This window comes from Hemicordylus capensis, chromosome 2 (genome assembly GCF_027244095.1).
Source record: "Hemicordylus capensis ecotype Gifberg chromosome 2, rHemCap1.1.pri, whole genome shotgun sequence".
In the NCBI taxonomy this organism is placed as follows: Eukaryota; Metazoa; Chordata; class Lepidosauria; order Squamata; family Cordylidae; genus Hemicordylus; species Hemicordylus capensis.
Window position 1 is genome coordinate 340,567,809 of NC_069658.1, and position 270,398 is coordinate 340,838,206.

General features: G+C 45.2%; 6 protein-coding genes and 1 long non-coding RNA gene across 12 annotated transcripts; 2 read left to right on the forward strand and 5 right to left on the reverse strand.

Annotated features, from left to right (window-relative positions):
* Window positions 1-19,264: 19,264 nt before the first annotated feature.
* LOC128346952 (melatonin receptor type 1A-like) lies at window positions 19,265-29,511 on the forward strand. The gene is made up of 2 exons (XM_053300798.1): window positions 19,265-19,561; window positions 25,655-29,511. Exons 1-2 carry the CDS (start codon window positions 19,357-19,359, stop codon window positions 26,422-26,424), a joined length of 975 nt encoding a protein of 324 aa, XP_053156773.1. The 5' UTR covers window positions 19,265-19,356; the 3' UTR covers window positions 26,425-29,511.
* Window positions 29,512-45,565: 16,054 nt separating this feature from the next.
* Window positions 45,566-116,314, reverse strand: LOC128346951 (proton-coupled amino acid transporter 1-like). 4 transcript variants are annotated; one of them, XM_053300797.1, is made up of 11 exons: window positions 116,128-116,308; window positions 109,620-109,767; window positions 107,152-107,242; window positions 99,607-99,695; window positions 98,066-98,161; window positions 91,918-92,002; window positions 87,919-88,137; window positions 86,206-86,304; window positions 80,362-80,528; window positions 67,424-67,593; window positions 45,566-51,751 (listed from the first exon to the last, which is right to left on the reverse strand). In XM_053300797.1, the coding sequence occupies exons 2-11, from the start codon at window positions 109,760-109,762 to the stop codon at window positions 51,492-51,494; spliced, it is 1,419 nt and encodes a 472-aa protein (XP_053156772.1). In that variant the 5' UTR covers window positions 109,763-109,767; window positions 116,128-116,308; the 3' UTR covers window positions 45,566-51,491. The 4 variants fall into 4 exon arrangements, 1 of the variants encoding a protein (XP_053156772.1); XR_008317309.1 differs by lacking the exon at window positions 80,362-80,528 and having other exon boundaries at window positions 51,616-51,751; window positions 116,128-116,313; XR_008317310.1 differs by lacking the exons at window positions 45,566-51,751; window positions 80,362-80,528 and adding an exon at window positions 59,246-59,318 and having other exon boundaries at window positions 116,128-116,314.
* A 917-nt stretch (window positions 116,315-117,231) lies between these two features.
* Window positions 117,232-142,652, reverse strand: GM2A (ganglioside GM2 activator). Its single transcript, XM_053295436.1, has 4 exons — window positions 142,229-142,652; window positions 131,996-132,148; window positions 123,896-124,078; window positions 117,232-121,482 (listed from the first exon to the last, which is right to left on the reverse strand). The coding sequence occupies exons 1-4, from the start codon at window positions 142,352-142,354 to the stop codon at window positions 121,312-121,314; spliced, it is 633 nt and encodes a 210-aa protein (XP_053151411.1). The 5' UTR covers window positions 142,355-142,652; the 3' UTR covers window positions 117,232-121,311.
* A 27,436-nt stretch (window positions 142,653-170,088) lies between these two features.
* CCDC69 (coiled-coil domain containing 69) lies at window positions 170,089-218,984 on the forward strand. 3 transcript variants are annotated; one of them, XM_053301291.1, is made up of 9 exons: window positions 170,089-170,290; window positions 192,693-192,759; window positions 196,078-196,247; window positions 204,248-204,335; window positions 207,228-207,301; window positions 210,292-210,393; window positions 210,741-210,860; window positions 212,851-212,948; window positions 213,999-218,984. In XM_053301291.1, exons 1-9 carry the CDS (start codon window positions 170,243-170,245, stop codon window positions 214,162-214,164), a joined length of 933 nt encoding a protein of 310 aa, XP_053157266.1. In that variant the 5' UTR covers window positions 170,089-170,242; the 3' UTR covers window positions 214,165-218,984. The 3 variants fall into 3 exon arrangements, with proteins under 3 accessions (XP_053157266.1, XP_053157265.1, XP_053157267.1); XM_053301290.1 differs by lacking the exon at window positions 170,089-170,290 and adding an exon at window positions 170,331-170,554; XM_053301292.1 differs by lacking the exons at window positions 170,089-170,290; window positions 204,248-204,335; window positions 207,228-207,301 and adding an exon at window positions 170,331-170,554.
* A 3,709-nt stretch (window positions 218,985-222,693) lies between these two features.
* LOC128342001 (platelet-derived growth factor receptor-like protein) lies at window positions 222,694-232,849 on the reverse strand. The gene is made up of 6 exons (XM_053288777.1): window positions 232,509-232,849; window positions 230,771-231,113; window positions 229,432-229,583; window positions 227,687-227,980; window positions 225,566-225,705; window positions 222,694-223,077 (listed from the first exon to the last, which is right to left on the reverse strand). The coding sequence occupies exons 1-6, from the start codon at window positions 232,561-232,563 to the stop codon at window positions 222,856-222,858; spliced, it is 1,206 nt and encodes a 401-aa protein (XP_053144752.1). The 5' UTR covers window positions 232,564-232,849; the 3' UTR covers window positions 222,694-222,855.
* Window positions 232,850-240,760: 7,911 nt separating this feature from the next.
* LOC128345898 (uncharacterized) lies at window positions 240,761-243,214 on the reverse strand. Its single transcript, XR_008316688.1, has 2 exons — window positions 242,955-243,214; window positions 240,761-241,241 (listed from the first exon to the last, which is right to left on the reverse strand). It is a non-coding gene; the product is annotated as an uncharacterized LOC128345898 (long non-coding RNA).
* A 6,138-nt stretch (window positions 243,215-249,352) lies between these two features.
* On the reverse strand, window positions 249,353-259,744 carry LOC128344000 (cationic amino acid transporter 2-like). Its single transcript, XM_053293438.1, is given in 8 exon segments — window positions 249,353-249,763; window positions 253,626-253,691; window positions 253,694-253,761; window positions 256,355-256,577; window positions 256,921-257,057; window positions 258,362-258,440; window positions 258,552-258,707; window positions 259,405-259,744. Coding segments are annotated over 8 exon segments (1,176 nt in total). The 3' UTR covers window positions 249,353-249,656.
* Window positions 259,745-270,398: the final 10,654 nt, after the last annotated feature.

Below are 270,398 nucleotides of genomic sequence, written 5' to 3' on the forward strand. Positions count from 1 at the left end.
GAAATCTTGTAGCTTGTGCCATATTGGCAGTTGGGTGGGAATCTTCATGCAGGTACAAGAGTCAAGGGCTTTTGTATAGAGTATGCAGCCTTGCATTCCCATATACTGTAGTAATATGCAAGAATTCAAAATTGCTTGGCAATGCTTGACCTTCCACATCAACCATCGATGAGGAGAGCAGTCTGGCAGCAGGTCCTGCTGGTGTGGTCAATCAATCTCAAGAGCATAAAATAGAGTGCACTTCTGGATGGCTGCAAAAGGAGTGGCGGCTGCTGTTATCCCAATCAGGGCTGGTTTTCAGTACGAATGCAGAATTCTTAAGGTATTGCGCAAGAGGGAAGCGGTCTGCAGAGAAGGAAAGAATCTCCCATCCTTTAAACTAGTGTATGTGAAAGACGACATCTAGGATTGATATTGCATAACATGAGAAAGGAATGTTCCCAAGAAATAAGGCAGCCATATGTTCTTCAATGGCACTATGTGGAAGGGAAATGGTTGATTATGCTGCTGTGAGCAAGAAGGGAGGGTGCAGAAAGTAACTTCATTTTTCTTCTTGTGCTTCGATATCAAGGTTTGAGCAAAAACCTGGGATTTTGAGATTCTGAAGACAAGAATTCTATACTGATTGTCTGACACTGACCCTTAAAGGCCAAAATTGTCTGGGACCAGAATATGGCAAGAATCTCTTCCCCATATATGAACCTATCCAAGGGCTCCAGGACCATTGTAGGCATGGCAGAGGATTATGAGGAGGAAAGCTGATCTTGTGGTAGCAAACATGAACTGTCCCCTTTGCTAAGCAGAGTCTGCCTTGGTTTGCATTTTTATGGAGACTACATGTGAGCACTGTAAGATATTCCCTTTAGGGGATGTGGCTCAGTGGAAGAGGATCTGCATCTTTACATGCAGAAGTTCCCAGGTTCACTCCTTGGACGCTCCAAGTCGGGCCGGGAGAGACCCTGCTAGTCAGTGTAGACAACACTGAGCTAGATGGACCAATGGTCTGACTCGGTATAAGGCAGCTTCTGTGTTCCCAGAGCTTCCTCCATGTGGCGTCCATGATCTGGAATACCCTCCCAAGAAAAACCAATCATTGCTTGAAGATGAGCAGTGAAAACCATTATTTCAGTGAGCACTTGAAAAATGAGATTGTTGCTGTGGTCCGTTTTTATGATGCTGCTTTAGTTTCTGTTGTTGTGAATATGTGTAATTATTGTTTTTATGAATTCATAAAAGTATGACAAACAAAATTCAGTAGAGCGTCTACAACAATTTAGGAGCAGGTCACTAATTCTACTGAATTGTGCTGTGAGCTCCCTTGAATATACTATTAAAAAGCGGGGCACACGTTAATAAATATTTATACTGCTATTAATAATAATCATAATACTACCAACAGCCACAACAGTATTAATAACCTGTGCTCAAATTTCAGAATGACAGGTTGCTTACCTGTAACTTGGGTTCTTCTAGTGGTCATCTGTGCTCTTACATGAATGGGCTTTGTGCCTGCACAGAGACCTCATCGGAGCTTCCCAAGCTAGAGTCCAGACTTTTGGCGGTAACCCTGTCCCCACGGTATATAGGCAGCTGCGCGAGCTTCCCTCTCCAGTCTTCTGAGTCCGCAGTTCTGAAAGAGACTAGCAGAAAAGACATGAGAAGAGGGGAGGGTGGGCGTGTAAGAGCACAGATGACCACTAGAAGAACCCAAGTTACAGGTAAGCAACCTGTCGTTCTTCGACATGGTCTCTGTGCTTTATACGAATGAGTGCGTAGCAAGCTGCACCCGTGCAGTGCTCACCCTGGAGGCGGGATCAGGAGAAGATAGATTGTAACACTGCCCTGCCAAACGCTGTGTCTTTTCTGGCTTGGACATCTAGGGCATAGTGTTGAATGAACGAGTGCTTCGAAGCCCACATAGCCGCTTGACAGATAACTTCCAGTGGGATGGACCTGTCAAAGGCAGTGGAGGCCGCAACCACCCTCACTGAATGTGCTCGGATCGAGGGTGGAGGAGACTTCTTTGAAATTTGGTAGACGAGAGAGATGGTGCAAACTACCCACCTGGAGATAGTCTGGGCTGAGGCCTGTTTGCCCTTATTGGGTACCAAATGGAGGATGAAGAGAGATTTAGATGAGCGGGGGGAGGAAGTCTGGTCCACATAGAAAGCCAGTGCCCTGCTAGCATTGAGGGAGTGGAGACGACATTCGGCGTCAGTGGATGGATCAGGAAAGAGCGCAGGTAAGTAGATGGGTTGAGAGCAGTGAAAGGAAGTGACAACCTTAGGCAGGAAAGCGATATCAGGTTGGAGCACCACCTTCTCTTTGTGAAAGGTGAGGTAGTGTGCGTCTATCCTGAGTGCTCTGAGCTCACTGACACATCTGGCGGAGGTAATGGCTGTGAGAAATGCCACCTTACATGACAGGAGGTCCATAGAAATTGTAGCCACAGGTTCAAATGGAGGGTACATTAGGGAGGAGAGTGCCAAGGTGAGGTCCCATGCAGGAGCCATCGCTGGTGGAGCCGGATAAAGGTGAGTAAGGCCTTTGAGGAAGTGCTTGACAGTTGGGTTCTGGAATCAGGACGGCGTAGAGGGCAGAGAATTCGCTACTATGGCCACCAGGTGTACCTTCAGCAAAAGCGGTTTGGTTCTTTGAATGGTTCCCGGTTCTTTGAGAGAGAGAGATGGTAGGAGCAGATATGTTCAACCGAGAGAGAGCGCATAGGAATCTCACAGTCTGCCAGAAACTTCTGAAAGCGAGCCCATTTATGCGCATATGAAGTGATGGTAGACAGCTTGCGGGCCGCGTTGAGCATGTGTTGAAGATTTACGGGAAGAGCAGAGTGAGGTGCCAGGCCGTGAGGTTCAAGCACTGGAGATCAGGGTGTAGGAGGTGTCCCTCTTGTTGGAACAGCAGATGAAGTAGGTATGGCAGGTGATGGTAGCGATGGTTGGATAGACGGAGGAGGCGAGGGAACCAGGGCCTCCTGGGCCACCAGGGGGCGATCAGGATGCAATGGGGACAGTCGTGTGAGATTTTCTGAAGGACTCGAGGAAGAAGAGATATCGGTGGAAAGGCATAGGTTAGGAGGTCTGTCCATGGCATGGCAAATGCGTCCCCTAGGGAGTTGTGTCCGATTCCTGATCTAGAGCAGTACTGGCGACATTGTATGTTTGTTTCTGACACAAAGAGGTCTATCTCTGGGAGGAACCAACAGTTGAATAGAGAGAGTACTGTTGGGCGGTGCAACTACCATTCGTGTGAAGCCGTGCAGGTTCTGCTTAGCCTGTCTGCAGTAATGTTGTCCTGTCCCTGAATGTGAACTGCGAGGGGCTTGATGCCATGCTGAATGCACCACATCCAGAGATCGATGGAGAGGTACAGCAGGGAGCTGGAGGACGTGCCTCCCTGTCAGTTCAAGTACGCTATCGCAGTTGTGTTGTCTGTCTGGATCAAAACGGGCGACTGGGCTATTAGAGGCAAAAAAGCTCTCGGGGCCTTGAAGATGGCAAGAAGCTTGAGGTAGTTGATATGGTGAGAGGCTTCCTCTGGAGACCAGAGGCCATGAATGTTGTGGTCCCTGGTGTGTGCCCCCCAACCTTCCATGGAGGCATCTGTTGTGAGTAGGAGGATGTGGTGAGGGGCTTGGAAGGGGGAGCCGACCTGGAGGTTGGCAGGATCAGTCTACCATAGGAGGGAGTCCAGGCCCTGAGGAGGGATGTGTAGGTGGCACATGAGAGAGTCCATGTGTGGGGCGAAGACCAAGAGGAACCAGTGTTGAAGGATTCTGGCTCGTAACCGGGCATGAGGGAGGATGTAGGTTGTAGAGGCCATGTGGCCTAGCAATCGCTGGATCATGCACGTCAGTTGATATGGATGGGAGAGTAGGTGAGAGGAAAGGTCCAATATGGCCTGAATTCTCCGATCTGGTAGAAAGATCTTGGACTGGATAGAGTCAAAGAGGATGCTGAGGAATTCTATCATCTTGGAAGGGCAAAGTTTGGACTTTTCGTAATTGACCTGTAGACCCAAGGTGGACAGAAGGTTGGTGACTGTGTGCAGGTCCTCGAGGAGCGACTGGGGGTAGTCTGCCACCACGAGCCAGTCGTCTAAATATGGAAAGATTTCAATGTTGTTTTGTTGTAGAAATGCGATCACCGGAGCCATACACTTGGTGAACACCCGTGGTGTGGATGACAAACCGAAGGGGAGGGCCCAGAACTGGTAGATGGCATCTGCTATCTGGAAGTGGAGGTAACGACGGTGCTGGGGTCTTATGGTAGTATGCGTCTCGGAAGTCGATAGAGACGAACCACTGGTTCTTGTGAAGAAGGGAGATGATGGTAGGAATGGTTACCATCCAAAATCTGCAGTAGGTGATGTGTGTGTTCAGATCGTGGAGATCCAGGATGGGGTGGAGGGAGCCGTCCGGCTTGGGGACTGTGAAGTAGCAGGAATGAAACCCTGGAGAGTGAGGGTTGCAGACCTGTTCTATTGCAAGCTTTGCAAGTAGTGAGCTGACCTCTGCGAGGAGAGCAGGGGTAGCCGGGGTGGAAAGCGGGAGGTTTTACGGTGGGGTAGATGAAAGTTCTATGGCATAGCCGACTCTTACAACAGTCAGGGCCCAGGAATCCATGGTGATACTCTCCCAAGCAGAAGTGAAGGGGGAGAGTCTGGTTCCTCATAATGGGGGAGGGAACAAGTCATTGTCACTTGCCCAGGGGCTGAGATGCCCTAGAGCGCTGCTGTTGGTGAACTGGGAGCGCTTTCTGTATGGTTGGTACCTGGAAGAACAAAAGAACTTGTCCTCTTAGCAATGCTGGGTCTTGGAAGAGTATTGCTGGTGTTGCCACTTTTGAGGTTTGTAAGCCCATGGAATGTGCCGTATTGCAGAGCTTTTGCATCTTTTGGAGTGTATCATCCATTTTCTCACCAATCAGAGAGGCCCCATCAAATATGAGGCCTTCTGCCCTAGACCTGGCGTCGGGAGTAAGGCTGGAAGAGCAGAGCCAGGCGGGCCTACGGATGTCACCATCACCTTAGCAGCTCCTTCTGTAGAGTGGCAAATAGCATGAAGCTCCTGCTTAGATACCTGTGTAGCTTCATGCAGGAACACCTTGGCTGAGCCTTGTTGTTCTTCTGGCAGGAGATCCAGAAAAGGAGCAATGTGGTCCCATAGGAACGATTGGTAATGGGCGTAGTAGGCCCGATAATTCGCAATTTTTGTCAAAAGGGACGAGATAAACGCCTTCTGAAGGTGTCTAGTTTCTTTCCCTCTTTATCAGGCGGAGAGGAGGAAGTGTAGCCACGAAACAGAGAGTGAGGATTCCACAACTATAGAGTTGGTAGAAGGGTGCTGTTTTAGGAAGGAATCATTCTGATCTGCTAAGGCATGTATTTTGTAGAAGGAGTCAAGCTTTTCTGAAGTTTGAGGGAGGAAGGAGGGCTTGTGCCAGGAGGCTTTAGTGACTTTCAGGATGGATGGGTTTAGTGGCAGGGATACTGATGGACAGGCATCTTCCTCAATTAACTGAAAAAGTGGATCTGGGTCAGATTTGTCCTCTTGGGAAAACTGAACACCCAGGGACAATGCCATATGAGAGATGAATTCAGCATATATTTTGAAATCCTCTGAGGGTGAGGTAGGTCTGGGTTCCATCAAGAGTGTTGGTGGGGAGGAACCCAACGAAATCCCATCTGAGTGAGAAGATTCTGGACCTTCCTCATCCAAGGAGGAGTCAGAGGAATCCCTTGAAATGGGAGAAGGAAGATTCCTCATCCTAGGCCTAGCGGAAGCGGGCCTGGTATCTGGAGTGACAGTAGCCATGACCGCTTGAGTATGGTAGTTTCTGGGTGGAACCCGTGGTGGGACAAGAGACGTGGTTCGAGGTGGAGGTGGAGGGAGAGGGACGAGGATCGTCGATACCGAGCGAGGATTTGGTATTGAAGACATCGGTCCCGATGGAAGGGTTGATGAGGAGCGGTTGTGAGGCGTCCTCGCGGCGCTCAATGTCCGTCGGTGGAGTCGAACCTCCTGGTCGGCGTAGAAATAGTCCAACTCTTGTTCCAATAGCCTCGCATAGCACTCATCAAGAGCAGCCTCGAGCTCCCAGTTCGTCCACTGTCTGGGCTGCTCGGGATGGATGTCCTCGAGTTCAGAATCCTGCTCGGACTTGTAGACGGGATCATGAGGACTGGATACATAGACCACATCGGTTTCTAGGATGGTCTCTGTTTCAAGAGTGCGGGATCAACGCTTGGTATCGTGGGTCAACCTTTGCTTCTTTGGAGGAGGAGCTCCCTCATGAAGGTGACAGTCCTTCTTCCTCTTCTTCTTCTTAGAAAGTTGGGTCGAATGCGGTTCTATGAGCGCCACTCTCAAAATGGACACCACCACGGAGTTCTTTGGTACCGAAGTCGAAGCCTGAGCGTCGGGATCGACCGGAAAGTGAGCCTCAGGAGTGGACAGCACGATCCCCAGCAGGGACGAAATGGGCTGTAAGCCCCGGGCAGAAAGAGAGCCGCTTGTCGACGACTGCATGGTCAGATTCAATTTAGCGGAGCCCAAAAACTTTAAGGCTTGTTCCCAGAGCCAGGACCTTAGGCGAGACACCCGATTTTTCTGTGCCTGTTTGGTAAAAGCCACACAATGGGGGCAAGAGTCAACTTTGTGGGCTTCCCTTAAGCAAAAAAGGCAGAGTTTGTGGCTGTCCATGGATGGAATTTTAGCTCTGCAGCAACCACATGCCGGGCCCAAAGGCCATGGCAGGAACGAGGTGGGGGTGGTACCGAGAGAGAAATAAACACACTAACTAAGGGGAGAATACTAAAATTAAATATAGGGAATAAAGCTGGTACTTAGCAATCTAGCAAGAGAAGTTCTCCAACGATGTCAATCTGTCCGTGGACAAAGAAAGACTGGAGAGGGAAGCCCGCAAACCCTCCTATATACCATGGGGGCGGGGTTACCACCAAAAGTCTGGAATCTAGCTTGGGAAGCTCAGGTGAGGTCTCTGCGCTGGCGCAAAGCCCATTCGTGTAAAGCACAGAGACCATGTCAAAGAAGGACTTTTCCAAAAGTTCCTCAAGAAAAAATTGAGAGAAGCAGCACGTGGGGGTGGGGGTGGAAGTGTTGCTGCTGCTGCTGCTGTCTGTTTCAACAAAAAATGTTCAAAAGCGGTTTACATAGAAAAGAAATGAGATGATGGTTTCTAAAGGGCTTGCAATCTAAAAATTAGAGATTGGTGCCAAAGCAGAATGAGTCAGACACAATGTGGGATGTATACTATAGGTTGTGAAAGGGTACCTTTTAAGGGAATGGCTTAGTCAAAGCAAATAACTTTAATGAAAGGCACACCTCACACCCACTTTCCTCACCCCCTGGTGTGCTGCAAATGTATTTCAGGGAGCTGGCTCGTTCTGTGAAGGAGACGAAGGAGACCGTTGAAAAGAGCAGCAGTGGTTTGTTAATTCGCCCTTGCCTATTGGCTGAATTGTGGGAAATAAATTGCTTCTTTCAAACCGAGTCTTTCAAGGAGGAGGCCCTCTGACTGCAAAACTCCCACCCACCTTCTTTGACCTACTGTCTTGAATGTAAGAAACTGGGTTGCTTTGTTAAGGGGTGGGAAGGAAGAGTACTTTTTATATATTAGTATTAGAGTTCTCAGCAGGCGTTCAAGATGATGAAAGTTGAACCCAGGTGGCAAACTAAACTGTGGAAACGAGGTCAAGCCAAGGCCTGCCTCTCTTCCCAACTGCCTCTGTTGCAAACACAAGTAAGTCCCCTTTGCTGTTTTGTTCCCATTCGCCACAGAAAAACCAATCCTCAGCTTCAGATAATCTTGACATTTGTAATCTTGATTAGCTTCATTAAGAATGATCTGAAAGAAAAGGAAATGCTCTGTAGTGAAACATGCCTCCCGCATAGTCCTTTGAGGCAGTGTCAAAAGGTGCTCCTTCTTCATTAGTGAATTGTCTCCCACTCAGAGAGACCAGTTGGACATAGACAGCCCTGTAGTGGGAGTCAGGACAGTCCAATCTGAGCAGCAGCAAATGTCAACATGAGTCCAAAAAGTAGTACAAGCATGCTTAACATTATGTAGTATTGTCTATTTTGGACTAATGCAAAATATAATCCCTCCATAGGTAAAGATATCTGATCCAGTGCATTCATTACACAAGCGTAGTTCTTTACTGTGAGGTAGAGGGAATATTATTTTGTTGTTGTTGTTGTTGTTTACACAGTCAGACAGGTGTTATTGACTGGTTTGTTTTATCCAGACATCTAGTCCTTCCCAAGGACCTGGGATGCCAGAATTTTATTGTCAATGGTTATAGATATCATCGCAGAATATAGGCTGTTCCCAGTAAAGCTGCTTTTTGTAATTGGCTGATGGTGATTTCTGTGGCCCCTATGGTGTTAATAATAATAATAATAATAATAATAATAATAATAATAATAATAATTTGATTTCTATACCGCCCTTGCAAAAATGGCTCAGGGTGGTTTACAAAGAGAAATAACAAACAAATAAGATGGCTCCCTGTCCCCAAAGGGCTCACATTCTAAAAAGAAACATAAGACACACACCAGCAACAGTCAATGGAAGTACTGTGCTGGGGGTGGATAGGGCCAGTTACTCTCCCCCTGCTAAATAAAGAGAATCACCACGGTAAAAGGTGCCTCTTTGCCCAGTCAGCAGGGGATTTGATTAAGCCACTTGCAGGAGGTACGGTGGTTGGTACACTCTTTCAAAATGAGCATTCTCCTCCTACCACCTACGGAGTAACAATATTGACATTTGCTCCAGTTGGACTGTCCTCACCCCCATTACAGTCCCATCTAAGTCAAGCCTGTGGGAAAGAACCAAGGAGAGGTGGCGAGCCCAGTGGTGAAAACATCACTGCAGCCCCTGCTTGGGTAGGACTAGTTTTGTTTCATCTTAAGTTGTGTATAGTACCAACATATCAACTGCATTTTATTAATCTTGTGAGCCACTTTGGGGCGCCCAGTGAGGCACAGCTCTAATAAACAAAATGGCAAGCTTCACTGCCCACATGCAGACCACAAGGCCATCCACACAATCCAAAACTGTGTCCTGCCTGCGTTGGGGAGCTGTGTGCTTCCAATTTTCAGTTGTGTGGAAGCAAGGTAGGAGGAAAAACTACCCAGATTTTCCTCCTACCATTCTTCCACACTTCCAAAAATTGGGAGAACACAGCTCCCAAACCCAGGTAGAACACTACTTTTGATTGTGTGAATGACCTCACAGAGAGCTTTTAAAAAGACTTTTTTTGCACAGCTGATCAGAGTTTCTGATTGACTGATTAAGTGCCGTCAAGTTGGTGTCTACTCTTAGCGACCACATAGATAGATTCTCTCCAGGATGATCTGTCTTCAACTTGGCCTTTAAGGTCTCTCAGTAGTGCATTCATTGCTGTCATAATCGAGTCCATCCACCTTGCTGCTGGTCATCCTCTTCTCTTTCCTTCAACTTTTCTCAGCATTATAGACTTCTCAAGGGAGCTGGGTCTTCGCATGTGTCTGAAGTATGATAGTTTGAGCCTGGTCATTTGTTCCTCAAGTGAAAATTCTGGGTTGATCTGTTCTGTGATCCATTTGTTTGTTTTCCTGGCTGTCCATGGTATCCTCAAAAGTCATCTCCAGCACCAAAGTTCAAAAGCGCCAATGCTTTTTCTATCTTGCTTCTTCAAAGTCTAGCTTTCACATCCATAGGGTGTCACAGGGAAACCCACTGTCCGAACTATTCTAATCTTTGTAGGTGTAGACACATCGCAGCATCTAAATATCCTTTCCAAGGCCTTCATTGCAACCCTACCAAGTGCTAGTCTGCGGAGTATTTCTTGACTGCCAGATCCATTACTGTTAACGCGATCCTAAAAGTCAGAAGCTATCCACCACTTCAATGTCTTCATTGTCAGTTCTGAGGCTGGTTGCTGAACCTGTTGTGATTAGTTTATTCTTCTTTACATTTAGTCTTAGTCCCATTTTTTCACTGTGCTCCTTGACTTTCATTACTAGTTTCTACCCATGTTAAAAACCAACTACCCTGGCAGAAAAATAATGGTGCAATGACCACCCCACTTTGTCTATAAATTCCCCTCAACCAAAATTGTGTGTGTGTGTGTGTATGCGCACGCATGCTTCGTTCATGCCTCTAGGGAATGTCCCTGGCAGCAGAGAATAGCACACAAGGATATGAATGACACTGGCAGAAAGGAAGCAAGCACAACCCCTTCTGCAGTTGCTATGAGCCCCAAAATTCCACATCTCACCTGGATTTTAAGCATCTCACCCAGATTGCTGAGCCCACCCAGATTCAAGCTTTCTTTCTTTTTTAAAAGCTAAGCTCTAGCCCCTGTAGAAGTGAAGTTATGAAGCAAAACGTGCAGTCACTATTCTGCTCATAAATTATTTTTAAGCCAATTTACATAATATACAAGTTTGGCATCCGGATTTGAAAAGCCAGAATATGGCAACCCCATGACCTGCAGCATCTCAATCTGCCATGTGGGATGACTCGGATGACAACAAGCCTATATTTGTTTATCTATAATTTTTATACTGCCTGATATGTGCATCTCCTGGCAATGTACAGAATTTAACACACAACAAATATAAAACAGAGGGAAAACAGTTAAAATCTCACAAAATAAAAAGTAAAAACAATCTCGTAAGATTAAAGAGATTGTTAAATTAAGCAGTTTAAAATTAAACTGCTTATAATTAATTTCAGTTAAAAGCCTGAGAAAACAGGGTATGTATGTCTTGAGGGCCTTCCTAGAAGCAAACCAAGAAGAAGATGCCCTGGGCCAGCCACAAAGGAGGCCCAGTCCCAATTTGCCACTAAACGAGCTGGTGGCAACCATAAACAAACCTCTCCAGATGATCTTAATAGGTGACAGGTTTCATGACAGAGAAGGTGCTTTCTTATATATCCAGCATGGTGTAGTGGTTAGGGTGCTGGACTAGGGCCGGGGAGACCCGAGTTCAAATCCCCATTCAGCCATGAGACTTCCTGGGTGACTCTGGACCAGCCACTTCTCTATCAGCCTAACCTACTTCACAGGGTTGTTGTGAGGAGAAACTTAAGTATGTAGTACACCACGCTGGGCTCCTTGGAGGAAGAGCGTGATATTAAAATGTAAAAATAATAAAATAAATAATAATATCCTGAACCCAAGCCATTGAGGGCTTCATAGGTAATAACCAGCACTTTGTATTTTGCTCCGAAACATACCGACAGCTGGTGCAGTTTCTAGAATCAATGGTATATGGTCCCTTCGGGTCCCAGTCTGGATGTCGCATTCTGTATCAATTGTAGTTTCCAGACTACATAAACAAGCAGCCCCACCTAGAGTGCATTACAGTAGTCAAGCCTGGAGGTTACTATATGCACCACTGTCTTAAGGTCATTTACCTCCAGAAATGGATGTAGCTGACATATCAGCTGAAGCTGATAAAAAAACGTTCCTGGACACTACCTCAATTTCACAAGCCAGAGATTTGGATCCAGAAGCACTCCCAAGCGACGTACCTAATCTTTCAGGGAGAGTGTAACCCCATCCAGAACAGGCAGATCTAAACCATCACTCGGGTCCCACCCACCCACAGTGACCTCTGTCATATTTGCATTCAACTTCAGTTTGTTATCTCTCATCCAGCCTATCACCACCTCCGAGCAGGCATTTAGGGAGGTTATGCCATTTCCTGATGAAGAATATGGAGAAATAGATCTAGGTGTCATCAGCATATTGATAACACCCTGCACCAAATCTCCTGATGACCTCTCCCAGCAGTTTCATGTAGATGTTAAAGAGAATTGGAGACAGTTTGGAGTCTTGTGGAACTCTATTCTTTAGCTCTTGCTTTGCAGAGCAGCAGTGTCCAAGTGATACCATATGGAATCTGCCAGAGAGATTGGAAGGGAACCACTGTAAGCAGTGACACCCAATCTCACTCTTCTCAGGCGATCCAGAATAATACCATAGTCAATGGTATCGAAAGCCACCAAAAGATCCATAAGAAAATAAGAACTGCCCTGCTGGATCAGGCACAAGGCCCATCTAGTCCAGCATCCTGTTTCACACAGTGGTCTACCAGATGCCTCTGGGGAGCCAACAGGCAAGAGGTATGCACATGCCCTCTCTCCTGCTGTTGCTCCCCTGCAACTGGTATTGAGAGGCATTGTGCCTTGAGGCTGGAGATGGCCCACAGCCACCAGACTAGTAGCCATTGATAGATGTATTCACCATGAATCTGTCTAAGCCCCTTTTAAAGCCATCCAAGCTGGTGGCCATCAACGCATCCCATGGCAAGGAATTCCATAGATTAATTATGCACTCTATAAAAAGTACTTCCTTTCGTTGGTCCTAAATTTCCTGACCTTCAGTTTCATGGGGTGACCCCTGGTTCTAGTATTGTGAGAGAAGGAGAAAAAATTCTCTGTCCACCCTCTCCACCTCATGCAATTCAATACACCTCGATCATGTCTCCCCTTAGTCACCTCTTTTCCCAGGTAAAGAGCCCCAGATACAGTAGCCTAGCCTCATAAGGAAGCTGCTCTAGTCCCCTGATCATTTTGGTTGCCCTCTTCTGCACCTTTTCCATTCTACAATATCCTTAAGATACGGTGACCAAAGCTGTATGCAGAACTCCAGATGTGCCCACATCATAGATGTTTATAAGGGCATTATAATATTAGCATTTTTATTTTCAATCCCCTTCCTAATGATTCCTAGCAAGGAATTAGCCTTTTTCACAGCTGCTGCACACTGAGATGACACTTTCAATGAGCTGTCCACCACGACCCCAAGAGCTCTCTCCTGGTCAGTCACCGACTGACGAGGATCAACAGAGGTCACGTTCCCTCTGTCGAACGCCAATTGGAGATCATCCATCAGGCTGACCATGGCAGCCATAGCCTTCTCAAAAGCTGGTTTGAAATGGGTCTAGATAATCTGTATCATCCAAAATTGCCTGGAGCTGAGAGGCCACCATCCACTCAATCACCTTGCCAACCATGGAAGATTGGAAACGGGTCTGTAATTAGCCAGCTCCAAGGGATCCAATACAGGTTTCTTCAAATGAGGTCTAATAGCCTCCTTAGGACTAGGAGGCCTCCTGCCCTCCCTAAGAGCACTTATAATATTTACCAGATCCTCTGTGATAATATAAGTACCAGGTGAAATAAACCAAGTTGGGCAAGTGTCAAGGGAACAGGTTGTAGGATGTACAGCCTGAAGCAGGTTGTCCACATTCTCAGGAGTCACAAACTGAAAGTGATCCCATCTAATCCTATAAGAGGAGTTGCTGGACACCTCTACAATAGATTCTGCAGTAACTGTGGAATCCAGTTTGGCCCAAATAAGAGAGATTTTATCCACAAAAAAAGTCACTAAAGATGTCACAGCGAGTGACTGAAGGTTCTAAGTTTAAATTCAAGGGGGAGGAACAGATACTAGCCCCCCCACCACCACCACTATCCTAGACAACTCCGCTTGACATGAATTTGCTGAAGCAATGCAGGAAGAAAAGAATCACTTCTTTGCCACCTACACTATCAGAGCACAGATCTTCAAATGTGCTCTGTGTTCGACCTGTCAGATTTGCACCGAGTCCTAATAGGTCCTTCACCCCTGCAGAAGTGGGTTGTGGTTGCAAGTCCTACCTTAACCAGATGATGATCCGTCCATGACAATGGGGAGATGACAGAAGTCCACACCAATGGAACACCACCCTGATCAGAACAAAAGACCAAATCAAGCATTTGACCAGCATCATTTGACCAGAAACCAACTGGGATAGCCCCACAGTTGTCATGGCTGCTATGAACTCTTGAGCTGCCCGACACCCCAGTCCCAAAATGAACATTAAAGTCCCCCACCACCACCAACGTGGGCAAATCCAATGCCAACTCCTCAACCAGGTCCATCAACTCAGTTAGGGACTCGGTTGGGCAGTGGGGTGATCAGTACACCAACAGAAGTCCCAGTCTATCCTTGGTCCCTAGACTTAGGTAAAGTTGTGCCTTTGGGTCGGTGTTGACTCCTGGCGACCACAGAGCCCTGAGGTTTTCTTTGGTAGAATATAGGAGGGGGTGACCATTGCCATCTCCCATGCAGTATGAGATGATGCCTTTCAGCATCTTCCTACATTGCTGCTGCCCATCATGTGTCCCATAGTCTGGGAAACATACCAGTGGGGATGCGAACCAGCAATCTCTTGCTCCCTAGGCAAGTTATTTCCTCATTGTACCATTAGGTGGCATTTATATGCCATTCAGTATAGGGCTAGGCCAATTCCCTGACAAGGATCCTGGTAAGGGAGATGGTTTTCTTATAGACCACAACCACCCCATCTCCCCACCCATATCCTCTCACCTGCTCCACCATGGAGTAACCCAGTAGACGCTGGGACCAAACCGGACCACTAGCCTTTCCCGACTAGGTCTCCATAATGCACACCAGGTGAGCTCCTTCATCCATAATCAAGTCATGGATGATCTCAGACTGGCATTTCAGAATAATAAGGTAAGGTTGTTGGCACTGCTCTCCAAGGTCAAAGAGGTGGTAGGCCTGCAATTAAGTTTCTGGAATCCTTTCCCCTGTAACAGCCCACTGACCTACCAGTGCCATCTCTTTGTTGATTCCCTACCACTAGAATAGCTGTGCTGCTGAGTCATTCCCCACCTCTCTATCGCTAGACAATCCAACCCAACCTGTACCAGGCCAGGGCAATTACTAGGCAACAACAATAGCGCAGTCCTCAGGAGTCTCCTTTTTAGGAGTCGAAAACAATACATAAGTCCCACCCCCAAGGCCAGCCCCCTTTATAAGGGCCAAATTTTAAAAGCCCAACAGGTGTGTTTCTCACCCATCCTGTTGGGCAAACCCAGCCCAGGTGCAAGAAGATTATTATTATTATTATTATTATTATTATTTTACATTTATATCCTGCTCTTCCTCCAAGGAGCCCAGAGTGGTGTACTACATACTTGAGTTTCTCCTCACAACAACCCTGTGATGTAGGTTAGGCTGAGAGAGAAGTGACTGGCCCAGAGTCACCCAGCTAGTATCATGGCTGAATGGGGATTTGAACCCGGGTCTCCCCGGCCCTAGTCCAGCACTCTTAACCACTACACCACACTGGCTCCTATGTTACAGCAATTAAAGTGAGCCAATAGGGATGTGCATGGAACCAGTTCGGAGGCCATTTATGGGCCTCCAAACAGGTTTGAATGGCGGGTGGTTCCGCCAGTTCAAAGGTGGGGGGAGGGTGCCACTTGAAGTGTGGTTGAGGGTGAACTTACCTCTCCCGCCACTCTTCCCCGCTGGCACTCCTTTTTCACTAAAGCCCATGGGGTGGCAGTGTACCTCCCTGCCTCCTCATTTGCCCCCGTTTATAGGATATACCTGTTAGTATTATTTATATATTTATTCATTCATTCGATTTTTATACCGCCCTTCCGAAATGGCTCAGGGCGGTTTACAATTAAAAGCAGAAATCATTTAAAACAATTAAAACAGAAATACAAATATAAACACCAATTTAAAAACATCTTTAAAAACAACTAAACTATCAAAACAATTAAAACCCTGAAAACCAGGTTAACATTAAAACAATTAAAACTAATTAAAAACCATGAAAGGCCAGGCCAAACAGATGGGTTTTAAGAGCTCTCTTGAAGGACAGTAAAGAATTAAGATTACGAATTTCTGCTGGGAGTGCATTCCACAGCCCAGGAGCAGCTACAGAGAAGGCCCACCTCTGAGTCGGCACCAAACAAACCGGTGGTAACTGGATATGGACCTCCTCGATGACCTTAACGTGTGGTGGGGATCATGTAAAAGAAGGCGCTCTCTAAGATATCTCAGACCCAAGCCGTTCAGAGCTTTAAAGGTAATAACCAGCACTTTGTATTTTGCCCGGAAACATATCGGCAGCCAGTGTAACTGTTTCAAAACAGGCATAATATGGTCTCTCCGGGCTACCCCAGAAACCAATCTGGCTGCCGCATTCTGAACTAACTGAAGTTTCCGGACTACGTACAAAGGCAGCCCCACACAGAGCGTATTGCAGTAGTCAAGCCGGGAGGTTACCAGCTGATGCACCACTGTTTTGAGGTCATCCTCTTCGAGGAATGGGCGCAGCTGTCGAATCAGCCGAAGCTGATAGAAAGCACTCCTGGCCATGGCCTCCACCTGAGATACCAGGGTGAGGCCTGGGTCCAAGAGTACTCCCAAGCTGCGCACCTGCTCCTTCTGGGGGAGTGTAACCCCATCCAGCACAGGAAGGTCCAACTCACCCCTCAGATTCTGAGCCCCCACAATGAGCACCTCCGTCTTGCTTGGATTCAGCTTCAATTTGTTATCCTTCATCCAGCCCATTACTGCCTGTAGGCAGGCATTTAGAGAATGAGTGCCATTTCCTGAAGATGAAAAGGTGTAGATTTGGGTGTCATCAGCATACTGATAACACCCAGACCAAACCTCCTGATGTCCTCACCCAGTGGTTTCATGTAGATGTTAAAAAGCATTGGTGACAGAATGGAGCCCTGAGGGACTCCATATAACAGCTCCTGTTTTGAGGAGCAACTGTCACCAACCTCTGCCATCTGGAATCTACCTGAGAGATAGGAACGGAACCACTACAAAGCAGTGCCCCCTATCCCCAACTCCCCCAGGCGATCCAGAAGGATACCATGGTCGATGGTATCGAACATCGCCGAGAGATCCAGAAGAACTAGCAGAGTCACACTCCCTCTGTCAATTCCCTGGTAAAGGTCATTCATCAGGCCGACCAAGTCTGTCTCAACCCCATAGCCAGCTCTAAAACCAGTTTGAAATGGGTCTAGATAATCAATTTCCTCCAAGACTACCTGGAGCTGGTCGGCCACCACCCTCTCAATCACCTTGCCCAACCAAGGGAGATTGGCCTGTAACTGTCTATCGCTAAAGGGTCCAGGGAAGGCTTCTTTAAGAGTGGTCTAACCATTGCCTCCTTCAGACAGGGGGGGCACCCTACCCTCCCTCAGCGATGCATTTATGATATTAACTAGGCCACCTCAAACAATCTCCCTGCTAGACAGCAGCAGCCAAGTCAGGCAAGGATCCAGAGAACAGGTGGTAGGTTGCACCGCCCCAAGCAGCTTGTCCACATCCTCAGGAGTCACTGATTGAAACTAATCCAATCTAATACTGCAAGAAGGATTGCTGGACACCTCCTCCATAGACCTTGCAGAAATAGTGGAGTCCAAGTCAGCCCAAATACAGGAAATCTTATTCGCAAAGAACCCATTAAAGGCATCACAGCAGAGCAACTCTGGGGACGGATTGGAAGTAGAAGGAGCAGAAACTAAACTCCTCACAACCCGGGATAGTATCAGGTGCGCCTGTGTGTGCCGGCGTGGGGATGCATGTGTCAGACCTGCCGTGCATCCGTGCACGCCCCCGCGCCTGATACTTCCAGGTATATCCGGTAAACTGGGTGGCAGGGAGGTATGCTGCCGCATGGAATTACTAAAGAAGGAGCGCTGGCCGGGGTGGGGGTGGGGGGAATGGCAGAAGGGGTAAGTTCACCCTCCCCTGCACTTAAAGTGGCACACACACACACACACCCGCCTCTGAGCTTCCCTCACCCAGTTCCGCACACATCCCTATGAGCCAAACACCAGATAGCAACCGGCCAGAGGGAGAAGTGCACAGAAGCTGCAGCCAGGGTCCCTCTCCCAATCCAGAAGGGAGTAGGGGGAGCCAGATGAAAACAAACTCCAACCCCACAGGGTCTCTTCGGGTCAAAGCAAAGAGTAACTTATGATACGGGACTAGAACGCACTTTGCATCTGACAAACAACTGCTAACTAATTCTAATTTAACTTTATTCTAAATAATAAACTGCTGAAAGGAATCAATCATGCAATGAAGGCTTTTTAAAAAGACCCAAATGTGTAGTAATTAGCACAGGAATAATGTCACTTAATTTGAACAGGCGCAGCTGCAGAAAGACGTTCCTCGACTTCCATCTTTATCTCCCTATCTGCTCGCGGGCTGGAAAAGTTGATTGCACTGCCTGAAAGAGCGGCAACCAGCCAGCAACAAGTGCAGCCGGGACAGCGGCTATATAAATGCCGAGCAAAGCTGGTAGTTGAACGTCACCTCGGAGAAGGCTTGCAGGACCGAGGGAATTATCGGGGCGGGGGCGCCCCCGCCCTCCCAGACTTGGAGGAAAGAGTGACAGGAGGCGGTGCTGGTGGGAGCAGGAGAACGAATGTTTCTAAAGCAAGAAGGGTAGTAGTGGCGACTAGCGAGGGAAGAGCTGCAACAGGACGGCCCACATTGCACACTTTTCCCGCCTCCCCAACAACAGCCCCCATAGACTCTGAAGGGAAACCTAACTGCCCCGATGATTCCTCTCTAGCTGACCTGGGCGTGAGCAGCGCAACGCGAAAGCAGGAAGCCAGAATACGAGGCGGCAGAATAAGCAGCCGGCCGCGCTTGGAAGCCGCAAGGCGGGCGGGCGAACGAATGGAGCGGAGAAGTGCACGCTCGAGCAAGTCCGCCTGGGAGAGAGCCCGCCCGGCCTGCGCGCTGAGCTGAGAGGGTGGCTGGCTGGTCCTGCCGGCAGCAGCTTCATGGCTGAGGCGGGCTCCCTTGGCGAGCCAAAGGCCATTCATATCCTCCTCCCAGTCCCCGCCCGGGAACCACTGAGCGCGCGCGGCCACTTTGGGACAATCCGGTGCTCAGAAGGCAGGCGGACGGGAGACAGACCCAGCAGCCCAGAGCGCTCGGAGAGATGGCCAAGGTGGCAGGGGGCTCTCTGCAGCTTCCCGCCTTTGAGTCTGCCGCTGCCCTAGTCGCCAGCCCGGCTGCGAGAGGGATTGGCCATTCATCCTCCTCGCTCATCCCTCTGCCTGACGCTTGCAATCCAGGAGCCTCGCGGAGCCCTTTCTCGCCTTGCCGGGGATAGAACGAGGCTCAAGCGGGAGAGGCCCGCCGGTGTGTTGCGTGCCGTCGGAGGCGGAGTCCGAGCCACGTGCAGCCTCTCGCCTGCTGGGTACAACTTCGCGAAGCAAACTTCTGCAAGGGGGCCTCCGCGGTCCGAGGCGCTGGCGGTTTTCGAAGTCCCTCGCCAGGGTGTTCGGCGCTGCCTGCCTGAGACCTCTGGGGCTGTTTCGCAGCCAGAGCCTGGGAGTGGGAACCGTTGCCCTCGCCTGCCCGGCAGCGGCGGCGGGGCTCCTCACAGCTGGGGCTTGGCTGGCTGCGGCTGCCCTGAGCGACCTCCTTGGGTTTTCCTGGAAGCGGCGCGGGGCGGGAAGGACCAAATGAGCAAGAATGGAAGAAGCAGCAGGTTCGCTACAGAAGAACCGGTCTGCCGGCTTGGGGCAGGAGCAGCAGCAGCAGCCGGAGGGGGGCCTCTATCCCTTTTGGGTGGTGACCCTCCTTGCCCTTGTCCTCATCATTACCATTGCTGTGGACATCTTGGGCAACCTCCTGGTGATACTCTCCGTCTACAAGAACAAGAAGCTGAGGAAAGCAGGTAATAAAGAGCATTGCTGGCCAAAGGACATGATCTGCCTTTGTTCCTCCAGAAGCAACTCTTTGCGGCTGCGCCTCTAATCTGGGTGTGTGTGTGTGTGTGTGTGTGTGTGTGAGAAAAATATACTGGTAGAGTGGCCCATGTTTCTGCGCGCCAGAGTACCGCTTAGGGGCAGAGTAAAGTTGGAGCCAAGTGGGTGTGATCGTGTGTGTTGCTGATAACGAAAAAGTGACGTCACTACCCAAAGGCTGGCAGGGTACAGAGAAACAGTTTTGAGATGCATGAGACTATTTCCCAAATTTACCTCGAAAAGCACAGTAACATCTTTGAAATTAAACTGGATTTTTCCAAAGGCTGTGTGTTGTCTGGGTGATAGCACCCCTAGGAGTGTTTCCCACCCCAAGAAGTATTTCAGATTTCTAAATGGATTTCCCCAAAGGGTGCCTGGGCTGACTGGGTGTCTTCTCTGGATGGCTGAACAGGGAGACTTGATGCTGGCTAGGGGATGTATTCCCTAAAACCTGTTCCTCTATGAGAAAAGATGAGAGGTTACAATAGGTACATTACAATCAGTATCACTTATTGGGTAACAATGAGCTTCTCAATGATCAGGAGTGGCATCAGGGTGTCTATGATATAGAATGTCTTTTTCAAAAGCTATCAAGAGAAATGCTTTCAAAGGTTCAGCACTGGTGGCACCACTCAGCCTGTTCTACATAAATATGAGAGTTGAAAAACTTTTCCCACATGCCATCTGAGTAGTTGAAAGTGTCAGGAGGTATTTGTAAGCTAGACCTACATTTGAGTTTGCCCGAATGAACAAGGCAAAGTGTTCTAGAATGCAATATATACAAACCTGAGAACTGTGGCACTGTTCTCACACAGACTGCTTCTCTTGGTACACCACAATTTTCCAGAACAATCACAGCTGCATTTTTAATTATGTGAATTATGTGTCTTTTTCAGCATCTAACAGCAGCAGCTTTTTCGGTTTCATGCTTCTTTTCAACCCGAGTTTTGTGTTTTCTCTTCATAACTCAAACTAATACTATAATGGTTTTAAGATATTCTTTCTGGGATGCCAAAGACTCTCAAACTAAATTATGTCTCAATTATTTAATGCCATGGAAAACCCAACTTTAAAAAAAACAGTGAAAACTAGTCAGCACCCCTAATACTACCACCTTCAACAATATGTAGTGAAAAATGTAAAGGGCAGCACCAACCAAAATATTTCATGCCTTGGAGAAAAATTCTTTGTGCAATGTGATGCCGAAAGCTAAAAAGTTGAAAGTCTCCCAAATACTGGGGGAAATGAATCAAAATGCAGTTCACAGTGTTGGTATGGGCATGTGAGCCCACTTGGCAAACTCTGGCTGACATGCTGGAGAAGAGTACATCAGCCAAGTAACGTTGCATTTGTGCAGTTTGCATAAGTGGCACAACATTTTTGCAAAGTGTTACACAAGATTAAACCCATTATTTCCAATAGGCTTATTCTAGTGTAACACAATCTGTGCAAATTTTGCATCTGCAACTTACCCAAATTGCACAAACAGTGTTACTATGCTGGGGAACTCTTGCACAGTATGTCAGCCATGGAGACTTTTTGCCCCAAGTCTGCTGTAGTTAGTAGACACCGTGAGTTGCATTCACTGCCGATAGCTCCATAAGCTGAATTGTGAGACAGGTAAGCACACGATGGGGGGTAGTCCCAGAGGTGAATGGCCCAACAGGAAACATCCCGGTGTTGTGGGTGGCCAGTCCATCCCTGTGTGCTACCACTGCAAAACAGGAATGGCAGCCTGGATGCTCTATGGATAGGTTTTGCCTGCCACACTTGAAACTGCCTGTAGAAGTAGCAGAATTACTCTTGGTTCTTGTTTTTTGTTGCACAAATACTTCCCATTCTCCATCACAGTTGAGAACCAAATCATTATGAGCCAAAACTGGGGTAGGAGATAAGTGTCTGCACAGGAACGTCTCCTAGTCAGATCTTGTCAAATCAGATATTTCATTCATTCAATTTCTATACCACCCTTCCAAAAATGGCTCAGGGCGATTTACACAGAGAATAAATAAATAAATAAGATGGATCCCTGTTCCCAAAGGGCTCACACTCTTAAAAAGAAACATAAAATAGACACCAGCAACGGCCACTAGAGGTAATGTGTTGGGGGTGGAAAGGGAAGGAGTTCCCAAAAATGCATGATAGGGCATGGGAGAACCCTTGTGTCAGCATCTCACCTTTGACACTGGCCTGTGCCCAGTGAAGGCCACTGTTGTGACTATAAGCCAAGCTGTCAAAACTTTCTAAGGATTGGGGACCAGCATGGGTTTAGTTTAGGACACATGTGGCCTTGGATCAGTGCTAGGATTGGAGGTGCTGAACATCTGCTTCTGTTGTCTGATGGAAAGTCCCCCTCTTGAGGTCCCCCCCCCAATCTCTTGATGGACTGTATTTCAGCCAAACTAAAGGGGTCCCTGATTAGGATCGCTGTGGTTGTTGTCTTGTTAATTAGCAGCCCAATAGGGCTCCTTTTGAAGATAAGGGAAGTGTGCTTTCCTTAGTGTAAATCTCTGTGAGTGATAAAGAAACAACATCTGTACCTGTTCCCTCTTCCCCACATTTGCAATTTACAGGGGCAGGGGAGAGCATGGGAAGAAAGGGTTAAACTTCCTATCTTGGAACAGCGGTTCTTGATATAATTTTCAAAGCAACCCCGTGAGGCTGCTAATTAGTAAGACAAAACTAACAGGAGATCCTAATCAAAGAGCTCCCACATCATGTTTGGGTTGGTCCTCAGTAGCAGAGCATATGCTCCAGCAGTCCAAAAGATTTTACCGGAGACCCTCAGTGCAACACCACATAGAGCTGCTATCAGCCGGGCTGACCATACTGAGCTAAGAGAGAAAGTTCCTAACATCAGTATCCTATGACCTTGCACTCCAGGAGCATACAAACAGCAACTGATCATCCTGTGTTTCCACCCTGACCCAAATATATCTTTTCTGTAAGATTTGAAAAATATTCACTTGTGTGAAAACAATACATGCCACAAGTTTTCAGACCCACAAAATGCCGTTCAAATATTACAGAAAATAATTTGTATTTCCCACAATGGAAATATGGATACCTGTCTCCATTGTAAGATTCTCCACTAGAAACTAATATCTGATAAGTAACAGATGTTTGTTGACATTCTGTATTATACAGTGTTTGGCTTGAGATACCTTTCAAAGGACTCCCCACTTTCTGAATGCAAAGATGTCCAGCTTTCTGGAAAACAAGATCTTCAAAGACATTTCAAGTTGTCCTCAAAGTGGTCCCTAAAATGCAGAGGTTGGGAATGAGCTACATGCTGGTAGGAAAGGAGCATGGTGTATGAGCACAGCATCAAGTAATCTATGGAGTTTAACCCGCAAAATGAAGACTTTAAGGTAGATAAAGTACAAGGGATTGATTCCTCAGTAACATCTATGCAGCTTCTAGGCTGCTTCTAAGACACGTAGCACTAACCCTTGCAAATGAAAAACACTCAAAATGGGCCTCTCATCTGACTTGGAGTGGCAGTCCTTACAGTTCTGACATTGAGCAGTAATGTTTCAAGCACACTTCTCTACTAAGCTCTCTGAGGAGTTAGAACTCATCACATGGTGTCTTCAAGTAGAAAACCCAATTGAAGATTTTCAGCCTGAGGATATGGCTGGCTGTGTGATGTCCTTTCACACTCTGTTTATTTTTGCAAGTGCATGACCAGAGTATTAGGAGCCAACAGTGTTTCTATCTATTGAAATTTGCTATAAGCAAGTTCTTAAAGCAGCTTCAATTCTGTTTTGAGGAATAAATGTGAAGGACTCTAAAACATCAAAAAGTCTTGCAGTATCTTGAAACCTAACAATTATTTCAGAATGCCTTTTTCCTGGACTACATTCCTCTTCATCAGATGCATGAAATGTCATCCTCAATTGGCAGGTATCTGTATACCGTGGAGACAGAGCAAAGCGGGGGGGGGGGCAGTAAAAGTGAGGCCAGAGGGCTATGGGATGGATGAGGGGAATCACTAGCTCACATACCACACAGAGAAACATCCATATTTCAAGAGCTGTCTGTGCTAATGCAAGGCTCTACAAAGCATGTTCGCACTGCAATTGCAGTTGCCACACTACTTGCATTGGGAAAAGTGTAAGTAGCATTGTTAATTGCTTGCTGTGTAATGTAGCATCTCTGGTTTGTTGGTTTGACGTTGGTTGCCTTGGGCAGAATATCACCGCTTGTTCTTTCTGTCTTTCTCCATACTAGTTGTGATCTTTGAATGATTCTTCTCCTGTCCCTTACTGCTTATGTACTCTTTAGAGTGGCACTATATGTCCTTCTTCAAAGGCCATGGCACAGGGGGAACTGGAGTGCAACTGGTGGCGGGTTTGAATCAGATCCTGTCCAATCCTAGAGGGCCCAAAATATCAAAGAACTGTTTGAAAAATCCTTTCCTATTCACAATCATCACAGACTGAGGTTTCCATAGGAGCCTGATGGGTCACCTTCCAGCAAACAGCAGTGGCCCAGAAGGTGTCTTGCACCCATTGTCCCATCAATAAAAATACATTTCCTTCCATACAGAAAAGTTGCCAGTAATGGTGACCTTGAGGAACATCTCTATCATGACAGTTAATTCCTTTGTGGGTCAAATGTCCTTCATAATGAACTGGAAGGGACAGCTTCAAAGCTCTGTTATTTGGTCCCAGAGGAGGAGATTTTATTATTTATTCATTTATTTAAACTGTTTTTATGCTGCCCAAAACTTACATCTCTTTTAGTCAGAACTCATAGGACACTGGGGAAAAGAGGTTGGTCACATACACCATAAGAACAGGATTGTCACACTGGCCACTAAAATGGACCTGTTTAAAAAAAGATGGCACAGATTTAAGGGGGATAGGTCTATCAATGGCTATTTGATACAATCGTAAGGAGTGGAGCCTCCATGTTCAGAGGTAGCTCTCTACTGGTTATCATCTGCTGGTGATTGTCTCCTTCTTGTCTTTCTTGGAACTTCCCTTTGCCATCTGGTTTCTGGTGACAAGGAAAGAGCACAGGATTTAGGTGAACCGTTGGCTTGATCTATCAAGCCAGTTAGTGATGTAAAGTTAATAGCAAGGGACATGGATTATTTCCTTGTTAGCAGTATAGAAATGTACAATGTATGCATTTATGGGATTTATACAGGTGATCATAACAAGAATATAAAATAAATTTGAAATAGTAAAATACAACTATATAGCACATGAACAACAAAACCCCCAAACTGGAGTAAAAAGTGGGCCTCAAGAATTACAGCACAATTAAAACATATCTGAATATATTTTATCTGACTCCTTGAACACCATGACAGTGCCTTGCATGTGTCCTTACCACATCTATGTAAAGTGTGCAAGTGTTGTTACATTTAATCAAAATCTGAGGAATAAAGTACAGAGAGAGGTGTGCGTGGAAGGGAGGTGCTAAGCAAAGCTAAGTATTCAAAATGTCACTGGAGGGACTTCCTACAAAATGAATCCTTTCTCGCCATGTGGTAGAAAGATAAAACTGAGCTAAGAACTGGTGAGAGCCATAGTGGAGTCCAGGCCCTTCCTCTGATGTGAAATGTCAATACAGGTTATTTTAAACATAAGCAAATAATATCATTGTGTAGTATATAGGAACATAGAGTGAGACTGTTGGTCCATCTAGGTCAGCATTGTCTACACAAACTGGCAGCGGCTTCTCCAAGGTTACAGGCAGGAGTCTGTCTCAGCCCTCTCTTGGAGATGCCAGGGAGGGAACTTGGAGCCTTCTGCATGCAAGTATGCAGTTGCTCTTCCCAGAGCAGATCCATCCCCTAAGGGGACTATCTTACAGTGCTCACACATAGTCTCCCATTTGAATGCAAACCATGACAGATCCTGCTTAGCAAAGGGGCCATTCATTCTTTCTACCACAAGACGAGCTCTCCTCCCATTATAGCACTTGTTTTCTTTTGTGCGTGTCATAAATGCTTGTTTTTAACAACCCTTACCTCCCAGTGCCTTTCATTATCTTCTTTTAAATTCTAGGAAATGCCTTTGTGGTCAGCTTGGCTGTTGCAGACTTGCTGGTGGCTTTGTACCCCTACCCGTTGGCCCTGATTGCCATATTCCATAATGGCTGGGTAATGGGCTACCTCCACTGTCAGGTCAGCGGATTCTTGATGGGCATGAGTGTCATTGGCTCCATCTTCAACATCACTGGCATCGCCATTAACCGTTACTGCTACATCTGCCATAGCCTGAAGTATGATAGGTTCTTCTCCCTCAACAACACACTCTGCTACGTGGGGCTAGTTTGGGCTCTTACCTTGCTGGCGATCATGCCAAACCTCTTTGTGGACTCGCTGAAATATGACCCACGGGTGTATTCCTGCACTTTTGCCCAGTCTGTGAGCTCCCTTTACACTATCATGGTGGTAGTGGTCCATTTCTTCTTGCCCATCACCATTGTCAGCTACTGCTATCTAAGAATCTGGGTCCTGGTGCTCCAGGTGAGGCGGCGAGTCAAGCCAGACATCCGACCCCGAATGAAGCCCCATGACTTCTGGAACTTCCTCACCATGTTTATGGTCTTTGTGCTCTTTGCTGTCTGTTGGGCACCGCTGAACTTCATTGGCTTTATAGTAGCGCTAAAACCTACACTGGGTTCCTCCATACCGGGATGGCTCTTCACAGCCAGCTACTTCATGGCATACTTTAATAGCTGCTTGAATGCTGTGATTTATGGAGCACTGAATCACAATTTCAGGAAGGAATACAAGCGAATCATACTAACGCTGTGCCAGGCTAGCTTGTAGAACCAACTGAAAGGAATCCACTGAATCCAAATGGAATCAGATGATTAGATTTCATCACATACAGCTGTACCAAGTTTACCGTGGTACTTTATGGCCCACGAGAAATTAACTAAGAACACAATTCTATATAAAGGTTGCCTGCAACAAGGTGAAAAATGACCTGCCACAGTTGGACCTCTCTGAGTGCAATTTGGTTTGAAAGTAGCACTTTAAGGCATAATTGGCATAGCGAATATCAACATCCTTAGTCCCTCTCAAGAGTAAAGCTATTTTAAAAAATGGTAACTGATAGACCTGAATCAAGCACTTCTTTGTAACTGATGTATGTTATTAATTCCACAAATTGTTCTCACAGTTTTCTGATTTGTATTCCATAATCCTGCTGAGGCTGAGATTGCTTTGGAGAAGTTATCCAGTATCCACAAAATGGATTTTGTTGGATGCAGCCCAGAGACTGTTTGTGTTGTTAATGAAGCTGGGCTGGGATAAATCTCAGAGCAGTGCTTTTTCACTCTGAAGATTTGCACCAAATGGTACTGATGCAAAGAATACGGCCTGCGCAGGTAAACAGGTTTCAGTATACTGATTAGCTTTTCTGCTGGGTGCACAAAAGCCAGAATTGTGGAGGAAAATAGATTGCGTAATCCAACACCATAATGCATGCATAGCCCATGTGCATCGCTATTAGAAAGTCTGTGCACAGGGCAGGCTTGCAACAGTGCGCACACAGCCTTGTGCTTTTTCTGTGGTCATTTGGATCAGACAGAAGAATTCAGATTATTCTTCAGAAAATATGCTGTAATTCCCACTTGAAATATGTAATTCACTTTGGCTACCATGTCTGTTGGTTTATGAGTGCAAAGTGGGTACAAGTTAGGAAAAGGGAATGCAAGACGGATAGATGTAGAAAGCAGTAGGGTGGGGCCGTAGCTCAGTGGGAGAGCATCTGCTTTGCATATAGAAGATCCCAGGTTCAGTCCCTGGCACCTGCAGGTTGGGCTGGGAAAGACTCCTGCTGAAACCTTGGAGAGCCACTGCCGGTGAACCTAGACAGTACTGAGCTACATGGGCCTATGCTCTGACTGGTAAAGCAGCTTCCTCTGTTCAGTGTGGAACTTTTTAATCAGGCTGAACTTTGTGTACACACTCGAAAGCTGAATGTGCATGCAAGACAGAGGAACCACCATGCTTTCTGGCCTCCCCCTGCTGATACTTGTCCCGGTGTGCAGGCAAACTGGGTTGTGTAAAATCAGGGTGGATGGGTAAGAAGGCCATGCACCATCAGAACATTCGGGTGGTATTATCTTGCCAACCTTTAGCCCAAAGCGGTGGTCTGTGTCCAGCACAACCAAAGGCATGGAAGCAAGGCCATGCCCCACCTGGATGTTCAGAAGCTACTGCGGCTTCCTCTTGTCTCTTTCTCTACCTGCTTACTGTGAAGTATTAGCCCATCTCTTAAAAGGGTCAAGAGGGCAAGGAAGGTGACAGTACAACTCCTCCAGCTTGTTAAGGTTGATGCAGCTTGTTTGGAACAGTGGAATGTCTGTTTTTTAAGAAAACATTTCACAAGATTAACATCTGATCAGAAAGTTTATGGTCAAATCTGAATACTGGCTTAGATTCTGTGCAGTCCCCTGCTCTTCCATCAGTGGGGTGCATGCACTGGCTCCATGAGTGGAGAGCCCATTGACACTTCTTGCAAATGCACAAAGGCTCTGTGGTTCTTAACAGTTGTGTCTGTGCTGTAGGACGCTTCTCCCATCATTCCCAATGGGGTAGGGTCCTACAGTGATGACACTTAAGACCCACAGAGGCTCTGTGAGTTTGGAAGGAGCGTTGATGAGCTCTCCACATTCACAGAGCCAGAGCTCACACCCTGCTGATGGAAGAGTGAGGGCTGCATGGTATCTCGGTCACTATTGATAGGAATGATCAACAGTAATGGGAAACCATCACATGAAAAATGAAGGTAGCCAAAATACATTCTAGAAGGCCAACTGTCCAAACTGGCTTGGATTCCATATCAGATTATCTCAAACATTCAGAGCACAAGATAAAGTATTACTTGTGAGATTGACAAGATCTCAATGGTGTTCATTCCAAAGGCAATGGTGTTCATTCCCTAAATGCCTGCCTACAGGCAGTAATGGGCTGGATGAGGGATAACAAATTGAAGCTGAATCCAAGCAAGATGGAAGTGCTCATTGTAGGGGCTCAGAATCTGAGGGATGAGTTAGATCTCCCTGTGCTGGATGGGGTTACAGTCCCCCAGAAGGAGCAGGTACACAGCTTGGGAGTACTCCTGGACCCAGGCCTCACCCTGGTTTCTCAGGTGGAGGTCATGGACAGGAGTGCTTTCTATCAGCTTCAGCTGATTCAACAGCTGTCCATTCCTTGAAGAAGACAAACTCATAACAGTGGTGCACCAGCTGGTAACCTCCTGGCTTGACTACTGCAATGTGCTCTACATGGGGCTTCCTTTGTACATAGTTCAGAAACTTCAGTTAGTTCAAAATGTGGCGGCCAGACTGGAGAGACCACATGATGCCTGTTTTGAAACAGTTGCACTGGCTGCCAATTATGTTTCTTGGCAAAATACAACAAAGTGCTGGTTATTATCTTTAAAGCCCTGGACGGCTTAGGTTCTGGTTACCTTAGAGAGCGCCTTCTTTGGTATGATCCCCATCGCTAGTTAAGCTCATCTGAGGAGGTCCATATCCAGTTACCACCGGTTCGTTTTGTGGCGACTCAGAGGCGGGCCTTCGCTGTAGCCGCTCCTGGACTGTGGAATGCACTCCCAGCAGAAATCCGTAATTTGAACTCTTTATTGGCTTTTAGGAGAGCCCTTAAGTCCCATCTGCTTGGCCTGGCCTTCCGGGGTTTTTAAATTGTTGTAAAGGGTTTTAATGTACCTGGTTTTTCAGGGTTTTTAAACTATTGTTTAACTGCTGTTTTATGGTATTTTAAAATCTTTGTTTTAATTGTTGATTGATTTTAACTGTCTTTGTTTTATCTGTAAACTGCCCTGAGCCAGTTTTGGAAGGGCGGTATAGAAATTGAATAAATAAATAAATATCATACAACAGTGCAAGGATTTCAAATATTTTTGAGGATTTTTCAGTCATCTCTGAAGTGTATGTTGCAGCAAGTCATTGGACTTGAACAAACCACTTTCTAGGATGACAGAAGAGAATGCCAAAAAGACAGGACGAAGAATTCTGTGTCTGGTCTTCAGCAAGCAATTGTATAAGCCAGTGTTTTCCAACTTTGAGTCCCCAAAGCTAGGCTACAGCCAGTGTGGTGTAGTGGTTAGAGTGCTGGACTATGACCAGGGAGACCTGAGTTCAAATCCCCATTCAGCCATGAGACTAGCTGGGTGACTCTGGGCCAGTCACTTCTCTCTCAGCCTAACCTACTTCACAGGGTTGTTGTGAAAGAGAAACTTAAGTATGTAGTACACCGCTCTGGGCTCCTTGGAGGAAGAGCGGGATATAGAATGTTTGTGGGGGTTTTTTAAGCAAAACAAAATCTGGGGCTCTTTAGTTTGGAAAAGAGGCAACTAAGGGGAGACATAATCGAGCTGTATAAAATTATGCGTGGAGTGGAGAGGGTAGACAAATTTTTCTCCCTCTCTCACAACATTAGAGCCAGGGGTCATCCCATGAAACTGAAGGCTGGGAAATTTAGGACCAATAAGAGGAAGTACTTTTTCACACAGTGCATAATTAATCTGTGGAACTTTTTGCCATGGGATGTGATGATGGCCACCAGCTTGGATGGCTTTAAGAGGGGCTTAGACAAATTCACAGAGGACAGGTCTATCAATGGCTACTAGTCTGGTGGCTGTGGGCCGCCTCTAGCCTCAGAGAAATATGCCTCTCAATAACAGTTGCAGGGGAGCAACAACAGGAGAGAGGGCATGCACATACCTCTTGCCTGTGGGCTCCCCAGAGGCATCTGGTGGTCCACTGTGTGAAACAGGATGCTGGACTAGATGGGCCTTGGGTCTGATCCAGCATGGCTGTTCTTATGCTTTTTCATTACATGAAATTGACAGCAGCATGTCAGTGCATCACACATGGATTCTGAAGTCTAAAGCACAAGAGGATCCTGTAGGAAGAATTAATTAAATCTCATCCCGATAGTAAGAGTCAGGAGGATTTTCTTCTAGCCTTGCCCTGCAGTGCGTTTTCCCTTATGTTGCTAAGAGTGGCATGGAAATTCTTCCTTGTACTGCCAGCATACCGTCCCTCTCCTCACCTCATTTCCTGGGTGATATGCACTGCTTAGAATGCACAGTTGTCAATTCTTTAAATAAAACATTCTGGAATCTATTAGGCAGGGTCTAGAGATGAAACCAGTGATGGAAGTGGAAGCCGACTGCAAAAGTAATCTATTCACATATTTCTCTGAGTAGACATGCATAGAATTGGGTTCTTAGGCTGACATTTTGATGAATGCTCAAGGAACATCTGTGTGGAACTTTAGAATAGGTAGGGATTTTAGTGCACCCCCATGTGCAGTACACACATGGCAGTGCATGCCAATATTGTGCTGATCTTCCACATGTTTCTGACAGTCCACAGCAATCTGTCTGTCTAGGATCATCCCAAGAGCAGCAGTGACATGCAGTACAATTGGCTTTCCATGATGAAGGCAGGAAAAATACCTTTGGCTGATATACTGCATAACGTTGCATGCACTTTGAAAGTAACATAACATTCATGCACCAGAGCAAGAGCGCTCTTGTGCAAGCATAAAAATTGCACAAATAAAGTTTGTTATTTGGAAATAACGGCCTATAATTGCACAATTTTTGTACTGTGTGAACATTATTACAAGGTGCACATAACTTTGTGCAGTATGTCAGCCACCATCTTTTTAAAATGATTATTCCTGTTAAGCTGACCAGGGGCAAGTAAGGGCAGGGCACTAGTTGTTTTAACTGGCACAAAAGAGGAAATCTTGACATGTGGAATTTGTCACATGGATAAGAATGGATCACAAGACCTGTGGGCAAAGAAGAAAAATGCTGGAATATGCCCCACTAGCACCAATTTAAATAAAGCATGTCCAATCATTATGTCAGTAGTTTTTTTCCTCACTATTAAAATCTTTTTATTTGCACAGCCCATTTCAGAATGCCCAAGTATTCTCTGAGTAATAAAAATATTTTCAGGACAGAGCATTAAAGGAATTTGGCACTGCGTCTTGGAAGCTTTGATCATCAGAGATGCAGAAAATTGTTATCTAAATAGCTGATCAAGGCAAGAAAGAAAGAAAAGAAACATTACCCAGGAATTACAATCCAGGGTGACATGTTTTCAGAAACCATAGGTAGTTTTGATAGTCTAAACTCAAATACACTTATAGTATTCTTACACATACAGAATAATCAGCTGGTGACTTAAAGTATTAAATAACAAGCCCTCTTCAAGTATACGCGGCTTGTGTTAGCTGTGATATATAATCTCACCAGTATATAATCGCTAGCTGATTTGGGACGGGGTGGGGAGTAAACAGGGTAGTTTTGTGTTGTGTGTGAAAGAGGTAAGTGAGTGTGTGTGTTTGGCGGGGGAGGGAGTTATGCTATCGTTCACTACTGTTTTTGTAAACGTCTGGATGTGCATTTTAGTCCTGACTTGGATAGGGTATTTGCAGAGCCAGAATGGGTTTTGGGTTTTTTTAAATGCAAATACATTACACTTGTTCCAGTGTAGACAACTGCATTTCAAACTAGCAGTCAGTACAGCAGCATCCTAGAAGAGGGCATAGTCAAAAAGTCAAAGGAACCTGTGTAGGGGCATGGAGTGGATGGGGAGAGAAATATCATTCATTGCTACAGGCACTGTCAATAGGAGTCTGTGATACACATATTTCATACTTTCATATTGTGGCATTTCACAGGGCCACTTCACAGATCATGAGGTTTAAGAATGCACCTACTTTTAGAAAAATAAATGTAAATTTAAGGTTGTAGAGTGTGAATGAGGCAAGATAACATCGAATTATGGGGGCAGGTATTATTCTAAACCATAGCAGTGCTCTTTGAAGGGGTCACAAAGCAGGAAGTAAACCATAAAATCAACAGTGTACAAACACAATAAATAAACCATGAAGTGCAGTACCAGTGAAGGATTACTAGAGATGAGCAAATAGCCAAACCAATTGTATTCCCTATTAAACAATATAGCAGTTTCATTGAAAAGCTCTCTAAAATAAACTTGCCTTAACCTGCTTTTTAAAAACCCACTGTATATAGTGTTATACAGACACATTCACTAGAAAGGCAGGATTGCCTATAGCAGAGTTTCTCAACCGCCGGTCCGCGGACTGGTGCCGGTCCGCAACAGGTTGAGTGCCGGTCCGTGCCTTCGTGAGTTAATACCTCCCTCCCTGCGAACCTCCGTGTTGTTTTTGGGGCAGGCAGGCAAGCAAGCAGCTTTCCGCTTGCCTTCCCCTGCCACGAACCTCCGTGTATCTTTAAAAAACCCAATGCTGAGGGGATGGCTACTGGGTGGGGGGTGAGCCAGTAGTCCTTCCACACACCCTGCGAACCTCCGTGTTGTTAACCAAAATCCTTCAGATTCCAGCTGCCGCGCGTCCGAGGAGATGGCTATTGGGGTGTGTGAGGTAGTAGTCCTTCCAATCACACACACCCCGGCAGCAGCGGCGGCGGATAGCAAGCAGAGCAACGCCGTGGCCTGCCGTTTGGCCCAGCGCCACTTCCCAACTGAGAGAGGCACGCCTGCGCAGTAACTGCAGCAGTTACTGCGCAGACGCGCCTCTCAGTTGGGAAGCGGCGCCGGGCCAAACGGCAGGCCACGGCATTGCTCGGCTTGCTTTCCGCCGCCGCTGCTGCCGGGGTGTGTGTGATTGGAAGGACTACTACCTCACACACCCCAATAGCCATCTCCTCGGACGCGCGGCAGCTGGAATCTGAAGGATTTTGGTTAACAACACGGAGGTTCGCAGGGGGTGGAAGGTGGAAAGAGGGTGGAAGGGGGTGGGAAATGTAGCATTGTCTGTAGAAAATGAAAATGTCTGCATCCTAAGATTAGATTTGTTATTACTACGAGGGAGTGCTTTGAGGAAGGGACATGGTAAGGGGGAGGATCGGGCTGGAAGCGGGTGTAAAGCGCGGGAAGGAGCCAGAGAAAGAAAATGGGGCTTTTTTTAAAAAAAGGTAATATTGAGGCAGAAAGCAGTGAAGAGGGGTAGAAAAATCAGTAAGGGAGAACACAGAGTTGAGGGATTGCCGTTTTTTGGAGTTATCAACTTATCCCTCCTCTGTCTATTCCCATTCGTAATGCATTCAGCCTTTCCCCAAACCTGCAAACACCCGTGCCATGGTAGAGGCGGTTTTGTGGCGCTGGAAAGGGTGACATGCGTGTTACGAGTGATCTTAGCAGATCTGTATGTTCAGAGAGACTTAAAACGTAGAGCTGGGTTTGCTAACCCGTGTGAACCGGCAGAAGCCTTAGCATTGCACCTTCCGATTCCTGCTTCAGAATCCCTCAGGTAGACTCTTGGTAAGGCGGCCACCCCATTGCCTGCCATACCTGCAGCTGGCCATTCAGTTTTGTGCTGAAGGCCTTTCAAAACTCCATATTTTTGAGTTCCAATTTTTAGCCTTTATTCCCTTAACTGTAGTATTGCTGCTGACACTTTTAGGGTAGTATTTTGAAAATGAGCCAAGGCTGGTACTGTCTTTTGTGCTGCTAGGTGAGACCTGTTGAACTATAAAGCCACCTTACTACTATCTAAAACTGCCAGAATAAAACATGTAGATTCAAAACATAACTCTTCTCTCTCCTGTATTCAGTAATGTCTCTGCTTAGGAAAAGATTATCAGTGTATTGTTGGGTTTTTCCATTGTGGCTTTTGGATAGCTGCTGTTGCTCCACCTGTGTGCATACACAGAAGTTGCCTTCAATTGTAAGAGTAATTGTAAAAGTGAGCAAATGGTGGGGAGGGGACAGCTGAGAGTGAGTGGCTGACACTGAGCAATAAAGCGAAGTATAAGGTTGCAACATATTTTTAAAAGATGGTAATCTTAAATCTGGACTTGACAAATCTCAGGTGCCAGGGAGCCATGATGCTTCATCCTTTCCCCCTCTCCCTTCAGATCAAAGCGTAATCTTAGTCAAAATTATGAGATTTATAGTTTTAATATTTAATGTTTGCTTTTAAATGATTCTAATTTTAATGATTTTAATGCTTATGATATTATTTTAATTGTAAACTGCCCAGAGAGGTATAGAAGGCTGTTAAATAAATAAATAGATAGATAGATAGATAAACTTAAACTTGGAACCCCTTTACTAACTGCTGGTCTGGGAAACTGCACACATAGAATATAGCGGTCCTTGAAACTGCGCGCGAAGAATTTACCGGTCCTTGGTTCCAAAAAGGTTGAGAAACACTGGCCTATAGCTCCCTGTCAAACACACACTTCGTGGCAAACCTGGCTTTGCTTCTAAGTAACATGTGAAATAACCCACAGTAACAATTAATGGCTACAGGAGGAACGAATCCTGTTCTCCAAGTGATCAAACATTCCAGCTTGAGCACTGGGGGGAAATGTAGTATCACCAGCACAGGAACACTTGAGGGAAGGTCCCTCTATCTCCTGAACATAGAAATGTCAATTGTGCATTTATTATTATAAACTGATACCCTCGGAAAGCCTCAGTATGGTGCTGTGCTGTTAATCCTGGCAACATGGTTGTCAACGAAGGTGCCAATGGCATGCTTTAGTCTAGAAGCGCCCCCTGGTGGACATAAGACCGATAAATTTCCATTAGCTCTTTCCAGAAAAGGCTTGTTCCAAGGCCAATGTAGGAACAGCACGCTTGAGATGCTGATTCATTAGGATGCCAAGACCAGCTTTTAGCTTCCCAGAGACACAGCCATTAGAGACTGGAATCTGGTTCAGACTTCCATTCTTTTCCCCATAAAAAAACTCAGATCTTTTGGTTTTCTTTCTTTGTCACATTTGTATGCTAATCTCATTCTTTGAGACAGCACAGTGTGGTGCTTCTGAGGGTTCTATCCCATCCTGCCCCCACAGGAACTCTGCAAAGGAGTTTCAGCTGAGAAAGAGTGAGCAGCACAGCACCATCCAGCTGGCTTCCAGCCAGTGGAGTGAGGATTTGTTTGAACCTCTTGCAAGACCACCGCTCTATTCACAATTCCATAGTACATGACACATTTCCTCCCTTTCAAACACTAGGTGTGTGGTGCCAATAAAGGCACCTGACATCACCTTTCAAGTGACACACCTGTAAAAAGCCTACAGCTTGGTCACATGGATGATGGGTGCATCTTATGTTTTCTTTCCCACATGTGAAGGCAAGACTCAGCAACTTAGCTTAAACAAGTAATCCCTGAAGTAGACAGTGAGTGTCTCCAGGGGCAAATACAAGTCATGCTGGAAAGTACGGTGTGAGTCATAACTCCAGAGGGATAAATTTGAAACAATTTAGTAAAGTGGAGGGTAGTTAGTAGGCCTGTGTGCATTCAGAAACTTTAGATTTGGATCCAACCCAATCTGACTTTGACAATGTTGGATTCAGATTCTATGGGCTCTGGCAATGTCTGATATTAGATCAGATTTGGAATTTGAATCCAAATTCTGACTTAAATTTGGATCCCCCCCCCCCGTGGTCAATGGGGAAATTTGGGGGGGGGGTGTCACTAAAAATCACCAGTTAGTCCTAGAGCCTTGAAACTTGCCACACATGTGGGGAAGTTGGTCAGGACCCTTGCATTGAAACTGAAGAAAACTGATCGATTCCCTGGGGGGTGGGTTTGGTGAATTTCTGAACTTTTGGGGGGAGGAAATGCTCAAAATGGTGAAATCTGGCTTGTTTCAAGCCAGAACTTTACAAAAACTTCTGAAATAAAAGTCACTCCTTGGACCATCATTCCACCCCCCATATGTAGGAATATGCCCATTGCCTTCATGAAAAGGGGTAATAGCATGCCCCTTTTAAATTTCTGGAATGAATGGGCATAGTTATGAAATCTGGCACACATGAAGTCCACATTGGCAGGACTCTGTGTTTTTCTCCCCCAAGGCTATAGGAAACTCCTCTGATATTTGGTGTATTGACGGGGGGATTAAAAATAGAAAAGAGGGATAAAACTGGATTGTTTCAAGCCAGAACTTTACATAATGTTCTGGATCTGAAGCCTCTCCTTCGACCATCATTCCACCCCCACCCCCCGCCCCATGTGAATGACAAAGGACATTCCTTTGATTTTTATATTATTATTATTTTTCATCCCTATTGCAGGAACAGGCAGACCTTATAAAAACGATTAAAATGACTTCTTATCTTTTAATCTCTTAATGGCTAGAAGGGACAGTGATAAATTCTTTCTAACCACAAACACAAAAACATCCAAAGTACTTTCACTTTTATTGTGTGCTTCTGCAATGGGGCAAACATCCCCCCCCCCACACACACACACAAAACAGAGTTCTGCCAATGTGGACTTCAAGTATGCCAGATTTCATAACTGTATGCCCATCCATTCAAGAGATATAAAAGGGGGAGCAAAAGAACATAAGAACAACCCTTCTGGATCAGGCCCAAGGCCTATCAGTCCAGCATCCTGTCTCATACAGTGGCCCACCAGATGCCTCTGGGGAGCTCAAAGGCAAGAGTTATGTGCATGTCCTCTCTCCTGCTGTTGCTCCCCTGCAACTGGTATTGAGAGGCATCTGGCAGTGGTTCATAGCCACCAAAATAGTAACCATTGATAGTCCCATCCTCCATGAATTTGTCCAATCCTCTCTTAAAGCCATCCAAGGGAGTGGCCATTACTACATCCCATGGCAAAGAATTCCATAGTTTAATTATGTGCTGTGTGACAAAGTACTTCCTTTTATTGGTCCTAAATTTCCTGGCCATCAGTTTCATGGGATGACCCCTGGTTCTAATGTTGTGAGAGAGGGAGAAAAAATTATCCCTGTCCACTCTCTTTACTCCATGGGTACTTTTAGAAACCTCAATTGTGTCTCCCGGTAGTAGTCACCTATTTTCCAAACTAAAAAGCCCCAGATGCTGTAGCCTTGCCTCATAATAAAGGTGATCCAGGCCCCTGGTAATTTTGGTTGCCCTCTCCTGCACCTTTTCCAATTCTACAATGTCCGTCTTAAGATACGGTGACCATGAACTGTACATAGTACTCCAAATGTGGCCGCACAATAGATTTGTATGGTGTTATAATATTAGTATTTTTATTTTCAATCCCTTTTCTAATTATTCTAGCATAGAATTTACCTTTTTTACAGCTGTTGCACACTGAATCAACACTTTCAACAAGCTGTCCATTACAACCCCACAATCTCTCTCCTGGTCAGTCACTGAGACCTCAAACACCATCACTGTATATGTGAAAGTTGGAATTCCTCCCACCCCATTCCAATATGCATCACTTTACACTTGGTTACATTGAACCACATTTTTTCCATTTTGTCACCGTGTCACCCAGTTTGGAGAGATCTTTTTTGAGCTCCTCACAATCTGTGTTGGCTTTCACTACCCTAAAGAGTTTAGTGTCATTTACAAATTTAGCCTCTTCTCTGCTTATCCCAACTTTTAGATCATTTTTGAATAAGTTAAAGACCCTCTGTTGCCTGTCCTTCAACCAGCCACCAATCCACAATTGAACATGTTCCCTTATCTCATGACTGCTAAGTTTACTCAAGAGACTTTGGAGGGGAACTGTGTCACAAACCTTTTGGAAGCCCAAGTATACTATGTCAACAGGATCACTTTTATCCACATGGCTGTTGACACTCTCAAATAACTCCAAAAGGTTAGTGAGGCAAGACAACACTCTTTTTTTTTTGCATCCCTTATTGTCTTCTTGCATTTCCTTTGCCAGTATTTATGTTCCTTTCTATTCTCTTCATTTGGGCAGGACTTCCACTTTCTGAAGGAAGTCTTCTTCCCTTTTATATCTTCCCTAACTCTTACTTGTTAGCCATGCTGGCATCCTCCTAAACTTGGTGGTACCATTCCAACTGAGCTTGTGTGGTCTTCAACAATTTCCATGCTTTCTGGAGTGAATTGACCCTCCTGACTTCCCCTTTCAACTCCCTTTTTACCAGTCCCTTCATTTTTGAGACGTTTCCTCTTCTGAAGTCCAGTCCATCTGTGTTGGACTTCCTTGGCAATGCTCCATTCACATATAAGCTGAATTGGATCACACTGAAAGGGACTTGCTGTTACCCCTTTTCATGCAGGCAAAGGACAGATTCTTTCACAAGGAGATGAAATGATGGTCCAAGCAGATGCTTCAAATCCAGGCCATCTGGTAAAGTTCTAGCTTGAAACAAGCCAGATCTCACAATTTTAAGCCATTTTTTAAAATTAAAAACAACCGGTTAGAAGCATTGAATTTTTAAACTTTTGCATTTTTCTCAAGCTTCCCTCCCCCCACCAAAGAAAAATACACTAAAGAACATGATTGTAGCCACTTTCTTGAGCCCTAGGTGACAAGCCTGTTAAAATGTGTCATGGGCACCATTTTGCAAATTACAATGTATTTCCAAAATTTATTTCAACATTTCAGCATTAATTCCAATTTTATCAATCAGATTATCAGGAAAAAGTCAGATTAGGATTTTACCAATTTTTATCAATTATGCTCAATTTTGAATAAAATCTGAATTTTCAAATCCAAATTTGCACAGGCCTAGTAACTACCGAAGTTCTGTTGTGTCAGAGCAATTAGCCTTCCATCGGTTATACAAGACTGGCAAAGTGGCATGTGACAGCTGGCTTTAGACCAGCGCCATTTGCAAAGGACCTTTTGATATGCTCCCACCTGCAGTTATGCCAATGTCCAGGTTCCATCTGAGGTGACCATTCCCTCCCACAACTGCCACCACAGAGCTAACCCAAGAACCATCTCATTCTGAAGGGAAGACAGACAAACACAGCCTATCAGGTGATCGAGTTTAAGAGCACAATGCACAGTGATCAAGCTCTTCGAGTCCCTTTGTTGCTTATTGTATCTGTTTTTATTGAGAATTATTTATTTTTCAAATTTGTAGACAGCCCCAAACTGCCATCTCTTGGCAGTTTACAACAACCATCATTCTAAAGCTTTTGTGTGAACTACTTTGGGAGATTCACCTGAAATGCAGTATGTAAATGCCATAAATAAATACTATTCTTGACAACTTACAGCTGAAAGTATACACTGCCTCCAATGAGGTTTGCCACACCAGGAGGCTGAGAGGGAAAGGAAGAGAAGTAGTGTGGTGGTTACATGTATTATATACTTAACACATACACAGATCAAGAGGGAGGCCCAGAAAACAGTGGTGCATCAACTGGTAACCTCCCGGCTCGACTATTGCAATGCGCTCTACATGGGGCTGTCTTTGTACGTAGTCCAGAAACTTTAGTTAGTTCAAAATGCGGCAGCCAGATTGGTCTCTAGGGCAACCCGGAGAGACCACATTTTTCCTGTTTTGAAACAGTTACACTGGCTGCCAATATGTTTCCGGGCAAAATACAAAGTGCTGGTTATTACCTTTAAAGCCCTGAATGGCTTGGGTCCGAGATATCTAAGAGAGCGCCTTCTTTTGCATGATCCCCACCGCACGTTAAGGTCATCTGAGGAGGTCCGTCTCCAGTTACCACTGGTTCGTTTGGTGGCAACTCAGAGGTGGGCCTTCGCTGTAGCTGCTCCTGGGCTGTGGAATGCATCCCAGCAGAAATCCACAATCTTAACTCTTTGTTGACCTTCAAGAGAGCCCTTAAAACCTATCTGTCTGGCCTGGCCTTCCAGGGTTTTTAATTAGTTTTAATTGTTTTAATGCTTTAACCTGTTTTTCAGGGTTTTAATTGTTCTGATTGTTTTTTAAGATGTTTTAATTGTTAATTGGTCTTTATATTTATATTTCTGTTTTAATTGTTATTGTTTCTAATGGGTTCTGTTTTCATTGTAAATCATCCTGAGCCATTTCAGAAGGGTGGTATAAAAATTGAATGAAATAAATAAAAAATAAATAAATAGAAAAAGCTCATGAAATGGAGGATCTGCTGTAGTGTCTCTATTGCCTAATTTAACATATTGCTGTACAGGAAGATACCAGTATTCATGGGGGTTCCATTCTCCACCGTTACTGCAGATAAGGAAACCGCAAATGCCAAGTGATCAGGGCAATGGAGTCGCGGGGGTTAGGTGAAATAAAGTGCTCTACCATAGTCTGTGGGCCTCCGGCACTCAAGCAATCCCCCCTCCCCAAATGCCAAAATCTGGGTTTTTCGATGAAATAAAATCACAATTTTCTGAGGGGGGTTTGGGGTTTTTTTGGTCAAAACAAGCCACAAAATGGTAGGCAGAAATGACCCACTCCACCCACTCCTGACCCACAGATATGCAAAATTTAACCCTTCTTTGCCAATTTATTTTCACATATGCTGAGGTCGGGTGTCATTTACCCAACCGCGAATATGTGAAACCACGGGTATCGTGTCCACAAATGCGGAGGTGTGCTTCTACTTGAAGTTTGAAACTCACTCTAAATATTTGTGCTTACATTCGTATTTTAACTAGTGCCCATCCTTCATCCCTACAGTGCACAGAAATATTTATTTGTGGTTTGCACAACATGGGGATCTTCAGTAGGATTGCCTGAAGTCTGGCACTCCTAAAGGAAGAGATGGGCTTTGGCTAATCAAGCTGCTCCTTTAGACAGAAACTGTGACTCTTGATTGAACCTTGATCACTTCCCCCAAATGCTTCCATTTCACATCAGTGCTAATGTGCTGATCTCAAAAGTTGTCTTTTAATTTGCAGTCTGGACATCTAAATTCACAGACTCTTAGCAACTGATGCTAGGTTCGGAATTCTGAATGAGAAATCATAGATAACAATGAGAATGAGAGACCAATTTCAGCCCTCACTGTTGCAGCCAATTCTCCAGAGTGCGTGAAGTGGTTAAGAAAAACCCAGTTAAGGGATACCTTGTCCTTGGAAATCAGTCTAAGATGCAACTCTTATTACAGTACATTTCCCAATATTGCATTCTGTGGTAATATTGCTTACAGGGGATGCCAGTCACATTGTGAAGTTAAAGCCAGAACACCACAGTGGCCTATAGTAGTTTTCCCCAAAAAACTTGCTCTTAAAATGTATATTTTTGCTAGGTATATATATATATATATATATATATATATATATATATATATATATATATATATATATCCTTTTAAAATAAGATTTTAAAAACTCTAATACATTTAAATAAAAGCAAAGTTTTAAAATCTCTGTTCCCCTTCCCCAGTTTCCTGTACCTTGTCTTCCCAACCCACCTCCAAGAGCCTTTGCAGAGACCCTTACTGCATCTTCATCAGAATTCCTTCATCAGGAAGGGATATACATTCACAAAAAGTTAATATCCAGAGTGGTTTTTCCCCCTGTCTCTGACACACACACACACACCCATCCTCTTGCCTGCCTATAATACCATTTACTTGCTTACTGAACCCAGCCCTAGATTGCATTAGGACATCCACATGCATTGTTGGTTCTGGTAATTGGAATCCACTTTAAAGCTTCAGTGGGAATCCAAAAGTTGCTGCCTGTGCAAATGTGTATGAGGAAAGAAAGAGCCTGGATAACTCTTTGAATCTGGGTGGCTGAACTGTGGAGTGCAGCAGTCATCTGAGGTGTGAGCCAGAAGACTGGCAGGGGACTAACATGGATGAAGAGGAACTCCTTTGAGATTACACCATTTTAGAGCTGGAAGGGACCTTTCAGGGTCTTCTAGTCCAACCTCCCTGCTCATCGCAGGAAACTGCTACAGCATCTCTGACAAATGCCTGCTCAATCTCTGTTTGAGAACCTCTAGCAAAAGGTGAGCCTGCACTGGAGCACAGGGCAGACCCATTGTCAAACAGCTCTTAGAGTTAGGAAATGTCTCTAGCTTAAACCTGCTTTTCCATGATTTCCACCCATTGGGTCAAGTCCTGTCCTCAGGGGCAACAAAGGCTGCTTCCTCATCCATGTGACAGCCCTTCAGATCTTTGAAGATAGCCATCCTATCCCACTTGAGCCTTCTTTCCCGTAGGAAAAGACATACCCAGTTCCTCAACCATTTCCTCACAGGACTTGATTAAAGACATTTCACCATCTTTGTTGCCCTCCTCTGAACATGTTCCAGTTTATGGTCTAAGGCACACGTCACATGGAACTGGAGGTAAAACCACCTCAGGTTGGTCCAGCATGACATGCAAATTATTGGAACCACAGTTGCAGGACCCAAACGCAGTTCTGATTCCTCTCCCCAAACTCCAGATGAACCTTTGGTTTGAAGCAAGCTATGCTTACCAAACCTAGTAAGTGTATGGAGGCTGGAGAGTATTATGCAGTTTGTGCAAGCTGCCTAAACCGAAGTTAAGGGTAGGAAGGTCCTCCCTCTCATCAACTCAGTTGGCTGCCACAGCTTTCCTTCCTGGGTCAGAGGAAACCTGCACAGCCAGGTCCTCCCCCTTTGCAGTCTCCCTGCAGATTGTGATTGTGGGGGAATGCACTGGAAGACTCAGAGGGAAACTGTGGGTCTGTTGGACCTGCTGTTAAAAGGTGCGTCTGAATGGGCCCTATCAGTGCCCTTCTTAAATATGGGGCCCAGAACTGGACACAATATTCCAAATGAGGAATACAGTGTGGAATGATTACCTCATGATCTGGACACTAAGCCTCTGTTAATGCAGCATAAGATTGCATTAGCTTTTGTAGCAGCTGCATAGTACTGCTGAATCGTGTTCAGCAGACACCCAATTCTTGTTTACATGAATGACTACCAAGCCAGGTCTCCCCAAACCTATACTTGTACATTTGGTTTTTCTTATCCAAACTCAGGACTTTACCTTCACCTCAGCTGAACGTCATCTTGCTGGTTTTGGATTGACAGAGCCCTGTGGCATCTCACCTGCCTCCAGGATAACGTGGTGCCGTTAATGAGTACTTGTTGTGTACGTCTGATGATTGCTGAATTACTCTTCAGGGGCTCAGACAAGTATCTATGGGGACACTATGGTCCCCTAAATAGCTTTGAGACCCTATATTGGGCCTCAGAGAGCATATACCAGTTCTCCAGATGTTCAGCTTCCAGAAGTAGATCTCAGGGTCCCAGCAGTCATGGGGACACACACACACACACACACCCCTCCCTCCCTCCCTCCCTCCCTCATGGTCACTGCATAGACTCAGCGCATGGGAGAAACTAGGACCCCAGATTCTCTTTTATCCTACTAACCAGTGGATAGAGTTAAAAGTCAATGGGTTCCTTGCTTTTGTTCAGTACATTATTTCACAGAATGACTAATGAACGGTTAAGTTAGATCAATATTTTTTGCTTTAATGCACTTCTTCCTTTTGCTTCCCCTCTCCTGCCTAATCGGAGTGAACGTAGTGATGAAGTAGGCAGGGTGGGAGTTTGTTCTGGTGCCTTTAACATATTAGGCAAACTCCTCTGGAGGAAAGAATGGTAGGTACAATGGCAGTTGCACCCGATGTGAAGCCTCCACATTTGGACAGATCTATAGCGTCCTGATGCCAAGTCAGACCATTGGCCCATTGAGCTCAGCATTGCCGATAGTGGCGACGGCTCTCCGGAGTCAGACAGGAGGCTGTCCAGCCCTACCCTTGGAGATGCCATGGGCTGAACTCATAACCTATAAAGCAGGTTCTCTACCAGTGAGTTACAAACTCAAAAGAGTTTTGTTTTAAGATAGGTTTTAAAAAGAGAATACAACAAACGAGTATTGAATATTTCTTGCAAAAGCAGGTGTGGCAGGTTGACTCTCAGGGCTGTTTCAGGAAGGGGAAGCAGGGATGACCAAAGTCGGAAGGAAAAGAGAGAATGCATGAAAACGAGAAGAAGAGAGTGAGCGAGAGCAGTTTATAGCTCCCCCTCCTGTTTTGCTGAGAGCAATGAAACCTCCAAGGGGAGGGGAGGGGTTTCAGGTGGGAGAAGTGGCTTCCAAGCTGCAGTGAAGGAGCATCCGAGGATGCCACATATTCTAAGGAGGTCCAATAGCATCTGGGTGCCTGGTAGGCACTGGGTTCAAGCAAGGCATGTGCAACCAACTCAACTTAGGGAACTCAAGGGCAGGTACTCAGCTGGGAGTCTCAGGGTACGCTGGGGCAGAGTGTCAGCAAGCCTGGGAGATCCAGGTTGAAAGCAGGGTGCATGCTGTAAACTGGGTCTGGGAAGCAAAGGGAGCAGAGCACAAAGGCAGACACTTAGCTGGATGTTGCAGAGCAAAGTGTCCACCAGCAAGCCCAATCCTCAAAGTACACGGAGCTCAGAGGACTTGGATCAGTTGTAGGAGTTAGCACAAATCCTGGCTGCTGGTGGGGGATGGACACAAAGGTAGGGGAGCCTTCTGAATAGGGGCTTCCTGGGTGACAAAAGGAAATGTGTGTCTTAATGCCTATTGTACGATCCTCAGTGCAGAGAGAGCAGGGACACAAAGCAGACAGGGATTTGGTTTTGATTGCACTGGGCTGTGCCCATTGGTCTGTTCAGATACTGCTTTGCCCTAGGACCATTGCTTGCCTGGCTAGCAATTTAGACTGCTTAGAAATGCAAGAGTGTTGGGTGCACTTCTCACCTTTCCCAGGCTGATAGCTTCAAGGTACAAGTTTTTGTCTTACTTGCCCAAAGTGGAGGCTCAAATCAAAGATTGGGGGTATTTGCACACTTTGGTAACCGCCTTCTTCATGAATGCCAGTCTTCTCTATATTGTATTCCATCATGTGATCTCCCACTTGCAGTCTGAAGGGATACAGCATTCCCCTTGAAAGGCTGATGGTAAGTGCATCATTGGGCATATCAGGACCCATCCTGAGAGTTCTAGTTAGTTTGCAGGCCCCAGAGCCAGATGTCCAGTCTAAAGTATCCTCAGAACACATCATATGCCGGAGGCCATCTCACAAAGTGTCATTTTGAAAACCAGTCCGGTTCTTTTTGCCCTCCCACTTAAGGGTTAAAAAGCTTGCTTCCAAACTAGAATTAGTAATTCAATGCAATTGGGCATAAAAAGCCACATACAAGCAGCACAAAAACATGTTAAATGCAATCACGGAGGAACCGCTATAATAAAGTACAAAAACAGACTTTATTGAATAAAGTATCCAGTAAAATACATGATCCAGGTACAGCACCATCACACACAATAGTTCTTCCACTGGGTATGCACAGTAGCAGCAATACACAGTAAGGCTATTCACACAAGCAGCCTAACCCAGGCTAGGGCAGCTCAGCCTGGGCTAGGCTGCTTATGTGCAGTGCCGGGATCGATCCCGGTACTGCTGTGCCACCTAGCCCAACTTTTCACCCCTGCCTTTAGCCAGGGTTAAGAGCATAAGTGCACCCTTAATCCCAGCACTGAGGTTGTGTGCGTGTGCTAGAGTCAGGCGCCGAGAACACTTGACTCCTGGGGGATTCCCCCAATGCAATTCCTTGCTCATTGTGCAATGCATTGTGGGATATCCAGAGGCCAGGATGCATTGTCCCGGCCTCTGGAGATCGACACTGCTTCAAGCAGCGTGGATCGTGTGGGAGCGCAATCCGCCTGCCGGGGGTGGGGTAGGGGAAAGGTATATTCGGCACAGCCTTCCTGCAAGCCCACCCAGCAGTCGTGTGCATAGCCTTAGTGTGTGCTCACAATATACAGATTTAGGCACAAATAAATACACACTGACTGATCCAATATACAGACAGACATCTTCAAAGCCACCTCATCTAGAAAAACCATTTTGTGGACAATTTAATGCATTTGCCTCTGTTTTTTTCATTCTGTTAAAGTTAGCATATCCCCAAATTTAATTTAAGCACACAAATTTTAGGACCATATATGTAAGACAAAATACCAAAGGAGTAGTGACAATTATTTCTATACTCTTCTCTTGTTATTCCCACACAAAGGTCCAAAGCAGCAGTCGTTGCTGAAGAACCATGTGAGATTTCAACCTCAAGAACCTTGTGAGATTTCAAAGTGATTCCAGCGACTGGATATGTACACGCAACAGGAGTTTTCCCATGGCCTTCAGTAGGAAAGAAAACAGATACAATATTTCAGTCTGGCAAGAATTTTGCATGCACAGGACTGAACACTACCAGTTTTTGGCCTATTGCTGGAAGCCACTGCTGAAGAACCTTGTGGGAAAATAAAGAGTGGTTTTTCCACCATAAAACGCTCAGGGAAGAACCCAGTTGCATTAGGATTTTTGATGCATTTACTTCAAAATTGTGGTTACTACTTTTAACAAATAAATTAAATCCAAGCATATATTTTATTTAGGACTGGAATGCCCTTTTATCCACTTTGATATCTAGAAAAGGCCCAGTACCATAGGTGACCCTCAGTGAGAGAGAGTCCATATTTGTAAAATCAGACCTAAACAAGAAACTATTATAAATAAGTTATCAAGTGATAATTGCCCATAAAATGGTAAACTGATCCAGCATCACTCTCCTCTGATGTAATAGGGCCAATGTATGGAATTCAGCTCCTCTACAAAGTTGCCTATTTATGTTCCATACACAAGGCCATAATTTCCCCTCTATAATGCCTTGAAAGGAAGGAAGAGAGAGTTCATAATCCACATACTCCTGAAGACAACAACTTCTGGTAAGATAAAGAAGACTGTAAAGCGTAGATCCACCTCCCACAAACTTCAACAATAAATTATATCAGCAATAATCCCAATACTGATTGTGTGTGTGTGTGTGTTTCTTTACCAAAAAATCCATGGATATTAAAGCAATTAACTATTCAGGAATCAAGCAGAACTATTATTCCTATTGAAAGGAATACTTCAGTTAGCATTCAGTCAGAATAAAAGTTATTACAGAATCCTTACAGTGACAGATTAAGACAGCTACAGTCAGAGAGTGGTAAAATTCAATTTGCTTCTAAATTCAGTGACAGTGAATATGTAGCAGGTAGCTATTAACAGAACCAGGTATTATGGAGTAACAAGAAGTAAACAGCAATACCTCCTTGTCACAGAGCAAGGAAGTGTGGCCAGGTTTCCATCCAATAGAAGTTATAGAACCAAAAAGAGGGCTACATTCTGACCTTCAGAAACTCAAAGATGATCATACACCAGAAGGTTATATTTAAAAGCACATACAATGATATTTTTATGGCACTAATGAAGAGAAAGACTGCCTTTGGATGAATTCAGAGCTGGATGAAAGCAAAACAGATTTGTAAGGATGGCTTTCCCCTGAATTTGTCCTCATTCTGCTAGTTTCTTAATTGTTTGCTCCTGAATCCATTTCTTCCTTTTCAGTCTCATCGCACAATAAATAGGTGTAAGCCTTCATACAATCACTGATCCTACAACTAAATATACAAAGGTAGTTTTGTATTGATCTCCCTTTCAAGTATAATGCGACTATACCTGCATTCCTACCACTGCTCTGCAAGATGAAAAACTTTTTACACGTGTAAACCCATTGATTATTGTAAAGGTATAACCCTAATATAGGCAATATCAGTTAGAAGCCATCTTGAAGGGATGCTCTGTCTAAATATTAGCTCATAAAAATGAGTTACTAGAGTACAACTATACTACAGTGCCAATTTCATTTTGTTCACTGTAGTCTCACTTAAAGTTTGCATGAGTGTTTCTTTGTTTATTTATTATAGCACTTAGCAATAGCAATAGCACTTACATTTATATACCGCTTTATAGCCAGAGCTCTCTAAGCGGTTTACAATGATTTAGCATATTGCCCCCAACATTCTGGGTACTCATTTTACCGACCTCGGAAGGATGGAAGGCTGAGTCAACCTTGAGCCCCTGGTCAGGATCAAACTTGTAACCTTCTGGTTACAGGGCGGCAGTTTTACCACTGCGCCACCAGGGGCTCATTATTATATCTGTACTCCACCCCAAACTTCCGTCTCTGGCAGTTTACAACAACATAAAATAAATAAAAAGAGACATAAAAACCTTGAAACGATTTAAAGCCACATGTCTAGTTAAAAAGCTTGGGTGAAAAAACCCGAGTCTTTAGGGACTTTTACAAAATTGTCAGAGAGGGAGAAGATCTTATTTCAGCAAGGAGTGCATGCCAGTGTCCTGAGGCAGCAAAAAAGAAAAAAGAAAAAAGGCCTATCCCTATGTAGCCACCAGATGCGCAGGTGGCAACTGCAGACAAATCTCTCCAGATGATCTCAATGGGCAGTGGGGATCATAGTGAAGCAAGTGTTCTCTTAAATACCAGGGGCCTAAACTGTTTATATTTATGAAATCTTGTACTAACACCACAGTGCTTCATTTTTACCTATTTAATATAGCAGGCTTTGATACATACCCATTCTGGTGTCTTGGAGTCATTGGACACAAATTAGTAGTAATATACTTAATTGTTTTGGTATGAAACAGTTAACAGCAAGACAGTACAATAAATCTGTCTAGTTTTTGTTCTCATGTGCTCAAGATCTCCTGCTGCCCTCACCATGTAAATAGAAAGATGTTCTTCCAGAGCTATATTTTCAGTATAATTTACAATCTGATACACCTCAAAGGAAAGGATATATTGGAAAGTTTTAAGAGCAAGAGAAGGCAGGAAGGGAATTAGCATGTATTTCTGCAATAACGGTATCAACAGTATTAATAAAGTGGAGAGAAGCAGATGAATGTGTTTTATCAAGCATTATACAACATACATTTAAAGCTAGGATTCATTTTGTTTGTTGCTTTGTTTTTTTAAAGAAGAAGTAGTGCTTTCATGTGTTAGGAGTATTATTAGTCGCACTTTGGTCTTTATAAGAAGTTTATGAAATGAATAGCTTCACTTAAGCACCATGCTTGGAGTTACCTGTGGTTATGCACAAAGTTCTTCACTTCATGCTGAGGCTATGAGAAGTCTGAAAGAAAGCTTTGCCACAAATGTGAAAGACAGCCATGTAGCTTGATGGTTCTAATCAAGAGAGATACTCCAGTCACTGGGTGCATCATGGCCAGAACCAAGCCATTTTCTATCAAAGGCTACTAGTCTTGATGGCTATAGGCCACCTCCAGATTCAGCTGCAGGGGAGTCTGCATGCATAATGACATTACCGTTTCCAGTTTCTAATACAGGCAAACCTCGTTAATTGCCAACGTGGCATCCGCAGCAGTTTCATGTATCCGCAGTCAGGTAAATGCCACCAGACTTCGGTATACGTGACAAAATGGGACAATTAAAGGGGTAGGACTTGCATATCCGTGGGTTAGAGATGGGAGGAAATGACCTCTGAGGTCACTTCTGCCCACCATTTTGAGGACAGGAGCCATTCTGGGACTTTTTTTTTTTTTTTTTTAGGGGGAGCAAAATCTTTTGTGGGGAAAAACCGAGATTTTGGACTTTTGAGAGACATTGCTGGACAGCTGGAGACACACAGCAAGGTATAGCACCCTTGCCCCCAATTTTCCCCACGTTCTGTCTTTCCCCCCCATTTTTTCACTGCCTCAGGAACCTACCCCATTCCCATTGCCCTAATGCCCCATTATCTGCGGTTTCACTATCCACTCCCCGACCCCGCGGAACACAACACCTGCGGATAACAGGGTTCTCCTGTAGTGATAAATAATCTATAACTTACAATGAATGCCTTCTAATGAACAAAATTAGTTTTAAAAAGTAACCTAAGTTGGTTAACACAGGTTGTGTGAAAATATTAAGTACTATTTTTGTTATGCAAATAGTACAATTCCTATATTTTGTACAATATAATGTGCCAGCTGCCACACTGCAGTTTGATTTTTATACTATGCTGCTTTTGTAACATTCATCAGCAGAAGAACCCTTTTTTGTTTTAAGAAAGAATCTTTACCTGTATATTTAACCTTTTAAAATTTTATCTTTGATTGGTTAGCTTCTCAGGGCCTTTCCATATATTTTACTTACATGCGTCTAGTCAACAAGGGTACACATCTCATGTGAAGACCGCACTCAATTTTACCATATGTACACATATTGACCATAGGACAACACAGGTGAACATCGGAAGTTGCCTTATACTGAGTCAGACCATAGGTCGGTCTAGCTCAGTACTGTCTACAATTACTGGCAACAGTTCTCCAAGATTCCAGGGAGGTGGTCTTTCCCACCCCAACCTGGAGATGCCAGGGATTGAACCTCCCAATATGTGTGCATGAGCCAGAAGAAAGATGTGTGATATATCCTCAGGGGCATACTTTTTTCCTCCTTAATATGTGCAATCATGTAATTTGGCCCTCATTAGGCTCCTATTGAATTATGACTCAGTCATAGCACAGCATCACAAATGTTGATGTCTATACCTTTTGCCTGCTCATTTTCGTTTTAGGGAAATGGTTATGAGAACTTGCACTGCAAAACTCTGGAGAGGATGGCTTCCATCCTGTTGTTGACCATCCCCAGTTGTAAATATACAACTGCAAATAAAGCAGCCTCCTTTTCAAAACCGTTTCCATGTTCCAACTTCAGCTCCTACATGTGCCTTTCTCCCAATATACTCGATGAACTCTGCCATGGAAAAGTCCTCACACAGAAGGGCTTCAGAACCACAACAGAAAGGTTTGTGGCAGGTGCTCTTCTTCCAAAAGGTGATAACCTGATACGTAAACATGATTAGAGTGCCTTTCTGGACATTGGGATTCTTAGTTATCACACATTCATTGCTCTAGGCCCCAAAGGATGTAATGTGCCATTAAAACCAAGGTCCTTGCAGACTATTCATCGTTTTTCAGAAAAGGGGCGGATCACAGTGGAGCAGGCAATGCTATAGAGGCCAATCAAACCACAAAGGCTCTTAGGCACTAAAGATCAAATGCCAGACTTGCATCAGCATAGATGAACACAAGGTCCAAATCCTGTCTTCCCCACACTGTAGCCTTGCCCTTATAGTGGCTGAATAAATACATCTGGAAAGCGGTGGGAGGGCATTACTATAGTTCCAACAAAGGAAAAATCAAGCATCTGGCCAGACTGCTGAAAGAGTCAGTGGCAATGAAGAGCTGAAAACTGGGGACAGGTTAGCAGGTCAGTGTAAGGCACTAGTGGTGTTGGAAACCGTCGGTACGATGAGTTCTACGAGGGACTCGTAGGTCCCAGCTACAAATCCAACGATACCTAGTAAACTTATCAAAACATCTTTGGCAATGGCGATGGGATGCATGCCTTCCGAGTAGTAGGTGGCGATATCCAGGAGGGGCGGGATGATCAGGGCTAGAGCACTGCTGCTCACCGAGCCCACCAAAGAGATGACAATGTCCAGCCGAGGAATCAGGATTGCTAGCAGACCTGAGAGAGAGGCAGAGAAAAGAGAACACACCTGTTAGGATGGGCATCTAGCTAAGAACACTAGTTTCTAGCTGACAAGCAGCTACAATAGATTGCTACCAACTCAAAAGCAACAGAGCAACACTACCTGAAGCGTAATGACTGCATGATCTGCTTCGGCAATGGACGACTCTGCCAGAATGGGAGGGGGAGCTATATTGGGAGGAATCATAATTCAGTGGTAGAGCACAGGCGTTGAATACATAAAAGGTCCTGGGTTGAATCCATGTCAATTTCAGTCAAACCAAACAATTCAATCTGATTCAGGAGATCTGGGAAAGACCTCTCTCTGAGCCCTCAGGGAGCTGTTGCCAGTCAATACTGGACTGGATGAATCAGTGGTCTGATTCAGTAGAAGGCTTCATATCTTCCTAAGTTTTTGGCTCAAAGTATTTTCCCAAGGAATGGTTATGGACTTTCTCTAGGCCAGTACACAATAGTACACAGCTCTGTTTGCCTAGAGCAGGGTTTCTTAACCTTGGGTCCCCAGATGTTGTTGGACTACAACTCTCATCATCCCCAGCCACAAAGGCCATGGCTGGGGATGATGTGTGTTGTCATCCAACAACATCTGGGGACCTAAGGTTAAGAAACCTTGCTCTAGGCAAACAGAGCTGTGTACTATTCTCTCTATCCCCCTCCCAACTAAAAAATCAAAGAGTGGCAGCAGGAAGGTGGATGGGCAATTTGGAAATTTAGTCTCCAGGCCTGTCATCACTCTGAACTTTAGAAATGCATTCCCTAGAAACCAATGGATTTAAGTCCGATTTATACTACAGCAGAGTGGTAGTAGTCACTTGAGAATGAAATCACATGGAGCCATTCCACAAAGTTCAACCAAACCATTGCAGTTCTGTGGTTTCCAAAGTGAACCAGCCAGGCCATTTGGGAGCATACTGCACATAAATGTATTTCTATTCAGAATGGTCTCCATCCAGTGCTGTTTTTATGGCTTATTAGGGTAATGGAAATTACTCTGCCCCAAGTGCTATTATACAGGAGGGGTGGGATAGAATAATAAGTAAATGCAAGCCTTGCTTTCAAGTAAGTGTATTTAGGATTGAAACTCTACTTTCCCTGGTTCTGCTTGCTCAGTTGGAAGCAGGGTGGCATCTCCCATCTCGCTCTGAGGCTAGATGGGAAGAGCTCACACATCAGCAACCTCACCCTCTATTAATTTCAGAAGCCCATGCTCAGCAGAAGGAATGTCAAAGCCATCGCTTAGCAAACCTTGGGGCCCCTTTGATGCAGCTGACTGGCACTGCAAAATCCCCCAAACACTGCTTGAGGTGGGGAAATGTAGTCATTCCTTGCTACTCTGACTGGTGGGTGAGGGAAGGAGTAGGCCTCCAGAGGCCCATATAAGAGCAACTGCCCTGCATTCAAGGGGGAAATGCTAGGAAAGGATGCTGCTAAGATCCTAATAAGACCTCTTCCCCCTGCTGAACCACTACTGAAAACATTTTGGCTCTTTCCAAACCCCCAGCAAACTCCCCCTGCACACACACACCCCAGTCCCAGGCCTTAGCCCTGTCTGCTGCTCATGTAAGTCCATTCCACTCTGGGAACCAGTTTCGCACCAACAGCAGCAGCCTTAACTGCTGGGACTCTCACCCCCTTTTGTTTGGGAAAACAATTCTGCAGATCAGCTTGAGGATCCCAACGATCAATTGTGCTACTGGCTTCTCAGCTTTCCGAGCACCAACAGCACAGCTTATCCTGTGCAACATCCAGGAACAGACAGAACACTATACTACTTATACAGAAATGAAATGGCATTAAGTGTTTCTTAACACAAAGAGCTTGATCAGGCAATGTTGTGAGGTGGTAGTCAAGAATACCAAATTCTAGGGCATACTGATACAGGATCCTGGGATATGCTACAGATTCAGAGAAGTGGTGCTCTGAATTCTAGTTATGAATAGCTTATATAATATTAGGTTTCTTTGAAAGTGAAAAAACAGAGGTAGGTAGTTGTGTATGAAAGCCAACAATACTGGAGCTCAGGACTAGAGATGTGCACGAAATGGAATTTGCTATTCGTTTCAAGCTCAAAATGAATTGTAAAATCCTCGAATTGGTTCATCGAAACAGTGGCCAAGCCAGCTGTTTTTACGAATCAACCTTGAAACATTTCGAATGTTTTGAGCACCATTTCTGAGGCCTGTTTTTCCAGGAGAACTGATCTACCAATTGGGGTCTACCAGTCCTCCAAGGTGGGCCAACACTCTAAGTCCAGGGTGGAGGGCTGGTCTACCCACCAATCCCAATCAGTAGACCACCTCTCCCTGGAAAAATAGGCCTCAAAATGGTGCACGAAATACTCAAAATGTTAGGAGGTTGAAACGGGGCTGTTGTATTTCAAGCTTGAAATGGGCCCTTTATTTTAACGGTGTTATGTTTTGAGCTCGAATCAATTCGTATCTCTACTCAGGACCAAGGCAACAAACAAGACAGATCAAGTTGTTATGCTAAAGTTATGAAAAACAAAAGAAAAGCAATATCTAAACAATCAGATGAGAAGGAAACAGGTTTGTTGTATTTTATATGTAGAAGATGGAGACTAGATCAGAAGGTTACAAGGAGCTAAATATAAAACAGATCATTGCTAAAGTATTTGATGAAGCCATGATATAAGCTGTTCTAAGAAGGGCAAAGAACACCAAAGATATGGCCACAAGTACAGGCAGTACTTGAAGCTATTGCATATGAAGAGATATTGAAATCTTGGCACTTGTTGGAAGAAGGCATCGCAACAGATACAACCCCCTGCATGGAGCTTTGGGGCACTTGGGCAGTTAGATCTCACAATCTTCTGAGCCAGGCTCCATCTTACACTAGTCTCTCCCTTTCTCTATTGGTTCCGTAGCAAAAGATGTGAGAGAACATAATGCACATCTGAACAGTCCTGCCTGAAGAATGAAGAATGCTGCCACTATAGACAGCTCTGGCCTGAGAGGACGGTTGGGGCAGCCCCGCCCCACCCCACCCCCTTCCCAGAAGTACGGAAAGACCGGTGTGCCCCGAGAGGGAGGCAAGAAAGGGAGGGAGGCCAGGGAGCTCTTGTCCTCAGCTCCCCAAAAGACCAACAGCCTGAGACAACTTTTATACATCTTCTGTTATTTGCTTCTTTTAATTTCGTAAACTGCTTTGGGTGCCTTTGTCATGGCAGAAAGGCGGTATAAAAATGTTGTAAATTCATAATAAATAATATAAATGCTTGACATTAGGCTGCTGCCAGCCCAGTTATTTCAAGCAGAATACCGGAAGCAACAGCCAAGGGAGCACCAGGAAATCTCTCAAGCTCAAAAGAGGAGAAGGCATCTGGTGGTAAACAAGTGGGTGGAAATTATCTCCGCTAGTGTGCGCAGCTCTGAGTGGAGGGATTCCGCCCCCCTCCACATTCCTCACAAAAGAAAGATGGCAAGGAGCCCTGTGTTTTAAGCTGAAGAGATAAGCTTACCAAAAAAGAATGTGCACAGTGGAAAGGATGTCTGTGAAGAAGCACCAAAGTAATTAGCTGAGAGGCACACACTTGGGAAGAACCAGTCGGAATACCACCCCTTCCTTTAATGGCAGCAATCTAAAATTAGACTGTGCATGTTTGCATCAGAGCTGATATGATGTCAGAAGCATTTTTCTGGAGGACAAGACAGTTGCATTCGGAAGCCAGGCTGAGGACCTTCATTTTAATTGTCTGATTTCCAACATCAGAGAAGTAGCAGGTTGGTGTACTTCGAGAGAGTGGCCAAGGGACAGTGTGTTAAGTTTGCTCTTTCTGCCTAAAAGTTCAGCTGGAAACAAATGAAATGAAATGAAATGAAAATGAAAATTGCTTTAAAAAAGAAGTCTGCTTTCTAAGTCAGAAGGAGAATGCGCTAACCTCCCCAAGGACAGGAAGAGAAAGACATGAGTCTTTTGTTTCTTAGGGTCTGGTCTGCTCGCTCCGTTGCCTGTGAACTTGGCTACTAACTAGTCAATTGTTACTAGTCTGGTGGCTGTGGGCCATCTCCAGCCTCAGAGGCATGATGCCTCTCAATAGCAGTTGCAGGGGAGCAACAGCAGGAGAGAGGGCATGCACATACCTCTTGCCTGTGGGCTCCCCAGAGGCATCTGGTGGGTCACTGTGTGAAACAGGATGCTGGACTAGACGGGCCTGATTCAGCTGCCCTGTTCTTATGTTCTTAACTTTAGTACATGTAGCCTCACTGACTCTACCCCTACAGGGAATCTCTATAGGAAAACTATTATGGCACATACACCCAGCACCTCAAGTCTCCTCCGAGATAGACAAGAGACAACAATAGGTCAAAGGCAATTAGGTCAGGGGCAGGGCCAATGAAAGCATGTGATGCTTAAGCAAGAACCTGAAAACAGGAATGCTGCTGGTGGTTTTTCTGGGGAATGGCGGGCTGGTTTGCATGTTAAAGCACAACCAGGGGTTTCTCAGCATGCATTTTAGTCTGAAGAAACCACCACACAGTTATGGAGGAAGGGTATGTCTTCCACATTCAGAATGCGATTCCCCTTTCCATTCAGTTATAAAAAGTAGGAACAAGCTTCCCTTTTACCAGTGATATCAAGTGAAGCAGTGGGAACTCCTTGTGTAGAACATCAGGTGGAAACAATACCCAGGGCAGATGATATTTACAAGGACTCTGTTGTCTCCCCACAAGCCAGTCTAGAAGGATGCTTTTTCTGGTGCTGCAGACCAGTAAGAACTCCCATTCTCCTCATGTCTGATGGAAGAACACACTTCCTGCCTCCTTCTCAGGGTGCCGTCAACAACTAATTGCTTCTCCACACCCACAGTTAGGTAGAGTGGTAGAAAAGCAGACATCAGAGTGGACCCAGCAACAGCAAGCCAAGTGTTCATTTACCAGACCCCACAGCCATGGCAAAGGAGAAAGAGAGAGAGAGAGATTCAAAACAAAATGGATAAATGTAATGTGGGAAGCAGCCCAGGGATTTGGCCATGCAACACAGAACAGAAGCAAGAGACTGTGCACCTAGCAATGGGCAGCAGAGATAAGCCAGTTCAGGGACTGTGGTCCATTACTTTCAATGGATCTGAGCAGAGATCATACAGGCTGAGAATGTGGGGCTTGGGCGGGGCAGAATTATTCCTGACAACATACTGGCATGTCTCCCTACTTCAGCATGAATGAATTTCTCTCTGTGCCTTCTCTCAGATCCATCCCACCCACTGGAAAAACAGCTATACGCCACTGCAGAGGTGCTTATTGATTTTACATGAATTCTTGATTCATTACTCTGGCTCTTGTTGTGGAGCTCCAGCCTTGAAGCAAAAGATTAACAGGGATCTTGTTGGAATTATTTCATGTGGTGCAATAAGGGGATGCTTGTGGTATTGCTAACAGATAAATAAGATGCATTCAATCTGAGCACACACTGAACATGGAAGAAACCATAAACCGGACCACAGTTGGTGTTAACATTTCTTTTGCATCCACCTTGTGGAATAAGCATCACTCTATTTCCCAATCTGAGTCTATTTTTAAACTCAGCTGAATTTTCAGGAGGTGCATGGAGACAGCGGCTGACGTGTTCAGCAGCCATCCAGTGCCAGAGTGGAGTTGTGTCCCTACCTAGAAAGGTTGCTCTCAGCTCAGCCACAGTCTTCCAGAGCAGCAGACTGCCTGAATGTGCATGGGGAGAGAGAGAGCAGAGCAATTTTCCCAGAGGCCCCCCACCCCCGCCACCTCAGTGTTTTTTGCCTTCTAGAAATACATCCCTGAGAGGTGTTCAGCTGTACTATGGCCCCAGATGGCTGCTCAACACAGCAGGCAGGCTACATAGCTGGTGAACTATAAAACGTACTGATAAACAATAGCTCTCCACCATATACAGTACCTTCCCCACTCAGTGTTAGTCTAGTCAAGGAACATTGAATGGGGCCGTTATAGGAGCAATAGGGAAGGGTTAATAGCTCAGAAAAAGAGCCCTTAGTTTGCCTACATGGTTTGGTATTACAAGAACAAGCCGCGGGCTTATGTGCTCTGTCCTTCTGCTGCATGTTTTGCAAGGTATGCATAAACCATAGTTTGTCAGATCAGATGTGATGGCGAGCTACATTTTTCATTAAAGAGGAGGTATCTGAAGGTCACTCATTCACAAAGTTCTGGTGCTGACAGCTGAACCAAGCCACTACAGTTGTTCCCATCTCCTCCCTTATACAGAGAATCTGTAAGCAGAAGACAGACCTAAATCCCTCCATTGATCCTTAGCGCAAATGGATCGTCTCTACTTGGGACATGTCTAAGCCAGGTGTATAAAATTTATTTTTAAAATGGAAGCTGATATCACAACCAGGCCATATTTGTTTGGTTCAGGTCCATGCAATAGGGATGTGCACAGAACCGGCCCCATGCACACTCAGGAGACAGGTGGGGGCTCCTTTAAGGAGGGGGGGGAGTGCTCTTACCTCCTCCACCACGTTTCCCCCTCCAGTGCTGCTGTAAAAACTGCTGGTGCGGGGTGGCTGTATTCCTTCTTGCCTCCCCAATCAGAGTAATACCAGAAATGGTGTGCACGCATGTGTGTTACAGTAACACCAGAGAGGGAAGTGCAGCGGGGGAGGCAAGAGTCCTCTCCCCACGCCTCAAAGGAGCCTCCGCATTCGAACTGGCTCGAATGGGGGTGGGTTCCTGAACCTGTTCAGCATTCTAGGAATAGAATGCAGAACAGGTTCGTGCACATACCTACCATGCAAGACTTCAAGTTATCCAGAATTTCTCATGTGCTGAAAATGTACAACTCAAAAAACCTGCACACGCTTTCAAATGAACTGAACTCCAGTAGAAAATATCTCCCTGCTTATTTTGTATCTATGATTCTCTGAGACTTAAGAGGCCATAATAGCTTTCTCTTGTAAATATATACACTTTACTCTTTTCACTGATGTTCCGAAGTCTTATTGACCCCAAATCCTACTTGATAGTCCTGAGTGGATCTGCCACCACGTGCATCAGAAGCACAGACAGCTTCTAATACAAGGGAGTGTTAAGAACATACGGACAGCCCAGCTGGATCAGGCCCCAGGCCCATCTAGTTCAACATCCTGTTTCACACAGTAGCCCACCAGGTGCCTCTGGGAAGCCCACAGGCAAGAGCTGAGGGCATGCCCTCTCTCCTGCTGTTGCTCCCCTGCAACTGGTATTGAGAGGCATCATGCCTCTGAGGCTGGAGGTAGTCCATTGATAGACCTGTCCTCCGTGAATTTGTCTAAGCCCCTTTTAAAGACACCCAGGCTGGTGGCTGTCACTACAGAGATAGAAAGAAAAGGAAGCAAGTTTGCCACAATGAAGCCACCTTTTGTCAGCAAGAAAAGTAGGGCATTTCAAAAGAACATAATCACAGTGACCACAGAAAAGAGGAAACTGGTTTATTTCCTTAAAAAATAAAAACAACCACCCCTTCTTGCGCTTATAGAAAGAAGAATAGAGTGCTCCTTTTGTAATGTCTACAGGCTTCCTGTTTGGGCGAGAGAAGAACCATCTCCATAAACCTGGGAGATCAGAACAAAATTAAATGACAGGGGTAGGTAAACAACTCATTTTTTGTATGAAGTGCTCAGATACTTTAAAAGTGTCACTAGATACAACAACAAAGTATGTGCATCATAAAACCCAGATTACGCTTGGGAGAAAACTTGGCTTTCTTTCGACTGCCTGGGTGCCCAAGGGATGCTCAAGCCACAGATTCACTACAAAGTCCAGGAAAGTTAACAACACCATTTGGAGGAATCTGAGGGTGGGGGAGGTGGGAGGCGGAAGAAGCAAACAGGCAGCTTCCGTTGAATGTGTGTCTTGGTACCAACAGCACAACCTCTCTCTTCATCAAAAGAAATATCCAGGAGAAAAAAAGCCAGTGTGGAAATGCGTTCTGTGAAAGGTGTCCAATTTTTAATATGAAACATGTGATAATGTAAGGTATATTGCAGACAGCATAAACTGGGGATCTGCTGCTGCTTCTATCAATGAGATTTGATTGATCTATCAATGAGATTTTACCATTACTAGTGAAATTTCCAGGACATTTGGACAATTTTTATGTTGTTTCTTTTTCAGGATAGAGAGTCCTATGTCACCTATAAAGTAATTAAGTTTTGTTTAGCATCTAGGACACGTCGTATGCATGTCTAGTCAATATAAGGAACAATTAAATAATTATTGATAGTCAGTAATGTATGTATGATTGCATAAATGCCTTTATTTTATTGTCTTGCTGGTCACTGACTTTCATAAAGATTGACAGGTCTTGGGGATCCTCAGCAACCAACTTGGGCAAAACCTCAGATTGCTCTTCTACACTTTTCAGCTTTGCCTTACAATGTTTTTTTAACTTAAGCCAGTAGGTTTTGAGGAGAACACAATGGGCTTGCAATTTTTTTTTTTTTAGTAGAACAGAGAGATTGGGGCTGCAGCCTAGAACTCAGCTCCTGCTTTGTTCCCATTGAACAAAGCAGAAGCTGATTTCCTCAGTCAATATGCAAAAGATCAGGCTACAGTACTGATCAGAGTACTTCCCAAAAGGGCCAAGGGAAGAAGGTGGGTAAGAAGAGGAATTTGCCAATGCCAAGAGGGAACGACTTATGATCCACTCTCTTCCATCTCCACTTTCCTCCATCGTCTGAAGACATGACCCCACAAGCGTGTGCTCAGTTAGTTAATCCATAGATTGTGCTGTCGAATCGGTGTCGGCTCCTAGCGATCCCATTCCATGTGGTTTTCTTGGTAGGACACAGGGGTGGCTTACGAGTGCCTCCTCCCACACAGTATGAAATGGTGCCTTTCAGCACCTCCCTATATCGCTGCTGCCCAATATAGGTGACTACAAACGTATTTACTAGGCACAGTCTGGGAAGTACACACCAGCGGGGATCTGAACTGGCAGCCTCTTGCTCCATGGGCAAGCTGCTTTACCGCTGTGCCACTGCAGCTGAGAGAGGATTAACATCGCGAGCCCCTCTATGACTCAGCTGACGGTCACGACTCACAGTAAACAGGATTTTTAACGCCCACTAAAAAAAAAAAAAAAATCCCCAATAGGCTGCAGCACCAAATCACGCAACTGTAGCCCTCCAGGGACAACTGTTATGCTTTCCATAGATATGAATTCAAAGGGCTTTTAACTATTCCTCGCTTTTCTTTTGCTTAACACTTCAAAACCCCAAATGGTATTCTCTCTTTGGACACGCAAGCCGTGACGCAGACTTGCTCGGAGGCCCTGAGATCATTTTGATTCATATTCATGCAACCCAGTTAATTGGTTTTATCCTTGCTGAGAGCCCGATGAGCTTCTACTCCCTTGCCTCTGAAGGCATAAAATCTATCAGGAATATGTGCTAGAAAGGAATCCATGTCCTTCCCCTGAGCACTTTTCTGATGGATGACTAATCTCACATTGGGGGACGGTGGGGTGAACTCAACTGCTATCACAGGCTGGCAGCTGCCCAAAACCGTCTGCTTTGACCCCTTGTTCTTTCTCAGGCACTTCATCATGACCCTGGATCCACTCCAGCCCTTAACTCAGCTGTGTGAGCCCTCATTAGCCCTCTTGGTTGGCCACCTGGCCAAGGCCGATAGCAGAGCAGCAGAGTCTCGGGGTGGGGTGAATGGGAAATCGTTTTCCAACTGCACGAGGCAGAGGACATTATGAGTGCCAAAGGGAGCCATTCTAGTCAAGAAGAGTGTGTATTACACCTGGGAAGCCCAAATACTACTAGAAAAGGGCAGAGGTTTGGGCTGCAGGATCAGGAAAAGCAGAAATTGCGTGAAAAGCAAAAATTAGGTCTGAAGGCTCTCAAGCAGGTTGTACAAACTGAGTGTCAGACCTCTGCCCTTCTCGTCTCCCTGTCTTGCCCAGTTCCCTCAGTTGATTACTGCTTATGGCTGTTCTTGATCTGACACACTAAAGCATTAAGGACCATGATATGCACAAGAGGATATGGAGACTGGTGCCAGAGGGTCATTAGAGTTAAGGGAGTGGAGAACAGTAGTCAGAGGAGGAGGAGGAGGAGCAATATGTGGCTTGAATGCCACACTTATTTTCTCTTCACTATCACATTTTCTTCTCTCAACCCTTCTACAGTTTGGACTAGACACGACCCTTGTTCCTAAATCTATCTATAGTCATGAGAACTTGAAACATGTCCATGAAGTGAATGGTTTACTTTGAAAAATGTCCAGCTTAAAACCCAGCACAGAGACCATGTTACGGAATATGTGCAACCCTGCTGGTTGCTTTCTCCCCTTACAGCAAATGGGGCTTAGCAAATGGAGCAAGCACAAAGTGATGCATATTTGTAGGGGTGGGGGCTGGGTGGGACCCAACTTCACATATGCACTGATGGGATCTGAGCAGTCTGTCAGTGACTGTCCAGGAGAGAAAGATCTTGGCGTCGTGGTGGACAGCTTGTTGAAAGTGTTGACTCAGTGTGCAGCAGCTGGAAAAAACTGGAAAAGAACTGGGAAAAGTGCAGAAGAGGGCAACCAAGATGATTTGGGGCCTAGAGCACCATCTTTATGAGGCAAGGCTATCTCATCTGGGGCATTTTAGTTTGGAAAAGAGGTGACTACCGGGAGACACAATTGAGGTGTATAAAATAATGCATGGAGTAGAGAGAAATTTTTCTCTCCCTCCCACAACACTAGAACCAGGGGTCATCCCATGAAACTGAAGGCCAGGAATTTTAGGACCAACAAAAGGAAGTACTTTTTCACAAAGCACATAATTAATTGATGGAATTCTCTGCCACAGGATGTGGTGATGGTCACTAGCTTGGATGGCTTTAAGAGAGGCCTAGACAAATTCATGGAGGACAGGTCTATCAGTGGCCACTAGCGTGGTGGCTGTGGGCAAGATGCTTCTAAATACCAGTTGCAGGGGAGCAACAGCAGGAGAGAGGGCATGCACATACCTCTTGCCTGTGGGCTCCCCAGAGGCATCTGGTGGGCTACTGTGTGAAACAGGATGCTGGACTAGATGGGCCTTTGGTCTAATCCAACAAGGCTGTTCTTAAACCCTCTAACAGCCCAAATAGTAAGAAGAGAAGGAGATAAAACTACTTGCCTTCTTGTTCTTTTTAATACAATTTTTGTTAACTGCATCATTTCAGTCTTTCAGAGGAGGAGTAACGAGAGAGAGTGATTCACTCAAGAATAAAAACAGGGAAGGAAGGAAGGAATCTAACTGAAAATTCAGTTTGGGAGAGAAGAGGCTGGTCCTCACAAAGTCCAAGGGCACATGCTGTATTTCTGGAAACATGCGCATCAAGTGGGGTGCGAAGGTGCACACTCATCAACTTGCAACTGCATCGTCTCTACAATCTGCTTCGCAGTATCAAAATTGGTTCTGAATTTCCTGCTCAGCAGTAGAGCACTAAATCAACGGTGTGGAAAGCCTTTGTAAAGATATGACTTGGGAGTCAGTCTCACCTAGTCCCCCTCCCAACAAAACATTTTGTTCTGGTGAAAAAGAATTTTTTTTAACAGGGCAAGCAGCCACAGTGTTAATTATAGAACAATGCTGAACACTGCCTGGAAGTAAGTTACCTTGATTCTCAGCTACAGGTAATGCCTGAATTCGTTTCAAGTGTTGCATTCATGTCATTTGTTATAGAAATTCATTCATATATTTACTTATTTAAAATATTTCTATACTGCCCAAAACTTGCATCTCTGGGCGGTTAGCAAGTTAAAGCATGAATACCTGGACCTTTGAATGCTTGTGCTCCTGAGTGATGCTGTTCAAAGTCTTGGGTTGAGGCACCAATTTCTAGGGATTCTATTATAGCAAGGTTGTACAACAATGGAGGAAAGTAAGAAGTGGGGTCCCCCAGGGATCTGTACTGGGACCAGTGCTTTTTAATTTATTCATAAATGATCTAGAAGTAGGGGTAAGCAAGCAGCAAGGTGGCCAGATTTGCAGATGATACCAAACTCTTTCGGGTAGTGAAATCCAAAATGGATTGTGAGGAGTTCCAAAAGGATCTCTCCAAACTGGGTGAGTGGGTGACAAAATGGCAACTGCGCTTCAGTGTTGGCAAGTGTAAAGTGATGCACACTGAGACAAAAAACCCCAACTTCAAGTATACGTTGATGGGATCTGAGCTGTTGGTGACTGACCAGGAGAGGGATCTTGGGGTCATGGTGGACAGCTAGTTGAAAGTGCTGACTCATTATGCAGCAGCTGTGAAAAAGGCCAATTCTATGCTAGGGATCATTAGGAAGGAGATTGAAAATAAAACTGCTAATATTATAGTTCCCTTATTCAAAACTATGGTGCAGCCACACCTGGAGTACTGTGTACAATTCTGGCCATCACATCTAAAAAAGGACATTGTAGAACCGGAAAAGGTGCAGAAGAGGGCAACCAAGATGATCAAAGGCCTAGAGCACCTTCCTTATGAGGCAAGGCTACCACACCTGGGGCTATTTAGTTTAGAAAAAAGATGACTGCAGGGAGATATGATAGAGGTCTATAAAATCATGCATGGTGTGGAGTAAGTGGATAGAGAGAAATTATTCTCCCTCTCACATAACACTAGAAATGGGTCATCCCATGAAATTGATCGCCAGGAAATCTTGGACCAACAAACAAAGGTACTTTTTCACACCACGCATAATCAGCTTGTGGAATTCTCTGCCACGAGATGTGGTGACAGCCAACAACCTGGATGGCTTTAAGAGGGGTTTAGATAAGTTCATGGAGAAGAGGTCTATCAACAGCTACTAGTCGGAGGGCTATAGGCCAGGTCCAGCCTCAAAGGCAGGATGCCTCTGTATACCAGTTGCAGGGGAGTAACAGCAGACATGCCCTCCTGCCTATGGCTTCCAGCAGCATCTGGTGGGCCACTGTGCGAAACAGGATGCTGGACTAGATGGGCCCTGGGCCTGATCCAGCAGGACTGTTCTTATGTGTGTTTTCTTGGCTCAAGTTATCAGAGTCCAATTGTATTTATGCAGTGTGCACGAGATATACGCTATTAAGTTGCAAGACAGAAAGTACTTTTGTTGTTTTGTTCAAATACATAGGAGACCCATAATTCATCAGCACTATGACTGGCACGCACACACACACACACACCATCAGTTGCAGGGGAGTAACTACCAGTTGCAGGGAAGTAACAGCAGGAGAGAAGACATGCTCTCAGCTCCTGCCTGTTGGCTTGCAGCGGCATCTGGTGGGCCACTGTGTGAACCAGGATGCTGGACTCGATGGGCTTTCTTGGACCTGATCCAGCAGGGCTGTTCTTATGCAACTGCAGCCCTCCAGCTGTTTTTGGACCACAGCTCCCATCATCCCCAGCCTCAGTGGCCAATAGCCAGGGATAAGGGGAGCTGCAGACCAACATCTGCAGGAAGGCCAAAGTTATGCAGCCCTGTATTATATTCCGAAAATGCAGCTACAAAGAATGATCAAGGGAACATTCCAAGACACTGCTCCTTTTGCTCTTGGTGCTAGCCCAAAGAAAGCCCAGTTTGAGGTATTTACTCTGTTTATTTGCTCTGATCAGTTTAACCATTGATCTCAACAGTTAAGTTCAGTGCACCAGAGTAGTGATAAGCTAATATAGTCTCACTAGATATCGCCTACAGCCTGTCTAAGTGCTGCAGGTAAACAGGGACCTTTGAACCCATGTGTGTACACACACACACCCAAACCCAAAATGGAAATAAAGACATCTTACGACAACAGAACTGATGTTCAAATGAGTCCTCTAAGACAGAGAGAGGAGAGAACTTAAGTGAACCAACTTATTTGAAAATGTGTCAATTGAAGTCTGCTTTTTAACTGTGCCAGCTTCCGGGATAACTCCCCTCCTTATTGTAACCAAACAATGTGTACAAATTGCAAATGATGATGTAAAGATTTTTAGAATTTCAGATATAGTATAGATTATTTCCAAAATTGTACACGCCAATCGCATTCAGTAAAACCTCATCAATAGTAGCATTTGTCTAATACAGGGGTAGGCAACCTTGGCTCTCCAGCGATTAGTGAACGACAACTCTCATCATCTCCAGCCAAAATTTGTGGATGTGGATGATGGGAGCTGTAGTTCAACAACAGCTAGAGAGCTAAGGTTGCCTACCCCTGGTCTGATGCATGTCTAATTGCAAAGAAAGTGAAAAAGCTTTATGTGAGATGGGCAAGACGTTTCCCTAGGGCGTGCTTTTATTAGGCTTGTGCAAATATTCTGCACCATACAGCCAAAGCCGAATAATCCATCCAGCCCTTCTGGTTCCGTGACGGTTGCATGCGTGGTGGCAACTTCTTATTCCAGAGAATCCAGACAATGATAGAGGCAGGGGCGGCAGGGAGGAACTCTGCCGCCCCAAAAACTTTACACCAAAGTGCAGCGCCGAAGGGGGAAAAGTGGTGGGAGGGGTAAATACTACTCCCCGCCACCGGACCAGCCGGATTCCAAACCGGTCCGGAGGCCTCTTACATGGCTCTGGACCGGTTCCGTGCACACTCCTAATATCTTCCCTAAATGCCTGCCTGGAGGCAGTAATGGGCTGGATGAGGGATAAAGTGAAGTTAATCCAAATCAGACAGAGGTCCTGACTGTGGGGGGCCAGGACCTGAGAGATTATTTAGATCTGCCTGTTCTGGATGGGGTTACACTCCCCATGAAAGATCAGGTACATAGCTTGGGAGGGCTCCTGGACCCAAAGCTCTCCCTGGCTTCTCAAGTTGAGGCAGTAGCCAGGAACACTTTTTACCAGCTTCAGCTGATATGTCAGCTACGTCCATTTCTAGAGGTGAATAACCTTAAAACAGTGGTACATATGCTGATAACCTCCAGGCTTGACTACTGTAATGTGCTCTATGTGGGGCTGCCTTCATACATTGTACGGAAACTACAATTGGTACAGAATGTGGCAACTAGATTGGTATCTGGGACAACACAAAGGGACCACATAACACCAGTTTTAAAAGAACTGCACTGGCTGCCGATATGTTTCCGGGTGAAATACAAAGTGCTAGTTATTACCTAAAAAGCCCTTAACATCTTGGGTCCAGGCTATTTAAGAGAGCGCCTCCTTTGTCATAAACTCTGCCACCTGTTACCATCTTCTGGAGAGATCCAGTTATGGTTGCCACCAGCTCGTTTGGTGGTGACCCATGGCCAGGCTTTCTTTGTGGCTGCCCCAGGGCTTTGGAATATGCTCCCAACTGAAATAAGAGCATCTCCTTCTCTGTTTGTTTTCAGGAAGACCCTCAAGACTCTCCTGTTCTCACAGGCTTTTAATTAGAATTAATTTTAATAATTTAAATAACTTTTTAAAATAACTGTTTTATGCTGTTTTTACTGTGTCATGTATTTACTTTTAACGTTTTACTGTTTTTACTGTGTTAACTTTTAAATATTTGAAATTCTGTACACCGCCTAGAGATGTACATATCAGGTGGTATAAACACATTATAGATAAAATAAAATAAAATAAAATAAATAAAATAAAATAGCCTCTGCAAAAACCAGGCCACTTTGCATCCACCCACCATGAAGAGTCATTCTACTGGTTGAATGTCTACTATTCAAGATATTTCTTTCCTGCTAAATAGCAAGGAAACATCCCTCAGCTTTGGCCTCTTACTCACATGTTACACAGACCAGACATGTCCTCAGCAGTAGATTGGTCCAAAGCGCCCAGCGTTCAGGGACTTGCGAAACGGCCACAGGAACGATGATTTCTGCAGGGACGTAGAACTGCAGCGCATAAGTGAAGAAGATCCCAATGGAGTAGAGCAGCTTGACAGACTGATACAACCTGCAAAGGATGCAAGAACTGATAGTTACATCCACTCAGGCAAAGGATTTAGGGCAAAAAGCAAAAACGAACCCATCCCAGCAACAAATCCAGGGCAGAATGCTTGTGCTTCCATGAAGCACCAAGGGACTTTGGCACGCAATTACTGTTTGCAGAAGTGAAAGAGAGTGTGCTGTTCCTGATCCTGGGCTTTGCAGAGACCAAACACGACATGGAAAGGCACTTGCCCTGATCAAATGGCTTTGCTGCCATGAGCTGAGGCACAGGCTTTCTAGGGTAAGAAATGTACTTTTCAGAGTCAGGAGGACAGATGCTGAAAAGCTGCCCTTTCCCAAGTGATCTGGTAACCACACAACAGCATGGGTACTAAAGAGTCAAGGATTCTTCTTGCACATGGAATCTGGAAAGTCATCCAGTTGTACAGAGATTTTTGTCTGAAGGACTTTTTTTTAGCAATGAGAATTTTCAGCTCAGGTTTTAGTTTTCAGAAATAGATCTTGTGTTTCGAGGGATCAGAAATTAATCTCCTAGAGCTTCTCATGAAACACAAAGGTGGATACAGCAGAAGTGAGAGCAGGTCACACCAGCACTAAACCAGACTGGGTTGGTGAAGTTCACTGACAGAAACAAAGATGGGAGATATTGCCAATACAGAGAAGTACTGGGAAGGGATGCAGGATGATCTAGCTGTCATAAGGACAGGGGTAATAGAAATGGAATGATATACTTGGAAATATAATAGCCCTGTGTTTTGGTAAGAACTCTTTATGATAATGTGGTCTGCACTGTATACACAGAGCAAGGGCATGGGAGAGAGAAGCTGGTAGTAAGGATTGCTTTGACGGTTGCATAGGGGTAGGACAAGATGACCTGGGACCCTTCTAACTTTATTTTTAAAATAAAAACCAGGGAAATATCCTTCATAGACAACCATAAGCTTGGTTTAGAAATTAAGTCAGGCTCTGTCTTTGGAACAGTTGCGGAAGCAAACTTCTAGAATGTTAAATCTTCTAAGGAGTCAGAATTCAGCTGCCCCCAACTGCCAGCATCAACTTTGAACCAGTGATCTAGAATTAAAGAGGCCATATACCAAGGGCTACGTATACCGCAAACAGGCCCCCCCACCCCTGCCACACAGACTTACTGCATAAAGGAAGCCTGAATTATGTGGTCATAATTATGCACAGACAATTTGAATACTGTTCATCTTGAAATACTGTTTCTTCTTTAAAGAGCACTTAAAATATTTTTAATGGGGAACTCAATGAAAAGAAGAAAGGCATGGAAATTAGATGGGGAATGGAACAAAAATTACGGGAGAAAGCCAATTGATTGTTCAGGTTACTAAGGCTCTGAAGCCCATGCTACAACCTCCCTCCAACTTCAGAACCATCAGAAAGACATTTCTGTGTTTTTCTCTAAAAGCATAAAAGCTTGAAAAGCATTTTTTTAAAAAGAAAAACAGAAGGGGTACTTCTCAGGCTATTTCTGTGCCAAATTCCAGATTCAACAATATGTCAATATTTTGAGTTTGAGTGTGCAACAGACACAAATGGCCGGTACAGGTGGCCCTCATTATTTGTGGGGGTTCCGTATAGGCACAAAAATGGAAACCACAAATAATGATACCTTACCCCTACAGGAATCTAGGAGTTAGGTTCCTAACACACACAAAAGGGCAAGCAAGCAAGCAAGCAAGCAAGCAAGCAAGCAAACAAACAAAAACCCTCAAGGAGGCAAAAATAAGATAAAAGCATTGTCCTTTATTATTCAAGTCTCCAGCAGCGCACTCCACTCAAACCCTGAAAACAGTCAAATACTGCCCCCTCCATTTTTTTTAAAGGGCACCACAAAATGGCTCTCCGGTGTAAAATAGTGGCTGGAAATTAATTTATCATCATTAAATTTTTCTACCGCCTTTCATTAAAACAATCCCAAGGTGATTTACAAAACAATGGAAGTCATTTCCAGGTCATTTCTAGCCACTCAAAACCACAGATAGTTGAACTATGCCTATTTTCTAGCCATGGATCAAGAACTGGGTCTCTAAGACCCAACCATGGATACACAAAACCGCAATCCATGAGTAACGAGGGCCACCTGTATTACTAACATATATTAAGATGTAGGAAGTACACACACAGATGTGAGGACTATATTATCAGCAATTCAAAGCTTTTGCACCGAGCCCAATACATTTCTGTATTCACTAAACAGATATGTTTAAAAGTTTTTCACACCCCATGAGGTAACAGGCATGATTCTACCCTGACTTTAATTACAAAAAAGAAAGAAAGAAAAGAAAAGAAAAGCTGAAGCATACCTTCAAAGCAGTTTTTATCAGCTTCAGTCGTGAATATTTCACAATTTTCGATTATCCCCTTTTCCCCACAGTAGTGCATTGGCAGGCATTGGCACTGGTGTGAAAGTTCTATTCAACACTGACTTCGTCTCCTCCATTTGCACTTCCATCACCTTGACGCAAAGGAAAGCTATTTTGGAAGCTACACACGGAGCATGTTTACCAGGGTGGTGGTATTTTGCATAAAAATGAAGCTGCTAGGCAAATCTGGGGGTGTAGAAAGGGGCTATTTGCTATTGTAGTGCCAACATTTTTCCCCTGCCCTGATTCTCAGTGATCTTGCCTTCTGTGCTGCCCTAAACATTATTATCCTACTTTCAAACAAGACTGGCTCTGGAAGCAGACACAGCATACAGGCACAATCTAATGAGGGATATGTTGGCGGGGCAGCGGCGGCGGCGGGGGGGTAGGGGGTGTCTTTCCTGGCTCCTGGCAGTTGAAGTCATAATCCAGGTTCTGAGCAGGCAGAATGAGCTAGAGGATAAACTCCAAACCTGGCTGAAGGCCAGGGGCGTAACGATAGGGGGGCGGGGGGGCACGTGCCCCCGGCGCCACTCTGTTTGACCACGTGGGGGGCGCCAAAAAGTGCCCCCTTAAAAAAAATTTTTTGTTTGAATTTTTTTTTTTGCGCAGCAGGCAGCAGCAGTACCCCTCCCCGGGTCCTGGCGCCCCCCCCCCGCTCTGTGGGCCGCTGCGCCGCCACAGCGCAGGCACCTAAAGTTGCAGTGAGTGCCTGCCTGCTTGCTGCCGCTTCGGCGAATCAGCGTCGTGACCGTCATTCATTGACATATCAACAAACAATATCACTCCGCTGGCGTCCCCGCCCCGTGGCGTCCCCCCCACCAGTCGCGCATGCGTGTCTGGCCTGGCGACACGCTGCGCATGCGTGTCTAGTGCCGCTGCGTGGACTTCATCTTCCTCACGCAGCGACCACGAGGCAGGGTGTGGGAGACCAGCGCTTTGTGCAGCGGAGGAAGGATTCGACGGCCTGCCTACCTTCAATCATCACCACAAGCAAGCAATAAAGCAAGCGTTAGCCAAGGACAAGGTGTGTGTGTGTAGGATCTTTCTTTGCAAAGTCTGCTAGAGAGTGGGCGCCACGCAACTTGCTTGCAGGAAGCGTGCCTTCCTCAGTGGCTTCTGTCTGTGCTGTGCTGTCGCGACGTGTCATTCGTGGACTGCACCTTTGTTTTCGCTGCGGGACTCGAGACAGTCATGGAGAAAGGCGAGGGCGGCCGAGGGGTTTGTGGCTGGGGGAGGGAGGGGGAGAAGCAGGACAGAGATCCTCTCTGGAAGCCCCGGGTTGCTCGGGTGCGGCGGGGGGCTCCCGCTTCCTAGCGGCGGCAGCTCAGCTGCTTGGAGTCCAGCGATGAGGGGAATGAGATGGAGGACAGAGAAGAAAGTGAGCAAGATAGCGCGAGCAGGGCGCGCTCCGGGAAAGGGCACTTAGCAGCACATCTTGTGTCGAGAAGTGCCCGTGTCATGTGCCGTGTGTGTGGGGCTGTCTGTGTCTCCAGAGTTAGGCTGGGGTGCAGGGTGGGGGGACACAGGTAGAGACCCGACCGCCACCATGGGGCTTGGACTCTTCCCCAGGAGACCCCTGGACAAACTAGTGTAGTCTGACCTTAAAGTTGCTGTGAAGCTAAAATGCTGAGAAAAGGTGTGTGTATGTTCTTTCATGTCTCGGGGTAGCCAACAGCGGGTGTCCTCCCTATCCCACCCTTTCTCCCTAGCCTGAGCCGGGTGTGTGTGTTTGTTTTTTAAAACTTTATTTTCTTTAAATTTACGTGGGGGGAGGGTTGAGGAAAACGGGTGGGGATGGGCGCGGTGTGCTTGCTTGAGCTGGGCTGGCTGGCTCTTGTTCATTTGGGGGCTCAGCGGGGTTGTCTGGGAGTGGCGCCAAGAGCAGCAGAGCAACATGCTTCTCGCTCCTTCTCACATCACCTCATGGTGGGCGTGCAGCTCCAGACCAAACTTTTTGCGCTCACTCCCTATGAACCAGTTGAACCGCCTTCTCACTCAGCTGCAACCCCCTGAATGTTTGTGATCCTCCAGCACGCTCTGGCAGCGTCTCCCTCCGTCCAACATGCACCCTGGGGGTTGGTGGTGGGGTCCGTCCTTTCCATCACTTGGGGGCGGGGGCAGACGCTGCTGGGATGCGCTGGAGTGGCCGAGGGCCTGCTGGGGAGGCTGTTGCAGCCGCCAAAGCCGAGCCGAGCAGATGAGAAGCAACGAAGCTCCCGCAGCCCCTCGGCAGAGCCCCGGCATGAAGAACACCATGCTCTGGGGCATGTTCTCCCGACATGTCAAGAGGCATCCAGGAGTGAGTTCTCTGCCCTGCAACCCCTTAGAACCCCGTTTTGAGATGAGTGACCCGGACCCCACTTTTAGGCACCTCCTATCTATCCCCAAACCCTCAGTCCCTCGTCCTACTCCAGAACAAGTAACCCCAAACCCCACTTTTCCTCCCCTCCCCTTGCAAATAGATACGCTCAATGAATCTCCTACTTAGGGTAGCCACCGCTTTGTTTTGTGTTTTCCTGGCAGGGCTCTTGCTTTACTTTTAACACCTGTAGACTGAGAGTTGGCAGGTGCAGCTTTTCCCCAACAAGGAGATGCAACTTTCCTCGCATCACTGTATCTAAAGCGCTGGAGCCCTGGCCAGAAAGCAGTGTCAACCTACGATTTACATTTGGTTTTTAGGACTTATGTAATTGTTGATTTTGCTATGACTGAATAATATAAAACAGCATATTCTCCCATTATTTTACACTTGGGAGTTTAGATTTCTCCCAAATAAGTTGTGTTAAAGATCATTCACGCCACTAGTTCACAATGTTCATGTTTAAAATCTCTGGCTGCATTAATACAAAATGACAGTGATGGGCCTATTTTGATGCCAGAATCTTTTCGGCATTTTCAATATTATGATTAGTATCCACAATTGTACAAATTCTTCTTGTTCATACATGTAGAAGAGCCTTTTGGTTGCAGTGCAGCCACCTAAGGGCGCAGCGGGGAAATGACTTGACTTAGAAAGCCAGAGGTTGCCAGTGCAGTTCGAATCCCTGCTAGGATGTTTCCCAGACTATGGGAAACACCTATATCAGGCAGCAGTGACATAGGAAGATGCTGAAAGACATCATCTCATATCGCGTGGGAGATGGTTATGGTAACCCCCTCCTGTATTCTACCATCTTCACAACTGCAAGGATCCTTCCTGGTTAAATAGTCAGTCAGGATTAGTGAGCTCTGTGGAGCTTGACTTGTATTTTTGTAATTTTGTTCTTTGTATTTTTGAGCTAATATAGTAAAAGACAAGTTTTCTGAAAGATGCGTGACAGATATTTGGACGGGGGGGGCGGGGGGCGTAATTTCAGTGCTTGCCCTGGGCGCCATTTTCCCTAGTTACGCCTCTGTTGAAGGCAAAGACTGCCACAGAATCAGTATTTCCATTAATCTGAACAAAGCGCAACACTGAGGTTTCAGAAAATAGAAGACAGGAGGGAAAGTTCTCACAATCCAACAAAGTCCAAGCTCAGCACAAGCCCTCCGCCCTGCCTGAACAGTCCGTCCTTTGTATGTTGAAAGAGTCAACTAAAACCTTGAGATAAGGGGGAGGAAAAGGACCTCTTTCCTTCAGTGATGAGATGTGCAGAGTTGTACAAAACCAATGTGGTAGATACGAAGAGCTTCTAAATGTTTGAGAGATCACATTAGCAGGGCATCATACTGCAAGACTGCTAGGAAGGATACTCCTGATATGCCAACTGGCATCGGTAGGTAGAGTGGAAATGGCTTGCACAAAACCTCAGACAAGAAAGTAAAGGACAGATATAATGCCCCCTTGTGGTTAAACAAAGATATGAGCTCTCCTTCGTATCTTGCAGTTTTTACTCCAGGAAATAAGATGGGACCTGGGCAATATACACAGATTTTGCACAAACAGATTTTGCACAAAATGGATTTTGCTGTTCATTTTGAGCTCGAAATGAATAGCAAAACCCTCAGATTGATTTGTCAAAACAGCAGCCAACCTGGCTGCTCCAATGAATCAACCACAAAACATTTTGAGTGTCTCGAGCACCATTTTGAGGCCTATATGTGAACCACCTAGAGCCTCGGAGTCAGGCGGTATATAAATTAAATAAATATTATAATAATAAATAATAATAATATTTTCCTGGGGAGAGCTCATTAGGGATGTGCCTGAACCAGTTTGAGCACCTTTTGGGAGCGGTGCAGGGGAGCTTTAAGAAAAAGGAAGCAGGTCCTTGCCTGCTCGCTGCCATCCAATGCAGCTTCCTGCTGGGGTGGCACTCAGTCCAAGCACCCCAAAACGGCACCAGCATGAACATGGCATCTGCGCATGCACGGGCACCATTTGCATAGGGCACCATTTGCACCATTTGCATGCAACACCATGCTTTCCACCCAAATGGCACATGCACATGTGCAGAGACCATGTGCAGAGACCATGTGCACACTAGCACTGCACGGGGATACTTGTGCTGAGTGCTGCTCAAGCAGGAAGAGGCATGGGGCAGCAGAGGGTAGGTAAGGACCTGCTCTCTTTCTTAAAGCACCCCCGCACCACTCTCAAGAGGTGCTCGCAACTGCACTTTGTTCGAACTGCACTTTGGGCACATCCCAAGGGCGTAGAGCTGGTCTACAAGTGTGAGGTGGATAGACCAGCCCTCTACCCGAGACTTAGCATGTTGGCCTGCCTTGGAGGACTGGTCTACCTGCTGTCCCCAATTGGTAGACCAGCTCTCTCCAGAACAACAGATTTCAAAATAGTGCATGAAACAGGGCTGTTTCGTTTCGAGCTCAAAACAGGCCCCTTTTAAAAGCTCAAAACACTGGAAACGGCCTGTTTCAAGCTTAAATCGATTTGAGCTCAAATTGATTTGCACATCTCTACTGGGCAGATGTCAAGAGTGTGTAATCTGTACAATTCTGCAGTGGACTGAATGAATACAGAAGAGCAAGTACCTGAGCAAACTTCAAGTGATTAGTGGAGCATGGAGAACTTTGCTTCAAGAATATGGATAAATCCTTGTAATTGAGCAAGACAAAGATCTTGTGGGAGAAAGCTGTGTTAAGCAGCACTTCCAGACATACCCTGTCTGGGGCTATTGCAAAGAGTAACAGAGCTCTTCCCCTTTTCCTTGGGAGAAGTGATTTGGTAACAGGAAAACAAGGCTAACAGAAGCCAAAACGTTCAGGTCATCGGGTGGAAGAGAGCACAGAGCAAACATCCCTGCAGGATGCCACAACATGTGCCAAGCTGCTTCAAAGTGTTGTTTGAGTTACATACTGTACACGCAAGCCAACATGAAAAGATGCTTGGCAGTCCAGTGCAATTTTCTGGTCTTATCTTGGTAAAGTTCATTCTGCACATCCCATTCCTGCAAGCCATGTGACACCTGAGCATTACCTACACTGCTAGGTAGCTCGCTGCCTATTTGCAAGGCAGGCTGTTAGGAGAGGCGAGCTAAGCAGAGCAAACTGTGATCTGAGAACAAGCTACAAAATTCTCACCACTGAAGGAATGAAAGGGTGTGGGATGCTGGGGGCAGGAGCAGGAGTTTGGATCTTTGCTTCCTTTTCCGGGACCTTTCCCCTGCAGCTGTTTTTAGCAACCATGTAGCATCCCAGAAGAGCAAGAAGTGTTGGCGCAGCACTGTCTTGGTACTCTTTTCACAAGTTCTACATTTACTATTTGCATAAGATGCCAATTAGAAGTTCTTTAAGTCAACTCGGGTCACGGGACATCTCAAACCATACCAAGTATAGTACCGCGAGTAGAAAAGTGGTTTCATCGCAGCACTATTTTCCAAATCTCCCCAACCAACCTACCATAGTGAGCTGGCATGACATGTATTTTTGTTTCCAGTCTCAACCAGATTTAGGGCCACTTCATACATTACAAGGCAGATGCTCTCTTCTTTCACCTCATGTCCCTAATGTGACCACCATAATGTACAGAGAAAAACAGAGCACCTGAACATACACCTCTGTACACATTACACTGTCAACATGAGCTTCCTTTTAACCAAGATCTGAATTCTCAGTTTAAAGAAAGTTTCAAATCCTGGGTCAAGGGAGACCCTGAATAACACTGGTGCCAGTGTATTGCTTAATCATGATTCATGATCAAGGTGGAAAGGGGCAAAAAAAAAATTAAACAAAAAAATTCCAGCTTCAAGGAAAGTGCAGGTCTGACATTGGAGCTCTGTTTCCTAACAGTGGGTAAGAGGGAGGTGGCTTTATCAATGGCCCCTAGAATTGCCAGGCATCCGGGTTCTCTTTGATGTTTCGTGTTGGTTCATTTCCTGCCCTCAAAAACGTGGTCAAAGACAGCATCAGAATCTCACCAGCACAGACGAAAAGGAGACCCTAAGCTCTGGCTGGTAAGAATTTTGCCTGTGCAGTTAGTTTAGTCAATTAATGTGGCTCCCAAGTTATGAAAAAACTGAACCAAGACTTGCAGCAAAAGTAAACCCTGCTAGGCTCTTAATTGGCTCCTTTTTCATCTGGCACAATCCTCAGCTCCTCTGAGCCTTTAGAAAGGAGCTTTGAGCCAAAAAGATGAAGCAGCTGCACGGAAACCAAGTGCTTAGATCACGATGACCGGCAAAAGCTTTGTCTGGGGCCTCCTATGGCAAACTCATTTCAGTTCTAATCTTATTCTCTCCGACAAGGTACTCCCAGACATCATCCTATTAGTCAGCTTGTTTAAAGATCAAATTGTGCTTTCCCCAAAGTAACCCAGCAGTGGGTGGCACAGACTACCTAACGCCACTTGCTAGTTACAATACCACCAGTGACACAGCTTGGACGCATCTGGCTTTGAACAGTGCCTCCAGGTTGCCTTTGATTAACTGGAGTGTGTCAGAATGAGGGAAGGCTAATCTAACTCAAGACTTTGCACTCCCACCTTCAAAGCACTTCTGAAACCACCAGCCCTCACTTCCCGGGGGATACAAGATGAAGCAGCAGGTCGGAGGGCAAAGAATCCACTAGAGAGCAGTATAAACGTCATCTTTCAAGTCCTGCCTTCCATTCCTGCTGTGATCTAATATATTCATTATATTATAAAGATATTTATAGGGCTAATATTATTACAAAAACATGCATATAACCACTTTTGAACAAAAGTTCTCACAACAGTTTACATAGCAGAAGGTAGTGGATGACACATCCGGATTATAAACAGAGATGGAGAGTCAGTCGTGAAACAAGGATTATGCGGGACTACAACTTTCATCTTTCTCAGCTACAATTTATGGCAGCTGAAGAGGAGGGGGGTTGTCGCTCAGCAACAGCCAAGGGTGCCTGCCCATGGTCTTGAAAAGGGCTCAGTGCTGCTTAACAATTAAGTCTTCATTCTGAAAGCTTCTAATGGTTGCAGAAATAACTTGTTTAAAGGACAAATTGTGCTTTATAAAAAGCTGTCAGCAGTAGGCGACACAAACTTCTGCAGCCATAAAAATGTACATATATGCTCAAGTTGCACAGGCAAAATCTAAACAAGACTGAAAGTGTCTTCCCTTCTAGAGAAATCTCAATCTGGCCAGGTTTCAAGGACACGTCCCTCACCCTCAAGAAGAAAGTAATGAATGGATGATCTGTACCATATTTACTTGACAGCAGTATTTCCTTGATCATGCAGCTGAAACTCACCCATTCCCAGCAATAGAAGTGGTCAAGGAAATATTGCACTGAAATTAAAACCCAGGGGTGAAGGGGATTCAACAGGCTCAATATCATACTAGCTTAAAAATTTCCCCTGAATGTAGCGAGTGAACAGGACCTTAGAGGACAAAAGCTTGGGGCACTGCTTCTGTCCTTGTATCCTGTTCTATCCCCTCGGCTCAAGGAAGGCACACCTCCCAGCCAGTGAACAGCCAATCATACGCTTTTTTCCACCAGGATAGGAGCAGTGCTCCAGTCTATCAAGAGCTTTCTTCAGCCAGGATTTAACGAAGTTAGTGCTGGCAACCTGGGCTACGCCTACCATATGGTGATTAGTTATGAACTTTGAGTTAAGTTCTCACAAGAAGGAGCAGCCTTGACTTTTTCAGAAGTATAGCAACATAGTCTCACTTAAGTAGTCAACAATTCCTGGAATCAAGGAGGAGAAAAAGAACTTCTGTAGTTATTGGATGTGGAGGAAGCCAAAGATGTGTGGGCAAGTCCCTTGCAAAAGCAAGATGACACACTGCAAATCAAAGTTGTTGGCTTCTCTGCACTATTAAAATTAGCAGGACACTAACCTGAAAGGTATGTACCAGAGTGATACTGGCTTCTCTCTAGTATTGCTTAAAAAGAAAACAATCTAGATCTAGCAGTGGCTCCTTTTGGACCAAGGTATGTTCCTGGTTATACCAGAGCCACACCATCACACACCTGCTCCAGGGTCAGCTGAGATCTTCCCCTTCTGCAGGGGCTCCCAATTTTTGCTAGGGTTGGCTGCCAAACCAAAAACTGCAGTCGTCTGTCATGGCCACCTTGGCTGAGCAGCAGCCAAGGAAGTCCCTTGCCTCCCTTTCCAGCAGGAATGGGAGGCACAGAGCTTGCTCATTTGGCGGCTGGTGGGCTGAGGCACTCTAGGCTAGAGATTCTCAGCGTTGGGTCCCCAGATGTTATTGGACTTCAACTCCCATAATCCCCAACTAAAGGCCACTAGGGCTGGGGATTATGGGAGTTGAAGTCCAATAACAGCTGGAGACCCAACGTTGAGAATTCCTGCTCTAGGCATTGCAGCCGGGCAGTGGTCAGAGAGGTCCCTTGCCACCCTTTTCTATTCAACAGCAGGAAAGGGTGATGGTACTTGCCAACATGGTCCTGGATGGACAAATTGCTTGGATTGCATCAACGATGTAGTGACCAAACCATCCTAGTTTTCTTCCCAACATTTGAGCTTGCAGGCAGCAGGAATTGCTATGCAACCACTGGGATGACTCCCACACATCTTTGCTGCTCCAGGGCTGGAGAAAAGGCCTGCCAGTACCAGCTCACTTGCAATGGCAAGTGTGGTGACTGAAAACATCCTCCTCCCTGTATTCAGAGGAATTAATCTGTCCCCAGGTGTCAGGGAGAGGACTTAGGGAGAGGACTTTGTTTTTTGGGTGAGTATTTGGTTCCTCCTCCTCTGGCCTTTATTCCCTTCTCCTCCCCCTCCCTTTTCTTTCCTTCTGGGTCCATTTGCATGGTCTCTTTTTTGTGAGCCATTTAAGGGGCATCAACCCATGTCTCCCAGGGCATGGACTGAGGGCACAAAGCAGCCACTTTGCTGAAGCTAAGCAAGTCTAGGTCTGGTCAATCCTTGGATGGGAGATATCATGGGAATCCCATGTATGCTCCTTTGAGTTCTACAGTGGAAGAAAGGCAGGGTGCAAGTGTGACAGAAATGAGTCCTCAAAATCAGGTAGAATCTAAACCATTTTTAAATAAAACTATCGAGATAGCTAATCCACAGTTTAACAAACAGAGCAAAGAGCTCAGGAGAGTCACATGAGGTGGTTTCTCTTCTGATGGGAAGAGACCACCACTTTTCATCTCTAAATACAGCATACCCCTTGCCCAGGCAAGATACTGCTGTTCATTGGAGTAGTTGTTCAGTAATGTAAGACTTGTTGTTACACAATAACATTTTCAAAAGAAAAAGGCTATCTTCTTCTCTAAATGGGCTCTAGGTTTCCACCTCAGAATGCCAGGTTCCCCTTGAGTCAAGAAGGTGACAGAGAAAGAGCACTCTCAATGTGTGGGCAACCAGAAATTTCTCTAGCTATGGGAATTTGCTCACACACATCCAGCAACTGCACTGCACTGCAGAGAGAACTCCAGAAATTCAGCAAATCTATTCCCTTGACACCAATAATCAAACGTGCATCAAGAGCTGTGATGCAATGCAAATGCAAGGTCTTGGTGTGAGCAAGTTTTTAGTGGCATTGTACCAGTTGTCCTTCAAAGAGTGGAATCCCTAAATTCCTTGACAGGAGGACAGGAAGCCTTGAATGAAGAGCAGGTGCACAACAGATAAGACAGTAGCTGCTTATCCTTCATGAATCCGCACATGGCTGAAATAATATAGCTTGGAGAACAAAGAGATAGAATCCAGAGGAAAATGGATTGCTGGGAGAGGTGGTGAACACAGAAAGATGGGCTTCTGAGAAGCCTGAACCCTTGTAAGAAGACCGGAAGGGCAACCTTCCCCAAAACACTTCACGTGAATACTGCCTTAAACATAATGCTCTAGGTTCCTTGGAAACCATTTCCTCCCCACTAAGAGTCCATCCTTATGTTTCCATTCTAAACCACTCCAGAGTGATCCTTCAGCCCCCAGCTCTGGTTTGCATCACAAGCAACAAGAGATTCTTTCCTCCAGCTCAACTCACCAGCAGTTAGGTAGATTGAGAGTTATGCTAGGCTGGATGTTTGCTCCAAAGTGTATGTAACCCAGTGTCCCCAGGGTGATGTACAGGAAACTGACAATGGCCATTCCCACGTAGAGAGTCACAGAGAAGTGCTGAGGTGTCTTCATCTTGTTTTCTAGAGGGAGAACCTTAGTGAGGGGAAAGAAAGAAAAAGACTCTGGATACACTGCATTAGCCTTCACTTGAAAGCTGCAACCGTTAATTCTGCCACAGCACCTGAACACTGCAACACAGACTAGTAGTCCATCTGGTTCAGCATTTCATTTCTCACAATGTTCATATAGATGCAAAAGGCCTTCTCAACAGGGGTGTGCAAAACCAATTCAAATCGAATCAGGTTGAATCCCAGAGCGGCTCCATCCCCTAAGGGATGGATCTTCCAGTGCTCATGCATGTAGTCTCCCATTCATATGCAACCAGGGTAGACCCTGCTTAGCAAAGGGGATATGGCATGCTTGCTACTCCAAGACCAGCTCTTTGATCTGAACTGGCCTGATTTGACTTTGAACCGAACTGGCCTCAAAAAAAAGGGGGGGGAGGGGAATAAAGGGGCCTGGCCAGTCTGAGTTTGAACCAAACCAGGCCCCGTCTGTTATGGACCGGTTTGACCCACAATGCTTGTAAAGTGGGAGGATTCCCCATTACAAGCAAAGGGGAATCCTGCCTTTAAAAGCAGTTGGGGCAGTGGCAAGACAGCACCTTACGGCCAGAGGCTCCTCTAAACCCCAGCATTAAGGCTTGCGCGGCAGTAGCATGGGCTGTGCTGCTGAGTGAGCGCTGGGGTTTAAAGAAACTGGCAGCAATAAGGTGCCCTGCTTTCAGCCACCCTTAGCCACCCTTGCCGCTGCCTTAGAACCACCCTTAGAAACCTTTTAAAGGCAAGGTTCCCCTTTACAAGCATTGCCCCTTGAACCAGGTCATGCATGTTCAATTGGACTAACTGAACTGCTGGCTGGTTCTACCAAACCAGTTCCTGGACTGGTGGTTCGGTTTAAATCTGAAGTGAACCACCAAAAACGGTTCCGTGCACACACCTACTCCTCAAAGCATGGTTTGATGATCCTGAGCAGCTAGAGCAGTAACATTTCTCTGCACACTGAGGTTTGTTTTGACTAAGGGAAATGGATTTATCCATCTCTCTCACATTTATCTATCTATCTTTAAAAAGGTCATTAAATCATGTGTCCCATCACATGATTCTGTGCAAATTAGCTCTGTATGTTAAATCATGCATTGTGCAAGGAAGCAGTTCTCTGTGTTGGTTCTAAATAGGCTGTCTTTCAGTGGATGGAGCCCATGTTTTTAGAGAGAACAAAGGAGAAACCAGACATGTTTGCATAGTTACATTTTTTGAAAAACTGTCTCCTCAGTTTGATGTAGCAAAACTACATAATGCTTCATTAGACACTCCATTACATCCATTTGGAGCCTTTATATACAGTAGAACCTAGATATCCAGACTCTATATCCGCTGATTCATGTGTCTGCGGTCGGGTAATTAACACCTGACTTTGGTATACGCAGGGGGAAATCAGGAAATAAGGGGTTAATTCTGCATACTTGCAGTTCAGGGATGGCCTCTGACGTCATTTCCGGTTGCCATTTTGTGTTCAAGCCTCAAAATGGCTCCAGTTTATTAAAAATGTTTAAAACCCATGATTTTCGGCGAATTAGGGGCACAGCTCAACTCAAGGGGACCAGTGAAAGCAGCTTCCCCCTGCATTTCCCCCCAAAGTTTGGCCGATTTTGGATGATTTTCCTAATTGGGAAGCTTAACCCGCCCCCACCCCATCCCATAGCCCCAATGGCTCGATATTCACGTTTTCCATATTCACAGCTGCAGTTGGGAATGGAACCTCCGCGAATATCGAGGCCCTCCTATTTTTTTTTTAAAGAGAAAAAAAGAGCACAAAGAGTTAACAACTCACCACCAATAGTTTAAGTGTACATGAAAAACCCACCTAGATCGTGTAGGCTAGAAATTGGGCATCGTGAAGAGTTCTATTTAGGACAAACGCTAGGGATGTGCAAACAGGTTTGACACTGAACGTATTTGATGTCAAACTGGTTCAGTTCAACAGTTCGGAGTCGAATCGAACCACGCCGTTTGGTCTGACCCCAAACCGACCAACCCACCCCCCGCCCATTCGGTCGCTCTCATTTTTAAACACACATTTTTTTTGGTACTTTCCCCCTCGGGGGGCTTCTCTGAGGCCACAGGCAGGGGGTTCCATGGAGGTTCCCCCTCTCCCTGCTGGCCTTCCTTGTGCCAAAAACCATCCAGTTCGGATGTTCTTCAGCCCTTTCTGGGCCTTTCTCCCTTCGTGGTAGCAATTTTGGAGGATGCTGCACATGCGCAATGGTCCCCTGCGTGGCTGCGTCATGACCCAGGTCATGCAGAGGCCCACTGCACATGTCTGGCAGCCTCCAAAACAGCCACCATGAAGGGGGAAAAGCCAAGAAAGGGCTGAACGCCCAAACTGGGTGGTTTTGGCATGAGGAAGGCCGGCGGGGGGCACGGGAGCTGGAACCTCCACAGACCTCTCCACCACAACAGCCTCAGTGAAGCCCCCCAGAGGGGGTAAGTACTAAACTATTAAAAAAAAAAGACTTGCATCCCCCCAACTGAACCCTGGGGGTTCAATGGGGGGCAAAACCAAACTGTCCCAGTACAAATTCAAACCAAACCAGGCCAGCTGGTTTTGTGCACACCCCTAACACACACAGAGAACTGTTTCCTTTCGCAATGGATAATTTAACGCTCAGGGCTCATTTGCATAGGACTATGTAATGGGACACATGACTTAATTACTTTTTTAAAGGGCTAGACAAATAAATGAAAGCAAAGCTGAACACAAAGCAGTGGTCGTATAAGTACTGACTAGTCCAGCTGCCATTTCCTTGGTTCTGTGGCTTTTTAAAAACAAAAATGTATAGGAACCTCATCTCTTCACAAAACTGAGTTTTTAATCTGTTATAGTTAATTATGGGGAGTTTTCATTACTGGTACATCAGAAGCACCTTGGGTTTATTTATTTTTAAAAGGACCATTTCTGAAGTGCTCTTTTTAGAGGAGATACCTGCAGGAAGGCAGTAACCCAAGACAGCTTTTAATCTCTTCCTCTTCTTACTTGCCAGCCTTATTAACCTTGCCAGGACATATGGTACACATATTACTGCCTTTAAGGAGCACTGCTACACTGTGCAGGATGTTCTGTAACAAGGCTGGTATCTTAATGAACTTTGAGCTTTTGGCTTCTGTATTGACACAGTGCCCCAACTCCCGTAAAGATAAGAAGAGCCATTTAGTAGTATTCCATCCACACCCTCTGTTGCGTCCTCCCCCTTATGTGCCAATGCTTAGTGGATCAACTTTCAGCACTGCCAGCCTTCTCCCTTTCTCATGACCACAATTCTTTATTCCTTTTTCCCTGCAAGTGATCTAAAACCTGTTGTTCCTCTTTGTTCTCTGTCATCGGAGTCCTGGCCAAAAAATGTTTCCCGCTATAGATGACACACACCTATGTGCTGTACTGAAAGGCATACGCCTGTATACTGCATGAACCCATAATGCTCCCTATAATACACAGGAGACAAACTTATACACACTGCAAAGACCAAGACAACCACAGTTGCCATCAGAGAGTACAACTAGTTTACTTGTGGTAGAATTTTTTAAAAGGTATCATCTTCCTTGCAATGGGGAACTCTCTGGGTATAGAACATACAGCAGAAGTGTATGTGCTCTTATGAACAAAATTCTGAATGTATGTCCATTTGTATATTACAAAAAAAGGAAGACTCTTGATATAGAATGGATTCACAGATCAAATGCAGGTAATGGTGGATGACATCTGCAAGTCCCCGATTCAATATGTTCCATCATCAGAAGCATTAATCAATCACTATTCTACCTTTTGATAATATAGACATCCACTTGTATAACTCTGTTTCTAAATTACTATACACTTTTTTAGCTTGCATGAGTTTATTCTGATTATCAAATTCAGATTTCTTTTCTCCGCACAGTACATACGCAGATCAACACATGAAATCCAGTCTCTTCCATTAAGCTATATTATACTGGGCTATGCTATCCATTGCTTTCACAATCTCCAGAGCAGAAGATTCCATAAATGTGTAAATCAGCTGCCTTCACTGATCTACTGAAAGGGTAGCAAAATTCATTTCTGCAGCTATTTGTACTCATCACAAGATATCTGAACTTTGTATTCTGCACACCCTGAGTCATGTCTTTTAGACTTGAATCTTTTACTGTTTTTCTGTTTTGTATTTACTCTATCAATGGACCATAATAAACTCTGGCCTCTACTGCTTGATTACTGCAGTTAGAAGGCCAGCAAGTTCCCTGCCTAAATGTCCTTCACTACAACATAGCCTCTTTGCCACTCATCCACCCTCAGTGGTATGCTCTCCTTTGCCTTTGAAGACTTTAATGCCACCCCCACAATTCTCTCTCCCTGCCCACCCCTCACTAAACATACCTAGCTCCTTCCTGGTCTCGAACCTTTACCATCTTTCTTACTCTCCTCTGAATCTTCACCAATTCATCGATATCCTTCTCAACAGGGCAAACCAAAATGGAACCCAGTGCTCTGGCTGAGGTCTAGCTGGTGCTGAAGAGGTCTGTGCTATTGCTTTCCCTGTTCTTGAAGCAGCGCTTCTTCAGCTAATGCATCTCAGAAAACAAAATTACCACACCAGGAAATGGAACCTAAACCACTGAGAGATAAAAGAGACCAGTGACCTGAGGCAAGAGGGGAAAAAGGGACAGGAAAGATCAAACATTTCCATTTCCCTTTCACTCTGCTCCCACAAGGCAGCTACAAAGACTAAAGCTATTCAGGTAAGTTCATTCACCCACGCCACTGTACTGTGCTACAAGTGCATTTCAAATGAGCACCTTGAACTAGAAAGGCCAATCTGGAAGTGTTTGATCCCAAACCAGTAAGGCATTACCACGCTAGGCCAAAAGCAACAGCTTATCATCAACATACTGCAATGTGGTTTCTCTCCAGTGTCTAGAGCTGAAGCAAGGAGTAAGTCCCTGACCAGCCTGACGCACAAGGTCACCAACCTCACATACACTCAGCAGCCAGGTAACGAAGGCTGCCATCTGATGCAAATTTATTTGGGAATAAGCCCCAATGAACACTGTGGGATTCATTTCTGAGTAAACAGGCACAGGGCTGCTCTGGAAGGATTGCCGAGTCCACAGCTGATCAGAGAAGGGCTGCCAAAGGACTCTCTCACGCCATTCAATTCTAACATTTCCACCAGGCTGCAGCAGAGGCAGTCTTGGTGTCCTGCCAGCCTCCATCAGCCTGGCAAGGACAGGCTCATCTTGCTCCTCTGCTCCAAGGAACAACTGTGTCCTCCTGTCGCAGTGGGCCCTCTTTCTCAAAGTTTGCAAACAGAGGCTGTCAGGGATGTTGTAGCAGATTCCTGCACTGAGCAGAGGCTAATCTAGAAGACTCCCAAGGTCCCTTCCAGTTCTATGGTGACATGCAGTGATTCCCACCAGGTTGCAGCATAAGGAAAGGCGCAAAAGCTTCCTCCACTGGCCTGAAAATGGCGTATCTTAGGTACAATGCTATATTATACAGTAGCATGAGACTGTAACTAAGCTTAAGCACATTCCACAATACGTTTATATTTGTGTTTTATTGCAGCATTGCCACTTTTTGTAAGCCCCTTTGTGCCTAAAAGGCAGGCTATAAAGAGTACACACACACACACACACACATCTCCCAGCAAAGCAAGCAGACACGAGACAAGACTTACCACTCCGATGCCTTCAAAAGCAAAGATAGCTGTGCCAAAAAACAGAGGGTATGTCTTCCACCCCGACACCAGAGGTAGATGGCTAAGATCTGGAATGTCCTGACAACAGGAAAAGGGAAAGGCAGTTGTTGAGATTTGAGAGCATGGTTTGAGAAGGTTTCCCTCACTTCCAATCAGGATGCATGAAGCCACTAATATCTATAAATCTCACAGCTCACTACTAGCCATCGACACCTAGTGTGCATGTGTGTGTGTGTGTGTATGTATGTGTATGTATGTATATATATATATATATATATATATATATATATATATATATATATATATATATATATACACACACACACACACACACACACACACACACACACACACCCAAAAGGTTACCTAGAGCAGTTCTGCTACGCCATTAGCAGCCAGTCTCTTTAGCAAGTAGTTTTGTAAGGACCCAGTTCGTACTGGTTCAGCCAAACCACGAACTGATTCGGAGGCCTGAGTGTGGGGATGGGGGTGTCAGCACACCTTTAAAAGAGTACAGCAGGTCCTTACCTGTGTGACTGCCACTCAATGCTGCAGTGGCAGTCCTCTCAACAGCCCACATGTGCCAGTGGCACAGGCACAGCACCAGCATACACATGGCTTCTGTGCATGCATGGAAACCATGTGTGGGGTCAGCAGCACCATGCTGGCCACACACATGGCTTCCACGCACGTGTGGATGCCATGCGAATGCTGGTGCCATGCTGTTGCCATGCCCGGGCTGTTGGGGGGAGTGCTGCTGCTGCAGCAGGAAGCTGTACGGAGCGGCAATCACACAGGCCACTGCGTGCCTCCCCCCCCAACAGATGCCACATTCAAATCACCGGACTGGTTCATGGTTGGGCCGAACCAGCACAAACTGGTTCATTTACAAACGAATGCGCAAACCTCAATCATGCACATCCCTGTTAGCAAGCATGCCACAACTGAAGTTGATAATATTAATTTTCCCCCTCTTCTTTGTTCCCTAAAGGCATTTTGTGGCCAAGCCATATTGCTTCTCCCTACAAGAGTGTGGAAATGTGGTCCCTTTCCATCCCACTGGGCTAAAAACGTGATTTATGTTCTGGTTTGTTCCTCCTTGCCCAGCTACTGAATTCTTTGAGAAGGAAAATCTCTCAGTGGTTGAGCATATGTTTTGCATGAAAAAGGTTCCAAGTTCAATCCCTGACAATCCCTTTTTCCCAACCCTCCAGGCAGGGTTGGGAAAGAGCCCTGTCTGATACCCTGGACAGCTGCTGCCAGTCAGAGTAGACAATACTGAGCCAGATGGACAATGGTCTGACTCCACAGGATGTTCTCTCTGCCCTTCCTTCATCATATCTCAGCCCCCTCCAGAGCACTACTTTAAGAAGGGTTTGGATAACTTCATGGAGGAGAGGTCTATCATTGGCTACTAGTTGGAGGGCTATAGGCCACCTCCAGCCTCAAAGGCAGGATGCCTCTGAGTACCAGTTGCAGGGGAGTAACAACAGGACAGAGAGGGCATGCCCTCAACTCCTGCCTATAGGCTTCCAGCCGCATCTGGTGGACCACTGTGCGAAACAGGCTGGAAGGGGTGTTCTTCTGTTCTTATGTACTACCCAAGTAATTGATTTCCAACGCCTTTTCACATCCCTTCATGAAGCCCCTTTCCCCTTCCGCAGCCATTTCTACATTGGTCTTTCTACGTACCATGACAATATACTGGTATATAATTACCAGGCTGATAAACATCATTATATTGGCCAGCATGGAGAAGACTGAAAGGATCCTGAGATTCTGGATGAAGGTGAGCGCGATCATAAATGGCAACAAAGACAAGATGTATAACCGGGAGTCCATGGTTGGAGCCAACAATGCAGTTTCATTGGCATTGCAGTTGTTTGTTGTACCATTAGCAGCAGCAACCACCTAAGAATCAAGAGGAAGTTGGGGAAATATTGTTTATGAAGAGGCTGATTTTGCTTCATTGTCACTCTCCTGTTGTAGGAGAGTATTTGACAATCATAGGATTATAAGCAGCCAGAATATAGTTTGCATACATCAAACTATTCGAGATCTCTGTTTTAACCAAACAATAACTCTGGGGCTCAGAAAAGGCAGCCTTTACATAGTTTTCCCTTGGGCAAGTATCCTTGACACTTCCTACAGTTCAAAAGGGTTTGACTGTTCCTGACATTCCCTGGATAGAATAGACAGATACAGCACATCATAAACAGGAGTGCAGCCCAGTTTGCTTCCCTAAGCCGCTTTAAAGCAAGCCTATACCTCCCCCTTCTGCTTTTGCTTGTCCTGGTGAATCAAACATATCTGCTTCTTTAAGCCAACACTGAGCCCATCACATGAATTGAAATCTGGATCAGAATGAGAGTGCACCAAGCTGTACTAGACTTTTTACTGGAAAGCTGTATTCACCACTGAACCATCTGAATGCCCTGAAAAAAAATCAGGAATTCAGATGAATGAACAGAAATGCACTTTGATGAGATTCAAAAAAGGAAAAAAATAAAACCTGTTCAACCAACAAATCAAAGTCAGGAGAAGACAGACACCTATGCTGGCAAGATGAAGGTAGTTTCATGTTTCTCAGTACACAACAAACTGGTGTTGATGGGATATAGTGTCTATCCTATGATTTTTCTCGATCCACAGAAAGCCATTTAAAACTCAATGGACTGGAATGGACCACAAAGAAACTCATATGGAAATTGTATTCTTTTCACTTTTAAATGCACTCAATATACTCTGCAAGTTTATTCCTGCTCTGCTCAATTTAAAAAAAAAATCTGTATCATCATGCTACAACAGGGTTTGATGTTTGTGTAACATGTGTTAAGGAGAATCATACACTGTATGTTGCATTAAACTGAAGAGGTTTTTTTAATTTTTAAACAAACACACCCCTTTAAATCACCTTTTCAAACTAAGCTGAAAGTTGAGAAGCCAATAGCATTTGCTTTGGTAACATGTAAGTTGGACTACTGATCTAATTTGCTCTACGTGGGGTTGCCCTTGGATACAGTTTGGAAGCTTCAGCTGGTTCAGAACACTGCTTCAAGGATGTTCAAGGGCACAAGTCACTTTGTGAGTGCTGCACCAACTTGCAGCAGCTTCACTGGATACTGGTCCCCTTCCTTGCTGGATTCAAGGTGCTGGTCTTGACCTTTAAAGCCCTACATGGCTTGGGGCTGGGGTACCTGTTGGACTGCATTCGTCCATATGAACCTGCCAGGGCACTCTACTGGGCATCTCAGACCCTGCTCACAATTACTAACAGAGATTCAGCTGGCGGGGACTAGAGACAGGGCCTTATCAGTTGTGGCCCCTCTGCTTTGCAATGCCCTCCTGGAAGAGCTTTGCCATGCTCCCTCCCTCAATGTTTTAAAAAAAAAAACAATTAAAGACTTCTTTTTAAAAGAGGCTTTTAAATGTTTTAATCTGCCGCTTATATCTGGTAGGTTAAAAAAAATAGTTCTCAGTTTTTAGCTTTTTATTAACTTTTAAATTCAAAACTTTTAAAATCTGTAATTTTAAATGTGGTTTTAGTGTGGTTTTTAACTTCTTTAACTTTATTAATCTTTTACTTTACAGTATATTGTATCTATTTTATTAATGTTGAGAGCTGCCCCGAGCAGTAGTGTACTGGAGGGGTGCGGTATAAATATTTTAAATAAATAATAAAGCCCAGTCACTTAATTTTCACATTATGCAACTGGATCATCTACACACCAAATTCATTGTTATCAAAATACAACTATGTTCTGCAACAGAACATGGCTTGAAACCGAGACAGGGCTTTGCCACACATACTTAGGAACCTCAGTATAGTAAATTACTAACCAATTCTTATCTAGGAGCATTCTTAGTCAACATGAATTTTGAGAAGCTATGGAGGTGGTGGAGAGAGAGAGAAGCAAAGTACGTACGTAGACACAACCTCAAAGCAAGAGTAATCACCACAAAGGCCAGCTGTTGCGCCACAGAAGTGGATGGCAAATGGCCAAAAAACAATACATTGCCATCCTCCTAACATGCCTCCTGCATTAATTTCTTGCTACTGTCAGCAAAAGATTACACACTTCAGCCATGACTTTATCGTGATACATTTGGTCTACTCTGATGGGGCTGCTCTGCTGGCAGCCTATTTGTAGGTGTGTGAATGCAAATATTTCACAATATATCTTGGATACTATACATCTAAAAGGAGAGTTGCATTCTGTTCTAGGACAAAAATATGAGCAATACATCAACCATAGATAAAGAGAAGAGATTAATTTGTAAGACGACCCTAGGTTTTTACTTATCATAGCTAAGCCACTCATTTGACACAAATAAAATGGGAATACAAGGAGGGGTGGGGGGTTTTTGCCAGTGAGGACAACTCTAGTTATGGAAACAAGGATCTTCTCTGTCCGTTCCCGAGAATGAAGTTGGAAGTGTTCTTTGATTTCTGAACTCTTACCTATTCTGCCTTTAGACATTAAAGTATTTAACACATTTTGTATACTGCCCAAAACGCAAGTCTCTAGGTGGTTTACAATAAGAAAATAAAAACAACAAATAAAAAGGTTAAAACATTACAACAACTTAAAATTTAAAATGTTAAAACTATCTATTATATTAATTCTCGTAGACGTGCCTCTGTGGGGGTGCATCCCTGCAACCCGGCGGATCGGCTGGGTGGTGGAGGTGCCGGATTGGCTGGGCAGCAGTTGGCTGCGTAGGGAAGTGGCCGCTTGGGGAGGGAAGGGAAGGAAAGAAAGGGGGCAAGTGGAGAGGAGAACTGAACGGACTGGGGCAGAAGGGAGTGGGGAAGCTGAGGGGAGAGAAAGTTGTGGAGCCTGGCTGGGCAGAGACAAATGGCTGGCCGCTTCGGAAGATGCTCTCTAGAGAGAGGGCCGTGCAGGAAGGAGCCGGCTGAACGCTTGGCTGCCTGACACCAGGGACTGGAGGAAGGAGGCGGCAGCAACAGCCAGCAGGGAAAACACAAGCAGGCTAAAATGCGGAGGCGGGGGCGGGGGGAAGCACGAATGAGAGAGAGAAAGAGGGGGAAACGGAGGAGGGAGCAAGCTGGGGCAGAAGGCTTGGAAGAGAGGGGACTGGGGCAGAGGACTTGGGGGGAGGGGAGTAGGGCAGAAGGTGGGGGCAGTGTACTGCCGCACAGATGCTCTGTGCAGGATCAGCTAGTTGAACTATTAAAACAGTATCTAATTAAAAGCCTGGGTGAACAAATGTGTCTTGACTGCCTTTTTAAAAGTTGTAAGAGATGGGGAGGCTCTTATTTCAGCAGGAAGTGTGTTCCAAAGCCTTGGGGCAGCAATGGAGAAGTCCCGTCCCTGAGTAGCCACCAGAAGAACCGGTGGCAACGGTAGACAAACCATTGCCTTCTCCTGCGCAGTAGGAGTTGATGCCTTTCAGCACCTTCCTATATCGCTGCTGCCCAATATTGGTGTTTCCCATATTGTGGGAAACATACTAGTGGGAATTTGAACCAGCACCCTCTTGCTCCCTAGCAATAGCAATAGCACTTACATTTATATACCGCTCTATAGCTAGAAGCTCTCTAAGCGGTTTACAATGATTTAGCATATTGCCCCCAACATTCTGGGTACCCTAGGCAAGTTACTTCCCCACTGCGCCATTAGGTGGCTTCTCTTTAGACATTACACCCTGCAAAAATTTAAGTCTTACCTGTCTCAGATTGTCTGCTATGAAGACAAAATATACACAGCAGAATCCCAACTGAGTGACTATCAAGAAAAAACTCACAAGGTACCTGAAAAGAATAAGATATGATTTCGGGGGATGAAATTGTTACTTTTGCAACAATTCACACTCCAAGAAACACTGCCAGAAGTGCAACTGTCTTTTTTCATATTTCTAGCTCTAGCGGTTACCAAAATTTGAAAGCCTGTTGGCTAAATGTTAGAGATGCACAAAACATTTTGAGCTCAAAACAGAACACCCTTAAAATAAAGGGCCTGTTTTGAGCTCAAAACAATATGACTCTGTTGAGCACCATATGGGATGCCTGTTTTTTCCCTTGCTGATTGGTTTTCTGGCACTGGCTTTCGATTGGCTTGAGATCTCCTTGCTGATTGGTTGGCTTGTTATCATACAAATCAAGTGTTGTCATGGGCAACTGTGCCCCCATTGGCTGGAGGGGGGGGCGGGGGAGGCCAAAGGAGGGAGTTTCAAAATGTATTTAAGGGGATTGGGACTTGAGGCAGAGCCTTACAAAACATCTCTTTTAAACAGGAGGAGGAAGGATCAGACAGAGACTACAGCAGAGAGCAGACTGGTGGTACTGCCTGCCTTGCCCAGTGAAGAGAGAGAGACAGAGGGTGCCTGCTGGGCTTATCTGTGCGCTTATCCCCCACTCCCCTTTTAATTTGTAGTGCCAACAACTGTTTCTTTTTTCCTTAAAAAAAAAAAAAAGTACCAGAAGCCCCAGTGGCTTTAACTGGGTGCTGCTTTGAGTTTTTCTTCTTCTATGGATTTCTTCTTCTTCTTCTTGATTGTAGCCAGCCGCCCAGTGGCTTTAATAACTGGGGTGATGTGCTGCTTATTTCTTTTGCAGCCCCAAGTTGCACCTTTACTGCTGCTGTGTGATTGCCCAGCCTGCCAGGCTCTCTTTGTTTGTTTCCTGCTGGTGTTTTCTGGTCATCCTTCCCCGCAAAAAAACTTTTAAAAAAATTTTATTTTTGGGGTGTGTGGGTGCCTGCCTGCCTAGTTTTGGGAAGGGGTTTTAGGTGCTAGTAGGCACTAGAACTGTAGGACAGGAGGGGTGGGTTAGGAGAGGCCACAGTAATCCCCTTCTTCAACTTACCCTATTGTTCTTCGCTCCCCTCCACTCCACCTCACCCCTCCCCAAATAAAGCCAGCTTCTTTATGTTTTCTGGGATTTGATTTTTCTTACTTCTGTGTTTGCACTACAGTGTTCCAGATAGCACAGTGTGTGGTGCACACAGCAGAAATAGAACACCCCCATGCCTCCTTTTAAAATACATGCCTTAAAGGTGCTTCTTCTCTCTCCCCATCAGAGTTAGGGCTTGTATTGGAAAAACCCAAGATATCCAGGAGGGTGCAAGGCAGAGCCAGGAGCAGAGTGGCAGGCAGAGTGAGGGGTGATGCTTGGTCATGGTGGGCAATGGCAAGAGGGGCCTACTCCCCGAGTCGTACCCACTGATGTGGTTGTGCACAGGGTCTCCTTTTGGGAGAAGGGTGGTCCTGCAGCACAGCCACCAGGCGCCGTGGCGGATAAGGAAGAAGTGGGGGAGGTCCTCACCAACAGAGAAGAAGCACTTGCTGTGGCAGTGGAGGTGCTGTTGGCTGCTAGCTCAGCCAGATCACTCTCACCACCCTCCCCAACCACCCTTGGCAGTGCGACCCTCCGGTCTGAGGCTGAGGAGAAGCACAAAGAAGACATTCTGCTTCCTGTTCCTGGACCTTCTCAGCGCCAGACTGAGGGCAGTAGTGGTGGCGGCCTCCAGAAGGAAACAGCAGCCCCAGTATCATCACCACCAAAATGGACCAAGACTGGCCCCAAAGGCAGCATGGTGTGGGACTACTTTGAGCTCTGCCATGATGATCCAACCCATGGCGTCTGCATCCACTGGAGGGCACAGGTCAGTAGTGGGGGAGGACCCCAAGTGTCTTTTGACATTTGGGATGCTGCAGAATCTGTGACAGTATCGCCCAGGGACTCCTACACCCGCTGGCAGCAATAGGCCTGGTGTGCCCTCGACTAGCAGCAGCAAGGCACCTGCTCCTGCTCTCGTCCCAAGCACGGGTAGTTGCATGTATGGGGAAGTTGCCTGCACAGGGAAGCTCCTGCTCCCAAGCAGAGGAAGTTGCCAGGTGGTGGAAAAAGCCGACTTCCACCAGCTGCTCCAACTGCTTGCCCCCAACTATAAAATCCCTTCACACACCACCTTCAGCAGGCAGGTGGTGCCCTCCCTGTACCAGGTGTGCAGGGAGCCGTGTTGGGACTGCTGAGCACAGCAGCGCCGACACCAGCGTGCACCTCACTGCAGATCTGTGGAACAGCCACAGTGGGCTGATTGCTGCTTTCCTGTCTCTCGCAGTGCACTGGTGGGGGCAGGAGAGCGGGGGACATCTACTGCTGGTGGTGTGGCCAGCCCCTCCCATGCAGCAAAGCAGAGGTGGTGAACACTGAGCACACAGCAAATGAGCTGTCAGTGGCCATGGATCGGCAATTGGAGAGATGGCTGTCCAGGCAGCCAAACCTTCAGCAAGGGTTCACGGTGACCGAAAATGCTAGGAACATAGTGAAGGCCCAACAAGGCAGTTCAGCTTGTATCCATCCGTTGTGTGGCACAGACCCTGAACCTAGTCGTGCGGGATGCCCTTGGCCCTTCTGGGGCTGGGGCCAAGCGAGGCATCCCTGCTGAAAGTGCTGAGCACCAGCCTGCTGCTGCCATGGCTGCCCTTGTGGAGAGGTGCTGCAAAACAGCAGTTTACTGCCACCGGAGCGAAAAGGGTAGGTGGATGCTCAAGGAGAGGCCGTTTGAGCTTGGCCTATTTGAACACTTCATCCCTCAGAATATTCCGACCCAGTGGAAACCTACCTCTCTCTTGCTCCAGCGCCTACAGGAGCAAGAGCCATCCATCCATGGCCTAGCAAAGAGGTGTGGCTTGGAAGGGTGTGACCTATCCACCCAGGACTGGCTGATTTCCAAGGTTGTCTTGGCACTCAAGCCGTTCTTTGCTGCCACAAATGGCTTGTGAGCTCAAACAGCAACACTGAGCCAAGCTTTGCCTGCCTCTCTTCTCCCTGAGAAAATGATGGGTTAGCTCCAATCCCCGCTGACCACTGAGAGAGCAATTGCCTTCGCAGATCAGCTGAGGACTGGAGTGGTGGATCGGCTCATGACACCCTTGGGTGCATTGGCAGCCCTGGTTTGTCCTGCCTATGTGACCCAAGGATGAAGGGCAAAACTGTCATCCCTGCCCAGCTGCCCAGGTGGAGGGACCTCCTGGTTCAAGAAGTCAGGCAAGCTGAGAACAGGAAGCTGAAGCACAACCCGGAGGAGGGTGCTGGAGCGCCTACTGCTAGTGAGCAATCTACCCCCAGCAGCAGCACCACCGCCTCTTCCCAGTTCAGCAGTGTGGTGTGCCTGGCAGAGCCAAATGAGAAGTGGTTCCGCCTCAGTGTTCCACCTGGTGGTTCACCAGTGTTCCTTCTGGTGGGATACCTTGGCGGGATACCTTGGCGCCTTTGCCAGGGGGACAGGCAGAGGCCACCAAACCCTGAAGGAATGCATTCTGCAGCACCTGATGGCAGGCCTGGAGATTGAGCCAATCCAGTTTTGGGCAAAGCATCGCCAATTCTGGCTGGACTTGGCGATGGTTGCTGGGCGGTTCCTTTCATGCCCACCGAGCAGTGTCTAGAGTGAGAGGGTGTTCTCCATGGCTGGGGACATGGTGACACCAAACCACTCATGCTTGGAGGCTGGCTTGGTGGAACAGCTGGTCTTCTTGAAGGCCAACTTCCCCCTGCTGGGCTTTCCAGAGCTGTCCATGGAGGACGAGTGGTCACTCACATCCACTGCAACACCACTGGCATCTCGCTCCACCCTGGCAAACCTCAAAACCAGATGTGTCACAGTCTGCCCTTTAGTGCTGCCGACACATGCAGACATGCAAGCATGCCACTGCCATGGCCGATGATGAGATGATGGACTAGTAACCTGACCCATGTGTCAGGCTGTCAGCTGGGGCCCAGCATCAATCAGGGGTCATGGTGTTATCCAGGCTCAGGCAGGCAGGCATGTTGTGATGTGGAATATACACACAGTAGAGAACAAACAAGAATTCTTCTCATAGTAAGAGCCTAGAATATTTGTTTCTTGTCAGACCATTGGTCCATCTAGATCAGTATTGTCTGCAACAGGCCATGACTGCTTTCTGTCCTCCTGTCTCTCTGTGGCAGGCAGGATGCAATTTAATTTATTCATTCATAATTGATCTAGAATTTGGGGTAAGCAGCAAGGTGGCCAAGTTTACAGATGACACCAAACTGTTTAGGGTAGTGAAATCCAAAAGAGATTGTGAGGAACTCTAAAAGGATCTCTCCAAACTGGGGAAGTGGGCAACAAAATGGCAGATGAAATTCAATGTTAGCAAGTGTAAAGTGATGCAAATTGGGGCAAACCCCCCGCCCCCAAACTTCACATATGCAATGATGGGATCTGAGCTGTTAAGTGACTGACCAGGAGAGAGATCTTGGTGTTGTGATGGGCAGCTTGTTGAAAGGGTTGACTCCATGTGCAGCAGCTGTGAAAAAGGTCAGTTCCATGCTTGGAAACATTAGGAAGGGGGTTGAAAATACAACTTCTAATATTATGCCCTTAGCTCTTGCCTGTGGGCTTCCTAGAGGTTTCTGGTGGGCCAGCTTTGTGAAACAGGATGCTGGACTAGATGAGCTTTGGGCCTGATCCAGCAGGGCTGTTCTTATGCAGGAAGGTAGGTTTGATTTTCTTTTCTCAGTACCAAGTATAATATGCTGTGCTATTGCTGCTATAACTATCTGGTTTTGCTGGATGGATCTCAGATTGAGCAAGGCAGAACCTGGGTGTCTGCCTTCCTTATGGTTTGTTTTGTTTGTGAGATAGTGTTGGGGCGGAAAAATAGGCAGTGGCAGAGGGGTGTGTGTGTGTGTGTTTGTAAAAAATATTTCTTTACGATTGATGTGATGAGCTCCATGTCTGACCTTGATTTACTTGTGCTTCACGCACTCTGGTCTGCTCTGCAATCTGCATTGCAAGGTGTGCTCAGTCAAAATATGGCTAAAGTTGCTCTAGTTGAGCTTATGGCTATGCTTGCTGCTAAGTAAGGGTGTTGCTGTGGCAGCTATTGCAATGCTAGGAAGTAACATAATGAGTCATAATTGGGTGTAAGAGAGCAACTTGTGCCAATGATGTTACTGCAGTGCAGGCACTGTGGTTGGCACCCCACCAACAAAAGAAATGGGCAAGTGGGCAATTTTTAACTTTCCCCCCAAAAAACCCTATTTGGAGAATTTTGAATTTCATTTCAAGCTCAAAACAAAAACACAAATTCCATGTTGTGCACATGCCTACTAGAGGTTCATTAAAAGGAGGCAAGTTAAAGGAGAAGTTTTAACACATTGGCTGACATCCAGACCAGAGGTGTAGAAAGGTTGGAATTGGCCCCTGCCTCCCGCCACCCGCCCTCTTTAGAGAGGCACAAGAGGGAGAGCAAAGAGGAAGCTGTTACCCAGCCAGTGAGCCCTGCCTCCCTCAGTGGTCCAGGGACAATTGTCTACCCCATCCCATCCTTGCTCAGCTGTAGCTACACCCCTAACCCAGACTAAGTTACTCAATAGTATTGCTCTGGAAGGTCTCTAAAGGAAGACTTAATTTCAACAGGACTACTCAGGAGTAATTTAATCTGTCAGCAATTGCTTTTAATCCCCAATGACTACAACCAAGTTGTTATATCAATGTTTTCCAAGGACCAACTCAAGTTTTTCATATTTGAGAGCACTGAGAAGTTCGCAGCAAGAACTCTGGGGAATAAATGAAATCTGAATAAACGACACCTGAATCACCATAATTTTCCACCTGCCACATTCATGTAAGTGATGCACAAATTAAAACATGCCTGTTTTAAGAAAATGTCACTCTCCTGCCATGCATGAAATCAGAGACTGCCTTGTGTTTATCTGAAGAGTGTTTAAAACAGAAGCTTCAGCTCCTTCCACCATTTGTTATTAAAGATGCTTAAGGCTATCTGGCCTCTTACACATGCATAGACTAGACTAACAGATCTAAAACGTAGTTAAAATAAATACCTTCCCCAGATGGAATGAGTCCTGAGCCACGAACTAGGACTGGCTTCAAGTCCATACATCACAGAATCTCCATAATCCACAAATGGTTTCTGATGTCTGTTTGGTGTGTGGGAAAGAAACACATCTGAGTGGGGTGATCTGCTTGCTGTAGATGCATATATGGATAACATACTGTTGCAACATAATTTGTGGGCATTTCAGAATTTGTTCATCATGCTAGATTTCCAGTATTTTTCTGCTTAACCTGGCCAAGATGTTATAGAACAGGGATTCTCAACATTGGGTCCCCAGATGTTACTGGACTTCAACTCCCATAATCCCCAACCAAAGGCCATTGGGGCTGGAAATTATGAGAGTTGGAAGTCCAATAACATCTGGGGACCCGACGCTGAGAATCCCTGTTATAGAACATAGCACTTGGACAAGCACATCTGTCATTTCGCATGGACATACTCAAGGTGGGAATGTGGGGGGGAATGCAATGCTCTTGCAATCTGGGGCTCAACAAACATGCAACAAGTTACTTACCTATGGCTAAGGAACATGATCTCGACAAGAAATCTTGTCACATATACCCAGTAACATGAGAGCTACTTCCCATGCTGAGATCTCACATTCATATGAGGGAAGCGGGTGTGAATTGGAATAATTCCTGTTTTGTTGAGGACCTTACAACCATGTAATATTGACAGCTTCTGGGGGAGGGGAGGATATGTGAATATGTCTATAAACATGAATTGCTACAATGATCACATATCTTAGCCCTGTGAAGAACTGCTAGAAGCAGGGGTGGGGGGAGAGAAGGAGCTCTCGAGAGAAAGATTGAGAACTGTGGCTATAATTCAGAGGCAACTGCTTTGCAAAGCTTCCCAAATGGGGCACAATCTGTATGTGTATTCATGTTCTCCCCATGTGCGTGCGATTACATTTCCCTTTTTGCAGAAAGAAACGAGAGCACTAAATTGCTACCTCTTAGAGAACAGGAAGTTCTCCTGTAGTGTAGAAGAGCACAATTAACCATTCTGCAGGCAGTTACATCTAAACAGAACGGCGTGCATATTGGACAGAATGCCAGCATGCTTGGGGTCAAGAACAGCTGAAGTCATTGGCTAATGGTGCTCTCAACTTCAGTTTCCCAGTTTGTGAAACAGGTTATTTTTATTCCTACCTCACAGGTCTGATACAAGAGTGAATAAAAGAGGGGTGTTCTAGAAGTACGAGAATGCAATTTAGCTTGACCTCTGCTCAAACAATACATGTGAAGACAGAGGCGCTCTTACCCCTGGACTTTGGGGCCAAAGTCCAGGGCCTCCACACCCCCTGGGGGCCCTCAAATCCTTCTTAGTCTGTCCTGGGTGATGTGGTTTGTGCCCTCAAGAACCTCCATGTTACAAAATGATGCTTAACTTGCAGCAGGAGGGCCTCCAAAGACCTTTGGGTCCAGGCTACAAAATTACCCAGGTGCTCCTCTGGGTGAGGATGAAAGGGAGACTGACACTGACAAAGAAGATGAAGCCACAACATTTGCCATGTCTTCTTACCTGGTACAGAAGTGGTGGGAACACTTAACCAGGATATGCATACAGTGCACTGCAATTATTCCAATCACAAGCAAGCTGATGGGACCCAACTATATAGTGCGAGAAGGAGAAGAGTATTTAGAGCATGCTCTTGTGGCAGGAAAGAGACATGCAAGATTTTTCAGTCAAGTCAAACAGTTTTCCAACGTGCAAAAACAGAAGACACTATGCAGAGAATGAAAAGGACCTCTTGTTCCAAGAGCTGATAGTGTGCATAATGCAGTTATTCTAACAACTTAGAATTTAATATGTTACAATCCATAGGACAACCCCTTAGGTGTATTTTTCTTCTACACTGCAGGCAGGAGGCTGGGACTGAACAATTGTGTCTTGCCTAAGTCCACATAGTGAGTTCATAGCATACACAGAGTGCTGACATGTCTTCCTTTCTGAATTGTAGCTCAGCCTTTTAGCCCCTGCACCAAACCAACCTACCAGAGGTCTCCGTAAACAAGAGAAGGGCTGAAGAAAGGCACCGAGTTGGTCACTAACCATAGAAAGGAAGCTACAGGCTCAAGGACCGAGTTTCCTTTGCAAGTACCATTATTCCTTAAAGTTCCCCCACTAGTCCATGCAAGAAGTTCAGAACTCAGCCTCCTGCTCCCAGGTGGGAAGTCCTTTTCCAGACGACAATTCTGAAGAAAAGAGTCCTCCCACTCACTGCTGGACAGAAGGGCCTCTTTGGAGTAAGCAGAGCACACACACACACACACTGCATCTACATGGCTCTTCTGCTCAACAGACAAAAGAGAAGGGAGGACTAGGAAGGAGAAGGGAACACTCCTTCCTCAGATAAGGAAGGGGAGAACAGCATCCACTGCAGGCACATGCTCTTTGCTAGGGATGTGCGGACCGGTCCGGCAGTCTAGGGGTTCGTGGTCGTACCGAACCACCACCACCCCGGTTCCGTCGGACCGGGACCGGACCGCCGGGTCCGGTCTGTCAGGTCCGTGAACTTTTTTTTAAAAAAATTAAGGTTAAGGAAGTGCCTGTAGCCCCTTTGGGGGGGCTTGCTGAAGCCGTGTGTGTGTGTGTGTGTGTGTGTCCACGCGGGTTCCCTCTTTCCCCGCTGTCCCTCCTCATCACTGCCGCGGCCGGGTAACTGAAGTCTTTTTGGCCCTTTCGGGTCATGGTACGAGTGAGCGGCGGCCATTTTGGCAGCCACCATGCATGCACAAATGCCCTAAAATGGTGGCCGCTTGCTCTTACCGAGGCCCGAAAGGGCCAAAAAGGCTTCAGTTACCCAACCGCGGCGGTGATGAGGAGGGACAGCAGGGGGAGAAGGAACCCACGTGGACACACACACCCCGCGCGGCTTCAGCAAGCCCCCCGAAGGGGCTACTTCCTTAACTTTAAGATTTTTTTAAAGAGAAAGAAAGTTCATGGACTGGACCGGGGGGGGGCGTGTTCGATGGGGAGCTGGACTGAACTGGCCTGGTTCCATTCGAGGATGGTCCAGCCTCGAACCGAACCGGGCCAGACAGTTCCGTGCACACCCCTACTCTTTGCCTCTTAGCAACTGGACAAGAGGGCACATGTATAAATCCTATAAGCCTATGCTGATATGTGAACAATGACACAACTCTTATCAGAAGGTTTCTTGATAGTGTTTCAGAAGGAAAGGTTGGAGTCTCTGCTGCTCAAGCAAAGTTTGCCACTTACTAATCAGCAAGAGGGGCCTGGTTTGTGTGCACATGGATATATTTTATTATTTAAAATAATTATGTCCTACCGCTCCAAAGTTCAAGATGGTTAACATCAAGTTTGAAACAGTACGATTAGTAACACGAGACAATAAAGCTTTCCACAAAAACAGGACATTATAGAATTATATTTGCAGTGGCAGTGAAAACCAAAGACCCACCTCCTGCTGCCCCAAGAAAGGTGAATTTTGCTCTCTTCAAAACAACAACAACAACAAAGAACTAACTAAAAGGGAAATGTCCTGAACCTCATCAGGGAGGCTGTTCTTTAGCATTATGAAGGCTTTGCTCTCAGCTGTGGATATCTTCGCCTCACAAAGCAAAGGAGCTGGAGTGGGGCCTGATCTGCAGACCACAAATGACCGCAGGACTTGGATTGGGAGCATAAGAACAGTCCTGCTGGATCAGGCCCAAGGCCCTTCCAGCAGTGTTCTCTAATTTTTTTTGTCTGTGTGTGGAATGAGTTTTGTTCTGGGTGGCAGTATCAAGACATGTGAGTGCACATGCATTCAGAGTGGGACCTTCCTGATTAAACCTGAGCAGGATCTAAAATTAACTGAGCGGACATAAAAAAAATGTGAGCGTGCACATGTGCGCACACCTTAGAGGGAACACTGCTGTCCAGTCCAGTATCCTGTTTCACACAGTGGCTCACCAGATGCCTCTGGGAAGCCCATAGGCAAGAAGTGAGGGCATGCCCTCTCTCCTGCTGTTGCTCCCCTGCAACTGGTATTCAGAGGCATCTTGCCTCTGAGGCTGGAGGTGGCTTATAGCAAACCAGACTAGTAGCCACTGATAGACCTGTCCTCTATGAATTTGTCTAAGTCCCTTTTAAAGCCATCCAAGCTAGTGGCCATCACCACATCCTGTGGCAAACAATTCCACAGATTAGTTATGCGCTGTGTGAAACAGTACTTCCTTTTGTTGGTCCTCCATTTCCTGGGCTGCAGTTTCATGGGATGACCCCTGGTTCTAGTGTCGTGAGAGAGGGAGACAAACTTCTCTGTCCATTCTCTCTACTTCATGCATAATTTTATACACCTCTATCATGTCTTCCCGGAGTCATCTCTTTTCTAAACAAAAAAGCCGTAGCCTTTTAAAGGTTTAAGGCATTTTATTTATTTATTTATTTTATTTTATTTCTATACTGCCCTTTATTTTATTTTATTTCTATACTGCCCTTCCAAAAATGGCTCAGGGTGGTTTACAAAAAAAAATAAATGAATAAAATGGATCCCTATGCCCAAAGGCCCCACAATCTAATGAACAGATTTTAAAAGTAGCATCATACCACTGAAAAAAGCACTATTTATTTTAACATTTAACTTCTAGTCTCCAACTTAATTTGTACAAAGTGTGCTGGAAAGTCACAAATGTGAGGTAGGGATGTCCACAAAACCAGTTTGGAGGCCTTTTTACAAAAGTCCAGCAGTCCCACTGGTTCGAAGGTGTGTGTGGGGGGGTAGCTTTAAGAACTGGGGAGAGTGCTCTTACACCCCCCACCCATGTTTCCCCTGCTGGTGCTGTGTAAAATTGGTCCCGCAGGGCGGCAGCGCACCTCCTTGTTGCCCTGGTGGACTGGAAATGCCTGGTGCACGTTGTGCTCACTTGCACGTGCATCAGGCAGTTCCAGTCCACAACGCACTGGGGCAGCAAGGAGGTACGCTGCTGCCCCACAGGAACGATTTTGCACACAGCACTGGTGGGGAAAACATGGGGTGGGTGTGGGTAAGAGCACCCTCCCCAGTCCTTAGAGCGAGCCCCCCAGCCCCACACTCAAACTGGCAGTTGCCGGTTCCATGCACATCCCTAATGTGAATTTACTCAGTTGGGTGCATGTTCCATCCCCTTCCCCGCACACCAAGGCTTTGGGCTGAATGGGACTTGCTGGATCTGGCAATGGAGTCACAGATGGTCCTCCCATTGTCCATAATGACTCGGTAGCTCACAGTGGGCAGACACTCAGTGGACTGAATCAAAGTCTGGCAGAGGAGGCTGGATGGCATGGATTTGAATGACTGCACTGAATTCTCTAGAGAGGAGTCCCTTTGCATGTCTGTAGCTCTGCTCACCATGCAGGGGATGCAACATGCTGTTAGAACAGGACTGCACACCAGACCTGGATACTTCTTCACAGCCAGTTCACCTGCTGAAGGCTTGCTTGAATATGGTACTTGCTTCAGATGTCTATCAGGCAGCAGCATTCTGCACTAATGGAAGCTTCCAAATAATTTTTAAGAGCGGCCTCACATAAAGTGCCAGTAGTTAATCCTAAAGGTTATAAAACCATGGCAGGATCCCTTATCTCTAGAAAGGGGTGTGGCATACTTAACAGGTAGTAGAGAATGCACACAACCCTGCTGCTGTGCACACATGTTCCTGAGGGGCCCTTCTCAGCTTTGGATAAGCCTGGAGAAGAGCTAATCTTGTGGTAGCAAGCATGACTTGTCCCTGTAGCTAAGTACGGTCTGCCCTGGTTGCATATGAATGGGAGACTTGATGTGTGAGCACTGTAAGATATTCCCCTCAGGGGATGAAGCTGCTCTGGGAATAGCATCTGCATGCAGAAGGTTCCAAGTTCCCTCCCTGGTATCTCCAAGATAGGGCTGAGTGAGATTCCTGCCTGCAACCTTGGAGAAGCCGCTGCCAGTCTGTGTAGACAATACTGAGCTAGATAGACCAATGGTCTGACTCAGTATATGGCAGCTTCCTATGTTCCTTTCCCTTTGCTATTTTCACTCCATAAAAGCATGAACTGAAAGTCATGTCCCTTCTGAAAACAATTGTTATAAACTTACATTTTGTTTCTCTCTTTTGCTCTTTGCTCAGCTAAACAACTGTGTCACCAAGCTTATTCATTCCTATTCTTCCACGCCTTGTCATCTTTTTCTACTTGGTATTTATTTCTCCACCCATTTGCTCCCTCCTGTCCCCCTTTCTTTCCAAACACTTGCTCAGTTTTGTGGATAAAATTTGAACTTCATCCCGCTTGCTCTACATCTAATAATTTGTCAGTCTTCCTCCTCTATAATTTTCTTCAATTGCTCTTATTTCTTCTGCTGATATCTCTATTTCTTCTGCTGATCTCTCTCTCGTCTGCCACATGTGCACTTGACCTTCTTCCAAAGGATCTATTAAAATATCTTGCACCTACTACTATTTTCTGTTACTATTTTTTAATTCCTCGTTCTTTTCGGGTTATTTTGCTTATGTTAATTTCTGCTGCTCATTTGGTTCTTTTTGGAGTACTTCATTTTACCCGTTTCTCCTATTTACTTACTGAATCCAGTTTAAGTTTTTTCACTTTAATTCTACAGATTTCAGCAAGAAAGTTCTGGCTTCATCAGGAATTCCCAACTTTTTTTTTTTTTAAACAAGTGTACCCCTTCAGTCACAAACCTTCTGCTCAAATACCCCATAGAGATTAGATTGCGAGTGCACACATTTAAATGTTACAATTATGAGACAAGCTACTCCCATCACTGTTTACATCCAGACCAACTTACTCATGAGTACTCCCATTAAAATGAATAGGGCAAGTAAGCCTGACCCATGAATTACAATACAACTGCTTATGAGTAACTTAATCTGGATGTAAAACAGTGACTGGAGTAGCTCATCTCATGATGGTAACATTTGGGGGTGTGTGTGTGTACACATATACAGAAACACCAATGTAGGTGTTACAGTTAGGGAGATAGACTACTGTGGTCACTTGCTCACATCAACACTAAATTACTCATGAGCAGCCTTACTGAAATTAATGGGACAAACTTACTAGTCCTATTCATTTCAATGCAAGTACTCAGTGCTAATTTTCTGAAGTCTGTCAGTCAGGGGTACACAACCAGCCAATCAAGAGCTGAAGAGGGTGGCTTTCACCCTCCTCCTTCCCCTTCTGCAGTGGACTCATCACTGAGGATGTGTCAGCTTCAAACATAATCCTCAGACAGGAAACAAAGAGTGTGGCTGCAGCGTGGAAAGGTGGGGCTCCAATCAGCCCTTGAGAGCCTTTCAAGGGGACTAGTACCCCCTACTGGGAACCCCTGGGGCTCCATCACGCTCAACCTTTTCTTCCAAGCCTCTAACCTCTGATCTCCACCCTTCTTTTCTTTCTCCTTCCTTTCCAAATATTCTTGTTTCCACCACTGAAAGTTTGTGGGCAGAGTGTGTTCTTTGTGCTCAATTATTTACAGCACATAATGTTGAAGGATTAAAAATATTACTACTCATAACTTGTTTGTAGCTAATTAAATGCTTTTGCATGCAGTATATTGTAACATGAAATTAGAACTATTTTGATGTAACTTGGCTTAATTGTAGTGTATGTGATCTTGAATGCATATCCTTGAAGAAACTTGTACTGCTGGAAGAATTCCAATATCCGTGCTACTTGCATTGAAAAGCAAGGGAGCATGTTGCCCACACACTTTGGAAATGGCTTTTGAGGTCATGGCCTACATACTTCACCAACTAGGTAATTATTTCATAGAACAGAGTAGATATATTAATTGGGCTGAGCTGGACTAACGTTTCATAATATTGTGTAATGAAATGAACACACAAGCACTTCCTGCAGTTAGAGGCCTTACTGGTTTTGGTTAGCATTATTGTACAAGAGGAAGGAGAGGACACCAATAGTATATTTGGCGTGGTTGTGCTTGGTGAGCCATTCTGCAGGGCAAGGCAAGACAGCTCTGTGGCTGCAGCTCTCTTTAGAAGCCTGGGGCTTTAGGATCTTCTAGCCCAGCTCAATCAGAGAACCTGGAGCCAAGGAGAGCCCATCACGGCACAAGATAGACAGTATCACTCTCTCAGACAGCTCCTACAGTCAGGAAATTCCTCCTGGCTTGCCTGAATCTGCTTCCTTGTAATTTCAACCCACTGGTTTTGGTCCTGCTCGGAGGAGCAACAGATAATAAATCTGCTCCTTCCTCTGTGTAACAGCCCTTCAGATATTTGAAGAGGACCATCACCTCTCCCTTTATTCTCTTCTCCAGGCTAAATACACCCAGCACCTTTAACCAATCCTCATAGGACTTGCCTTCCAGACCCCTTCCCATCTTTGTCGTGCTCCTCTGAACCTGTTCCAGTTGATGAATGTCCTTCTCAAAATGCAGTGTCTAATAAGTTTAAAGGGCAAACTATAAAAAGGACAGGTAATCTTGGTTCATGCTTTCCAACAGCTTGTTCTCGGTTCTGCTTGTATCCTGGAACAGAAGGCTGGTGGGGGGCTCTATAAGCAATCAAGTACATATTGCCATTCTCATTAATTTTGTCTGGTGACCATTCCTAGTAAGGAGAATGGTCCTCAGAGCCCCTCTCCTGGTTTCTATTTCCCATACAAAGAGTGGGAGAGTTTGTAAACAGATAGCAGCATGCAGAAAACTCAGCAGCAGCTCAGTATACCTGGTCTTCTGGAGCATGGTCTGTGATGGAAAGAGACCGTGATGGGAGAAGTAAAGTAAAGACTTTACCTTTTGCATCTTGGTCATTCTTTTGCGGATTTTGCCCACTGGCAGTTGGAATTGCAGTCTGCTGTGTGCCAACCATTAGATAACACTATTTTGTCATTACTACAGATATAGCTAGGACTAGTACAAAAAAGGCTCAGGTTTGGAAAAAGTATTCCCCCCTCAAGCAAGTCAAAAGCAAAAGTATCCTTCACTAAGCATAGAAGACAACATTGGCTCAATCTCTCAAACTATCTACAAGCTTTTTTCTTTCTTTCTTTTTAATAGAAGCCAACCCCAGACTGACCATCTAATCTGAAATGCATTAAATGCTAAAACAGCACTCTTACCACCAAGCCAGCATTCTTCACAGCCAAGGGAAGCCCCAACATGCCCGTTCCAATGTTTCCTTTCAAAAGGTGTATTAAAGTTTGATACCATCTGAGGAGAAAATGAGGCAGAGAGACCATCAAGGAGCTTAAAGGATGCAGCCCTATAGAAGCCCTCAAGCCAATGCCCTCCCAGGGAAGTTTTTTTCTCCCAGCAGAAGCTGCCAATCGTACACATTCAAATATACAGTGAAACCAATCTCAGCAGTGGCATGAGCTCCATATGAAATTTAAGATAAAGTTAGGAATGAGAATGCACTAAAGTTCTGGGCTAGCTGAATATGAAACACACATACACAGAAATGGGATGCTGAACACTAGATGGACAGTCTGATCAAACAGAGCTCACCAACATGAATACAGTATAAGGCCATACAAATGACCCTTTTGCTATCCATCTGGAATTTTGCATGGCAAGATTCCTCTTCATACTTGGTAGGATGATACAGGCAACCAAGGTACATCACGACTGAGAGAGTTCTTCCCCAGGATAGCTTAGTTACGTGTATAGTAACTAGTTATAGTATCTCCTTGGATAGTAATGAAGTATGATAGTTACTGCAGAGTTTCAGGCAGGAGACTTTCCTGGGCCTTTCTCTGGCAGGCACTGATTTGAGCAGAGACCCTCTGCATGTAAAGCAGGTGCTCTACCACTGAGCTGCTTCTCCACCACCACCCAACACACCTTTAGAGGGACATTCTCCATCACAGTAGTGAATCCTGGCCTGAATCTTAGCCTTTCATATGGTAGGCAGGGTTATTGGCCACTCTACTAAGAAGGAGATGTGGGCTTGTATGGAAAGGAATGACTGGAACTGGGTGGGGTACGGAAATACAAGGACTGATGTGGAAATAAGGGTGTGTGAGAGGCGGCTTGCTAAAGTGGAAATAAGGTAGCTGAATGTGGAATATAGGGGCAGAAGAATGTGTGGAAATGAGATGGAAGGTTTTGTTTTTTGATTCTAGAAAATGTTTTATGTGTTTTTTATTTTAATGTAAAGCCACTTTAGGAAGGGTGGTAGGTAGCTAAAATAAATAAAATAAAATAAAGACAGATCATGAGCATATTTTCATTTATACTTTCTTGCTATATTTTAAACATTTTTGTAACAGATGCATATTATAAAAGTTTAGTAACAAAAGGGAGGGAGAGAAGGGGGGATTATGAGAGTTGAAGTCCAATAACATCTGGGGACCCAACGTTGAGAATCCCTGCCCTAAGGTATCCTGGTGCCATGCTATACAAGACTTCAAAGTTTAGCCCAGAAAGAAACTGGAAATGAGTGGAACTCATCGGTGTTGCATGTTCCTAGTGGTTAACATTGGATAGTACTCTCACTGCATTATGGGCTAGTTAAAATTTCTAAACTGTCTTCAAGGGCAGCCTCATTAAAAAAAATTTACAGTGATAATCTCATTTATATTATTCTCATATATTGAGAATTTACTATAGCATACAACAGTGGCTAGCTTCTTACCCTCCAGAAAAGGACACAGGTGGCATATGAACCAAAAGTATAGCTAGAAGTTTGGTTTATTAGGTGTGCTGTTTTGGTTAGCTCTGGTTAGGAGTTTGTGAGATGAAGATGGAGTAACTTCTACAGCTGTTTCTCAAGTTAACCACTGCAATCTAAAGCTCCTTCTCTGGAAAACGGTGGCAGAGCCAAGTTTCAAGTAATGCCACAATAACAATGACTATAACAAAGTATAATAAAGCTCAAGGGAAAGGAAGGATTGTGTGAAGGAAGGATTAAAAATCTTTTAAGACTGGGAAACATTACAATTTCTCCCAGAAGCAAACATAAATATACAGTTTTTCCAAGAGTAAGATCTTAAACTATTCCTGCACAAAGCATACAGACCAGGAACTTCAAATCTGGGACTCCAAGGGATCTAACAGACAGCAAAAACAATCATGAGTCATTATTTTGATAGGCATCAGTATACTGAATGTAGGTGATAAGCAGGTTTTCCATGTTCTGAGCAGCCTTGAAGAAGTGGACAATTAAAACTTTGAAAAATACATGCTTGCAAGTCATGATTTCCTGAACAAATGAGGCTACAGAAGAAGTTCTGGTTCTATGCATAAATGATCTGAAGCTTTACAGTCTTGGCAAGCTAAATTCATACTTCCAAAGATTTGAGAAGTACAATAGCATCCCTATGAGGCAAAGTGATTCTTAGATGAAAGAAGAATTAGAGCATTAAGTCAGAGTTATTACATATGAAAATCAGTGAGCCTAATCATGTATAACTAGGTATAGGACTGCCACCTTAGTTCTTGCATATTCACATTTTGAAACAAGCCTTAAGGATGCACATTCTCTCTCCTCCCACTTCATATTCTCTCCCCCACCGCCTCACCATTTAAAAGTAGTTTGCTTATGTGTCAATATTCACACAGACTGAGGAACAATGCAACCACTTACGTTGTCCCATTTGTCTCTCCAAAACGCTGGTAGGATGAAGGATTGGCAAAAGTGCTTACGCCCTCAGGAGGGCTGCCATCAGGAGTCACCTCCGTTGAGCTGTAGTCATTGTAGTCTTCGCTCCGCAGCCTCCTGGTGGACATCGTGGCTGTAGGGGAAGCAACACCAGATACTCCTAACTCAATGCTTCCTCCCTGGGCTGTTGCCATGCTCGCTGCATGAGGCTTCTCTGGATGGGACATTGCTGCAGTACAACTGTCTTGCTCTTATTAGCAGAGCAGCTTCTGCCTGGACAGCTTATATAGAGCCACACCCCGAGGAGCTGCAACAGTAGCACCCTCAGAGGAAAACTCTGGATTGGAGAAATGCTTTGGGATCAGCATTTTGCTATAATTACCACTGCAGTAAAAGTGTAACCCTGTCAAAGTCCAAACACCCACACTTTCCCTCATAAAGTAAAGGAGCTATCAACTCCTGATTGATTTGTTAAGCCATTACCACTATCTTGAACTTGACCGGCGTAGGCATTTGAAGATAGCTAACTGTACAATTTGTATCAGTTTTCCCCAAGAGGAAGGATAAGAGGCACATTCCGCACCCAGAAGAGATTGCAGCAGGCAAATCCATTTCCCAAAGCCTGAGATCTGCTTCCGAAGAATAGAGGCCCACGCTCAGAACAAAGGGCCCATACCCACCATCTAGCTTAAAGCAGTGGGCCCTAAAGTTCAGAAACCAGAAAAACAGGGTCCCACAACCAAAATTATGCAAAGACTGAACTCCTCACCCCATTCCCTTTCAATGCACACTAATGAGTTGCAGTGCAAAGGCCTCACCTAATCTTTAAAGGCTGCAGCAACTACATCCTATTCTACTCCCACATTACTTTCCACATCAAAACAGTTCAAATCCTGTTGTACATGCACCTACATAGACTTCTGTTCTTCATGTAATCTGTCCCCCAAATTTCCATGTTCCCAAAACAAAGCTTTCTTCTGGAAAAGCACACAAGAACAGAATCTACTCAACACACTTTATTTTGGTAGTTACTCAGTATAGATATTCAGACTGTGGAAGAGGGATGTGAGGAGCGACACTCAAGAGAGGATCACCACAGAGAGGGGACTATCATCTTGGTTTTTGTTTGGAGATTTTACAGTTTGTTTCCTTGAAAGTTGCAGTTCTACCAGGCCTGATAATTCCTTATGCCTTTAGGAGCTATCAACTGTTAAGATATTCAGAACAAATTGGATAAAATGTGTATACATGAGCATATTAGACATATATATGCACCCCTGCTAATTGACCAAAGAGGCACCTTTCCAAAGTGATGATTCTCTTTACTTAGCAGGGGGAGAGCAAATGGCCCTATCCACCCCCTACAAAGCACCCCCGCAGTGGCAGTTGCTGGTGTCTATCTTATGCTTCTTTTTAGGTTGTGAGCCCTTTGGGGACAGGGAGCCATTTTGTTTGTTTGTTTATCTATCTATGTAAACCACTTTGAGAACTTTTGTTGGAACGCGGGATATAAATATTTGTATTATATATATATATATATATATATATATATATATATATATATATTTCAAGTGTCATAAGGAAAGACTTAATGGGAAGTATTGTAACATTCCTGATCCTACAAACAGGATTTGTAGGATCAGAAGCACATTTTGCATTTGTGAGCTCCTCTGTCCTCATCCTTACCCCTGTTGCACACCCCAATTTCCAGCCCTCCTTGAGGGCTAGTTGAAAACCATAGTTTATTGTTATATCTAGAGTGAACTATGTCCACAGTTTGCTCAACTGTGAATATGGGTAAGAGGAGGAAATAGGAGTAGGCAAGAAGAACCGGGAAAGAGAGGCTGCACAAGCACAAGACTCATCTAGAGCAGTGTTTCTCAATGCTTTTGGAGTCATGGACCAGTACATTCTTTGTGTGCAGTTTCCCAGACCATCAGTTAGTAAAGGGGCTGCCCCCTCATCCCCAGGCACCTTTTCAAAACAATTTCGAGCCGGTGGCGGCCGCTGCTGAAAGCTCTCCAGAGCTCATTTCTAGGCAGGCAGCCCTAGCTACTGGGGTAATAATGTTCATTTTGCCTCCTTGAAATGAACATAATCCCAGCAACGAGGGCTAGCTGCCTCAACCAGGCTCCATGGATCCTGGGCCCTGCCCTTTTTGCGTGTGACATCACGTGCAAAGGGAGTGGGGCCCAGGATCCCTGGTGAGTTCCGGGGAACTCCCGGCAGCAGCCCACCACCACCTCAAAACTGTTTGGGGATGACGACTGTTTTTTTAAAAATTCCTCATGGACCAGCACCAGTCCGCGGACCAGTGGTTAAGAAACAGTTGCATGTTGGGTCTAAATTGAGCCATTGGATAGCCTGTATTTTGTGGAATACATTTAACTTTTGTGTCAATGCATTGGACGCAGTTCTATGAGTATGTACCTATTGTGTGAAGCCAATGAGCCATAACAACTTTTAAGATATGAAGCTGCTGTCTTATACAGAGTCAGGCCATTGTTCCATTTAGCTCAGTCTCGTCTATGCTGACTGACAACCCCTCTCCAGGGCTTCAGGCAGGAATCTTTCCCAGCCCTACCTGGAGATGAACCTGGGACTTTCTGTATGCAAAGCATGTGCTATTCCACTGAGGCATGGTTCCTCCTGTCCCAAATTTCTGGAGGTTATACTGCCTTTAGTTTTTGTAAACTCCTGATGAAGAACATATTGTTTGAAAGAAAAGGTCTTACAGTTTACACACTCTTGATGTGTTTTGCTACTTTGTTCCAAAAACTGTTTTATTGTAGTGCTTTGTTTGGCATCTCTTCTAGCCTGTGGATCATTTGTCACTCTCTACTACAGGACTATTTTGCTAGAATTAAAGCAGTACAGCGTTTGTGGTAAAGTATAATTTCTATCCAATGCTCATACCCTAAATCTTCAGCAGAAATTAACTCTAGGACATAGACAGGAATTCTTGTGCAAATACATAGTATGGCAATAAAGTTTCCGTTTCACCACCGAATTCAACACAAAATTGCTGAACCATACAAGACATATTTAGTCTGCTTTTAAATATTCCATTAAACTCACCTTTCGGAGAATTTAGATCCTGGCAAAGGATGTTAAGCATAGTGCAACAGCAGTCATTTCACAGAAGAATCAAAAGGAAAACAAAGTAAAAATGTCCACAAAAATGGTAACTTTGATATAAACAAGCAACACCTTGATTAATGCCAGAACATGACAACCAGAAACTGCTGACAAAATCATCTGCTAGATCAGAGACAAAAACTCTTCCAAAAAAGCTACTCAAGAACAGATAATTATACAACAGCTGTTCAACCTACTCCTCCTATCTTACTAAATACATCTCATAACCGGAACATTACACAGCAACAAGATACTGGAGTCTGATATAGCTCTCTAATTCTGCGATCTACCCATGGCAAAATGCTTTCTATACTTCCCATTGATAAGCCTTGGAGCTCTTTGGGAAGCAGCCAGATTCACCCTACCAATTATATGACAACTTTGTTTCTTCTTGATTAGAGATTGCAAAGTAGCAGGAAACACAAGAGACCAATTCCACTGCAATCGGCAAAAAATAAATAAAAATGCTCAAGACAGTGGAACCTGGAAGAGTACTGGATGAAGGGTTACAACTGTAGAAAGGAGAAATGTTTGCAAGCAGAGGTATCACTTGGAGACTCATGTTACATCAACTTTTGACAGCAGACACGCATGCACACAGTGCTTTACACAAAAACTCTTACAGAAGGTAGAGCTATTATAGGAAACAAGGTAGAAAAAGCTTTCTAGAAGATCTGTATTTGAATTCTCCACCTATTATAGTAGGGGGTGGGGGGAATCAATAGTAATGGTAGTAGCTTTGTTACCTTGTAAGATTACTACTTCTTAAAACAAAATAATTGCCAAAAGCAGATTTTTTTTTCATTTTTAGTAATGAATAAAACCACACTAGTGCTCAGAAGGTCAAGAGGCATCTGGATGCACCAACAATCCTGAGAAAAGCAGCACAGCAACTTGTGATATGACAAGCATTAACCTAAAATTACATGCACATCTGCATTTGTCAGAATGGTTTACTCCCTATGAAAAACTTCCATCTGATTGCTTTGCTGTGCTGGTACACACAATAACTGTTTTCTACCATAAGGAGACTTTTTGTAGTCTCAACATCAGGGATTTGTGTGGATCCTAGTCCTGTCAATGGTTCAAAAATAAGTCTAAATAACTAGTACTATTACTACCACCACCACTACTAAATGTATATACCGCTAAACTGACATGCCAAAAAAGCCAAGCACATCTGGCCAGGATGCAGATCCCACCCCCAAAGCATTTGAGGAGTTCCCCCAAGTGCTTTTCTGTTCCCACAAAACATATTTCATCCTCCAGAAGTGTCTGTCCTCCTCCCTCTCCAAAAGTTTAAAAGTGAGGAGTTGCTCCTCAAGCTTTCCCTATGTCAGCACCCCTATATCTGGCCAACGTAACTGTCCACAACTTTACCAATAAAATTTTTGATAAGTTGAGCACTCACAAGGAACCCACTGGTAACTCCAAACACCAGCAAGTCATGGAAAAAACCCACTCCTGTGAATTGCCCCAGCCTTTCAAATATGTTGAAAGTATTTATAATCCATAGCAGAAACCCACCCTTGAACAAAAAATGCCAAGGCCAAACCCATATACCACCTCCTGTGTATGTGAAGAGTTACACAATGCAAAAGCAGCCTTGAAAAGCCATTTTTAAGTGCAGTCAGAATTCTGGGGTAAGTTGCCTTCAGCACATAAACACATTTCCCCTAATTCATACTACTGCTTCTGACAGCAATTCGTTTCTGTTTCCCCTTCAGTTCCAGAACATATCATCCCTATACTCCAAACTTTGCTACAAAAGATCTCTTCATGGCTTCCCCATCCATCTTACATGGACTCCTCTGCTTAACTTCACCTTGAGCAACTGCTACAAAACATCAAGATTCCAGCCCTACTATCCAATTAGGGCTTCTTTGTGTTTCTAAAGAGAAACAACCTCTATGCAGAAAATGAGGTCTCTAGCCACATACACACAAGGAAGTTGCAAAGCAGCATGCAACAGCTTCTGTAGGAAAAAGGCAATTGCATGATTTCGCGTGACAATGTGGTTTTCCTCTCTACACAGATAGTACTTCCACGTACAAGAAGTGGTGTGTGTTAGGCAGCCCTCATTCATGCATCTCTGGCTGACACTCCAGTAACCATTATCCCACATGCAAACCACACACTGGCAAGGGGCTAATTTTCACACCCTGGCGTGTTCTCCTTGTACCCCTGTCCCCACCCCCAATTCCCAACACAAGCTATGTGTGCAAACAGACCTATAGTTCCCCCCCACACACACACACACTCAACACAAAAACATTTGTCACTGTTCAATATATGAACACCACAAAAAGAAATCTTTCATTCTATGCTGAAATACCTCTTGTCTATCTGATTCCATGCACTTTTCTGGGAAATACTCTGTTCCACTTTTGAATAACACTGCAACAGAAAAAAAGCACCAATCCTCACAATGGATTGGTCCGAATAGTCTGTACCAGTGTTTCTCAACCACTGGTCCATGGACCGGTGCCGGTCTGCGAGGCATTGGGTACCAGTCCGTGAGGCATCACTAATAAAAATCACCCCCCCCCAAAAAAAACACTTTGGGGGCAGCAGGGGCCACCGGGAGCTCTCCAGAGCTCATTTCCAGGCAGCCCTTGCTGCTGGATAACATTCATTTCACTTCCTTGAAATGATCATCATACAGCAGAGGGCTGCCTGGAAATGAGCTCTAGAGAACTGCCCAAAATTGTTCATTGGGAAGTGCCAGGGGGTGGGGTGGGGGGCGACCCCCTTACTAACCGCTGGTCCAGGAAACGGCGCATGAATAATGTGCCAGTCCATGACTCCAAAGACGCTGAGAAACACTGGTCTGTACCATTCAGACATATCCCACCAAAGTACACAGAAATACTACCCTTCAGACACATCATCTGTCAGGTTTTTAACTCCCACTGTAACATACATACACCCCAGCAAGCTCCTGTAGCTTTAACAGGAGCATAGGTGGGAGAAACTCGGTGGACACAGCATTTCCCACCACTGGACTTTCATGTCAGAAAGTGTTGCATCTGCTGAATGTCTGTCTGTCATCCAGCGGTTAGAACACAAAGGAGTCTTACCAGGCAAATGCTAATAAGATGGCAACCCTATAATTAGCCATGTAGTACATTACATCTTTGGCTATTTATTATTCCTGTACGCCGACGGACGAATCCTTAGGACGAGAAACCCAGTCCAGTTCTTCCTCTTTCTCCTCCACCCATTCAGCCCAACAGATCCCATACCCACCTCCCGATTGCATCCCGCACTCGCTGCTCCCAGGCTCTCTCAGCCCTAGCAAGCCTCCCCTCTGCAGTGGAGCCATGTACGCGCCCTCCGCTCTCCCCGCACTCACCACGTCCAGCTCCACCACCGGTCTCTGCTTTTTTTCCCTTTCAGGAGCTTTCCATCTCGGCCCTTTCCTCCAGCGAGTCATCCGACAGAACCTCCTTTCACTGATCATGTGACTGGGCCGGCTCAGCCACAGACACACAGAGCGTCAGCTGACACTTTCCCAAGCGTGGACTTCTCCTCCTTAACACTCCACTTCCGCCCAAAGAGCTCATTTCAGGAAACGCGCAGACGCAACAGCGAGGGAGTTTGCTAATATGCGTTTTTCTTAGCGAAGGCTAAGAAACATGCTGGCTGCACCATCTAGAGGACAATGCATGCCTTGCGCCAGATCTGTTTACCCCAGACCCCCTGCTGCCGTTATTGTAAATAAGTGCCCGCGAGTCAAAAGACGAATTTGGTCTGGTGTTGGCACCCGTAACGTTTTGTTACCTAGAGCAGAACACCAAGTAGTACCCCGCCCTCCCTTTCCTTTACACACAATTCCTTCTTTCAAATCTCGCCCTTCTCCTTTCTTTCCTAAAGGACGGGACGAAGAAAAACTATGTAGTGCATTTCGATTTCTTTCAAGTGCATCCCCCCCCCTCCACCCCACCCAGGACTGGCCCACAATCTGCCTCTCGAAACAGTCCACTTCGCTTTGTTTCACGACAGGGCCAGCCAGACCGAAATAGCCAGGCAGATATAAAAAGCTGGGGCTGGGGAAGTTCAGCCAGCATTGCAAGGGCTGTTCTGTGATGAGCATTTCCAGATTGCTCTCTGGAGGACCTGCTTGGGGCAGTTTCAATGTTTTTAATGACCTTAACACAGATCTACCAAATGGTGCCTGAAGCTTGTGCTGGGCTCTGCCGCACTACACTGTTGAGACTGGGAGCAGAGCAGAATGGCAGTGTGCAGAGCCACCACTCCAAATGTAGTGCAGAGGCATGCCCAGAAAAAAAGAAGTATCCTGCCCTTGTGTATTTACAGACTTAAAAACGAAAAGAACTGGGTATCAGTGCAGTTACCTACCTTTTGTTATTTCTGCCTGCTAAATTCAACGTTGTAGTATGTGTCCTTGAAACCCTATGAGCGACTCTCACACACACACACGACACTAACACAGCAATATCAATAAAAAGGTTTATTTAATACATTATGGCACCAGCACCAAAGGCCAGTGAATTTTTTTCAGCAGACTTCACAAAATAAATCAACTGGTTTCTGATAAGCATTTACGATGGCAATAATTTGAGAGATGATTAGGACAGTGCAAATAAAAACCAACATAAAACCCATTATCAATGATAAACTGTAAAACATTCAGGGAAAATGAAGCTTTTCTAAATATAAATGTGCCATATATGTACATAAGTTATATCCATGGTGTTCCATATTACTTATTTAACCCCATCAAGCAATTATCTGGCATTGGGACACACACTATGGTATAGTGTCCATTCTCAGTCAAGGTGCTCTTAGATGCTTTAATAGCATGGTCTTGTAAAAGCTCTTGGTAATATTCAAAGGTTGCCAGATACCCATGCCACAGATATGACAGCAATTTAGGATGGGATACAAAATGATAATTGCATGCTCAGCAGACAATAATGCAAGACATCCAGCAGTGGTATCGTACACACTCTTTATATGCAGTGATGTGAGGGTCTCTTACACACAGCCTGGGTGCAAGTGTGTAACTGTATCATGCAAAGAAGTGTAATGAAAAATGCAGGTGGGGGATGTTCTGTTCCTAAGCTGGAGTTGGGAAAATTCCTTCTCATGGTGGTGGTACAGAGAGTGGCACAATTCTCATTCTTGACTTGCATATATTAAATAAATCTGAAAACCTATCCACGAGGAGGAGAGCTGGTCTTGTGGTAGCAAGAATGACTTGTCCCCCCCCAGCTAAGCAGGGTCCACCCTGGTTGCACCTGAATGGGAGACCACATGTGAGCACCCTAAGATATTCCCCTCAGGGGATGGAGCCGCTCTGGGAAGAGCAGAAGGTTCCAAGTTCCCTCCCTGGCATCTCCAAGATAGGGCTGAGAGAGACGCATGTCTGCAACCTTGGAGAAGCTGCTGCCAGTCTGTGTAGACAATACTGAGCTAGATAGACCAATGGTCTGACTCAGTATATGGCAACTTCCTATGTTCTTAAAGCAGAGCAATCTTCCCTGAGGAATCATCATTCACCACTGGAATCGGGATCTCCAGCTTCATTCAGGGACTACAGATTCCTCACAATATTTTCACTGGCTCTGACAAGGAGGAAAAATGGCTTGATAGGACCCAATGGTTTGATAACAAGGGGTGGGAAGGACACTGATGGTGGGGCTATTCTTCCTTCAGCCTGGACCATTACTCCTCTATATGCTGTCAGGGTGTTTTTTCCTAATCTCTCAAAAAGGAGCATAGTATTTGTCTGGAATATACAGCAGGGGAAATGTGAAGCATGGTAGAGTGGAGATAAATGAGGCCTAAAAGCATGTTGGGGAGAGAATACAAAAGATCTCAGGAATCAAGATGGCAATAGGAAATAAAATAGGATATTTTTTCCCTGGAGATACTAGTGGCACAACTCACTCTTAAGGTTAAATGACATGAAGAAATAAAAACAGGACAGATTAAGTTGTAACTCTTGTAACAAAGATTGCTTACACACATTCATAGAAACTTGTAGGGCTTACCCTACATACTTAAGGTCCTAATGGGCAGATTTGCACGTACACCACCTGAGGTTGGCATGAGTGCCATAGCCCCGGGAGCAGACACTGTGTGCTCCCCATCCTTGTGAGAATCTCTGCTTCCTGTCCAGATTCCAATATGCCAAGATGGGTTTGGACATAACTACAATCAATCTCTGCATGCTTCATATCCTACTTCCACTAAAGAACCCAACTGAGATCTGAAGTACGTTACAAATGTTGAGCTCCCTAATGGAAACAAGGCAGTCACAACCCGTCTCAGCATATTGGAACCTGGATGGGAAGCAGAGGCTTGCATGGGGGCTGGGGGAGGAATGCATGCTCCTGAGGCTGCAAGTGCTTGTGCAAACCTCAGGTCCCACTGTTCATGTGAACCTGCCTATGGGGGAGGGGAGACAGAACACACCCTAAGGTTTAAATAGACATCATGGTGGTTAGTGGAAGAGTTTGCATAAGAATCAGTCAAGCAGAGTCACGCTACAGAAACTAGCCTCTTTCTATCAGCTTACATTGGCTCATTGTTAACTCTACAAGACTGTGATCAGCACATATTCAAACGTAAGACATTTGCCAGCACAGCACTCCTAATAGCTACCAAACAGATTCGTTCTACCACTCATAGAACTGACTGGTAGGCAATAATCCCAACACGGTCCAGACCAATCACCTGTAATATTGTAGGCCACAATACCTGAAATTGTTAGTGATATAGACTCTAGTATACAGCACAATGGGGAAATGCTTGAACAGCAAGCAGAAGGTTGCCGGGTTGAATCCCCGCTGGTATGTTTCCCAGACTATGGGATGACTATGGGAAACACCTATATCAGACAGAAGCAATATAGGAAGATCATCTTATACTGTGCAGATTCCAGGAGTGTGCAGGAGGCGGCAACGGTAAACCCCTCCTGTATTCTACCAAAGAAAACCACAGGTCTCTGTGGGTGCCACAAGTCAAAATCGACTTGACAGCATATTTTACCTTTAATTCTACATTTTATCTCTTCAGATTACCTGGTTAACCACCAGATAACTTGTGATCCAAAATGGCAATGATTAGAATGTTCATAAGCCAATCAATTTGCTCCTTTTCAATCTAGTGGTCATGAGCCTGTCTCCTTGAGAATAATAATAGAGCCCTGGCTTCCAGAACTTCCATCAGAGCATGGAATCAGTCAATTGGTTCCTTAGGAATTAGGATGTCAGTAATTATCTTTCCCTATCTAGTTGGACAAGAAAATAATGTAAGGATGAAGATGGTCCTACGTTGTCCAGCTGTACCCAAACAGATCTATAGGTACCTTGGAGAAGACGGGCAAGTATTTGGTCCTTTCCATAAATGTTAGTAGAGTCTTACACAAAATGCAAACGTTTTCAGGATTACCTGCACAATCTTCAGGCTGAGAGTTCCCCCACTACTGCTGTGGCTGCCACTAGAAGCTTGCCTGAAAGGCAAGTGCCAGTCCAAACAGGCCAGTGATATTACAACCAACAATGTTGTGCACACTAAATAAGGTCAAGCATGCACATAAGGGCCACTTTTCACATGATGTTTCTCCTGCATAAGTGAAGAGCGCAATATTTCTTAACCCTTTTGAATTTTGTATTCTTGCTTTATTTTCTAGGCTGCCCTACCCAATCATATAGTTAGAGGGTGGGCTCAAGGAGACATGCTCCATGCAGAGCCATGTGTGTGAAGTGGCATGACAAGATCTACAGTGAATTGATATTAAAAGGGTCACACAATAACTCTTCCCTGCTTTCCTTTCCTCTCTCCTTGTCCCCATTGCTTTGCTTTCCTCCAGTCACTCACCTACCAAGCCCAGGTCAGGAGGAAGAGATGAGGTTGGCTGAAGTGGCATGAGTGGGTGATGGAGCCACTACAGTAGACATTGTGGTCTTGAGGCGGTGGTAATGGGGCCTGGATTTTTCTGGACTGCAGTTCAAAGAGATGGGACAGAGCAATTCCTTCCCTCAGTCTCCATTTGTCAAGTTCCTGTTTAGGGCATCCTCCTCGAACAGCACCTGCTCTTGGTGTCTCATGTCTACTGCACAGTTTGAGAATAAGTGGGACGTAGGGGAATCCCATGTATCTGACCATGTGTAAAGACTGTGCATGTATCACTTTACTGTATGTTCCTATGCTCAGAAGCTGCACTTGGCATGCAGTCAGATCAATATTTACATCATCTATGCATATTATTATTATTGTTGTTATTATACACTTCACACCCCTACCCCATTCCTATGTAGGACAAATACCCTGTGTAAAGCAGCCCAAAGAACGAACACTGGCTCCCACTTCCGATTTAAAATATGTATGAACATTTCTTCACTGAGTTTGGTTCTCTCTCCAAGAGATTAAAAGCCATCATAAAAGCAGTAATTATTCCCCTTCCCCTTAAGGCTGCAAAGTGAGTCTCAATACTAGTATTTTAATGGGACAGAAAAAGCAGGAGGAAAATATGGCACTCTCTTCATCAGGGATGCCTGTGTTCTGTTCACCAAAACCAGGCACTCTCAGCATGCAGGGAGAAGTAAAAGACGTAACAGGCAAGATCTTGGTCACCAATACTCAGTTCAACCTTCAACTGGTAGTTCCCATTAGTGAGGAAAGAAGGCAAGTCCATGTTGGGTATGTAGAACTGAGAGGTAGGCAAGTTGTAAGTACCCTGAAGAGGGGTCAGAACACAAAGAAAATATATCAACACAACTAAGCCAACAGTTTGTGTACCACACTTGTTTATCAGAGCATGCTAACAATGCCAACAGGCAGCAGTTAATATATGGATCCTTTGAGACAGGAGTGGCTTACCTTCAACTTCTTACACAAACACTGACAAGTAATGGCCACTAAAAGAATCCAGATCCTCATTCAAGTCAGCAAGATGCCAATCCAATTCACAAAGCCCAACAAGCATGAGCAGGTGAAACTGAGGAAAATGCTGCCTTCTGCTTCAGTTTCTGCTTCTATAAGCAGTAGTGTCGCTTGACTCAACTGAGCAGCTTCTGGTTCCCAAACCTTGTAAGGATCAAGCTGCTGGACCAAGACAGCTGGCCTCAGGAAACCACTCCCAGTACGGAGCTCTGGCCTTTTGTAGCCCAGCCCACTCCGCAGAACCTTTTTCAAATGGTCCCCACTGGCAGCTGGTGCTACTGCTGAAGAGGAAGAACATTATTCCAGGAGTGAATGTCTACCTCCATCTAGTCCCCACATACAATCAAGGGACACACCAAGAGGGTCCTGGGATGTCCATGGAGGATGTCCCAGTGTGCACACTCTCTGCTTACTCCCTCCATCGTGGAATCATCTTTTGAACCAGCCTATTAATCAATTTTGAGACTTCTTACCACTATCACCCCTTGTTTGCGTTGTACAATACAATACTGGATGTGAGTTTGGACTTAATGTGTTGCCATGATGTGTGAACATTGGATTTCTTTTCTGCCCAGGCTAAACATCTTAATACTTAATTCAGTCTACTTTGAAATGTGCTGGACCCCCAAGCAAGGTTGACTTGGAACCATAATGTTCCAAGGAATTGAAAGAGGCTGTCGGAAGAAAGCCTCTATGACCAGAGAGGCAGGTAGTTACTGCTAAGCGTCTAGCACATTTCCTGTAAAAAAAAAAAAATGTTGTAGAGGTGTCACTCTCACATTTAAGAGGGCTATAAACACGCGCTCATGTTGTTTATGGAAACTGGACTTTTCTGTGACTTTTAGGATGGTAAGATCAGAATAAATTGAGTTATTTCTGTATGAGATTGCCAAGTAACATTTATCTTGCCAAGTATTCTGAGAAACATGTACTGTAAAGTGTGTTAGAATAAATAAAAGTTTCAAAGTAAAACATTAGCATGGGCCTACTTCTTTTTTTACTATCTCTGCCATATTGCAACTGATCCCACAGGCCTGCAGTACAGATCCTTCAGAAAGGGGTGTGGCAGGGGATTTATGACCTTCCTATAAATATAGGCCCCTGTGAGCCTTCAAAAATGAAGTCATGTGTGAGAATGCCTTGTTTGTGGGATTTCCAAAGGCTGTAGCTCGAATGTAGAGCATCTGCTTTGCATGCAGAAGGTCCCAAATTCAGTCCCTGGTATCTCCAGCCAGAGGCAAAGTAAAGCTGGTGGCACCTGCCCCTCTGCTGCCTTGTGACCCCCCCCTGCCACTTTTGCACGCCCCCACCTGCCTCTGGGATGGGCAGCATGTGCACCTCAATGCTGGCCACCATGCCCCCTGCATCCATGTCAGAAGCATGCCGAAGGGAGGGAAAGGAAGCACCCAACTGCAAAGGAACCACTCACCAACTGGGAAAGGGACAGACAATAGAAGCACATGCCTGCCAATGCCAACCATGTTCCCTGAATTGGTGTGCTTCTGATGTCAATGCTTGGCTGGCATCCAAACTCGGAAGCATCGCTTGCCCTTTCCCAGACAGCGAGTGGTTCGTCTGCCAGCTGTGCACTCTGGGGAGGGCTGAGGGGGCCCTTAGGTGGACCCCAGCAGCCCAGGGACATTTGTCCCCCCAGTCCAATAGTGGCTACACCTCTGTCTCCAGTTAGGACTAGGAGAGACTCCTCCTGCCTGAAACCTTGGGAGAGCCAATGCTGAGGTTTGGTTAGATGAACAATGGCCAATTTCGTTTGCACTCTCACTCCTTCATTGCAATCAATTATTCAGTTAGTGCAAGGGCCCTGGATGCTTTTATACTTCCATGAACTACTCATAAGTACATTGCATTGTGAGTTTTCTAACCTTAAGGCTCACCCTGTAAATAGTTAGATGGTCTTGTACATGAGGGCGGGGGGATGAAACACTGAAGCCCTTCCAGACAAATAAACATGGAGCAAATTTGACTGAAGATTTTAATAAGTCTTATCAGCTGTTTCAGAACACTATTCCATTGTGATGTGTCTGCACATTTCAAACTGAATTTGCTTTTAGTGATATTAGATGGTGCCTTTAGACAGGGCATGCCTTGGAGAAAGCCAGTGCAAGGAGGCAAGGAGTTGTCAGTGCCAAAAAGGATTTAGTTTTTTGGTTCCCAAGCCTAGTGGGTAATAGGCTGGAACTTGGGCTTACCGCTTTGAAGGGACAGTGACAAGGAATGTCAAAAGACTGCAAGGGTTCTGGACACGCTTGGCCTGGAGGGATAAGACGATCCAGATCAGTACAAATGTCTTTATAGGTGCAACTCCCAATGTCGTCCACACAGGGGAGCTTTATCCATATGTCACCAAGCTTCTTTTCCAAAGTGACTACTGCCTGGAAGAAAGCATTCCACAAACAATCAGAACCACAGTCCTCTACAAACCTTCTTCTCCCACACCCCCACCCATAACCTTTTAAGAGCTTACTACAATTTGAACACCTATAGGCTGTTCAGTGCTCTGCATGCATGCCATTGATAAATACACATTGTGCAAGGCACAACTTCTATTGAGAGGTATATGAATAAGTTCCATATCTATCTCTTCCTTAGCTTTTGTATGAGCAAAGTAGAATATAATATCCATCGTTGCACAACACATAATTAAACTTATGGAATCTCTATCCACTGGGCCACTGTGGCCCATCTTTACCACACAAGGCACTATGTGGCGAGTAGGGATGTGCACGAAACATATTGTGCACATCCCGGGGCGGGTGGGGGGAGGGAGAGAGGGCATTTTGAAAGGAGAAAGGCAGGTCTTACCTGCCCCTCCCTTGCTCCTTCGCCACCCCTGAGCGGCGCCGTTTGTATCCAGCAGCTGCGCTCTCCGTTTGCCCAGCCGCATCTTGCTGGGAACAGGAAGTTCCCTGTGGGAGGTGTCCCCTCTAGTCTTTGCTATTCTGACCTTGGGGTGAGTTGCCCATGCTTTGTTCACACTGAGTGACCAGCCGCGAGTCTTGCCAAACACAGGCAGGTGAAAAGTTCACCATGGGGACTGCAGTCTCACAGTCTTGGCTGTATAACCTTCCCACGCAGTACAGATAGAGGGGTGGCTCTCTGAGCTAACCCCAAAATCGAACTGTCTGGCAACACTATCCTCCATGAATGTGTCTATCAAAGGTCCCTAAGTTGCTACGAACAGAAACTCCCGGGTTAGAAGCAACATCTCTCTGAGTACCAGATGGATTTACAAAAGGTGTTCTTCATGCCCTGCTTTTCAATCTGCAGAGGCCTCTGGATTGGCACTGGAACAGATGAGGCTTTAGTCTGATTCAGCAAGGTGCTCTTATGTTGTTAGCTATGAGAAAAAGCTGAGAACTTAAGAGGATGCTGCTCAGCAGCAGAGCAAAAGGTCCCAGGTTCAATCCCTGGCATCTCCAGGTAGAGCTGGGGGGAAACTCCTGCCTGCCTGAAACCTTGGAGAGCTGCCGCCAGTCAGTAGAGACCATTCCAAGTTAGATGAACCAATGCAATGGTCTGACTCAGTGTAAGGTAGTTTCCTCTGTTCCTGAAATCACCACAAAGGGGCAGTAAAGAACAACCACCAACAGGGACCGGGGCGGGGGCGGGAGGGGAACAGCACAGAAAAGGCAAGATGAGAAACCACTCTTTATATATACTGATTGATAATAAAGACAAGTGCCTTTGAAGAGTATGTGAAAAGTGCTTTTCCTTCAAGTGACCACAGGAATCCAGCAATGAAGCAGGCCAAGTGGGAGGCTATTAATCAGAAGGGGCGCTTGCCTTCCCCTGGCACTATCTGTGACAAAGGACCAATTCAGACAATACTGTTTGACCAGCCTACTGAATCACTTAGGGAGGCGTGTGTGTGTGCATGCATGCTTCCCCCACCTATCGTACTGTCCTGCCATGCATAATCACAAAGAAGGGGCAGAATCCGCAAACTATGCTTTACTGTGCCATATATTTGTTTAGCATATTTGTATACTGCCCACGACCAAAGTCTCTTAGGCGGTTTACAACATTAAAACAAACCATATAAAAAGTTGAAATTAAAATAGCTACCCATAAAAACCACCAAATAGCTAAATGGCTTGGCTGAAGAGCTGTGTCTTCAGTTGTTTCCTAAAGGTCAACAGGGATGGAGCAGCTCTAATCTCAGCAGGAAGTTTGTTCCACTTCCACAGCTCTGGGGCACCTACAGAGAAGGCTTGCTACAGAAGAGCTGGCGGCACCCTCAGATGAAGCTCCCCTGAAGATCTTAATAGGCAGCAAGGTTCATTATGAAGGAGGTATTCTCTTAAACACCCTGGGCACAAGCCGTTAATGGTTTTATAGGTAATAACCAGCACTTTGTATTTTACCCAGAAACTTATTAGTAACCAGTGTCGTTCTTTTAAAACCGGAGTAATAGGGTCTCTTTGGGACATTCCGGAGGCCAATCTGACAGCAGCATTCTGCACCAATTGCAGTTTCTGGACTATGTACAAGGGCAGCCCCACACCGAGTACTTTGCAGGAGTCAAGTCTGAAGATACCAGCGTGTGCACCACTATCTTAAGTACACTCATTTCCAGGAAAGGGCGTAGTTGGCGAACTGGCCGAAGCAGACAGAAAGCACTCCTGGCCATGTGGAGAACACCCTGTTTGAATTGGGACCAGCACTGAGGGCCCAAAGGGCTAAGCTTAGGCCTGTATCTGGGATTGTCATTTTGCAAGAAACTGGGGTGTGAACTTTGGCTCTGCTGAGCCAAAGTAACTGAATGGAATTGTTTATTCTATAGTCAAGGCCTGACAAGAGGAGAAAAGACTCACCCCTCTCTGCTCTGAAACTTGTCTATGCACTGTGCTATGGTAATCATGGGACACAACTTGAAATGTGCTAATGTTGAGAGTAATCATATTTAGAAGGTCTTAGGAAGCAACACATAGATATCAATACCTACATATTTTAGGGCATTATATTCACACAATTAATTGTGTGAATACACATTATACATTATATTCACACAATTGCTGAAACTCTTTGCATGTTATCTCTTAACACATTTCTTGGGACTAAAAGGCACCAACTCTGCTTCAAGATGACCACAAACCTGTCAATCTGGACAGAGACAGGAATGTTCTGAGAACATCAAAAGGGAAACAGCTCCATCTGATTCAGTAGACAAGTGCTGGATACAAACCCCAAGAATGGTAGACTCCTTCACCAAATATGGTAAGAGAGTTCTGGGGGGAGCCAGAGTTGCTGATATTAGACTGGAGACACAGAGAGAAATGATATGACTGTTTCTGATATTAGATATGGATAAAGGGCCTGGAAAAGGGTATAAAGAGCCCCTGCACACACACACAAAGGTTCGGACACGGAGGAAGAGACGAAGTGGGGTGTGTGTGTGTCTCTCCACCCAACCCACCTGCCAACACCCGGTAAGGGAGAACAAAGGAAGGCATGCTCTCACTCCATGGGAGGAGTAGCATGTAGCCCCTATCCTGTGAAGGTGTGCCTAACAGATTGCTGAAGTTGCTCCAGTCTCTAAGATTGGAGGGACTTCCATTCCTGCATATTCACTTACTCGGCCAAGCCGCCTGGACAAGTGGAAGCCTCTCTGTGCACTCAAGATCTCCATTACTTAATCTCACAGCCGATGCTGGCCTACAGGATCTGATAATTATACTTGCAGACATTGCCTTCAGCCCAGCTTCTTCTAAACTAACATCCTTGTCCAACTCTCCCCCTCTTGTCCTATGGATCTCTTTCTCTCCGCCTTCTGCTTCCCAGAAAAGTCTCTGTCTCCTCCTTAGCCTGTGAGCTTTCAGTGAGTCAACTTACTCACTTCAGCCCGCTCTCCCCCATCCCTCCTCCCCGTTCTCTGTTCTCATCTCATTCACTCTGGACTGTTGGCCCAAGTTCAGAATGGGTACCTCATAAGAACAGCCCTGCTGGATCAGGCCCAAGGCCCATCTAGTCCAGCATCCTGTTTCGCACAGTGGCCCACCAGATGCCATTGGGAGCCTACAGTCAGGAGTTGAGGGCATGCCCTCTCTCCTGCTGTTACTCCCCTGCAACCTCCTCCTGTCTCTGTTCTTCCCTCTTCACCCATTTCTCCCCTCCTTTTTCTCATGCCTGGATTTTTGCCCTCTTTTCTCCCTCTCTCTGTTTAAAATCGAAACTGTAAATGTTGTGTCTTAGCTAAAGAACAGCTGCGAGATAACACTCACACAGGGTTCATTGCTAGTGAGAGAGAAAATGATTTCAACTGCTATTCATTTCTAGTGAGGGAAAATGATTTTAACTGCTATTGAAAACACTACACTACATTGCATGCTTAATTGCTTAGATGTAACCATTTGCCTTATTAGAACTTATAAAACTACAGGAAAAGGCAGAAGGTCTCACTCATAAAAGACTGTTTTAATCACGGGGTCTAACTAGACAGGCAAGGAATATCCTAAGTCTGCCAGCTCCAGACGCTTAAAAAAAAAATCAGGCCTTTCTCGGCCCACCCTCATGATAAGAGCTCACATGATGAGAGCTCACAAGGTCAGCCAGTGAGAGATATCAAAGGCTTCAGCAGCTTCTTCTGCTTTCTCTGACGCTTCTGGAACAGCTGAGGTGGCTGTTTCCTCCCACTCACAAGCTGTTCCCAGCAACAGGGACAGGAACCTGTTTCTGTGAGGAAAGAGGCAACTCTGCATCTCATCATGCTGGCAAAGACATGCATTTGCTGTGCCCTAAAACTAGCAAAGCTCACTTTGCATGGGAAACCCAGGAAGGACAGTGACACTGTGAGAGAATTCCCAGTGTGAATTGCAAGGCACTAAGGGTGCCCCCACCCCAAGTCCTGCAGCTGCCACTGCTTCTCTGGGGCTCTCCTCTAGCAAGCTCCCTTTGTTTCCCAATACTGATTTTTAAGGAATTACCATGAAGGCTCAGTGCCAATTTCCTCTCGCTAGGAAACACATGGCTTGTGCATCTCCTCTCTGCATCCTGTCCCAGAATTCCACATACCGGAAGCCTGGAAAAAGGGGGTAGGGGGCTTTACCACTGAGCCATGCCCTCATCCCCAAATTCTTCAATAGGCAGCAGAAGAAATACAGCAAAATGAGGGTATACCTCAGTGCCATGGATGTGCACCCAACAGGTTTTGCATTCCGTTCTGAGTTCAGAACAGAACGCAAAATCTCCAGATTGTTCTGTCGGAACATTTGGGCGAGCCGGTTGTTCTAACAGAACGACCCCATTCCAACTGAACATTTTGTGTGCCATTTTAGATTCCAAAACAGCACACTTTTGGCCTCTGCGCATGTGTGGCAGCCATTTGAGTGGTGGTGCCGACCACTCAACTGGCTGCCATGCATGCACAGGGGTCAGAAGAGTGCCGTTTTGGAATCCAAAATGGCATGCTGAACATTTGAAATGTTCCAACTCGAAATGGAGACATTCCATTGTGAGTTGGGAACAGGCCCTTCATCTGAAGGACGTTCTGTTAGCAGTTCATTTCAAACTGGCTTTAGAGCTGGCTATGAAGTTGAGACAGCCTTGGTAGGCCTGATGGATGACCTTTACCAGGGAATCGACAGAGGGAGTGTGACTCTGCTGGTTCTTCTGGATCTCTCAGCAGCGTTTGATACCATCAAGCCTGAGGGAGTTAGGGATAGGGGGCACTGTTTTGCAATGGTTCCGCTCCTATCTCTTGGGTAGATTCTAGATGGTGGAGCTTGGTGACAGTTGCTCCTCAAAACAGGAGCAGTTATATGGTGTCCCTCAGAGCGCCATTCTGTCACCAATGCTTTTAATATCTACATGAAACTGCTGGGTGAGGTCATCAGAATTGGTGCAGGGTGTTATCAGTATGCTGATGACACCCAAATCAATTTCTTCTTGTCATCTTCGTCATCAGGAAATGGCATTCATTCCCTAAATGATTGCCTACAGGCAGTAATGGGCTGGATGAGGGATAACAAATTGAAATTGAATGCAAGCGAGACAGAGGTGCTCATTGTAGGGGTTTTCCAGTGCTGGATGGGGTTATACTCCCCCGGAAGGAAGAGGTACGCAGCTTGGGAGTACTCCAGGACCAAGGCTTCACCCTGGTATCTTAGGTGGAGGCCATGGCCAGGAGTGCTTTCTACCAGCTTCAGCTGATTCGACAGCTGCGTCCCTTCCTTGAAGAGGATGATCTCAAAACAGTGGTGCATCAGCATTAGCTGATAACCTCCAGGCTTGACTATTGCAATGAGCTCTATGTGAGGCTGCCTTCATACGTAGTTCAGAAAATTTAGTTAGTTCAAAATGTCGCAGCCAGACTGGTCTCCTGGGGTAACCCGGAGAGATCATATTATCTTTGTTTTAAAACAATTGCACTGGCTGCCGATATGTTTTTGGGCAAAATACAAAGTGCTGGTTATTACCTTTAAAGCCCTGAATGGCTTAGGTCCCGGTTACCTTAGAAAGCGCCTTCTTCTGCATGATCCCCACCACACGTTAAGGTCATCTGAGAAGGTCCATCTGCAGTTACCACTGGTACGTCTGGTGGCAACTCAGAGGCGGGCCTTTTCTGTAGCTGCTCCTGGGCTGTGTAATGCATTCCTGGCAGAAATCCGTAGCTTGAGTTCATTGTTGACCTTCAGGAGAGCCCTTAAAACCGATCTGTTTGGCCTGGCTTTCCAGGGTTTTAAAACTGTTTTTAAATTGTTTTGTAATGATTGTTTTTAAAGGACTGATTCGCTGGTTTTATTTTTGTTGCTGTCAAAAATCCCAGCACCATTTGGATGGGGCGGTATATAAATGTAATAAATAAATGATCTGTTCCATTAACCTTCCTCCAGATTCCAGCTCTCCAGGTCTACCTACATCTGCATGCTCTGTTATGCTACAACAGTCAATCACCTTTTTTTAAAGTAGGGGGATGTGCATTCCTATTAAATAAACCCATTTAATGCTTTATAACATTTGTTAACTAGTATGTAGAATCAGCGAGTTGCCCACATACATAGGCCACCCTGATAAACAAATTTTGGTTTCCCAAAAGAAGCAGACACACCCCTCATAGGAACATAGAGGCATCCCCAAATGCCTGGGGGGGGGGGGGGAAGAGGTAGGAAAGCCCATCAGGATGGCAGTATGTGACCAGGAATGTATTTGCTATTTATTTAAAATATTAACCAGGAAACTTAGCTGAAAGTCTAGGAGGTTGGTACCCATCCCTGCTTGGCCTCCTATTGTACCATTTAGCTGGGGGCACACCACTTTCACCCACATGTCAGATCACATGTGATTATTCCTCAAGGTGGCCTATATATGTGGGCAACTTGCCGATTCTACATACTGGTTAACAAGTGTTATAAACCATTAAATGGGTTTATGTACAAGGAAAGCACATCCCCCTACTTTAAATAAAGGTGATTGACTGACTTGTATGGACAGCATTGTTATAGTTTTTATGAGGTTTAAAAAGTCACAACCAACAGTTTTAAAGTACATTGCTTTCCTGCAATTTAGACATTGAACATTTCTCAGAGCAAACCTTGAAGCTTTGCTGGCAATTTTGACTACACCTGCCTCCTTTACTGAAGTGACACTTTTGCAGTTGGCTGATGAAATGGAGCCAAAATGGATGGGAGAAGTGGCTACAGACTGAGGAGGTGCCTAGAGCTATTCATTGAAAGAGGATGGCTTAGCAGCCATCACATGCTTAGTACCACTTCCATCTTCTCACAGCTGCCCGAGACTAAACAGCCCATGACAAAAGAGAGGAAGAGGACATTCTGGGAATCCCAGAGGCTCCTGCTTCCCAGAATAGGTTTGCTTTCCTCTATCACTTTGGGGTCACTTTCTCTCTTGGGAGCACCTCACCCCCACAGAAGAGGTTTTTTTCCAAGCATGCTCCTGAATCCCTCCTCTTCCTACTGAAACAGGTGGAGAGAAAGAACAAGGGAGTGGGAGAAAAGCAGGAGGCCACACTCCATTCAAGTACTCTCAATAAATCAAGGTGCCATATAGGGTTTTATGAAAATCTCTGTGTGATTTCTGGTGTCTGGCCTGACTTGTTAGAAATGCCAGTCAAATTCTACCAGCCCTTCAAAAAGCATGAAGAGTGCCTGAGGCTGACATACTGAGGAAGGTTACTTGAAGTACTTCCATGGCAATTCCTTTTAATTTCAATGGGATTACTTAGAGTAATTTCCCTTGGTACGTCAGCCCGAGTGTTGTGGTTAACTGCATCTTACGATCAGAAATGAGAGGAGCCATTTCTGCCTGGCTTGTCCCCATCATCTTTCACATACCTGCAGTGGTGGAGTAAGGGCCATAGTTGTAGCAGCTGATACAGAACAAGTCACATCTCCTGGGATGGGGATGGGGTCTGGCTCTATGCTCATACTCTTTATAACAGCAGGTAGCGATGAAGGGCCACATTTCTCCCACCTGAAGTTTTGGACCTAAGGGAAACAGAGGAGGAAAGTATTAGCAGAACTGCAGTCAGCTTGGTAGGGGAAGAAGCAATCTGAGCAAGACACCTCTTGGAAACCAGTCACCCACTATGTATGTGGCATAACGTTCAATGGATACAGTAGGGATGGTGACTGTGGGAAATTCCAGTACAGAGTTTTGTGGAGTCTTTTCTCCAGCAGGACTGGATTAAGCAAAAAGAGAGCATTATTTTAAACCATGACCCGGGGACATGCTGCCTGCTACCAACATGTACAGGCTTCTTCCCAGCAATGCCACATCTGAATTGAGTCCCTGTACAGAAAGCATAGCAATTCTACTCCCCATACTAAATAGGCTACTGCTGCTTGGAACTAATAACTGTCTGTGGCCTATGTTACCCCATAAAACAACAAGAACACCAACAATACAATATGAATAATATATATACTAATCATCTGCAGGGTCGGAGGGGGAGGGGGGGAGAGCCACTCTCATATAATGAGCAGAGATGCTAGTGACGGTTATTGGGCTCAGGTCCAGATACAAACTTCAGGGATTTAAAATGCTGCACCTCAAATAAGAGCCGAGTATTACAGGGCCCCAGAATTCTTCTTCAGACCTGGTGAAAATTCAAGCGGAAGAATTCTTGGCTTCCCATCTGCTATGCCTCATGGTTCCTAAACACCCTCATAGCCATTTCCCCAATTCCTCTCTCCTTTCCAGGGCCAACCTTAGGGCAGGGTGACCAGGGCCATCGCCCCCAGCCCCGCACTGCAGCTGCCTGCTCTGCAGAAGTTTATCTTTCTCCCCCAGCCAGGGCGACCAGTCGTGCTATGGGCAGGCTTGCCTGCTATCCAAAGGCTCCCTGCAGGCTGCTACAGCTCCCTCTCCGCCAGGACTATCAGCTGTTCAGCAGTGGGAGGGGCTTCCAGAGAGAGGCCTTTTTGCCTGCCTCTGTGAAGCTCTTCAGTGCAGAAGCTTTCCCCGCCCTAAGGTCAGCCCTGAGTGGCAGAGTCCCATCTTCAGGCCCTCGAAAACTACAACAACAGTCCTAGCTGTGCAAAGGGAAGAACAGCACAGCATGGAGGGAGGGAGAGAGGGCTCTGTACTACAGGCAATTCATGTGTTGTGGCAGCTCCTGTTGATTTTCCTCTGCCTCCAGTAATCCAGTCTTTCACAGGCTGGGGGGAAACCCTGGATTTTCATGGGAGGGAGGAGGACGAGAGTGGGGAGCAGTGAAAGCGCCTGCACGCTGGTGGGATGCAAGGGAAGAATTTCCCATCTGTCCTTTATGCACCGAAGGGTTTCTGAGAACTTTGCAGCTAGAGGTTCCTGATCTGAAGAAATGCAGGTCCATCTGGATTCCCTCCCTCCCCCCACCCCTGTCCTTCTCTCAAATCCAACCTTTTGCAAGCTGAGTCCCTCCCGCAAGGAGCAGTGAGAGCTTAAGAAAAAGCTTGCCAAAGCAATGCCACTGCCTAGCCCTGCCAGACTTACCCTCATCCAGTCCCAGAAGTACCCCAGCAGGAGAGTGGCCACCACTGGCTGCCCACCAGAGCATTGTGCTGTGCACACTCTGTGTCCTGCTCTGCAGGCAGCCCTGAGAGCACGTGCCTTCCTCCTCACAGCCAGCAAAGGAAGGCACGGGATTTCCCTTTTTTCATTATCCCCACCTTGTATATTTATGGAATGGCTTGATATAGGGCTTTGTTATCCGGCACAGACAGGGGCGTAGCTATAACTGCGCAAACGGGTTCAAAGAACCCGAGCCACGCCCAATCAGGAGCCGCCATTAGTGGCCCTGAAACGCCCCCCGCGTCTGACATCAGACACGGGGGCGGGAGTTTAGCTCCCAAGCGGGGGCCGCGCGGCCCCTTCGAGAGCTAAACAAAGGCTGGTGCTGCATTTGCAGCGCCAGCCAGGAGCGGCTCTTCCCTGCAAAGGGAGGGAAGAGTCGCTCCTGGCTGGTGCTGTGAACGCAGCACCAGCCTAACTAGCTCCTGAAGGGGCCGCCCGGCCCCTTCAGGAGCTAAGACTGATGCTGCATTTGCAACGCAGCCCAGAAGCGGCTCTTCCCTGCAGGGAAGAGCCGCTCCTGGGCTGCGCTGCAAACGCAGCACCAGCCTTTGTTTAACTGCCGAAGGGGCCGCATGGCCCCTTCGGCAGTTAAGCTGCTTCTCCCAAACGGAGCCAGACCACGCCCCCCGCATCTGACAGCAGACGCGGGGGCGTGGCTATCCGCTGCGTCTGACGTCAGACGCAGGGGCAGGGCTATCAGGGCGCCCGCCACAGCCGCACACAGGCCGCCGGCGTGCTAGCTACACCCCTGGGCACAGGTGTGTGTGTGTCTGTGTGTGTGTGTGTGTGTGTGTAAATGCACTATGCTCAAGTTGGTTTGCAGTCCAGAAAGTCTGAGTGAGAACTGTGAAGCATGTGTTGTGCTTTTAACTATTCCCCTCACAAATGCATTATATGTCCAAGCTGGTTGGACATGTCCAAAAGCCTCACTCACACTATTTACTCAGTATATCATCAGCCAGTATGATTCTGTAATCAAATGAAATGTTAAGGAGATCCTGTACATAGAGCTTCGCCCCCAGCCCCGCACATTATGGATGAGCACATTATGCACACCTGGGAAGTGAAGGAACCAGGTGCATGATGGGTGTTAGCCTCCATTATCCTGAAAGTGAGATCACCATGTCTACAGCATCCACAGGATCTGTCCTGCACCAACTGCAGGAGAAAGGGACACTTTGCACTTCCCCTATCCTAGGGAGAGGGTAGCTGAAAACTCTCAACTCCAGACAGGTGCCAGGATCCCAATCACCTCTATCCACCAGGGCGCCTCACCTCCTCATTGGCGGAGGAGCTGTCAACCTGGGCCCTTGTGGGCTACTTCTGATTGATGGAAGGGCTCACTGCCCCTCCAGGTGCTTTATCTAAAATTCTTTTAAAAGTATTGTTTTGCCTTTGTTAAAGAGGTCAGCCACTTTCCACCTATTTGCTGGACCTGGACCACCTATCACCCAGATATGTAAGTGCTTTGCTTAGACTTTAGAATGTGTCAGGAGCTAGAAATGACTTTTGCTTTATTTTACTAATGCCTACCTACTCCTCTACCCACCTTGGCTCCTGTAGATTAATAAAGTAATCTTTTAGAGAGAACAATCTCACCTCTTGTGTGTGCACGTGCTCAGAGACTCTGGAGTTGCCGCTCCCCATGAGCTGACTACTTGGGTGAGCTACTTTAACAAGGAATCTTACCTGAACAGGGAGCCACGCCCTGGCTCCCGCTCTGTAATGATAGAGCAGAAACTCAAAGCGAGGTTCTTACTCAGACTGAACCCCACTTTGGGGGTCCCCTCCACTCCAATATCCCCTTACTGCTAATGACCACCACCACCACCCTTCCTCCTCATCTCTCTTCCTGTCCTTTGAAAAGTTGGGGAGTGGGGATCAAAGTAGGAAAAGTCGGGGTGGGTGGGTGGGGGGAAGAGCCAGAAGACGACAGCAGAGGCACTACTAGTGCCAGCAGATGGAGAGGCTGCCCACCTGCTAATGGAGCAGTCCGTATGGCAGGCAACTGGAGGTGGCTAATGCACTGCATTTGCCACCTGAGGCAGCCATCTTACTGTGCCTCATTGGGAGTATGACTCCGAGGGGCAATGTATGTTTTCTGATACCTTGCAAGTTCAATCCCTGCAGTCGATATTGAACAGGAATATATTTAAATAGAAAAAAAGGTGGGTTGAAATTGGACTAACATGTTGGAAATGTTCAACACTGACGCTACTGACCTCCAACAGTGCTGAATTCTGACACACCACCACATGTGGTGTCAGCATTCTCTCCACCACAATACCAATAGCTGCCATTACTAGCTGTATTTTTAAGGGAATCAGACATCACTGAATGCTAGGATTATACACTTAGTACTGTAATTGTGGTATATTTCGAACCCTTAAACAGAAAACTCCAAATTTCAGAAGTATTTCCGGGCCAAGATGTTTCCCCCCACTTTTTGATGTAGTTTAACAACTTCTGTTTCTTCATTATAAGCAAACTGTGATAAATCCAGGAGAAATAACACCCCTCCAAATGTAAGGTTAATGCTTCACCAAGGAGTTGCTTCCAAGATCTAGTTCTCAGGGCCAACAGGGCACAATGCAGGAGAGCCACGCTCAGCTATACTCATTTTAACTTTTTTTTTTTTTTAAAGGGCAGCTAGGTGTTTAACATTTGCTACTATCTTTAGACAGACAGATTAGACAAGGGCAACTCCCCAACCTGGAGAAATCTCAACCAACCTAGGGCAATTGCTTGAACGTTCCCAAGGATTTCTTCTGACCAAAAGCACAGTACTGTCAGCTACAACCATTTCAACACACCGTGTTCCAGGCCTTTACATGCTGTCCTGGGAGTATAACTGCAGTGCCGCTCCTTAGACACCATTCTCCATTACTCACAGTGCTCCATCCTGGGTACAGTCCAACTTTACTGATTCACCAATGTACTAGAAAAGCACTTACTCTCAAGGATAAATGCCTGTATCAAGTGTCCGATGCTTAATGATTATGCAATTTCTATATTGTAGGCACTTCAATTAAGTGTCTAACATACAAAGGGGAAAAATGCAAACATTCCTGGCCCTTATTGGGCAGTAAGGGTCATTTATGGCACACTGGTGGTCAGTCTGATATCAAGCAAGCTAACATTTACAAGATCTACAGAGGAGGATTTAAACTGCATTATTATAGGCTCCCTCCTAAGATGCACTTTGACAAAAGTGAAGTTCCAGACTGTTTCTTGACCAATGACTTGGCACCAAAACTACCAAGTGATGGGTGAGTAGTGGCACATGGGAGCTTACTGGAATGGCCAGGCTGCCAACAGTCTGTAGCTAGGCATCCTAGCAAGGTCCCAAGCAGGGCTTCAGTGCAACAGGGAATGTGAACAGGCAAACTGTTTTCATTCTCTCTAGGTGCCAATGAAGGTTGCAGCAAAGAACCTGTGGGCACCACAAAGTCACTTGACTGGCCCAATGCAAAGGTTCTGGGTTGCAGAGCATAAGCAGAATACACAAAGCAAGATCTGCAGGAGACAGAGTTCACTCCAGACTATTCTCAAGTGAATTTATCTACCTCTAGGAATAAAGAACAACAGAACAGGATTCCGGGACTTCAGCTGATCTTTGGTTTGTTTGTTTATTACATTTATATCCCACTCTTCCTCCAAGGAGCCCAGAGCGGTGTACTACATGCTTAGGTTTCTCCTCACAGCAACCCTGTGAAGTAGGTTAGGCTGAGAGAGAAGTGACTGGCCCAGAGTCACCCAGCAAATATCATGGCTGAATGGGGATTTGAACTCGGGTCTCCCCGGTCCTAGTCCAGCACTCTAACCACTACACCACGCTGGCTCACTGTAATACCTGCTAAATAGTCCTAGATTTCACCCTGAAGCTTTAGAACTGTTAGGAAACCAGAGGCTTTAATTCAGAGGCAAGCAGACCTTGGCAGCACAAGAGTATATGTATTCAAGACAGCTTACTTCCAGCTAAGTGTTTATAGGACTGCAGCCTAGATAAGCATGAAGTATGTGAATGGTTAAATGTAACCAAACAACCAAACTTTCATTTGCAGAAAGCTTAGTTCTACATGCAAGGAAGGGGAAAACACATGTTTAGAATGGAGGGTCTAGAACTTGTCTTTAAAAAGTATACTGCATATTCAGAAATAATTGGTCTAGAAGTAGGGATAAGCAGCCAAATGGCCAAATTTGCAGAGGACTCTGAACTGTTTAGGATAGTGAAATCCAAAACAGATTGTGAGGAGCTCCAAAAGCATCTATCCAACCTGAGTGAGTGGGCGACAAAATGTCAAATGTGATTCAATGTAAGCAAGCATAAAGTGGTGCATACTGGCGATGGCGGGGGAGACACCCAACTTCACATATACACTGATGAGATCTGAGCTGTCAGTGACTGAGCAGGAGAGAGATCTTGAGGTCATGGTGGACAGCTCATTGAAAGTGTCAACTCAGTGCACAGCAGCTGTGAAAAAGTCAAATTCCATGTTAGGGATAATTAGGAAGGGGATTGAAAATAGAAATGCTAATATTATAATGCCCTTAGTCTATGTTGCAGCCACATTTGGAGTACTGTGTGCAGTTCTGGTCTCCATATCTTAAGAAGGACATTGTAGAATTTGAAGATGATCAGGGGCCTGGAGCACCTTCCTTATGAGGCAAGGCATCTGGGGCTTTTTAGTTTAGCAACTATGAAGAGACATGTTCGAGGTGTATAAAATTATGCATAGAGCAGAGAGAGTGGACAGAGAGAATTTTTTCTCCCTCTGTCATGACATTAGAACCAGGAGTCATCCCATGAAACTGAAGGATGGGAATTTTAGGACCAACAAAAGTGTATTTTTTCACACACCGCGTAACTCATTTATGTAATTCTCTGCCACGGGATGTGGTGATGGCCACTAGCTTGGATGACTGTAAAAGGGGCTTAGACAAATTCACAGAGGACAGGTCTATCAACGGCTATAGGCCACCTCCAGCCTCAGAGGCAAGATGCCTCTGAATACCAGTTGCAGGGGAGCAAGAGAGAGAGCATGTCCTCAAGAGGGATGTGCACAAACCTGTTCAGAGGCCCTTTTATGGGCCTCCAAACAGGTTCGAACACTGGCCGGTTCAAACGTTTGGCGGTGGGGAGCAGGTAGGACTTTAAGGGCAGGGGAGGGTGCACTTCCCCTTCCCCTCACTTCCTCCTCACCGGTGCTAGATTCCTGTAAAAGCTTCCGGGGCAGCAGCACACCTCCCTGCCGCCCCTTCCCCTCTTCGGCCAGAAGTACTGACCGCACGTGCACATGTTGGGCTCCTGTTTGCTCGCGCACATCAGACTGGCTCATGCATGATCACAACATGCACACGCGTGCCCAGTACTTCTGGCCAAAGAGGGGAAGGGGTGGCAGGGAAGTAGGCTGCCGCCCCGAAAGCTGTTACAGGAACCTAGCGCTGGCAGGGGAGGGGTAAGTGCACCCTCCCCCACCCTTAAAGTCCTACCCCCACCCCTTCGAACCACCCCCGCCCGGTTCCGTGCATATCCCTAGCCCTCAACTCTTGCTTGTGGGCTTCTCAGAGGCATCTGGTGGGCCACTGTGTGAAACAGAATGATGATTCAATCATGTAATCCCATACCAGATATTCTGTAGTAATACAATACCAGAGGGCCTATACTGCATGCTGTTTCTTTCAGTGCAAGTCAGCTCTAAAGCTTCCGACATGCTCTCTCACCACATAGTTGCTATCTTGTCTTTTGTCATGAATTCCATCTCAGTAGCACACATAGATCCAGGGTTGTTGTTGTTTTAAAATGTATATTTCTACTTATTGTGCCAGAAAATACTCAAGTGCTACCAACATCAGTCAACATAAAAAGGACTTCAGTAAACATCTTAGTATGAACTTTTGGCTCAAGACTAAAGCCTGACAAGGAGATTGTGACCAATATAGAACTTGCACTTAAGCGGAACAAAGAAGGGGAATTGAAGCTATGGGTAACCCACAAAGGACACACTTCCTCTTGTCAAGCCCACAGAATAATAAATTCTTTTGGTCAAGGATCTGTTACTTCACCCACTACTGATATATTTCTACAACCCAAAATGTTGTCGCCAAATAGCAAATGGCTCCAAACATGGGATGCAGAACAGAACAATAATATGGTGTGCTTGTTTACTTACTGCCAGCAGGTTCATCTAACAGCACCTGTAACATTTGTCATGCTCTTGCTTCATATAAAACTGAAAGAGAATTCAGGAAACAGCTCCTGTTTCCAGAATTGTCAGATTCGTTTGTGGGAACATCTCCAGTTCAGATTTGCATCTCAGCCTCACCCACCTCGTAGAGTTTGACCTGTGTCAAACTATCCATGTGTCTTAGGTGGACTTTCACAAGGCCCCTCCTGGCTTTTGCTTCAGCCTGGAAATAGCTGATACTGCAGCCTGATGACACAGTAGGCTCATTCACATGACCCTAAACCAAGTAGGAGTGCCCAGCCATGACAGGAGAACCAAGCGCACTCCCAACTGGCAGTCGCACTCCCAACTGGTAGTCGTATGAATGTAAAGAGTGGGGGTGGGGAGTAATGGTGCGGGAGCTGGGTAGGACGCAGTGTTCCCTCTAACAGGAATTCCCATATGTTGTTGACTACAGCCCCCATAATCCCCTGCCAAAGGCCATTGCAGCTGGGATGCTGGGAGTTGTAGTGAATAGCATCTGGGAATTTCTGTTAAGAGGGAACACTGGTAGGATGGCCCTAAAATGCTGGGGAGAGTGTGGGTTGGCTGCCCCCATCCTACCCACCTCCTGCCTCCCACACGATCACTTTCCCTTCCTCCTACCTTGCTCTCTGCATTCACTGGGACTGCTATTCATGAATGCATGCAGCTCTCCTAAGTGAGCTGGGTGCTCCTATCTTGTGTAGGGTCACGTGAATGAGCCTAGTGTTTGTTCCCTTCTCCCCAAAATGTATTTTGGAAATACTTGCAACATAAGCAGCTGGCTCTGATTCATTCCAAATCAGCCAGACTATGCACAATGCTAATAAGATCTCGGGAAGTGATAAGAGCCTGAGATAGCCATGACTGCACTAAGCTTCCCTAATCATTCTTGGACTACATTATAATAAAATTAAATGGGTTGCAGAATTACACCACAGACGTTATCAGCTTCTAACACAGACATTTGTCCCTCCACTTTCTCCATCGCAATCTGGGTTTCTTAAACTATAGCAGATTAGATTAGGGTAGTGGTGGGGAAAGAACAGGGGGCTCAAAAGACTGCAGGATACCTCCAGCCCACTAACCCCCCTGCTTCATTAAATGGCCTTGAAAACACTACTAAGCAACTTGATAAAAGGGAAATGAAACTGAGGGGTGTGTTTTTTCCCCAAATAAGAAAGGAAAACAAAAAGGATGAAATAAAGGGAACAATACAGTTTGACAAACTTAAGGTCTTTGCACAAACTAGAGTGGATGGCGATGGGACGGGGTGTGTGTGTGTCTCACAAATTAGAATTGTGTGTGAAATGCGCCCTGATAACTCACAGGGACTTCGGGGTAAATCTAGCCGATATGTAAACGCACACTCTGCATTCCAGAGGAGATGCAGGTTAAAGGGCTTCAAAAGCCTCGTGCGAAAAGCTTCCAGCTATGCTACTTTAGTCTCAGATCCCATGGCTTCACTAATTACAGCAAGTTTGGAAGAGGGGAAAAAGACATCACAATCATGCTGGAAGAATGACGATCAGAGCACCTATCCCCCCCAAAGCGGCAGACATGGAAAGAGAGCGTTTGTGCAGAAGCACAAGAGACAGTTCAACATTTTCTTCATGTAAGTGAGTTTGTGTGTTAAAAAGCACTTTCAAACAGAAGGGAACAGGGAAGATAATCTGTTGAAGTCAACAATGTTATGATGCTTCCTGTGTTTTCATAGAGGGCTTTTAAGCATCTCCTCCAGAATGGAGGGTGTGCATTCACATCTCGGGCAGGTTTACCCCGAAGTCCCTGCGAGCCATCAGCGAGCACTTCAAGTTCACACACAATTCGGGTTTTTCCGCTGCGCCTTAGAATGTAGCTCGATTTACATCCGGGGTTTAAAAAGAGAATCAACTTTTTGCGTCAGGGTTTGGGGGTAACTTTGGGTGGGTGCGCAGTAAAGTCTCGCCGAAAGCTCGCGGTAAAGCCTGCTGTGTTGTTGGAATGTGGAGAACTGAGAAGACTTCCAGGGGGAAGCAATGTGGGCCATCTTGCCCTGCCTGAGAGCACATTTGCGGGTCGTCGTTTTAGCAGGTGGGAGAGGAAGGAGGGAAAATAGTCAGCTCTGTATAACTCTCGGAGAGCTTCGTCACTGAAAAGCCGGATAGCAATAGGAGTACGGAGATGCGTTTTCCGTGAAAGTGTCGGCGCTTCTCCCCAGGCAGGACCTCAAGCTCTCCTATGGACAGTCTCAGGACTCCTCCCATCCTCCCCAAACCCGACCAGGAGCGGTTCCAGAGACGCCGAGTAGCTGGCACTTACCTGGGTCAGCCGGAGGCGCCAGTCTGCGTTCAGCACGAACGGCTGGTGCTGCGGGCCCCCGAGAACATCTGGGCACAGCTGCAGGGCGACCAGGGTGGTCACGAGACGTGCCGCCGACGCGTGCATTCTTGGGCTGCTCCGGGAAAGAAGGCGAGACTGCAGGCAAGCAGGCAATGGAGAAAGTGAAGCGAAACGGGGAAGGCGCAAGAGCTAGTCGCTGCTGGGGGCCGGCCCTCTAGCTGGAGGCGGCCAATGATAAGGGACTGGACTTTGCCGAGGAGCGAAATGCACAAGCAGCTGGAAAAGGAACAGCACAGCAGTCCTCTGGGGCAAGGCAGCAAGTGACTCGAGCTGTTTCCTCGCTTCAGGTGCCTGCTCGGCTGCCCGCTTCTTCCCCACCCCCAGGCAGCTGACACACCGGTTCCCTGGTTCTTCCGACTCTTTTTTAAAAAAAATTATTTGCAAGATCTCGCAACGGCAAGCTATCACGCAGTTTGTCTTCATGTTGGTGAAGTGACTCTGCCCTCTGCTGGGCTGGAAGGTGCATTGCCCGATCAACACGAAACCACTCTACCACAAAATGCGATTATTTGCGCGTTTGTAAAGCATACTTCGTTTTCAAAACGAGAGATGGCACGGCTGTTGCATTTCAGGATAGCAGATCTTCCTAATGCCTGTTTGTGGTTTGGTCGGTCTCGCAGGGACCAGGGCAAAGAAAGGCACTCCTCCGCACATGCTCAAAGGTGCTCATTTGGTCATTGCTTCTTAAATTCCAGGAGAGCGAAAGTTCAGATTAACTGACACCCATTTAAAGGCTTCCAGTGGGAATTTTAATTGCCTTTGCTTAACTGTATTATTGCTGTAGGCATCAGAGGCACTCTCATACCCCTGGACTTCCGGGCCTCCACAGCCCCTGGGGGTCCCCAAATCCTCTGTAGTCTGTCCTGGGTGGTGTGGTTGCCCAGCCGAGCATGATGATGCTTAATTTGCAGGGGATGGAGGAGCGGGGTGGGGTGGGCCTCCAAAAGCCTTTAGGTATAGGCTTCAAAATTACCTAGGTGCACCTCTGAGGCATAAGCAAAGTCATATAACTAACCTGAGTTTTCATTTGAGAGTTAACTGTGGTTTATTATGGGGATGGGGCCATAGCTCAGTGGTACAGCACATGCTTTGTATGAAAAAGGTCCTAGATTCAGCCCTTTGCACCTCCAGGAGCCTTTACAGACAGGGTTGTTACTCCGAATCTCCTCCGGAAGAGAGTGTGTGTGTTCACCCCAGTGGTCCCTCTAAATTTTTTCATCTGTGTGCGGAATGAGTTTTGTTCTGGGCGGCAGTATCAAGGCAGTGTGTGCGCACCTGCATTCAGAATGGGGCCTTCCTGATTCAACCTGAGCGGGATCTAAATTGAACTGAACAGACGTCTAAAAACTTGTGAGTGTGCGCATGTGCGCACGCCTTAGAGGGAACAGTGGTTCACACACTGGCCAGTCTCACCCTGAAGTCCATTCGAGATCTTTGGAAGCACCCCACACACAAATCGGGCTTTCTCTTCCAAATTCTAGCTTGTCCCAATGTATTTCTGGGTTTTCAAATGCTAGTTTTAAGCTAGTTTTTCTGGAAATGGAATCATTTATATGATAAGAGGGAAACACTCTTTTAGGAATGCCAATATAGCTCTTTAGAAATGCAAATTGATCTGGCTTGCCTAGCTGCGAAGAGTGGAAAACCCAGTTTCCAACAAACTCTTTAAGTTCTAGTAGTTACAAAAGTAAAACCTCTGTTTGCTCAAGTTGACTTTTTTGAAAAATATTAGTCTGCTTGCTTAAGGTTTTCGCAGGTATTGGGAAAGGAGGAAGACATCTGTTAGTATATACAAATGCTCCCAAGTCTAGGTCATGAGGTTTTGAAGGCAACATTGTGTTCCTACCCAGGGAGTTCATTCCCTCCCCCCCCCATTGGCTAGAAAGAAAACACGGAGGCATGCAATGTGAACTTGAACCAAAAGAAAACCTGAAAGCAGAAGGGAGGGGCTGCTTCCCTCATGCCACGAGTGTAATTCAAAGTGGCTTCATTCAACATTTACCCCAAGAACTGGAAGCTATGTGTGGGAAAGCTCCAGGAACATTCCCGGATGGGGCTTGTAGCTTGCTTCTCTGCCAGTATGGAGGGTGTGAGTTCGCACATTGGGGAAAACTCCAGGAACTTTCCCAGATAGCAGGCTTTACTGCAGGTTTACTGTGAATTCGAATTTGTCCCCCCTCAAAACCAACTCAAAAAGTGGATTTTTTTTAGCCTGTACATAAGTCGGGCTCCGCTCAAATGTGTAATGAAAAACACGAATTGTGTGTGAAGTGCTCCCCAATATCTCGCACAGACTTTGGCGCAAATCCAGCTGATGTGCAAACGCACACCCTCCATTCTGGTGTGAATGGAGCGAGTTCAAAGTCCTGTCTGGGAATGCTCCAGGTATGGCTGGAGAAGACTTCTGTCTGAAACCCCAGAGAAGCTGCTGCATTGTAGACAATACTGAGCTAGATGGCCCAATTGTCTGATTTGGTATGACAGCTTCCTAGGTTATCCTTTTGTTTAATTTTATATAGTGGTTATAAATCCTGCTAAATATAACTTTAATAGGTTTATAGTTAGCAGGGGCACTGTTCCCTCTAAGCTGTGTGCACGTGCACATGCTCACAAGTTTTTGGATGTCCGCTCAGTTCATTTTCGATCCCGCTCAGGAAGGCCCCATTCTGAATGCAGGTGCGCACATACTGCCTTGATACTGCGGCCCAGAACAAAACTCATTCCACACAGAGACAAAAAAATTAGAGGGACCACTGAGCAGGGATATAATTTTTTTTAAAAAAATTAGGAATTTAAAAAAAAATTAATATACAGGATATGGGATGGAGAGGAACAAACCTTTAAATTCACTAATGGCAACAAACTAGGGCTGTCATATGAAAAGGACAGCTCTCCTCTACCTGTAAGAGATATATCGAAGAGGGAATTTCAGCAGCTTTTCTTCCCCTACCTGACAAGCTGCACTTATTGAAATTCCCTCTTCTGTGCCTCTCTTAAGGGTATAGGAGACTTGTCCTCTTTTTCATATGGAAGCCCTAAAGAAAACTCCACAAAGCACCTCCAGCCCAGTTACTGGCTCTATTGTGCTTGAATGCTGAATAGGCAGGATGGCTACCCAGCGACACTCTTAGGACTGGACTTCTGGGACGAAGTCTAGTCCTCAGCTCTTGGAGGGGGCCTCCACATTTCCTGGGGGAAGCCTCCCCACTGCCCCCACACCCCTCCCGCTGCCGCCATGCCAATCTTTCCCTGTTTTGCCGCCATGTGCGCGGCTGGGGGGTGAGAGCCAAGCAGGCCTTCCCTGTGGTGGTGGAGGCGGCAGCAGCTGTTGGGCCTGTCCAGGCCTGACTGAGTGCTGACAAGATGCTCCCATGTGCTTGCACAGTGCAATGCTCATGACTTGCACTGCGCAGGTGAGCGGGAGCATCTTGCTTGTGCTCAGTCAGGCCTGGATAGGCCCAACAGCTGCCTCCACCACCATTGCCTCCATGTGGGAGGCCTTCTTGGCTCCCACCCCCTGGCTGCACACATGGCAACGAAACCAGGAAAGATCAGCGCAGTGGGTGTGGGGGCAGCGGGGAGCTTCTGGAGAGGCCCCCCAGGACAGCTGGAGGACCCTGGGGAGTGGAGAGCAGCCCACGCACTTCACATGAAATACAGATTCTTCCCCCACCACACACACAAAAAGAAATCCCCCCAGCTTTCCCTAAGGTGGGAGCGAGGGCCTCCGAAGCCCTTCAGGTCCAGGCTCCCCAAATGCTTAGGTGCACTAGTGTGGCTATCATGCCTGTAAGCTCCTGTGCTAGGGACTGTGGACCAGTCCATTGAGCTCCTCCCCATCTCCCATTCACATTCAGAGGCCACGATTACCTCCCTAAGTACTGCATTAATGATGAGAAAAGAGCAGGTTCCCTTTCATAAGAGACAGGCAGGCGACTAGACAAATGAAACTACTGGGAGGCTGGGAAGCCATGGTGCAACCGGGTGGCACACATGATGGAACTGATTACTCAGGTCCAGAACTTACACATAGCATTTTCCCCCTGAGGGCATATTTAACCAAAGAGTTTGATGCAATGTTGTAAAATACGTGGTAAGATTTTAATGTGGATAGAGATCTTTGAAAAACCAGTCTGAACTGCCTCTCTCAGATGTGTAGAGCACTTTAGCTCATGACATGGAAGCAACCTTTTCTGTGAACAGATAAGAGGAAATACAGATGTTACTAATGCTGAGTCAGTATCCTTAAAAAGAGCCTACAAGCTTTCTACCTCTTCACCCTGTTCCTTTTCTCCCCCACTCTTGGCTGTCTCTCAGTCAAGTGTAGGACAGGGCTAAGAAACACTTTTTGGAAAGCGGGGATTAGGGATTGGGGTAATCCAGCATTTGGATTAACTGGCAAAATTTAACAGTAAAGGAGTGGAAAGGAGTCAACTTTAAAGAGCAGGTGGTTTTTCTTGATATAAAAACTATATAGCATACCTGTTGGCTTTTACCTGAGGGCAGAGTGGGTGGTGCCCACCTGAAAACTATTTGTCAGCCATTTTGTCCTCTGTTTTCTATAGCCATTTTAGGTCTCTATCTGCCACCATGCCTGTTTCCTGCCTGCATTCTGGCCCATTTTTATTTATTCGGTTTTTAGGACCCTTTTTAGTGTGTGTGTGGTGAGTGCTTCTGCAGGCTGCTGTCCTGCTTCCCCCCCTGGCTGGCTACCATGCACACAGAGGGCCAAAATGGACCCCAAACAGTTCAGGGTCAAACATCCAAATCAGCCTAGTTCACGTGTGAACCAGTTCAATATTGAACTGGTTTGCACATCTCTACTAGTGACCTTGCAAACATTATTCAGAACACAGGCAAGGAAGATCAACAGCCGCTGGAGATATGTGACACAGTCAAGTCACAAAATGAAAAGTTCAGTGTTGATCAACCATTATCAAGATATTTAACAGCTCTGAAAGACACCCAATCTCTGAAATCTGTTTGCTTAATCTTTTTCTGGTTTACTTGGAAATGCTAGCATATCAAATCTGTTTCCCCCAAATTAGGCTGATGGACGTGGTGGACATTTATATATTACCCGCTCCCAACTCTTAGAAGTAATGCGAAAGGTCACTAAAACCATTTTAGAAAACAGGAAATGGGCAGCATAAATATGTACAACTAGCCAACCCCGCACAGAGCATCTGTGCAGTGCTTTGGGGCTGGCTGTTTCCCCCTCCCTCTTCCTCCTGCCCCGACCTCTCCTCTCTCCCCCTTCCCTCCGGCCCCGCGCTCTCCAGCCCTCCTCCCCTCCCGTTCCTCCCCACACACAGAGCCGCGGTGGGCGGCCAAGAAGGGCCCCGCCGCCGTTTTTTCTCCCTCCCATCCGCCTGCTGCCACCTTTTTTCTCCCCTGCTCCGCCCTCCTGCCGCCTCCACCTTTCTCTCCCACTGCCCGCCACTGCCTTTCTCTCCCCCTCCTCCGCCAGCCGGCCACCCCCAGCACTTTCTTCCCCCTCTCCTCCTCAGTCCTCACTTCAGAACTCTCACAGCGTGTCGCGAGAGTTCTGCCTCCAAATCCTGGGCACGCATGTCCCAAGAGAATTAAATATATAGATTGTTTCCAAATCATTTTGCTTCTTTGGTTGAGGAGGTCAGACTTCGTCAATCCTTCTTTTCCTCACCACATCCCAAATTAAACATGCAGCTGGGACACTTCACTCATACCCCAACAACTACCTATGTTACTCTTCTCATCTGAAGCATATGCAGGCAAGATAGGCAGATATCCTCTTTCAGTTCTGAAAACTTTATTAGCCCTATAATATGCAAACACAATTCTCGAATGAGTAAGATAACACTGTACAAGAACAGAATCAGCATTTGGTAAATACATAACAGAAAAGGATATCAGAATGATTCAGCTGTATATCATGTATTTCTTTTATTTATTTTTATAAATAATGCTCCATATGTCTGGGCATTGTTGGGTGGTCAAACTGGGGAAATACTGGGACCAGGGACAGATCTTAATTCTCATTCAAATTTCCCGGATTTGGATCAGTGTTAAGGCGTATGCAGATCTGCCACTGCAGGGAATAACAGGAGAGGGGAGCCCTGGTTGTCTGCAATCCCAGGAGAGTGGGGTCACTGTTCTGGGCAAAAATAAAGATGGACATGTTCAAGTGAGCGGAGGGGCTGGCAGAGGGCCCGCTTTGACTGCTTCTTTGTGGCAGTCGCCAAGACAGGGAATGGTGTGTTGCTGAGGTACCCGTCCCCACGGCTTGCTTGTGTGGAGCAAACAGGCTGGGCAGTATCTGCCATCCAGCCTACATGTGTGTCTCCATGGCCTGACACTCTCCTGAGAGAGCAGTTCACGGGAGAAGGGCTGTCACCGCACATTATTCGCAATTCTGCTCGACACTCCTGTCCGCCCCAGGCGGCTCTTCTCCTGACTTGTGATGGGGTTTCCCCATGGGCTTCCACTCTCATGAGACAGCAGTCCACTCAGCAGCAGCTTCCATCCTCATCATATGTGAGGAATCCCCCCTTTCACTGTAGGCAATGCTGATCCTGCTGCCTGGCCCTTCTCATGAGTAAGCACTTGTTCCCCCAAGGTGAAGGGGCTGGGCCCTCTTTCCCAACATCATTGGGCAAAAAATAGACCTGAGCCATTCAAGAATTCCTGGTTGGGGCTGCCCATTGGAACCTGATCCCAGGTATCGCCGCTCTGCCATATCTTGCCATCCCAACGAGGTTGCCCAGTTTTATGTTGCCACCGTGACGGCATGTGCTTGTGAACATGCATCTTGATTGCTGCATTTTGTGAGAGCTGAGCACATAGTGCCTATCTGTCTTTTCTCTCCTGACTGCCTGGAGGGGGGAACAAGGGACAGGGTGGGAAGAGGGCATGCCCTCATTTACCCTTTGACAGGCTGACAAGCTTGGGTTAGGACGTGGTGGGCAACTGCTTCATTAGATCGGAGAGTAAGTAGCAGTCTGGTGGGTTGGGACAAAGTGGGCAAGGATTCCCTGCCTTGCTCTGCTAGCTTGACCTTGCCTTTCCTTCTTCTCTTGTCTTCCAGTGCAGCATCCAGACCAGATTTAGAAAGTCTTTGGGAGCCATGCAGGACACGCCAGGGGAGAAGGAGGAGGGAGTCTTCAGAAGCCAGATTCAGATTCATTCTTCAGAAAGCAATCCAGCAGAGTATGGAGAGTGAAGTCATTGCATTGCCCCACTTAATTATCCTTGTTTTTCTCTTTTCAGGCCATAAGAAGAAGAGGGGTTAATGGAGAAGTGGGATGGCTGTTGAGGGGAGGTGGAGGCCACACTTTTCCTCCCAGCACTGGAACAAGAGAAAGCAACAACAGAAGCCACGTTTCCTCTTAGAGCAGCAGCAAGAGCACCTCTTATCAGTAACCAGGAGAAGTAACAGTGCAATATAATATGGGGAGCGAAGTCCTTGCATTGCCCTGCTTGACACTCCTTGTTTGTTTGTTTTTTCCCTCCAGGTCACAAGGGGAGCAGAGGCCACGCTTTTCTTTCCAACAGGAGCAAGAGCAAGAGCAATGCTTCAGGAACCATGGTAAGAAACAGTGCAGTATCTTGGCAGAAAGCCTTGTACTGCACTACTTCAATTGCTTCTTTTCTTTTTAAGGAGGAAGGTAGTGAGCGAAGGAAAATTGGTTGGCGTATCTAGTCTTTTGTCATGCCCCAGCACCACCCACACTGGCTCCACCCCTTACCTGCCCTGCCTAGCACCTACCCAGTCCCAGGAGCCTCCGGCCGCCACTGCCCTTGCCAGATGTTCACTCTCTCCCTGGGAGACTATTGTGCATCTCTTCCAGTGCTGGATTTTGGCAGCAACATTCCAGTGTATTTCATGTGCTCACATACAACAAAAAGGGGCAGGGTTAATTGCTGCTGGGGATAGTTTTGCTGGGGCAGTGAAACATATGTTTGCTAATGAGACACACTGTCTCGGTGGGGGGGAAGCAAAAAATGAGAGACATGGACAAAATGTGCTCAGTTGACAGGTATCATCTGTCTGTGGAGACCATTGCATTTTGAAAGAACGCACACAGTCTCACTTTGTTACTTTATTATGTCATACCTGCTTCACTGACTCAGCCAGCCTCTTGGCAAATTCCTACTTCCTCTTGTCCTCATCTCAATATTGTTAAAGTTCCTCTTTTACAAAACTGTAGCTGACTAATAAATTAGAACTAAGCAAGCAGGACCATAGGTGAGTGGGAGCATTTAACTCATGAAGCCACTTTATACTGAGCATTAGTTCACCTAATCCAGTATTGGTCTTGTGGTAAGGTGAAGTGTGCCATCGAGTCGGTGTCGACTCCTGGCGACCACAGAGCCATGTGATTTTCTTTTGGTAGAATACAGGAGGGATTTACCATTGCCATCTCCTGCACAGTATGAGATTATGCCTTTCAGCATCTTCCTATATCATTGCTGCCCGATATAGGTGTTTCCCATCATCTGGAAAGCATACCAGTGGGGATTCGAACCAGCAAACTCATGTTTGCTAGGCAAGTCATTTCCCCACTGCACCATTAGGTGGCTTGTGGTAGCAAGCATGAATTGTCCCCTTTGCTAAGCAGGGTCTGCCCTGGTTTACACTTGAATGGGAGACTACATGTGACCACTTTAAGATATTCCCCTTAGGGGATGGGGCCACTCTGGGAAGAGCATATGCTTGCATGCAGATGGTTCCAAGTTCCCTCTTTGGAATCTCCTGATAGGGCTGAGATAAATTCGTGCCTTCAACCTTGGAGAAGCTGCTGCCAATCTGCATAGACAATGCTGAGCTAGATGGATCAATCCTCTGGCTCAGGTAGTTTCCTATGTCCTTGTTCTCCAAGGTTTCAGGCAGGAGTCCTTCCCAGCTCAGTCTGGAGATGCCAAGGGTTGTACCTATGCTAAATTCAGCCTCAACTCACTGAACCCATTTCCATCAACAGCATACACACGCGTATTGAGGCACTCTCCCCAAGGAAATCTGGTTTGTTTTTCTCTGAGAAGGCTAGCCATCAAAATATAATGCAAATTATTCTGAGGAAGCTGAGGTTGCAATTTGTAATCTTAATTCCTTATTGACCTTCAAAAGAGCCCTAAAAACCCATCTGTCTGGCCTGGTCTTTCAGGGTTTTTAATTAGTTTTAATTGTTTTAATGCTAACCTGGTTTTCAGGGTTTTAATTGTTATGATAGTTTAATTGTTTTTTAAGATTTTTTTTTAATTGGTGTTAATATTTATATCTCTGTTTTAATTGTTATTGGTTTTAATGGTTTCTGTTTTTAATTGTTAACTGCCCTGAGCCATTTTGGAAGGGCGGTATAAAAATCGAATAAATAAATAAATAAATAAATAAATGCTTCTCTGAGGGAGGGCAGGATGCCTCCTTGCCTTAAGGGGGCAATTATTAGACCTCTTCTGAAGAAGCCTGTCTTGGATTCCTCAGAGTTGAGGCCTGTCTCCAACTTTCCGTGGTTGGGAAGATAATTGAGAGGATGGTGGGATGGCAGGCAGTCCTGGATGAAATTGATTATCTAGACCAGGCCTGCTCAACTTAGGCCCCCCAGCTGTTTTTGGACTACAACTCCCATAATCCCCAGTCACAGTAGACAATAGCCAGGAATTATGGGAGTTGTAGGCCAACATCTGCAGGAGGGCCGAAGTTGAGCAGCCCTGATCTAGACCCATTTCAGACCGGCTTTTGGGTGGGCTATGAGGTGGAGACTGCCTTGGTCGGCCTGATGAATGATCTCCAGTTGGGAATTGACAGAGGAAGTGTGACTCTTTTGGTCCTTATGGACCTCTCGGCAGGTTCATTTCAATACTATCAATCATAGTATCCTTCTGGAGTGTCTGAGGGGGTGAGAGGCACTGCTCTGCAGTGGTTCCACTCTTACCTCTTGGGCAGATTCCAGATGGTGTCCCTCGGGGACTGTTGTTATTCAAAATCTGAACTTTGGTATGGTGTCCCTCAGGCTCTGTATTGTCTCTGATGTTGTTTAACATCTACATGAAACTGCTGGGAGAGATCATCAGGGGATTTGGGGTAGGGTGTTATCAGTATGCTGATGTCACCCAAATCTTTTTCTCCATGTCAACATCATCAGGAGAAGGCATAACCTCCCTAATGCCTGCCTGGAGGCAGTGATGGGCTGGATGAGAGGTAACAGGCTGAGGCTGAATCCAGATAAGATGGAGGTACTTCTTGTGCGTAGTCGGAACTTGGAGATAATTTTGATCTGCCAGTTCTGGATGGGGTCACACTTGCCCAGAAGGAACAGGTACGCTGTATGGGGGTGCTTCTGGATACAAACCTCTCCCTGGTGTCCTAGGTTGAGGCAGTGGCCAGAGGTGCCTTTTATCAGCTTCGGCTGATATGCCAGCTGCGTCTGTTTTTTGAGATGAACGACCTCAGAACAGTAGTACATCTGCTGGTCACCTCCATACTGGATTACTGCAATGTGCTCTATGTGAGGCTGCCTTTGTACGTAGTCCAGAAACTGCAGGTGGTCTAGAATGCGGCAGCCAGGTCATCACGGAGAGACCAGATCGCTCCTATCTTAAAAGATCTACACTGGTTGCCAATAAGATTCTGGGCAAAATACATGGTTTTGGTTAGAACCTATAAAGCCCTAAACAGCATGGGCCCTGGATATTTAAGAGAACGTCTTCTTTGCTATGAACCACACCACCCATTGAGATCACCTGGAGAGGTTTGTCTGCAGTTGCCACCAGCTCGTCTGGTGGCTAACCGGGGACGGGCCTTCTCCATTGCTGCCCTGAGGCTTTGGAACACACTTCCTGCTGAAATAAGACCCTCCCCATCTCTTACAACTTTAAAAAAGGCAGTCAAGACACATTTCACCCAGGCTTTTAATTAGATACTGTTTTAATTGTGTTTTAATAGTTTTAACATTTAATTTTAATTGTTGTAATGTTTTAATCTTTTAATCTATTTTTATTGTTTTGTTGTAAACCACTCAGAGACTTGCGTTTTGAGTGGTATACAAATGTGTTAGATAGATAAGTACAGGTTATCCACCATTACAGGTTGTCCACCAAGGTGCAGCAGCCACAGGAGAAGCTCAGGGCCAAACTTCACATTATATGCAATTGCTTGTATTAAAGGCCTCACAAGTACTTCTTGTGAGTAGAAGGAATTTGGAGTAGAAAAGCAGCAGAAAATGTGGGGAGGAGGCAGTTAAGATGGTGGGAGAAGAAGGAGAGAGATGAGGAAGGAGAAACATTGTGTTGAAAAACCATCTGGAGACCAGTGTGCAACAACTGTTGTAAACCTTAGAATTTCAAACATAAAAGACAACTTATTCAATCTCAGCATTGTCTGGGCTCTCTGTAACCCATTCTCAGATACCTTTTAGCAAACTTGTGGCTTTCACCTGCCACACATGGTTTGTGGGCTGTGTTTGGGTGGGTCACAAAGAAATTGTGCATGCCCTGTATGGATTGTTCTATGAACAGAAGAGGAATGCAAATGTCATGCTCCCAGGTGATCCAGCCACTTTGTGGAAGTGAAGCAGGTCTATGTCTGCTCTGAACCTGGATGGATACCCCATGATGGAAGAAAGGTGGAATATGAATGTAATGAATAAATAGCAATGCTTTAAATGTTCCATACAAAACTCTGGCAACAAAGTCCATTGGTACTATTCCCTTATCTCCAATGATGTATGGCTGACTGGTGATTTTTATTCTCTTCTCTCTTTGCCAGCCTTGCAGTGAGTAACCTTACATGGATACAAAAGGGCAGAAACATGTTGTTGTTTTTACCAGCCCTGCACAATTTGTGACTCACCGAATCAAGCAGAGCTCACCAACTGTGTACTATAGCCCATCACTCTAACTATGCAATTCTTTTGTTGTTGCCTGCCTGCCTGGAAGTGCAAACCGTGCCAACCCAAGACATTTTGCTGCTTCAAGCAGAGCCCTAGATGGCACCTCTAACAGTGATACCCAGATGTTGTTGACTACAACTCCCATAATCCCCAATCAAAAGCCGTTGCAGCAGGGGATTCTGGGAGTTGTAGTCAACAACATCTGGGAATCCCTGTTAGAGAAACACTGCATGGGATCCCTTCCTTCCTTCCACTTTATCTTGTTAATACACGTATGACACACCCTTTCCTTCCTTCTTAATCTCCTCTCTGTTTTCTGTTAAATCACACACACACACACACACACACACACACACACACACACACCCAATATCTCCTTAAGGGATCAAATGTGATATTAAGGATTCCTATTTGGTTCTCTCTGTTTACACATGTAAGGATACTAAGCAAGTTTCCTCACAAGTGAGCAAGTAAACATGGGTGGGAAGTGTCCCAAACTCAGCTGCTTGAATCTGCTTCTCTTTGCTTCATAGGAGGGGGTCCCAGACTGCAAAACCAAGACACTTGTCAGTCACATGGTGGGCCACAATACATTGCTAGTAAGAGGTGAGCGTCACATGTTGTGCAGCCCAGGCTCACCACACGTAAGAATTTGTTTACTTTATTCGATTGCTATTCTGCTCAACTGATCAATGCCCTTGAAGTAGTTTACAAAAGGACATTTTGCTCCCATTAATCCTCCTAAGAAAAATAAGAGCCACACACCAGGTGTTTGATGAGCTAATCGCCAGCCATGTTCTATTAGGTAAAGGAAGGAGGGCTTGGCGAATCCTACAAATGCTCCACATCTTGTGGGTATGAGAAGAGATGTTGTCTTGCCACAGCTGACGACTCCTGTTGGTCTAGAGCAGAGATTCTCAATGTTGGGTCCCCAGATGTTATTGGACTTCAACTCCCATAATCCCAGCTGCAGTGGGCTTTAGTTGGGGATTATGGGAGTTGAAGTCAAATAACATCTGGGGACCCAACGTTGAGAATCCCTGGTCTAGAGGACAGAGCATAGTACTAAATCCTGCAACATTGCTCTCTCCGATGGAAAGGAGAGTGGAAAGAGCCAAACCTGGCCCAAACTTCAGTTGCACTGGAGGCAGTGCCATGAGCTCCCCCCGCTGCCACTGGTCTCTTTCTCTTCCCCTTCCACTAGCAGAGCTCTTCCTTCCCTTCCCTTTCCCTGGCCTGCTGCTGCAGCTCTGCCACTGCCATCTCCCCCTCCCTGCCTCTCTTTAGCTTTTGGACTGGGGAGCATTGGGCTAGCTGGCTCTACCCCTCTACACTTCCTTGATCTCCCCATTACCCACCTTCTGTCTTTGCAAAAGCCAGAGAATGGGAAGTGGAGAAGATGGTGGCAGTAGCAGCAGAATATAAACGCAGGGTGCTGACTGAAGAGGCATGGTGAGATGACCAGTGGTGCCCTTGCCACTCTTCTACCTGTGGTACCCATCTCACTACACCTCATTAGCAGGCCAGCCGTGTGGAAAGCAGGGAGAGTGTCTTCCCAGGGCCTGGGAATAGTTCTCTGAAGAGTCATTGTTTCCTCCTTAAAACTGTAAGCATGGGCTGCACAAGTGGAACATTCTAGAAGGTCGAAGAAGACATCAGAACACTTGCCTATTTTTAGTAGGCCTGTGTCTGCAACGTCCTTATTTAGCAGTTCAGCATCACAAGAGTGGGAGTGTGTCTATCACTATGTATATATGTTTGGAGAGGATTGTGACAAGACAGGGATATGTGCAGAGGCGTAACTAGGGAAAACGACGCCCGGGGCAAGCACTGAAATTGCGCCCCCCCGCCGCCCCCCCAGCATACATCTGACTGACACACATGTGCTTTTTCCTCACAACAACCCTGTGAAGTTGGCTTGTATCTCAAACAACAGAATTATGATGCAATGATGATACACACCACATTATACTTAGGTTTTTCCTCACAAGCAACAACCCTGTGGAGTTAGCTTGTATCTCAAACAACAGAATTATGATGCAGTGATTGATGATACACACCACATTATACTTTGGTTTTTCCTCACAAGCAGGAAACAATCTCCAAAGGTCCTGGCATATAACCCCTTCCCCCATTTTTCTTGCCAAACTTTGTGTCTTTAGCAGGATACCACAGGCACTTGTTAAAGCTAACACTGCAGGTTTTTCTGAGATGGAGCTGTTATAGGAGCACTTCAGCGTAAACTGAGATCACAAGGCAAGCTTTCACAGTGCAAAAACGAGCATGCCAGCAAGCAGAACTCATGGTAAAACTCTCTTGAAACACCTTGTAACAATGCACAGGCAGCTATGTTACACTGCTTGAGTCAACTCACACTGCTGTACTACCCAGGCTGTGGGAATTGACTCTCAGTTCCATATACTGTACATGCATGCATTTAAGATTGAGTGCCAAAGAATCTTTATGATTGTTTTTCTTTCTTTTGGGGCGGAGAGAGGAGCGTATAATGCAAACATTAACACCTGTTAGGCACCTGAGACCATAGTTGGGCAGCTAAATAAAAGCCTGATTCTTTAATATGTTTCCCCCCCCACATGTGGCTTCTGTAGTTTTTGCAACTCATTCAATTTCTCACCCTGACACCTGGTCTGCTGCTTCCACCCGCCTGCCGCCGAATCCTTTCTTCCGTGTGGGTGTCCGTGTGTGTCCTCGTCGTCCTGCCTGAGCCTGCTGCAGTGCAGCCCCAGCCCCAGCAACCACGCTTTCCTCCGTGACGGCGACCGCACCACCACGTGCAGGCGAACAGAGGAGGACGGACGCACGGCACACTGGCCGAGTTGCGCGTGCGTGCGTCACTGACTAGAGACCCTCTGGCTGGCAAGCCACTAGAGGGCCTCTTTCTCGCTGTTCCAGACTAAGTGAGCGACGGAGCAAGCGAGCTTCAGCCAAGGGCAGGCACAGTGAGCAGCATGAAAGGCGCCCGCTGCGGCACCTGCCACCAAGCCAGGCCACTGACTGGCCGCAAGCAAAGCAATGGGGGGGTGCGGGCGGGCAGGCGCAGTGAGCAGCATGAAAGGCACCCGCCGTGGCACCCGCTGCCACCAAGCCAGGCCACTGACTGGCCGCCAGCAAAGCAATGGGGGGGGCGCGGGCAGCGCGGAAGGGACTGCTCGTGGGGGAGGGGGCGCCGACACACTCCTTTGACTGCTGCAGCGCTGCTGCACTGAGCAGGAGAAATTTGTATTTAAATTTTAAAAAAAATTGGTCATGGCGGCGCCCCCCACGTGACCCGAAAAGATGGCGCCTGGGGCACGTGCCCCCCCTGCCCCCCTATAGTTACGCCTCTGGATATGTGGAATGTGGCACTTTTTGTCTAGCCAGGCAATGATAACTGCTTCCCTTCTCCTCTGCAAAGACTTAAGGGAGCAATAAGTAATCTCTCCCCAACAGGCCTCTGCCTCCCTCCCTCTGTCCCGCACACCTGCCCTTCTGGGTAACCATGATCTTTCTGGGCAGCAGCAAAGAGAAAGTGTACATTACTGGCATGAATTGATTTTCACTGCCAAGCTTCTACTGCCTGGTAGGGCTGAGAAATACTAGGGAAGCCTCTTTTTGCATGGAAGAGGTGGGCTAGCCAGATCTTCATTACAGCATACACCCAATACATCAAATCTATTTGCTCACAAGTATTAAGCTGTGTCTGTCAGACTGTGTCAATGCCCACTGACCAGATACAGTCCTTGGCAATTCTGACTCAATAGGTAGAGGCAGATAGGGCAAGAAGCATTGCACCCAAATCTCTTCTAGTGTAAAATTCTCTGCCACCAAAACTTAATGTACCAATGCTTTCAGGCCTTGTTGCACAGCACAGTCCATAGTTTTTCTCAACTTGATATGAGCACCAGCGTCTAGGCCACATCTTCAGGCCCAGCAGACTAATCTCTGGCTTGTCAGGAATCTGGCACCATTCTACCATCTGTTACCGCATGACTGAAGATTCTGTGGTTGACTCTAGAAACCAGATTAACCTTTATAGTGACCTTAGGTATCACATGACGCTTTGATCCCAGAACACTGGAGATCAATCCTTTCTATGGTTCCCCACCTTCCTCCTTGACACAAGCCCTTGCATCCCAAGGTGTTACTGTTCCATAATCATTAATTGATAACTTGTTTCTACAATCATTAAAAAGAGGCCATTCAGACTGATAATGTAATCTGCCTTGATAATAAAATGGCATAGCACAAAAGGTTTGCATGTATTTGTACACTTACTTAGCCTCCAGGCTGGTTTGTTGTATTTGTTTCATGCTTCAAGTTGGAGAACAATGTAGACTCTGTTTTTGTCGTCTTGCAGAAATTTCATTAACTGCTAATTCGTTAGGTGCTTTCCTCGGCAGGTAGAAAGCTCACCTAATTAGAACAGTAGTTCATTTCAGATCATTCGTTTTTCATTGTTAACTTCTGTGTTTTCAATGGATTTCGTGCAGTCATCCCAGAAATGGCTGAATTGTGAGTAACTGAACAACAAATTTAGTTCATACACTGTATTGCTTTACCTAATTAGTTGACTGCTTAGATTTCTTTTAACGTGCACAGCTTGAATGCATCCAGAGGGAATTCCATCCACAGCCACCCACATACCAAGGTCAGGTACTTGGTCCTCTCTGGTCCTTGAAAGATATTCATGCCCTTAAGAGAGAGAGAGATGCTTGCCATGATTACCATCACATAAACAGATCCTCTTCACATCCACAGCAAATATCTGCCAAGGGCACTATAAGGACCTGCATCTCTCCATTTTGCCATGTTAAAAGTATTACCAAGATAGAAAAAATTCTACAAGCAGTTCTTTCTAGACTCCTGTATGGATATCCTAGAGGACTGACACAATAGAAGGCAAAAGAGACATGAAGAGTATATTGATCTCCGTCTTCTGCAGAACTGGAAGGTGTGAAACTTGTAGGTGGCATGAGTCTGAATTTTTGACAGGGAGCACTACACAAAAGTTGGGCAACCATTTGCTTTGTTCACTTCATGCAGGACTTCGGGCCCCAAAATATGGAAACCCTAAGGACAACATCATAGCTACTTTCCCACATAGCCTCAGTGTGTATGGCAAGTGTCGTTTGAAAAAGAAAATTCTCCAAAAAATTGTGAGAGTCCAAGAATTCTCCAGCCTCCCTTTAAAGATCTCAGAGCCACTTACATATTGTTTCTTCTGCAGTGTCACATCAAAGCAGTGCCCAAGACCAGACCTGCCTGGGTTCTGCACATCATGTTCCTTCAGACCACTTTCAAAGAACATCATGGGGCAGGAAAAAAAACCAGTATTGTCAGGTTCTGCTGCAGTGACTTCTATATGTGAGCTACATTGGGTAGAACCACTAGGAAGAGCACAAGATTATATACACATCAGGGAGATCTATCTATCTATCGTGTGTGTGTGTGTGTGTGTGTGTGTGTGTGTGTGTGTGTGTGTGTGTGTATAGAGAGAGATCGAGATCAGTGAGGCATATTCAATACCTATGTCTATGACATTCAAAAGACATAGATTTTACCAACAGCCTTATCAATTTTCCTATGAGTTATTTTTCCCTAGACCCACATATCTAGGGTATTTTTCATTAATTAAAGCTTTTTTTAGAGGTTATTAAAACATAATGTTTACTTGGAACAAGGCTTATCTTAATCTAGTGTGATAGTGCTTCCCATCCAAGATTGTAGATAACAGGAATATGTACATAACCATTTTCGGGATGATGCAATCAAAGTGAAGTGTTTTCAAGCCCCACTTGATTCAAGAGAGTGCTTAAACATTTCACATTGAAGTCAATGTGATTAGCTTTACTATGATTGGATCATGCCCATAGACCTTTTCAGATCTCTAGGGCAGGGATCCTCAACGTTGGGCCCCCAGATGTTAGTGGACTTCAACTCCCATAATCCCAAGCCCCAGTGGCCTTTGGTTGCGGATTATGGGAGTTGAAGTCAAATAACATCCGGGGGCCCAACGTTGAGGATCCCTGCTCTAGGATATTCAAGTTAATGGCAGACATAGAGCCATTATAATGGCTGCACTCCAGGGGCATACCAAGGTTGGAGTGGGCCCAGAGGCAAGATTTTAAAATGGGACCCTTGCTGCCTTCCTCTCCATCTCTTGTCCCCATGTCTTTGCTGTCTAAGAACACTAAGGACACATGTAATATAGTGTGGCAGATTAACAGAGGATAGGAGACTACATTTACAAGGTGTAAACAACAGCAGAACCAAATAGTACAACAGTATCAGCTTTGTGAAATACAAGGGGGCAATTCATGCCTGCTACCACAAGACCAGCTCTTTTCCACTTCTGTGGGTTCCAAAGGAAGCTTCTGTTCCAAGCTTAACCATTTTTGTCAGGGTTGTAGCATGGTGGGATTTAAAAAAAAAATTTTTTTTCCCAATTGGAAAAGGCAGGTGAAGGGATATCCAGGCAAACGAGTTTAAAATTAGCAAACAATCCAGGTTGCTAGGCTAGCTCCACTCTTCCCCAGCCTCAAGTATTGTGAGTCATTCTGGGAGCAAGGAACATTTTTTTGAGAACTTGTTTGGTTGAAAAACAATTGAATATATTTTCAACAACCACCACCAACCAACCAACCAATAACCCCCCTGCCACACACCCCTTTCCTTTCCACAGAGAGGAAAATGACTCATTGCAAGTTCTGAGGGGAAGATCACATGAGTGAGGACCTAGAGGAAAGAATCCAATCATTTAAAACCATTTTTAAAAAGTTAAAAATAGCTCAGGGGGCACAAACAATGGCTTGAGGGGGGGAGATGCAGACACAAAGGAAGGCTTTCAATTGGAGATAGAATCAATCTCTCTCTCTCTCTCTCTCTCTCTCTCTTTCACACACACACACACACACTCCATAAATGAGGGAGACAGGGAAAAAACCAAATCACACACACAAGACACACAGATAAGGGTTGTTTGTTTGACTTTCCTTTCCACTTGAACAGCTATCTCCCAGCTCAGCTCCATTCTTAGTTCTGCAACTGCACTCAGTTGCTGAGCAGGGGAAGAGCTCAAGACAAGGAGGACCAATCAGAGATGGCTGCTGCTGGGGAAAGACAGGGCTGCTTTAAGCCTTTCCTTTCTCTGCTGCTGCAGCTGCTTTCCTCCCGACTGACAAAAGAGAAATCGAGAGTCACAGAGAACCTTCTTGGGGGGACTTCAGCTCAGCTGGGGGGAAAGAGAAACTTTTGAGGTGGCAAGGCCCGCTATTGCCCACACTCCTGGCTACGGGACTGGCAGAGGAGCAAGGACTGGCCTTGGGGGCTCCTCAGAGGCTGTGGGCCTCTGTCTCTCTTTGTCTTATTTATCTCTCTTTGTCTTATTAACGGTGCACCCCTGCTGCACTCCAATGCACATTTATGTGGGCGGAAGCCCTGTTGAACTGTGTGGGACTTATTTCTGAGTAAACATGCAAAAGAATTGTACTTCACCCCCTGGCATTATCAAGGAAGAGCTCAGTGTTGCAGCCCTGTGCTGTGCATATCAATATATGAATAGAGTTCTCCTCTGCTCTGTTTGTATCACTAGCTCTGTGCCAAGACTGGATACTGGACTCCCAACATGCCTAGTTTGTTCATTAGTCTCTGGAAGATTTCACAGAGTATAACATGAGCTGAGATATGATTTATGTATTCTATGTGCAATGCTGTGACCACACAAAAAGAGGTCCTAATCTGGCATGGTAAAAAGGATCAGAACATCTAGGCCACTCCTCCATTTTACTTACACACACACACGCAAATGATATAATCCAGACTACATTAATCGTTACTAAGTCCCATTGAAATCAATGAGACTTAATTTAGTCGTGACTAATTTAGTTTGGATACTGACCACATTTATTTAGGGTGGAATGAAAAATGATCAGATATTATGGCAGCTGCACTACCTCCTTGTCTACCATTGACCAAACACATTTAGAAAAAATTGCTATGATTGTTTGTGAAAATATTGTGATTTATCATTTTCCATAAATACCTTCATTTACACTGACCTCTTCCTCAAGGATAAGATGGGAAAGGTACAGGAATAGGGACTGGCCTGTGCTGTGAGTTCTGAATTCCTAAAGTGAGAACAAGTAGCTGCTCAGAAGGCAGTTCTGCTGGGCCCCCAGAATGCTGGACTATGTCAAGGACAATAGAACAAGGTTTTGGAAACAAGTAGAAGCTCTTCACATCAGTGATAAGATTCTTGCAGCAGCAGCAGCAGACCAGTTGCCTAAAGATAAAATTGCAGGTGTTGTCCAATACCAGAGTCTGTTACATTAGAAAGAGATAACATTCTCTTTGGTAGCCATCTCAATCTCACAGGCGTTCTCAGCTTCTCTGGTAAATTTGTCGCATAGAGTTAGGGCTTACTACAAGTCTGCTGAAAAAGCCAGGCTCCTGTTTGTATGCTTCCCACAGCAAACATTGTATAACTCTGCACTTGACACTTACAAGTTGAGTTGTTTTATTGCTTTTCAAAATTGTTGTTGGCTGCCCTCTAAGGCTTATAACCTAAAAAAGAAAAAGGGACATACATCTTCTTAAATAGATGAAATTAGGGGAGACGAACACCTGAAAATATGCAGCAAACATTTAACCAAGTGCCTCAGCTAATTACAGCTCCTAGAGGCACACTTACTGATTGTTTTCACATAGGAGTCTTCTTTCCATATATTGCAGCGATCATGGAAATGTGGTGAACAAGAACTTGCCCTATATACAACATATAAAGTGGCCTTAAATTGAAAGCTTCTCTGGGTCCACATCACTTCTGTGGCAAACTGTAATGTCAATTTCCACTGGAGGCGGAGTAAGAAGCAGCCACCCAGAGTGATCCTCACATATGGTTCTGTGAGGATTTCTTCAGCTTTCCAACAACACTCCTGCAAGGCAGTATTAGGAGCCTGCGTGCCAGAAAGTGGCAGGACTCTAATATGGTCTTAATAACAAAAAACAATAAAAGTTATTATTTAAGACCCATGCAGTGTGTGCATGTTGAAATGTTTTAGCACATACTGATAGGTATTGATCCTTGTGAGTCTGGGAGCCTAGACTGTCTGTTTGTGTATATGAGATTCTGAAGCTCAGTAGGAATATGGACCAAATTGTGACAGTGACTTGAAACAGAAGACGTGGCTTTGCAGTCAAGTGGCTACAGCTAATCATACCCACTTATATGAAAAACTGGTCAGAATTCCACAGGATTATCTTGAGAGCTAATATACAAATCATTAATAAACTCATCAGTGCAATTAGTTATCAGTTAGCATATCACTGCTACATTTGGTTGGAATCCAGCCATCTAGACTCTTCTGTGGCCAAGGTCAAAGCCTGATTGGTTTGGAGGGTCGTCTGCTTTTTGAAAGGAAGACTGCTTCAGCACACTTCCTGTTTCTACAGGTACTCTATCCAGTGCTCATTGAGGTTGATTGTGGTTTCAGTACACTTTTCAGTTTTGCCAGCTGCTCACTTTGAAAAAACATACCAGACTGACACTTACTCTCTAGAAAGTGTGCTTAGAGTTGTGATCTTCAGTCAGCAGAGGCCCCTGTTTGATGTCATTTAATATGGCTCCTGCTTCTCCAGGCTACTGTGTTGCTGAAATTGGCCCTTTAATTAATAAGTTCCATTAATCTGCCCACCATAGGCCCTTTCATTACTTGCTCCTCCTTGGAGCCAGAGCAATTGCTTGCTGTTATAGTTTTGCACAATTGCACTTTAAAGGCAGGGGATTTGTTCTTCAAAAAATGATTAAGCTATTGCTCTGGTTATAAAAGAGGATATGAATAATTAAAGGGCTGGTGGCAAGAAATCCAAAAATAAAAAGCTGGCAAACAATGCAGAAAAGCAGGGCTGCACCAACTGCCCTATGGACCACTCTTACCCTCAAACAGATCAATCATGCTTTGCCAGTCCACACTGGACAGGATGGCATTGTAACTGCATCTGAAGACAGAAAAAACCCACCACACACCACAACGTTCTATGACAGATCATGGGGACAACAAAGAAAACACGGGATGGCACCAGTCCAGGAGCAACAGCATCTGGATTCTCCATGAGAACTCAAAGAACAGATTGTGTCAATTCTGGAGAAAGAAATCTACAGGTCATGTGAAAGCATCTTTCCCTATCTCCTTTCTCCAGCCCAAACACAACTACATTTCCACTTTTTATCCAGCAGGTGGTGTCTCAAATCTCAGAGTGCTCAGACAGCAGCTCTTGAACAGCTTCAGCCTGCTGCTGCCCATGTTGTGTTCTTATCACTCTTCGGAGAAGCTGACAGACGGTGCTCAGGCACCCTGTGCTTCCTATTCAGATCAGCAAAAACACGATTGCTGCTTACTCCATCAGTGCACACCAGCCAGGCTTGTGTAGGTACAAGCACAGTTAACCAGCTTTGCAGTTGCAAGATGGCCCTTATTTTAAGGATATCATAATTCCTGGTTTACATAATTTACTTATGGAATTCATGGCCACACTCTGAGGCAACAAAAGCCACCTAAGCATAGAGGTGATTGCTTAGACAAACTCATAAAATATACACCTGCCATCAGCATGATAGATAAGAGGTGATCTCGCTATTTGGAGGTACAATGTTATACTTCTGGTTACCATGTACTGGGACTATCAACAGAGGGTGTTTCGTCACATCCTGCTTGTGAACTTTCCACAGGGGCATCTGATTGTCCACTGCTGGAGATAGTGTGCTGGACTAGATAGGTCTTTGAACCAACCCTGCAAAAAATATGCTGGTGTTTTTTACATCACAGTCCAAGAGAAGCTATTTCAAAGCTTTCACATGTTCATCTAATAGATACACTTTCAGATATCTGTTTGTTTGTTTTATTTGAAAGATTTATATGCCATCATTCTTCATAAATACATTTTTTAAAAAATAAAATGAAACCAGTCTGTACAATCATAGAAAGGCAGGATAAGACCATGATTAAAACAGGGCAATCACGAAAAAATAAAGTACCCCCAGCCATTTTTGAATTTCTAATTTGGCATCCTTTCACTAGTGCCTAGGCAGTGGAAACTGCAGACCAGAGCAGCCTGACTGGTTTGCATAGCAAGGAGCCGTCTAGGAGTTGTCGCTACTTCGTTCAAGCTCTTGGCTTTGTTTGCACTTCCTGCTATTCTGGTTTAGTGCACAAGCAACCACCAGATTGAGAGTGGAGGAAGCTGCCAACAGGATATGTCTGAAAAAATAGATATCACACAAACCTATTCACTGATTATCGCTGTGGGAGTTCAAGGGGCACTCCCACCTTGCCAAAGAACCCAGAAGTTGGAGCAAGGTCCATAACAGAGGAGCAGGGAAAGAAAGGTGGTGGTAGAGGGCTGAACAGGGAGATGAGCTGCAGCGGAACCATCAGTTCTGTCCATGGACACAGCAGCATACCGTTGGCTTCTTCTGCCAACTGCTAGTTGCCCTGAGCCTGCGAGAGGCCTTCTCATGAGTAATAAAAAATAGCCTGCTCATGAGCAAGGCAAAGAAAGCAGGGAAGAGGCGTCGCTAGGGAGCCACATTTCAAAGCGAAGAGGTGTATTGTGGCTCTCTGTATTCAGTGGGGCGGGGGGTGGGGAGTCCATCTGGGAGGAGATGGAACAGGATAGAAATAATCCCATTTCCTCTGAGTAAAGCAAAGGGGGCCCAAGGCTTGCCCACCCCTCCCTCACATTAGTATAATGGTAAAACTGTTTTAGCCAAAACATGAACTAAAAAAAGCAATGAACTTGTTTAAACAGCAGCATTGAAGTGTATGGAGACCAATAGCCCCAGTTTTAGTTTTGTAGGACAGACAGCATGAGACAGTGCAATTAAACAGATCTCTCTAGCAAAGGGACTGACTCTGTGTCCCACATGAGAACCCACGGAAGTGTGAATGCCTCTGAAATTATTTACAGCCAGCTACTCTAATAGAATTTTTTTCCCCAGTGAGGCAACAAACGTATACACTTATCCAGATTCCTTCCAGACAGGCATTCACCATTTTCCTTGCTGAGGGAAGGGCCTTAAGGGATGTAACCTAATCTAGCCTAGGGCCCCCTGATTTAAATGGCAACTTTTAAAAAACAAACATGTGCTGTAACTCAAGTCTGTAACCACAACACTCTCTGCCATGCTGCTGCCCAGAAAGCAGGAAGCCCGCCCTATCAACATAGCTGACATGGTTATTATCGTATTGCAGCTAATACTGGGCTGCTCTGAGGTAAGAAGACTGTAGCACTGAAATATATCAGCCAAGTCCTATCAGAGACTTTGGCAGCACAGCCACAAAACCAGTTGCAACACTGCCTGTAAATCCTGACACTATCACACAGGCTGGATTTATACACAGCACAGGTGGGCAAGAAGAAGAAATCCACATTCTGTTGCACACGTCTGACATCCCACATATGCATTGCTTAGCATCTCACAGGATCCTTGGTCACTATATGTGCAATATATATTCTCATATCAGTGCAGTATCTGCCCAGATTACAGATCCCTGGTGTGCTGATGCTGTGCAGAGGAAGCAACTGAGGACCCAATTCAAATGAGATCTACAGCCTGAGTGAGACAGCACAAGGCCCATTCTATTGGCTCAGCTGGATCCAACAGCCATTTGGCTTCTCCTCTCCCTCAGAAGCCATTCCACCTGGTAATTATAAGAATTAAAGGTTAAGTGAAGTGTGCCATCAATTCGGTGTCGACTCCTAGTGACCACTGAGCCCTGTGGTTTTTCTTTGGTAGAACACAGGAGGGTTTACCATTTCCATCTCCCATGCAGTATGAGATGATGCCTTTCAGCATCTTCCTATATAGCTGCTGCCCAATATAGGTGTTTCCCATAGTCTGGGAAACATACTAGTGGGGATTTGAACCAGCAACCTTTGGCTTGCTCGTCAAGTCATTTCCCTGCTGCACCATTAGGTGACTTGTAATTATTCAGGGCAGGGGTGGAAAAAGATCCACATCTACATTTGAAATCAAAGTGTGATTCAAGGCAGTGGCAGAACTTTGTCTATAGTCCTCGACCATCATGTCTCCACCCCCCATGTGTGTGTATGGAACATGCGTGGAGGGAGGATGTGTGTGTGTTTGGCCGTGTCCCAGTCCCATGCATGCAGCATGTGAAAGGGGCCATTCACAATTGGTGAACAGTATGTGTGTAGGTCCCTTTTCACACTAATTCTGAATGAGCAGCCACAAGGGTGTGGCCAGTGAGCAGGTCAGTGTTGGAGGAGGTAATGATCAGTAGGTGTAGCCCCCACTCACATACATACTCACATACATACATACATACATGAGTGCACCACCGATATACAGAGTGGGCAAATCGGTACAACAGTATGCTTGAGTGACAAACAGTTCAAAGAGCAGAGCCAGCAGCTTTATAAGACCAGGCAGGCTAATATGGGTGGTAGTAGTGTTTATCCCCATGCTCTGAAAAGCTTCACCTGCTGATTTCCATGCATTAAGCTGTTACTTAAGGCAAAAGAGCATATCTGGCTGTTTGGGGTCGCTGTGCTTCTTTTTTCTCCAGGGCATTTTCCGGACTATGGCTTTTGCAACGGATAAAGTGTTGCAAAGTGTGACAGAGTAGTGCAACGGTTTAAAACCGAGAGTAAAGCATTATTCAATGCTTCATTTTAGTCTGGTGGCCATTCATATTTTCCGTCCATTGCAACGTGTTCTCAAGGCAGGACTGTCCATATTCTCCTTGAAACAAGTGTATCTGCCCCTTCTCCTGATCCTTTTGGGCCAATGGAGTTGTGGGGGGTGACGTGAAACATTTTTTCGTAACTTCTCAGCTGCCTTGCACAACTCCACCAGCAGGGGGAAGCGCCGTTCCAAAACAAAAATCTAACTTTGCCTTACATCATTCTAGTTTTGTGCAAACATTAACCGGGGAAAAATAAAAGGGTGGGGGGGAGAGATCAGATGCTCAGAAGGACTGAGGCTGGACCCTCCAGGGCAGAGTTTAATTCCTCTGGTTAACACGTGTGGAAGTAGAGGAGATGTTCACACACACACACCCAATCCTCGTTGGTCCGTCTCCATTCTCCTCTGCAGGAAAGGAGGCAAGCTGGTAAACAAATAGGCTTCCCACTGGACAGAGGAGCACCAGCGCCACGGGAGAAAGAAGCACCAGCACCAGTGCCTTGGCAATGATGCCCTTCCTGGTGGAGTCCCCTGATTGCTCATCGTTAAGGAGTAAAGAACCAAACAACTGTAAACGGCGGGGGGGATCTCTGTGGAGTGAATGCACAACTCATGAGTGAGTGAGAGAGAGGACTTCATGTGGCTTGTGAGTGTGCAAAAGACAACCGCTGTGCCTTTAAAGAATCTCTTGTTTGTTTCCCCTAAAATGTGCCCTTTCAGACGTGTTGGAGGGACAACAGCGGTGGTGGTGGGGACTTTGTGGTTGGGGAGCATGAAAGGATCTGCTTCTCCTCTCCCTCCATGCCGCATCCCCCTTTTCATTCCCCCCAGTAACTGCCCAGAGCTGTCCTGGGGTGGTGTAGCGTGGTGGTTAGAGGGTTGGACTAGGACCGGGGAGACCCGAGTTCAAATCCCCATTCAGCCATGAAACTAGATGGGTGACTCTGGGCCAGTCACTTCTCTCTCAGCCTAACCTACTTCACAGGGTTGTTGTGAAAGAGAAACTCAAGTATGTAGTACACTGCTCTGGGCTCCTTGGAGGAAGAGTGGGATATAAATGTAATAATAATAATAACAACAACAACAATTTCAAAGAGAGGTCCCAGCTCTCCAGCTTGCCGGTGCCAGAAGACTCCCAGCTGGGTTATACTGGAAGCAAGCAGAGGAGGAGGGAGGTGTGGGGTTTGGGATCTGTGGGGAGGAAAGGAGGGGAAAGCCGAGATTTCTCCCAGCCTGTTTCTCTCCCTGCGACAAGGGGGCAGAGGAAGCAACGGGGGGGGGGGTATGCATACTGCAACATGCATAAAATGCGCTGGCAAGGCTCCCTACAACAGAAAAATACAGCTACGTTCCTGCAGCTCATTTACATTTACAATGTTGTAGGGCAAAAACGCACCATTAAAATTCGAATCAAGGCATGGGAAATATGAACAGCACCCTGCTGTGAATGCAGCAACACCAATGTGGAAACACGGGCAATCCGCAGGGGCACTTAGCGGATACGTTGTGAATACGTTGCAGGGTGTAATTTCGAAAACGCCCAGGTGGTCATTTGGTAACAGCTCCCATTCAGACAAATAGGGGGCATCATAAGAGCAGTGTTGACAGCACCAGGAGGGAAAACAAACAAACATTGAGGGTTGGCACACAGAAGGGGTAACGTGCATTTCCGGGTGGGCAAGCTGTGTGTCCTACATATTAGATTTCTGAAACAGAAGAGAAGGGCGGGGGTGCAACTACTTTTCTGAGGGAGTGCTTGCCCATCCATCCTCATTTTGCACTCTGGGCTGCCATTCTTGCAAAGAAGTCCAGCAGTCATTAGTGGCTTCTAATAGTCCATGCCCTGTACAAGTTTACTTAAAAGCAAGTCCCACTGTACTCAATAGGGTTTACTCCCAAAACGCATAAGATTGCTGTATGACTTTTTATTTAACCTCCATGGCTGGAGATGAGCGTCTTTTAAAACAACCAACCAAGCCCCATCTCTCTCTCTCTCTCTCTCTCTGGGTGCCGAGTCGACGACAAAGGATTGTAGCAGCCGGTGAGTTTCCAGCGCCCTCTCCTGGCCATGTCAGCAGCAACACTGCCACCGACACAGCGAGGCTTCTACGGACGCTCTCGCCGGCTGCGGCTCTCTTTATTTATTTATTTATTTGAAAGGGGAACTTGAACAGGGGCTCCTCTCTTCTGATACTTACGGCGCGCGACTGTCTAAACATGAAGTTCAAGTCGGCTGTTTTCAGGTTCAGTGTCGGGGTCTCGTAGGAGGCAGGCAGTGCACGGGATGGAGACCTCCCCGTCCTGCGGCTGCACTTAACCGCTGGGATTCCGCAGAGCTCTCCCCGCCGCAGGCAAAGAGGGATGGGCTGCAAGGAAAGCAAAATGGGCTGCTGTGAAGCCAGGAGGAAGGTAAAGGGGGAAGAAGAGAGCCGGGCTGGGAGGTGGGGGGCGCCTCCTTGCAGGGATTTTCTTGACGGGCTTGGAATGATCTGGCGCGAGGGTAGGGAAGTTGATCAGACGTCCCGTTCCGCTCGCTCAGCTCACTCAGCCCTTACAGCACAAATATCTAATCAGTTAGCGGATCGCAGGAGACGGCAGCCTAGGCGCTCTGTACGCCGCCGGGTAATCTGGGCAGAAGCGAGAGAGAGAGAGAGAGAGAGGAAGAGGAAGGAAGTAAGTTGTTTAGTAACAAAGCCCAGGACTTCACGGCCGCGGGGATAAACTTGCGTGAACAAAGCCTGGCTACCGAGTCCAAGCAAAGAGGGAAGCAGTCGCTGTCTCTCGTGTGGGTCGCTAAAGCACGCCCCTGAGGTTGGGAAAGCCGATCGGTACTCTTTCCCCGCCCGCCCAACTTTCCAACAAAGAGATTTCTTTCTAACTGTATGCAGCCAGAAAGTGAAGGCAGGCAGGCAGGCAGCAGCAGGAGGCAGCCACTTGGTAACGACACTGACTGTTGGCTGGAAGTGTGTACACTTTGTCGTGTGCCTGAATAACTCTGTGTGTGTGTGTGTATACACATACGCCCAGTTCAGACTTTATGCTGTACGACCGAGCGTACAGATCTCTGTAGACACGTGCATGTGTTTGTCTGAATGACTGTAGTACCTGTGTTCATTTTAAAAGTGAATTTGGATATAGCCCCTTCAAATGCGCGGTACAGATAGGAAATGTACTTCTGTACTGTGTTCTGTACTGCGTTCAGCATAACATATAAATGACTGTACCTATGTACCCTGTATGTACAAGTGACCATAATGTCTGAATGAGCCTACACACTTAAGCACATGTGATGTGTATATGATATATACATGTGATGTATGTGATGTGTATTATGCAATCTTGCTGAAGAATACAGGAGTATATGCACTATTATATGCGGTATTATACAGTATTATATGCAGTATTATAAACAGGGGCGTAGCAAGTTGGAGTGGGCCCAGAGACAAGATTTTAAAATGCCCCCCCTCACTAAAGTTCAGCTCATGAAGTAAAGAAATCTTAAATGAGGCTAAATAGTGGTAACAAAAAGCATATTAAAATGTACACACACACACACGCACACATACACACAATCTATGTGCCACAATAGAACATCCTCCTAAATTTTTTTTTACAGGTTTTGTAAATTGTGGACGAAGCAAGTCATTTAATGGTACTAGAGAAAGACATGCTGTTTTGGTAGCTCCAGGTCTTAACACTCACATCACTTTCGGAGGATGAATACAACTGAAGGAAACCCGGGTGGGTGCGCGGCTGGGGGAGTCAGTCATGTGACTTGCCTCTGGGGGGCTCCTCAAGGCAGTGGGCCCCCAGACAACTGTCTCCCCTTGCCCTATTATAGTTACGCCCCTGATTATAGATGAATGACCCTCACCATATCTTTTAGTATGGTCTAAAATGTGTTATATGAACAACCCTATGCATGTTTAGTCAGAAGTAAATTCTGTTGTACTCAGTGGGGCTTAAATCCTCGTAAGTGTGTTTACCATAGGATTGCAGCCATAGTCATACTTTGCCAGTAAGTGCAGGAATTTTTATGCAGGAATGCTGCTTCTAATTTGTGCCATTTGCTGCTAATACAGTGCCAGGAGAAAGTACTTATTCTGGAACAAGGAATCTGGAGTGAAAGGTTGGACTGTTCTGTATGCCTCCTAAATCACTTCTGTTTGATGATGTGTGTCCACTGAACGCCTAGCGCAGTAGTATATGTGTGGTGCCCAGGAGCATCTGCATATAATCTTCAAAGGTTGTTTCTGGTGAATGCTAGACTGCAACTCTTTAAAAGGACGTAAATTCCATGAAAGGCAGTGAAAACTCCCTCAGTTCTTCAGTAAACAAGAAGTTTCCTTTTGAGTATCTTCCAGACAGCTACTCTAGAATTAAGAAAGATACTTTGGAAGCTTTTGGCCAGAGTCAGGGTAAATAGCAACTGGGTTACCCCCACAGTACTTATTTTGGGGAAAGGATTTACTTCTATAGTTTCAGGCTGTTAGCAAGGGTTATCTCTGGAGAAGGGGAGGGAGTACTAGCCTTTTGTAGAGATACTTTCAGTTGTCTGTTGCTGTAGAGCTAAACTGGGAGCTGCCCTGAAGATCTGGCATAGATCTGGGGCTTCTTGAATTACAAAATTGCAAGATTCACAAGACAAATCCGGACAATTTCATCATTCCTGATGACAGTTTAGTGGTTAGTAGTCAGAGTAAAAAGCAATGATTTGATGAGAAACACATCTGAAATATTTTTTAGTAATCTCATGCAATTTTTTTGTTAATTTTGCAAAAACAACCCAAAGCCCTAGTTTTGCTAACGTTTTAAAAGTAGATGCTCAGGAGATGACACGACCCGAATGAGGTTGTTTAGGCCTCAGTCCTCCAAATGATCTATGCTTTATTACTCTTCATGTGTCAAATCACATGTTGGTTGAATTAGACCCTTCAAGCCATATAGGTACAGAACATTGCACAAAGAAATAATGTTATTCAATCTATCAGGAACATCTTACATGACCAAGCAAGATTAATCCCTTTGTCAATCATTTGTCAATCATACAGTCAATCACAGTATGTCATGGTCGTCACCAGTGTTCTCTCTAAGGCGTGCGCGTGTGCGCGCGCTCACATGTTTTTTGATGTCCGCTCAGTTAATTTTAGATCCTGCTCAGGTTGAATCAGGAAGGCCCCATTCTGCATGCAGGTGTGCACACACTGCCTTGATACTGCTGACCAAAACTAAACTCATTCCGCACACAGATGAAAAAAATTAGAGAGAACACTGGTTGTGTCACCCATGACTATTTCTGCTTCTTGGTTACTAAATACTGAGAAAACGAAAGAAAAATCCATTACAATATGTAATTGTTAATTTCTAAAAACTTCCAGGGTTTCAAACTTCCCTGGAAGTCAAATGCACTGATGCTGCTAAAACCCTGCCCGCTAATCAGATGAAAATGATGTGCATTAACTGAGTGGCTATGGGAAAACACTCTGCACATGCTCAGAGGCACCCTTGCTTTGATGACTACATTCTCCAGAGCTGAGGCCTGCTGAGCCCTGGTTCAAATTAAGCATTGCCAAAATGATAATGCAGACCTCTTCAGAAATTAAGTATTTCCACAAGTATGTATTTATTCGTTTTTATTGCCCACAAATATTCTCTCCCTTACATGAGAGAATATATACATCTGTGACTGCTTTTTTTTAAAGCATGCACCTGTCTCTGCTCAATAATATGTTTAACTGTATTGTGAAGTACATTAATCTTCAGCAGGCAAGATCAGACACTTCCATATCAGCCCAGTCAGAGCATTGACAGCAATTCCTTCCCCTTTCAAAAAGACACTACATTTTAAAAATGTTGTACACAAAAAATCTAATCTTGAGGAGCTTAATTTCATACTGATAGTAAGAGAACTGAAGTGGGAAAAATTCAATCCATTCAAATAATCATTCCATACTTCTGTATTATGGAGAACTTCTACAAGCAACAATTTCCCACACATTTCAACCAAGCCATCTCATAATGGTACCCAGAAGGATTTTTAGATTGTCCTACTTCTGTAGAATCTTCTGCCTCTCTCTCTCTCTCTCTGTCTGTGTGTGTGTGTGTGTGTGTGTGTGAGAGAGAGAGAGAGAGAGAGAGAGAGAGATGGTTATTCTGGATTAATGTCTGAATCCTAAAAGATTCAGATTGTTTATGTGGTCTGAGAAGAGTCAGAAAGCATTTTGCATACTAAATATACTATTTTAAAGATTAATATCATTTATTTATAGACACACGAGGCACCTAATGATTCCTGAGTTTAAGAACAGCCCTGGTGTGTTGCAACAGGTGTGTTGCAATTCATTCCAATGTTGTTCCCTGCCTACAACCTTTAAGACAAAAATGGCTGAACAGGAGAAAGTAGCTGGAAATGTAAGGATTTGTGAAACTGAAAGTCACTCATTCTTTTAACACAGACACAGTAACTCACTGTTGGATCACCTTCAAAAAGTGTGTTGGTTGTGTATATGTGACCCATTCGAATCATTATGAAGGCAGGTGAGAGGGTAGTAATTTTCAGTGCTCCCCCATATAAACAGTTGCCTGTATGTAATAAACCAGCACATCAGCGAGTGGGCTACATGTAACTGTTCTCTCTGATAATTATGTCTCTGTGTGTCTTTGTCTGTGGAATGAGGAGCATTTTTTTAAAAAGAGATGCCCAGAACTGCAACGGTACAATCCAGAATTCTACCACCTCATTCTGCATAGTAGTATGCAGAACATCTCTCAGACATGCATCTGCCATCAGCCTTTTTCTGACTACATTGTAGCATTTTAACTAGCTTTCGGATTTTTTAAACTACTATGCTGCTTTCATGTACCTAAAAGCAGAAAATTCAGGTTGGAAAATGGCTTTCTTCTTGACCTATACTCAAAAAAGAAACACACAACTTTAGAGTGGGAAAGAACTTTGGTGGGGATGCTAGCCAGAAGTAATCTGGTCTCAGGTAGAGTTGTTCATATCACACACAGCCTGCCTCTTTGCCATTTTAAGGGTCTGAGTTCTGGAAGGCCTCAGCCTTTCCTGTCATCTATTTTTGGTCTTACACCAGTAAGAAGATAAGGAAGCGTTTGTGTTGGTGCTGTAAACAAGCCGCCTACAGGGGTCTGTAGCAATAAGAATGCTGGGTGGTGCTGCCAGTGCTACATTATATCAGGGGTGGAATTCAGCTGCCAGGCACAATAGGGCACAATTTGTGTTTTTTTGTTTGATCTCTGATGGGGAGAAGGGCTGGGAGATGCCTTTCCTTCTTGGAAGATCAGGGCTGAGCTCTGGCCTCCTTCCAAATCTTGATTAAATATAATGCTCAACAAGAGAAGAATACTGCAACAACCTACAGTTATAAAATGTAAGCAGGCAGAACCTGATCATCAGGCTAAAAAAAAAAATGCACAGGGAAGAGGAAACACTGGACACAATTGTGTGTGAACAGTGAGGGTGTTTAGAAGCGACTTTTCCTGCATCCTTTGGTTACAGGAACATCTCTCTCTTTGTTGTATCTTCTGTCATCCACTTAGACTTTACATTGGATTTCTTCAGCTTTTCCCCTTGGCCATTGTATGCACATTGCAGGTGACTAGTCTTGGTAGTCCGCCCAGGCACACATTAAACAGCTGAAATGGACTGGCAGTTCATGTGATTATAGCACAGCCTTTTCAGCAGCTGTTGTATGGACCAGCAGCGGTCTGCAGTCACTTTCCAGTAGAGTTAGAAGAGGGATGGGAAGATGTCTGCTGCTACTAATGGGGAAGCTTATGAGTAGAGTCCGGAACATGTATTCTTCTGTGTGTTTGGAGGGTGAATATCCAAGTTTCTCCCATATGTCCTGAGGTTGACTGCCTCTCACTGGGGGCTTTTATGAGCCAACAGCCAAGCAACAAACTGGCAAGCTTCCTTGAAGATCTGCTCTGTCTCTTACAACTAGGTGGGATATTATACATATGTTGCTGATGCATCATGAGAAGGGGCAATAGGATTGCTGCTCCAACTAGCTGGTTCCCAGACTAAAACAAGAAACAAAAGTTGAAAGCTGTTGACCTACACATCATTATGATCTTATTTTGATCAAGTCAGCTTTGCATAAAGTGTATACCCACAGCCTAAGGCCTCTGCTAGACAGAGGTTGGAAACATTTTGATGGACTTAACTAGACATTGATGGAAACTATGCATATAGAGAAGGTGAAGCTCTTGGATTGCCACTATACCAAGATCCCATCTCCATAAGTAAAAACCTCAGCCATAAGCTTTGGTAGATCTTAGGCTTGGACCCCACTAGTCAGAAGATCCACCCATCTTGCTGAGAATAAAAAGTCAGTCCAGCGTGCATATAGTTGTTGGGGCAGTAGTTTCACTGATCCAGCTTCCAAGCAGCCAATCTGGCTGTTGATTTCTTATTCCTTATTTCCATGCTCTGATTCCTTTTCTATCGTGGGGTAATATATGTGAAGCCTACCTGAAAGAGATGACTATTATCTTCTGAGAAAGAGGCTCATCCTTAGTAGCCTGTGACTTTGATGTGAAAATTGGAGCTTAAAGAAATATCTCTTGGATGGCTTCTAAGTCAGACAGAAAAATGTTTGAGACAGCAGTTCCAGTTATAGCTCGATGTGTATCATAAATGCTCCATACAGCCCAATGCGATCCATCCTTGGATAGCATCTGCAGTCAAACTGGTGTGTGAAATCAATTGCATTACAATATTGTATGTAACCAATAACCATAATGAAACACACCAGTGAGCTTTATGTGTTGGAGCAAGGTCAAGAGGGAAGCTAGCCTCTTCATATGGGCTGGATCTGACCTAATATTCTCCTCCTACAGAGAAGCATCTGCAGAGGATACACACCAACAATGTTCCATTATATTGAAAGAGTCTACATGGATTTTGCAAATATTTTTCTGGGAACATAGTTTCATGGAATTAAAAAATAGTATGTTGGGGAAAATGTCTACTTTGGGATCAGCCAGAAATGCTAGACAAAGGAAGACCTCCTCTACTGCTCTTTCTTGATTTGAATAATCTTTCCATCCACATCCAGGGTCACATCCTCATTCTGATACCTGCCATAAAAGAGTTAACAGTCTCTCAGAGACATTGGAGGAGACAGGGAAATGGAGAATGATTATTATGATCTGTGGCACAGGCATGTTGCTCTCCCACATTTTCAGCATCCTTCTCTGGCGCGGCACAAATACTATCAATTTCTCACAAAATAACTGCAGAACAAAAAACCATGGCATGAACATGTCCAGCAAATAGGTCTTACTTGCAGCACAGAAGCCTTGACTTTAGTATGAAGTGATGTGTATGATGACCCTCAGGGTAGAACTGTTGCCTCCTAAGGGTGTGTAGGGTACATTTTTATGTGTGGACACATAACCTAAGGTATGTGCATATGGTAAACATATGTTCACTTCTCTACAAGCCCTGTGGGCTAGTTCTCACGAACAGCAAATGAAATGACAAATTTGTGTCTTGGCTGTATCATTTACATGGACATTAACATGTTGTGATCCTTCATACACATACACAAAAAATGTCTGGGATATAGAAAACAATTTTGTCAGGCAGAAGGGATCTTGTCATATTCTTGGATATGTTTTTTGTATGTAGGAATGAGTCTTTTTAAAAAGGGGGGAGCATTCAATCATGCATTGGGAATGCTGGTCTTAGCAAGGATGAATGGTCCCCTTTGCTAAGCAGGATCCATCCTGGTTCACATTTGAATGGGAGACTACATGTGAGCACTGTAAGATATTCCACTTAGGGGATGGGGCTGCTCTGGGAATTGCCTGCTTGCATGCAGAAGGTTCCAAGTTCCCTCCCTGGTATCTCCAGAGAGCTGAGAGAGACTCCTGCCTGTAACTTTGGAGAAGCTGCTGCCAGTCTGTGTAGACAATACTGAGCTAGATGGACCAGTGTGGCCTGACTCAGTAGAAGGCAGCTTCCTGTGTTCCTAGTGATGGGCAGAGTCAAATGATTTTTCAAGTAGGTATAGAGTAATTGCAGCTACTTTTAAGAAAAGGAGTTTAAACTACAGCATGCAGCTAAACTTTGTTGGTTATTATAGGTTAACTGCTAGCAATTATAACTATTATAGGTTAACTGCTAGCAATTATTATTACTTCCATCCATCAGGAAAGCAACTATTATTTAAATCATTATTTATTATCTTGCCAAAAATGCTCTAAAAGTATGAGCAGAGTGTGTGATAATCCTTCTTCCCTTCCTATACCGTAGGATATTTCCAGCATTTGAGGACACTATGTGCTTTAAAAAATAATTTTTACCAATGTTGGAATTAGTAAGTAATAAGTTTATTGTTGTGACCACAGGTCATAACATAGCATAACATATGGGATGAGTGGGGTGGTGCCCAATTGTTAATTGTTGTTGTTGTATGCTGTTTTATAATTTCTTTTTTAATTGTAAACCGCCCTGAGCCATTTTGGAAGGGTGGTATAAAAATTGAATAAATAAATAAATAATAAATAATATAAAAGAAGAAATGCAACATACCAAGAAGTTACAGCAGTTAAGTTGAGATAAAACCAATGCTACATTATAGAATATATAAATTTCTTTCTGAGTTTAAAAGGAAGCATAGCAAAACTAGTAACTTGACCACTGACATATGGAATCACATCCACAAGAAGATAAGTCCAACGTTCTACATCCATCCCCTTAAGTTTATCTATCTTCAGTGATTTTTCCCTGAACTCATCATAAATATGGCAATAGAGGATGTAGTGGATGATGTCATCCACTTGACCAGCGCCACAAGGACAAAGGCACTGTTCCCCTGGGAGTTTTCAAAATCTCTCTTTAAGATAGGATGAAGGGACAGTCTGAAAATGAAAAGATGTAAAAGCCTTCCTCAGTGGAGCACTGGTAATATTAATCAGATACTGAGAGAGACTTCTATGTTCCTTATAATGGTGGTGCCAGAATAAGAACTTTGATGATTGCACAATGTTGGAGTATGGCATGGAGTTCATCTGGTTTGATTTGGGGGCAGCCATTTCAAATACAAAGTTTTAGGTATTTGAAGCCCTTGTGCCCTTGGATCCATTTCTGTCTTGCCTGAAGGTAAGCACAGGAACATCAGGGGGGGTCCATGAGGGGGCCAGAATTAGATGTTCTGTGCCAAGGCAATCTCAGAAATCCAAAGCCTGTGTTTCTCTCATGACATGAAAAACTGAGACAGAGAAAGAACATTTGCAGGGAAGAAGCAGTGGGGGAAGGAAGTTTAACTCTACTCCCAATGGCTGTATTTTCTCTGCAATCTCTCCTGCCTGTTGCTTTTCTGTACTTGGCTGGGAGTCCAAGATGGGAGGGAAAACAGTTGAAGGATGGAGTTGTAGTGGGAAAGTAGCAGACCTGCCTGCCTCTTCTCCCCTAAAAATGCCCTCCATCCAGGTCCGGCTTAAGGGGCATGCAAAGGTTGCATTTGCATGGAGCCTGCATTTGTATGGATTCTTTTGAAGTCTGGGTGGAGTATGGTGCTTATATTATAATATGAAACAAACAAACAAGAAAGCCCATGAAAGAAATCAATTACTCCTGGAAATCCACAGAGACTGTCTGGGTCAATTTACATCCTAGGTGCTGCTAAGGGCTTACTTGTCCTCGATTCTCCTGAATACCTGGCTGGCTCTCAGCAAGAATAGCTGTGGCTGGGATAAATTACTATCTAGGATTCTTGTAAGAAGTCCTTCCCCCTCGTAACTTTCTCTTGCCAATGCCATTTCAGATTTGAGAGCATTCAACGTATTACTGTTCGACAGGTAAAGGTGACCCCAGAAGAAAACAATCAGATAAAGCATATGCTGATATTCAGTTCAAGTCAGATGGCATATTTGCTGCTGTACATGGATAAAAGTGCTGGACTCCTTCCCTCTTTGTTCTTCCAGTGTTAGTCTCCATTTTGTCTCTCCAGAGATGGCAGTTTGTTTAGTCCCTCTCCCCCTTAAGCCTTTAGCTCAGCTTCCCTGTTCTTTTGTAGTTTCTAAATACATCCTTGTTGTTCTTCATACTTAAAGAACTGTCTCCAGACCTCTTGCTTGGCTGAATTCTCCCCCAACTGGCTTTGCTCTGCTATTGGGGGACTGAACTGCCATTCTTCCCCTACACTACTTAGCCCCTGTCCCAGGTGTGTGTGTGTGTGGGGGGGTGCAGCTTGGCTTGGAGAGGACAACACAACAGCTTAGCCCCCAGTCTGGCAAAGGAGCAGCACGCAATTGGTGTGCGCTGTGCGGAGGGAGGAGGAAGCACAGAATCATTGTGAGCATCAGTGACCCCAAGCATCCTAGTAAGTGAGGATGCTTGGGGTCACTGATAGGTCACTGATTTAAACCAGGGCTGCACAGCTCTGGCCCTCCAGCTGTTTTTGGACTACAACTTCCTCATCCCCAGCCACAGTGGCCAATAGTGAGGGATGATGGGAGTTGTAGCCCTCCTGCAAATGTCAGATGACAAATTGTAGTCCAACATCTGCAGAACAGCAGAAGTTGTGCAGCCCTGGGTTTAAGTGTTGGACTGGGACTGGGCAAACCAAATCCCTATTCAACCATAAAATTCACTGGGTGACTGTACCAGTCACTTATCTCTCAGCAAGGCTGAGAGAAATCCTAACATGGTTGTTGTGAGAATAAGTATAACCATATTTATGGTTAAGAAGGCTCCATGAAGGAAGAGTCTTCCTTCAGTAAGCATTATCTGATCCTTGAGGTTTTTGATATAATTCACCTGTATCTTTTATTTTTATTAAGCAGCATTGTCCAATCATGAATGTGTTGGCTTTGTGTTTGGTATAATGTGAGATCTATGCGTTCTGATTTAAGAACATAAGAACTGCCTTGCTGGATCAGGCCCAAGGCCTATCTATCCAGCATCCTGTTTCCACTGTACACAGTGGAAGGGGCAAGAGGTGAGAGCATGCCCTCTCTCTCTCTGTTGCTCCCCTGCAACTGGTATTGACAGGCATATTGCCTCTGAGGCTGGAGGTGGCCTATAGCTACCAGACTAGTAGCCAATGATAGACCGGTCCTCCATGAATTTGTCTAAGCCCCCTTTAAAGCCATTCAAATGAGGGGCCATCTCCATATCCCATGGCAAATAATTCCATAGATTAATTGTGTGCAGTGTGGCTTTTATGTAGGTTATGAAGTTTGTTTGAGATACTTGATGAGATAATTTCTATAAGATTCCCAGTTGCTGCAAGTTGTTAGAGTCCTTTATGATGTGCTGTGCAAGATACTTTTATTTGTTGAATTAACAGTGATGTGTGTTTACACTAATTTGGCACTTCTCTTGACTCTGGCTAAAAGAAACTCAGGAGACAAGGGTGGAAAAAGCCTAGTCTGGGATTGACATATTAAGCATATAGCTTCATCTCTTACTTGTGGTATTCCCAGAGGTGTTCAGTGAGTGCGTGGAAGAAGGAAGGCATGAATGAATGAATGAATGAATGAATGAATGAAGGGCAGGAGGCAGTGGCGCCAGATTTTAGAGTGTTGACCATAATGTGTAAAGAGGGCATACATTTTTCTGGGCAGGGAGCAATTGAAACTTTAGCTTGTAGTGGAATAAAACACCTACCTAATTTCACTCTTTGCAAAGAGTTGCAAACTGCAAATCTGATAATTAAACATCCCCTGCCCCGAGTCTCACCCCAAAGAGATGATTTTTGGATCTGATCTTATTTGATTGAATGATTGATTAAATGTCATCAAGTCGGTGTCCACTCTTAGCAACCACATGGATATATTCTCTCCAGGATGAGCTGTCTTCAACTTGGCCTTTTAGGTCTCTCAGTGGTGCATTCATTGCTGTCATAATTGAGTCTATCCACCTTACTGCTGGTCATCCTCTTCTTCTCTTGCCTTCAACTTTCCCCAGCATTATGGACTTCTCAAGGGAGCTGGGTCTTCACAGAATGTGTGCAAAGTTTGAGCTTGGTCATTTGTGCCTTGAGTAAAAATTCTGAATTGATCTGTTCTATGATCCATTTGTTTGTTTTCCTGGCTGTCCATGGTATCCTCAAAAGTCTTCTCCAGCACCAAAATTCAAAAGCATCAATGCTTTTTCCGTCTTGCTTCTTCAAAGTCCAGCTTTTGCATCCATAGAATGTAACAGAAAGCCAGTGTGGTGTAGTGGTTAGAGTGCTGGACTAGGACCGGGGAGACCCGAGTTCAAATCCCCATTCAGGCATAATACTAGCTGGGTGACTCTGGGCCAGTCACTTCTAGCCTACTTCACAGGGCCAGTCACTTCTAGCCTACTTCACAGTCACTTATAGCCTACATCACAGCCTACACAGCCTAGCCTACTTCACAGGGTTGTTGTAAAAGAGAAACTTAAGTATGTAGTACACTGCTCTGGGCTCCTTGGAAGAAGAGCGGGATATAAATGTAACAACAACAACAACAGGGAAAACTATGGTCCGAACTATTCTAATCTTTGTAGATATTGACACACTCGGCATCTAAACATCCTTTCCAAGGCCCTCATTGCAACCCTACCAAGTGCTAGTCTGCGGCTTATTTCTTGACTGCCGGATCCTTGATGGTCGATCCTAAAAGGCAGAAGCTATCCACCACTTCCCTTCATTATCAATTCTGCTTGCATCAAAATAAGATTCTACAACATGGATCATAAGGAATTTCTTTAAAACCTGCTTTTCTCCCAGCAGAAGAGCATCTGCATGCTTGCCCATCTGCAGGGAGGGTAAGGCAGGGAACAACATTTCTTTGAAAAACCCTGCCTAGAGAGTTGCTGCTGCCAGAGTAGTCACTGCTGAGCTAGAGGGACACAATGGTCTGACTCAGTATAAGGCAGCTTTCTGTGTGGCTAGGGAGCAATGCTGTCAGGGTGAGTGTGGCTAGGGGGGCTGCTTGTTGCCCCTGACTCTTTCCACAACCCTCTCAAGTGGGAGATGGGTGTAGAAAAGATCCACCTGCACCCCACAATTTTCAGTGATGCTTTTGGCACTGCATACATCTCAGGAGTCCCCAAACCTCACTTTGCATTAGGCCCTCAAAATCCCTTTGTCTGGCCCTGCCTCATCTCAGTTTTGCATATCTGAGGCAAACCACAGGATTATTGGGAGTCCTAGTTGTTGACTGATTTCCAATCTTGGAGGGAAGATTGTAGAGTGAGGAGTTGCTTTCCACCCTCGGATAGTATCAATTTCCTAGGCTGTTGACAATCTGGTTTTCAACTGACTAGAGCAGCACTGAGATTATGCTTGTAGTCCTGATTATCTCAGCCTAACAATCAATAGGAGTAATTGCCCTCCGAATCTGCTGTGTCCTTTGATAGTGTTGATCATGAGGTGTCAGTGATGTCACTGCAGGACCCAGCAGCCATTTGTCAGTTTGCTTTCTAGAATGGTTCTATTCATTACTGCCAGGAAGGTTGCCGACGGTGGTGAAGCGTGATTGGATGAATACCAGAAATATCCTATCATTTTGTGAATCTCTTCTCCCTTCCTCCCACCAATGCTTGCACATGGGCACACTGTTAGAGGTTGTTGATTTTTACCCACAATAGGTAAAACAGCAGAGCACTAAGGAATGAGCACACACTCCAGTTACAGAGTAGGTAGCAGAGGATGGTTTGGATATTGCAGCTGTTTAGAGAAAACACATGGAGATCCTTGTATGACTAAACACTAAATATTTATTGGTTAAATACACTTAGATAGGAAAGACCTATCTCTAATCTAAAGGACTACATAGTGGATAGGTAAGGAGAGAGATAGATGTTCCCATCTGCTCTCTAGGAGGAAAGGAAGGATTGTGACTCAGCACAGGAAGTTCTGCAGAGTCAGTTGAGGGGTCATAGAGCAGGGACAGATAGGGAGACCCTGACTCACTGTCTCTACTCCCAATGCCCCTAGTGGTCATTAGGACAGTTGGTGCAAAAGCCGATGCACTGGAAGTTCATCTCCAACACACACATGCACATTGAGAAAGCATATATTTTTTTGTTCACACTGTTTCCCCCTCATCCCCTATGGTAAGGCTATTACCCCAGTAGCAAGTACCCCTCCCCTCCTATATTATGGGGATAAGATACTATATCACTGGAATTAGGGCTGGGCTAGCACTTTAGCATCAAGTATGTCATTCTGGGTGTGATTGTCATCATTTGGCTCCAGTTGAACTAGAGATAAAATGAAGTTTCCCTGGCACTTTTTAAAAATAAGCCTTCTCTTCCCTTTAGAACCAGAGAACCAAGTATAAGCAGGTGCTGCTGCCAGAGGGAAAGGGCCTTTACAAAACAGGCAAGGTAGAGGAAAAGGATTACACAGCATTCTACTTTGAACACCAAAGCATTGACACCAATGATCATTTTCCCCTTGGGGCAAATCACAGCTGGGGTGGGGCTGATCCAGATCAGAACTATGGTAGTTAAAGCCCCCCGTCAAACTCCATGGTCCTGGCCAGGATTCCCCCTGCCAAGGGTTACTTTTTACCAAGTAAAAGATCAGTCTGTCAGCCCTAGTAATGGGCTTAATGTACCATGAAGTTTGGTTTCTCATATGGTGTCTCAGTATTCTGCCAAGCCTGTGATTAAGCAAAACTTCCATACAGCTTCCCAAACCTCTGCTGTAAAGCAGAAGAAATGACTGGGAGCATTCCAGCTTTAATAGCATATTGACAGGGGGACATATAACTCATGAAATAACACCCCCCTTCCCTTAGAATTGCCAGATGTACTTTATTTTTTTAAAAAAACTGGTATCCTTTATTCCAGAAGATGATTGTTCCACCCCAGAAAATCCCTTTATTTAATATGATCTTGTAATGCTCCAAACTAGTCATTGTACCTCTCCATGGTCTTTAATGGAGCACAGTGGCACAAACAATTTCCATTTAAATCACTAGCACTTACTTCTAGGTAGATTGTAAAGGCAAGAGGTACAATAAATATAGTTTCCAGATTCCAGTTCCAAATCCTAAGGGTAAAGACTGATGTAACATTTTTAGAGCAGTGGGGCCATATTTGAAGTAAGTTATTTTTATTTTTAACACAGCTTTATGTAAAATCATGGTATGCTAGCCAATTGCCCTCTATAGCTGGGACAAATCTAGAAAAGGCCAAGAGCTCAGATAACATCATTGTACAATGGGGGAATCATTCAATCAACTGAGTTTACACTTTTTCACACACATGAGGATGCATTACTACACACCCTCATTACTGAATGTCTGAACGTGTAGTAACTGAAATTTCCATATAAAGTTGGCGATACTGTCACTGGCAGTTTTCAAAATGGTGGCTATTCTGTCAGATTCCACTGCAGTTGAATAGCGGTGTCATTCTATTTTTACTGTCAGACGGAGTTACACTATGAAACAATATGGGGACAGGCAGTTGTTTATTCCAAATATACAGGTTGTGTAAACTGTTCAGAAACGGTCGCACAAGTGCAGTGGATGTACATTGACCTGGTAGACAGGTGCATAAAAATGGTGCAAAACTGGCAACACTCTTTTGACAAAAAACTTTCTTCTCTGATACAATCAAAAAGCTTGTCAGTCACTGGAATACATGTGTTGAGATAGAAAGTGGTTCCATTGAAAAATAGTGTATGTTCATGTTTCTGATGCTATACATAAATTCACTTTTATTTATTGACTCCTCATGTATCTTGATTATTAAGGGCTACTCCACACATTACACATATTAGGTCTTTGGGTTTGTTTGTTTTTAAAGTGTATACCTAAAATGTAACATGTGAATGAGACAAACATGTTTTGAAAGTTGTGTATAATATACATACACACCCATGAGCCAGGGCAATCTGCAGCTCCCTGTTGAGTCTACACTGGACGCTAAGCCTGAGTTTGTTGCCGCACAATGTGTGGAATGGTCTTAACGCTCCCGTAAACTGCTTGTACTTTTCCTGACCTGTTAAACATTCCTGAAACAAACTTCTTCACATTGCTTCTATACACAAAAACAAAGCCCCATGTCCTTTTACTGCTCTCTAAACTTAGAGGCTACCTTTTGATTATAAGCAGACACGATACAAGTGTATATCTTGAAACATCTTTCAGCCTCCACCACATGCGCAATGTTCTGCGAAAAGAAAACCTGGCAGAGAGAGACAGACTCTAATAGTAGTTAGGGCTCGAAATGTAGGGCAGTGTGATTGGGTACAGAACACAGAGTACTCAAAACATTTTGCTTTGTCTTGCTGGGCACCACTTATGCCCATATCATTGTGTGTTCAGTCCTTTCCTATCCTGTAGCTTCCTGAAAGCAGTTTGTGTTAACATTCTCTCTTTAGCGAGATAGCACTGAGGAATAAAAAGCTCTAGTCCATTTTGCTGAGAGCTATTTTCGAATAATTTCAGGAATATGCATGAGAATCCCAGCACCTAGAATGTGTTTTAAAGGTACTGCTAGCTCAAAGCAGGGGCAAACATGAATGCCTTGGCAGCTGATTTATTTTATTTATTATTAATAAAATGTACCTTGCCTCTCTCCATCATGGATTCAAGGTGGCTAACAACACGTTTTAAAATGATTAAAAACTACAAATATGATTCAAAAGTTAAAATTGTTAAAACTGAGCACAAAATGTTGAAAACAAAGAAGCTCCCAAAAGATATGAGAGCCTGTCAGAATAAGCAAGTACTCGCGAGCCGGTGAAACAGAGAGGGGGCCAGCTGAATCTCCCCGAGGAGCAAATTCCATAGAGTGGGAACCACCACAGAGAAAGCCTTCTCTCAAAGGGGTAGCACACTGATACAAGCCTTTGCCTCCAGTTTTTATGGGCCAGGCATATTCATGCAGGAGGAGGTATCCCACAGGCCTTCAAGTACATGAAGGAAGGAAGCAGAAGAAGCCACCTTACTGTGGGCCCTCTCCCACACCACCTCTTGGGGAGCCATAATAGCCCCTTCCATGAATAGGTTAAATCTGAGAAACTGAAACTATTTCCTTTGATAAAGGAAGCTTATCATCCATGGATGGGAGGGGGGAAGAAAGAGTGGGTGGAGAGCTGATCTTGCAGTAGCGAGCATGAATTATCCTCTTTGCTAAGCAGAGTTTGATTTGGTTTGCATTTGGGTAGGCGACTGCATGTGGCCACTGTCTGCTGTAAGATGCTTCCCTTAGGGGATGAGGCTGTAGCTCAGGTGGTAGAGCATCTGCTTTCCACACAGAAGGTCCCAGGTTCAATCCCTGACATCTCCAGGTAGGGCTGGGAATGACTCCTGCCTGAAACCTTGGAGAGCCACCTGCCAGTCAGTGTAGGCCATACTGAGCTAGATGGACTAATGGTCTGACTATATTCCTATTTCCACAGTGAGATTTGGGAAACAATAGTCTGACCAGTGCTATATTTGTGCTGTTTCCTTACATCCTTCAATGTGCCATTTTGACTAATGTGGATTAATGTAGCAATTGGCACAGTCCTTGTTAACAGCATTTTAATCCCATCCTCCTTCCAAGGAGCTCAAGGTGTTGGATATCCTCCCTCCATTTTATTTGGCCCTGCCTACCCCCAGCACAGTGCCTCCAGTGGCTGTTGCTGGTGTCTATCTTGTGTTTCTTTTTAGATTGTGAGCCCTTTGGGGACAGGGAGCCATCTTATTTATTTATTATTTCTCTTTGTTAACCACCCTGAGCCATTTTTGAAAGGTATAGAAATTGAATGAATAATAAATACATGTCAATCTAGTGAGGTAGGTTAGTGATTGGTCCAAGATCCCTTAACAGGTTTCAAAGCTGAGGAGCAATTTGAACCTGGGTATCTCTGATCTTGGTCCAGCACTCTACCCATTAGACACATTGGTGTCCACTCCTCATGCCCTTTAAATCTCTCTCTCTCTCTCTCTCTCTTTTTTTTAAATTTTGGATGCTGTTCTTGCCTTGTACATCGCCCTGAGTCTGTGGATTGGGCGGTATATTAAATCTGTTAAGAAATAAAATAAATAAAAAATGTGGGCGACAGTTCAAAACAATTCAAACACCGGAAATGCTCTATTCTACTTTATCTTCACTCTAGAGTAAAGAGTAATGAGAACAATAGCAGGATAGTTGACTTGGGTACGCAAAGGTAAATAGAGTGTAGAAGTCTCTAGGGATAAACCATGACCTTAACATGACACAAAGTCAACAAGGGGCTGGACCTTCTCTGAAAATGTGTATAAACAAGGGTGCTTGTCTTTGTTCCTCCAGGCAACAGCCTAAAATAACCTTTAAAAAAACATAAAAACCCAAGAATCTCTGAATCCCTGATTATGTAAACAAGCCTCAAGATAAGCAAGAGAATCTTCACCAGAAACCAGCTGGATCTCAATCAAAAGTTGAACCACAGAATGACATGCATAGCAATCTTAAGCATACTTCTCAAAACTAAGCCCCATTGAGTTCAATGGTATTTATTCCTCAGCAAGTGTTAGGAGGGTTGCAGCCTTAAACCACCATTTCTCTTTCTCCTCCTCCTCCTCCTCCTCCTCCTCCTGCTACTACTACTACTACTTCTGCGATTATTTATATACCACTTTTCAACAAAAAGTTTACAAAGCAGTTTCTTCATTATTAGTACTAGGTTTGTTCACACAATCATTTGAATCTAGGCTTAATGTGGATTACCAATATTGAAATGACTGTGTGAACCGATGCCAAGGTGATTAATGGCTCAAGATTCCAACCTTAGCATGGGTTCACACAATCACTTAAGTGCTGATAACCCACATTAAACCTAGATTCCAATGATTGTGTGAAATAGGCCACTGTGTTTGCTGCCAACAATGTACTAAAGTTTGTTCACCTGTGAAATATCAGTAGTATCTATTCGTGAGCATATTTTCAGAAACAGTGGTAACTAGGCATGTACATTTGCGTTTGGAATGAATGGAAACTGATACAAATGAAGAAACTGCAATCACCCCTTACATAGCATCCACATGGAAGTCCAGGCAGCTTCACACAATCCATGGCTTCATGCAGACATGTGTCTTCCCCCAGCAAGCCCACCAACAAACCTGTGTTTGCATGGGTTGATCATGTAAGCAAGTAACTGGATAGGCCCAGAGGTGTCAGAGGGGTACAAAATGATGGAGTGTTTGATGGTGCTTGGGGAAAGGGGAAGAGGCCCATTCCTTCTTGGTAACTGAGCAATGAATAAAAATAGTTTTCCCTCTCTCGTCGTTAATGCAAATCAATGAGCCTGCCTGGGGGCTAAAGGAGACTGGCCAAATCTATATTACCAAGCAAGGTCCTAAATCCAATTTTCATATAAACCTCCATTTGAAAATGAAGCTGGGATGGAAACTCTGACAAAAAGACCTAAGCCCAAGTGGGGCTGGTAGCAACAGTTGACACTCTAACAAAGCATTCCTTAAGTGATGATGTAACTGTTGAACTGCAGCCTGTGCAGGTTCTGCTAGTGCCAGATATTTGGAGGAGTTATTAGGACTGGGCTTTATCCTTGTAATTGCCTATGATTTATTGCCTTTTTTAAACGTCTCATTCCTGCACACAATCTGTGCCCTGGAACAGACTATTTCTAGGCTCTGGAACCGGCTATAAAAAGCATCATCAGAGCAGCAGATTTGTGGGAGTAACAAGCTAAGCTTCATCCAGTTGTCTGATTGTGTGTTGTGTGTGATTAACCATCCAGCTGCTCTAGCAGCATGGTCATGTGTGGTGTGAAGCTCAGGTTAAGGGGAGGTGCATGGCAAGGCTGCTGGAAACTGTGTGCTGCACCCCAGCACTGAGCAGTTGGATGCCAAACATACTCCTTGTTTGTCAGTTCTTTAAGCTTCCTTCATATTTTCCAGCTGTTTCTTCCCTTGAGGGAGTTTGGAGCCTGATTCACTTAGCTCTGCTAAGGTAAAGGATGGAGTCAACCCCAGCTGCAAAGACACAAAGGAGACGGCTAGGTGCACGCAGAGGGAAAGTTAATCAGTCTTCCAACCCACTTCAGGGAGTGGGTGGGTGTTATGATCTATGTGTTTTGAGATGTGTGGGAATATTTTTAAACTCTATTATGTGAGTTGGGAGCAGGAAAGGGGATGGCCCAGAGCCATACTTGCATCTTCCCTGTTCAAGGGACCAAGCAGAGGGTGCTGCTGAATCTCTGTGGGGAAGACGGGGCTGTGGCAGTGTGCCCCATCCCTGAGCTTCACATTGATCCTTTGGCATGGAGCCTCTGCACGATCAGAGAGCATGGGGGGAAAGCAGGGTTCCCGGTCCTGTGGGTATAACCTCATCTGTGCATAGCCCTAGTATCTTATTCATAGGCTATTGGATCTGATATGATTCTGATCTGATGCAAGTGATGATCAAATAAATAGTGCATCCCAAAACTGTACCAGCCCATATTAAATTGTTCAGTAAAATGAAAATGTTATTTTTCAGTGTAAAACACTTTGGAAACTTTTGTTGAAAAGCAGTATATTATTATTATTATTAGTAGTAGTAGTAGTAGAGTAGTTCAATGCATCATTCTTAGCTTGATGCTCCATTCTAAAGGATATAATGGGAAATCAGTGAAATATAAGCAAGTCAGAATCGGATTAAACTTAGAATTGATGGTGGACCCTTCTTAGGTCTTGATATCACCCCCATTTCTCCCCACCCCCGCCACACACTTTTGCTTTGAATATATACATTCAGATGAGGTCAACAATATCCAATTGCAGCCTAGCAAGCAGTACCTTTCCAATGCTTCTCTAAAGAGTTGCTCACAGAAGAGTGGTTTGGTTTCGGACATCTTGTAATATCTTGTTTTGGACACTTTGTAATATAATACAGCCTTCTTCTGTATGATCCCCACTACATGTTGACTGAGGTCATCTGGATTGGTCTGTGTCTGGTGGTGACTCGGGACTGGGCTTTCTCTGTAGCTGCTCCTAGGTTGTGGAACGCACTCCCCACAGAAATTCATGGTTTAAATACATTATCAGCCTTTAAGAGAGCCCTTAAGATTTATTTGTTCGGTCTGGCCTTCCAGGGTTTTTAAATGGTTTTACATTGTTTTAATTGTTCACAATATGGTTTTACATTTGATTTGTGAATTATTTATTATATATATAATATATACTATTTATAATATTTTGTTTTTAGTTTGTAGATCGCCCAGATTGGTTATATTGCGCAATGTAGAAATAAATAAATAAATAAATATGCAAATCTATGTCCCTCCCCCAAAGCATTGTGATTGAAAGGGAGATGAACCAACTGCACCATGCTTAGAGCAGTTGCAAGCCTAGCATAGCATAGAAACAGAGATGCCAATCACATAATTGCTCTCTATCTACCCTCAGCATTTTCCATATATTTTCCCACCTTCAGCATTTTCCCATCACCAATAACAATACTTAAGTTCTGTAGCATCATCAACATAAAAAAGCATGTAAACAGACATCCAATCATTGAATTGAGTTTTATACAGCCGAGTAGCATAAAGAAAACATTGTACTGGACAGTGCCACTATTAGCAATTTTGCATTGGCAATCATACAATGCAAAATGTTGCTGATAGGAGCTGTATTGGATCTGAATACTGTTCCGATATGATGCACATCCCTAATAGATATGACTCTTGTCTGTCCTCCCCTGCATCCCATTATCTTTGCAAATGTATAGTTGGGACACAGATAATGCTGAGATAATGCCTGGTGCACCTTAAAATATAGTAAACCAGAAACTCCCTGGTTCTAACCTCTCTCCATCATAACAGACTTACTAAGTGGTATAGGTGATTCAGTCCCAATCTCCTGCCTGCAATATATTATATTACTGACCTAGCTTATAACGTCGTTTTAAGGATTTAATGTATTTTGAATGCCTTGAATGCACAAAATGCTATATAAATGCTGCTTATTATATCAATGGCACTCTCCAACCTGAGAGGTTCACTTGTATATACCAGCTACTGGGATGCTGATATGGGCTGGTTATATGACGCCGTATGCGATGACACTGAACATCATGTTTTACTCCTTGGCTGCTGTACCAAGAAGTAAGTGATGCTTCTGGGGATATAAATACATCTTATTTATGTATTATTTATTTTTCTATGTAAACCACTTTGAGAATTTTTGTTGAAGAGCGGTATATAAATATCTGTAGCAGCAGTAGCAGCAGCAGCTCCAAGCATACCTCTAATCAAGGGAGGGTTAGGAAGGAATTTCTCTGCAACCAAAACAGGCCACCTAATGCTCATCAATCTCATCAATCAGAATGGTTTGGCTCACTTACATAGATATGGCTATTTCCTTTGTTAGCCAAAAAAATGGTGACAACCCTGCTCTTTATTTGTGGCCAGCTGTGTTTTTGGTTGGATAGACTGATCCGTGAGGAGTTTGTGCAGGGGTCCTCAAATTTGGGTACCTAGATGTTGTGGCTGCAGACCATTGTGGCTGGGAATGATGAAACGAACAATATCTGGGGACTCAGGTTTGAGATCCCCTGGGTTGATGATCCAGCCCAGCAGCTTCTGAAGTCTCCTGAGTGATGGTATAGCGGGCAGAACTCCTGGCAACTTGCAGAGTCCTTTGGATGGGACAGCCGTGGAGACAGCCCTCCTGGCAGCTGAGATTTTATCGGGATTTCATGGAAGGACTGCTGAACAACTAGTGCTGCAGGGACACAGGTAGAAATGTCCTAAATCTTACTAGCCAGAAGTGACACTGGTGTTTTCTAGTTCCAATTCAGGTTAAAGCTGCCTTAACCAAAACCAACATAGTTCAGCTTTCTTTTGAAAAACGAGTTGTGCTGCTGTCTCTTCTACAGAAGCTGAAAGTGAAGCATGAAGGGGGACCAGCTTCCTGCGAACTGACAGCTTTGAAGATAGAAAATGGTAAGAAACAAATGAACATAAATTGCCTTGAAGTGCCTCCACTTTAAAAGCCCTAAAAGCTGTTCTGCTAAAAGGGGATAGGGGAGTATATGTAGGCACAGTCCCAACCATTCCTGAGTGTGCCTTCATATCATCGAAAGTAATGTGTGGGCATGTGTATGCCCAAGAGCAGTTCCTGCAAACACAGCGGCTACATCTGTGAATGCTTGATTGACAAGGTTTATTCTAAGTCTACCTCCATCATGAGCATCCCCTTACTTCAAAATTTTATGACAGAAGGAAAAGAAGAAAGATGGAAGGGGAAACGAGAATAAATAGAAAAAGGGAGAGGGAGAGAGGGAAAGAAGGAAGGGGGAAATGACAAACAGAGTGGAAGCAAGAAAAATGTAGGAAAATTAGCATAAAATGGGGGAAATAGGGAAAATGCAAAAAACGGGGAAACTAGCATAAACGAAACAGTATTCATCTATCTGTTTCTTTTTAGCTTTTCTTTTCCCCTCTATTTCTTTTAAAGAAATAACTTCCTTGTTCAACTCCAGAGGCCAAATTGCCCAGTATTTTTTGCACTGCACCAAAAGTGTCCAGCTGCACATTAGAATCAAGCAAGACGGAGGTGCTCATTGTGGGGGCTCAGAATCTGAGGGGTGAGTTGGACCTTCCTGTGCTGGATGGGGTTACACTCCCCCAGAAGGAGCAGGTGCGCAGCTTGGGAGTACTCCTGGACCCAGGCCTCACCCTGGTTTCTCAGGTGGAGGCCATGGCCAGGAATGCTTTCTATCAGCTTAGGCTGATTCGACAGCTGCATCCATTCCTTGAGGAGGATGAGCTCAAAACATTAGTGCACCAGCTGGTAACCTCCCGGCTTGACTACTGCAATGCGCTCTACGTGGGGCTGCCTTTGTACGTAGTTCGGAAACTTCAATTAGTTCAGAATGCGGCAGCCAGATTGGTCTCTGGGGTAACCTGGAGAGACCATATTACGCCTATTTTGAAACAATTGCACTGACTGCTGATATGTTTCTGGGCAAAATACAAAGTGCTGGTTATTACCTTTAGAGCCCTGAATGGCTTAGGCCCAAGTTACCTCAGGCCTTCTTCTGTGAGATCCCCACCGCACATTAAGGTCATCTGAGGAGGTTCGTCTCTAGGTACCACCAGCTTGTCTGGTGGCGAGACAGAGGCGGGCCTTCTCGATAGCTGCTCCAGGGCTGTGGAATGCGCTCCCTGCGGAAATCTGCAATTTGAATTCTCTATTAGCCTTCAGGAGAGCCCTTAAAATGTATTTGTTTGGCCTGGCTTTCCAGGGTTTTAAAATTGGTTTTAATATTTTAACCTGGTTTCGGGGTTTTTAATTACTGCAATTGTTCAATTCTTGTTTTAAAATGTTTTTAAATTGTTAATTGTTGTTATATTGTTTTTAATTTTTGTTTTAGCTCTTTATTATTTTAGTGGTTTGTTTTTAATTGTAAACCACCCTGAGCCTTTTTGGAAGGGCGGTATGCAAATCAAATCAAATCAAATCAAATCAATCATAATAAATCAACCATCATATGTTATATTTGTCCATGTGAGTGCATTTGTAAACCACCTAGTGCTGTTGGATGGGGTGGTACAGAAATGCAATAATAATTAATTTAAATAAATAAATTCTGCTGGTCCTGTGTACTGTCTCTTTAAGAGGCAAGCCCTGCAGACCACAGGATGTGGGGGGAAAAAAACCTGGAGGAACAGTTTCAGTTGGATTGCAGAAGCCTGTGTAAATAAGTGGCTGGGCCTGTGTGATTTCTGCAGGGGCCTGAACCTTCTGTAGATATGTAGCTGGCCGGAGCACAACTTAGTGAATAACACAGGTTCCCCTACACACATGAAACTGAGAATATATACGAGTGTCTGTGAAAGGTACCAGACAGCAGACAGGACAAATGCATCTCTCCCTAAAAAACCAAAGCTTTGGCAATGGTAGCCACATCTGCATAATTTTATTTCATGTGAAACTTAAATTAATTGCTTTTTAATATTTTTTCAAAGGGATTTAAAAATATATATAAAATATATTAAAATTTAAATATTAACTAGATTTAAAATCCCTATGGAAAAATATAAGTCTGCATTCATTATGCTATTACCCAATCGTGATATTGCTTAACATAGGCAGGTAGAATTTTTGAGGTAATTTTGTATTTGTTGAGTAAGGTGAAAAGCTGGCTGTGGTGGAAGGCTTTCACAGCTGGGCCAGCTCACTTGACCAAAGAATTTCCTCTAACTAAGCAATGCCTCTATTCAACGAAAAAGAGCAGCTCGGTAATGAGGGGAAATCAGCAATGTGTTTGAGGTGAGGGTGCCATCTAGTAAGGGGTGTAAGACAATTGACACTTGGTGAAATAATTTCCTCTGTAACCATTAAAGGTGCAGCTCTGCTCCCTCCTTCAATAGTTATAAATACTACTGCTGCTGTAGACTCATCCATTTGAGTTGCACATCAGCTGGGATCAGCTGACCTCCTCTCCTTGTGAAGCCTGGGCCAACAATAAGGCTGACAAAGGCTCCAAATTTAGCACTTAGATTATTTGGATGAAAGATCCATCAGCAATGCCCTACATATTGATATGATGATTTTTCTAAGTACTGCACACACATTGCCTCATTAATCCATACGTATCTCTAAAGCAGGCGGATATGATTATCCTCCAATTATTGATGAAGGTAGGGGCAGACAGACAATGGCTTGTCTAGGATTACTCTTAAACTGAGATTTTGGGAACTACCTGTTTGACTTTAACACCAGCTCTTCTCTAAAACCCCTGCTAACTGGGCTGCACCTTTTACTGTGGTGATTCTCTTTATTTAGCAGGGGGAGAGTAAATGGCCCTATCCACCCCCAGCACAGTACTTCCAGTGTCTGTTGCTGGTGTCTATCTTATGTTTCTTTTTAGAACATGAGCCCTTTGGGGACAGGGAGCCATCTTATTTGTTTGTTATTTCTCTGTGTAAACTGCCCTGAGCCATTTTTGGAAGGGCGGTATAGAAATCAAATTAATAATAATAATAATAAGTCCCCAAACATTGCATGCCTTCATCATGAAAAAGCCATATCTAGCTATCTCTGGTAGATACTCAAGAGCCCTCTTTAGAATTCAAATAGTTGAGCTGCATTTGTAAAGCGTGTCCTCCTAAAATTTAAATTGACAATGAGCTTGACAAACTTGAGATGCAAGTCAATGTGGTCTGGCAGAAAAGAATGAACCAGTCCTAAGAAAAGCCGTCCATTTTAAAACAATGACCTCCTTCTTTCCCTCCCTCTCCTTGAACAATGTATAGCCAATGCAGCCCATGTGCATGAGGACGTGGAGAAAGAGAAGGCAGAGTGGCTGGAGAAGCAGAGAAAGGAGGTCACCAGGCTCCTGCAGCAACACCAGGAGGAGAAAGAATATCTGAAAGAAGCTCACCAAGCAGAGACCAAGACACTTAGCCAAGAAATTAAAATCCAGGTTGGATCTACATTGATCAGTACAATTCTTATCTCTGCCCTTGCTATGTCTGGTTGGTTCTCAGCTATTTGTGTTTGTTTATGGAAAGTATAGGCCATTTTCCCACAATACAGTCAAAGTGGCATACAACTGAAAGAATAGAAACAATACTAAACATTAAAACAGCATGCAGGAAAACCACAATCAAAATGGAAAGCATAGCAGCAGAATCGTGAAAACCTGACCCATCAACGCAGGGCAAATGCCTTGATTGAATACAAGTGTATCAAGAGCATAGGGCCCATCCAAACCAGATAGGGCAGGAAGCTCCACTGTTTTGGGCAAGGGCAGCCACCATGGAGAATGCCATGTCCTGGATCAGCACCAATTTGCTGTCATTTCCGCCACCACCACCCCTGCTCTTTTCCATCCGGACTGGTCAGTGTCATGACTGTGCTATTTTTTGCTTTATGTGCCATTAATGCAAACTAGTGCTGGTACCTGGGGTCAATGGGTGGATCCTCCCTAGAAAGAACACATTTGTCCTCAGGTCACACACACACACACACACACACACACACACACACACACCAGTTTGTGCACACCTACTTGTGCACGAACTGGTTGTGCATGAACCAGTTTGTGCACATCCCTACTGCCATGTCATTATGGCCATTTGTCCCAGAGTTAGAAACTTGGGTGAGTAAAATAGAATGGGTGATAATCACCCATGTTGTTATATCACTCTTCTCTAGCATTTCATCAAGTCAGCTGCTCTGGTGGAATTCATGGCCAATATATCATAGCGATAATAAAGGTCAACAGTAACTGGAAGCAGATCTTGCAGTCTTGCCAGAATGTTCAGAATTTTGATATGTTTCAATGCATGTATTTGGAAGAGCATTATTTTTTAGGAGGAGGATTTAACATTATGGGGCTTTGTTTTCATATGGCAATCAGATGTGCTTAAATGCCTTCTCAGTTGCTAGAAACAGCAAGGCTGTTCTCACAAGCAGCCTAGTCCAGGCTAGGGCAGCCTAGTCTGGGCTAGTCTGCTCCTGTGGAGTGCTCCCACCTAGCCAAACTCCGCTTCTAAGCCCAGCCTCTAGTCAAGGTTAAGGGCATGGATGTGCCCAGTTGCCTGGATCATGAACAATTTTGGGCTGCTTCTAGCTCAAGCACACACAGAGACAAGCACCTAGAGTGCCCATCTCATGAGGTTATTTCCCCAATGCACTGCGCTCATTGCACAGTTCATGGTGAGATACCTGAAGGCTAAGACACAGTGTCCTGGCCTCCGGAGATCCCCACTGCTCCATACAGTGTGGATTGTCTGAGTGTGTAGCAGTGTCCCCGACGAGAAGCCATACCGTCATCTGGGGGGGAAGGTAAGTTGGAACTGCCTTCCTCACTGCCCACCTGCATGCAGGTCATGTGACTACTTGTAGCATATCTTAATAGTTAATAACTGAAAAGTTTTCTGGGTGGAGATAGAGTTCTGGCAGGGTACACAGTATCATATTTTTGAAAGGTTTATGTTGAATCTGGTACTTTGAATTTTCTGCTTGGCAAAACCAAGAATTTACTGTGTCTAAAAATCCAGCCTGTCCGCTGAAAATGATAGTTTTCATTGAAGGTAACAGTCGTAAACATACTCACTTGCGCATGAAATCCATTGAACACAATGGGACTTATTTCTGAGTAAATCTGCAAGGGGCTGTGCTGTAAGTGCTGGCTTGCACTTTTATTTTTTAACAGAGTTACAAAAAACATTTGCATTTAAATGACAAAATACATGTTTCAGGCCATCAGTAAACCATGATGCATTTTTGTTTAAATGGTAGGAGTTTTCAGCAATGATCAAAGAAGTAACTATTAGGAAAGGATTGGGCTCCCACTTCCCTGTTTGTTGTGGGGAAAATATAGACATTTAAACGTATATGTGCCTTTACTAATTGATAACACTATTCGTGTATTTTCTCATTTTGGTTTTTAAAAAAATCTGAAGTCAAACTGTAAATTGTGAACTATATTGTATCCCAGTTTTAGGCATGTTTACTCTGAAAGCAAGTCTCACTGTGTTCAGTGGGGTTTATTCCCATGTAAGTGTGCCTAGGATTACAACCATAGAATTCTACTGATTGATTGACCATAGAGGCCTACCATCCTAGGCATGCTTAACTTAGGAGTAAGTCACACTGAGTTGAGTGGGACTTGCTTCCAAGTGAACATGCATGGATTTGGTCTGAAAGCATTTTTTAGATTCGTTGGTTTATCATATTTTATATACTGCCTTACATGTGCATCCCTAGGCAGTGTACATAAGTTAAAATACAAATATAAAACAATGTTATGATATAAAACAGGACACTTTAAGTTATTTAGAAGCCTGAGGAAACAGGTGCATCTTAAGGGTCTTTTTAAAAGCAGCCAGAGATGGAGAAGATCTGATTTTGATAGGGGTTGTATTCCAGAGCCCTGGGACAGCCACAGAGAAGGCCCAGCCCCAGGTAGTCACCAAATGAGCCGGTGGTAGCCATAACCGGACCTCCCTAGGTGCTCTTAATAGGTGAGGGTTCATGACTAAGGAGGTGCTCTTTTAAATACACTGGACCCAAGCCATCAAGGGCTTTATTGGTAATATCCAGCACTTTGTATTTCACTTGGAAATATATTGGAAGCCAATGCAATGTTTTAACAATCAGTGTTATATGGTCTCTTCGAATTATCCTAGAGACCAGTCTGGCTGCCATGTTCTGCATCAGCTGTAGTTTCTAGACTACGTATAAAGGCAGCCCAACATAGAGTGCATTGCAACAGTCAAGCCTGGAGGTTACCAGCATATGCACCACTGTTTTAAGGTCATTAACCTCCAGAAATGGGTGTAGCTGATGTATTGGCTTAAGCTGATAAAAAGCGCACGAGAGACCAGAGAGAGTTTTGGATCCAGGAGCACTCCCAAGCTTTGTACTCGTTCTTTCTGCGGGAGGGTCACCCCATCCAGAACAGGCAGATCTAAACCATCTCTTGAGTTCTGACCCTGCACAGTCAGAACCTCTGATTGTCTTGGATTCAATTTCAGTTTGTTATCCCTCAAGCAGGCCAACACCGCCTCCAGGCAGTCATTTAGGGAAGTAATGACATTACCTGATGAAGTTGATATGGAGACATAGATTTGGGTGTCTTTGGCATATTGATAACACTCTGAACCAAATCTCCTGATGATCTCTCCCAGTGGTTTCATGCAGATGTTAAAAAGCATTGGAGACAGTGTGGAGTCTTGTGAAACTCCAGACATTAACTCGCCTCGTAGAGTAAGAGTCTCCAAGCAACACCACCTGGAAACTGCCAGAGGGGTAGGAATGGAACCACTGTAAAACAGTGCCACCCAATCCCACCCCCACTCTGGCAACCCAGAAGGATACCATGGTTGATGGTATCAAAAGTTGCCAAGAGATCCAAAAGGATCAGCAGTCACACCCCCTCTGTCAATACCCAATTGGAGATCATCCACCAGGCCAATCAAGGCAGTCTCCACCCAGTAGCCTGCCTGAAAGCCAGTTTTCAATGGGTCTAGATCAGTGGTTCCCAAACTGGGAGTCTCCTGAAGTTGCTGAACTACAACTCCCATCGGCTCCAGCTACAATTTATTGTGGCTGAGGATGATGGGAGCTGTAGTTCAGCTACATCTGGAGGCTCCCAGTTTGGGAACCACTGGTCTAGATAATCAGTTTCCTCCAAGACTGCCTGAAACTGAGAGGCCACCACCTGCTCAATCACTTTGCCCAACCATGGAAAATAATTGGTCTATAATTGGCTAACTCTGAGGGATCCAGTGCAGGTTTCTTCAAATAAGGCCTAATAATAGTCTCCTTAAGGCAAGGATTCATCCTGCCCTCCCTCAGAGAAGCATATATATTATGTACCAGACTCTCTCTGATAGTACTTTTATGCCATGTAGTCAAAGGGCACTTCTAGTCATGCTCCTTGTAGTGCCAGTTGATCATTGTGTTCCCACTTGCAGCCATGCGAGGAATGGCTACATTTGTTCCACACAGCAGTAGATGTAGTGTGCTTTTGGGACGTGGAAGACACTCACTCTCTCACCCCCTCAAAAGGAACAAAAACACAATATACCTGGGCAATAACCATATATTACTTACCAATATATGGTTATTGCCCCAGTTGGTTGGTTTTGCCATCGAGTCACTGTCAAAACTCCTGGCAACCACAGAACCATGTGGTTTTCTTTGTAAAATACAGGAGTGGTTTCCCATTGCCTTCTCCCATGCAGTATGAGATGATGCCTTTCAGCACCTTCCTACATTGCTGCTGCCCTATATAGGAGTTTCCCATATTCTGGGAAACACACCAGCAGAGATTTGAACCAACAGCCTCCTGCTCTCTAGGCAGGTTGCTTCACCACTGCACCATTATACTGCTGCATATTTTTGTGTTGGGTTATTTTCAAGTCTGGTGTTCTGTTGTTGTTTTTTTAATTTTATAAATGTGACAATTTAAGCATGGGGAAAAATACAGGTGGACAACAACAACAACAAATATTTATATACCGCTTTTCAACAAAAGTTTCCAAAGCTGTTTACACAGAGAAATAAATAAATAAGATGGATCCTTGTGCCCAAAGGGGTCACAGTCTAAAAATAAATGTATGCTAGACACCAGCTACAGACACTGGAGGAACTGTGCTGGGGGAGGATAGGGCCAGTTACTTCCCCCTGCTAAATAAAGAGCATCACCATGTTAAAAAGGTGCCTCTTTGTTCAATTAGCAGGGGCAATAGATGAAGAGATCATGAATAGATGACAAGATCATGTGAACTAAGTGTGACAAACCCAGCTAAACTCCTAGTTTAGTTTAGCTACTAGTTCAGAGAAGTCAGTCAGTCAGTCATGTTTATTTACGGTCATAGACCAAAATTTACATACATATACAATGAGGTGTCCATATGTCTTTAAATATATATTGGCTTTTCTTAAATTGAATGCAATTGTACACGTTCAGCTCTGGCAGATTTCTGGCAACTTGTCAGCATGAATGTGGTGAACTCCATACCAGAGTTCACCACAGTTCATTTTAAAGAAACAAGACACTATTTTTAGCCTACTTTCCAAAGGAAAGATGGCATATGAGACTATCATACCCATGTGTGTGTCCCCTCAATAACACTTGTATCTACAGTGCCCATACAAACCAAATGCACATCTCATGGGAGGGGAGCCTATGGGATTCTGATTTTTTTTTTTAAATTTCAGTGTGCCATCTTGAAACAAGATGTGCCATCTTGAAACAAGATGGCAGCCACTGATCACACCACTCAACAGTATCACCCATTTACTATGCATGTGTTGACAGTTTGGCACAAACAAAATTCACAATGCAATGAGAAGGAGACCTAAGGTAGTCTGATGGAGTGGAGGACTCTTTTCATTACAGTCCCCCATCTTGAAAACAGATAGAAACCACACACAGAGTACCTTCTCTTCAAACTTGTATTAGGGGGGAATACATGTGAACAAAGTGCTTCCATTTCCAAGAATGATAATCAAATACTGTCTAATGGATTTCATTCTGAACCCTTAGTGTGACTTGGATCAGAAGCAGAAAGTAGTTCAATTTGTTCTACTTAGAACTACTTGTTAGAATCTGTAGTCCAGCTTCTGACTTTCACCAGTGATTGTACAATGGAACATACCAGTTATAAAAGAGACAAAAACTTGCACTTAGAATTTCCTTCCCAAATACCTACACTTTATACCTTCTCAATTGTTCCCTTCACATATTCACTGAACAGGTGGATAGGGAGAGCAGGTCTGTCTGCTGATCATGCCCACAATGTCCATGCATTTGGCTGAATATGTGAAAGGGGCCCCTACATACCCTGAAAGGGGATGTTATGGGGACAGGGTCAACAGCTGTAATTATATCAAGGGTAGGGCTAGTGGGAGGCTATCAATGGCAACTAGTCATGATTAACATTTGCTGTCTCCCAATGCCTCCAAATAGTAGTTGCTGGAGAGCAACAGTGGGAGAAGGCTATTCCCTTGTGTCCAGCTTGTGGACTTCCCAGAGGCATCTGGTTGGCCGCTGTGGAAAACAGAATGCTAGACTAGATGGATATTGTGGCCTGATACATCAGGACTGCTCTTATGGTCCTCTTTCCAGGTTTTCATTGAATGTGTGAAAGGGAAAGTCTGGAAGAGCCTAATATCAGTAGATTTCAAGCTCTGACCCATGGCTCTTGGGATTCCATGGATGCTTTTCAGGGGTTCCTTCATGGGAAAGTCAGTAATGTTGGCCACATTTCTCCAAAATATTTCCCCCTAGCAATGTGCAGGTGCAGGAAAGTGTCGGGTATGTTCAAAGGTGCAATATCAGTTTGTGTAGGGCAACCATGTGGCCCAATAGGCCTGGCCAGCACACTACATAAATTGTCTGGGCACCCTAGAACATGCCTCAGAGTTATCTTAAAAGCACAAGGTTTCTGTAGCAGAAACGCAGAGGGGGCACCCTTAGGAAGCAAGTCCAACATGGAAATATTTCTCTGAAGATAGCAAGTCTGAATATCCTTACTATTACGCTGTATCTCTCTCCACAAAACAGTCTTTTAAGGGCCTGTTTAGGATATTTTTGCACATGTCTTTGCACCTTTAACACAATGAACACACACAGAGAGAGAGAGAGAGAGAGAGAGAGAGTATGTTATATAACTTACTCCCTAGTAAGTGAACATAAGATTGCTGGTTGCAACTGCTACTTATTTGGGAGTAAATCCCACTGAATCTGGTGATACACTGATTAAAAGTTCATAGGGTTGGACATTAATAGTAGAACTCAGGTAAGGCTACAATACCGAGCATGTTTAGTTGGGAGTAAGCCCCACTAAAAATGTGGACTTTTTGAATAAACATGGATACATTTGAATTGCATGTGTACATACAACTGCAAATATTCACATCTCTGATATGTATGGCCTGTTTCACTTCCTTCCCTCTCTCTGTTGTGTGGCTTTCCATAAAGAAAATCAGTCAATTTTTTCAGTATTGAAACTGGCATTAATTTTAACGGGTACGTTTTTCCTCATTCTTCCTCCAAGGAGCTAGGGATGGCATATATAATTTCTTCTCAGTTCAGTTCAAGGTTTTTTACATTATGACCAGCACATAATTTCTTCTCTTGATTTCCCCCCCTCCTTTTTAAAAATCAGACCAACCCATTGAGGTGTCTGGCCTATGTGTCTGGCCTGTGGTCACCCAGAGAGTTTCATGGCTGAGTGGAGATTTGAATTCTGGTCTGCCCAGTCTAAGTCAAATGCTTTGTCCACTATACCAGGGGTTCCCAACCTGTGGTACTTCAGATATTTCTGAAGCATAACTCCCATCACCCCCAGCTACAATTTATTATGGCTAGGGATGATGGAAGTTCTTCAGCATCTGGAGTACCACTGGTTGGGATCCCCTGTGCTACACTATACCACCCTGGCTTTCTGAGAAGGGCATTGCTGCCCATCATGGACAGGATCATCCTGTTGTTGTCTCTAGTCAAGCAGGGTTTGTAGAGCTGCAAACCTATTTGGCCAGGGGTGAACATGGAACAAAAAATATGGTTGAATACATAAACTTAGAGGTATTTATATACCATTTTTGACGACGATGAAGAAAAAGCTCTCAAAGCCGTTCCTAAAGCATAATGAATGCTCTCCAGGAGGTGGTTCCCTGTTCCAAAGGGACTTGCAAATCAAAAAGAAACACAAGGGAAATGCCAGCAATAGGCACTGGGAGAGATGGTATGCTAGACTGAACAGAGCAGTTGCTCTTCCCCTTCTAAATATGAGAGATCCACCTCTTTAGGAGGTGACTGCTAAATGATGTCTCTAACCTTAAAAGTATGAACTGCTGGGAATAAGATATTCAGCGGCATGATATACAACATGGATGGTGATACATTTTTGTTCTGTTAACAATATTTCACACTACTTATAGTCTTGCCTAATTTGTGTTTAGGTAGAAAAGGAGAAGGATTTAGAGTGTAAACAGCAACTGTCTGAGCAATATGACTCACTGAAGAGAGAGCAGGAAGCGAGACTTAGAGGTAAGAGACCGAAGCATGTGGGTTTCCAGCAAAGCCCTTGCAACTCCTCCCAGAACCATATTTTCATCTCCTCCTCTTTGTCCTTCCAAAGCCTGTATACATGAAGACAATCGAATGGCTCTGGTACAAGTGAATCCCATAATGGTACAAGTGTACTACATTTTTTTCCTTTTCTTGCTGGAGGCACTGCAATATGAACAGCTCCCTGGCAGGTAGAAATTCAAGGGCACAGGGTTTATGACAGGGAAGAAAGGGAGACAACAGTAATGCTTAGCAGAGCAAACAGTTCTACAGGTAACAGTGGTGCAGTTACTTCTCCTGCCAACATTGCTGGGCTTAGTACTCTTGTTCTAGACCTGCTGATATGAAAGAGCTTGGTTAGGGGCATAGCCAAGTCCTCAGGGATTCCCAGCACTGATCATCATGCTGCAGATTATGCCTCCCTCTTTGGGTCCACAAGCTGCTTCTAGTGCCAAAGTGGCAGTAGCAACATGCTCATAGGTTAGGATAGCTGACCCTCCAGGCAGGGCCATCCCCAGTGGGGCTGGGGGCAAATCGGCATGTGCAGGGCCTCCTTAACATTTCATATGATTACAGAATCATACTGATTGATGACATACAGTGTCAGTAGTGTGAGTAACTGAGTGAGATTTTTGGACATGTCCACCAGCTTGGACATATAGTGCATTTGTAAGCCCTCCCATCCTGCCCTACATCTGTACTCAGTATCAAAGCTCTATGCCAAGTCATTCCAGGGTGGGGCAAAAATGGGGTGAGTTACCCTTTTTTATTAAGGTAAAGGGCAGATTCCTCTATATGGGGGTGGAATGATGTTCTAAGGAGGGGCTTCAGCTCCAGACATTTTTGTAAGTTTCTGCCATGCAACAAGCAACTTAAAGGACTTTTTTATTTTTTAAAAATTAAAACATTAAAAATCAAAAGGTTGCCCAATCCATTTCCAGTTAAATCTCCAGAGCCTTCCCAATCTGCCCTACAATTGAACTCGATATCAAAGCCCTGTGGCAAGCCATTCCATAAATATCCAAAGAGGGGGGATAACTACAAAAAGGAAATCACATTATACCTCCATTACTAGGTCTGAGGACTCTGTCAGCAGGCACAGGCTGGGCACAGGGCAGGGCAGAGGGTGTGCACAGCACTGTGGTGGGCATGGGCCGCCAGAACTGGCCACTCTGCATCCTTCCTTCCTTGTTGCCTGCGGCAGTCAGCCTCCCAGCCAGCATTGAAGAGCTTGAGGGAGCCGGCAGCAAGAGGCCTCTCTGGAAGCCCCACCTACCTGCTGAACAGCTGAGAGGTAGAGCAATGGAGAGTGGAGCAGTGGAGAGCTGTAGCAGTGTGTGTGTGCCATGCAGGGAGCCTTTCATTAGCAGGCAAGCCTGCGTAGTGCTGTGGGGTAGGTGGGAGGGAGATAAATTGTTGGGACTGGGAGAGAGAGCAGGGCAGGCTGCAGTGTACCCAGAGCGGGGCCTGTGCCAGCACGGGGCTTGGGGCAATCGCCCCAATTGCCCCACCCTAAGGACGGCCTTGCCTCTAGGATTGCCCTGTGTTCACAAGGATTTAGCATCAGTCTCCAAGAGACTATTGAAAGCAACTACAGAAACTTTAATGGCTTGATATAGTGAAAAATATGGGGGCGGGGGGTATGACTTCAGATATAGTTTCAGTCAGAGCTGGCAACCTTATTTTGAGAGGAGAAAGAGGTATGTTTTTGTTTTTTAGATATGATAAAAACCATCTTCAAGGGAATGAAAAGCAGTTGTAGGAAGTAAGTGATGAAAAGATAGCGAATACATAGATACGGAGGCACAAGAAGTCATGGTAAAAACAGCACCATGCTGAGTGCTCGCACTTATCAGACAACTATTTATTATTTATTTCATAATAGCCCACTTTTAAACCTTAACACTTTCAAAGTGACATGTAATACATATTAGTAAAAACAAAGACACATTTTGAAATGTACATTTTAAAAGCCAAATAGATTGAGGGGGGCGAGGGAAGCCACAGCAATAGTAAAAAATAATAAAACAGCAAATCAAATAACTTGGGTCAAAAGTTCTCATCATATAAAATAAAAAATGCTGATCATTAAAACCTCAGCAAATAAAAAAGACTTAAGCAGACACTTCATAAGGAAGGCACTATGTTTAATTAGGATCAATAATTTATTACCACTACAAAGATCTTGATAATGGATACACTGCAAAGGAGATAGCATCACTAGAAAATGTTGCGCATATATAAGAACCCACATGCTCACACACACACTCTGTTCTCTGGAAAGTGGCAATGTCTGTGGATACTTGTGTGCTTGTTAGAGTGGCTTGCTCCAATGTAGATTTTCCACTGTACCTTTGAATAAACCAGAGGGCATTCAGATCATGTTTCCTAGTGGATAGCCCATATGCTGTTAGGTTCTCCATACCATATGTGCTGCTCATGTATTTTTCACTTCTCAGGGTCTCTGCCACTGACAGAGAGAGACCATAATGTCAAGATTATGTATGTAAGAATGGTCTTCCTGGGCCTATCTAGTCCAGCATCCTGTTTCCCATAGTGGTCCATCATATGCCTTTAAGAAGCCTGCAAGTAGGAAATGAAGGCATGCTCTCTTTCTTGCTGTTGCTCCCCTGAAGCTGGTATTCAGAAGCATTCTGGGTAGCCATTGGTAGACCTGTTCCATTACACTATATGCTTGGTCCTGCAGTAGTTTCATCCTGAGCTCTGCTCTGCCTTTTGAAGGCACTATCAAGAGAGACACTGTGTTCTGTTAGCATCCAGCAGTGCAAAGATAAAGCCTAGCTAGATCAGAGAAGATTCTGTGAACCCTATTGACTACTTCTGACTACTGATTTGGTGTTTCTCTTGTAGAGCTGCAGAAGGCACATGAACAAGAGAAGCTGTTCCTCACAGAATCCCACCAAAGATCTCAGTCATCTTTACAGGTGCCACTGTCTATATTTCAGATAGCACAGAGTTTCAGATTCAGCATAGTGTGTGTGTGGTCCAGAGAGACCCTGGCACAAATCCTGACTAAATTAAGTCTCTGTGGTACTGCACTGTGTGGCCTCCTTGATTTCATAGGTCCCTGCATGCAACAAACAGCCTCTTTTCCTCAGGGTTGCTTAGTTTAGCTTAGGCTCTCGGATCACAGCAGCTGCCATATTATTTATTTCTGCTAAATATGTGTGAGCAATGTTTCACTACTAGAAGCCAAGAGGTCTATCTGGTGGCAGTAAGCAGAGCCAAGCCTCCTGAATCCAGGATGCTTGGGGGCTTTACTCCATCCACCCCCTCAATCCCATGGAATGCCATAAAGCACAACAATCCCACACCTTCAGCATTTCACATGCCTGCTTTAGACCCAGTTAAATGGTCTCATCCCTCTCAACTCGCTACATTATCCCATGCACTGAAAAACCCCGCTGAATTCCTTCATCAGCTGAAGCTGCAAAGGCTTAGCATGGTGAAATGCCCTTAATAAGTACACATTCCTATGAGTCAAGCATATGATATTACAAGCTCTGTTTCCCTGTCTAGTGTGTTTATAGAGATCTGAGATATGAATATGAGTGTTCCCACTACTAAAAAACATATCTGTGTTTGAGATCCATTTGTCGCTAGGCCTATAATGTGATCTCTCCACAGCATGGCATCTAGAACGCTTACTAATAAAAATCCTGAAAGGAGCTGCAATGTTGCCCTTGTATTAGAACTAACAATAGAGCTGATTGATCTCAGGAATTAGTGCTTGTTTAACTATTCCTAGGGAATTCTAATTTTAGGCTGCAATCCTAAACACACTTAGAAGGGAACACAGTGGGACGTGCAGAACCTCAGAGTAAACATGCATAGGATTGTAGTGTCAAATGACCATTTTTGGCAATTACAAATAACTCTTGTGATGCTGTGGCTGGCTTCTTTATCTCTTGCTGGTACCGCGCTGAAGTGAAAATTACACTTTTATCTTTCTCTTCTGACTTCTACTTATATACATCTAGACTTCTTGATAGTGCCACTTAGTGGCCCATATTAAATACTAATTTTCATACTGACTGTTCAAATATCCTGTGAAAGTAAATCAGTGGGGACTACCTAAGCCTTGGGCTTGTGTTGGGGATGGTTCTGCCCTGTGACATTCATCAACTAGCACTTTCCATGTTGTGGACCTCCAGAGGTTGCATTGGACTGCTCAGCAACTTGAAAAGTAGCCAGTCATTAGAAGGTAGGACTTGTTTCCTGCCCATGGACAGAGGTGGCTTGTTGCCTCTTGCTGCTCTATAGTCGAGTTGCATTGAATTGCCTTGCTCCTCACCCTCTGCTGGCACCAGCCTCTGGGCGATCCCAGTACTGACACAGCCCTGTAAAAGCGTGTGACACAGCCCCACCCTCTCCTCCTTGGCCCCACCTACTGGGACAGAGGCTCATCTTCAGAGCTCACTTTGTCCTTGTCCTGGGGATAGCACATGCCACATCAAGGACCAAGCAGAATCAGGTGGCCTGATGCCACTTCTTGCTCCTTGCTGTACGTACCACCCCCAGGACAAGAACAGTGTGTGCTATGAAGGAGAAGGGGAAGTTGGTGGTATCAATGCCAACCCCGCACTTGGTGGGTGGTGCCAGGGCCAGGACAGGAAAAGTGGGCATGGCAGCAGAGTTGAAGGGAAGCAGTGGCAGCAAGCAGGTGGGTGCAGCAAGGGGTGGGGTGCTCTACACCCTATGGCACAATCACGGTCTGAGGCAGTTGCCTCACCTTGCCTCATGGGGGAATCACCCCTGCCCATGAACCTCCATGAACATCAGAAAAATTTCATTTGTTATTGAGTGTGATGCCAGACTCCTCCAGTAATTTCGGTAGAGCAAAGTGTTGCTAGTCATGTTGCATTTGTTTAGATCCAGATAAAAGGATATATCTATATCTATATCTATATCTATATCTATATCTATATCTATATCTATATCTATATCTATATCTATATCTATATCTATATCTATATCTATATCTATATCTATCCTTCAGGAGGACCCATTGGAACATCCTCTTTTGGAAATGCTCAAAAGCCGAAGGAAAGCCAAATGGCATTTCTTAAATTAAAACAAAATCACCCCCAAGGTGTGGTGAAATTTATTAATAGTGCTCATTCTTTTGCAGCCAATGGGATCTGCCAAAAGCCTGACTGGCCATCCAATTTGGAGAAAACCCTTGACTCTCCAAGTCCCAAGATGTATATACAAGGGTATACATGTCTCTCTCAGCAGATACATTCATTCCGTCTGACTTAAACACAGACTTGAACTTTCCCATTTAGTTTTGATACCACCACTATGTCTAGTAGTCAGATGGGATTTCCACTTCTAGAATTAATCTTATTTGCTTCATATATTCTTTTACCTTGGCTAAAAGGAGCAGAGATACCTTCCGGGTATCCTTCTGGGTGTTGACAGAGCAAATGGTTTTGCATTGGCCACAAGCGCAGCTTGATATGTCCTCTAGTTTTCCCAGGTCTTGGAACACTTTGGGGAATCTTCTCTTGATGACGGCTTTGGAGCCTGTGGTGATGCACTCTATCCTCATTAGCAGATCTAGAGCCTTAATTGCTGGCAAGCTTAGTAAGGCTCTGCATATATTTCTTGGGATGCAGTTTTTTCTCCTAGTTAGAGTCATTTTAAATGTGCCTCTCATATTTAGGACTGATTGTCCTAGGCCTTTTACTGTCTTGTTGGCTTCAAGATCAGTTATAAATACCCTGTATGCAGCAGCATAAAACTGCAGCACTATTATAGCAGCATTCAGTGATCACGGTGATATGGCTTGAACTGTGTCTTCTGAATATATAGCATTGCACATGTTAGTGCACATGATTTTCTCCAGAATTATTATTGCTTCTAATATAATCATTGTATATATTTATTCTGTCTCATTTCTTGCCTGTAGGAGACTATAGATGGATTGAGTTCCCAAATGAAGTCCTTCCAAGAAAAAATGAAACGGGTGGAAGAGTCAATCCTGAGCAGAGACTATAAGAAGCACATCCAGGTGCCATAAACAAAACAGGCCATAACTTCTTGTGTGGGATTTTTGCATATACCTTAGAGAGAACTTCCATATTGCTTCACATCACCTCAAATACACTGTTTTCCAGTTATGGTGATGCACCTATTCATGTGGCATACATGCATGTGTTAGTCTTTTTCTAGCTCATGTTTGGGGAAACAGTAAACTCCTGGGCACGGTTGGGCTCCTGTTTGGTGTGTGCATATGTCCTGGACATGTTGTACACTTGTGTATGTGCATAAAGGAATATGAGTGGCTGGAGCTTATATGTAAGTTTGACTTTTGGCCAAGGATGCAAAGTTGAGTTTTTACCCACCTTTCCTCCCTAGGATTATGGGAGTCCCAGCCAGTTCTGGGAACAGGAACTAGAGAGTTTGCATTTCGTCATTGAGATGAAGAATGAACGCATCCACAATTTGGACAAAAAGCTGCTGAACTTGGAAACAGTGGTGGGTTTGATGTACTAATGTCTACAGCTGTGCCCAGAAGTTAGTAAATAATTTGGAGGGTCCTTTGTGCTGCATACCTAAGTGGCCCCACCCTGTGTTCCAAAACTGTTAAGCCCTACTGGCGTTCATGTATCAACCCTCTACCACCATCCTTCTTTGGAAGGAGAAGAACCAAATGGTCCATTCTGAACTCTGGACCCCTTAGGTCTAGACTTATTAGACTCCTCCCCAGCATTACCGACCAGCCTATCTAGGCAACGCATGACATCGACAACCTCACCCCAGTCAGGCAAGTTGCTATTTGGTCTATGCACCAACATCAATTCATTCTCTGTGTCTTTATAATTACCAAACCATCCACTACTTGTTGAATCATCCAAGCCTTAAGGAGGAGTAGGGAGGTAAAACTTTAGCGTATTTTTAGAGTGAGAGACAATTATGTGAAGCACATGAACAGGACAACCTTCTCATGTTCAAAATGTTCTTTTAAAAAAGCAGAACAAAACAAAAAACTGTGGGAGAAGAAATGCTGACATATGCTAATAATTTTGATTGGGCTGCAGTGTTTAGTCAATTCACCAAATCTATTATTTGAACACAAACTTTGTGACTGAAAAGTACCTGAAAAGTTAATGATGCACACATTTTTTAGAAATCTACAAAACTGTAGGTAGGAGTGGCATCTTAAGAAGTGTTCCACCTTCTCACACAGCAAGAAATGTCTGCTAAGAAAGCATCTGCCACCTCCTGGTGCTAAATGAGAATGCAGAGTCAGGCACTGGCATTCTCCTTGTTTCGTTGTCATGAGAATTAGTTCCAAGGTTTTCCTACTGCCCCCTCCCACTGCAAAGAAAGTTTCCTACCAATGTGAGTCTCCTTTACTAAGCTCCCTTGCTAAGTTTTCCACTGTTTACCACCGTGAGAGCCATGCCCCTGGCAGCTGCTTGGCACATAATTCTGAGGTATAATGCATTAATCCTATATTAATGGAGGGTTTTTTTTGGGGGGGGGGAGGAAGTTGGTGAGTGGAAAATGCTGAATTGACTTTGCTGTTTATTAAATTACATATTTTAATATTATAATGAAATAGAGAGAATCGAGACTAGTATTAACGGACTGGAAAGAGCTTGAGCCCACACAAAGTTAGGTGTGCCTAAGCCCTTTGACATCACACATCTAACTCTGCATAGGATGTGGCTTATGCAGCTAGAAAGCACCTAATCCATTTAATTTTGGAGGAAACCATTTTTATAGATAACTTGTTGACAAAAACTTGTTTAAAAATCAATATAAGTTTACATCTGGTTTAAGTGATAAGACTCAGTTCACAAAGAGGAGTTCTACAACATACATATGAGTATGAAGATAAACTATATGGTTATAATGCTTCTTTAAGGCAGGACTGATTATCTGAATCAGGAATATTCTACAGACAAATTTGATATTGGGAGTATTAATCCTACTTGTGGGAAGAACCTGGGGGGTGGGGGGCAGGGGCAGGTGAGTGGAGCATGGCCATGTTTGACATGTGCCTCCTGAACCAAAATGGCCACCTTTTCAGCTCAGTAAACTACTCTTGCAGTTTTCCCCCACTGACAACCTTTAAAGAGTTCTGAAGGGGGGTTGCATATAAACACATTTCCACCAAATTTTGTGGCTCTCCTCCTAGCGGGGAAATTAGCAAGCCAGAGGTTGCCGGTTCAAATCCTGCTGGTATGTTTCCCAGAAACACCTATATCGGGTAGCAGCAATATAGGAAGATGCTGAAAGGCATCATCTCATACTGCGTGGGAGATGGCAATGGTTATCCCCTCCTGTATTCTACCAAAGACAACCACAGAGCTCTGTGGTCACCAGGAGTCGACACCGACTCGACGGCACACTTTACCTTTTACTTGTTAATTATCTGATCTGGAGATTTAAAGCTATAGCATGTGCAAGAACATCTGTATTGCATCTGATGCCAAATCACTCTTTTGACCTGTTTTAGACTGAGAGAAACCTATTGCTTGAGGAAAAAATGAAAACCCTTCAACAAGAAAATGAGGATCTCCAGGTACGGATGCAGAACCACATGGCAGTGACAAGGTAATATCTTTGTCTGTATGAAGTTCCTTCTGTTAAACACACTTTGCCTTTGTGAAGGGGTCTAGGAGATGAACTGTTAAGAATGTGCACAAAAAGTGCCTAGAGGAAGTCTTGGGATAAGTATTTAGATGGACAGAGTGATCCAGATGTCCTGCTAAGCTGATAACCCACTAGTGCTGATGTAACTTAGTTGAGCACTTAAGGGTCTCTATCTCGTGTAATTGGACCATAAGATTTCTGACACCCACAATATGAAGGAAAAAGGAGAACTGAATCCATCACTGCCAGAAAGACAATTAAGATTTTAAAAAGTGGGGTGGTAGGGTAGCTTCTTAAATAATAGAGAAAAGCTGTTCTGTGGGGAATCTTATAGAAGAGTTCTAAGTCGATTTGCACTGCATACAGATGTTCACAAGAGCAGGAGCTGCTGCCCAGGATATTTTTTGCTACAAAGTGAACTCTGTATCACCTGCCTTCACTCCTGTCCTGACAAACATTTCTGGACCCTGTTCAAAAGCTGGCCCAGGAAGCATTGCCCTCACTCTCAAGTGATTCTGTGACAACATTACCTGCAAAATCTGATTACTTACGTACCAAAACGACATCATCATGCTCATAACGTTCCTATCCTCAAGAAGATGGCCTAGTTGTGTTTCTTTTAAGGATCAAAACATCAGCCAACTGAACAAACAGGAAGCAGCTGACTGTTTAGCTGTGTGTTAGTGGCCAACCAGCTACTATAGGAAGAAGCCTTTGTGCTTCCTGTTCAGCTTCCTGTGTCAGTGCTAGAGTGACTGGAAAAGTTGCCACCCAGAATCTCAACTCCTAGGTGGTTAAAAACACATTTTTCTGAATGTCTCTGGTGTCTGCATTTCATGCCCCAGCTTCCTATCCTGTTTTCAGGATCATTAAATTTTTGCACAGTATAGCTTCCATATAAAAGAGATGAGAAAATGCACACAATGAAAACATGCCAGTTTCTGTCTTTTCTGGTACCCTATGACTTTAAACTTTCTCCAGTGTGTTTTACTGTGTGCTCCTGCTTCACAGGCAACTTTCCGACGAGCTCCTCACTATTCGCGAGGCCCTGCAGAAGGAGTCCCAGCTGAGAGAGCAAGCTCACCGGGAGAAAGAAGAGCTGCTGTACAGAGTGCTTAATGGGGATTCTTCCCACGCCTTCCCTCTCTCAACTGAAGCACCGCTCATTGCTACGTAGCCCTTCGAAGGGCGGAATAAATGGCTGCGGAAAGGGTTGGTGTATAGACCTAGAGCATATGCTGTGAGACACTGTGGTGTGAGAGAGGTTCTTGAGGTATCACGTTCTTTGATTCCCTCCAATATGTGGCCTCCTTATTCTGACACTTGAAGAGGCTGAACTAGTTTGCCTTAGGAGTGGTATTTCTCTTAAAGTCAACTTTAATGCTAGTCGGGGGGCCATGTTAAGCCGACATACATTTTAATGTATGTAAATGAGCATTGACTGTGGGTCTTTCTCCCCTACCCTGGGGAACTAGCAGAGTTAACTACCTCGGATATTAGACCACATGAGGTATGGTGGTGTCCCAGTTACCCTTGGTTTAATATTTCAATAGCTATGGCTGTAAGTGAGAAGCTACAGAAAAGAAGCTGTATCTGTAAGAGGAGATGCAAATCAATAAATGTGCTGGCCTTCTGCTAGACATCAGGGGAGGCAAAGTTAAAATTCCACAGCTGTTTTGATCTGAGCTGGAACTAGACTCAATCACAAATCTTTTATTGGATTCCTGAATATAAAGCTTTGGAGAAGTTTGACAAAAGTATGCATATGAACGTAACCGAGGGGCCTTTTAAATGCACTCTCAGCATAGGAGCCACTTATCTGCATGGCTGGGAGAGCATTTAAATAATAATGTGGGTGGGCCCACTGGCCTAGGTTCCACATCCACCACCATGCTGGGAGTGCTGTGTGTGTGTGTGCCAGTTCCCACCTCCATGACTGGGTCATTTAAATGCTCTTGCTGCAGTGAGGGACTTGTTCACAGAGAAGCAGCCTACATACAGCTGGGAGAACACTGAAGGGTACTTTCACCAATTCACTTCCTTTCGAAACCAAATATAATCCTTTAACAGAAGCCGTTCTGTCCACTTTGATTCTTCCTTCTCTGCTGAAATTTTCTAGTATTTGAGAACCACATATTGGAAATCAAAGGGTGCCGTTTGTGACCATCTTGTGAAGCTGATAGGGGCTGTACCCTACTAGCTCTCTGACACAATACAAGTTTCAGAGAAATGAACTTTTGCTGTGCCCAGTCAGAGACTACTGTAGAGGTGCACAGCAGGTACATCTAGAGGTGTAAAAAAGAATAATTTGAATTGGAATGACACAGGTTTGTAATGTATTGTTTCTAATCCAGAAGCATGTACTCCATGATGGAAATGTGACCTACGATGCAATGTGCACATAGGATGTATTGATATAGTGCAAAAAGAATGGCTGATCACAGAAGGGCTGAACTAGATGATAAAGGAAACCCACTGGATTCCTAGTTTCTCTCTAGGAAAACATAAAACAGATTTACATAAACTGCCAAATGCAGCCCACTGGTCATCTCTTGTGATGCCTGACAAGCTATCTTCTTTTGGTTTTAAGGTATCAGACAATGATACCTGGAGATGCTTCAGCCCACCCCATCTCGTTTCCACACTTCCTATTCTGCTTTTTCCTCCTCCTTTTCAAATACAGTTCAACGAGGACAACAGGGTTTTTTGTCCCTTTTTTGCATGCAAATGACAAGGCATGTGGAGGAGGAGAGGAGAAGGAGGGTGTAGCTGAACTAGGGAGGTGGTGGCAGTGGAAGCAGCTGCCCCCACTGACAAGCTACCTGAGGTGACCACCCCACTGACAATCATCTGAAGTGACCACCTCAGATTGCCTCATTATGAGGCCAACCTTGCTCAATGTTAGCATTTCTAACGGAGGTTGACTGCACTTGGAGGCTGACTCCGCACTTTCAGCCCAGAAAGAGAGCAGTTGCACCAAGGCCTGCATGGAATTTGCTCTTCACGAGCCTTTGGGCCATTTTCAATACTCAAATGTCCAGGGAAGAAGAGTTTTAGCCAAATAAATTTTATTTGAGCAAAGTAAATATATAAAGTTCCTAAGCTCCAGTAAATTGTTTTGTTTGGCATATTTAACATTTTAAAAAACACTTTATTTCAGCCCAGGTAAGGCGAGTAGTTAGTTGAAACTACTTAACTGCTTCAGAATGGTTAGTCAAAGTAATTAGAACTGCTTTTATCTCATGTAATTAAAAAAGAGAGAGCCAAACAAACCCTACTACTTGAGTAGTAATTGAAGTCCAACTAATTTCTAAAGCAGTTAATTCCCATTATCATGACATATCTTTGCTCAAACACTAAAAAAGGCTTTTCCTGGGTCAATGTATCCACTCTGTAATTTAGAGACTGAGATTTCCACCATGACATATTTTGTTGGTATGGATTCCAAGTAGGGCATCCATCTGTAGTCTGTCCCAGAATGATGACTTGGTATCTTATTCATTTTGAACTATGAAGTACTGTTCTCCTTGAAGTAAATAGTAAAGTGTGCCATCGAGTCGGTGTCAACTCCTGGCGACCACAGAGCCTTGTAGTTGTGTTTGTTAGCATACAGGAGGGGTTTACCATTTCACCACAAATAATCTCTACTGCCTTCATTTGTCATAACTATAACAAAGATATAAAAGTGGAAGTGATGTGCTTCTGACTGGTGATCACAGTAACTATCTCCTATATATTGGTTGTTGAACTTCTTAAATAATAATGATGAACTTCCAGTGTGGGTGATCTTCTGCAGATATGAAGCAAATTTTGTTTTGTAGGGAACTGGCAGGACAGAAAATTCGAGTGCCAGAGTGGTATCAGGCGAGGTTTTTTTATAGTCACTTGGGTGACGTGAGCAACAGCTGCTGACCCTAGTGCTTCTAATCCATGCCTAGATGGGCCCCCTGCCTATAGCTCAGTGGTAGAGCTCGTGTTTTGTATGCAGAAGAGCATTCCACTTTCAGTGACCTCTCTAGCTAAAAGATGGGCTGTGATATGCCTCTGTCAGTCAGGTGAGAAATACTTCTGTCATGTCAGGAGAACTGCTGCCAATCAGAGCAAGCAATATCAGGCTAGATGGACCAATGGCCTAATTCCATATAAGGCTGATTGATAGGTTCATATATCCCTGACAATTGGCCAAAGAGAGCCAATGCTCCCCTGCAACAATAAAATGGAGCCTCATTCCTTTCAAGGGAGTAAGCACTTTCTGGCTGATAAGAGGTTTACAAGAGTTTTCCTCCTGTCCTGTCCTGTCCTCAGTCGCTTGGAATTTACACCATTCTAGTCTGAATCTTCAGCCCTTATTAGTGATGTGTGTTACTGGTAGTTGAAACACAATTTCCCCAACTGTAAATATTCTTGCTACAGGATAAGAGTTCTTGTGAGCTACCCACAATTCTCCAAAATTGGTGCTGGACCTGAATAGTACCTAACCGGATGCCCCAGGGGACCAGCAAGGAAAACAGTGCTCTGGGGGGCATGCGGCTTGTCTGGCTAGGGTCACAGAGCAGTTGGAGATCTGGGAGCACCTGTCTGAGAGCTTTGGGGGAAAGAGATACTTCCAGTAATAAGCATGTTTCTTCCTAATGCAAACTAATGCATGGTTTGATCTAACTGCTCAGAAGTTTGCATGCATATATGAAATAGGGATGTGCAAATCGATTTGAATTTGAATCAATTCCATTTGAATCTGGGCGATCCAAGTAATTTGAATCAAATCACCCATGAACAGGGTAATTCAATTCAATTTTAAAAGGATTTTTCAAAATTTGATTCAAATTTGAGAGCCATTTGGCACCTTTTAAAAGCTATCCAGGCCCCCTGATTGGTTAAAAAAAAGTGCCAAAACAGGGTACAAATCAATTCAAATTTGATTTTAATTTGAATCAAATTTTTGGACCAAATTAGAATGTGATTCAAATTCAAAATGAATTTTCGGAATTTGATTAGAATTCAAAACAAATTGAAAAATTCATTTCTTGCACATCTCTAATATAAATCAGCCCCTGGGTGACTTCACCTTTTCAATCCATTTGGCCATTTGGTTTTCTTACCATCATCTGTTCTTAGGCAGGCTGTTTGCCAGCTCCTCTCACAGAACGTTTACCTTAAGGCAGGCTTCCCCAAAGTGCGGCCCTCCAGATGTTGCTGAACTACAACTCCCAGCATACCCAGCCACAATAAATTGAGGCTAGGGATGCTGGGAGTTGTAGTTGTAGCAACATTTGGAGGGCCACAGTTTGGGGAAGCCTGCCTTAAGCCTTCAACCGCCCAGTCCACAGACAGTGTTGGAACTAGGGCAGATAAAAACAACATCTGCTTTTCAGAGGGATACAAGAGCCATATACATGCATACATACTATTACGCTGCATTAGTTATCTCTTCCAGCATTCAACATTTTGAAGGCAGGCACATTAGTGAAGTAACCAACAGGTACGAGCTCCTAACTGTTGTAAGAGAATCAGATTCCAATTTGAGAGGCTGTATTAATTTGGCCAACTTTGCTGGACTCCATTTGTGGTTATTAAGTAACTAGAGAGCATATTTTGATGAGAATTGGAGGATCTGATCCAGACTTCTCATTTTTGTATTAGCAAACAACCCTGAAGGCTTTTTTCCTTTTTTATTTTTTAAAATGATAATGATTTTATTCAGCCTGCTGCAATAATATGTGAAATTTGAGAATTTGCTGTGGGTAGACATTTTCTGGCATTATAAATCATCAGACTATTATAGTCAAAGGCCTAGAATTAATTAGTTGGAATGGGTATGTGTGTGTGTGTGTGGGCGGGGGGTAGAATAGATAAAAATAAACATCATCATGATTGGGAAAAGTCATAAAAATAAATTGCTACCTTTAAAATTGTCAGTGTATCTTCCTGTGAAGAGTGGGATTTGGTTTTAAACCTTTCCATATATATATTTTTCCAATTAAAGATCCTCAGAGATAATGCTGTCCTACTTGTATTTGATAGTATGAGTAGGGAAGAGGCTACAGAGAGCTTGCAGATCTTTTACACACTTCTTTGGGAGGTAGAAATGGCCAATGGGAAGGGCCATAGTTCAGAGGTGGAGCATGTGGCTTTGCATATAGAAGGTCTCTAGTTCAATTCCCAGCTAAAATGATTGGGTAGTAGGTAGAAGGAAAAATAGTCAAAAGTAGACCATGTTGGGGGGCTGTGACCAGTGACTCAGTATAAGACTTCCTAGGTGTGATTTGAGCAAAATAAAATGTGCTGGACCTGCAACTAGCCCTCCTCAGCCATGTGAATAGGCAGGGCTGCTGATGTCTATCCTGCATATATAGTGCAAGGGCTGGATCTGCTGCATTAGTCCAACTGACCCCCAAATTATATGGCCTCTCAAATTATATGTAATCAGAGGACCAAGATACGTGGCCATTTACTCAGAGCTGCCTTACATAAGAACATAAGAACATCCTTGCTGGATCAGGCTCAAGGCCCATCTAGTCCAGCATCCTGTTTTGCACAGTGGCCCACCAGATGCCGCCGGAAGCCACAGACAGGAGTTGAGGGCGTGCCCTCTCTCCTGCCATTACTCCCCTGCAACTGGTACTCAGAGGTACCACCTGAGGTACCTTCCACCTGATTTGATCAGCTTCTAGGTGGAGGAGTCAGATTAAGCTGAAACAAGCTGGGGTGGGAAAGGAGTGTAAATGAAGAATTCAGAAAGTCTCTCCCAGCTTGAATTTGATTTTAAAACTTAGAATTTTTTCCTTTGAGTGCCCTGCCCCATCCCCACCTATGGATGCTGTTGGATGTATGGGTTATTGGCTTTAAAAAAGAAAAGAAAAAAGAAACATTAACTGTTAGGGTTTTTTTTTTTTTTTTTAAAGAAAAAGCATCTCTCAAAGTCAAAGATCAAAATATGAAAGGAAAATTCTGACAAGTCACATTTTAAAATTGTTTTTAGCAACAATTCCTTTCAGACTTTATTCAGTACTCTTCCAATTTACAAGCTACACAGATACAAGCATGAAATCAGACATCATTTAGCACTGTGGTTTATTTCAACAAACCTGGATTGGCATCACAGATGATAATCAGTTCTTGGCTTGTTTTGCCATAACATGGTTTGTTCAGATCCCACCCCTTCTTCTTGCCTCCCATGAGGCTTACCTTCCTCTATGTGATAGAGCAGAGTTCTGTAAAGGCAGAACTGCTGAAACAAACCAAGATCAAACCACAACTGCAGGTTCAGACATTCATGCTAGACCATGGTTAGGGCAAACAAGCCAACTTGAAACCTTGGATTCAGATCATGGTTTGGCTGCCTGGAATAAACTACAATTTGATGGCTGGCACAGGTTAAACATACGGAGTAGCTACATTTAGATGAAATAAACCATGTTTATGTATGATGTCTAATCTTCCCACAGTATTGATCATCGTGCTGAATCCTACTAGTCCAAATGGTACATAAGATGATTAGTGGGGGAAGCACAGTAATTGCACTAATAATTACACAACTGGTTGTCCAAGTTTTGCAGGGCAGGGGTGGGGGCAGAAGGTTCCAGCCAACTTCTACCTTCATTCTTTCCAGGTGCTCTCCCTGCCGCCTCTGGTGTGGTTTAGCACAAAATCAATTACTTGCAATCAATTCTATTTGCCATCAGTGTAAGCTGCAATTTTTCATTTTCACTTTTTGCCCACATGCAACCTGTTCTGGAGGTAGCCTGAATCCAAGTGTTGGTAGTGGGAGAGAAATACCCAGCCATCAGCTGAGGAATAATGACGTGAATTGACAATGAGGTGGGTCTCACAATCAAGGAGACCCGCCTCCATAGGGTTTGTGGGGAGAGCGGGCTAAGCCCACTCTCCCCGCAGATGACCAGGGGCGCAGCCCTGGGCAGCCGGATCAGCTGCCCACATGACTGCTGGCTCCATTATGGAGCCGATGGGGGCTGGGAGGATCGGGGGCCGCGCAGCCCGCAGAAGCTCCAGTATGCCCTGCGTGAGTGCACAGGGCACACTGGAGAGACCCCCGAGCCGGGAGGCTGCTTTTAAGCCTCCTGGTCGGGGGTGTCCTCGTGAGTAGCCATGGCACGGAGCTGCACTGCAGCTACTCACAATTTCAAAAACAGCCGAGCCCAGTGGTTCTCACGATTTCAAAAACAGCCAAGCCCGGTGGTTCTCACGGTTGTAGAAATTCAGGCTAGAGGAGGCTAACCCGATTTTCTACAATCGTGTGAATAGCTTTAATGAGGCTTAGTGGGTATGGTAAACTTGTGTCTGGACTGTTGCACTTCAGAATGCAGGTGGAGACTCACATGGTTGAATGTTCCTCCATATTAAAAAAAAACACCCTCTTCACATAGAAAACTAGGAGGCGGGTCTCACGATCAGTGAGATCCGCTTTGTCCCGGTTAGCGGGGAGAGCAGGCTAAGCCCGGTCTCCCTGCAGACAAGCAGGGTGGTAGCTCTGGGTGGCCAGATCGGCCGCCCACATGACTGCCGGCTCTGTGATGGAGCTGGCAGGGGCTGGGAGGATCAGGGGCCACGTGGTCCCGAGAAGCTCCAGTATGCCCTGCACGAGCACGCAGGGTATACTGGAGAGACCCCTGAACCGGGAGGCTGCTTTTAAGCCTCCTGGTCAGGGGTCTCCTCATGAGGAGCTGTGGCGCGGCTACCCACAATAAAAAAAATCAGGTTTGCAGAGTGCTTGCTCCACAAACCTGGTTTAAGGGGCGGGTTACTTGAGCAGGTTACCCGTTCAGGAACCACCAGGCTGGCAGCCAAGCCTGGTGGTTTACACTATGGGACAAAATCGGCTAGAGGAGGCTAGCCCGCTTTCGTCCCATCGTGTGAATAGCCTCTAGGTGTTAAGGAGGAGGGTTCTAGCCCAGTCCTTCCTCTGACATGCTAGGTTTCCTATAGCCAGGAATTGTTTTTTATGAGGAGGCTTTGAAAGATTAATTCATGCAAGTCTTTTAGACTGCAAGTTTTATTCCTTCAATGAAAACTCGGTCACAATCTTCAATAGAGAGAAAACATACACGATTCTCACAATCACCCAAAAGCACGCTAAGGGAGCCTAGCCTGCTTTCGGGTGATCGTGTGCTGCAATGGGAGCTGTGCAGCTTCCGGCAGCTAGCCCTCTTAAGTGCCCCTCCCCTTAGCCCAGGTTAGCAGAGCGAGCGATCTGCTAACCCGGGCTTCCGGATCGTTTGCTGCCACGGCGTGGTTCCGCGCCATAGTGACACATGAGTAGATCCCTGCAGATCCCTGCAAGCAGCCTCCCGGGCTCAGGGGTCTCTCCAGGATGCCCCACAAACTTGTGCGGGGCATCCTGGGACTTCCAGGGGCCATGCAGCCCCCAATTCCCGCAGCCCCTGCCAGCTCCGTGATGGAGCCAGCAGTCGTGTGGGTGGCCAATTCGGCCACCCAGGGCAATGCAGGTGATCATCTGCGAGGGGAGTGGGCTAAGCCCGCTCTCCCTGCAGACCTCATTTCGGCGAGTCTCACTGATTGTGAGAGTCGCTTCACACTCTCAGTTCTTATACCATTATCTCAATTCAGTTTCATTTGGAGCCAGAGTACCCAAAACACCTTTTCTCCTGACAATGGTCATCAAGCTTATAGAACATTTCCTGCCTTCTACAGTGTCTTTCAATCAAAAAATCACTCTTTGTCTCCACTTGGAAAAAACTTGATATTTTAATGAGTAAAACAAGTTACATAAGGAGGTCAAAGGGGAAATGAGAGAAAACAACTATTTTCATCTTTCTGTTTTTGACAGCAGCCTTCAGTCTTTGGATTTCCAATAGCACCCGACACTTTCCACAGTAAAACCCAGGAGTAGTTACCCGGATTTTGCCTTCTTTGGGGACAGTGTGACTGGGAGCACATGTACACGGGTAGACACTGTAGCAGTGCCCTGCAGATTTTCTGCCATGCAGCTGTACAGCCCATCATCTACAGGGCGCACTTCATCAACATAAAGGATGCTCTCTGATTCCTGCCGCACCTGCCCACCACGTCTCACCAAGTCTGTGTGCTCACGGACATAGGGTGGTCTACCAATCTGAAAGGGAAGGAGGAGGACATTGTTTTAGAAGCCATGTAGCTGAATCATGGCAGAGCACCACCTACTGAGTCAATGCACAACAGAGTTCAGCAGTGTCTCCTGTGAAGCGGTGGAGATGGCAACCCGAGCTGTATCTGATGCCAGTGACATCACCTGCCCCATTCAAAGAACACAATGGGATCCTTGTGACATCTGCTTGATCAGTGACAAGAGTTAATATCTCCATGGCAGCATATTTCATTGTGCATCCCACATCACTGTTAGAGCACTGCAGATAGACACAAATCAAATGAGCCCAACTAAGGATTTGCCTCAGTTGCTGGGGTAAGCCAGACTCACCATGTCCACTTGGCAGAGACATGGCGGAGCAGAATAGCTGGGTTGCTGACATCCTATCTTAGAAACCAGAGCTATGTGGCAGCTCTGTTATCCCTTACTTCTCTTCTCACTGGTGTGCGACATGGTCACATATGTGCACTAACCCGGAAGACCATTGCCCATGTACTCCATGAGCATTTAGCTCCATCTTAGCACAGAAAAGGAGAGAAGGGGCAAGAAGACAACCAGAATGCAGATGCCTCCCTATCTTGCCAATGTGAAATTTCATGGACAACTAAGCCTACCCTTAGTTCTGCATCTTCAGTTAGACTTGAGTCTAGCTGGGGCTGCTAGACAGCACATAGGCTTGTGGGTTTTACTGCGGGTGACGAACCAAAAAAGTTGCGACTAGATAGCTCCAAATACCATTGTGTTGTTGCCTATTTTGGCTTCCATAAGAAAGCAAAATTCTTCAACAAAACTATCTGCAGGAAGAATCCATATGCTAAGTGTCATGGGAAATGAAACACTGGAACAAGACACCAAACTAAGAGCCGTTTCTCTAAGAGAAACTAAGAGTAGTGAGAAATGGCAATAGGGTTTTCAGGGAGTAAGTCCTGATGAGCTTACTTCCCTGCAGGTGATCCATTTTCTTCCCTTGAAGAAGATGAGCATCGGCTGCTGCCAGTAGCTCTGAGGGTCGGGGTGCCAGGGTGCGTCACTCCGCGTTGCCCCACCCCCAGAGCTGCAATAATGCACCGAGTGTGCGGGGCATTATGGGGATCCCCCCTCCCCTCAAGCGCTGAGGTTGTCAAGCAGCCACAGCTGAAAGACGATCCAAAAAATGAGGTTAGGAGAGTGCTCGCTCTCCTCGTTTTGGAGAGAGGCTGCACAGGCAGGTTTGCCGCCGCAGTGCCACCGGGATTGGGGTGATCTGGGTGGTACACACACACATGCAAAACTGGGCTGGGCTTCCTTAGCATGTGAATAGCCTCTAAGAGTAATATAAGGATGGATATGTGAGTGTAAACAACTAAGCCATTGCTTTCTGTGAGATAAAACAATTTCTTGAACCAGAAGGATCCTGCATATCTCATACTACTTATTCACACCAGCTGAAACTCAAAACACATACCTGAACAGCCTTGAAACATCACATAAATATGTGGTTCTGGGAATTCTATTTTGGTCCTGCCATTTTTCAGTGTATCCTTTACCATTGGGTGTATCCTTTAACATTAGGACCTTGATTTCAATTCAGGCTCTTGATTGCAATTGTATTGGAGTAAAAGGTCCTATCACTTGTGATGATAACTTCCTAACTGGTCTGCGTTCAAAATGGCCACCACGAGTTGGGAAGGGGACGGAAAGATCGGGGGAGGCCAGCAGGGGGAGGGAAAAGCTTCAGAGACACCTCCCCCCCGCCACGCGTGGCCATGACAGCACCCACTGAAGGCAGCAAAATTACCATGGACCCATTGGTGAGGTTATTTTAAAAGGTTTTTTACTTTACAAACTCCGGACAGGCTTTGGCTTGAGGTCAACCGAAACCGGACCCAGTCTGGCTTGAGGGCGAACCTTCGAGCCAGCCCGGTTCGATGGTGAACCGGCTTGACCTCGAGCTAGTCTGCACATCCCTATAGTCTGTGTGTCATCCAAATGCCCTAAGAAGACTGCATAATTAGTCCTGGGGAACCTCAAATTTTCTCTAATTATCTGGGGGGAGTTTTGTTTTTTGGACCAGCCCTAGAGGCCTACTCTTCTAAAGCATATTTAGAGGGCTAGTAAGGCAATTGTCAGGAACACTGACATTTGTATCCCTTTCCCACAGTGTATGGTGGTAGTTTGGAATTTACTTTTGAGGTTGGACACATATTCAGGTGTAGGCAAGCTACATCACAAGGTTTCTGAGTGTTGTTCCAAAGAGGAACAATTTATTTTTTCATTCTGTCGCTAACCAACTCATTCAAGGTCAGTCCAATAATTATTCAGCTTGGCTATGAATGCCCTTGTTCATTGGGTTCAAGGGTCATCTTTGCCTTTTGTTTGGATTTTTGTTTGGATCAAAAGTAAAGTAAAGGACTTAAAATAGTAGTACTGTATGGTACAAGCCACTTGTGTCTTTCCATAGCTACTCACTGCTGTCAGCACTCAATCAGTGACCTACTTGCTGTCCTGGATATTCCCAAGTGAAATCTACAGCAATTTCTGGTTCCCCAAACACTGTGCAAGTGACATTGAAATTGTCTCCAACTCGGATGGAGGAAACTGAAGCTCTGATAGCTGGTTTGGGCACCGAAGAAGGATCTGCAATGTTGGAAATAAGAGATCAAAGGTTAAGCGCATCAAAGGCAACTTCTCTCTTTTCTGTACTTGCTTTGTTCAACCAAACTATATTCATGAATCACTTGCTGCCTTTACCTCAATGCTTATAATGTCCTAGAACATCCAGGACACCAGCCAGATTCCACAATTCTCCCACAGGCTGCATGGGAATGAGGCAGAGGATACTGGGTATGATGTCTCACACTGTTCCCAGCCTATTCCTATGCCTACTGACATTCAAGGTTGCCTGTTAATCCCACCAACTCTGACAGTCAGCCCTTTATGTAAATTCAGATGATAAATACCACACCAGTGTGCCATTGCAGAATGATGATTAACTGTTAGGTGTCAACTCCTTGTAGAATCAGAATGTGAACCCTTCAGGGCCAGAGGAAGAGGCCCAAACACACTGAGGTCATTCACACAATCAAAAACTGTGTGCTACTCAGGTTTGGGAGCTACATGTGCTACCACTTTTTGGTTGTGTGGAAGCAAGGCAAGAGGAAAACCTGGGCAGAAGTGATTGTGTGGAAGCAAGGTATGAGGAAAACCTGGGTAGCTTTTCATCCTATTTTGCTTCCACACGATCACTTCTACCCAGGTTTTCCTCCTATCTTGCTTCCACACAACTGAAAATTGGGAGAATACACAGCTCCCAAACCCAGGTAGAACACAATTTTTGATTGTGTGATTGACCTCATTGTCAGCAGGGTCCGTTCGGAAGTGTTAATGCTTTCCTACCATATCTCTCAGGATCCAGTCCTCTGTACTCCAATGGTCTCTTGGTCTAGTTTCCTACATGACTAAGAGTACTATGTAAACTGTTCCAAGTCAGATCAGCATTGGCTTTGGACAGTCTTCTGCACCCCATGGTCAGCAAGTCAGGACCCCCCTGCACTGAGCTTCATGACTAACCTTTCACAGCCTTGCCCCCAATTCTCCCTTCAGAACAGAAGGCCTCAATGTTGCAAGCTATGGTTACAAAAATCCCATATGTCAAAGCATAAAAAGTCCCAACACATTTGAAGCTTATAGTAACATATGGTCCAATTGACCGCATTTATTTGAGGCAGTCCTAGTTTTCTCCCTGGAAAATCTTTTTTACAATTTTGCCTTTTGGACAGATGTTGGAGATGGTTTTAAAACATGTTATTGGTGTATATGCCTGTTCTATATGTTTCAGCCCACTCCTCTGGGTCTCCATTAGTTAAACATCTTTGTGGAAGGGGGATGAAAACAGACCCATCTAACTTCAATGACCATGGACACAAAAATAATGGCCTATGCTATGCTTCTATTCTTCCCATAACTACCTATCCAAAAAGTAAATGTTGCTGGTTTTGTTGTACATCTCCTATACGTAAAACAAGATCTGCTTGGGATTTGGCAATGCTGACCCTTGGTAAGAGAAATTTGCTGCACTACACGGCTTTCTTGCATTGTTTCAGGACACTGAAAGCAGTGTCCTGGGCTAAGCCATGCTTTTTATGTCAGATGTCTATCTGACAGAAGGCAGCTCCCCAGGTGCCTCAGGCAGTGGGGTGTTTCCCAACCCCTGCTGCCCGAGATCCTTCCAACAGGCATTCCCAGGGATCAGGTCTGGGCCCTTCTGCATGTGAAGCATGTGCTGCTCTACCTCTGGGCAATCACCCGTCCCTTAAATATCAAGCCAGGTAGGTCTACCCAGCCCAGAACTGTCTACTCTAACCTGCAGCCATTCCAAAGTTTCAGTCTGAAAACCGTCTTTTCCTTCTACTCGAGATCTTTCCTGCAAGTCAGGCTTGACTTTCGCCTGTGACTTGCCTCACCCTGACTGATTCAAAGTCCCAACCCTGTTGCCCCACTCCCCACTTCTGTAGACAGCTCATGTTAAATTAATTGGAACTTTACAACAAGATTATTGGAAACAGTAACACAAACCCTCCGAGTTGTGAGCGTGAATCACATTGTTAAGGGAACTTACAGTTCACATAAATCAGCATATATTTGGTGGATATCTGCCTTACTCCATGCACATTTGCCATGCAGAAGAGGGAGCCAGCATGTGAGGGCCGTGGGCGATGGATCATGAACCCTCTCTTTACATCATAGGAGATGTCTATCCCATCCACTATCACTTTCTCAGGTGGGAATTCCCGGTGCAATGTCACTTTGGCAAGTGGATTTGTCACCTGGCATGGCAGAAGGGTAGGGTGGTTTGTACGCAGCTGGATCACCTCATAGTAATCTTCGGTGGGCACAAATAGCTCCTGAGGGTCTGAGGAGAAAGCATTCTGGTGAAACAACGATCCACAGAGATCACGTCTTCTTCTGTACCAACAAGCAACATTAATGTCATCAATAGCCTCTCAAGAAAAGCCATATTTCATCATTATTAATATCAGTCTGTTCTTTCAACAATAGGATTGTCAACTTTTGAACTGGACCTTCAACAGCAATTTGATTCAAAGTAATGGATCAATAATGTTTAGTTCTATGTTGAGAGAAGCTTCACATGCAGATTTCTGCATTTCAAAACAGGCCTGAAGTTCTGGTTGTTGTTTGACCAGCTGCCAACAACAATAGCAAAATCTCAAATGCTTTCATTGTGAGCCTACCACTTCTCAGTCACCTGAGAAATACATGCTGTTTGTATGATGAGTATGTTTTATTCAGGCACAGTGAATAAACTGTGTAGTGTCTTTTTAAGTATTACTATTCATGATTATTTATTTATTTCACTTTTTAGTGAAAGAGTTCTCAAAACAGTTTATATAAAAAAGAATAATAATAAGATGGCCCCATCCTCAGAGGACTCCCAATCTAAACACACGGCAGACAGTAACAGCCACTAGAGCAGGGATTCTCAACGTGTGGGTCCCCAGATGTAACTGGACTTCAACTCCCATAATTCCCAACCAAAGGTCACTGGAGCTGGGGATTATGGGAGTTGAAGTCCAATCACATCTGGGGAACCACACGTTGAGAAACCCTGCACTAGAGGGATACTGTACTGGGATTGAATAGGGTCAGTTGCTTTCCCTCCTCCTAAATATAGAGAATTACCACTTTGAATAATCTCTTTGCCCAACTAGCAGAGATTACAAGGCACAGCCCAGACTCCAGACCTCTTTCTCCTGCTCGTCTCTTGATTTATGCAAACCCTGCTGCAAGTATATAGAATGCTGTTAATAAATCAAGCTAGCTTGCAAACACCTGCATGGAACCCTGAATTAAGCAATCAAGGCTCAACACAACAGACAACACAATGAAAATGGCTTCTGTTATGAAGTTGGTTCTAATTGCTCACTCAAGCCCTCTTCAGACATTAAGTAAAAGATGCTGTACACTAGTGATAGGACCAGGGTGGGATTTCCAACACTGTTTTAGATGCCATATTCATGCACAGTGTCCTTTAGTTAACATCTGAAGAGGGCTTCATGATTATGGAATTCCGATATCAGAAATTGGAAATAACTCTCTCTATATATAATAGCTTTGCTCTCAACGTCCTTTTCACAGGAAAATAATTAGTTTCACAGAATCCTGAAGAGTCATGCTTTGTGTTATGTAGAAGAGACTGAAGTGAGGCATTCAAGTTACTGAGCCATCATACAGGGCCTTCCTGCCAGTAAGGCTTACTGTCTTTAATCACAGAACCACAAAGCTTGAAGTGAATCTTCTCACTCAGCTTACAAAGCTGTCCCATTAATTCAAGAAAAGCCTGACCTGTGAAGAAGACAAATGTTTTGCCCAATCTGTCCTCTCCATCACGACATTCACTGTCACGACACTGGAATGACCAGCAGCTATACTCGCCCGTGTCTGCTGCTGTGGTGTTGATAACTATCAGCTGGCTGTGCTTTTCAAAGTGCTTAATTCTGAAAGAGAGGGAACAAAGCCTTGCAAAGTGTTCACGACAGAATCAGCATTCTCCTCCATCTAAACCAGCAAGGGTTTGCTTCTCTTATTCCCACTCAGGCACCTAGAAAGGCAAATGTGACACTTATTCAGAGATCTAGGAAGGAAGTTGCCATATACTGAGTCAGACCATTGGTCCATCTAGCTCAGTGATATTGTCTACACAGACTGGCCGCGGCTTCTCCAAGGTTGCAGGCAGGAATCTCTCTCAGCCCTATCTTGGAGATGCCAGGGAGGGAACCTGGAACCTTCTGCTCTTCCTAGAGCGGCTCCATCCCTTGAGGGGAATATCTTGCAGTGCTCACACATCAAGTCTCCCATTCATATGCAACCAGGGCAGACCCTGCTTAGCTAAGGGGACAAGTCACGCTTGCTACCACAAGACCAACTCTCCTCCCTGAGCGAGTGCATACCATCCAAGCTCAAAATTTCAATGTTGCTATAAAGTAAAGTGTGCTGTCAAGTCGATTTCGACTCCTGGTGCCCACAGAGCCCTGTGGTTTTCTTTAGTAGAATACAGGAGGGGTTTACCATTGCCTCCTCCCACACAGTATGAGATTATGCCTTTCAGCATCTTTCTATATCGCTGCTGCCCAATATAGTACCAGTGGGGATTCGAACCAGCAACCTTCTGCTTATTAGTCAAGCATTTCCCCGCTGCTCCCGTGACCAAATAAGTGCTTGGCTCCTCCATTTCCCAATACAGTCATCTGGTAAAAACAAAAGCACTGACGTTCTAATTGGGACATATTTATTAGATTTTATTTGTGGATAAAAAGCTAAATGTAGGTCAAAACACATACATTTCTGGCTCTGCTGTGCTTCCCTATACAACTAAAAGTTAGCAGGATATGCAGGCCACATGACTGGCTAGTGCATGGTGTTTGGGAGTGGGTAGCCATTCCAAAGTCCCTTCCATCAAACTAGGAGTAGTGAAAGCTGCTGGCTGCTGTTATATTGCTAGCCTCCCTCCCTCATTAAGTCTGCGAAATTTCAGCAGCCCAAATTAGTCTCACATTTTCCAAGATGGCTGGCAACCCAATATTAATAGGCTTTAGGAGAGCCTTTCACCACAGTCCTTGACTAAACCATGGCAGCACAAGGAACGAACATGTGCAATTCTTGAGGATACCCTACTGGCACTCACCGGAGACGTCTCTCAACCTCATCATCTTCCAGGTAGGCTGGGTATCTCCATCTGACAGCTTTTCCTTTACAGCGCAGGTCCAGAGTTTTCCCTGCTGTTAGCACCAGGGTGCTCGGAACCTTTTGGAACTGCCCCTTTGCCACAGCCTGAGTCAGGATGGATGGAGACTGCTGTCCTTGTCTGGGAGCTGTAGTGGGTTTGAGACTGTTTTTCTTGGGTAGCTTGGGTGCTCCTTGCTTTAGCTTTTTACTTACCACTGTGGAAAACTTAGGCTCATGGGCTTTTAGCTCCTTCGTGACCTTCTTCTCTGTAGCTTTGGAGAGTTTTTCTTTTTGGCATTCAGCTATGAAGAGACATGTTTATATAACATAACTGTTGTGGCATAAATTTTAGCTACATATAAACAAAGACTAAAAATATGAGAATGGTGGCTGAACATGGATGAAAGAGGGATTTGCACTTGCGACTTCTGCGGCACTCACCAATCCTTCAGCGCTGCTACTGACAGCAGGGGTTGCTCCATGCTACTGACACACTGCATCATCTCGACTGTGACCTACTTCCATCATTCCCATCAAAAACAGTGGGTCTTACTCCCAGGGAATCATGCATTGGGTTGTTCTAGAACTTTGGAATGTATAAACTCCCTTCAAGTGTTGGTGTTTATAACATATCTCTAGTCTTAATCTGGGCTTCTTACTTTCCTGTGAGAAGACTTGAATTTCTCCCCACTCCAGTAATGCTTTCTGTACTTAGCATTTGTATAGCACTTGCTTTTTAAGCATACAAAGTGCTTCATATGCATTATCCACAGGTAATCTTTGTAATAATTTCTTATTATATTATAATATAACTTGTTTCTCTGTGTAAACTGCCCTGAGCCATTTTTGGAAGGGCAGTATAGAAATCAAATAAATAACAACAGCAACAACAAACAACAACAATGCTGTAGGGTAAATAAGTATTATTAACCTCAAATTGCTGCTGGGGCTGAGAGGGAGCTGGTTGCCCGAGGCCACCTAGGTGTGATTTAAACTGGGGAAGTCTCAATTCAACAACAAAAAATATGTATATCCCGCTTTTCAACAAAAGTTTCCAAAGCAGTTTACACAGAGAAATAATAAATAAATAAGATGCCTCCCTATCCCCAAAGGGCTCACGATCTAAAAGGTACTGTGAGGTACTGTACTGGGGCTGGATAGGGCCAGTTACTCTAAATAAAGAGAATCACCACATTAAAAGGTGCCTCTTGGCCCCAGTTAGCAGGGGTCCCAGTTAGGATGGCATGTGTAGGGTGGGAATTCACAGCTCCGTTGCTTAAAACTCACACTGTACCAGCTCTCTCATTGAAGTATTCCTGTTTTGCTAGCCTTTCCCTAGCCCTTAAAATCCTTTGGTGAATTCCACAGGTTTGCTAGGCAATTTATTCTTTTGTCTAGCCCTTCACACAATGACAGCTGTTCCCCTAGTATTCTGCCAAAATTTTCTGGGATTTGTAGGGACTCTGCACCTGGAATTTGGTCCAAGGCTGGGCCAAAGCTCAGAAGCAGATCTCTTCACAGCTAGGTTTCCTTGGCTCCTGATGTAGTGTAGGCAAGACATGGCTGCATTTTCAAGTTCCCAACAGGGAATTCCTTGAGTGGGAACTCAAGAAATGCACTCAATGCTTTGCTATGAAAGGGAGAGAAATCACATAAGCACAAAGGAGGAACAAAGAATGAAGCAAAAGAAAACTTACCCAAGATGAAAAGGAGAAGGCAGCAGCTCAAAGCTGTCAATATTTTAGAATCCATACTTGGACAAACCAGGCACAAAGAAAGTGGGTTTCTTGTACAGCAGATTCACCGGGTGCAAAGAGCTATCCCAGCTGCAACTTTAAGAGCTTGGAAGAAATCTCACACTAATGTGTTCTCTTCAAAAGGCAGGGAGAAAGCTAGTGGATGTGTGGTGCCAGCAATTCAGGAGATTTCAAAGCAAAGCAAAGGCTTGGCTTGCCTCTTTAAACAAAATCCCTTTCACACATGAATGCCACAAGGGTTCAGGGTCCGACAGAGGAGGTGAATAAGGCTATTGAGCGGTGTGCGCTCTCTCAGACTTGCTCTAGGCCTAGAAACAACACATTCCAATTACCAAATATTATGGTTGAGTCCTTTTCAGAGACACATTCCAAAGAAAGCAGCAGGGGGAGCCAAGAGGGCAGCTGATGTTTTAGGTGTAATAAAAGAAACCCAAGATAGGTTAGCGCCCCTCTCCCAACCTATTAAAGCTGCAAATATTGATGAGGGCCTCTGAGTTCTAAGATGAACTCCTTGAGGAGAGGACAGCAAACAAACATAAAACAAAAGTAAAAATTGTCATGATGCTCTATTCCTTCATATATATGGATCTCTTATGCCTGATCTTTGAGACATTGGACGTGTTCTGTGTGTGTCGCTAGTTAATCCACAGTTTGTTACAAATGGTAGTTTGGTTAGCAATGAATTCATAGCATCAAAATTATTTTAAACAGCTTTTTTTTTTTAGTGCTTAGGAGTTGACCACTGCTAAACAACTATATGTATTCATTCTCTCTCTCTCTCTCTCTCTCTCTCTCTCTATATATATATATAGCTTTGGCTGATACACAAGATATGCCCATTCTTGGAGACTAGTGACCTTAAAACAGTGGCACAGTTTGTTTGTTTGTTTGTTTGTTTGTTTATCAAATTTGTACACTGCCCCAAACTTTCGTCTCTGGGCAGTTAACAATAGCATAAAACCAGTTAAAAACATATACAAAAACTTAAAACAATTTAACAATTTAAAAATAAACCAGAGATTAAAACCTAAAAAAAATTAGGAAGCTGAGAAAGCTTGGGCAAAAAGATGGGTTTTCAGGTGTTTTTTGAAAATTGCCAGAGATGGAGCGGATCGTATCTCAGCAGGGAGCACATTCCACAATCTCGGGGCAGCGACCGAGAAGGCCCGTCTCTGTGTAGCCACCAAACGAGTTGGCGGTAACTGGAGACGGACCTCCTCAGATGACCTCAATGGGCGGTGGGGCTCATAGTGAAGAAGATGCTCTCTTAGATAAGAACATAAGACCATAAGAACAGCCCTGCTGGATCAGGCCCAAGGCCCATCTAGTCCAGCATCCTGTTTCGCACAGTGGCCCACCAGATGCCGCTGGAAGCCACAGACAGGAGTTGAGGGTGTACCCTCTCTCCTGCCATTACTCCCCTGCAACTGGTACTCAGATGCATCCTGCCTTTGAGGCTGGAGGTGGCCCACAGCCCTCCGACTAGTAGCCATTGATAGACCTCTCCTCCATGGAGTCATCCAAACCCCTCTTAAAGCCATCCAGGTTGTTGGCTGTCACCACATCCTGTGGCAGAGAGTTCCACAAGTGGATCACACGTGGATTGCCCAGGGCCTAAGCCATTTAGGGCTTTGTAAATTATAACTAGCACTTTGTATTTTGTCCGGAAACCTATTGGCAGCCAGTGTAACTCCATCAGTAAAGGAGTAACATGGTCTCTCCGAGATGACTCAGAGACCAACCTGGCTGACACGTTCTGAACCAACTGAAGTTTCCGGACTACTTACAAAGGCAGCCCCACATAGAGCACACTACGGAAGTCAAGTCTGGATGTTACCAACAGATGTACCACTGTTTTGAGGTCATTGATTTCAAGAAACGGGCGCAGCTGGCATTGGAACATATGTTGGTAACCTCTAGGCTTGACTACTGTAATGCACTCTACATAGGGCTGCCTTTGTATGTAATTTGGAAACTACAATTGGTACAGAATGCGGCAGCCAGACTGGTCTCTGGGTTTACCCGAAGGGACCATATAACACCAATTCTAAAAGAACTGCACTGGTTGCCAGTATGTTTCTGAATGAAATACAAAGTGCTAGTTATTACAGACAAAGCCCTTAATGGCTTAGGTCCAGGTTATTTGAGAGACATATTTTGCACATGCACGTGCAAACCTGGGATAAGGAAACCCAGTCTGTTTTTGCATGCACGTGAGAACCACTGTGATTGGGCCCGATCTTGGCGGCAACATGGTGGCAAACCTGCCTAGGGAGCCTCCCTTTAAAATGAGGTTAAGGGAGTGAGTGCTCCCTTAACCTTGTTTTATCAATTGTCTGTCAGCTGCAGCTAGCAGACATGGGGAGATCCCCATAATGCACTCATGCGGTGCATTATTGGAGCTCGGGGGGGTGGGCCAATGTGTCCCAACCAGTGATCCCTCTAACAGGGATTCCCAGATTTTGTTGAGTACAACTCCCAGAATCCCCAGCTGCAATGGCTCTTGCTTGGGGATTGTGGGAGTTGTAGTCAACAACATCTGGAAATCCCTGTTAGAGAGAACACTGGTCCTGACACTCCAGCCCTCGGAGCAACTGACAGCAGCTGGTAATCATCTGGGCAGACAATCCATCCACTCAGAGGCAAGGACCTGATCGTCTGCAGGAGAGGTAAGCTTTTCGTGGCTTCCTCCCCTCACCTCTTTGGAGCTCTTTCTCTGCTTGTGAGAAAGGGCTCTATAGCTGATTCCTGCATCAAATGCAGCTCATGAACTGCAGCTCATGACAAACATTGAATCCACTCTCATTTGCTACCAGAGAATCTACTCTCAGAATACTTCAGAAACAACAAAACCCAGTATCCCGTGAGCTTGTGGGTTTGGGGGTGGTTGGCACCCTATGTGCACTACACCACCACTTGCTCCAGACCACCTTGGTGCCCCCACCACAACCCGCTTTGGGTCACCCTAGTGCCACCCCCACCCCCCTTGCGGGGAGTTATAACTAAGGCTGCTGAAATCCCTATTATTCCCTATGGGGAAAAGCTTAAAGAGGTGTAAACTTCAAAAATAATTTAAAATTCACCCCTTTGTCCAATTCCTTTGAAATCTGGGTTGTAGCTTCCTTGAACCCATTGGGCACTATCACCCACCACAACCCACTCTGGGCCACCCTGGTGCCCCCCACATGGAACTATAAGGTTGCTGAAATCCCCATTATTCCCTATGGGGAAAAGCTTAAAGACGTGTAAACTTCAAAAATTCTTTTAAAAATACCCCTTTTCCAATTTCTTTGAAATCTGGGTGGTAGCTTCCACCCATTGGGCACTACCAGCCAAACCACTTTGGCCACAGAATGGAGGTCCAAATCTCTGAATTTTTCAGATACGAATCAGGGGTGATTTGTTTTGTACCCGAATCTGGGCAATTTAGGACAGGGGTGGTTTGTTTTGTCTACAAATCACCCGAATTGGCTAGATTCAGGTACAAATCATTCTTTACTCAAATCGTTTTGCACATCCCTAGTCTTCAGTGTCTTTTAAAAAGTTGACAGAAATGGGGAGGCTCTTATTTCAACAGGGAGAGCATTCCAAAGTCCAGGGGCTGCAACGGAGAAGGCTCATTCCCGAGTAGCTGCCAGATGAGTTAGTGGCAGCTGCCAGTGAACCTTTCCAGATGATCTTAACAGGTGGTGGGGCTCATGGTGAAGAAGACGTTCTCTTAAATAGCCAGGGCCTAAGCTGTTTAGGGCTTTATAGGTAATGACCAGCACCTTGTATTTTACCCAGAAATGTATTGGCAGTCAGTGCAATTCCTTCAAGATAGGAGTAGTATGGTCTCTCCTAGATAATCCAGAGACCAACCTGGCTGCCACATTCTGAACCAACTGCAGTTTCCGGACTACATACAAAGACAGCCCCACATAAAGCACATTGCAGTAATCCAGCCTAGAGGTTACTAGCAGATGTACCACTGTTTTGAGGCCGTTCATCTCAAGAAATGGATGCAGCTGGCATGTCAGCTGAAGCTAATAAAAAGCACCTCTGGCCACCTCCTCAACCTGGGACACCAGGGAGAGGTTCAGATCCAGAAGCACCCCCAGACTGCGTACCTGTTCCTTCTGGGGGAGTGTGACCCCATCCAGACGCATGTCACTCTCTCACATGCATGTTGCACATGTCACACACATCATGTGTATGCACTCACCCAACGTGCGTGCATGTGAGCATTCCTACTTCCGGGTACCTCCGGTAAATGGCAACATGGGGGGGGCGGGCAGGGAGGTACGCTGCCACCCTGACAGGCTCTTAAGGACTTGTGTGCCAGTGGGGAAAACACAATGGTGGGAGGGATTAAGTACACCCACCCCTCTCCTTAAAGCAACCCCTCACCCACCATCCAACCGTCCCCTGCTGGTTCCGTGCATATCCCTAGTGACAGTGAGATGAGGGGAATAAGAAAAACTTCTTTAAATACATCAGAAGCAGGAAACCTGTCAGGGAGGCAGTTGGACCATTAGATGATGAGGGAGTGAAAGGGATTATTTTATCTATCTATCTATCATATTTTTATACCACCTGATATGTATATCTCTAGGCAGTGTACAAAGTTTAAAACAATATAAAAAGTCACTGATTAAAATCCACAAAGCACAATAAAATAACATAAAACAGTTATTAAACCAAATTATTAAAATTAATTCTAATTAAAAGCTTGCAAAAATAGGTGAGTCTTGAGGTTCTTCCTGAAAACAAACAGAGAAGGAGATGCTCTTATTTCAGTGGGGAGCATATTTCAAAGCCCTAAGGCAGCCACAGAGAAAGATCTTAGGTTGCCAGCAGATCGCCAGCAGATGAGCCGGTGGCAATCGTAACTGGACCGCTCCAGATCATCATAAAAGGCAGTAGGGTTCATGACAAGGAGCGTGCCCTCTTAAAAACCCTGGGCCCAAGCTGTTAAGGGCTTTATAGAGAATAACCAACATTTTATATTTCACTTGGAAACGTTTCGGCAGCCAGTGCAGTCCTTTTAAAATTTATTTTATTTTATTTTAACATATTTTTATACCGCCCAAAACTTATGTCTCTGGGCGGTTTACAAGAAGATAAAAACAAAATTAAAATATTAGTTAAAAACAAAAACAAGAAATTTAAAACACAACCATTTAGAATTTTTAAAACAATATTCTAAAACAACATTAAAAACAATCAAAACAGTATCAGTTAAAAGCCTGGGTGAACAGATGTGTCTTTAAAGACTTTTTTAAAAATGTCAGAGATGGGGAGGCTCTTATTTCACTAGGGAGTGCATTCCAAAGCCTCGGGGCAGCAACGGAGAAGGCCCATCCCTGAGTAGCCACCAGACGAGCCGGTGGCAAATGCAGACGGTCCTCTCCTGATAATCTCAATAGGCAGTGGGGTTCATATCGAAGAAGTCATTCTCTTAAATAACCAGGGCCCAAGCTGTTTAGGGCTTTATAGGTTATAACTAACACTTTGTATTTTGCCCAGAAACATATTGGCAGCCAGTGTAACTCCTTCAATACAGGAGTAATATGGTATCTCAGAGATGACCCAGAGACCAACCTGGCTGCAACATTCTGAACCAACTGTAGTTTCCGAACTACATACAAGGGCAGTCCCACATAGAGCGCATTACAGTAATCCAGTCCGGAGGTTACCAGCAGATGCACCACTGTTTTGAGGTCATCTATCTCAAGAAACGGACACAGCTGGCATATCAGCCAAAGCTGATAGAAGGCACCTCTGGCCACTGCTTCAACCTGGGACACCAGGGAGAGACTTGGATCCAGAAGCACCCCTAGACTGCATACCTGTTCCTTCTGGGGAAGTGTGACCCCATCCAGAACAGGCAGATCAAAATCGTCTCCCGAGTTTCGACCCCGCACAAGGAGTACCTCCATCTTATCTGGATTCCTTCTCAGTTTGTTATCCCTCATCCAGCCCATTACCGACTCCAGACAGGCATTTAGGGAGGTTATGCCCTCTCCCGATGATGCTGACATGGAGAAATAGATTTGGGTGTCATCAGCACACTAATAACACCCTGCACCAAATCTCTTGATGATCTCTCCCAGCAGTTTCATGTAGATGTTAAACAACATCGGAGACAATATGGAGCCCTGAGGGACACCATACAAAAGTTCAGATTTTGAAGAACAACAGTCCCCAAGAGACACCATCTGGAACCTGCCTGAGAGGTAGCAGCAGAACCACAGCAGAGCAGTGCCTCTCACTCTCAACCCCCTCAGACTCTCCAGAAGGATACTATGGTCGATAGTATTGAAAGCTGCCAAGGGGTCCAAAAGGACCAACAGAGTCACACTCCCTCTATCAATTCCCAGTTGGAGATAATCCGTCAGGCCGACCAAGGCAGTCTCCAACCCATAGCCAGCCCGGAAGCCATTTTAAAATGGGTCTAGATAATCAGTTTCCTCTAAGACTGTCTGGAGCTGGGAGGCCACCACCCTCTCAGTTACCTTGCCCAATCACGGAAGGTTGGAGACAGGCCTGTAGTTACTCAGCTCTGAGGGATCCAAAGTAGGCTTCTTCAGAAGAGCTCTAATAATTGCCTCCTTAAGACTAGGAGGCATCCTACCTTCCCCCAGAGACACATTTATAATTTCTACCAGGCCTTCTACAACAACCGCCCTGCCAGATAGTATAAGCCATGTCGGGTGAGGGTCAAGAGAACAGGTGGTAGGCCTCACCATTCCAATCAGCTTGTCCACATCCTCAGGAGTCACAAACTGGATCACAATAATCGATGTGGTCCCTTTGTGTTGTCCCGGAGACCAATCTGACCGCCAAATTCTGTACTAATTGTAGTTTTCAGATTATGTACAAAGGCAGCCCTGCATAGAGTGCATTACAGTAGTCAAGCCTGGAGATTACCAGCACCACTGTTTTAAGGTCGTTTACCTCCAGAAATGGACAAAGCCAGTAGTGGCCAGTGTGGGTACCACCGGCGGGGTGGGTGGTTCGAGAGGCACCTTTAAGAGTAAATCATCAATGCTTACCTCCACTCTCGCTGCACCTGCACACTGCTCAGAGCAGCAGCATGCTGCCCAACACCCCCTTTGGTGGGGGATCACCTCCGCCACTCACCTGGCCGCCAGCGGGGGATGGGCTCCACCGAGGCCAGGTGTGTGGCGGAGGGGATCCCCCGCCACAGGGGGTGCTAGGCGGCACACTGCTGCTCCGAGCAGCGTTCAGGTGTGACAAGAGAGGAGGTAAGCACTGATGATATACTCTTAAAGGTGCCTCTTGCCACCCCTCTGGCGGTGCCAGCACCGGCCACTACTGTATGTAGCTGATGTATCAGCCCAAGCTGACAAAGCACTCCTGGCCACTGCCTCAACCTGAGAAACCAGGCAGAGCTTTGGGTCCAGGAGCACTCCCAAGCTACGTTCCTGATCTTTCAGGGGGAGATCAGTGTGATCTTTCACACCCCTCTGAAGAGTTTTTGGGTTCAGGTTCAGCTTGACTGAAGTCACCTCACTCATTCTTATAGATTTGACTTCTAAGAGAGACAGCAGTGATGGACCATCAAGGCTTCACAGGATCAGAAACAATCACCACAGGCAAGCACAAGTTGAGTTCACATGCAGCAACCAGGGATTTCCAAGGGCCAGAGAGCAGGTAACCTGGTTCTTTTATAAAGCAATTCAAGCTAGGGGCCATCACCACATAATAATACTCAGCATTAATGCCTAGGCTTCCCTTCTTTCCATCGTGAGTCATATGGTTAGGACTTAAGATGTTATTTTATGCTCCAGTTTTATTCAGTTGTTCATTGGTTTGTTTGATTGTTGTTATATTTATCATTTGCATCTTAATTGCTTTTTACAGTTTATTTTGACTTGTAAGCCATTACCCCTGCTAACTGGGCAAAGAGGCACCTTTTACCGTGGTGATTCTCTTCATTTAGCAGGGGGAGAGTAACTGGCCCTATCCACCCCCAGCACAGTACTTCCAGTGACTATTGCTGTTGTGTGTCTTATGTTTCTTTTTAGATTGTGAGCCCTTCGGGGACAAGGATCCATCTTATTTGTTTGTTATTTCTCTGTGTAAACTGTCCAGAGCCATTTTTGGAAGGGCGGTATAGAAATCAAATTAATAATAATAATAATAATAATAATTTTCTTATAGCCACATTAAAAGGAAGAAATAACTATGTAAAATAAGTGTTTATCTTGCATTTCAAGTGTTAAAAAGCATTTCACAAACATTCCTGCAGTAATCTCTACAACATCCCTGGAGAACAGGCGACTGTTATCATTGAGAATAGCAGCTTGCTAAAGCCACCCAAAGAGTGCCACTCCCACTCTTGGCCACTCTGCACACCTCGTCTGTCAACAATCTGCATCTAAGTATCCATTTTGCTAAAGTGTATTTTGTACTATAGATAGATACAAACACATACATTTAAACCATAGAGGAATCCATCTTTGTCAGACTATCAGGATAAAGTCCTTCCCATCAGTAAAAATCAGTAGTTCCACACTGTGGTTTCCTTAGAGCCCTTTTTTCTCCAAGTGACAGCTGAATCTGTATCCCTTGTTGCATGTTCTCTGTTCTCCGGTGGGGATGGATCTTTGCCCTGGTGTCTGTCTGCACTCTGGAAGATCCCATAGCCAAAATAAATCAGGAGGCCTACAACACATAGGAAAGCAGTAAGTGGCTTCTTTACCCCTTCAGAACCAGAAATGACCAGAATTACTCTCCCCACTCACAATGATTCCAGTAATATAAAGAAAGTTGCCTCACATAAAAGCAAAACACACCAGAATATTAAGCCTGTGATTCGTTCCTGAATCAAATGCCAGTGCATCATCTACTTGTATTTTCCAGATGCCTTCAAGGAACCATTAATTCCTCTCTACTCACCTCCTGTGGGAGCTGGTGCTGGTTCACACATGTATGCACATAACTTTTATCTATATTTGATTATGTCTTGTTCGGCAATTGAATGTATGAATGGACTCTATTGAAAACCACCATGTTTGAAGGTACACAATATTGTATAAAAGATCTGTCTGTGGCAATAGATCTATGATGGCCTAATCACACATGCAAGCACTGGCAATGCTTTGTTAGGTGAAAACCATTGCTAGGTGAAACCACTGTCGGCTGCTGTGTGGCTATTGCGGGAGGAGGAGGAGAATTCCTGCCCTTCCCTTCCCTTCTGCACTAGAGGCAGAGGGTGCTGCAGCAAGCACTGGGCAAGCACATGTTTTTTTGACTGGAGAGTTGCCCCAACGGGGATGCAGGCTCTAACATCAGCATGACTGCATGAGCAACCCTCCACTCAGAAATTGTGCATTGCCAGGGTGCTGGCTGAACCACTCTCTGCCTTCAGTGCCACCTCTGAAAGTAAAGGTAGGAACTCCCCTCTCCCTTTGATCACTAGGCAGTGAGTGGCCAGTGGCAGTTTCGCTTAATGGCCTGCCTTTACTACATGCTAATTGTTATTTTTATTTAATTTGTACCCTGACACCTGGTTCCACTGGGGATCTATTGAATGCATTATTGCAGTCATCTCTCCAGTGGTTGCTGCTGCTGTCTGCCTTATGTTTCTTTTTAAGATTGTGAGTCCATTGGGGACAGGGAGCCATCCAATTTATTATGTATGTATTTATTTTCCTATGTAAACCACTTTGGGAACATTTGTTGACAAGCAGTATATAGATATTCCTAGGAGTCAAACGATGAACGTATACTTGTGAACCAGCCCTGTGAGAAGGGCTGGTTCAAAAATGATCAAAAAGGCAATGGTTACCCCAACAACCTGCTTCTATTTGTTGCACAAGGCCACGAGAGATGCACTGCAGAGTGAATTAAGGAACTGTTTGCAGTAGTTCCCTCCCCACCTTTTGCCCTCTTCACCTCTCTTGCAAACAGCAGTGTAAACACAGTGCCCATGATCGGTTTTCTCCACTTCCCATGCAGGGACTCTGTGTGCTAACAAGTAATGCAGGGTCATCTGATCAGTTGTAACTGGAATGAACCTGCTCTAGCAAGCTAAGAAGCTTGCTAGACATGGCTTTATTGATAACATGGCTTTATCAAGAATTCAGATGACACTAACTTGACAAGTCACTATTGCTTCCCCCCAAATTCCCAGTGTGGAGTGGTGCCCTCAAAAGACCCAGTGTGGTGTAGTGGTTAGAGTGACCCACGTTCAAATCCCCATTCAGCCATGAAACTCACTGGGTGACTCTGGGCCAGTCACGTATCTCCCAGTCAAACCTACCTCACAGGGTTGTTGTGAGGAAAACATACCCATCTACACCACTCTGGGCTCCTTAGAGGAAGGTCAGGATATACATGTAAAAATAAAATATAAATAAATAAATAAAAGCTTACCAAAAGCCATACACACCATAAACAGAAGCCAGGTGTTGCTGCTGAGTTGACCCATTAGGTAGCTGTTGACCAGGATACTGAAGATGGGCAAGAATGGCAGGCATGGAACCTGAGTTAACATAGATAGAGTATCTTTGAAGATTATTGGATTTGATGCACATTTGATGACCCTTGGTAATTGTACCTGGGGTGGTTACCCTGAGTAACAGTTGCCTAGGGTCAAAATCAACAGGGGCGGGGTCACCATTGTGCAAATGAGTTCAAAGAACCCAGGCTGTGCCCCTCAAGGCTGTGCCTCATGCCTAGTGCCCCTGTCCCATGTCCTGTGTCTGATGTTTCTGAGCAAATCCCCAGCCAGTGTTGCATTTGCAGCGTGGCCGGGAGCAGCTCTTCCTGCTTTAATGGAGCTGCACGGCTCCATTTTGACCTGCTTCCCTTTTAAAGCAGGGAGAGCTGCTCCCGGCTGTGCTGCGAACACGGTGGTGGCTGGGAATTTGCTCGGAAAGGGTCACATGCCCCGTTTCTGAGAAAAACCCCACCCATCTAACCTCTAATGCAGCAGGGCGGGGTGCGGGGCGCAATGGCAGGTGAACACGGGCCGCCACTGGTCTCCCTATGGGCCTGCCCACCAATGAATAGGAATTTATCTCATAAGAACATAAGAACAGCCCTGCTGAACCAGGCCCAGGGGCCCATCCAGCCAAGCATCCTGTTTCACAGTTTCACCTGTTTCACCAGATGCCTCTGAGGAGCCTACAGGCAAGAGGTGAGGGCATGCTCCCTTGTATTCAGAGGCATCTTGCTTCTGAGGCTGGAGGTCTATAGCCACCAGACTAGTAGCCATTGACAGACCTGTGCTCTGTGAATTTGTCCAAGAGTCTCTTAAAGCCGTCCAAGCTAGTGGCCATCACCATATCCTGTGGCAGAGAATTCCATAGATTAATTATGCATTGTGTGAAAATGTACTTCCTTTTGTTGGTCCTAAAATTCCCAGCCTTCAGTTTCATGGGATGACCCCTCAATTTAGTGTTGTGAAAGAGGGAGAAACTTCTCACTGTCCACTCTCTCCACCTCATAATTTTAAACACCTTGATCAAGTCTCCCCATAGTTGCCTCTTTTCCACACTAAAAAGGCCCACATGCTGTAGCCTTGTCTCATAAAGAAGGTGCTCCAGGCCCCTCAGAGGCACACTAAACCCTGGACCTTGGGGATCTGGTCTCCGGCAGCCACCCCACCCCTGCCCCACCAAACCTCTACTTTTTAAAAACAAGATTATTATTATTACCATGGCTGAGGGGTGGCTGCAGTGGGGGAGAGCAGAGCAGTCCTTCTCCCCTCCTCCCCTAGCGGCGGAGAGACTGGAGGGATGCTGGTCCCATCCGTTCAGGCCAGTGTCTTTAACAAACTGCGAGGCGTGTCTGTGCAGTTTAGAGATCGTTGCAAGCGCATGAGGTCTCCCCTTAGCCGTGGTAAGAATAAAACACACACAAAAAAACAGTTGGGGGGGCGTGCATGTGGGGGGGGGTGAGGGGGGCTCACGGCTGGGCAGTTTGGGAGCCCAAATTACCTTGGTGTGCCACTAAGGCCCGATAATCATGGTTGCCCTCTTCTGTACCTTTTCCAGTTCTACAACGTCCTTCTTAAGATGTGGTGATGAGAACTGCATGCAGTACTCCAAATGTGGCCGCAACATAGATTTGTAGAAGGGCAATATAACATTAGCATTTTTGTTTTCAATCCTCTTCCTAATGATCCCTAGCATGGAATAGGCCTTTTTCACAGCTGCCATGCACTGAGTTGACACTTTCAACGAGCCGTCCACCACGACCCCAAGATCTCTCTTCTGGTCAGTCACTGACAGCTCAGATGTGTTTATGGAATAGCCTTCCCAGTGAGGTTCACCTGGCTTCATCACTTTGTTCTTTTAGACACTGGGTAAAGACCTTTTTGTTCACCCAGGCCTTTTAAGTTCTGATTTTTAAATTCGATTTTTCAGATTCAATCTGATTTTTAACGAATTTTAAAATGAGTTTTTAATGATACTTTGCATTGTATTTTGTATTTTATTTTCACCTCTTGCTGTCCAATTACTAGTTGGAATCTACATCCCTGATTGACATTAGAGGTGGCCTTGGCTGCACAATTTTTGGCAAGTGCTTAGTTCAAATGAATGATCAAAGCATGTGGGACAAAGACAAGAATGTGGTGACATTCTGAACAAAGGGATAGAAAAGAAATTCCTTGCAGAGAGTTTTCTTGGATCTAGAGAATTTAGGGTTGGCAATTTACAGTTTGACGATTTCCGTTACAAGAGATTATTTCATTCTCATTCATTTCTGCTTATGATTTTTAAAAATCGAAAGATCACTCCTATAGATATATTATTACAAGATTGAAGGAGACTCAGACAGTTACTACAAAGCACTGTGCACACTGAACAGGTGCTATGAAGAACAATACACAAGGTTATTACTATCAGTAATGTCAATAATGGCCTGCCCTGAATCTCTCTCTCTCTCTCTCTCTCTCTCTCTCTCAAACAACAAACTAGTTTTTAAGATCATGAAAATTCAAGGAGACAAATACAAGTAAAACCCAACAACACAGCTACAAAACCAACCAAAAGGAAGTTAGAGAACTGCTACTCACTGGCCAAAGGCCTGAATGAAAAAAACAGTTTTCAGGCAACTGTGAGGGAGTGAGCTGTGTGGATCTTATCTGAAAGCAAGTTCCACAGCCAGGGGGCAATCACCAACAAGGTTTTAATTTAATCCTGTGTGCTCAACAAAGGCCTCAGCAGCTGTTGCCATGTAAGGTATGTTGGAAATTCTCTGTGGTGAGAGAATCCTTTTATCATTATAGCAGAGTGCACAGAGGCACAACACAGCGGTAGTTTAGTTAGGCATGCGTGTATGCTGAGAGTAAAGTAACTTGGAGCCAATTCATAGTTTCAAATCAATATATAAGGCATTTATTAAGGAACTCCATTCTAGATAGGAAAGTGAGGAGTTAGGATCTCTAAACTATCTATCTAGCTAGATGCAGATGGATTCTGCATCTTCTCTGCACACATGGTGCAGGGAGAGGGGCTTGCCATGTTGCAAGGTAGAAGGACAGGTAGGGAAGAGAGAGAGAGGAAGGAAGTTAATCCCTGAGATTAGCAATCTACATATCCAAAGGGATTGTGTCAGAGCAGTGAAGAAGGGGTGACCAATGTCTTGACCCTCTAGCCCTCTGACTCACTAGTCTGTCCTCCACTGTCTGAGACAAGAGACAGCGCAAAGTCCTTTAACTTCCAACAAGGTAGAACCCTCCTAGCCAAGCTAGGCAGGTGGGTAGGAGATCCTACCAGGTGAGCAGGAGATCCTTAAGATACCTGTGCTTCAGGTCATTTAGGGCTTTAAAGATAATAACCAGCATCTTGAACTGTACCCCAAAACAGATTGGCAACCAGTGCAGTGCCTTCAAACTTGGTGTAATATGCACAGTGCAGGCAGTTCCAAATATCACTCTGGCTGTTGCATTCTGTGATATCTGTAGTTTCTGGATGCTTTTTAAGAGTAGCTCCAAGTGAAGCACATTGCAGTAATCCAAATATGAAATGAGTAAGGCACGTTGTGGTAGCAAGCATGAATTGTCCCCTTTGCTAAGCAGGGTACACCCTGGTTGCATTTGAATGGGAAACCACATGTGAGCACTGTAAGATATTCCCCTTAGAGGATGGGGCTGCTCTGGAAAGAGCATCTTCATACTTGCATGCAGAAGGTTCCAAGTTCCCTCCCTGGCAGCATCTCCAAGATAGAACTGAGAGAGACTCCTGCCTGTAACCTTGGAGAAGCTGCTGCCGGTCTGTGTAGACAATCCTGAGCTAGATGGGCCAACGGTCTGACTCGATAGAAGGCAGCTGCCTATGTTCCTATGTACGGGTGACAGGCCTTCTTGAGGAAGGAGCACAGCTGGTGCACCAGCTGAATCTGTGCAAAAGCACTTCTGGTCACTGCTGCCACCTGATTCTCTAGGAACAGCAATGTCTGTTAAGGTATTCAGAATGTCTAAAATAGAAGCTAGTATAGTATTGTTTGGAATTTCATCAGGCCCAAATCTTTCCAAAGATTTTGGAAATCTTTAATCTTTCCAAAAAGACTCTTCAAAATACAACTTGAATCTTTCCAAAAAGACTCTTTAAAATATAACTCGGCACCAGTGCTAGCTATAGTTTAAACTTCCATACATTTAAATGTACAATAAACTGTTTTGCACTCCTCAGGGAAAGATGGCAGCCTTAAACAGGGTGAAATATGATAACTTGAGTGGGGGAAATTAGGCTGGAATTTTATGCACACTTGCTTAGAAGTTCAGACTACTGGGCTTCAGAAGGGACTAACTAACAGGATGAGGAATACAATGGGGATAGGGAGACTACCTCTGCACTTAAACTGATCGTAGATGGGACTATTATCATCTTTCAATTTGTAGGACTGAAGGAACAGAGGCTTGGCCAGTTTTTCTTGTCAAAGTCCTGGGAGGTCCCATCACCTGCTTGTTCCCCTTTCTTCTACAAATGCCACAACAATGCAGGCATGGCAGAAACATGTGAAACTGCTGGATATTTCAGTATCCAACCACAAAGGAGGAGCGGAGGTGGTTCTGAAAAAGTCCAAAGGTAAACCACAATCTGGAACCTCAATCAAAAACCCGGATACAAACAAACATATAGAAAGAAATCTGCATTGATACTAAAATACAAATAGCAACAAAATAGTATCAAAATGAGCTGCTATCAGAAAACTCACCATATGTAAGTTTTATATGTATGAATCGGCTATTGTTTGTATTTGCAGTTGCAGGGGCGGAACCACCATTGCATGAATGGGTTCAAAGAACCTGGCCCACAGCTTCAGGGGCCGTGCCTCGCCCCCCAGCCATGCCCCCTGCATCAGATGTCAGATGCCAGACGGCCCCGTTTGCCAACTAAATCCAACCAGCACCGTGTCTGCTGATTTTGCTCCCAAACGTGGCCCCGTGGCCCCATTTGCAAGCTAAACTACTCCCCCACATCTGATGTCAGACGCAGGGGGCATGGCTAACCTTCGCTCCCTGCATCTGATGTTGATGTCTGATGCAGGGAATGGGGCTTGGGGGCAGAGGCAGTGGGCTGAACCTGGGCTGCTGCTGGTCTCCCTCCACTCCTGTGCAGTTGTTCATAGTATCAATACATATTTTTCTTTCCATATGTGCAGTGATGGTCAGGCTTGAAGCCTCCCTCAAGCTAGGCCAGTTAGAATAACTGCTGGGAAGGCGGGCCTCTCCAAATAAGGAAAAAACCCTAGGAGAATCAAATCCCTGTGGCCCAATCCAGAGTGAGGGGCAGAGTTTACTGGCTAACAGTCTATAGAGAAGAAGTAGGGGAGGGATTTGTTAGAGTTCAGTTCTTCCCTGGAGGTCTCTGAAGGAGGTCTGATCAGCAATTACTTTAGGGAAAGAGAAGACTAACAGCCTTGGGCTGGGAATCAACTGGAAGTTCCTTACCCGAAAGTATGTAGGAAGAATAGGAACCAATTTAGCTGGGCAAAATTTATTTTTATTTAAGTGCTTAGATCTGACTGCATGGTTCTTGTAATTTCTGGGGAAAGGTTTTACTTGAATGGAAGCAGTGATTGTTGATTTCTCTATAGTTTTCCTTATCATCCAATTATTAATAAATCCTTGTTGTTGTTAAAGAGTGTCACTACTTATTGGATCCTGCCTTAGTCACATGCTACTTAAGTCCTAAGACTGCTCAGGCCTTTCATGTAGGGAGGAGTTTTCCACTTTGCTTTCCCAGAATATTTCCTTGGAAAGGTGAATCTGCCCACATTCAAAAGTGGATGGTGGAAGCCTACCTGGCACTCCTCACAGTTAGAGAAGGGATTTTGTATCCCCCACCCCCCGGCCTTTTGATGATTGTTACAATATGTTTGTTTGTTTCCTGGTTTTGTGAGGTTCCAGTTTGTGGTTTGCCTTTGAAGATTTCAGTGGGCCACAAAGGGGTGGAGGAAGCTTAGCTGAGCCTATCATGTTTACTTCGTCAGTTTCAAAGGGGTATAGAGTCCATCTGGAAATGGAGCTCACAAGTTAGGTTGTAACAAAGAGCATGCAAACTTTATAAAGGTCCCAGCTTTTATCATCTCAGTGGCTTACATACCATGCAGGGGCTTCCTGATCTTGCAGTAGGACACCCACACTGCCTCCATCTGTCTCAAGCCCATGTGTATGCTGCTAGAGAGGTTCCATAGCTACTGAAAATAGTGTCAGTGCTTAGTGATGTTTCTCCCATAAGGATTAATAGGAGGAATTCATTTCAGTGCTGATGCTATTTTTTAGTAGCCACAGATGGAGGCAGCACAGGTGCCCTGATGTTAAATCAGCAGATCCCTGCACAGTATGTAAGCCAGTTTGCGTAGTACATGACTTTTTCTGCATCTTCATACACAATACATACAAAACTGTTAAAGATCCAGGAACAAACAGGAAATGGCCATAACCATATTTCTATTTCCTTAGCGCAAATGTAGCATGTTTCTTAACTCTGAAGATGCAAACCCTACATCTTCCAGCAAATACTAATTTGTACAGATGATCATTGATACGTGTTCAGTATATTGTCTTTATGGGCACTGAAGTAGCACCTCTCCCATCAGAAGTACATAGCAAACAGCCCATTACCTAAGAAGAAGAACTCAGATTGCTACTAGATTGTAGGCCAGCAGTGTTCCAATGGATATCATGTCAACCAAGGCCTTCAGATCAAAAAGCAAAACCATCAAAGCTGTGAAGACAAGAAAGGGAGGATATTGCACTTACGGGCAATAAAATATTTTCTACTGATTTTTGTATCCCTGTACATGGACATAATTGCTGCTATTGTTTGCAAAGCACTACTGGTTCATACCTCTCAACTCTCTCAGCCTCTCAAGATTTGGAAAGCAGGGAATGTAGAAATCCCTTCCCAATGAGGTACCTTTGAGAGGTAAGATTGTCATAGCTGGAAGGATCCAGATCCTTTCCTGTCAAGGAGAGCACCAGGTTTGAGACCTGGTGCCACAGAATGGTTGGATTAATTGGCACTAATAAGGTCAAACTATTTTGGTTAGTCTTGGCTGGAGCCACTTTAGGTCTTTCTCATAAAGCTTGCATCCCACAAACTAGCTAGTGGAAGTGTCCACTCCCACAAACCAAAGTATGGTTCAAGTACGGAGAGGAGAGCTGGTCTTGTGGTAGCAAGCATGACTTGTCCCCATAGCTAAGCAGGGTCTGCCCTGGTTGCATATGAATGGGAGACTAGATGTGTGAGTACTGTAAGATATTCCCCTCAGGGGATGGAGCCGCTCTGGGAAGAGCAGAAGGTTCCAAGTTCCCTCCCTGGCATCTCCAAGATAGGGCTGAGAGAGATTCATGCCTGCAACCTCGGAGAAGCCACTGTCACTCTGTGAAGACAATACTGAGCTAGATGGACCTATGGTCTGACTCAGTATATGGCAGCTTCCTATGTTCCGATGTGGAGATTCCAAGGAATGCTTGCAGTCCAAGATTCCATCCCATAAGCAGCATGGCTTGCTCTGTACTGAAATCCTGGTATTCAAGGGCATAACGAGGGTGGGGCAGGGAGGGCATGTGCCCTGGGCACCATTGCAGGGGGGGTGCAAAGTGCCTGGCATGCCCTGCCCCCAACTGTGGTCCAGAGAGGCGCCCCCCACCCGGGCTACTAGGAGGCCCCCCCCAGCGAGCACTTGCCATTTATTTCAGGCAGCGTTTGCTGCCTGAAATGACACCGAAGAGCTTGCTCAGGATCTTCGGAGCTCGAGGCCATGCCCCCTTTGCATGCAATGTCAAAGGGGGCATGGCCTCAAGCTCCAAAGAACCTGAGCAAGCTTGCTCTGGAGAGAGAGAAAGGGGAATAAATGCTTTCAGACAGCAAATGCTGCCTGAAATAAACTGCAAGTGCTTGCGGGGGGGGGGCCCTCCTAGTAGCCTGGGTGGGAGGAGTGCCGTGCACACACTCTCCAGACTGCAGCCAATGGGACAGCGCCTGCCCACTGGCGCCCAGACCACCCACGGCAAACCCAGCCCGCAGCAAACCCTCCTAGCAAACCCAGCCCCTTTTGCTGCTCTTCCCGTTCTTCCATGATGGAGGTGTCAGAGTTCCGTGTCCCAACAGGGTCGGACCCTCCTAGTCCTGGGGCTGGAGCCGGACAGAGGCAAGTGATGTGCCACGCTGGGATAGGTGGTTGGGTGGGTTTCTGTTCCGTTATTTGCATAGGGACATATCAGCGAGGAGAGTTTTTAATTTGGCAATTCTTAATTTAGCAAAAGATTGCATGAGAATTTGGGGATATGACAGGTTTCTGCAGGGATTGTCTGCATGTTGCATTTCTTCTCTTCCTCCCTCCCCAAACTCTGTTTGTAGCTAAATGAAAATATTGATTAGTGCTTGTGGTCATGCTTGCTGCTTGTGTATAAGAGTATCTTGCTTAGCCAGTGAGGAAGCTGCTTATGCAATAAATACAGAGTGAAGTTTGTCCTCAGGGTTGTTGTGCCTTTTCCAAAATGTGTCCCTTACAGCAGAATACAATGGGTGCCTTCATTTTTTATAATTGATGCCTCCATGGAACATAATGGATGTTCCGTTTTCAGACCCTGTAGTAGCCACCTAATGGTGCAATGGGGAAATGACTTGCAGTTTGAATCCCTGCTGGTCTGTTTCCCAGACTATTGAAAACACTGACCTGAAAGATGGGTGTCAGATGTTTGGACGGGGGGCGGGGCACAATTTCAGTGCTTGCCCTAGGCGCCATTTCCCCTAGTTATGCCCCTGTTGGTATTTATTAGAGGTAAACTTCATGCCCCAAATATAAAGCTATCCCATGTTCAGCCTTTTCTAGAAGACAGCATGTATTGGATTCTGTATGTGCCACATTTCAGTTTTCTGCGAGTCTTGAAAGTACCATAAGTATTTGAGAACACGGTCTGAGACTCACTTTGAGTGAGATATGTCCACCCTTATGACTTATAAAGTAATCAAGGTGTCTGGGTATCCCAAATAGGGGTGTGCATAGAACTGTTCTCAGCAGTTTGGTTTGAATTCTAACTGAACCATGGTCCGCAAGTCGGTTAATTACAACTGGCCAGCGGATCAGTTCATGTGGTTGAACCGGTTCAGCCTGGTTCAGCCACGCCATGGGGCTATGCTTTTAAAGGGGAATCTGGTGTGAACTCCCCTTTACAAGCAAAGAGGATGCTTTCCTCTGCAGGGGTTCAAAGGGCGGGAGAGAGGGCACCTTACTGATGGTGGCAGCGGCCCCTCTAGGCCCCACCGGTGCTCCCCTCAGCAGCGTGGGCTGGTGGCAGCCTGGTTCTGGCCTCTGCACATGTACAGAGGACATTTGTGTAACCTCCATGCATGCACAGAGGCTGGAAATGGGCAGCCTCCAGCTTGCATGCTAGAGGTGGGGACACTGGCAGGCCCTAGAGTGGCTCCTGCCAAGGAGCAGCCACTGCTATGCTGCTGCCGCACCACCATCAGTAAGCTGACTTCTCCTCCCCACCACCAGTGCACCCTTTGAACCCCTTTAGGTGGGAATACTCTTTGCTTGTAATGGGGAATCCTCACCGGATTCCCCTTTACATGTATAACCCCTTGAATACGACTACGAATATACAAATACATTGGATATTTATATACCTCTTTTCAACAAAAATTCCCAAAGTAGTTTACATCAATATAAACAAAAATAAATAAATAAAATGGCTCAAAGGGCCCTCAGTCTGAAAAAGAATCATAAGATAGACACCAGCAAGAGCCACTGGAGGGATGCTGTGCTGGGGATGGATAGGGCCAGTTGCTCTCCCCCTGCTAAATAAAGAGAATCACCACTTTTAAAAGGTGCCTCTTTGCTCAGTTAGCAGGGGTTTGGCCTTGAACCAGGCTGAATGAAATTTGAAGTCATAGTGTCCCCCTTTTGAGGGGGCTGGTCTGGTTTGAGTTCTAACCAGTTGAACTGGGCTGGTTCGAATTGAACCTGGTTTGATTCAAACTGGTTCTGCACATCCCTAGTGCCAAATTTCAGCTCCCTAGCAAATGTAGGAATAGCTTAACCATGTCAGCATGCAATCTATGTGCTACGTTTGGGAAAGAAGTGTATAAATGTTCCATTTTTATGTTTTTTCTAGTAATCATGATGCCTTGATCACACATGGACCAGATTTCAAGACCCTAGTAGTATTATAGTAGTAGTATTAGTTCTAAGCATAAAGGCTTGGACAGATCAGGAAGGGACCTTTTCATTCAGCAGTGTCCATTTTGGACCCACCCTTGTTCTGCTGGACAGGTCCGTAGCCAGCTGGTGGCATGGTGTGTACATGCCACACCAAAAAATTCATTTTCCTCCCCAGCCTCACTGACTGTTTTCACTGAGCATTTTATAACCTGCCTCCCTTGACTTCTGCAATCCCCCCCTCAGAAAAAGTTCTGAGGCTGGCCTGCTGCTAGACTTGGAGATGGTATGGCAGATGCCATATTTAATAAAACAGACCAAGTCCTAGATCCACCACACTGACTGTCCATTGACTGTCCAGACTGTCAAGGCCAAGACCTATTCAGTGTTACATCTTTTTACACATTACACATTTACCTGCAAAAGGTGCAGATGCCAGGGTTGCAATCACTGGGATCTGTTTGCTGCTTATTATCCCAGAGGTTGGAAGAGGAGTCCATCCCTGGCCATGGCGAATAAAATCCGTGGCATCAGGAACATACAACTCAGGAGGCTACAGAAGAAAACAGAGAAAGAGGGAAAAATATGAAAGAACTTTCATCTTTCTCTTTATCCCACCTCTTATACACCAAGATGTACCAAGGGAACCTGCACTGCATGCATTGAAACAGATATTTACAAAGCTCACAGGAAACTCTTTTAAGAGTTTCTGAGGGCTTTGTTAAAAATGGAGCTGTGAATTAGAACTATGGGGATGAAATTATGAGAGTGATAGACTTCTTTAGATATTGATGTCAAAGCAATGCTCCAGGAAATAATAGTACTGTAATCTTTGTCCTTGCTTCCTAGGTGCTACAGAGAGATCGAGGGAGCTGTCAGAGGGCCAGATCTGGAGTACTATAGAGTGATCAAATGATACAGAGTAAAAAGACAGGATATGGCCCTTATATCTTTCATAGTTGTGTAGAAGAGGGAATTTTGGTGGATACAGCTTTTCTTGCCTCTGCAGCAACATGACAAACCACACTTTCTTAAGTGCTCTCTTCTACATGCTCTTGTCAAAAATGAGGGGCTTGGCTCCAAGAGAGACTCAGGAAGGTCAGATCTCTCTAAGATGCTTGAAGGTTATTTAAAACCTCTCTAACAGAAGTCCAGGTAAAATGTATGCCACAGATTAGGAAAAGTACAAACACACTCAAAAGGAAGCCAATACGAGTCAGGAAAGCTGTAATAGGCAAGAAGGCTTCTTTTAAAAAGTGGAAGTCTGGTCCAACAAATGAGGACAATACAAAGGAGCAAAACAAGTGTACAGGCCATAAGGCAAGTGAAAAAAGAACTTGAGGAGCACGTTACAAAAAGCATTAAAAGAATGTTTTTAAGTATATCAGAAGCAGGAAACCATTCAGGGAGTTTGGACAGTTAGTGAAATTGCAGAGAATCTAAATGTATTATCCCTAAGGATTTTAACTGTAGGAAATTCTGGACCAATACCTTTGTCTGAATCAGGGAATTCCACCCCCACCCCCCACCCCAGAAAGGGCGTCTGAAGAATTAAATCAAATAGGGATGAAGGGATGAAGTTCTCAGGAAAACTGACAAATTAATGACTTGTACAATCACTTGTACAAATTATGTACAAGTCATTGGGCCAGGACAGCAAATACCTGATTTCATAAAGAGATCAAATGTGAAAATGTTGCTCTTCTACAAAATTATGTGGCTTGCCAAATGACTGGAAGGTAGCCAACTATCCTGGCTAACTGGGCCGGGAAGTGGTGACTTTCTTATATTTAATGGGGAATGAGCTACTGTTCCTATGCAATCCAACATTGCTCCCCTCCCAGTGCCTGTTGCTGGTGTCCCCTTTGTGTTGCTTTTTAGAGACTGGGAACTAATAATAATAATAATAATTAATAGTAATTCCACACCAATCTTTAATGTGGGAGAGAGCCATGAGATTATAGGCTAAGAGGCTCAACAGCTGTCCAAGGAAAACTGATGGTAAACATTAAAACTAAAATTATGAAATCCCAAAGAGCAAATCTTGATGAAAAAGCATCTGCATGGCTTCTGCAAAGGGAATGACCGCTGCACCTACCTTATAGAATTTGTCAGTGTCAATAAACATGTACCTGGGGGTGTCTGGAACACATTATATACTTGGACTTGCAAGGATCTTTTGACAAAGCCTCTCATCAAAGACTTCTAAGAAAACTTAGAACAGGTAACAGGATGAGTTGTTTTATGGATTGGTAATGTGTTAAAGAAAAGGATAGAGAGGGCAGGGATAATTAGACAGTTTTCACAATGGAGAGAAATAAGCAGTGGGGTCCTCCAATATTGGAGCCAGTACTATTTAAAATCATTGCAAAAGTAATACACATGGGAGTGGGGTGGGGAATCCCAACCACGTAAACACCGATGGGGCCTGAACTGGCAATGACACTCCAGGAAAAGGATCTCAGAGGATAGGTTACTGAAAATATCAGTTCACTGTGTGGTAGCTGTGTGATAAAGGCAAATTCCCTGTTAGGGATAATTAGGAAAATGATTGAAAATAAAACTGTCAGGATCTTCAAACAGTTCTATAAATTTATAGTGTTGCTCCATTTGGAACACTGTATGCAGTAGACACTCCATCTCAAGAAGGCTGTTGTAGATGTGCAAAGATGCCGAAAAGTGCAACCAAAATGATTAAGTTGGAGCACCTTCCCTATGTGGAAAAGCTTAAGGATTTGGAGGCTTTTAGTTTAAGAAAAAGACATTCAAAGGCAGGAACACGATAGAGATGAGAATGTGGGCAGGAAGACAATGGTTTAGAGAAAGTGGGGAGAAAGTAGGTAACTCTCTCCCTTTCTTTCCTAATTTTAGAACTTAGGGTGAGTTAATTAAATTGACAGCAATAGATTCAGGACAGACAAAAGAAGTCCTTCACAAAATGCAACATGGACTTATTGAATTTGCTGCCACAAGATGTGGTGACGGCCTGGGTGCCCTCCTTGAGGCCTTCTCAAAGACATCCAATTGACCACAGTAGGAAACAAAGTGCTGGGCTACCCCTTGGTCTGATGCAGCAGGGCCCTTCTTATGCTCTTCTGTGAGAAAGTGTGTGCACCTTCTTGCAACGCACCAGCTATCCTCCTCACCTGGTGGTCAGAGCAAACAATGACCCCACTGCTATAGCATACTTGGCCAAGCTCCATCCGATGTATTCAAAAGCTGCTGGCAGAGGATTCCTGGTTTCCAGAAGATGATATGGCATCATCAGGGTCAAAGCAGCTGAAACACCAAAGTAGGCCAAGAAGCAGATGATCAGGGAGACGACAATCCCCGTTGAGATGGATTTGTGAGGGTTCTTCGCTTCTGCCCCTGGAAGGCACAAAAATGAGTCTGAAATTAACATGCTGTCTCTTATGATCAGATGACATTCACCCTAGAACTCTAGCAGTTCAGTGATAATGCAGTACTTCAGTACTTTAATCCAAAGGGACGGTATAGGCAATTTTGTTCCAGCAACAGCCCTACCCCAGATAATACTGTAATTCCACTCCTCCTCTTCGAAGAACAGGATGACAGGGCAGACACAGTGCACATTTTAAAATGACTGGCTTCCTCCGTAGAGTGACATCAGTGGACCTTTCCACCTTGTTTTTTTGCTGGCTGCCTGCTGAAGAAATGCCCACCACTTGTACTTAAGTCTTCCCTTACTCACCTGTAGTAACAATGCAATCGAATCCAGCAAAACCATAGAAGCAGGTAGCAGCTCCAGCTAGGGTCCCGCTAAAGCCATAGGGCATGAACCCTCCAATCCCAATCTCCCAGGTTCTGTTGCTAGTCATAGATTGGTTGCTTTGACGAAAGAAAAGATAAATGAAGTCAAAGAAGGCTCTGTATCTGGTTGGCTATAGTTGGTAGGCGAGAAGGATGCATCAACAGGCATAGTAAGTGGTTGCTGAGCAGCAGGCCACACCAGTGCTAACTAGAAGGAAGGAATGCTGAGTGAACGGGCGGGGGGTGGGAGGGAGGAGATCTCAACAGCTTTGTTTTTTGTGACTATAAAATAATGGGAATTTAATTACTAAGAAGAAACTGAAGCTATTCCCACGACCAGGAGAGATGGGGCTAAGGGAGCCTAGCCTGATTTATCCTGGTTGTCTGCTGCCATGGGAACCACGTGGCTCCTGGCAGCAAACTACCAAAACTACCCCTCCCCTTAAACAAGGTTAGCGGAATGAGCGCTCCACTAACCCCATTTAGTTGATCATGTGCACAGGAACACATGAGGCGACCCCTGCCGGGAGGCTAAAATGAGCCTCCTGGCCCCGGGGGTCTCTTCAGGATGCCCTGCTCGCTTGTGTGGGGCATCCTGCAACTTCCGGGGGCACCCTTTGCAGGCTACATATGCATGGTTGTTGACACAATATGGAAAGGAGACATCAGTTTGTCTGGGAACCTTCTAAAACAGGGAGAGCCGCTCCCGGCCTTGCTGCAAATGCGGCACTGGGCGGAATATGCTTGAAAATGTGGTGTGCGGCTCCATTTGTAAGCGCACCACACCCCTTGCGTCTGACGTCATGGCCACAGCCCCTGAGCACAGCAGCCTGGGTTCTTTGAACCCATTCACACAATAGTAGCGCCGCCCCTAGTAACAGCAACAGCAGTCTTCCACTGAGGTACTGACCAGACCCAGCCTGTGTAGCCTCAGCAAAGCTGTTATACCATGTGCCTTCAGATCATGTTCAGGGATCTAAGATGTTAATATCTTATGAAGTGGGTTAAATTTGCTTTATTTGCTTTAAATTTGCTTTAAAAACAAAAGGCTTGCCACACTTCATAGACAGAAACGGGTTTAGTAAGGGAAATCAATAGAGGAAAATTACTGTAATGATGATACTTGACCACTAATAAAGAAAGATGAATGACTAGAATCACAATTTTTCAAAAGACATTTTTCTGTATTTAAAACAGATGCATTCCTTTTCAGCTTCAATGCCTAGATAAAGACTTTCATCTTAAGGACAGGATGAGAGAGCACAGAATGTTCCTGAATCAAAAGAGGGGCTTAAAGAAGGTAATTGAAGAGGAACAAATAAGATGAAGCAGTGACTGAATGTTCCACAGGTAGCATGAGAGGAAACAAGAATATGAACAACAGTGGAACGTGGAAGGACTGTAGGTGACAATGGTAGGATTTGGAAATCAGAACTGAGATTTTGATAAAATTATCCAGACCTGAGGAGTTGGAGTTAAATACATTGTGGGGAGGTAAAATTCCTTTAAGATCCAATGGTTGGTGTCTGGACTGGGGTCTTACAAAATCTAGGAGAAGAGCATTATGCATACCTGCCAATATGACAATGAGGCAAAGAGCAAAGATATCGAGGTATTTGGGCAGTCCTGGAACACTTATGGCCATGTAGGTGCTGGAAAAGATCTCCATTCTTTTGCCCAGGAGATCATCCAAAGTAGTGCTCCAAGCTCTTGCTATACTGGATGCACCTACAGAAAATCAGCCAGTTAGAAAAGACGAGACTGCCAGATATTAGTAGAACAGAGCAGACTTCAAACATTATAGATACTGTAGAGCTCTCTGCCATCATCTGCTCTATGAATATGTATGCAGAGACAGAGGGTCAGCTTTACAGGGTTTACAATTCCCAATGTTGACATATTGGGAGAAATATCCTCAAGTACAAGATGCCCATGATGGTCCGTTGGGCCCTTCTAAAACACTTTCCCAGCAGACGTACGTCAGCCTTCAACTGAAATTACAAAGCAAGGCCGGCCACCCAGGCTATCCCAATTCCTTCCTCCTCCAAGTCACATGAACCTTTTCTCATTCTGTCTTTTTTCTTCTCAGGGTTGTTTTGTTTTGTTTGGTGCGGCAGGGGTCAATTCTGACAACCATTTTCTCCATACATGGGGCACTTTTAAAAAAAGATTTGTGACTGTGCTCTCAAACATAATTTGAGACCATAGTTTTATGCCCTGCTTATCATGGGAAAACTGCGGACAAATCCCCTCCCACTCTGTGATTTTGAGAAATCTTCATCTCCTCCTCTCATACCATTTTGCATATGAAAAAGCCCTCTCCCTTTGCCAAAGCTCATCCTTTTTGGCTGTTCTTCCTTTCCTAGACTGATCAGTAAAACCACAAAAAGATGACCACATACAGAGCCCCAAGGTATGTTTATACGGATTACATAGGAGAGCAACAAGTTCCACCCAGTAATGAATGCCAATAGCTTCCCAACTGTTATGTCACTGTAGAGATAAGCCGATCCAGTCAGAGGCACCTGGGATCCAAATTCTGCATAACACAATCCTGCCAAAATGGACACCAGGGCAGCCATCAGAAAGGAAATGATTATACTAGGACCAGAGTGGGCCTTGGCTACTTCTCCTGCTATGACATAGATTCCTGGACCCAATGTGTTGCCCAAACCCAGGGCCACTATGTCCAGGGTGGAAAGGCAATGGTGAACATTTGATTCTGTGCAGCCACTGGCTGTTGTTATTTTCCTATGATAAACCATCTGAAAGAGAGAGAGCAGGAAGTCCCAGACCGACATCTGAAAAATAAAGAAACAGGAAACAACATTAATAATGTTGTTATTAATACCAAACCCTTTCTGACAAGCTAAAAGGAAACAACATATAAAGTGCAATGCATAACGCACCCAATAGGGGTGTGCAGAAAAATGGATTTGCCAGTTTGGCTCGAATCCGAACTGGATTTGAGCTAACCCGGCCTGACTCAGTTTGGGCGTGGTTGAGCCAGACCCGGATAGGAGCTATACCGGTAAAGGGGAACCCAGTGAGCGCCGGGGGGCTTTACCAGTATAGAAGGGGAGTAAGGAGAGTAAATATGTACTTACAAGTACGAGCCATGGCTGAAGCAGTGACGGGCATGAGGGGGGGATGAAAGGGCATGGTGGCTCCCCCCTGAGTAGCCCAGGCTGGCGGCTGCTCAGTTCAGGCCTTCTCTAGCCTGGCTCAGGCCTCTGGCATGTACAGGGGCCATTTTACGGACCTGTGCACATGCACAGAGGCAATTTGCATGACCAGGCTACTCGGGGGGAGGGCCAGGGGGAGGCTGGCAGGGGTGAGAGGGAGTGCCACCACTGCCTCCCACAGCCGCTGCTGCGACTCATACTTGTAAGTACATATTTACTCCCCTCTCACCCACTCTATGCTTGGGGAAAACTCCCCTGCCCCTGCCTGTACTGGTGAAGGGGATTCCTCACCCGATTCACCTTTACCAGTATAGCTCTGAGCCAGCTTGGTTTGAACTGGGCCTGTTTGGCTCAGACTCAGAGTGGTTGAGGCCAGTCTGGTTCAGCCCTAAACCTGTTAAGCTGATCTGGCTCAACGTTGAGGCCGAACCAAGCCAGCTTGAACCAAGCCAGCTCGCACACCCCTGGCATGCATAAGAAAGGATGAGGGAGAGAAATATGTAGCAAAAGAAAGAAAGGGGAAATGCGTGAATCTTTTCCACACAACACATCCATGGTGTGTGAATGTCTGTGGGGGTGGGGGGAGGCGGGCAGGATTGCAACAGCTCATTCTGGATCTGAGGTCTTGAGCCACCACTTGACATTCAGTGGTGGCTCCAGGCCTCTGTGCACCTGAATCATGACACTAAAGGCCTATTGTACCCTCCTTTTAAAATTATTATTGTTGTTACATTTATATCCCGCTCTTCCTCCAAGGAGCCCAGAGCGGTGTACTACATACTTGAGTTTCTCTTTCACAACAACCCTGTGAAGTAGGTTAGGCTGAGAGAGAAGTGACTGGCCCAGAGTCACCCAGCTAGTATCATGGCTGAATGGGGATTTGAACTCGGGTCTCCCCAGTCCTAGACCAGCACTCTAACCACTACACCACGCTGGCTCTTCCCTACGGTACCCTCCTATTTCTCTCCCCCCCCTTTAAAAAAAAGCAGAGGCAGGAGGACATATTTGTGTTGCTTTGCTGGCACACAAATAATCTGCTGCCTGAGGCAAATGCCTCACCCTGCCTCATGGAAGAGTCACTCCTGACCACATGAGTTTTGTAGACTTTATGAACAGACCCTAAGCACATTAAAATGTTATGCTGGTAGGCATGTCCCCCTGGGGGACTCTGTTTTTTGCAGCATTCTTGATCACACATACAGGCCGCATCGACACATAACGTGAAAACCAGAGTTAAATGTGGCCAGGGTTGGAACTCCAGTACACTCAAATGTGTGAAACCACAGTTAAGGGCTGAAAGCGACCTCCGGTTTGCCTCCCCAAACTCCAAATTGAACCTTTGGTTATCTCTAAGGTACGCTGCCAAGACCTGAGACACCGCCCCACTGGGGTGATGCTTTGTCCACAGTCTGGCCATGTAGCTTGCTGGGATCTGTCTTGGAGGCTGAGCAGAAAGGAGGTGCTCCCCTCTTCTGCAACTGGAGTTTGTTGGGCCCTGATCTGGCGAATGTCTGTGGTGCAATTTGGAGTTACGATCTGAAAACCTTAGCCATGTTTACCTACAGTTTGGCGTTATGTGTGAACGCAACCACAGTTTGTATGCATGAAGCATCTGTTTGCATAGTCAATTGAATACACCTAGGATGGGGGCAGGACCTTCCACCACAGACCCGGTCACCCAACATTCAATAACGTTGTGTGAAGAAGACTGTGGGACAGAAAAGAAGGCCTGTTTTGCCTTGCCTACAGTATTGCTGATCAATTGCCTTTTTATAGCTCAACTCTAAATCTGTGGTTAAATTCCAAATAGTACATCAGTATACATATTCCCCTACACTGTGGAAATATCCACTCTCCTGTTGTGCATAAGCATTTTCTCCAGTGTCTGAAATCCATCAGTGTCTGAAACTCTCTCTTCAGAAAGATAGTACAATAAAACAACCACGGGCTTATCCCAAGCGTCCTTACTGTTCAGACAAGCATATCTGACCCATTGCAAGGTAATTTTTCAGGCCAAACTACATTTTATGTTAAATATTTTGCTTGCACTTCCATCTGTGTGCTGTTCCTTTAACAGTCATCAGTCATGCTGAGGGCAATCTGGATTGGGACTCCAGCAGGAGGGAAGGGTTTAATCTTTTCCCCCATTTCAAAGCTCTGATGAAGCTGCTATTTGATTGGCATTGAAAGGGTGCTCAACAGTGGAGCTTGGCAGCTGTTCTGCATTCCAAACTCCCCCCCCCCTAGTGTTCTTTGCACAGGGGAGGGTTAGGACACAATCACATATAATAAAGAAATAGAATGACAGTAGCACAAATGCAAGTGAGAAATGAACTAAACTGGTATTAAGTGTTTACTTTGTTTAATAATTGTTTACAAAATGACCGTTGTTTAAATACAGTTGGTTTGGAACATTATTTATTTTATTTTTTTCTTCTATATGTGATGTTCCCTGTTGCTGCCTTCAGCCAATCTTTTGATTCATGGCCACTTAGAATGGCAGCAAATTCTGAACAGGATTGCTGAAGTTCAGGGTCATGTGTCGCAGAATGCACAACAATGCCTCTAGAGAAAAGGGGTTAAATCCACAGTTAACTCCAAAGGCCTCCTACCACTGGTTGGGTTTAGACAAATGATCATTGTACTTGCTAAGGATTCCTCTGTATACTAGGTGGAAAGGAAATTTTAGGGAAATGCAGACAATGCAAACGAGACAGACAGTTAAGGACAGCTTATTAGTCCTGCTGTTTGTTGAATTGGGCCATGAGTAAGCACCTAAGCGCTATTCAGGTGCTACATGCCTTGTGTTCAGTTAGCATAGGCAGTGTGGGGTAGCCAGCCACTTCCCTGCACTGACACTCTTGCTGACCACACCCTCCATATGGAAAAGAGAACAGGTTTCTTGTATCTTTAATAGATGTCAGCAGTGATATGGATGGAGGCCAGAGTATAAGGAAAGGGTTGATCCTTTCCCCTCTATGACACGACCCCAATCCATCCCACACACACACACCAGGCTGCTTTTAGCAAAAAAATTAAAAAATGAAAATATGGTGGAGATGCATTCATGACTCTTGACATCACATCTAACTTGATTCTACGCTCTACATACTAGGCAGCTACACTTTGTAATTAATTAGATTAACATATTTTGATTGACTATAAACATGACTAAATTAATCAGTCAACAGATTTAATTTTTTAAAATACATGTACTTTCAAAAACTGCAGATGAGCAAGTACAAATGCATTAAAATGATACTGCCAAAGGAATGTTGAAGTGACAGGTGTGATTGCACCACTGTTCCTTTTGGCATTGTCATATAATCTGTGCATACATAATCTGTAAGGAAAAAAAGATGCAAACTGAAAACTGCTGCAGACTCCACATATGCAACAGTTTGAATAAAATCCAGAATTATTTTTTTAAAAAAGAAGAGCAAATCTCAGCTGCATTGGTGCCATGATACAGTCAAGTTCAGATAATCTGGAACCCAAATTTCATGGAGAAATCTGGATGGGGAGAATTTCATAAGCCTCTCTGTTGAAAGCTCCTCAGGGCAAGGACCTGCTTTTTGCTTGTTATTCTGTCCAATGCACCATCAGATGCTGAGGATTATTCAGATGATGCAGATGTAACACACATCTGCAACGCCATGCAAGAACTTATGCTCAAGAAAGTAATATGACAAGAAAATATTTTCGCCATGCACTGTAATAATCATTTTAATAAACTGGATCTTGTGAAAATGAACAAGCATACAATAATATTTTCCTTTTTAAAATCTCTCTTTCTCTCTCTCTGCTTGCTTTTTATGCACATGTCAGTCTTTCTCCTGTTCTTTCCCCAGCTTTTAAGCATATTTTGATGGTCCATGGCAAAACTGAGTTGCAAAAGCACAACCTGTATGTTCCCCTTTGCTTGAGAAATAAGCTACTTACTTTTGCACTTGGTCTGAAACTTGCACCAGCTCCACAATGACAGTGTGAGACATGCAGGGAGGGAGGCAAATCTAGAGTCACTGGTTATGTTTGCTCCCTCCTTATTTAAATGTGTTCCATAACTTGTGTAGCCCATCCCTCTGTCTTTCCACCCACCTGCCTCGGCCCATCCCCAGCACTATGTTGGGTCATGGGGGACACAATGCAGAAATATTCCCCAACCCACAATGGTAAGAAGCTCAATGCCTCATCAGAAAGCTTTAATTAACATTTGAGAATTGCCTGGGCTGGTGGAACATGGGGAATCCCACATCCTGTTCGCTCTGCCTGTGTGATGTCTTTAAGAATGTGAATGGTTGCATTTGGCAGGATACCCACAAAGAGTGAGGTTGAGGCATTCAGCAGAAGGAGGGCAAGCGCATGTGGAAAGACGGGCAGTGATGCTGGGAGATCGAATTGTGTGTAGTCAGGCAGTGGTGGAACTGAAGAAGAAGATTGAAGGGGCGCTGGAGATGTTGGAGAACACTATGAGAGGTCTATGGTGCTAAACCATGCTCTATGAGCTGCAGCAACCAAAAGCAGCGGGAAGGCAGATTGTAGCAGCTAGCAGTTCAAGACTGATGACAAGGAGCTGCTCAGAAAACGCATATCTATGTTAAATGAGTTCAGATCTTCAGGGCTGGATGAATTGTACTTCAGGGTACCCCAGGGTACTAAAAGAGGATGTACTCTCAGAGCCTTCTTCTCCAAGAACTCCTGGAGAACAGGTGAAGCACCACAAGACTGGGGAGAGGCTTAGGTTGTCGGGAACTTCCGAAAGGGGGAAAAAGAGGATGTGGGGAACTGTACCAGGGAAGATGCTAGAGCAGATTAGAATGTAGTCCGTCTGTAAGCATCTTGCAATGCAATGCTTAGAAGAAGCTGGCATGGATTTGTCAAGGATAAATCCTGCCAGACTCATTGCATCTCTTTTTTTTGATCAGGTTACTAGCTCTAATTGACTGTAGGAATGTTGTGGATGTCAATTATCCTGATGTCAGCAAACGTTTGACAAAGTTCCCCATGGTATTTTGGGTAGCAAATTAGTTACATGCAGCCTAGATGATAATAGATGAATTCACAACAGGTCTGAAAAACATTCTCAAAGGGCATTAGTTTATGGTTCCTCTTGAGACTTTAGAGAGCTTTCGAAAGGGCTGCTGCTGGTGCTACTACTACTACTGTGGGGCTCTGTCAAGGAACCAGGACTTGAATTCATAATTTAGATCAGAGTTTCTTAACCTTGGGCCCCCAGATGTTGTTGAACTACAACTCCCATCATCCTCAGCCACAAAGGCCATGTCTGGGAATGATAGGAGTTGTAGTCCAACAACATCTGGGGGCCCAAGGTTAAGAAACCCTGATTTAGATGAACGAATGGAGGGAATGATCAGGACAGCGTTGTAGTTCGTGTGAAGGCAGGAATGGATAGTATGAATGACAGGAATTTAGGTTCAAGAAAGACGTGACTGGGAGCATATATTTGGCAGAAAACACCTGGAGGCACTGTGATGATGAGGGTGCCAAAGGGATCCATTCTGTTTCCCCATGCTATTTAGCATCTACATGAACCACCAGGAGAGGTCATCTGTGTGTATGGACTGCAGTGTCACCAAGATGACACCGAGCTCTACTTATCATTTAAATCAGCAGATGCCAGGGAGGCAATGGATGTTCTTAACTGGTGTTTGTTTGGAGGCCATGCTGGGCTGGATGAGGGGAAACAAGCTGAAATTTAATCCAGATGAGATGTGGTGTGGCAAACCTGGTCTTGGATGGGGTCACACTCCCCCCAAATACAACGTTTGCAGCATGGGCGGTGCTTCTGGACCCAACAATGTCCTTGGAAGAACAGATGGTGGCAGCGTGCAGAAGTGCTTTTTACCAGCTATAATGGGTATGCCAGCTGTGACCCTACTTGGAGAAGTCGAACCTGACTTCAGTCACTCATGCTTTGGTGACATCCAGATTGGACTACTGCAATGCACTGTGCATGGGGCTGCCCTTGAAGACTGTTCGGAAGCTTCAGCTGGTCCAGAAGGCTGCCACAAGGATGCTTGTGGGTGTGACTTGATTCACAAGTATTAAACCCATGCTGAGGCAGCTTCACTGGTTACCAGTTTGCTTCTGGGCTACACCTTTAAAGACCCACACAGCCTGGAGCCAGGGTATCTGCCAGACCACATCCACCAATATGAAACTGCCAGGGCCCTCCGTTCAGTATCCCAGGTCCTGCTCAGAGCCCCACCACTAACAGATCTGATTGGTGGGGACTAGAGACAAGACTTTTTTGATTGTAACCCTTTGACTCCGGAACATCCTCCCAGAAGAGCTCTGCTATGCTCCCCCCTCTCAAGGTCCTTAAGAAATTGTCGAAAACCCAGGCCACACAGAGGCCCATTGTGCAGGCATGGCAGCCTCCAAAATGGCTGCGCCAGAGTGAAAGTTCAAAACGGGCCGAAGAACAGCTGAATGGGCTGGTTTTGGATGGATGGGAGGCCAGTAGGGGGAGGGGGAACCTCTGCAGACCCCCCCCCCACCTTGTGCATCGGAGAGAAAAAACTTGTTAACCCCCCAGACCAGACCAAACTGGGGGGTGGGGTTGAAGGGGTGCTGGACTGAACTGGTCCAGTCCAGGTCTGGTTCAGACTCAAACCGAACTGGACCAGTCAGTTCTGTGCACACCCCTACAGACTTCTGAATCAGATGGGGGAAAAATACAAAGGTTATGTTTGGTTATGGAAATATCCATAGAAAAGAACACACACATACACACTGCAGTGGCTAAATGAACAAATAAGCACAAACCTTTGTGGGAACAATTTCCCTCACTGATGTTGCTCTGGCCCACAGGGTTGGAGTCTGGAGACATTGCTGATTACACCAATCAGATTCTAAATACCTTCCTGATTTATTAGCTTACTGTACCTGCATATTTAGTAGGCCCATTGCATACTGGGAGCTTTAAAAAAGCATTTTGTGGATTGCCTACTCTGATAATAATCACCCTGGACTGAATAATTCCATAAGAAGAAGAAGAAGAAGAAGAAGAAGAAGAAGAAGAAGAAGAAGAAGAAGAAGAAGAAGAAGAAGAAGAAGAAGAAGAAGAAGAAGAAGAAGAAGAAACACAAGTCAGGTACCTGCACACTTAGCTGTGTCCTCTCTGTATTGCTGTTTTCCATGGACCCCAATGGCAAGCTAGTTTGGGTGAAGCTCAAAGAATTTATTGTTGTGAGCCACCCCGAGCAGTAGTGTACTGGAGGGATGGGGCATAAATGTTTTTAATAAATTAAAAAAATGTTGTTTATAAGCCATGTGGAGACAGCTGTCATGACTTAAGATTCAGGACCTCCTCACTGGCAGATGGTGAACAATTCTGTGTGTGACAGAGGGAGGGAAGATTCTATGATCCAGAACTCAGGTAACCCCGTGCTACCATGACCCTCTGCATCATGGAAACTGGGGGAACTAGATATAGCACCCCTGCCATGACTTGAGGATACAGCCCTACGTTCGTCCTCTGACGCAGAGGCAGAGGTGCCTAGTGCCAGTGCGGCTGGGCAAGTGATAAGCAAGGCTGGTGGATGCAAATGGGCCACAGCTGCGTTCTCTCTCTCCTCTCCAGGGGCAGTCACCATTGTGTGAACGGGTTCCCAGGCCCACAGTGAAAAGGGCTGCTGAACGCTGCAGGGGAGCATGGTTCAAGGCTCTGGAAGAGCCCTGAGCAAATTCCCAATGGCTGGGCTCCGGAGAGCCCCGAGCTCGCTCGCTCTTGTCATTTTCAGGCAGCATTTGCTGCCTGACAGCCTTTATTTCCTTTTCTCTCACTCCAGTGAGGGCTCTCCAGAGCTCAAGGCCACGCCCCCTTTGCATGTGACGTCACACACACAGGAGTGTGGCCTCGAGGTCTGGAGAGCCCGAGTGAGCTCTCGCCCTGTCATTTCAGGCAGCGCTTGCTGCCTGACAGCATCTATTTCCCTTTCTCTCCCTTGCTGGAGGAAGAGAAAGAGAAATAAAAGCTGTCAGGCAGCAAACATGGGGGGAGTTTGCTCAGGGCTCTTCTGGAGCCCGAGCCACACCCCATGCACATGATGTCATGTGCATGGGACATCGCTAGAGGGGCTGCCGGCGGGGCCAGACCCAAGCTGCCGTTTGGCTGGCTCTGCACCTGCTCTTTTCTCTTTCTGTCTTTTTGACCCACTGTGATTGTAACTGGGGCTGTGTAAAAGACCAGTGTGCGCAGCGCCAGTTACACCCATGGTGGGCCAAAAAGACAGACAGAAAGAGAAAGACATGCAGGAATGTCTTGCACATGCAGCATGAGAAAAACAGAGAGAGAGAGATGCAGCCATGGCCTGTTTGCACTTGCCAACCCCACTCTCGCCCCCCCCTGTCAGCACTGGCTGCCACCATTGGGAGGAGTCCTTTGAGAACCTGCCATTCACAGTAGAATGGCAGCTCTCCTCCTCTCTCTGTGGAGACTGTGCCAGCAATTCTTCAGTTCTGTACTCTTTCTCCAGACTGTCTCTCTTCAAGTCTTCAGCTTTGACTGCACTCTGACTCTGAACGACACTCTTCACTTCTCCAAACTGTACTGAAACTCTGCTGAAGCTGCAGTCTCCTATATATAACCAAATTTCCTGCCTATACTTTTCAAAATACCCAATCAGAATAATTCAAATTCCCTCTTTTTCAAACCATAACCAATACAATCAAACCTCCCTTTCCCTCCAAAATCAAACTGTCAAACTGTTCTCTCTCAAAAGTGAAGCTACAGGACAGCAGCCATGAACTTTTGACCCTGTCAGCTTTTTAAATACAGAGACTAGTAAGGCAATTTACACCATACAATCTTATTTACAAAAAGAAGAGGTTTAGGCCTTGTTCCTTTACAAAGCTGCAGACCTTCCATGGAAAGAACCATCAAACCATACTACCTGGGCAGCAGCTATAAAAAACCTTCAGTCAGCTCTAAACATTTGCTGGAGCAACATCTCATCTAGCTTGTTGTATCCAGCTTTCTCTTGCCTGCTTGGAGTTTGCTGAGGTCCTGATCCCTTAGCTGACTGTACTCCCTTCAGAACTGTCTGAGGTCTGTGTCCCTAGGAGTCTGACCAGCAATTAGATCCCTGCCTCAGCAGAAGCCCCAGAGGCCCAGAGTTTAGTTTTTAGAATTGTCAGGTTTTTAAATAAAGGATACCTGGATACCAAACCAAGTGGCACTATTCCCCAAAGGGCATGGGTCAATGTTTTGCTTATTTTACAAAAGAGGATTTCTTAACTCATATACATGCATGCATGGTTTTATTAGGCTGTATTAAAAAATGGTCAGGTAGCATAAAACAACCTAGATGCTAGTCTGCAGAAGCAGGTAGCTAGGATGGGTTTGCAGAAGATGCTTCCTGAAGGTTTACACTTACTAAATAATAACTCCAAGCAGGAAAAATATCATTTTTTGTGTATATGGAGTGACCTGGTGTCCTGTCTCCCAAAGCGATATTGGCTGAGAAATTTGACTCACATGCTTCTGCCTCTTCAACCAGTAGGTGGCAGGATTGTGCTACATAGTAGTTGACAGCAAGCATTGAAAGGCTTAAATCAGCTGCTCTTACTGAAATATTAGTTCTTGCTCTGGGGATAGAGGAGAGGAGAATACTGTAGGCTGAAGCCAGTTCCAGACAACCTTCTTTTTGATCAATCAACCTGCAAACACTTTTCAAATGAACAATTTTTTGGTGCTCACATTGCACCCCCAGGCCCCAATGAAGACAGGGCATGCTTAGCTGGAGTAAATAAGGGCCACTTTATTAACATATAGCAGATAACAAACTTGCAACGACATCCCTATCTAATTGGAGTGCCTGTGGTGGCCACCTCCTAGTGAGGGCCATCCCACACCAGGGTGAAGGGCCGGGTAGTGATTCGGTCAAGCGTCATGTCCTGACCTCCTCTCACCGCGAGGCTTCACCCCGCTGAGTGAGGAGCAGCCCGACCCACCCCAAATCCAAGCCGCCATAGCTTTGAGCCGGTGAGTTGCACCCCACCCCCGAGTGGGGGACATTCCTAGTTTTCCAGGCTGCCAAAACCCTGAAGGGCTGTTCCTTGACCACCTCCTCACCCCAAATGGCCCTCCAGCTGAACATCGATACTGAATCTACCTACTCAACAACCGCACTCTCCTGCCAAGTGGCCGGTTGTTCTACGATGCCTGCCTACAACCTGACTCCTAAGCTTCAGTGAGAAGGAGGTGAAA

Bases quoted from the DNA above. Each gene is read 5' to 3' on its own strand.
- LOC128346952 (XM_053300798.1), top strand. From the start codon at position 19,357: ATGGAAGAAGCAGCAGGTTCGCTACAGAAGAACCGGTCTGCCGGCTTG. The intron at 19,562-25,654 runs GTAATAAAGAGC...TTTAAATTCTAG, and splicing joins CAAGAAGCTGAGGAAAGCAG to GAAATGCCTTTGTGGTCAGC.
- LOC128346951 (XM_053300797.1), bottom strand. From the start codon at position 109,762: ATGTCCACCAGGAGGCTGCGGAGCGAAGACTACAATGACTACAGCTCA. The intron at 99,696-107,151 runs GTAAGAGTGCTG...CGCACTATATAG, and splicing joins TGAAGAATGCTGGCTTGGTG to TTGGGTCCCATCAGCTTGCT. The intron at 88,138-91,917 runs GTAAGACTTAAA...CTTGATTCTTAG, and splicing joins TAGCAGACAATCTGAGACAG to GTGGTTGCTGCTGCTAATGG.
- GM2A (XM_053295436.1), bottom strand. From the start codon at position 142,354: ATGCACGCGTCGGCGGCACGTCTCGTGACCACCCTGGTCGCCCTGCAG. The intron at 132,149-142,228 runs GTAAGTGCCAGC...TGTTTCCCTTAG, and splicing joins GGCGCCTCCGGCTGACCCAG to GTCCAAAACTTCAGGTGGGA. The intron at 124,079-131,995 runs GTATGTGAAAGA...GCTTTCTTCCAG, and splicing joins CCCTTACTCCACCACTGCAG to GCAGTAGTCACTTTGGAAAA.
- CCDC69 (XM_053301290.1), top strand. From the start codon at position 170,366: ATGATCTGGCGCGAGGGTAGGGAAGTTGATCAGACGTCCCGTTCCGCT. The intron at 210,394-210,740 runs GTGCCATAAACA...TTTCCTCCCTAG, and splicing joins ACTATAAGAAGCACATCCAG to GATTATGGGAGTCCCAGCCA. The intron at 212,949-213,998 runs GTAATATCTTTG...CCTGCTTCACAG, and splicing joins AACCACATGGCAGTGACAAG to GCAACTTTCCGACGAGCTCC.
- LOC128342001 (XM_053288777.1), bottom strand. From the start codon at position 232,563: ATGGATTCTAAAATATTGACAGCTTTGAGCTGCTGCCTTCTCCTTTTC. The intron at 231,114-232,508 runs GTAAGTTTTCTT...GTCTCTTCATAG, and splicing joins CCTTCTCCTTTTCATCTTGG to CTGAATGCCAAAAAGAAAAA. The intron at 229,584-230,770 runs GTGAGTGCCAGT...CCTCTCTTTCAG, and splicing joins GAGGTTGAGAGACGTCTCCG to AATTAAGCACTTTGAAAAGC.